The 208,122-nt window shown below is 42.0% G+C and overlaps 10 protein-coding genes across 23 annotated transcripts; 6 read left to right on the top strand and 4 right to left on the bottom strand.

Annotated features, from left to right (window-relative positions):
- The first annotated feature begins 1,114 nt into the window (after window positions 1–1,114).
- Window positions 1,115–14,429, top strand: nexn (nexilin (F actin binding protein)). 3 transcript variants are annotated; one of them, XM_030434152.1, is made up of 15 exons: window positions 1,118–1,349; window positions 4,211–4,649; window positions 4,760–4,957; window positions 6,123–6,207; window positions 6,315–6,463; window positions 8,819–9,019; window positions 9,107–9,280; window positions 9,370–9,558; window positions 10,578–10,769; window positions 11,184–11,228; window positions 11,598–11,792; window positions 11,989–12,210; window positions 12,711–12,899; window positions 13,063–13,426; window positions 13,562–14,429. In XM_030434152.1, the coding sequence occupies exons 2-15, from the start codon at window positions 4,260–4,262 to the stop codon at window positions 13,573–13,575; spliced, it is 2,607 nt and encodes an 868-aa protein (XP_030290012.1). In that variant the 5' UTR covers window positions 1,118–1,349; window positions 4,211–4,259; the 3' UTR covers window positions 13,576–14,429. The 3 variants fall into 3 exon arrangements, with proteins under 3 accessions (XP_030290013.1, XP_030290011.1, XP_030290012.1); XM_030434151.1 differs by lacking the exon at window positions 13,562–14,429 and having other exon boundaries at window positions 1,116–1,349; window positions 13,063–13,446; XM_030434153.1 differs by lacking the exons at window positions 11,184–11,228; window positions 13,562–14,429 and having other exon boundaries at window positions 1,115–1,349; window positions 13,063–13,446.
- A 1,249-nt stretch (window positions 14,430–15,678) lies between these two features.
- Window positions 15,679–23,875, top strand: mindy4 (MINDY lysine 48 deubiquitinase 4). 2 transcript variants are annotated; one of them, XM_030432114.1, is made up of 19 exons: window positions 15,679–16,048; window positions 16,354–16,473; window positions 16,572–16,777; window positions 16,872–17,145; window positions 17,244–17,497; window positions 17,621–17,679; window positions 17,771–17,886; window positions 17,994–18,110; window positions 18,200–18,291; window positions 18,513–18,614; window positions 18,822–18,885; window positions 20,934–20,999; window positions 21,104–21,171; window positions 21,282–21,345; window positions 21,471–21,632; window positions 22,363–22,543; window positions 22,776–22,854; window positions 23,046–23,604; window positions 23,648–23,875. In XM_030432114.1, exons 1-18 carry the CDS (start codon window positions 15,989–15,991, stop codon window positions 23,092–23,094), a joined length of 2,133 nt encoding a protein of 710 aa, XP_030287974.1. In that variant the 5' UTR covers window positions 15,679–15,988; the 3' UTR covers window positions 23,095–23,604; window positions 23,648–23,875. The 2 variants fall into 2 exon arrangements, with proteins under 2 accessions (XP_030287974.1, XP_030287975.1); XM_030432115.1 differs by lacking the exons at window positions 22,776–22,854; window positions 23,046–23,604; window positions 23,648–23,875 and having other exon boundaries at window positions 22,367–22,519.
- Window positions 23,876–28,864: 4,989 nt separating this feature from the next.
- alkal1 (ALK and LTK ligand 1) lies at window positions 28,865–55,148 on the bottom strand. 5 transcript variants are annotated; one of them, XM_030432334.1, is made up of 6 exons: window positions 53,427–53,963; window positions 52,854–53,135; window positions 49,314–49,367; window positions 48,576–48,659; window positions 40,054–40,127; window positions 28,865–29,380 (listed from the first exon to the last, which is right to left on the bottom strand). In XM_030432334.1, the coding sequence occupies exons 2-5, from the start codon at window positions 53,122–53,124 to the stop codon at window positions 40,063–40,065; spliced, it is 474 nt and encodes a 157-aa protein (XP_030288194.1). In that variant the 5' UTR covers window positions 53,125–53,135; window positions 53,427–53,963; the 3' UTR covers window positions 28,865–29,380; window positions 40,054–40,062. The 5 variants fall into 5 exon arrangements, with proteins under 5 accessions (XP_030288194.1, XP_030288196.1, XP_030288192.1 ...); XM_030432336.1 differs by having other exon boundaries at window positions 48,576–48,656; window positions 53,427–53,959; XM_030432332.1 differs by lacking the exon at window positions 40,054–40,127 and having other exon boundaries at window positions 53,427–53,965.
- Window positions 54,841–61,406, top strand: zgc:153738 (dynein regulatory complex protein 11). Its single transcript, XM_030432331.1, has 19 exons — window positions 54,841–55,000; window positions 55,321–55,648; window positions 55,776–55,895; window positions 56,133–56,315; window positions 56,418–56,489; window positions 57,395–57,600; window positions 57,722–57,806; window positions 57,899–58,009; window positions 58,118–58,193; window positions 58,326–58,432; window positions 58,609–58,695; window positions 58,779–58,840; window positions 58,946–59,028; window positions 59,317–59,424; window positions 59,510–59,709; window positions 60,067–60,153; window positions 60,607–60,784; window positions 60,879–61,117; window positions 61,213–61,406. The coding sequence occupies exons 1-19, from the start codon at window positions 54,990–54,992 to the stop codon at window positions 61,327–61,329; spliced, it is 2,460 nt and encodes an 819-aa protein (XP_030288191.1). The 5' UTR covers window positions 54,841–54,989; the 3' UTR covers window positions 61,330–61,406.
- A 2,319-nt stretch (window positions 61,407–63,725) lies between these two features.
- obscna (obscurin, cytoskeletal calmodulin and titin-interacting RhoGEF a) lies at window positions 63,726–102,798 on the top strand. 2 transcript variants are annotated; one of them, XM_030433168.1, is made up of 83 exons: window positions 63,726–63,836; window positions 64,831–64,945; window positions 65,036–65,302; window positions 65,809–65,970; window positions 66,112–66,216; window positions 66,300–66,566; window positions 66,735–67,004; window positions 67,253–67,519; window positions 67,616–67,879; window positions 67,964–68,230; window positions 68,435–68,704; window positions 68,839–69,105; window positions 69,182–69,448; window positions 70,270–70,542; window positions 70,639–70,902; window positions 71,035–71,301; window positions 71,504–71,770; window positions 71,885–72,154; window positions 72,333–72,599; window positions 72,720–72,995; window positions 73,233–73,499; window positions 73,616–73,642; window positions 74,287–74,553; window positions 75,065–75,331; window positions 75,418–75,684; window positions 75,873–76,139; window positions 76,223–76,489; window positions 76,570–76,836; window positions 77,411–77,680; window positions 77,847–78,143; window positions 78,243–78,500; window positions 78,617–78,883; window positions 79,024–79,290; window positions 79,531–79,797; window positions 79,927–80,193; window positions 80,448–80,714; window positions 80,843–81,109; window positions 81,366–81,632; window positions 81,922–82,188; window positions 82,458–82,724; window positions 82,977–83,243; window positions 83,496–83,762; window positions 83,839–86,067; window positions 86,166–86,238; window positions 86,333–86,427; window positions 86,743–86,855; window positions 86,970–87,170; window positions 87,317–87,399; window positions 87,586–87,759; window positions 87,856–88,015; window positions 88,149–88,250; window positions 88,410–88,574; window positions 88,752–88,910; window positions 89,013–89,190; window positions 89,405–89,518; window positions 89,664–89,831; window positions 90,245–90,347; window positions 90,428–90,557; window positions 90,654–90,759; window positions 92,956–93,064; window positions 93,204–93,337; window positions 93,421–93,533; window positions 93,817–93,985; window positions 94,136–94,223; window positions 94,314–94,514; window positions 94,626–94,686; window positions 94,773–94,850; window positions 94,943–95,115; window positions 95,312–95,338; window positions 95,439–95,591; window positions 95,982–96,027; window positions 96,120–96,197; window positions 96,378–98,094; window positions 98,189–98,317; window positions 98,429–98,551; window positions 98,857–99,024; window positions 99,169–99,274; window positions 99,692–99,931; window positions 100,919–101,142; window positions 101,255–101,269; window positions 101,500–101,596; window positions 101,810–101,959; window positions 102,055–102,798. In XM_030433168.1, exons 2-83 carry the CDS (start codon window positions 64,906–64,908, stop codon window positions 102,233–102,235), a joined length of 19,188 nt encoding a protein of 6,395 aa, XP_030289028.1. In that variant the 5' UTR covers window positions 63,726–63,836; window positions 64,831–64,905; the 3' UTR covers window positions 102,236–102,798. The 2 variants fall into 2 exon arrangements, with proteins under 2 accessions (XP_030289028.1, XP_030289029.1); XM_030433169.1 differs by lacking the exon at window positions 73,616–73,642.
- Window positions 102,799–102,806: 8 nt separating this feature from the next.
- Window positions 102,807–109,180, bottom strand: guk1b (guanylate kinase 1b). Of its 2 annotated transcripts, XM_030433170.1 has the most exons (9): window positions 109,040–109,180; window positions 107,825–107,940; window positions 106,727–106,768; window positions 106,392–106,517; window positions 105,155–105,251; window positions 104,379–104,517; window positions 103,832–103,916; window positions 103,666–103,751; window positions 102,807–103,515 (listed from the first exon to the last, which is right to left on the bottom strand). In XM_030433170.1, the coding sequence occupies exons 2-9, from the start codon at window positions 107,934–107,936 to the stop codon at window positions 103,483–103,485; spliced, it is 720 nt and encodes a 239-aa protein (XP_030289030.1). In that variant the 5' UTR covers window positions 107,937–107,940; window positions 109,040–109,180; the 3' UTR covers window positions 102,807–103,482. The 2 variants fall into 2 exon arrangements, with proteins under 2 accessions (XP_030289030.1, XP_030289031.1); XM_030433171.1 differs by lacking the exon at window positions 106,392–106,517 and having other exon boundaries at window positions 109,040–109,176.
- A 1,219-nt stretch (window positions 109,181–110,399) lies between these two features.
- rnf220b (ring finger protein 220b) lies at window positions 110,400–144,800 on the bottom strand. 3 transcript variants are annotated; one of them, XM_030432454.1, is made up of 16 exons: window positions 144,484–144,800; window positions 142,549–143,160; window positions 122,221–122,347; window positions 121,270–121,312; window positions 121,076–121,168; window positions 119,859–119,901; window positions 119,484–119,573; window positions 115,940–115,983; window positions 115,524–115,611; window positions 115,066–115,162; window positions 114,327–114,386; window positions 114,158–114,228; window positions 113,973–114,057; window positions 112,912–113,020; window positions 111,211–111,285; window positions 110,400–111,092 (listed from the first exon to the last, which is right to left on the bottom strand). In XM_030432454.1, exons 2-16 carry the CDS (start codon window positions 143,138–143,140, stop codon window positions 111,021–111,023), a joined length of 1,689 nt encoding a protein of 562 aa, XP_030288314.1. In that variant the 5' UTR covers window positions 143,141–143,160; window positions 144,484–144,800; the 3' UTR covers window positions 110,400–111,020. The 3 variants fall into 3 exon arrangements, with proteins under 3 accessions (XP_030288314.1, XP_030288315.1, XP_030288316.1); XM_030432455.1 differs by having other exon boundaries at window positions 114,158–114,225; XM_030432456.1 differs by lacking the exon at window positions 119,484–119,573.
- An 18,022-nt stretch (window positions 144,801–162,822) lies between these two features.
- dmap1 (DNA methyltransferase 1 associated protein 1) lies at window positions 162,823–168,974 on the bottom strand. The gene is made up of 10 exons (XM_030432431.1): window positions 168,508–168,974; window positions 168,176–168,267; window positions 167,564–167,759; window positions 167,287–167,445; window positions 167,015–167,182; window positions 166,626–166,811; window positions 166,162–166,233; window positions 165,396–165,468; window positions 164,610–164,962; window positions 162,823–164,407 (listed from the first exon to the last, which is right to left on the bottom strand). The coding sequence occupies exons 1-10, from the start codon at window positions 168,601–168,603 to the stop codon at window positions 164,348–164,350; spliced, it is 1,455 nt and encodes a 484-aa protein (XP_030288291.1). The 5' UTR covers window positions 168,604–168,974; the 3' UTR covers window positions 162,823–164,347.
- A 1,423-nt stretch (window positions 168,975–170,397) lies between these two features.
- Window positions 170,398–177,825, top strand: hnrnpm (heterogeneous nuclear ribonucleoprotein M). 3 transcript variants are annotated; one of them, XM_030432426.1, is made up of 16 exons: window positions 170,403–170,686; window positions 171,538–171,725; window positions 173,323–173,375; window positions 174,100–174,107; window positions 174,329–174,422; window positions 174,515–174,760; window positions 174,956–175,109; window positions 175,220–175,269; window positions 175,356–175,413; window positions 175,554–175,667; window positions 175,746–175,823; window positions 176,131–176,199; window positions 176,293–176,394; window positions 176,540–177,123; window positions 177,219–177,270; window positions 177,375–177,825. In XM_030432426.1, the coding sequence occupies exons 1-16, from the start codon at window positions 170,592–170,594 to the stop codon at window positions 177,536–177,538; spliced, it is 2,109 nt and encodes a 702-aa protein (XP_030288286.1). In that variant the 5' UTR covers window positions 170,403–170,591; the 3' UTR covers window positions 177,539–177,825. The 3 variants fall into 3 exon arrangements, with proteins under 3 accessions (XP_030288289.1, XP_030288286.1, XP_030288290.1); XM_030432429.1 differs by lacking the exon at window positions 176,293–176,394 and having other exon boundaries at window positions 170,398–170,686; window positions 177,375–177,696; XM_030432430.1 differs by lacking the exons at window positions 170,403–170,686; window positions 173,323–173,375 and having other exon boundaries at window positions 171,592–171,725; window positions 177,375–177,696.
- Window positions 177,826–178,117: 292 nt separating this feature from the next.
- timm44 (translocase of inner mitochondrial membrane 44 homolog (yeast)) lies at window positions 178,118–185,433 on the top strand. Its single transcript, XM_030432432.1, has 13 exons — window positions 178,118–178,234; window positions 178,697–178,801; window positions 179,025–179,228; window positions 179,350–179,430; window positions 179,551–179,700; window positions 180,034–180,170; window positions 180,546–180,631; window positions 181,574–181,666; window positions 182,190–182,314; window positions 182,587–182,637; window positions 182,812–182,901; window positions 183,699–183,809; window positions 184,566–185,433. Exons 1-13 carry the CDS (start codon window positions 178,205–178,207, stop codon window positions 184,683–184,685), a joined length of 1,383 nt encoding a protein of 460 aa, XP_030288292.1. The 5' UTR covers window positions 178,118–178,204; the 3' UTR covers window positions 184,686–185,433.
- The last annotated feature ends 22,689 nt before the right edge of the window (window positions 185,434–208,122 follow it).

Here is a 208,122-nt window from a genome sequence, read left to right as displayed (position 1 = left end):
CAGTCAAGTTTTGTAGTCCGCACAACATTTTTTTGGAGCTTCAAATCAAAACAGCATTGCAGCATTCCCCTTGACAACTGGAGTAAATGAAAAACACATAAAATGGCTTTGTACAGCTCATCCAGCAGAATCGGAAACTGGAAGTTCCGACATCCCAAATTGATTTGAAAAGACATTATTTACACCCCTTTCAAGCAAAAGTCTTCACTGTAGCTTCTCAGCTCAGAGTGTTAGCATACACACCTCATCTGAAGTGGGTGCTGAGGGTGTAAAATAACACATTTTCAAATTAATTCGGGATCATGGGGATTTTGGAGATTTTGATAAAGCTGGACAAATTTTATGGCGCCCTTTATTGTTTATTTGTTTTTTTTATTTAGTGGCTGTTTTTTCTTTTACATTTTAAAACAAGTCCCCATCTACTTCAGGTGTTGAGGAAAATTTGGTGACGGTGTTTTGCCTAGAATAGAATAGAATAGAATAGAATAGAATAGAATAGAATAGAATAGAGTAGAATAAAACAGAATAGCCTTTATCGTCATTGTATTGTGGAGGTACAACGAAATTTAGGGTGCTCCCACAGAGCCACCTTGCACCACGAAAAGAAGACAAAAACAGCATACAACAAAGACAACAAAACAGGCTTAACGAGCGGTGTTCTCTTACAATAGAGACATAATTTGAATATTAATATATACAACAACAAATAAGAACACAAATCTAGTTTAAAAAGTTTAAATATTTGTTGTCTGTTGAGTTATGAGACTTCACCTGACTCTCCATCAGAAGGAGGGTGAGAAGATTATGACCTAATTTTCATTTTTGGAGGGACTTCTCCCATTGAGTAACAATTGCAGACACCAGACTCAGCATCACGTCTATTATAAAGATATTAAAGTGACATCAGTGAGTTAATTATAGTCTCATTAGTCGATTTTGAAATAAACAAAGTGAATCTGTGCAATAAATCAAAACTAACCATTAAAAACAGTACAATTGGCCCTATTAGTCTCTGTTAGGGACTTTTGAAGAAGACAGACATTGACAGTATTTATGCAGCTGATGTGTGTGTGTGCGCGCATGTGTGTGCGCGCGCGCACGAGGCGACAGCTGAACCTGCGGCAGGCGCGTGCGGAATGCAGTATCCGGTAGAAAGTAACGGTACTTTTATGGAAACTGCGACCAGCAGCCAGTCGAGTCGGTTCACAAAGTGGTCGCACCTCGGATCGTCCCGCTTGGCCTGAGATTCGCTCCTTCTGGTTTCTATCGAAGCAAAAGGATTTTCTGTTTTTGTTTTGTTTTGTTTTGTTTTGAATCAAACACAGGAGGACGACAGCGCGTCCAACGAGGTAAAGTCCTGTTTTATACCGAGGTGATGGAGGAAAAAGGCCTGTTCATCTGTGTGCAGCAAGGTCAAAGCAAGTCAAGTGTTAACTTAAACAGATGAAACGTCTCTATATTTGTGGCGAACATCAGGTGCAGCAGGTAACTTAAAGTGCTAATCAAGACTATTTGGCCTGTGTTTGGTTACAGTCCCAGGCCTGCTGCAGACTTAGAAATAGGGAATCAGTACCCGAACCTAAAGTTTTTGAATTAACTGCAAAGTGTTGATTTACCAGTTGTCATACTGTCATAAACACCTTGATCAGATTAGTAGACTTCTGCATGAAATGTGTGGGGTTTTTTTTTTTTTTTTTTGCATATACTGTAGGAGGAGAATTTATTTTCAGCATCAGACCCAATATACACATAATATCCTACATATCCCAAAGCACCTATTTGGAAAGATTGTGCAGTTTTACCCTCCGATCAGAAAATTGTGTTTATTAAAGCAGGACAGGAGAAAAGCCTCTGTGAGAAAATGGCAGGTGAGGATCTGAAACAGTTGTCAGTTCAACGCCCTGACGTTCACCCCCTTGTTACCAGGACTGAGATCACAGGATGAAAGGAATCCTAATCAACATGCAGCCTATCATAATTAATGTTTATAATATAACTGGCAGTATGAAACCAGAATTGTTTTCAGTGCCAGATGTAATGTTCAATTTAGGAATGAGTATTTTTTTATTATTCTGACTCCAGACACTCAGTCTTGTCCTGTCCTGTGTGTTTGTGAATCGATTATTAGACATTGATGAAATGGAAAATGCAATTGATTAATTAGAACTGCGAGTCAGATGTAGTTTTCATCCTAGGTTGTGTAGTAAAGCTGGCCAGAAGACCTCAATAGGATGGACATTTTAAGATAAGCCAACAATCAACTAGATTGATGAGAGATTTAAAAACCAGTGGGACATGAGATGATCTTTGGCCAGATATTAGCTACACTGTGTTTTATGATTCTACATTCTTCATTCATTCATCACTTCCATTCGCCATTGAAATGGTCATGCTCCTGATAAGCAGCGTCACGTCACACTGATCATTATACCTGAATATAAAAGGTATTTGAGGACAATGATAAACAGCAACAGCTTTAGTGTTGGACGACTTAACAGTCCAAACAGCTCTCATTCATCCAGTTGTCTCTCTCTCAGTCTGGCCATTTTGTCAAGGGTCTGTGGGGCGACATGTGGGTGCCAACTTGAGCTCCATCCAACTGCCTATCAGTCGTCAGAAATAACCATGATCACATGTCCTGCCCCCACAAGTGGACTATAAATAGAGGTCAGCAGCAAGCTTCCATTGCACTCTTTCTCAACACACTGGAGCAGCCATATTTGCCCCTTACTTTATGGTCAAGAAGTGCCTGTCACACATAGAAACCCCAGCAAACCAGACGAGCACAAAGTCATCAGGAAAGGAAGAAGATCAGAAGCCTTTCACATGGCGGAGAACTTGAAGCTTGATACTTAACAATTAAAGGTGCAATATGTAAGAACTGACCACCTGTCGAATTCATGCTCAAAACAAATAGGGGGCAGCATACTGCTGGAGTAACCGCTAACTGCTGCTGACTGTAGCTGCTGTAAGCTAGTTAGCTCAGTTAGCAAACTGGGAATTCAGAGAGACTAGGGAGAGGTTTTCCTGACCCCCTAGCACACTCAAAAAACGGAAATGTCGACTTTTTATTTACAATTTATTTTGTCATCAGGTTCCATAAAATTGTATTTGGTTAGTTAAAAGTAAAAATGTTAAAGCCATCTAACATAAATCACTTGTATTATAGTAATACAGCCAACTAATAAATTACTTATATGATCAAGAAGATATATTTAAGCTTAGCCAACATACATCATTTTAAGTTCAAATTAATTTAAACATTAGGTTTTCATCTTATTCATGTATTTGTAATCAGTTTAACATAATTAGAGTCAGAATTAGGTTCCACACAAATTAATTTGGTATGCCTAACATCAGTGTATTATCTCCTGTATTTATATACATAACAATGATCAATTTGGTGCACTTGGTAAAGACTTGTTCATGACTCATTTGTTTTTACATATTTCAAATAAGAAATAAAAGCTTAATTCTACGGTTACAATTTCTTGAATGCAAGCATTTCCTGGTTCTTTAGCCCATTTTCTGGTAAACTGAATATCTTTAGGGTGTGGACTGTTGGTCGGGACAAAAGAGACTCTTCAGTTTTTGCCTTGGTGTATAAAATGAAAACAGTCAGAAATGTCAATCATAGTTTCCTAAAGCCCAGATGACTAATTGAATAATAGTATAAACTAATTGACAGGGAAGTCAATATTGAAAACTATTGTTAGTTGCACTCCTACATAGGAGTTTTCCTCTGGGACAGGTTGGGGCTAGCTGGTTAGCATGCTAACTTCAGGACATATGTTTGTAACACAATACATATTTACATTCTGTTGATGATTTAAGTGTTTTCAGCTAAAATTCTAACATGTTGCACCTTTAGAATGGAAGAATTAAAAAACAACAATACATTTGAACTTAACATTAAATAAAAAAGATGGATATTTGATACCATTTTTGATACTGCGGGGAAAACTGACACAAAATTAAGGATGTATTAAAAGATAAACAAGGCCTGTGTACTGTGTGTTAAGAAGGGTAGCATCTAAGGTAACATACGTCTTTCAGAGGCATTTGCTATGTGGGTACTAGATGTGCATGTGTCAACTTGCTGTTGGAGAAGAGAGAGAAAAAACCCAGCTTTTCTGCATCTGTTTGTTCTATGGTCACATTTCTGTTGCACAATGCCAACCACACAGACCGCTCTTCCTTTATTTTGCAGGTTACATTTCAACAGAGCCTGTTTGTCAACTTGTCATTGTGGTAAAAACATGACTGAGGTGGCGCAGGTTGCGGCTGTAGTCGCCCAAGACATCGATGATTTCGCAAATGAAGATGAGCACAACATAAGCGATGCAGAACATAAGGAAGATGACATGACACATGAGGAGGAAGATGACGAAGACAAAGAGGTCGAGGAGAAAAGTGAGGAGACGTCACGCGTGGAGGATAAAGAGCCTCGCCATGCGAATGATGAAGGAAGTAATGAGACTGACGAGACGCACGTGAATGGTGTAGAGCACAAAGATGACACAGCCAATGAGAAAGAAGAGGGGTCAGACACTGTCAACGGTGTAGCACAGGACGGAAAGACAATGGAGGATGAGGAGCCTGACGCAAATGAAGACCAGACTATTTCTGATTTGGCACTTAAGAAAAAGGTGAGTGTGCAAGATAATACGTAATGGGATAAGTTAGAAGTTGCCCTTCAGAGAAAACATGCTGCAGAAAACATTTTAATCCTATCTCCCCTCTCACTGTTAAACCCCAGAAACTCCTCCGATCCAGAAAGCCGGTGGCCAGAAGCTACGTGCCAAGGCTGAACAAAGACAAGGGGGATGTGACGAACAAGTTTGAGGCGATGCAGAAGGCCAGGGAGCAGCGCAGCAGGCAGAGGAACCAGGAGGAGCAGCAGAAGAGGAAGGACCAATATGTCAAGGAGAGAGAGTGGAACCGCAGGAAGATGCAGGTCAAAGACTGATAACCCCACTAACCTCCGACTGTGACCTGCATGGCATGATGAGGCATGACGGGGTGACGAGGCTGCAGTTTGAGTGAGAATTCACCGTCTTCTATCCACAACACAGCGTTTTATAGTTAACCGATTAATAATCAGTTCATGCACCATTTAACTTCAGTTTGTGCTTGATTACACAAAAAAGAAAAGATTGCTAATTTACTCTATTAATGTGCAAAAGGAACACTAATGGACTGAAACACACAGCCCTCTGATAGATCTGCCACAATCCTAAATGCATGTCGTGCAGCGAAGCATTGTTCAACTTATTTCTATTAAATTATGAATTGTAAACCAGATCCCAAATGTTACACACACCAAACAACTAGGCAACATGTCAGAAAATGTTTTCTTTAAATGAGTGCTGGAATAATTAAAGTTACAAGAAGGTGATTAATCAAATACTCGATTCAACAGAAAATTAAAGGTGAAAGCCACTGGGCTCCTCAGTTGCAATCTGACTATGATTCTGACACACTGGACCTTTAAGCCTTTTGTGGCTCACTTGAATCAAGGAGGCTGAAAAATGAAATGCATCTTGTGGTGTAGTGTAAGAGAGAAGCGAGCTTTACCAGACCTCATAATGTACCTTTGAGCTGCTAGCCTCCGGCCGAGATGTGGAGCAGGCTTCTGAAGTCTGGTAAAGCTCAATTCAATTCGTATTTTGAATTAAACTGAGCTTTACCAGACCTCAGAATCCCCTTAATAATGAAAGGAAATCAAATTTTTGTATGTCATACTTCATGTGTTTGACGGTGACATGCGGTGCGGTGGAAATAGTAGCTGAGAGGTCAAGACATCTTGTCTTTGAGATCGTCTGTGGTGAAATCAATGCAGTGATACGGTGTTAGGTGAGTGGATTATCAGTGATACACAGTGAGACAGAACAACATCCCCTTGTACAGAAATGCCATAGCTGGCCAGGCTTGGACACCTACGCTCATCTCCTCTCTGTGCCAGAACACCACAGCCCAATCAGAGGTCCACCTGCTGGTCACATGACCCAGCTATTAGCAGGGATTAGACCCTTGTTCTTGCTGGGACCAGCATGGCTCCTGAATGGCAAAGGAGATGATCCCAGCTAAACCGTAACCACTCTCCATCTGATCCTCCACAGATAAAAGAACTCCTCGCTTCCAGTGATGAGGAAGAAGAGGTGAAGCCATCAAAGGTAGAAAAATCCTACGTCCCCAAAATCACAGGTAAGACACAGAAAGGGGTGTAAAGCGTGGAAAAGATGAGTATTCGATGAGGGAGCTGTTAAGATTAGGAGGCTGAAGGCTTGTGTTGTGCTCTGTGAAATCCTCAGGTAGTGTGAAGGGGAAGTTTGCTGAAATGGAAAAACAAAGACAAGAGGAAGAAAGGAAGAGGATGGAAAGAGAGCGGAAGAATAGGGAAGCCCAGGACAACATGGAAAAGGCCAAAATAAAGAAGGAATTGGCCAAGAAAGCAGCCGAGGTAAGTAAACATGTACTTGCACAATGTCTCACCGGAGGAAGTGGGACAGCATGTCTGGTTCGGCACTGCCTCTTGATGATAACGCACTTGTATCTGTAATGATTCAGGTAATCCTCAGCTGCCACTCGGACGAGTTATTCTAAGTGGCAATTGAGATCCAAATAGTTGGCAGACGCTGGATATAGGTCTGAAATCAACGGTAGCATTGAACTCATGGTGAACTCATGGTAAAAAGGGTCGCCTTCATTTCATCCCACAGAGCAAGACGTAATGTAATGTGATTTAAATCCAATGAATATCTTCGATCAGTATAGTACAGACAGGCGGACTTAAATGGAGCCTATTATTATACCTTCAGACAGTGTAGTTCTTGGGAATGGTGACGTAAGTATTCTTGTGCCAGATTACAGGCAATTACCTGCTGCTCCTTTGCCCCACTTCTGCTCAAGTACAATGAGAAGAGTCAAGCGTGTAATGGTGCTAACAATGCTGTATATATTCAACAGCTGTGCAAAAATCTTTAAGAGGGCATGATTGTAAAAGTAATTTATTTATTTTATATAGAGAATATTTTTTCATTCTGAATATTTCTTTACAACTCTGCCTTTGTCGTCGACAGTAATGATCAGGGTAGCAGCTAACTACCAACAATTAAGGTAATTTTTAAGGGGAATTACTGGGTTTTTAGCAACTTAGGTATTCTTTCTACAATAATGTTCTATAATCAAAACTTAGACATTTTTTAAGGCTGACTTGACTGTTTTTAGACAACATATTTTTAAAGTATTTTTTAGAGTATTTCTCCACCAGAATTGTATTCCTTATAGGGAGGCCTTTGGAACAGTGTCATGGATCTGTAATACTCTAGTAATTTCCTTGAGATATGTCCTATAAAAAAACAACAACTTTATGACAGTCCTGGTAAAATGGAGTTAAGGTTATGAGTAATGAGTTATTTCATTTAGCTGGCACTTAATGTTGAGTGTGTGTGCGTTGGGTAATTTGGGCTGTGGCCTCATGGTCCTGGTAATGAAGCATGGAGAATCATGAAACTGCAACATCATTGCCTGCAGACTTTTGACTTAATGGTGACTCGACAAATACATTAACTGGAGTGCTTTTTTCTGTACTTACCCTATACTTTTTATGTACAGTGGGTTACAACCCATTTCATTTTAGCTTTCCCTATTCCTTATTTCCTTTGTTGCCTCATATAAAAAAAGAACAGAATTTTGATACTGATCTTTTAGCAAAAATTAAGAAATGTCTTAGATATCAAACTTAGAATGTTCCTGTTCAGATGTAAGGAAGCACTGACTTAACGACCTAGAAACAACTGGACTCAAGCTCTCAGCGCTGCCAGGTGTAGACAGCATATGACTGGCAACTGTTTCCCGCACCTTCCAGCAGCTAAATTAGCTCCAGACCTCCTTACTGTGACTGAATTAGACTCTGCTATCTTAGACGGACACCCATACTCTGACCTACTGCAAATGGTGACATTAGGGATAATAGTGTTGCCCCCTACCCACCCACATGCTCTTATTCCCAGTCTGTGCATGTGGGCCTGCACAGAGATTGACCTGAATTTGTTTTTACCACTACAGTACCGCTTAGTATGTCACGTCAGCTACAAGAGCTCAGAGTTTCAGAGTGGCTGAAAAAGTCTTTAGCTCCATTACTTACTGTAAGTATAAGTATGACAATGTATGAATAAAAAATCCATTACATGTACTGTAAGTGAAGTAGAGGTATCACAGGTCCTTTCTTCCTGCTGCTGTCAGACTCTACAATCAGCACTGCTCCCAGTAGACCTCACTTGTGCACTGTGCAATAAAAACTCTATACTTAACCAATTTCTCATTTTGGTTTGCACTAACTAGGCAATTTTCCTACCCATATTTATTCTTTATTAATAACATTACACTGTTTATATTTGTTCATATTATTTATATACATGTGTATTTCTATTTCTTACCTTTTTATCATATTGTTTATTTTTCACAATTATCATTATTTATTGTAATATTACTGTCCTTTGGCTGCTGTGATGCACAAATTTCCATGTTTGCGGGACAAATAAAGGAATTCTTATTCTGATTCTGAAGTAATGCATTCAAAATCCCACTCAGGTAAAACGTACACAAGATAAATATAAGCAAAATATACTTCCCAAAGTAAAAGTACTCATTTTGGTGATTCATTTTTTCAGACTTGTATTTTGGTGATATTTTGGATATGTTGTCAACATCCTCTAAATCTATTTTTTTGGTCGTACATTTAAAATTCATTAATCTTTATTCCTTGGCAACAGTTGAAATACCTTGGATAATCTCAATATCAAACACCTTTCAGGAAGGAGATGACACAATCCTGGTGCGGGTGGTTCCAGCCAAATCGTCACGACCTCCAGGCAGAATCAAGATGAACTTTGAAGACATGGAGAAGAATCGGGAGGAGGAGCTGGTGAAGAGAGCAGAGGAAGAGAAAAAGAGACGATACGACGAAAACAAGCGCTCCTTCAGGGATGCCAAGCGACGCTCGGTTGTTCAGCTGGTAGGAAGATGAAGAAAGAAACGCGTGCTACCTTAATTATGCATTGTAGATTAAGTCAACTATACTCTCACTTTGATTTGGATTTAGGATGAAGACGAGAAGCCTTCAGATAAGATGCAGGTGACCCCTGGAAAGCTGAAGCTGACGTTTGAGGAGTTGGAGAAGGAAAGGCAGGAGCAGAGAAAGAAGCAGGCTGAGGAGGAGGCCAAACGCCGCCTGATAGAGGAGAAGAAAGCTTTTGAAGAGGCCAGGCTGGGAATGGTAAAGATAGTTCTCAGAACTTAATACAGGTATGCTATTTTACTATCATTTTATTTCCTTGTGCTAATGATGCTTTTGTGTGTTATTAGGGAGAAGATGAGGAGGATGCTCAGCCTGCTCAGGAAGACAAGGAGGAGCTCAGACCTGGAAAACTGAGGTTGAGCTTTGAAGAGCTGGAGAGGCAAAGGGTAGAAGAAGTGCGAAAGAAAGCCGAGGACGAGGCCAAGAGACGAATGGAGGAGGAGAGAAGAGCGTTTGCTGAAGCCAGGAAGAGCATGGTCAGTATGCATCTCAGGTGGTGATATCATCATAATTGCTATATCTTAGCTCTGAAAGGTCCTCGAAGAAACAGTTACACATTTGGGGAAATCTGCTTTCTGGTAGAGGCTGAGGTGAGAAGATTGATATATTTATGTCTGCGCAGTAAATATGAAGCTGCATTCAGCAGATATTTAGCTTAGCTTAGCATAAAGACGGTCAAAAAGAAATAAAATGAAAGAAATGAAGCAGCACCTCTAAAGTGAAATGTTAAGCATGCTTTAATCTTTTTTATTGAATATCTACCATACTGAATTATACTATGACAGATGTCAGTGACTTTCAGTCCGTTTGTGAGCTTTACAGGTGCTGGTAGGTCAGCTGGTCACCCCCATTTTCAGCTTTTATGCTAAGGCAGTTGTTGGTTGCAACATTAATTGAATGGACAGATACATATATGTCTTTTGGCTAAGTGTGAGGCCACAAACAAAAAAAACTGTTGTTTTATATTAAGGTAACAAAACTCACCTGCTAGCACCTCCAAACCTCCTTAATTGATTTGTTGTATATCATTTTGTTTATTGCACGCAAAAAACTGAAGAGCAAAACAAAAGTTAGACATTTTAGAGTGGGTCATAGCAGGGAGCTGTAACTGTAGTCTGGTTCATAACCCCCTCATAAAATAGCAAATTATTGTTTTTACATTTAGGTTTTTTTTTTACAGATAAAACACACCAAATATATTGTGTTTAATCACAGATTTAGAGGTTTAATTATCCGATTTAGAGGTGTATTTTGTTAGCTAAAATAGTCATTTCCTGTCTTTGTGCTAAACTAAGCTAACCGGCTGCTGGCTGTAGCTTTTACGTTTAATCCTTGAACCAATTTTCTCATTCAACTCTCTGCAAGTGAATGAGCATATCAATTGAAAGGTCGGACTATTCATTTAAGGGAAATGTTGCCCGATAAACAGCCTCAATTTCAAAGGCTACATTCAAACTGTCAAACGATGACTGTACCATGTCTGTTTTTTGCTCAGCTTGTAGATGAGGATGACGAGGTGCTGATGGCCTTGCTCAACCTGGAGGGCAGTAAGCCTGGGAAGATATGTGCCAGTTTTGAGGATCTGGAACGCCAGAGAAGAGAGGAGGAGCAGAAGAAGGCCGAGGAGGAGGCCAGGAAGAGACTGGAGGAGGAGAAGAGGCTCTTTGCTGAGGCCCGCAAGAACATGGTATGTCTACATGTAGCTTCCATGCATGTATCTCGCTGATCATTAGCGTATCAGAAAAGGTAGTTTGAATTTTTCTGGCTCTGACTTCATTTGCTGCGCAGCTTTCCCTTTTAGAAGACTGTGAAAAACGGCACTATAATGAAATGATAAATTGACCAAAAACACATATTAACAGCATGTACATGCATACTTTATTTATAGTTTATCATAATGTAAGAGTTTATGAAAGCATTAGTAAAACAATTGGGAATTAATCTGCATCAAACTAACACCCACTTTAGCTTTTCACTCTTAATACTATATATTATCGATTTCAATTGGATGAACATGAATGATTTCTGTCAGTGTATATCATTGATGGGCTCAAATTGTACAACTGCATTGCTGTACCTTTGTCAAAATTATTTCTTTAAGAGCCCTGGCCTGGACAAGGAAAGGTCTGCATATGGAGATGAAACAGTAAGATACTTTCAATTTCAAATGTATATCTTTCACACAGAAATAAGAAGAGCAAAGCATGCTGTAGATATATAATATTGTATTTTATTAATTTATTCCATGCAAGTGAAAGGGCATCAAAGTCTATAGATGATATGCCTCTTTGGGGGATGCATGTTGTTTTTAGATGCGCAACAATGAGTATGGCTCTGGCTTAGTTTTTGACATTTGTTAATTTTGGGTGAGTACAGTAGTTGCACATTTGGTCTGTCTCGTCTATTATAAACTGAAGCCAATACCGACTGTAATACAACATGGACATCACGCTTGATGCAGTCCCTTTGTTCACCCCTCAACAGAAATGCCTTTGTGTGTACTTTATGTGTACAGGCACTAGATGAAGAAGAAGGAATGGTGAAGAGTGAGTCTCAGGAGGCACTGCACCCAAGAAAACTGGAGATCAACTTTGAAGAGCTTCTGAAAGAGAAGGAGGAGGCTGAGAGGAGACGCAAGGCGGAGGAGCGCAAGAAGAAAATGGAGCAGGAGAAGCAGGAATTTGAACAACTCAGGCAAGAGATGGGCGAGGTCAGTCTGAAACAGATGAACAGTTATGTCGACTATGTCCATCACATACTGTGCAACATTCTCAGCCAACAATGCCTGAGAACACAGCACTTGTTTCCAAACACATCTGTTGAATTCCAAAAGGCTCATACATAGCATTGCATATATTGTTGTGATGAATATATGAATAATAAATGAATGGGGTTCTGTCTCACAGGACGAAGTGAATGAAAGCTCAGATGTTGTCAGCAAGGAGTATGAAGAGCTGACCAAGCTCAAGAGGACTGGCTCCATCCAGGCCAAGGACCTCAAGTCCAAATTTGAGAAGATCAAGCAGCTGACTGAAGAGGAAATTCAGAAAAAGATAGAGATGGAGAGAGCACGGAGGAAGGCCATTGATGATGAAATTAAAGAGAGAGAAGCTGAGAGGTTCCAGGAGGTAAGCTTATACATACATTATACAGGGACCTGAAAAATAAAGAAGTCCACAACCAAAATGTGTAAGTTTGATTAGCTAAAATCTTTCCCATCCTTTTAGGCAAATTCGTTTCCTAACAAATGAAAAGTCCTTTATGCATTGGACTACAACAGCAGTCATCATCGGTCCATCTGCTATTTGCTTTTCTCAGTAACCCCAATTTGATACATCACAATTAACAAAAAAGTAGTTTGCTGCCACACATTTTTAAAAAAGCTGGCAGATATGAAATGCTGTGATTATTGACCAATCAGAAAAATTCAGCGCTCAAAGCCCCAACCCCTATCCCTTTGGAAGGTACTATCCTGCGGGCAGGGACTTTTGGGGGGATAAAATAATGTCCCAGCACCTAGTTTAGACCTTGGTCCATGCAGGTGAAACACACTGATTCCTCCACAAGTTTCTTGTCCCTGTGGGGGAAAACACTTTAGTGTCACATATAATTTCCTTTTTTTCCACAGGAGGATGAGGAAAGAGAATCGACTCCTGCGAGGGCCGAGGAGTCACCATTCAAGCAGAAGGTGGATATGAAAGCCCGATTTGAACAAATGGCCAAAGCCAGAGAGGATGAGGAGAGGAGGCGGATAGAGGAGCAGAAGCTGCAGAGGATGCAGTTTGAGCAACAAGAGATTGATGCCGCCCTCCAGAAGGTAAAATCTCCTGTGTTCATGACCATAATAGCAAATGCAACATCATCCCTAATGCATGACCTACTTATATAATGCATCAACCTATCGAGGTTGATTTGACCCTGGCAACAGTTGAGAATTTTCTGTCGGCAACAGTTGTGAATTTTCTGTCATCTGTTTGCAGAAGAAGGAGGACGATGTGGAGGACGAGGGTAGCATCATTAATGGCTCTGCAGCCTACGAAGATGAGGAGGATCACGCCCGGTCGGGGGCTCCATGGTTTAAGAAGCCCCTCAAAAATCAATCGGTGGTGGACTCGGAGCCTGTGCGGTTCACCGTTAAGATCACCGGGGAGCCCAAGCCGGAGGTGACCTGGTGGTTTGAGGGAGAGATGCTCCAGGACTGTGAGGACTATCAGTATATAGAGAGAGGAGAGACGTACTGCCTCTACCTGCCAGAAACCTTCCCAGAGGATGAGGGAGAATATATGTGCAAGGCCGTGAACAGCAGAGGCACCGCGGCGAGCACCTGCATCCTCACAATAGAAAGTAAGACCACTTTGGTGTGACTGCATGCCTGCACGACACCTCCTCTCTGTGAAGTGGATCGCATGCTCCTCTTCCTCTTCAATTCGAGCTGAGCGGCAGATGTGGATAACTGCTCTTCTGTTTTCTCTCTTGCAGCGTATGACTACTGATGCCCTTCCATGTTTCCATGTCCTGGAAACTTTTCCTGTTGTCTCTCACTCCTTTTGTAAAACTTCGTCCCTCATGGTATGGTCAAACAGCAGAGGGAAGAAAATAGCAGTATGCTTGGCATTCCTAAGGGAGGGATACACAACACAAAAAATATGCAAGATGTTGTTTACGTATTGCTCAAATGTAAAGCTGCACTCCCTGTTAGAGTCTCATTTACTTGTGCCAAAAAATAGACGTGACCCTTGTTTGCTCTTGTTCAAAAATCTTCGCTGTGAGGCCCTTGTGATATCTGTGACACCAGCTGATTTTATGTATCATAGTTCTGTGTTGTACATATCACACTTTCTGGTCCATACATTTCAAACATTATACTCGAGGCATTGATGTAAAAGAAAAAAAAAGATTGGATGTCCTTCTACTACTGCTCAACAACTCAATCAGTATAAATCAACATGCAGTTGGTAAATGGTATTGTGATACTTGGCTGGTAATATGTTCGTCATCCTACAGTGAAAAGGTCCGTTATCAATGATATGAAGTACTGCAGGAACAAGACAATTTAAAATCAAGTGTACATCCTGATCCTTTCACTGAAACTCTTTAGGTTCAGATAAAGAGTTTTTTAAAGTTCAGCATCTAAAAAAAAGTTTGATTGATATGTTGATTTTTCATGTACCAAACCCCCTTTTTCTTTTTGAGTTGAATAAAATACTTGATACAGTTGTCATAATTTAGTTGTGCTGGACAGTAGGTATCCTTTGTATGGTTTGATAATGGAGAGAAAGATAGGCTAGCCTGAATATTTGTCATATATTATAAATGAAAATGTTTTAATAAAATGAACAACAGTAACACCTTTTTTGTGGTGTCTTTAATGGCTGCATGAGGAAGAGCTGACTTTATCTTATAGGTTTAAAGTGGGTATAAAACGTGGGTCTATCATCGCTGTGTTCTTTACAAACCTGAATGTTACCGGTGCAATGGGAATGGAAAAATCTTTAAAAATGTGATGACCTATCATTGCAATATTTTGTTTCACTCCTTGTTTACCCCTGCCGGCTTTAAGCAAAGTAATATTTAGTTGAGACCCCTGCTCATTTAGACTGGACTACCAACTGGACCTGGCGGGCATCTGCCTCAAGGCTTAAGACCCAGAGAAGCCCTACAGCCCCTGGTTCAGTGCATGTCAATTGTTTTATGGCAGTTTTATTAATTTCAAAATTTGCACATCTTAAATTTCAACAATGGTGGTTCCTGCATTATTAGTTGATTTTTGGTCATGTCTCGACAATGGACCAAATGTCAAAATTGAGTTGTTAGGGCTTTATTGTAAGTCATTGCTATTGACCGTTCGCTGCCTAGTCTTTATGATACAGCCTTATATTACCTGAGTTTAACGACGAACTGTGACTTTATCTACTTGGAAAATTATCTCTTAATTTAACAAACCTGATATGTGTGATTCATGACACAATTCAAACAGGATCGAAAAAATATTTGTCTTTCTCCTTTCACCTCCATAAAAACTTTTTATTTATTCTTTTTTAAAATTTGGTTTCATCCCTTCCGGTTTACTATTTCACAAAAGACATGTTTTGATCCCTCTTGAGTTGTGCCACGAATTATGGGTATGATGTTTGTCAATTTGAAAGATGATTTTCCAAGTCAAAAAAGTCACAATTTGTTGTAAAACTAATGAAAGACAAGACTATGGACATACGTATTTATAAAGACTGCACATTAGTCACATTAGTGTTGTTGTCCATTTGAACAGTCAGCAAAACCCATAACTTAACCTTGTAGAGCTTTCTTGTATATTAGCTTGTTTCCAAAGCTAACAAACAACCCCTTATATAACCGCGGGTGTCAATATGACCAGATTTATTGTGATTTTTATCTTTTTTAGCACGTTTTCTGTGCTATGTTGCTGTATGTAATTCACTGAGCGGTTTAACACCAAACTAGATGATGTTTGAACCGAGACGTCATTGACTTGAAACCTATCTTTACATTGAAAAACATATAAGTAGTTCAAGGCACATTTCAAACGAAATGTCTACAAAGACTTTAGGATATGACGTCATTAAACCGGACGGGGCGTGTCCTCGGTTCTGTCCTGTGTGGGGAGCGGAGAAACAAGCGTCTCCATGGAAACGAACACTGGCGAACATTAAATCCGAAAATGGCGCCGTTTTACTGATCTGTTGCACATCTGGATGTTTTTAGGGACCAGTCAGCGGGCTGTCACGGCGGTGTACATCAGTGCATTTTGTGGCGCAGCACAGCACATCCCACAGCCCTGCTATGGTTCGCTAGTCGGTTAGCTAAATGCTACCGACAGAGCAGCTTCGTGTTGATTAAGTTATATATGCTACAAGAAGACCGTCGCACCCGGGACACGTTTCCACTACCATGGCCGTTTCAGTAGAGGAAGTGTCTTCGTCCCTTGTGCGGGAATATTTGAGTCGAAAGGTAAGTGCAACATGTTAACAGGGCTCGCTAGCAAGAGTTAGCCCCAGCTCCAGCGATGGTAAAGAGTCTAGCTAATTTTCCCAGGTGTTGCAACGACATCCGTTATTTGTCAAATTTGTAACATTCAGCTCTGAAATCAGTTTCTGCTGTCACAACTGGCACAGTATCACATGTTAATATTCAGGTAGGGTAACTGTCACATTGAAAAACAAAAACAAAAAAACAAACAAATAAACGTAGTGTCAATGTGGTTCCTAGTGAAAGAGCCTAATAATGTCGCATAATGTAAAACTGCTAATCCGCAGGGACTCAAGAGGACGATTGCCTGTATGGATGAGGAGCATCCACGCACAGAGGCCAGTATCAACAACAGATCACACCTGAGGCAGATACTCAACATGGAGGGTCTCTATAGAAAGAATAAGGTAACGTTATGTCTTGTAGCTGGACGTCGGCTGCTGCGGTGCAAGTGTATAACGAAAGAAAAACAAGTCTGCAGCTGACTTTTTCTTTGCAATTGCAGGTTCAGAACTCGCCCCTTAAAACATTACTAGAGATTATTGTGAAGCATCACATCAAGGATATTAAGAATGACAAGATCACCAGTAGTGAAAGTGATCCCCTGCTGTCTGCTCGAACAGTCAGCTCCATTGCTAAATCTCCTGCAGTAACACCAACACTGATGGATGACACAAAGACAGAGGATGGCACACCAGCTATCAAATTAAGGTATTTCACTAACGCAGTTATTTTAAATACATTATTTTGTGCTGATTTGACTTAAAAAAAAATGTTTTTAACCTATATTGGGTCTCCGTCGCAGGTCGGATATAGAGGAAATCTGCCTTTCTCAGACTGTACACACATCATTGTTGCCTGAAACAGACAAACTGCTCGGTCATAGTCAAACAGGTTTCTGGGCTTACGACTCAGAATACCAACAAGGCCAGCCGCTGGATGCTGCCCTCCACAACAATGACAGCTTCATCAGGAAAGAACAAAAAAAAAAGATTTCCATCACTGAGAGCACCCAAAGGAGCCGAACTAATCGAATTAGACGTGGCATGATGGCTGGACCAATTCCTAGCACACCTCAGGTACTGAACTTAAGATGCATATCTTAAAAACCTGACCATAGTCATGATATCACTTGCATTCATCATACTTTGTTTTGTTGTGGTGTTTTGCCTTTTAGGAATCAAGCAAAAAAAGACAGAATCGAAGGATAGAGGTGGCCCAGCCGCTGCTCAGAAAAGAAGAAGAAAACAGGCAGTCTAAAGAGGAGCTTTTAGAGTCTGGCTTACATCAAAAAAGCTTAGATGACTGCCTAACGGAAATCAGCCCAGCCGACTCCATGGGAGGTTTACAGGAGATGTGGAGTGCTCCACAGAGAATGCAGAGGGAAGGCAGCTCAGAAAAAGTCCAACAAGACATACTGAAGACCCAAAAGTAAATGGCTTTAAGCTGCTGAGTGTTGTTTGCCTGTTGAGACTTCAAAGTTTAATACTTTTGAAATTATTTTCATATTGAGGTTTGTTTAAAAGTTTTATGTAGATTGTGTTTATTCCTCAGAGTAAAGTCTTTGACCAGGCCAAATGTGGCTGATTTGGATGTGTCTGAGATGGTTTTAGGTAAGTACTATGTAATTAGAAATGGATAGGTAGCATCCATTGACTTTTTTTTTTTTATGTCACTGGTGACAGTGTGCTAATCAATTTCCAGATGATGTTGATGATGATGACGATTACGATCTGCAAGAATTCACCAAAGTGTCCTTTCAGCGAAGCATCAAAGAACACAGTTATAATGACCGCCCAATGGACCAACACACGGCCATGGTTGGTTGTTTATGCCAGCTTTTCTTCAGAAATTCTAGGGGCAGTTTTTGTGGTTACCTTTGATTTTCTATTTGTCCTGCTTGCTCTCTGTTTTTGTTTATCTGCAGGAATTGAAAGCAGTTCTTCTTGGTTCTGGCCTAAATTGTTTCAGTGTTGAGTGGAGGAATCAGGGTTTCACGTTCTCCGAAAGCCATGACCTGAGATATGGAATTGTGCAGAAAAAGGTTATTTTTAAGTTTGCCAATTCAGAAAACAGATATTCCTATGATTCATTAATTGATGGTATCCTGACCCCTGTGTATTTATTTTCTAGGGTGGTCCTTGTGGAGTTCTGGCATCCATCCAAGCTTTTATTCTAAAGAAACTGCTGTTTGAACACATCAAAAGCAGTGATACAGGCCTTCAGTAAGTTATCCTTCCATTCACAGCTTTGGCCCATAAAATGACCCTCCGTGGACCCTATTGCAATCACTTGAATTCTTTTTACAGCCATTAATTCACATCAAAGCATGCGTTGTAGCCAGTGTTAAGTATTGACCTCAGCATTGTGGTATTAACTGTATAATTACTCTACACAATCTTTGGCTTGGAGAATGCTTTTGACTCAAATGCTGCTTTGTTCTCAGGAGGTTAAGACCTTCCAACACCACCCGAAGAAAGTGTCTTGTTTTAGCTGCTGCTGAAATCCTGTGGAGAGCTGGTGAGGAAAAGCAAGCCACAATCACCATGTAAGATCATACTTTTATTCACTTAATCCTCCACATGATTACCAGTACACAGAACCTCATTGATACCAGTATTCAACTTGGTCGAATGCATTTGAAGTACATGTCAGACCCACTGATTTCAAAAATGCATGATGAATCTGCTGTTTCAGGTTCAGCATTGGTTTAAACAGTTTGTGTGTTTTTTTAACCCCAATATTTTAAAAACAGAAACTCAGGGAGAAATCATTTCACCCCAACGGGACACTTCAGATCTGAAGGAGTGCTTGAAAAGGTACAGAGATATCAACTGATACACATCTGTTGGAACGTGAGAAGTAATGTTGCACTCTAATCAACTACTATTACATCAAACATTGCTCAACAGTATTTGATGGGTCATCGTTAGTGGGCTCAGTTTGAAAAATATTAGGCTACTATGTCTAAAATGTTGATTTATTGTTCATATGTATTGTTTTTCATTGAAATACTTTAATATTGTAGTGGGATAATAGAAATCGTAGCTGTGCTATTTCTATCAAAAGGAAGGTTTTACTTCAAATCGTAAATGGTTTACAAATCTTATTAGTCTTGGCAACTATGTAGGGCTGAACCAAGTGCTTTGGAGCTTGTACAGTCGCCACGGTAATCGACCGCCAAATCAGTATTCAAAGGGAGGTTAACCATCCACACAAACAACAGCTCATCGCTTGCTCATCAAGTTGAATTTTGAAACGTTGGAGGTGGGGACAATGGCCAAAGTCATCCCTCCTGTCGGGACTCTTTAGACTGATAATAAGAATAACAGCAAAGTATACAGCCCCCTCCAACACACTGAAAACATTTGGGTTTGACATCATTTTGTGATGCTTTTCAGGCTTTCACTGCAGCCGCTTTAAGTTTGTGTCTGTTTCAGGGGGCTTCTCCCTTCATTCTCCTCTTTAGCAGGTAAAATGCATGCTCAGTAGGGTTTAAGTCAACTTTAAAGTTACACGTTTTGGTAGTGGGTTTTGGGTTGTTGTCATGCTGCATGATGATGACTTCTTAGTTGTATTTTGCTGCTGCCATCATGTGTTACATCATCAATGAAGATCAACAAGCCCAACCCAGAAGAAGCCGAAGCCATGATATTACCTCCACCTTGTTTCACAGATGAGCTGGTGTGTTTGGGATCATGAGCAGATCCTTTCTTTCTCCACACACTAGCCTTTCAGTCACTTTGGTAAAGATCATCAGTCCATAAAACTCTGTCCCAGAGTAATTTTTATCAAATACTATTCTTCTTTTTTTCTGGCATAGACACCTTTGTTAGCAGTAGGCAGAGAGGAAACATGGGAGAGAGAGGGGGATGTGACATGCAGCAAAGAACCCCCGGCCGGAATCGAACCGGGGTCGGCTGCATTTATGGCATGTGCTCTAACCACTCGACCACCTGCACGCCCAGGCCTTCCTATTCTTTTATGAGTTGTCTGCATCTTCTGGTTTGGCCTCTGTATTGTTGTTCCTGAAGTCTTCTGTAAAAAGGTGGATTGTGATCCCTTCACTCCTGCCCTCTGGAGGTTGTTGGTGATGACACTGACTGTTGTTTTGGGGTTTTCTTTACAGCTCTCATAATGTTTTGTCATCAACTGCTGATGTTTTTCCTTCGTCTACCAGTTTGACATCTGTTGCTGAGTACACCAGTGGTTTCTTTCTTCTTTAGGACATTCCAAATGGCTGTACTGGCTATGGCCAATGTTTGTGCAATAGCTCTGATTGATTTTCCATTTTCTCATAGCTTTAAAATTGCTTGCTTTTCTCCCATAGACAGCTCTCTGGTCTTCATGTTGATTACACCTCTTTAACTGTAAATGCGGTCTGCAAAGGCAGAGCCCAAAGCTGAAACTGAGAATAGACATTCAGCGATATTTATTGTTGGAATACTCAATGTAACACCTGGACAGCAAAAAATCACCTGACAGTTACATGTTCCAATAGTTTTGCTCACTTGAAAGATGGGTGGGTTCAAACAAAAGGTGCTGTCTTCTAAATGTTTTACCAGATCTAACTGTAAATACCTGGAAATGGATGCTGACATACTGATCTCTTGTCTCATATTCATATTTTGGTGTCAAACCCAAATTTTTTCAGAAAAAATAAAGGAATTGGCCTTGCTGTTCCAATAGTTTTCGATGGAACTGTGTAACAAAATAATGACCATGAGTTTGAAAGCTTGCGTGCCCTCCCATGTTAAAACTTGAATGGGTGAGCGTCACTGAAGCTCGGAGTGAAAATGGTATTCTTATTTATGAAACGGTTATGACATGCACTGGAGTAGAACTTTAACCACCTTTTTCATTTTAGCTTACATGTTTCACTGTGGACAGCATCAAAGACCTGCAGTTGCTTCTGGAGCAGCATATTGAGCAGGTGAGGGACTCGGTATCATAGAATTTATCCTAAGTTTATTTATGCCTGTCAAATGAACAAACTATTTCCACCATTTTGGCTCTGATCTGTCTCTTTATCCACAGTTTGAAACTGGGCCGTTAGGATGCATCCTACTGACCATATCTGCTGTTCTCTCTCGATCCATTGAAAAGTATGTTATGCCTTTACAAGCTCTATAACTGAACATGACGTGCAGTATAAAACCACAATGAGCTGACTGAACGTCACACTTATTGGGCTTTTTCTTTATTCTTTCTGAAGAGTAAGAGAGGATATGGATGTGGCCTCTTCCACGCTCATTGGAGCCCATGGCTACTGCACTCAGGTTTCACTTTTTTTGTGTTTTGTGATTCAGGTGTTTCAGTGTAATCAACACAAGTTGCTGTTACTGTTGCTTACATAAAATATATTCTGCTTACTAAGATTGCTTTTTTGATTTGTTTCCACTAGGAGCTGGTCAACCTGTTGCTCTGTGGAAAAGCAGTTTCTAATGTATTTGACAATGACATGGAGTTGGACTCAGGCAATGGCAACATGACTCTACTCAAGGGAATCAAGGGCCACTGTGACGTTGGCTTTCTGTCTTTATTTGAGCATTATAACATCTGTAAGGTCAGTGCTGAACGACCAGCTGCTAGACAGATGAAAACACAAGGCCTTAGGAGGCATTCTTTATTGTAATTATAAGCTCAGAAGTGCTGCTTGTGGCATAAGAACAGCAAAGAATGCTCTTAAGACCCTTAGGGGATTTACATGATAGTCAACATATACTACAGCAACCTGAACATGATTATTTTCAGTATCTCACATACATGAGAAGGATACCTGAAGACAATGGGCTCTCAGCAGTAGTGTTGTTAAAGTTCAACTGTGTGAAGGCTGGTAAATAATTACATCATGGACATGTGGATGTGTTTTTAGGAGGAACATTAAATGGTGAAGCTGATGTAAGATTTCCAGAAAACAGTGATTATTAGCAGATTTTGCATTCTTATTTAAGTCTTCAATGTTTTTGATTTATTAGAAATGATAAGAAGCAAAACTGTGGGCAGGGAGATGAGTGTAAGAAGTTCTTAAATTTTCACAAAACTCTTTGCAGTAAACACCCTGCAAAATGAACGTCATGTACACCCCAGAAAACTGTCTATTTCTAAGTATTCAGGAGCCGTGAATAAACAATACAATGACAATAAGTTGGTAACTGACCACTCAAGTTTGTGTGCAACCCCTTAACATATTAAAAACGATACATTTGTTGATGGAAATTAATGAGCTGCTTTGGTTTCAGGATCCTGGTATTTGTTGTGTTGACTCTGTTGTGTTTGATTTCCCTCTATATAAGGTAGGAGCTTACCTGATGACTCCCTGTTACCCCATCTGGGTGGTGTGCAGTGAAAGCCACTTCAGTGTGCTGTTTGCCCTGCAGAGGGAGCTGTTGACCAATCAGGACAAAGGTCTGGAGTTTGACCTCTACTACTATGACGGCCTCGCCAATCAGCAGGAGGAGATACGCCTCACTGTGTGTATGTAGCATCACTTGTTCCACATCATCAATGCACATGTCCTTTCTTTAATTTGTTTTCTACTTGTAATGAGCAATATGATAATGTAAATTAGGGTATTAGGGTGATTTCTGATTATAATGTGGTCTAAATTTTCTTGGTCCATCTCATGCTGATGCTTGAGAAGTGTTTCATTATTTTGCTGTGCACTAACTGTACGTGTGCCTGAACTGAAAGCATTGTGTACTTATAGCTGTTGGCGGATCAGCCCTGAGCTGTCAAGATGATGACACTGATCTCATTCCTCCACTGGAGCACTGCATCCGAACAAGGTGAGGATCCTTGTTATTTTAAACACACAGACCCATGTGCACAGTAATGGCCACAGTGTGTTCACGTAAATTGCTGTTAATCGAGGGTTGTTCAAATGTCAAAGACAGCTATTTGTTCTAAAGGATCATGTATAATGTATCCAGGTCAGCTGTAAATGCCTTAAATGGTTAAATTTCTTTATCTTTTTCAGGTGGAAGGATGCGTTTGTTAATTGGAACAACACAGAGCCTATTCTCTGACTGATCACATGGTATTTTGACAAACATTTTGCATAACCATTATAGATACTTCTTTTCCCCAATATTTTATTATGTCTTCTTCATATTTCTCTATAGATTATAGCATCACTATTGTTTTTATGATATGATGGCCTTGATGTTATATATCACAGAGCACAAGTTCAGCTGGTATGGCCTATCATATCAGCCATGAATACTGTTGCCTGCAGAACAATATTTTAAGTGAGAAGAGTACAATTACTGTATGTGTGTGTGTGTGTGTGTGTGTTTGGTTTTTTTTAAGTTTAGCAATAAGCATGTTCAAATGTACTGCATTAAAGTTAAGAGGAAAGTGTGTTCTTTTGTTGCTGTTGAAATGTAAATTGCTGGATGAGACACTATTGACCACAGTGGCCTTTTATTCCTGTACTTCATATATATATATATATATATATATATATATATATATATATATATATATATATATATATATATATATATATATATATATATATATATATATATATACAGGTATAACAGACAACAATCGTTGTTCATTTTTGACATTTTATAGTGTGTCTGCTTATTAGACGTTCAATGAATATCTGGTATTTTCATCAAAAAAAATGTTTAAATATTCAAGTATTTTCCCATCATATTCTAACTGCCTTTTGTATGATAGATTTATAAAATCTGGTTTGGTTTTGACCAAAAAATAATAATGCCTTTTATTACATGTTTAAATGAGATCTGTTTGAAATAATGTACTGTAAAGATTTCAGATTAAATGAAATACAGTCTGTGTGTGTGTGTGTGTGTGTGTGTGTGTGTGTGTGTGTGTGTGTGTGTGTGTGTGTCAATGAGAGTGAATATTAGTCTTGCATCAATGAATTTACACTTTTTTGCAGACCTAATCTGGGACGGAAAATAAAATCATTACAATACCTCAACTGTCTCCACACTGTGATGGTTATGTCGTTCTTCACAAAGACGTTTTTCACTGAAAGTGAAAAAAAAGAACTACAAACCTACTGTGACATCGCTGAAATGTAGTTTTACTGTATACTGGTTTGGAAGTCGTAGGTGTCATTTTAACATTGTGGGGCACATTAAGCTGATGTCCTCCCCAAGGGCATTTTTAGCGTCAAATATTTCAATTTCAGTTTCAGATTTCAGTTGTTTTTGCATAAAAATTATAAAATATAATTAAGGTTCTCAGGCAAGTGGTTCATGAAATTAAAAGTTTTCTGCTGCCCTCGTGTTTCTTAAAGTGCGTCAACAAATGTATGTGCTCTAAATATTGAGGGCCACTTGTCCTCTTCACGCCTGTTTTTCCTTCCTCTCTTTTCTTTTACTTCTCCTCTTTTTATGTTTAATTTCTCTCTCCACTCATCTTCATATCCTCCTCCTGCTCATTTTGTTGGTACTCTATACTTCTTTGCTTTACCCTCCTCCTTAATCTCCCCCTCCTCATTTTCCATCGTTTCTCTTTCTTCCTCACTCTTCTTCACATTCTCATTCTCCTCTTCCTCTTTCATTTTACCCTCTACTTTATTTTATTTATTTTGGATGTGAGCTCCTGCAAAGAAACAGGGAACAGTACATATTCTTTTGCTTTACTTGGAAAAAGCTGATTCTGAAGCAGCTCAACACCTGCAGCTGGTTGGTGTTAGAATGAGGCTCTCCAGAGCATCACATCTCCTCCTCCACTGCTCTTCACTCCACCCATGCTGCCCCTGCAACCTTTCATTTGTGCTGGACTGCGATGTTTTCCTTAATAATTTCTCATGATTACGAAGAGCTTAGTCACGCATAGTTGATAATCCACACGCTGCTCAGTTGAATGGGAAGTTCTCCAGATTTATTTATGTAGCTTCTCTTCTGTTTGTTCACCTCTATTGCAGTGTTATCTGCAGCTTAGGGACTGGGACCTCTATAATAGCTACGATAACAGTAGTACAATTTCACTTACTGTGCAGGAAAAAAAGAAAGTCCGTCCTGTGATTTCAACAAGTCACAAAGATGCACCTTTTGAGACACAAAAAAACGTCCTCTTCGACAAGCCTTTACTTTTGAAGGGAACTTGACTTTCTTATCTCACACGACTAAAACCCAGAGTTTCTGTAACTGATTATCTACAGGCTCGGACATTTATTTCAATTTTCGAATATAGAATATCGACATATAAATTACTATGAACGTCACTGCAGTGCTACAGCTGTATAATTGACACCATTTATTTTCCACTTTGTGCATTAGAGGCATTTATTTTTATCTCACTTGACAAATTAACATTTATGTAATTTCTTGTTGCACATTTTTCCCTTAAAAAAAGGAAACAAAGCTCCCTTGAAGCTAATTGAGAATTAACTTAGCTATGTCACATGTCAGGGTGAAGCAGCAGATGCAGCTGAGAGATGCCCTGCAGTTAATCAGTGTGTATTAGCCATGGCAGGCGTCAGAGCACACAGTGTGGGGCATGCAGAGTAGGTGGCAGGGAGAGGCCTGTGCCAACACCTCCAGCACACGGCATCAAAGACCCTGCATCTGGCGCACACATACGGCTGCAGCATCTCTTTGTCCCATAAAACCGTCTTGTGTTACAATGACCAGTGTCCATACAATATCCTGGAAGTGCAATGTTGTGGTCCAAAAGATGTTCAAAGCAGCCATCAACACATAATGGAACAATAAGCTGCTGGCTTTATTAAATCTGTCAAAGGCAATCGTATCCATAATATGTCTATTTTGGAGCGATGAAAATCGCAGAGAAGAGCTCTCTGTGGTGATGACAATCCGCTCATCGTTCAGCTTTCAAAATCCTAATGGAGGCTGTATTATCTGAATGTATATTATTGGTGACTCACATAGGGATTCATGCATTCTGCAGAACACATTAGAAGAGCCATGAATTAATCATGAGACATGGAGTGAATCAATGAGCCCCCTTCAACAATTTTACAGCCATCAAGGCTACTGCGATCACTATAAATAAGATGGTTTGCTTGAACGAAGGCCGTGGGGTCTAAGAAATTGGATTAAAGTGTTTACCTTTGCCATGAAATTCTTCTGCAGATGGGGGGAGTTCAATATACGTCATAAGGTGCCATGTTTAGGTTTTAGGTCATAATCTTCCCCAAATAGTTGGCGCGTGAAACATTTTAGTATAGTGCCAAAGGCCTAATCAAATCACAAATGTGTGTGTGATTTCAAAGTCCATCAAATGCAGCAAATAGGGCATTCCATTTATTCGGTAAACAAGTATCAACTCAGAGCTTGGAAGAAGTCCAGAGTCTGCTACAAGCCTGGTGCTCCTGTCAGTCCAAATCGGAGCCTCCTTGTACAGAATAAAGAACAATAACTCTATAACTAAGCCTTTTACTTGATTTGTTTCAAGGAGCACAACCATGCATTTGGAGGTGATTATGTCGTAGTTAAGACAAGAAGGTGGGCCCTCTCTCCTGCTGAGCTGCAGTGTGACAGGAAGAAAATGGCCTGGCTTTGGTCTCCATTTACTATTTATCGCACTCTCAGAGGTATGAGAGGGGGGATTTGATGCTCGTGTGTAATTGTGTTAGAGCCCTCCCACATGCTGTCCCCAGTGCATCTTCTGTCTCCTCTCCTAATCTGTGCTGTTTGTCTTCAGATAAGTGATATCCTCCTCAGATTAGGATCCGGTGTCCCTGCCCTGGCCACCCAGAGGGAAAGGGATCCCCTGCCCGTCCCTATGAGGTGCAAGCTGTATTTTTAGCTGCCTAATCCTTTTACAGCTTTGGCTGAAAACGTCACCCGATTGCCATTAATTGTCCCAGGTGATCAAGATAATGATGATCACAATAAGCCAAGAGGAAGCACTTTTTGTTTTTCTTCGGTTTAGCAGGTTTGGAAAATATCCAGGAATTTGTTGGAGCGTACATTTCTAAGCTCCTCTGTTGCTGAGGGAAGCTGGGATTTGTGGAGGAGAGGCAATCGTCCATTTTATGGCCCCAAAGAGCAAGAACATTTCATATCAAGATGGAAACATGTTGCATGGGTTGACATCACGACCACAGAGGCGGGATCCTTCCACCCAAAGACAGCTTGTTCTTTCGATGTTATATCAGTTTCCAGCCTTTTTACAATGACAGCTTCCGTCGATGATTTTTTTTAATGATCTCGGAAAGCCAAACTTTGTTGAATAATGCATGATCCAATGTAAGAAATGTTCCTGCTGAGTCTGTAGAGACATGCTGGCGTGAGAACTGAGCTGTTGTAATCTTTGGCTTAGCGTATGTTTGCTTCAGAAGCTTGCCTATCAGCATCCCTATGTGTGCATGGCTCAATATTTACTTCACTTCCCCAATAAAAACAGCAGACAATCAGTGTAACTATTCCCCAGGCGCAAGTCTCAGTACAAGATGATACAACATGACAGGAAGAAGAATGTCGGATGTGCTTATTTTGTCAGGACTTTACCGTGTCACTGTAAGGGGAGATAATTCAAACTCTTGCTGCTGTAAGTTGCATTAGAGCAGCTCTGTGTAGCTTTACTTGTTATAATTCTCATACATAGTGTTTGCTGTTTCCCAGTTGTGAAGGCTAAAAAGGGCAAACAAGCAGAATCTTCTGAGAGAAAATAAACACTTTTCTTGTCTGGCATGAAGTCAAGATGGATCAGATCTCAGCCAGTTTACTCAAATGTGTAAATTGGTCTGAGGCTCCATGTCTGTAATGCGAGGCACACATCGTTCATAGAATTACTATCATTAGGAATGAGTTTTCAAGAATCAGTTATGCTTCTTAAACTGTACAACTCATGCCAAGGCACTTTTCCCAAAGATGCTTTTATAAAGTAAATCATTCTATAACTACCACTTACATTTAAATATATCCATGCAGTTTAAAATATCCTGCACTTAATACTTCTTACAATAACTGCATGTAAAGTGCATTTTACATTCAATTATTGTAAGAAGTTCTTGAGTTTTCGCTGCTCCCATCCAAAGTTTACTTGGTTCTTTTGAGCATGAATTGCTCAACATCCTGTTGAGTCCAAGATATCTGTCAGTTATGACTGAGTGTGTGATACAAACACAGGAATCTGCCAGAAATGTCGCAACAAACTCCAGTTAAAGCGGAGAGTTTGGTCATGCTAACACCTGCTCAGAGGAGCAGAGATAGAGGAGACTGAATCAGAGAGGCGCAGGAACATGATGAACAGAAACGATCCAGCCAGAAAATAGAAGAAACAATTACTCCCGCTGGAGCAAGTCTGTGAGGAAATCCAGTTTTGTTAGTTATTTCATACAACCTCAAAGGAGTTTGCAAGAAAGTACTCAGACTTTCCATCCACGTTTCTGCAAGCTTTGGAAAAAGCTTTGTAACGTTAAACACATGGTTACCATGGGTTACCTGAAACTAAGGGTGATCTGGATTATTTCATTATTTCACTATTGACATTTTCTCCTAGAGCTGATTCTCTACTAATTTCACTCGATAAACAAAACAACCAAAAAGTAACAATCTTTGAAACCTCTCACATGACCTCATTGGAGGCAATTTAGAGATTACATCCAGCCTCCTCTTGAGCCACAAAAGGTTTTATACGACTTTTTCCACATAAACAGGAGTACGGGTCATCAAGACCTGGAAACACACTCTACACACAGTAAAATTAGAAAGAACAGAGGTAAATGTTGTGAACTCACATTTTTTCAATATAAAGTAGTCCACTCCCTTGAGCGCTATTTGCAGTCACACCCATCCACCTCTTATCCCCTCAATCCACCTCATCTCGAGTAATAACAAAGTATGCTGTGCTTCAATATTCTTTATTGTTCAATACGACAGTGCATTATCACCACTGTTGTCATTCCATATGTTCACATCGTCAGCAGTCACTCAAGTGCCAAATAAAATGTAATGAAAAAAACGACAGAGCATGACAAACCTTTCAGACCGATAGTAGAATTCAATTATAAGTTGAAGAAGAAAAAAAACAAAACACTTCCTCTCCATCACACATAACTTTTATATCCAAAATAATCCGATTTGGAATGACTGTGTAATCATTATATACATACCCTTTCAATAAATAGGTGTATTCAATATTAAATTAATGTTTCCTTACAAATATATGGTACAGACAGGTAAATAAAAAGCAAATCCATTCAAAAACAACCAACAATGTCCATCAGCATTTTCAGTAATGACAACAAGAACAACAAAAATAGAAACACCATAAACACAAAAAATGTTCATATGACTGCTGTGGATTTGAAGGCACTTCCTTGGCAACACATGGATCCCTCTTCCTTTATTTTGGGGCCTGGAATGAAATAATAAGAAAAAAAACCTTGATTAGCGTTAAACACCTTCAGTTTCTTCTTTAAAGCTGCATTATAAAGAAGAAAAATCTCCTGTCCAGTGTTAGCAAAGACAGATCTTGACGTGTCAGCCTTTCCAAAGAAGTGGTGTTGTCAGCTTCTAAAGAGGGTCATTACTGGCCAGTCTTTTCTCTGTGTTATGTCTGAGCTCATTCGGAAATGATCAGGAGGATTTTGACACACGTTTGTCAGATTTCTAAGAACAGTACAGACAGGATCTTATTATCTGATTCACTTGAAAAAAACTGAATAACTGAGGATGTGTCAGCCTCTTCAATTTGATAATCACCGGAGGTCCTGTACCACGAAAAACGATCTGAAATGGCCACGTGTGTGATGAACTCTCACAGCAATCACTTGCCAGCTAGACCTAATGGCTTTTACCCACGCTGGTTCTAGGACTAGATGGCACTGAACGCATCAGACCTGCTGTCATCGAAGATCATCTTGACAAAAGGGTGGCTATGACTATGTCCAAAACCACCCCACTGACGATAGTCTGAGTCCTGCCTTTGTCTTGAGAATGGCTATGTTTAGGATTTGTGTGTTAGCGTAAGAAGCACGTAGAAGTATTTCAGGCAATAACAATGAATTCATAAGAAACGCCACCCTGTGCATTACATAAAAAACATTTTGTTATAAATCCAGCTACAGATAATGTTTATAAAAATCGAATTAACTTGGGCCAATGAAAACAAGCACTGTTGGAAGATGTAATCAGATCCTTTACGTCATTAAAAGTGCTAAGTTACGTACTTTTACTGTGAAAGTAAAAGTAAGTAAGTAAAAGTAACCTGCATTCAAAACCATACTTAAAGGAATAATTCATCCAAAACTGAAGTCCACAAAACATTTCTGGAGCTTCACAAAAACCAGCATTGCACCATTCTCCTTAGCTACTAAAGTACATGGGGACATGTTTTAAAACGTAAAACAAAAAAGAAACAAACAAAAACAACTCTGAGATCTAAAATCATTTGAAAAAATGTTATTTACACCCTTGACACGTGGTGGCGCTGTGCCCCCACTTCAGACCAGGTGCATGCTATTGCTTTTAGCTTTGCAGCTCCAGTTAAGATTTCAGCTGTGTTATAGTGTGGTCCTGTGATGTCTGAATAATCCAAGAAATGTATTTACAACTGGTAAAATTCATAAGAATGACTTGGAAAGTCAGAGAAAATGTTGGTAAACGAATTGCCTAGTCAACATCACATGATGCTGAAACATGGCGGTCGGAAGTAAAAAAAAAAATTGGGTTGATGCTAACATGCATATTTGAGAAATATAATTCATGACGTGAATGCAGCATCTATAATGTCTTTCGGTAAATCAATTTGAGATCTCAGGGCTTCCAAAGATTGGGACTATGCCAGATTAGCTGTACAGAACCTTTAATGTTTGTTTTTTTTACATTTTAAAACAGGTCCCTATGTACTTGTTTGGGGGGAACTTATCCTTTAAGTAAAAGTACATCAACTAAAAATACTTCAAGTATAAAAAGTAGTCATTGTGCAGTTAAATCATCTGTGTCATTGTTTTACTATTATATGTCATGTTTTTGTATTGTATTTCTGCTACATTACACTTTTTCCCAGTTGTTTCACCACAAATCTCTTTCAAAATAAAAGAACACACCCAAACCATTGGTTCCACTAAAACGATACACATGGCATCAATTTTAACACTAGTGAGATACATTTAACACACACTGAAAATTCTTTTGGCTTCATGAGGCCCATGTCACACATTCAACTGTGTTAAACTGAAATTGCTTCCCTTTTGTCCTTTTTTATCATGACAAATGGGCTTTCTTTTTTCTTCTTTTAAATAGACCACATAACTATGGTACATCTCCCTATAAAAGCAAGGAATCTCTGTCTGTCTGTCTGTGTGTGTTTGCCTCAAATATCTCTGCGGATCAGGATCACACTGACCTGAGAGTTTCCACATGGTTGCTGCGTGGTTCAAGGGTGTGCAACGTCGCATTTGCTTGGACTGCAATGATACCGTTAATAAATGATTTCATAAATGCTTTACGAATTCCGCTAGCATTGCTAACTATAGCCACCATAGTCACGTGCGCACCAGAGCCAATCACTGCAGAGCTCAAGCCCACGACACACCTTAAGAAACAAGTGGATTTATACCTGCAGACGCGAGCTGGACCGGGATTTTGCCGGCGGTTCAGTCCCGTTCTGTCCCCATCTAAACTGACTGTTGTGGATTAATGAGACTAAACGAGTCCGGACCGAGTCTGTTCCGGTCTGAGGAGATCCGGATACGCCAGAACAACAAAGTGGAATCGGAATCTGTGGATGTTCATGTGTAGCTAGCTGCTAGCCCACCCCCACGGCCCACCTCCCGAGTCGACGGACTGGACGCACCAGCACGTCCAAAACCGGACGTAGGGTAAATAGTGTCCGCCACGCTTTTTCGCGAACATTGGAGTCACGTTTGCTTTGTGTCTGGTGCAGGAAGAAACGGTTAAAACGGGCTTTTGTCACGAAAGTGTCCGCAAGCAGCACGTTTGTTTGTTGAGGAACAGGGGAAGTTGTGTGAGGGACGCCGGCGGTGATACAGACAGCGACAGATATGGCGAGTTTTGAGAGTTGAGAGATTTGTGACATATAGCGTGTTTGGAGTGTATAGTGTTTGGTGTGGTGTGTTTAGTGTGTAGTGTAGTCGTTTTTTGTGTTGTGAGTCAAAACAAGGAGGAGACTGCTGAATGTGGAACAGGCAGGGATGAGCTGAGCCCTGAGCCTGAGGCATTGCCTGCATTTAAATGTAAATAGTTACACATAACTTTGTAAATTTTAAAAACTTATGCACAAATTTAGCAAACAACTATTTATATTTGCATTATAACTAATGCAATTGGTTCATTAAACATATTTGTGGTTTTCACAGCAAAAAATCTAACTTTTTCCTACTCTGATTTTATGTTATTTTGTGATTTTAGGTCCATAGTGTTAATATAGTATGTAAAAATGAAAAAATAACTGTACAGTCACACATGTGAGGTTGTGCTGAAAATAATGACACCAAGCAAGGCAAGGTAAATAGTTTTTAAGGTGAAATATAATGGTATAATCAAAAGAAGTCAAAAATAGCCAATACTTAAAAATTCTCCATACTACTTCTTTTTTTCACAGTAGATGTCACCTGAGGCCTCTTTTATGCTCTTAAAGGGGATTACCAGTTGAGTTTCAGCTGTAAGTTACTTCTACCACTTGCAGTTTTAACAGGTGAACAACTGGGCTAAATGAGGAGATTTGCATTTAGAGTTTCGCAAAAAATGTATATAGAATTTCTATCTGAGTGAAAACAGAAGAACTGTCGCTAAAATTTGGCTGTCTGGAATTTCGTTTTTGATACATTAGCTTTAAGGTTTCAGAAATGTGTGCCTGGTTCCAGTTAACGAAAAAAACAACAACTTTAATTTGTATGCTGTATTTTACTGCTTCGGGTGTTTCCTAAGATAGAGCTAGTATTAACCCCTTTATATACTGTTGGTTAATCTAATCTACAGAAATACACATATTCTCTAGAGTCATCATATATCTGTAGTATCTCTGTTGTGTGAGAACCATGCTTCTTTTAAAAAAGTTAGTTTCTAATAAGCATTAAACAGCCCTGATTTCAAATTTTTAACAATGCCAGCTTATCCAAGTGGGTTTTTAAAATTAAGTAGCTTAAGAAGTAGGAACGTTTTCTCGTCCCAGAAATGAACCCTTCAGTTTATATCATGATATTGAGATATCCCTGCTAGAGATACATATACATGGCTTTCACTGGACAAGAAGGATATGGCAAATTGTAATCCGAAAAGTAACTAGTAACTGAAGCTGCCAGACAAGTGCGCGGGTGTAAAACATACATTATTTGTACGCAAGTATTGTAAGTATAAAGTTACATAAAATAGAAATACTCAAGAAAGTACAAGTATGTTGAATTTGTACCAAAGTAGAGAGCTAGAGTAAATGCTTCTCCCTGACAGATACTCCTAATGTATGGAAGCGAATCTGTACCATAATTCAAATTAAAATGCATTTACAGAAATGCTTTTTCATTTTAAGAATGTAGCTGCATTTTTTGACTCATAAATAAAATTAGTAATAAATCATCCAAATTGCATTTTCATTTTCTTCTTCAAGACTGCTCATTTTGTTACACAAAGACAAAGAAAAATGCTTTTTCGTTTTGAAGCCCTCCCCCCGCAAAAAAAGGTCCAAAATTCAATTTGAATTCGCAATCCCAAGCGGCGCAAGAGAGTGACGTCAGCGGCCTCTCTTCTTCAGTGTTGCCAACATGGCGACTGTCTCGCTAGACTTAGCGACATTTCAGACCCTCTAAGCGACATTATTTCGAAAAAGCGACTAGCGACAAATTTAGCAACTTATTCAGATCAATTCAGATTGAATGTAATAATGTCCGCAAACGTAATAAACCTTAAACACCTACTAATAATACTGACGTGCGTGCAAAATCCAGCTGCTGACCCTCCGCTCCGCTGTCACACAACGGATCCCCCGTCCGCTCCCTCTCTCTCTTATAATTGTTTGCCCGAAAAATAATTTCCATGAAGAAAACATCGCCTGACATTTAAATTTAAATTCCCATTTACAATACAAATCTCAAGAAATCTGGATGTATTGCTCATTTGTAAACACAACACTTATCAGTCATCACCAAGAACCAGGAAAAGAATACCTAGCACAGTACCATTATACTTGCTGTGTGTGTGTTCATGTGAAATAATAATAATAATAACTTTGAACATCATCACAATTAAGTTATCAATGTGCGATGTGAAGAAAATGCAAACATTACAGACTTCTAACCATTTTCTAAAAGTGTCTGTATTTTAATTGAGAATAGTTTTTTATATAAATTACATACAAGGAAAAGAACATTTGATCTGTTTTACCTATTTCAGCCATAAGCGGTCATATTGACCGCACATCATTTCGCGGGATTTCATTCATTTTATCTCTTGTCTCTTGTTAGCGGTCTCCAGCTGTGCGACTGTAACACAACTTTATATGAAGAAGGACTAACACTAATAGCCTAATTGATTCTTATTTCCACTTACAGAACTGTTTACGACTCGAAACAATGTTATTATATATGACGTTTCTGAACCAAATGTCGCGGCTTCAAATGCATCAAATTCCCACATCCAGTTACGCAGGCAGCTGTCCAGGGTGCTGAACCAGGTGACAGACAAAGGCTGCACTCTGTGTTCTGATGTTTGCTGGGCAGATCTGTCCCCCTTGCTTTCTCATCCACTCTGTTGTGGGAGATCTCCCACAGAGCAAAAGAAATACACATTTTTTCTCTCCCCGCTCGGATCGAGCCTGGCTGAACTCTGGCTTGAGCCCACTTCACCCAGGCGCGAGCCTGCAGCCCCCGCTCCTGCTGACAACAGACCGGGGGAGAAAACAGACATTCCTTTGCTCAGAACCCATATCAGGCTGTGTCTGAATATGTCCGAAGATCGGTATAACGCATTGGAGCAACTTTCATACAATTTCGGATATTTAGCATGATAAAATAATGTCAATTCAACACAGCCATTTGTCCAGCTGAAGCATAATGAGCGTTATGTCATTATTAATATGAAGTAGGCTTGTTTTGCGGTTAATCAGCCACATGATCCGTTTTAACCCACAAAATAAAAAAGGATAAATGTGCAGCCTCCGTTTCCTTTCTGATTGAGTCCGTTCGGAGTGGGGGGTTTCGGAATGGAGGGGTTTCCCCAATAGACTTTTCGGAATAGCGGGGTCTTTGAAAAAAAGAGAAACCCCGCCATTACGATGAATTGAAGTCTATGTTCGGAACAGCGGGGTTTCGGAAAGGCGGGGCTCCAGGCTATAAAGCGGCCGGTGATTTTGTGACCCGCTGCAGGTGCGTGGGTGTGGGAGAGAGAGAGACATTAGCTTATAGCACTTTGTAGAAGAAGCTTTATAACGTTCACTCCATTAACTTGTATTAGTTCACGGGGCTGAGCTGCCACATCCAATATGGGGGCGACGTCGACGTACGGTCCAGCTGATACCTTCAGTTTATTACCGGGAATACTGACTGTAAAGTACCGTGTGTGTTTCATGTGTCTGACTGTGAGTCTGCAGTCTGACCCACCGTCACTGCCAGCAGCTCTTCAGAGCGGCTTCATTACGATCACCGTAAATGTTAGAGAATTTCGCACTGGAAAAAAAATGTGCGGCTGATTTAACCAAGCAAACGCGAACCATGGCTGGCTTGACCGCAGTACAGAACTGGACATGGTGGTGATTTCCCCGCTGTTTCTGAAAACATGTACCACAGTCTGTGCAACCAACACAGCCTTCACACTCTCCTCTTGTCCCTTCTCTTGCTCCAGTGTCGAATAAGCACACCGCCGCCCCCTAACGTAGATGTGTAGCACGGTCGGTCAGACTGGGGGCTGAAGAAGAAGAGAGGCCGCTGACGTCACTCTCCTGCGCCGCTTGGGATTGCGAATTCAAATTGAATTTTGGACCTTTTTTGCGGGGGGAGGGCTTCAAAACGAAAAAGCAGTTTTCTTTGTCTTTGTGTAACAAAATGAGCAGTTTTGAAGAAGAAAATGAAAATGCAATCTGGATGATTTATTACTAATTTTATTTATGAGTCAAAAATGCAGCTCTGACTTTGAAATGAGAAAGCATTTCGGCTAATGCATTTTAATTTTCAAATTTGACATTTCAAATTGAATTTTGGTACCTATTTGCTAGGTCATCTTTTGAAATTATATCTAAAATGTCCTTTTCCTTATCATTTGAATTAAGTTACATAATAAGCAGTCTTGAAGAAGAAAATGAAAATGCAATTTGGATGATTTATTACTAATTTGATTTATGAGTCAAAAAATGCAGCTCTGACTTTGAAATGAAAAAGCATTTCTGCTAATGCATTTTAATTTTCAAATTTGACATTTCAAATTGAATTTTGGTACCTATTTGCTGGGCCATCTTTTGAATATTAAATCTTAAATGTCCTTTTCTTTATCATTTGAATTAAGTTACAAAATGAGCAGTCTTGAAGAAGAAAATGAAAATGCAATTTGGATGATTTATTACTAATTTTATTTATGAGTCAAAAAATGCAGCTACATTCTTAAAATGAAAAAGCATTTCTGTAAATGCATTTTAATTTGAATTATGGTACAAATTCGCTTCCATACTAATGTATTTCAATGGTTGAGACCAGGCCTGGAATTTCCCCATTTTAGGGGCAAGGCCACTTGGCCTTTCGTATTGTCAATTATTTAAGGGCACAAAGGCCAAAAGCCAGGGCAGTAAGGCCATAAAATAAAACAATGATTTTAAGTCCAAGTGAATTTAATTTAAGGACTAAGAATGTATAAATATCTGTGAAATGAATACATAAAACAAGCTCAGGCGAGAAATTTTCTACTTTTAAATATTTATCAATTGACAATCATTTATGCCAGGTTATGTGATTAATCAGTCACTATCGTTTGAAGCCGGAGGCGCGGAGCGAGGGCGTGTCGGTCTGACAGTCTGATAACTACACAGGTCCTTCACTCAACTAAATACAGAGAAATGTCCCACAAAGCAAAGTTGCAGGACCAAACAAAAGTAACGTAGTAACTGTAACTGTCTTTGGCAACTTATATGAGGAAAAAAATACCACAGCTGTATGTGGAGCAGCGTCCATCCTCCCAACTCTTCGTCACATTTCTGCCTGAAAAACAGCGTCTGTCACCGGCAAAAAAACTTTAACTCACCAAGTGTTTTTGGTGAAAATAAATCACCGCGACCTCCCGACCGAGACTTCAGGGAACACCTGGGAAACACCGACATCGTCATCATGACGTGTACCATCACGCATCTTTAGGAGCCGCAGCGCCGGCTTTCTGTGTGAATTACACAGCGCTACAGCGTAGATGCTTCGCTCTGTGTGAATCACCATCGGCGGAGAATTAGCGAACCACTGCTCCGGAGTTAATGCAGAGACGCTGTGTAAAAAGGGCTACTGTCTTAACTCCTCCTCAGACTCAACATCTCTGCCACGTGGATATCGGGGTGCGTTTGATGAAGTCCCCTGGTTAGCCAGTGATAGATTACTGTCAAACTGTCGTTGTAGCCCGCCCGAGCGGTTCATGCCAGGCTCGAATCGAGCCTACCACTGGTGATGTATGCATTGTCTCATTGATGTTGCCAATATGTCATAAAAAGACGCATTTCTTTTCTGCAAAAGATGCCGGTGTTCAAAGCCGTGTTGACAGGGAAGAGGCAGAGGAGAAAACTGCAAAATCAACTAGGGCAATGCAGGCGGGGCATCAAGGCCACTGTGGCCTTAGTGCAGATATTTTTTTCAGGGGCACAAGGCCAAATTGCGAGGGCATGAGGGCCATGGCCCTCATGGCCCTCGTGAAATTCCTGCGCTGGTTGAGACATAATCGCCATAGCAACTCTTTTCTCTCTGTTGTTGTTTTTTTTTCATAAACCTGGTACAGTGGTGCCAGGACAACATTGCACACATTAACATTAGTGTATGTGATACTTTTAATACCTTTAAAATTTAACCATTAAACGCATGTTTAAATCCATGATTATCCAAAGTGATGTGAGAAGGATTTCCACCTTCACAGCTGGCCAAACAGTGAAGAACACATCCTTTCATATGACTGTTTTACCGAGAGCTGGCATCATACTGTTGACTAATAAACAGTTAGTCATACGACCAAAAATAAGCAATAACAGTTTCAATAATTGAGTGATAAATGAAGTAATTGTTTGGAGGGGAGGAGGGTGAAGCTGAACCTTCTCTGATTCCAGCTTCTCCAGTGTGATTATTTACTGCTTTTCTCTGTGTTTAATCATTACAAATAAAATGTCTTGGGTTTTGAGTTGTTGGACGGAATAACTAAAACATGTGAAGACTTTGTCTCAGGCTGTGGGAAACTGTCGTGCAACATGTTCACTATTTTCTGAAATGTTCCAGACAAAACGTTAATCATGAAAAAATAATAAACAGATGAATCTATAATCAATACAATCTCTGGTGGCAGCCGTAAGTAGTAACTGTGGTTACGGACTAAAGTTGTCAGCGTTGAAAACTTTTTCTCTGTTTTTCGCTGTTTTTTTCAATTAATGAGCAGTGGAAGAGGATCGTAAGTATTTAACTGAGCATATGGAGTTCTGTATTGCACTAAACATATAAACAAACAAACAATTACAGAAATAATCTCGAGGGAAGTGGAAGCTGTAGCACTTAAAAGCTAATCCTGAAAGCTTTTTAACAAACTCATTTAAAGTTCTTGCAGCAGAATACCAGAAACTAAGTGTGTGCAGCTACAGCTAATGTTGTTACTATACATTTCTCTTCCTTGTGTGATGAAACATCTTTCTGTGCAGCTTCAGCCAACTAGCACCGACCTTAAATGACTGCTGACTTGAATGATGAAATACACCAAACCCTCTTTCTGACAGGATAGTGTTACAATGTGCCCCTTACTGAGAAATACAATATCCTTAAAGCAAAGAAATGTTGAACAGATGCACTGCAGATATGTTTCTGATTATGTGAGCATCAGTTTTCTCCAGATTCACATCAGACCAGAGAGAGTGAATCTGACTGCAAACAACAAAGAAACTCACTTCCATTGTTAGCGCTGAGCGAAAATGATTTAGATGCCAATACATAAAATCACATATCTTAATTACTTTATGCCTTTTTTCTTTGGCACATAGTTCTCAAACTGGGGGTGGGCTCCTCTGGGGGGGGGGGGGCTCATAGAGCCACTGGGGGAAAATATGGGTGAAACAAAGGTGAATAAATGTGACTTATGCAGGGATAATAAACAAACAGGAGTCTGGTGATGCTATCATTCTGACCTTTATCTCAGCATACAAAAGTTTAACTTGGATCCAATTGTATTAGTTGCTTCCCCCATGAGTAAGGGTGGATATTTGATTTCATTTTTGTGAAGGACAAGAAACAATAAAAGATTCTCAAACGCAATCTCCGATTGGGACACAAAAGATGACCCCAAAAAGCACTGTTCCATTAAATGTATTAAGATGAAACCCTGATGACTACTACTGTTATCAATATTGTGGCTGCGCTGACGCACAAGATTCAACCGTGAAGTAGAGGAGTGAACACAATGCAGCCTGGTTCAAACTGTAAATGTGTTTTATTCTACTGAGTGGTAAGGTAATAACAATGTTAACTTGTGCAAAAGTAGCTACTTATTAGAAGTTTACCACCAGCAACACACTAGAGACTGCTCCACAGGCCCTTTTACAGGGCTTTTGTGTGGAGATGCAGGTTGGTAGGCAGTGAACCAAACCACTTTGAGGCATAATTAGGGGGGCGGGGAGACCAATCTTTAAAAACTTAAGAACATATTGTTTTGTGTCTATAACTAGCACAAGCGTTTTCAGTGTATACTATCACATTATAAAACATTTTATCATAAGATATGGGCTATTGAGGGGGGCCCCTCGGTTTATCTGGACCCCCCTGTGATTTCAGCCTATGCCCACAGGAACCACTGCATTAGAGGATGTTGAGAAGGAAAATCAGAGCAATCATGTATAGACAAGAGAGAAACACTTCTACTCACATGCAGTATCTATGATTGCATGCAGAGTGGACTCATTGCTAATCGTGTTAGCAATCTTGCACATCTTTTGTAATCTGAAAAAGAAGACAGAGGGGAAATATCAAAATCACAGTCCATGCAATCAAAGCCCTTACATGGAGTTTGCTACTCTAAATAGCTGGATTCTTTGACACTGAAACCAAATGATAGAAGAAAATTCTACTCTGCTATAACTCTGAGCTTCTTTCAGAGCAGTTCCCCACCCAAACCGCCTTTGAGACGGTGTCTGTCCCCAGACCACTTAAACCAATTTGAAAAAGAGGAGTTTCACATAAACGCTTGAATGTGGACTTTTAAACATTAGATCTCTGCCATCCAAAACTCTTTTAGTAAATTATTTGATATCAGATCATAATATTGACTTATTCAGTCTCACTGAAACCTGGCTGTGTAATGAAGAGTATGTTAGCTTTAATAAATCCATTCCTCCAAGTCGTATTAATACTGAATTAATACTGAGTAATGAATGAGAAGAAACACCATTTTCATTAGTTAAATATTTATTACCCCAAAAATTTTGACAATAACAAGGATAGCCCCAAATAACAAAAATTGACAATGTCAGTAGCGGGTGTTTCCATTTGCCGCAATGACAGCTTGACAGCGACGTCTCATGCTCCTCACTAGCCTCATGATGTTGTTCTGAGGCAATGCGTTCCACTCCTCCACAAGTGCTACATGCAGTTCTGCCAGGTCACGTGGGGGTGGGGTACGATCATCCAGTCTCTGCTTCAGCTGTTCCCAGACGTGCTCTATGGGGTTCAGGTCAGGGGACATTGCTGGCCATACCATATGAGGCACTCATTTGGTATTTCTTCCTGAAGTCGAGCTGTGACAATTCTGGCACGATGTGGTGGAGCATTATTATTCATGAACAGAAAGTTGGGGGTGTGCTGGCGGAATTGGGGGATGATGATGGGTTCTATGATGTCTCTGAGGCAAGAACGTGCAGTGACTGAGCCATCTGCAATAACCAAATCTGTTTTGCGCTGACTGGTGATGCCTGCCCAGACTGTTGCACCTCCTCCACCAAAGGGAACCCTGGGGACCATGTTGACCTCAGCATATCGCTCACCTCGCCTTCTCCAGCAACGCTGACGACCATCATTTCTGTGCAAGGTGACCCGACACTCATCAGTGAATAGGACGGTAGACCACTGCTGCATTGTCCAGGTCACATGGTCTTGTGCCCACTGCAAACATTCACGGCGGTGTCTTGGTGTCAGTGGAGTCACCTGCAACGGTCGTCTGGCATTCAAGCCAAAACGGTGTAGTCGGTTTCGAATGGTTTGTCTGGAAACCCTAGTACCCCTCACATCTCGTAACTGGGCCTGCAGGTGTGTGGCAGTTGCATAACGATGTCTGAGTGCATAGGTCCTTAGGTACTGGTCATCGTTGCGGTCTGTCACTTGTGGGGCTCCACTCCTGGGTCTGTCACAAACTCTGCCAGTAGTTCTGTGTCTTGATGCAAGTCTGCTGATGCATTTTGAGACACACCAAGTTCACGAGCAACATCTGACTGCCTGCCACTTACCCGAAGGCGCGCTATGGCCAGGTGGCTCGTCCGTTAAGTGACGTCATGTGTTCATGGCTGTTTGAATGATGAACTTGGAATGACTTACTGGTCCTTATTCTGAATAATATATTAATATTCACATGGACATTGATAATGATAGTCTTGAAACTGCATTTACCTCATTATTAGATTCGATTGGCTTTAGTCAGTGTGTACATGAACCCACTCACTGTTTTAATCACAACCTGGGCCTTGTTCTGGCATTGAAACTGAAAATGCATTAGTTTTCCCACATAATCCTCTTTTTTTCACCATTATTTAATAATTTTTGAATCCCTTTTACTGGACTACACACCACAAGACAAAACATTCTGTTCTAGATGTCTGTCTGACAGTGCTGTAACAAAATGTAACTTTTTATTCAAAGTAATGTCCCAACACACAGTTGACTCTTGTGCGAATCCTAATCCTTCCCAGATTGATCATCTTGTTGATATTGTTGCTCTCTGCGAATGACACTTGACTAATGCCCCTCTAAAAAAAGAAAACAATAAAGCATAAGAGATTAGCTTCACGGTACAACCGCCAAACTTGCATATTAAAGCAGACATCGTGAAAATTTGAGAGGAAATGGTGTCCAACCAAACTGGAAAAAGCTTGACTAGTCTGGCTAGAAATCTTTAAAATGTATCAGAAAGCTCTCTGTAATGCCAGAGCAGCTTATTATTCAGCACTGACAGAGGAAAATAATAACAACCCAAGGTTTCTTTTGAGCACTGTAGGCAGACTGGCAGAGAATCATACCTCTATTGCTTATAAGAGGCAGCATTGAGGGGACTGTGGCAACCAGGTGCCACATACTGGACACTGGGGTTGCTGCACATTCCTTTGTTTGCAGGCTTTACTAGTGTGTAGGGATGGGTACCTTTCACATTTGAACTGATACGGTACCGATACCTGGTACCTGCAAATCGGTACCGGTATATATCGGTACCTGTTTTCTGTACTTTTTTGCGTATATGTGCGGTAATTAAAGTTATTTTGTATATTAACAAAATAGTCAAAACTTCTGAATTTTTAATATTTATTTCTCAATAACATCAAGGAACTCCAACATAAAACTTAAGAGAACTTGAGAAAAATGTGTGTGGGGGAAAAGAAATAACTTAGAAATAAATAGTGAATATAAATTACTCTATAACATTTTTCACATTAGAAACTAAAACAAACCACCCATTCAAGAACCATACCACACATTTTTAACAGTTCTTTTTAAGGAACACGAGCATATCTACTTTATCTGGCAAGAGCCGAGCCCGTTCCATGCTGACTGTGTCCCCCAGCTGTGGAGAATACTCTCTCAGACGGAGTGGAAGACGCTTGCATAGGGTAACATCCCTTTAACCACAAATGCGGTCACAGCCTTGTGACACTCCTCGGCTCTGTGGCGAGGCAAAGCAGTCTCCTTAGCCTTTGTGAATGGAGTCACCGTTGCAGCTCTCACTGTAACTGAGGGGCAGGTAGAGAATAGGGCAGATGGACCTGTAGATCAACATAAGAGTGTAACATTGCGTTACGTGGAACGGAGCCGATTATAACAACAAATGCTAATCAAATTGCAATCAAGCTGCTAATCAAGTCACTTTAGCTCATTATTTAGCCTACCTAGAGCCGATGAACTTGATGATGATGCCTTGCTAATTGAGTCGTGATCGTAAGCGTCGTCATCGATTTTTGACGGCGGATCTTCTTCCGCGATGCTGGCTGCAGGTGATGAGCCGCCAGCTGCTATGGTGCCTGCTCCTGCTGTGGGAGTCGTAGTGGCCTGCGTTTTAAAGCTCTCGAAAATGTTGCACTCGTCCGCCTTTAGGAATATTTTGTGTTTGACCAAGTGCTTCCTCAGGTTTGTCGTATTGCCATGGCTGGCCTTGCACTTGCCATCACAAATATTGCAGCGTGCATAGTCTACATCAATCTTTGAGAAATGGAGCCACACCCGCGAGCGCTTTCGGTCCGCCATGCTGCTCACTGTGATCATCAAGCCGCCACTGACGTAATCACGCTCTTCTGCGTCCACTGCCGTCGCCGCAACTTCCGCTCTAACTGACGCCCGTGAAGGTGCGTTCAGGTACCGAAACTTGGTACCGATTGACTTCACGTGAATCGATACTCGGTACTTTGGGGGGAATTTGGTCGGTACCAATAGAAATACCGAATTCGGTACCCATCCCTACTAGTGTGTGGGGGCAGCATTTTTAGGCTTTGGTTTCCGTGCGGGCATCTCTGTTGTTAGGACCTTATGTTGAGGTCCCAACACTGGATTTTACAAGCAGCCAGTGCAGAGTGGCTAACTAACTTCACTTGCCTTTGAAATTAGTTTTATGTGGGAGTTGAAGGACAAATCCTGATCAAAAATACTCCCAGATTCCTTACTGTGGTGCTGGGCGTCAAAGTAATGCCAATACCATGTTCTACCTTAGTTTAGTGGCAGTGAATTGCAGGTCATCCCGGTTTTTATGTCCTTAATACATGCCTGACATTTAGCAAACTGATTAGTGTCATCTGGCTTAATTGATAAGTATAACTGTATCATCTGCATAACAATGAAAACTAATTGAGCGTTTTCTACTGATATTCCCCAATTGAAGCATATATAAAGTGAATAGTATTGGTCTGAACACAGAACCTTCTGGAACTCTGTGAGTAACTTTGGTATGCAATGATGTTTCATTGTTAAATTGTACAAACTGAGATCAGTCTGATAAATAATACTTGAACCCAGTGTAGTTCCTTTGGTAACTTTCCTTTACAGTCTTTGCAATAGGATGTGATGTTCAATAGTGTCAAAAGCTGCATTAAGATCTAACAAAACTAGCACAGAGACAAGACCCTCATCAGATACGATTAAGAGATAATTTGCAACTTCAACCAACGCTGCCTCAGTGCTATTATGTACTCTAAAAACCTGACTGGAAATGTTCATTTAAACTTCTGTTATGTAGAAAGTCACACAGCTGATGGGCAACTCTCAAGAGTCTTAGAGAATAAGGGAAGGTTAGATATGGGTCTATAGCTGGCTGAAACCCCTGGATCAAGGGTTAGGGTTAGTGAGTTCCAGTGCCACAGCCTGATACACAGACATTGAATCCTGCGCAACCCAGCCTCTCTCATCCCTGCCGAAGTAAGGACTTCCACTCAGAAGGCGGCCTGCTTTGCCCCATTTTCTTCAGCCACATTGACTCCGCTGTTCCCTCTGCAATACAGCCACGATCAGCCCACTCGCAGGACACTACAGTGCTAAGATGGCATTCATCCACGCTAAGGAAACGTGCTGGATTAAGGAGGCATACGGACACTTGCTAAAACTATTAGGCTTAGTTTGTGTCTGGGCAGAAACAAAAAATTATCTAACCGACCACTGAGTGATAGAAAGTCGAGTTTTGCCTCTCCCCGGCTGTTTCTCCCTCCTTGCTGCCTCCAAGTGCTTTTTCTCTCTCTTCCTCTACTGACCCACACGTACACACCCGCATTTGTTCGGGTAAACGCACACATTCTCATGAGGTGCTCATAACATCAGACACGTGTTTTGCGGTTGGACCTACACCAAATTCAGAACCTCAGAGTCTAGCTCTGTCTAAAACCACACTGTGATTAAAAACACACTGACTCTGTTCCGCCATTGCTTGTTCAAGCCTTGTGCGGTCACCTCCACTGACCAGCCTGTGGCATGATGTACCCACATCCACCATCTTGAACACTCTGTGAAGTTATCTCTCAAGAGATCACATTGGCCATCTTCTCTCTCTCTCTCTCTCTCTCTCTCTCTCTTCATGTCCGCCATCTTGTCTCTCTCTCCCTCTTTTTCTCTCTGGCAAACACACACACTCACATACACACACACACACACACAAACACACACACACACACACACTGCAAGCTTGTTTGTTTGTTGCTTGAGTTTGTCTTAGTTATTTAGTTTAGCTGCTGTAGTTTGATGAGAAAATTATTTTTCATTTGAATAATTACTGTTAATAATTATTAATTGCTTATAACCACAACTGCCCTGACCAAAGAGGAACTAATAGGACCCTATTAACTCACTCGAACGCTGTACTCTCAGGATGCAGGGTTACTTGTGGTTCACAGAATCTCCGAAAGTAGAATGGGAGGCAAAGTCTTTAACCATCAAGGTCCTCTACTGTGGGAACATCTTCCAGTGTCAGATCAGGAGGCAGGGTGTCTGTCTCTACATGTAAGAGTAGACCTAAAACTCTCTTTTTGATAAAGCTTATAGATAGGGCCTACACTGGCTCTTAGCTATGCTGCCATAGGTTTAGACTGTCGTGGGATTTCCCAGGATGCACTGAGCTCTTCTCTCTCTATCTGTACACATTCATGTCTCATTAATACATTTTACTGACTTGGAGTCTCTGTGCTCTCTTGTCTCGTAGGTCCCCATGGATGGTGATTGGCCCAATCGCTGTGGTCTCACTTGACCTCTACTGTCATTATCATCATAATGATTAATATCATCAGTATTATTATTTTATACAGCTTTACTATCTCCATTAGTAAAGCTGGTATTATTGCTGTGGCTGCTGACCCCACTTTTTTTCCCTAATATAAGTTGCCAAAGACACTACCGGTCACCACATTACTATTGTTTAGTCCTTAAAGGTTGCTTTGTGGTTTGAAGTGTGGTACATTACTCTTTTATGTGATCAGTGAAACATCTGTGTCTGACTGTGAACACCATCAGACCGACACGCCCTACTGAGCCGCGCCTCTGCAGATGCTGACTCACCTCTGCTGCTGCTCTGATGCTAACTCCAGCAGGCGCATCAGAGCAACAGCAAAACTGTACCCCCTCTCCACATTTGAAACTTTCACACAAACGGGGATGAGGAGAATCAATGCATGATTCCTGCGCTGGATGGGCAGTGTAAATGGGGCTCCTTCTTCTCTCTCTCAACCTAACCCGTCGAGGCATATAGCCTCCCACCCTTAAGTTCGGTTCTGCTCCGAGTTTTCTGCCAGTTAAAAGGCAGTTTTTCTCGCCACTGTCGTTTGCTCATGGGAAAACCGTTGGGTTTCTGTAAGTAAATTAATCAACGAGTATGGTTTAGACCTGCTTCATGTGGAAGGTGTCATGAGATGGCTTTTGTTGTGAATTGGCGCTGTACAAATAAAGATTTATTAATTGTTATAAACTGTTAAGCAGCTCTGACATGTTTAACTCTGATGTTTAAAGGGGCTCTGTGGAACTTCTATGTTGTGCTGAAAGTCAGAAGTTTAGAAGCGAACTCAGGCACTGAGAAGAGACACCTTTGAGAATATGTATAACGTTACATCCTCTGGACTGTCACAGAAAATCCGACCGAGTCAGAAATAAATCCACAGTCCAGCAGCATTAGCACCTGAGAGACACGTCACATTACGATGTGCTCACATGTAGCCAATAGAAAAGTGATAACTACATATCAATTTCTACAAAATGTTACAGAGAGCCCCTTTAAAAAATGCAATCATCCTTTACATAATCCTCATCCTTTAATCACAATATGTTCTAGAATGCAATAGTGTCAATCAAAGTGGGGAGAAAATAGTTTTTCATACCCATTGAAAAGACAGAAGAGGCAGTACTGACGTCAGAGTTGTTGCACTACGCTAATTCATAACTGAGCATTTAAGGTTGCAATGTTCCTTTAACTGCTCTGCATGTAGACACACAATCATCCATGGTTTCTAAAAACATCATCAGTGACATTAGCAGGAGATATTAAGTATAAATTGCAGTCAACAATACTCTGCGTCATCACAGTCCAACAAATGAATCTCCAGTCCACCATGTCTCCCTGACCGTCTTTTACATAACTGCCTTCTGCATGCCCCAGAAGGACATTTATAACAGTCTGACTTGGGGCTTACTTGATTCTTATTCTGCTAACTCTGTTTACAATAAAGACAAGTCTAGCTTAATAGAGATCTATCTGTGAGCGAGGGGCATGGTCTGCAGTCGTTCTCTGATGCCTGCTTGACGTCACCTCCTTAATTCCCAGATGTGAACATCTCAGAGAGAAGGATTGATCCTTCAGTTTGTAAATTGTGGTTATAACTCTGAGCGCTTCAGGAGGGGTTCAAGATCCTCCAAGTGTTGCACATTAATATAAGTCTGAGGTATCTTTCTAAGTATCTTTGCTTTTTTATCAAAACAAATATTAGATAGTTTTAATTGTGATTATAAAAATTATTCAAACTAAATAACCTGAGAAACGAACATCCCTCTTTGGTTGAATGGCTTGGAAATCAAAGAAATGCATAACCTGTTACACGATAAAGTGGTCAGCAATAGAAATGGCTTTGCTTTATAACGTCATGTGCCCAAACGGCTGGAAATCACCTCTCTATACATTGTTTGTATGTTATATAGAGTTTCCAGCATGTCACCTTCTTTCAGCATTAGAATCATGTTCACATTAAGGCGACAACCCGTGTCTCTCCTCCCCCTGTAAATGCAGTATCAGAGGAGAGCAATTTTCTGCTATCCCTGGGCACTTTATCCTATCAGGACAAAGAACGCCATGAAGAGGCGTTCTGCTGGTGAACGTGCAAGGAGCAGGATCCTTCTTTTTTCTGCCATTACCACAGCGTGTTCATGGGATGATGTAGAGAGGAGGGAGGGAGGGAGAACAGCAAAACGGACAGGAGGTCTAAAATGGCGCTTATGGCAGCTTTAAATCCCCCCCCCCCCCCCCCGAAAAAGGCCAATTGAAAAAAAAGAAACCTTTCCAACTTTAGCAAATGTTTTGTTCATGTGGGAACCAATCACTCTTAATAAAATTCAAATGTACAACATCGATCGTCAAAGCCTTTAAAGCACAGTACTTGTGAAGGACAACAGACATTGCACCTTAGCACATTAGCATATTACAAAAGGAGACACATGGAAGGAAAAAAGCATACATACATGCTGGTCTTGAGCAATCCCTTGTGTTGTGATAAAGTCTATGAAAGTGTGTTCTGCACTCCGACGAGAACTTGACTGGTCCTGCTTAATGAAAAAGGTCTTGTCAGGCAAAGTGAAAAAGTTCAAAGGCTTTATCATTTTTGCTAGTATAACCATGCATAAGCCCACAAAGAATTCCTGAGTAATCAAAAGGAAAAAACAGACACATGGCAAAGTGCAAGTGAACAGCACACTTTCACAAACATGGCTGAGGAGTGAGGGTTCAGCTGGACTTAGCGGATCGAGCCCGATAATCACCTCTAAGAGCTTCTGCACCGACACCTAAACTGCTAGATTTTCACACCAATAATGATGTCCACTCATAGGTCCTGAGACAAATAATCAGCTTAACCTTGCATTGCCTTCAACTTAATTCTGTCGGCCTCAGACCATGTGCTATTTCTCTGCACCACTGCCCTACAGCTAAGCGAGACAAACATCTTCTGACCCACAGCTACGCCAGTGTTCAAGCTTTATGTGACTTAAGCACACTTAAGTTGACTTACAGGAATAAAAACTCTCAAAGGGGTAAAACAACCAATATCCAGCTAAAAGTTGCATGGGGAAAGTGCAATCTATGCTCTAAAAGATGTTTGCCGGATAAAATAGCTTAGCAATGTCTGGAGAGGAAAGCAGCGAAATGCAATCAGGGATAAAACTTTGCACTCATGAAGTTGTCTTTGATGGCAATTTTCTTACCTGTGAAATGCTGAATGAATTTGCCTTTCATGTTTACATCTCTGGGAACAATTTCTGGAAGAAGAAAATCACTGTTAGCTTGTCAATCAAACAGCCATTATACAACAAGTGAGCACCTGCTAAATATTGCATAGTAATTTGAACGAATGTGACTGTGACTGTCAAAGTCACCCTGCCCTGTAAAGTGATGCAGGAAATGTCTCAATATCACCACTTTAAGGTTAAAAATATAGCTCAGGTAAACATGAGGCAGCATGATTATTATTCACCCTGATGATTTTGGTCAATAATATTATTTAATTGCCCACACTGCATCTTATGTAAAGGTATTTTTCAACCACAGCATCCTTAATGGCTGCTATTGTTTTGTGAAAACTGCTCAGCAGTGGTGCAGCGAATGCATTTTTGTTCTGTTATGAATCTACACCTTCACATAATTCTCTCTGGAGATCTGGTGTGGGGGACGTTTAATAAGGTCTAGACGGGGATAAGGACATCAAGTACCCCCCTCTCTGCTCAATGTCCATGCAGGCGACACGTGCAGGTGGCTGATAACACATTGGCCAAGCTAACAGGCTAAAGAGATTATTGTATTGGAGTTTAATGCTCATCACAATAAGTCCATGCTAGCAGTTAATGGGCTAAGATCACATTAGCCCCCAGACCCAGGAACATGTAATGCTGTACCAGCACACGAAGTCATTTCATAACCATTTAAAGTCCAAATACACAGTAAAAGATAGATTAAAAGGAAATGTACCATCAACCCAAAACCCTGATATGTAGAGCGAAAATTGCTGCCTGGATGTGTCCTGTATGTCCTGGGTATTACTGTAATAAATGCATGTCAACCTGCATAAAATACAGAAGCCTCAGTCAAAAGCTCATTTGTTCTGCCACACATATGAAAACAAAAAGTGCAACAGAGAAAACTAAAAAGTTTCTCTTTTATTGTGTTCGTAGCTGTCATTCTGATGCCACAGTCACGGCTTTTAAGAAACACGGAAAGCTACCAATGGGGCTAAACACGTCAGGGGGCTTACATATGTTTCTCCTTCCTCTTCATTGTGTTCAAAACATCTATCCTTGCGTGACCAAGGATCCTTGGTAGTGTCACACGCACCAGTTGCTAATACGCTGCTTTTAATATCCTCAAAAGATAAATTCCATGCAGTCAGTGGTCTGAGAAAGGTACTTTTCCAATTGCATAAGCTGGGGCCAGGACGGAGCTGTACGACGCCTGTGCAACGTCTCTTAAACATGATCTAATGGATAGTGATGGCAGGGAGAATCTGCAATTGCCGATAAACAAAACACTGTGTTCTCTCTGCACTTTCTTAACTCCTACTGCACATACATACAAAGAGGACCACACCATGCTCGGTTTAGAAATAAAGCAGTTACTGTACATAAAAGGATTTTCTAGATACCTTGTCTTTATTACAGTCTGACTTGGATGAACCTTCTGCCTTGAAACTAAGATAATTGAAGAGAGATGTATCAAAGATTTACTCAAATGGCTTAAATCCAGTATGGACATAATGACTTACTTAAACCAATAAAGCTGAGATGCTGCAAGTACTTGCTCACTTGTGAGAGACCTCAAATACAGCTCGACTAGGGCTGGGCAATACATCAACATTATATCGTTATTGTGATATGAGACTATATATCATCTCAGACTTTGGATATTGTTACATTATGCTACGTCATATGCGATGACTTTTCCTGGTTTTGAAGGCTGCATTACAGTCAAGTGACGTAATTTTCTGAACTTAAAAGCCTGCTCTACTTGTTATATCGCCATGACGACTGTGGCTAACAACAACAGTCACTTCCTGGAAGAAAACTGGTGGTTGACTTGCATCGTGGTGATATGAGAAATCTGCAAACCTGTTTATTTCTGTTGACATTTTCTGCCGTAACTGCAACAATTAGGGATATATAGTTAAACATGTGGGTCACATTTCTGCTTGGTTTATTTCATGAACTATATGGCTTTGCTAGCATCTTTGAAATCGGCATAAGTGTGAGTAAACTCAGTTTGCGGTAAACCCAAGCAGTCATTTTCCTTAAAAGGTAAATTTGGTCTTCAACCTGACGTTAGTGATAAAAGTGTTGCTGTCAGGGATCGACCGATATGGCTTTTTCAGGGGCAATACTGAAACTGATTATAAGAAATCAAGGAGACTGAAAACCAATATTTTGGACCAGTATGCATTTGAATTTTCATAGAAAACAGTAAAAAACAACCAGTGATAAAATAAACCTAAGGAAAGTTTAATCAAGTACTGTTCTTTAGTATAATTATGAGGTACTTTACTTTAGTTTTTCTTTTACTTTATAATTCCTCCTCACTACATTTATTCAATCAATGTAGTGTTTAATAAATGTTTATTTAATAAATGTAGTCACTAGTTACTTCGCAGATTCAGATTATTCAGTGTTTATAGGCTATTGACTGTGTTTGTTACAATCAGATATTTTTGGAGGCGGGAGATTGTGTTAGAGGATGCAGCGTCAGAGCCAAAGTTGCACATTTTCTAATCATTTTTTTTGAAAATATCACCAATACTGGAAAATGTTGTGCATCTGCCCTGACAATCTGTCTACCCCTAGTTGTTATAAGTGAGATATGAAAACACCAGACACACATTTAAGATGACTCACATGTAAACAATTTGAAATAGTCATTTTTACAATATATTCACAATATCAATATTGAGGCATTTGGGTAAAGCATTAGTAATATTCAAAATGCTTCTGAGGAGATTTCATTATGTCAGGATATACTGTATATCTCAACTGGACTTTTCTATAAGGACAAATGAAGCACAGTCTCTATGGAGTTTCCTCCTATGGTGTCATTGCTCCACGCTTCCAGTCAGATGGAATGACTTTGATGCAGCGCTCTAAATTACATTAATGTGACACAAACCAGCCAATCTTGTTTCTCCGCTCTGTTTGATTCGTCTTGCAGAGATGCTCCTGATTGGAGATGCTTCCTGGCACGTCACACAGTGTGTGCAGAGGAGGTTATCATTCATGTTTAAGATTTCACAATGAATCATACTGAATGAATCATTCACAAGTTGGCATGACGATGCTCCTCCTACATGAGGTAACAGTACCTGTCCAAATCGCCATCCATCAGTCAATCACAGTTTGCGTGAGGGAGCAATATTTTATGTCAAAGACATGCGATGAAAAGGTTTAACTCTTAAAAATAAGAAATACATGTTTGATAAATGTGATAAAACCCCCTTTTATCCTACATAGATTAAGCATACCTGCTTTACTTGCATATGCAAACAATTTATGGTGAGTTTGACCCATGAGGACTGAGAGATCTAGATACAGTATCCTGTCTTTTAAGCATACATGAAAATGTCCTTAAATTAACATGCACGCAACAAGTTCCATTGAGCCCGACTAAATAAGGCATACAGAACAGACCAGACCAATGACAGCTGTCTCTCACTGTAAAATGGGGATTATGCTTTCATCATCAGGACCTAAAAATAAATCTTATCAGCTTACCTATGAGTCTACTGTTATCCAGCCTAGGAACATAGAAAGGCTTTTCACGGGAGGAGAACTTCACGTCTTGGGCTGAAGTGAAGAGTCCACTGCTACAGCGTCTAGAGACGGCTTTGTCCCGTTGCTGGCTGTCTCTGATAACTTGTAAGATTAGATCCAACAAGGTTCTTCTTTCCTTCTGTTTGACATCCTTGCTGTCCATACACTGGCCCGAGGTGATGAGCAGAAAGAAGATAGTCAACAGTATGTGCCATTTCCTCTCCACCTGCATGACTTCACTGTCTGAAACCATGAGCAAATAAGTTCTGTTACACAGGGGAGAATGTAACCGTTCACATGTTCTTTCGAATTGAAACAGTCATAAAGACTGCAGTACACATTGCACCACCAGCTGTATCAGCATTGCTTAACATTTAAGATCTCTCACATTCACAAAATTACACACACACATCTTTGTCAGAGGCAACATGCACAGCCTCCAAAAGTGGAATTAATCACCAGAAATATTCTAGTGCGTTTCTTCTTATTAATCCAAGTGAAAAACAAATGTTGTCAATCTAACTTTGCACTTACTGGTTTAGGAGTTAAAGATGCTTATGTCCTGGAGAGCGGACACAGTTGTCTTCAGCAAATTCTTCCAGGCGTTGTCTGTGGTCCCGACAGGAGAGAGAGAGAGAGAACAGCCACTAGACTGTGTTCACCACCGTCTTTCTTGAAATAATGCGTCCCTATTTATACGAGGAGCCACCTTCTTGAAGGTAATACAATCGATTTCGAGTGGGTGGTAAAGCAATGTTGACATCTTGCAATTTCTTCCAGTAGCATTCGCTCAGTTTGGCATGCGCCCCTCCTTTACGCACCAAAACATCTTCTGTTGTAGCGCAACAGGACGATTCAACTCCACATAAAACTAACTCTCGAGAGTCAGAGCACTGTTCTCACATCGAAAAAACTGCTCCAATGACATTTTCATTGAAAAAAAAATAATAATAATAAAGTAAACGACAAAGGCTTTGGCGCGTCAGCGCGCAAAGAAATAGTTTCCCAAGTGAACCAACTTGTTGGATGTTGGATGCGGAGAAGAGAAGAATCTGTGGGCCCGTAAGCCTCTAGCTGACCTGTCAGCGTGCCGATGTGTTTGTTCACCGATGTCCAAGTCTTGTGACCGCCTAAGCGCTGCAGAGAATGCGCCTCCTGGAGCAGCCATCCGGTTGCTTTCCGCCCTTACTGAACCACATCTGTAATTGATATAGAGATGTTAACAATTATGAAATTCAAGGCTACATTAACGGAACAAAAATACATTTGAAATGAGGTGCAAAAAGTTAGTGGACTGCTGGTTCAGCTATCTGAATTACAAGCCCCCCCCCCCCTTTAAAGACAATAACAGTATTTCAAGCGTTATGTAAATGTAGTGTATTGGGCTAATTAATTCATGCATGAAGTCTGCAGAGTGGTTAATAATTGCATTTTTTAACTCATAGTGGATTTTTATGAGGGTAGAGCTTCCTTAATATCTATAATACCTGTGATTTGTCACTGGCAGCCGTACACAGCATTTGTATCCATCCCATTACAATATGCAGTCTTTTTGCGTAAATCCGCATCTTTACTGACAGACTTAAGAGTCTGTGCTGTGAATCCACAGGAAGGACGTCACCTAGTGGAGAGTTCGCGTGGTTGAAAGAAGCTGTAGGCCATGATCAATTACTACCTACCGTGCAAATAATTTAGTTCATTAGTTATTTCCTTTGAAAAGTAAAGAGTAACTTATTATTAGGCTGCCGCGTTGCTGTTGTTCTTTTTTATCGTCTTCGTCGTCTTCTTTTTTTCTTCTTCTTCTTCATTTTCTTCTTCTTCTTCTGAATTGTCTTCTTCTTCTTCTTTTCAAACAAGTTTCCGCCATGATTTCAGCTAATTATATATACATATATTATGTCTATGATTAAACGGTCCCAAATATAGGTAAATTAGTCTACTTCCGGTATTACTGTTACCATGGAGACGGATCAACCACTATGTCAGCTAGGGGAAGATGTGCCCACTGTAGCTAACGTTACTTTACTTTTGCACTCGGTAACTTGTTCGGATATTTGATAATTTACACTTAAAACATTTTATTGTCTCTCGAGGCTGATGTCGCAAAGGTAAACTTTACAAACTTTACCGACGTTATCACTGTAAATGTTTAATGTTACGTTAGCCACGCCAGCGGCTACACAGTTTAAAGTTAGCTTGTCGTTAACTTTACCTTACCTTGCCAGCTTGTTTAACGCTAACAGCATTAGCAATGTTGAGGCAAAGTTGTGCTGTCAGGCTTGGCATAAAATGTAAAAATATAACACGTCTCTTGAGCTTGATATTTCTTCTATGAATATGGTATCACCTGCTTAAATTGTAATGTATTTCTTCTTGACTACCATTTACCAGCTTGGCCCTCAGCTCATCACTATTTACACCTTTGCAGGAAATACAACCAGCTGTGGGCAGATGTCCATTTAGAGCTGAGCCGTTTGCTAAAGGAGGAACTGCCTGCTGAGCCCCCTCGCCCAGAAAAGGACAGGGTAGTGTTCTTCCAGCGTCTGGCCATGCTTTATGTGCGCTACATCCAAATCTTCAGACAGCTGGAGAAGGTGTATGACCAAGTGGTCCACCCTCAGAAGAGACAACTTATTCGTGTGATTCTCAATAGTGTGATAGGGAGGGTGTTAGAGCTGAAGAATGAAATGGTGGAAAAAGAGTTCTCAGAGTACCACTACATGGATGATGTTCTTCACGACTTGAAGCTCAAACCTGTAAGTTTGATTTTTTTGTAGAGCAACATTATTATATTGGCTCATCTTAGAAGACATTGGCATTTATAAGGGATGACTCTTCAGTAATGACAAAAGTCGTCAGCTATTTTCTTTGTTGTCACTCTAGGCAGACCTTGAGATCCCTATCCCTCGCTATTTCATCAGTGAGCGCAGCAAAGAACTCCAACAACGAAAGATGATGCTGACAGATATCCTTAAAATGGTGGGGGATCCTGAAAGCCCAGAGGTGAGTTGAAAAGTAGCCACATCATGGTAAAAGCAAACTTGAAATGAGTTAATTGATCATTTCATTTAATTATTTAATTTTGTTACATACAGAAGTTATCAGGATAAAGGTTTAATGCATTTTTGTTTACCTGGAAGGCAAAAATCAGACATTCATTAATTCATTTATTTTTTAATGAATCATTGACAAGCAAAAAAATATATCCATCATTCTGGCTTCTTTTTACCATCCCCACAGCCTCTAAAGGCCAAGGACATGAGTCAAGAGGAGGCCCTTAAGATAATTCAAGTGGCAGAGAGGGCCCGCCAAGGTCGGCTGAGAGCAAAGTTGAACGAAGAGAGCAGAAAGATGAACAGGATGTACAGGACCAAGGACTCTGGAACAGCTGACCTTGAGTCGGCCTCAGTTTGTATTCAGAAGGTCCTCTTAATGAACATAATCCTACATGCCACTTTCTCTCCCTCTTTCTTTGGCTTGTGTCATTTTACTTTACTGAAAGATTTTGTTTGGTGTGACTTGCAGGTGTGGAGGGGTTACATACAGAGGAAGAGAGCAAAGATTGCTCGGGATGAAGAAATGATTTTTCTGGGAATGGTGAGTACCGTGGGCCATTACTTTTGCTAATCGTCTTAAACTGAATTTAAAAAATGCATCCACGCTTTTTCACAAAATTAGCAGTGCTTCTACTGAAACTGATCTAAAAGCTGAATGATATGTGTTCTTTCAGATCTTATGCCATCCCCTCTCTAGGTTAAGATTAAGTTAAGCCACACATAATTACATTTTTTTTCAATGTTTTTTATTAAAAAGGAGTAATTGTATTATGAAATTAACAACATACTACTTTGTTCTGGTGATTTATTTCACTTAAAGGAGACATGCTCATTTTCAGGTTCATTATTTTTTCATTATTGTTGCTGCTAGAATATATACTTGAAAACGTTTAATGCTCAAAAAACACTGTTTTCCTTATACTGTCCAGTGATGCAACACTGTATTCCCCCTCTGTCTGAAACACTCTGTTTTAGCTCCTCTCTCTTTAAGGCGCCCCCTCCCGAATACCCAGTCTGCTCTGATTGGTCACCTCACACTCGCCTGAGTCAGGATCAGAGTCAGAATCAGAATTATTTTATTAGTCCTGCAAGCGGGGACATTTGTGTGCCAATTTAACAATAAACAATAATAAAAGTAAAACATAAACAATATAATAAAAGTAAGAACAATAGACTTGTATATACAGATGTACAAAATGAGCCAGCATCCCTTACTGTGTTATTGGTCAGCTGTCGTGTTTTTGGTTTCCAGTCAGCTTCACTTCTACACTGAATATGAGCATAAGTTGTGCAAATGTTTGACATGGTGGCGTATTGTGCTGTCAAGGAGTTGCATAATTAACAGCGGGACTACTAACAAGATGTTTCAGTCACTTCAGGATCAGTGTTTTATGTGGGAATGTCGGTTTTTAACATGTGAAGTATGTCTAATCACTCCTGTGTTAGGCCATGGATCCAAAATACAAGTTGCCACTTCCTGCAGAAATCATTGCCCAGGCCATTGAAGCTTCATTGCGCATTAAGCAGGAGGAGTATGAGGATGACTATCAAAAGTCTGTAGTGGCTGTCACAAATAAAATAAGGGATGTGGAGGGTGATGACATCAGCAAGACCATGAAAGACCAAATCCAACAGTGGTTCATTGAATGCCGGTAAAGTGACACAGAGGACCTCGTTGAGATATTATTATAGTGGAACATTTTTACATTTATTGAAATTAATCAATGTTTTAAAACAGTTGTGTTCTTTTCTGTTTGGTTGTTTTCTAAACAGTGATGCTACAGGATCATTCCCAGACTACCCGGATGTAGAGGATGGAGGCTCTGCCCTAATCTTTGCTGAAAAAGACCCTCAGCAGGTAAAATACACCCTGAGACAAAACTCTGACCTATTGCATATTTTTTTTTACAGTAGTTTGCAGGAAGAAAAACAATGTTAGCCTTTTTTCAGTTAATGGAAGAAATAGCTGCAAAGGAAGAAGAAGATTCCAACAACAAACCAAAAGGGAAGGAGGAGAAGAAGGAAAAGGGGAAAAAGGACAAGGGGAAGGATGATGAGGAAGTAAGAGCTCACAGTTAAATTTATTTAATATAACATTCAGTATATTCTGCTGATGTTGATAAAGACTGCACATTCAGTGAGCCATTGTAACGTTATTCTGTCCCACAGGAAGAGGAAGCAGGTTTGAAGATGCTGCCTTCGGCTTTTCTGACAGACTTGGAAGTGGGAAACAAAACCTTTGTAGGTATGTTTAAATTGAATAAAGGTCAAGATATCCTGTGGCTTGTCAACACTTTAAGTTGAAAACCAGATTTAAGATGTAATACTTACTCATTTGCATAGGTAAAGTTTAGATTGAATGTTTTTCATCCCTCAGATTTTTGGAAAACCCGCAATGAGTCCAGAAACTATAACCAAAGGCATGAGGTGGAGCTGATCCAGGAAGAAAAGAGGAAAGACATTGAGGCAGAGATCCGTCTACAGGTTACGTTGCACGGCATATTCTAGAGAATACACGTTAGGAATTTAACAACAAAACTCAAAGGAAATTGGGTGTTGTTGCTGTAATTTAAACAATTCAATGTCTCAGACATTGGTGATTCAAACTGATAAAAGCACCACCTGTAGTAGCACTCACTGTTCTGTGCTGCTTGTATCAGGTAGATGAGCAAATGAGACAAAAGCTGGCTGAATGGAAGCTAGCTGTGGATAAGGACAAGGGTGGTAAAACCAAAGGAAATGCCAAGGTAATGAGTGAATACAAATAACAAGCCACACACTTTACATCGGTTACCTTGAGCTATGTCCTCATATTTGTTTTACTTTATAGAAAAAGAAAGGATCTAAGAGTGGGAAGAAGAAGAAAAAGGAGAAGGATTTGACATCTGATAGGTGAGTTCACACAGAGGATGCAGTTATAAAAAAAATGATTTTCAGCACAGAACTGAGTTGTATGAGCTGGGGAAAACAATTACATCATGTTTTCACATCTGCTAGGACTCTTGAGTCTCTGTGCCAGGAGCTGGTGGAAAATGGCTTGTTGAAACAGGCACATAATGTTAGGCTGCAGGATTACTTAGGTAAGATTCTCTATATTGTTTGTGTTTACTGGTGTGCCATTTTTCACATCTCTTCCTGTGTTTTACAATAATTTTATGCTCTTAATCTTTAATCTTATAATTTGTCACTGCAACTTTCAAGATAACTAGAAAGTATGTAGTGGTGATGTGCTGCCCCCTTCTGGATTGTGACTGCCAAAACATAATGATCTCAATGAACATTTCTTTTTAATCATAAATCTTTGTGGTAGTGTTTTCTCATTATGTATATTATTAACTTTTGGTCTAATTGTGCCCTCCTGTTCTTAGGTGACTATAGCTATCTTGGCACCACACTGAGGCAAAATGACATTGAGCCCATGCCATCACTCTCAGATGTGCGGCAGGTCTTATCTCTGTATGCAATTTTACCATTAGGTATGAAAGTTATTCAAGTCATATTTTAAATAAATATATGATAATATTGTTTGTGGTGTGAATACAATATGTGTGTTGTCTGCAGGCTCTCAACTGGTACATGAGAAGGCTCCTCTGATAAAAGCCATCCTGCTGGCAGGGCCAGCAGGTGTTGGTAAGAAGATGTTGGTCCATGCAATCTGCCAGGAAACAGGTGCCAACCTGTTTGATCTGTCTCCTCTGAATACGGCAGGAAAGTACCCAGGCAAGAGCGGCCTTGCCATGATGCTTCACATGGTGTTTAAGGTAACACACTGGTATTTGATAGACTCTTGTGACTTTGTCAATTAAGCATATAATGAGTTTTTGAATTAACTGCTCTTAGTATTAAACAGTTCACTCATTTCTTTTAAGTCATAAAACGTGAATGTAAACCAAATCCAACCTAAATGCTTAATGGTGTAAATCACACATAACCAAAAAGCAGCGACTATACTCCCACTGTGGGTTTTGTATGCAGGGCAGTATGGTGTCATGTTAAACCTAGCACTATTAATTAAGTTTATATTTCATGGTAAGCTGAGTTGAAAATGAGGAATGTTATGCAAGCGCCTCTTGCAGGTATTTATATTTTGGCTTGGCTTCCTAATCATCTTTGCACAGGTTGCAAGATTGCTACAACCTTCGGTAATATGGATTGAAGACACGGAAAAAATGTTCTACAAGAAAGTTCCCAAGGAGGAAAAGGAGGTATGTTTGAGATAGATAAAAGCTAAAAGTCATTATTTTGTTTAAAGCTTAAACATTGTAGAAAGTGAGATTTTTCCATCAGAAACTGTAGCTTTAAAGGAGCTGTCAATAATTTCAGTAAGATTGTGATGCCATGAGTGTACAGTTACTGCCCTCAGCCATGGCCCTCAGCACAGCCATGGCTGCAATAACACCGTAAAGCTGACGTACAAACGCTGTGGGCTGTGTGTTTGGTCAACCAGTGACAGCTGACCTATCAAAGTAGGCTAGGCTTTTCATGAGAGGGCTCTTTAAGAGACAGGAGCTAAAATGAAGCTGCAGCAATTTACAGAATGTACAAAATTGAGACTTTATATATATTTTAATGTTTTAAGCTAATATGCTCACATGTTGCTCCCTGAAATGTTTGATCTATTTGTGTAGCAATTTAAACGATCTTTGATTTGTATACAGTTGGATCCCAAACGCTTGAAGAAAGACTTGCCCAAGTCTCTCAAGTTGATCAAAGGAGAGGATCGAGTCCTGATCATAGGAACAACTAAAGACCCATCAAGTGCTGATATCAAGTCACTGTGCAAAATGTACAGCAAAATCATCCTCATCCCAAGACCGGACTATGGCTCAAGATACAGTAAGAAATTTTAAATCTTTTTTAAAAATATATATCATGTTAATGATATCTTTGGTTGTGGGTGTGAAAAATTGACCTTTGACACTTCCTGCAGTCTTGTGGAAGCAACTGATCAAAAAGCAGGGAGGTGAAGTAACCAGAGCACTGGACCTCAGCTCTCTTGCAAAGATTTCTGATGGCTACACACCAGGTCATATGGTCCAGGTGATACAGAGTACTGTCACCAAGCGTCGCATCCTACAGCAGGCAAACCGGCCACTGACCGCTGCTGAGTTTGTTGCTCCATTAGCCAAGATTGACCCCGTGTTTCAGGAGGAAGAGGAGGCCCTTAAAGTATAGTGGATATTTCTTGTTTTGATTTCATTGTGCTATGCTTTGGCATGACGATTTTTAATTTATACTATGTTATTCTTCTTGCATTTCATCAGAACTGGTATGCAAAGACGCCCTTGGGAAAGAAGAGGATTAAAGCTGCAACCGGAAAGGAAGAAGAGGAGGTGCCAGCTAAAGGAAAAGATGCAAAAAAGAAGAAAGGGAAAAAATAAGTTTGTCATAATGTTTTAAATATGTCAGTTGTCTTATGATAAATTTTCCCCTGAAAAATAAATCTGTTAAATTATAAGCAGGCATTTTGTTTCTTTTGCGTATCTCTTTCTGTGGGGGCTGTTGGGTATGTATTAAAGGATGCAACAGAAATGGTGAGCAGTGAAATGCCTACACCAATATCTGATGAGTAATAAAATATAATACAGTGTCATGAGGAAATGGACCTAAAAAAGAGGTAGAAAGCAAAGCTCCCATACTTCAAATAGGACTTTATATAGGAAGAGTGCTAACTCCTGTTTTGTTACATTCACATTAAGATTTCCTCTAATCAGATCTATGTGAACATTTTGTCCAAAGATAAATTATAAATCCATTATATATCTGCAGTTATTACAAATTAAATCTCAGGATATTGTTTCAGTTCTTTGTTTGCTTAATGTTTACTTTAGTACAAACATGCTCTTGCATGTGATTATGTTTGGAGATGATCAACTGTATGACTGATCCTTGACCTCAATAAGTTTTACTGAATATGCAGCCAAAGTACATATTCTGTATGATCATAGGCTGGAATACTTTTAATGACCTGGCTCGGGGGTTTGAGATGCCTATAATTAACCGACACAAGGCCACACTGTAATTAGATATGCCAAGACTGTCTCTTTTATTCAGTCAAGGGCATCTAAAGTTGTTCTGCTGTATGGCTATGGATGCCTTGCTATGACACATATTCTACATTTGGTGAAATAAAACGCTAATATTATGGTGTAACACTCAAAACCTGGAGGAAGTGGCTTTTTTAAGACGCTGTGCTGATGATCAGATGTTCTTTGTGGATCAAATATATATGTTGACCGTCTCTATATTCCTCTATTATGACCGCTGTCAGGTGTAAAGAGTTTGGACCAGAGGAAATGTGACACACAGGAGGGGGGAGCGTTTCCAAACAAGGATCCAGAGGCTTAGGTGGAGTGTTCAGCTGTTTTGTCGAGTTCTAAATTCACTCAACACATCCTCACATTGCCTTGGTTTCTTCAACATTACTCTATTCTTAGCCTGTGTGCACCATCGATAGGATGCTGCACATGTGAAGTCCCACATTTCAAGACTGCTGGCCCTCTTCACTGTGGAGGGACATGATTTGCGGCCACTTCTGAATCAACATCCTGTTTGGACATTACCATAAATTGTTTCTAATCCAACAAATTTCTGTTGTGGATATGCAGAAAATCCTCTGGTGTATCTAAATTTACTCTTTAAACTTTTCCACTTAAATGTTCAAGGAAGCTGTTGAAAGCTTTTTGACATCTGTAAAATGAGACTGGTTTGCTTTTGCAGGCCATCATTCCCCTCTCAGTGACGACAAGTTGTTTTTTGTGCCCCAGCAGGACTGCACAGAGATTACCCTGTTGAGTTTCACTGGACTTAGGAGCGCCCGGTGGTGGCACATGGAGCTGTCTGTCAAACTGAGGCGAACACAATGCTGGCTAGTGCAGGCTTTGTTCTGCCTTCCTGTCTAGATGAGGGAACCCCACACATTTTAACCTTATAGAACAGAGACACTTTTGGATTAAGGTGAGCTCGAGGTGGGTGCATTAACGTTTCCTAGCTATGTGAAATTCATATCTGTATTGTTACTTTAACGCTTTCTTTCTTCTTTTGGTCAGATTTCCCTTGAGCCCCAAGTGTTGAACTCGGCCATTATGAGTAGTAGACCACCTACTAAACCACATCAGTAAATGTCCTCGAAAGGGAATGCTGATTGGGTGTTCGGTAAGAGGAAATGTGTAGCATAGTATTTTTAATCTTTTGTGACCTTTCAACTGCAGCACTGGTGGAAACTCCCCTTGGAGATCCATGGACTTTGATCCATCTAACTTGAGGTTTAGCACACTGACAGATATGGGGCGAGCACGTGATTAAACTCCATCAGCCTCATGATTCACAGAATGTTATCAACTGTCTTGGACCGGTCATGTTGGTGGAGGAGATTTCAGATCTCCTGCTAGCAGCCTGGTAGTGAACTTGTGCAGACGTTGTCATGTGCATACCTTTACCTACATCCTCCTGCAGCTTTCACTTACTGGGATGCTTGCAAGCCATTTGCACTAAGCTTGTCCCTCACTCATTCATATACGCTGGAAAACCATCACGCACACTAAGCCTGTTGTATACATTATGATTGTTTTCGATAGTTCTGATGCTGGACATGAGTTGCCTCACATGATTAAAGCCAAAGCTATCTTTGCCCTCATACTGACAGAAGGCTATTTTGGAGGTTAGTATGTGGGGAGAGATATGTCAGCTGTTCAGCACTACGCTCCATCAAAGTAAGAAAAAAAGAGAAAGCACTATAGGCTGTCTGCTTTGGGGACCGGGACGCAGCCTCCAGACCTGGGCATGCTTTCGTTTGGCTAAACGTTTGTTGTTAATCTGAAAGGCTTTGTGAGAACGACTCAGACAGATCTGTTGCCATGCTAGATCTTTTATCAAGTTCTTTTTTCAGGTAAAGGCGTTTTGTTCTTTGTTATTGATGCGGCAAGAAAGCATGCAAGGATCTATTCTTTCAAGAAAACACCTGAGTTGAAAGTGGTTGCACTGCAGTGTGTGATCTGATGTGTTCTTGTGCTGTTTTGTGTTTTGTTGTAGTCATAGAATCTTTGATTGAATTTGGTGTCAATGGAAAATTTGTTTTTAATGGGTGTATGCTGTGTTTCACTGTAAGCATTTCTGACTTTGCTCAACTTATTTAGAGTATGTTTTATTTCCATGATATTTATCACTTCACATGCCGTCTTTGGGAGTATCTCATTGGACTTAGAGGTAGATGATGGTTTGCAAATTAACTGTTGTTGTGTGACGCATTTTAGCTGACGGTTGAGGAGATAGAAGACCCACCTCTCTGCATACTTAGACAACCCCATGGCTTTAATGATAGTGGGAGGAGCCAGCCGTCGAAAAGTATTTCATGATATCAAATATCATATCAACTACTTCACTAATAGACAGTTCTCATTTGGCCTCTTGTTTGTTTTTCAAAGCTTCTCAGTTCGGTGTATTCAGCCTCGTGGAGGTGGCATCACAGCTGAGTCTATATTAGTGGTGCTGAGCTCAGCCGAGTGAAGTGACAGAGATTACTCCACTCTTCATTACTGAGGAGGACTGGCATGCTATCACAGGGATCAACCATATGAGGTGTATCCATTTTGACCATGTTGCCATTTTGAAAGTGATGATTTATATCCTTGTAAGTCTGAGAGGAATTTGATCAGCATGTGAAATGTAGTTTTGTTCAAAACAAACACAGGGTATATATTGCAACAGGTTATTCATAAAACGGCATTGACCTGAAAGCAGCCGATTGGCTCTAAGCGTGAATGAGGTGTGAATGAGTTGGTGGAAGCTGATGGTTTTATCATCCTTTACAACAACGAGTGAAGAGATTATGAGTTATGTTCTGAGCCAGGCTATTACAGGAATATTTTTTCATCATATTGTAGTTGTAGCCGGTGGGTGATAACTGTGGTATAAAGCAAACAAGATTCCCCAATCACACTGAGAGAAGAGCAGGAGGCATGGGAGACAATATTCCTGGAGGAATAGTAGCTGCTGCAAGTAAGTTCTCTTCTCACACAATGTTGGAAATTTCAGGGTAGTTTCTGTAATGAGCTCTTGGATCCCTAATGCTGTGTGTTTGTGATCCAGAGAACCGTCTGCAGGTGGTGAAGGGTTTAGAGGATGTGGAGGTGTCTGAGTGTGATAGCTGCTCCTTTGAGGTGACTCTCAACCTCGCCTATATCGAGGGTGTCTGGACCAGAGATGGGATTCAGCTCAAGTCCAAGCCACACTGTCGCATCAGCACACATGGGAAGAAACACTCCCTCATCCTGAACCGGGTTGCTTTGGGAGATGCAGGCCTGTTCTCTTTCCAGGCCAATGGCATTCAGACCTCAGGCAGACTCAGTGTCAGAGGTAAGCTGATAGAATAGGCTGTGCTTCTTCCATGGCCAAAGTCTTTTATTATGAGTCTGTTTGACTAAACTCAGCACTCAAAAAAGACTTGGGTTCTTTACGTTATCCTCCAAGGTCTTTTTATCCCCTCCCTGTGTGTTCATTAAGTTCATTTAGCAGTAGAATTAGAGAGAATCACAGTTTAAATACTTTCAATCCCAAAAGTTGCAAAAAAATAAATTCTGTGCTCTCCTTCCGGATCAGAACAGAATCTGGCAACTTTGTGTGTTTATTCCTACAGAGGCTCATTGCTCTGCCTTCAGGGTTCTCCTCCAGAGCTCCCCAGCTCACAGCAGCATCAGAGTCTTATCATGTTAATGAATCAACAAACAATTCTCAAACATGAACCAATCTTGTCAAAGAGTCAGTACAAGGCTATTAAAGAACGATCTAATAACCAGATTCAACCGGTTGTGTTTGTTTGATTGAACTGAGTTTACAGTCATGGTTTGATTATCTTCTGGCAGCTAGGGACATTCACATAGTGAAGGAGCTGGAGGATGTTGACACGATGGAGCGCCAAGTCGTGAACTTCCTGTGTGAGGTCAACCACGCGGATGTTGATGGCCGTTGGTACAGAGATGACTGCCGCATTCGACAGGGGGACAACATCAAGATCAGACACCAGGGTAAGAGACCAACCACATATACATGATCCAAAGTGCTTGCTTTAAGAAGCAGCATTGGGGTTTCATAGTGGTTGTACTTAGCAGTTAATAGGTGTAAAATATGTATAAAAAAAAGAACATTTTGATTTTATATCATTGCAGGTAAAACTCACACCCTGTTCTTCAAGTCAGTCAGGCCAGAGCATGCTGGAGAGATCAGATTCACTGCAGAGCGTGTCTCTTCACATGCAACTCTCACAGTTAAAGGTGAGCCCACAGACCTATTACGGATGGAGGAAATGATGTCTTGAACCATTTGGTCACTTAAACCATTTTGGTCCCTTCTACAGAGCTCCCAGTCCAAATAGTGCGTCCTCTGAGGGTCAAGATAGCCATGTATCGCCATCGGGGTCTGCTGGAGTGCCAGGTATCACGACCTAATGCTCAAGTCAGGTGGTACAAGAACAGGAGGGAGCTTCTGCCGAGTAAGAAGTACCAACTAATCAGCCAAGATATCTACCGGCAGCTTACCATCGATGACGTCTGCTCTTCAGATGAGGACAGTTACACCTGTGATGCAGGAGATGACAGAACATCCTGTCAGCTACTGGTGGAGGGTGAGATTTCTGCTGTCACAGTGATTTAACATTTATGCACATAGACTTGTCAAATACTGACCATTGTGTTTCCAGTGAACAAATTATACAATCAAGAGCGTTTTTAATAATATTGTGAGTTAGGAGTTGTGTCAGTAGTTGTAATGTGTGTTATGGCTGTTCATGCAGAGCAGGCTATCAGCATAGTGCGGGGGATGAGCTCAGTGGAGGTGATGGAGCCAGAACCAGCACTGTTCCAAGTGGAGACCAGCCTGAGATCGGGGAGGCCTCCCAGATGGACCCTGAGTGGTGAGGTGCTGGAGCCCAGCGCAGCAGTGAACATCGACAGGGAGGGCACCATCCACAGCCTCTGTCTCACCTCCACAGAAAGTTCCATGTCTGGCCCTGTGGTCTTTGTAGCTGGCAAGAGTCGTTCCACTGCTCAGCTTACTGTCAAGGGTGAGCTGACTAAACCTCGTCAGAAGAAGGAACTGTGGAAACACCAATTTGAAGTTGCCATAAAATTTTGATTTCTCTTAATCTAAAAGAAAGATGAAATGGTAGTAAATTGTTCTTACTGTAAAGTAACAATATAAAAGTCAGTGGGAGCCAATCAGCCTCTCAATCCAGTTTGGACTACATGTATTGTTAAATGAATTTATAAGAGGAGTGTCTCATTCAGCAGCTTTACATCTCTTCACCTTTAGAGCGACCCCTTCAGGTTGCCCGACACTTGGAGGACATTGAGGCGAAAGAGAAGAGCTCTGTGACTCTTAGATGTGAGTTTGCCCCCTCTCCCAGGGTGGTGCGATGGTTTAAAGGTCGCACGGCTCTGAAGACATCAAACAAGTACAGCATGAAGAGGGAAGCGAAGCGGGCAGAGCTGACCATACATGGCTTGACAGGGATGGATGCAGGACAGTACCGCTGCATGGCTGGGGGCTCACAGAGTACCGCACAAGTTTTAGTAGAAGGTAGTTTACAAAAGTGCTGGGAAGCCACTGCCTTCAGAATTTTTTATGTTAGTTCAGTTGATGATATAGCATAATTTGTTTACCCTTTTCTTGTAGTGCGAACACTGAAGTTGGTTAAGCACCTCGAGCCAGTGGAAATCGAGGAGGATGGCATTGCCAGATTCACATGTGAGCTCAACTACGTTGTCGCCAACGTGGAATGGCTCCTCAACAATGTTCGCCTCTATTCCAACGCCATCAGCAGGATCCAGCACATGGGCACTATGCACAGCCTCACAATCAAGAAGATGCGGCCACAGGAGAGCGGGGTCACTTTCAAAGCGGGCCTTCTCTCGGAGACAACCATCTTAAAGGTCAAAGGTCAGCTGGGGGTAAAACTGGTGTGTGATTAGGATTTTGTCGGATACTTAGACATGCATACAATGAATGATATTCTTGCTCCAGAGCGCCCAGCAGTTTTCCTGCGGTCTCTGGAGGATGCAGTAGGAGAAGAGCAAGGGGAAGTCTGCCTACAGTGTGAAATATCCAAGGAGACTGTGACCCCTGTTTGGAAGAAGGATGGAATGATCCTCACAGCTGATGATAAACATGAGTTGCTCCAGTTTGGGAAGTCCATGGCGCTGATAATCCATTCTCTGAGCAAGGAGGATGCTGGACAGTACACCTGTGACTTGGGCACCAGCCAGACCAAGGCTAAAGTTACTGTACATGGTGAGTAGTAGGAAAAAAGTTATTTTGTTGTTTTAAAATCAAGTGTTCTGCTGAAATATATGTCTGCCTTTGACGACTGCGCCACCATGTTATTAATAGAATGATAGAAGGAGCCTCAGATAATATATTTCTTTAAACTGAGACCAATGCACCTGCAGAGATATATTTACTATAATAAACCTACTTTGTTCTATCTGTCTGCAGACTTACACATCACTATTGTTCAGCGTATGAAGACATCATCTGTCCTGGAGGGCGAAAGCTGTACTTTTGAGTGTCACCTCTCTCATGATCTCGATGATGAGCCCTCCTGGACCATCAATGGCCAGGTGGTGGTCCCCAATAGCCGTATCCAGGTTAACAATGATGGTTGCAAGTATAAGATGACCATCAGAAATGCTGTTCTGTCCGACGCTGGAGATGTGGTCTTCACAATTAAAGATCTAAGCTGTAGGACCATGCTCTTTGTTAAAGGTAACAACCTGACTGTCCCAGATAAAATGATGTGTTTGTGTATGTGATACCCACTCCTGTATTTTATTTCGAAATTTACTATTTGGTGGAAAAAACAAAACTGAATGTGAGTGAATTCATTTTCCCTCCTTCAGAGAAGCCGGTGCACATATTCAGGGACCTGTTAAATGTGAAGGCGGTGCCTGGTGAAGACGCAGAGCTGAGCTGTGAGATCACCAAACCAGACGCCTCCATTCGTTGGCTAAAAGATGGACATTTAATCAGGCTGAGTCCTAAGTATGAGATGAGTGTGGAGAAGAACCTGGCAAAATTGGTGATCAAGAATGCCACCATCAGAGACTCTGGAGATTACTGCTGTGAGGCTGAAGGCGTAGCCTCGCGTGCCAAGTTAGAGATCAGAGGTAGGTGAGGGCTTTCGTAATAAATGTAAGATGATGACTATGCTATGTTCTAAGTTTTTTTCATTATTCCTCTCAGAACTCCAGCATACATTTGCGAGGGAGTTAAAGGATACACGAGCAGAAGAAAAGGGGAAAGTGACCCTGGAGTGTGAGACTAGGCGGCCAGCCAAGCGGGTGACCTGGCTGAAGGGCATGGTGGAGCTGAAGTCCAGTAGGAAGTATGTCATCAGGCAGAAGGATGTGGTGCTGTCTCTGACCATCACCTGTCTGGAAAAAGTGGACACAGATATTTACATTTGTGATGTCGGCACCATGCAGAGCCGGGCTCAGCTGACAGTGCAAGGTGAGACAACACTTACTTGGTATTACATCACTGTGGTTCAGGGATGTTTAATTGATTTATTGTCAGGTCCTTGTAAGAGAAGATCTGGGATATCTAATGGCATGACACACTGATTTAATTTAAAACAAATAATGATAAAATGAAGGACTATATGCACAGTAGCTGATATATAACAGAAGTTACTATAACTCTCCATCGTTTAAGAACTTGCTGATACATTTTATTTATTTATTTGTTGGGTTTGTTTTTTAACTGGTGAATATATTTTTTAAAGCCTTTCTATCTATATGGAATCATAGGAGTACCATTATAAATCTGTAAAAGAATAAGTAAATATATGTGGAAATATAAATAGGAATAAATAAAGAATAAATGTGGAAATATAGAGACAAATAACAAAATACAAAATAAAAATTTTCACATTTATATTTCCATTTACTTCTGTTTATACTTTATTTATTTATTAATTATTTTGTATATTTTTAAATGTCAACATATTTTATTCACTTCTTTTTTTTTCCTCTTGATTTTTTAACTTTAAATCACTTGTTCTTTGACAGATTTTTATGGCACATGCTGTAGAAATAATAGTTATAGTATAATAATTATATACTCACATAATAGCAAGATATTATTAAACAGGAGCAGAATGTCAGAACAATAGTGCTTATAAGTGACCACTTATAAGTAGTGCTCAAGTGTTATCATTATGGAGTGTAATGCTCAGGAAAAAACTCAAATGTTGATGAAGGCTTTGAGTACCCTCTGGATATGATGTTTATTTGATTTTTGACCATTCCATCTTTTTATATATCTCTTAGGTCAGAGGGTGTTAATCCTGGATGAACTGGAGGATGTCGAGTGTCTAGAGGGTGACACTGTCACATTCAGGTGTCGAATTTGTCCCAGTGACTACATCGGGGTCAAGTGGTACCTAGACGAGACTCTGCTCTACACCAATCAACTCAATGAGATCCAGATGGTGCCTGGAGGCTACCACACCCTCACATTTAGGCAGCTTGCCCGCAAAGACACTGGCACCATCTCGTTTTCAGCAGGGGACAAAAGGTCATATGCCTCGCTGTTGGTTAGAGGTGAGGCTTTAATCGTTTTTTTTCAGTGTTTTCAGTGTCATTTTTATGTCACATCTCACTTGGTCTTGATGTGGCGTCATTTCTCCCTGTTACTAGAGAGGCGTCCCACCATCATACAAGCACTAGAAGACTGTGAGGCTTTTGAGGGAGGTGGTTTGGTATTGTCTTGTGTGACCTCCAAGCCATGTCACATCCTTTGGTACAAAGATGGTTGCCTGATGTGGAACTCCTCAAGGTATTTTGCCAGTCGTAATGGCTGTGAGGCGCGTCTGACGATTCGGGAGGTTTGCAACAACGATGCCGGAGTGTATGAGTGCAGTGCTGGATCTGTTACAACTAGGGCTGTTGTGACTGTCAAAGGTATGAATGGCAATTTATTGCAGGGTTGCTTTTGTTTACCTTTGCTGTTTATTAAATGGTAGGGGATTTGATTACAGGATTGTGGATTATACAGATAAAATACTTATTGTTTGTCCTCTTAACTTTTTTAAGCCATTCCAGCAGAGTTCACCCAGCCTCTACAGACCTTGGAGGCCAAAGAGGGGGAGACTGTGACCCTGACCTGTGAATACTCTCTACCTGGGGTCCAGTTCCACTGGAGGAAAGGTTTTGAGAGTATCAGGCCTGGAGACAAGTATATCATGAAACAGAGAAAGACAATCAATTCCCTAACAATCAAAGCCCTGAAGCCTGATGACTCAGGAGAATATACCTGTCAGTGCAGAGATCACCGCACTACAGCGAGCCTCAAAGTACATGGTATGTCATTCACTTCTTTCTGTATTCAAGTGCATTTTTAATGAACCTAATTAACACAAACACAGGTCAATTTTCTGGCTTTTTAATCTTAACAAATATGGGAGTAAAAGGTTTCTGTATTTTTGCCCATACATCTGTGCACAGCTTCACCATTTCCAGTTCACTCCTGACTGTGATACAAATGTCACCTCTTGTTTTCTAGCTATCCCCATCACATTTGTACAGCAGTTAAAGAACATGCAAACAGAGGAGGGAAACAATGTCACACTGCGCTGTGAGCTTTCTAAACCAGGGATTCCGGTAATATGGAGGAAGGAAGATGAGCTGTTGAAGAATGGAGTTAAACACCAGATAAGGAAAAGGGACACCACCCTGGAGCTCATGATATGGAAGCCTGTGCCTGAGGACAGTGGGGTCTACAGCTGTGTGTGTGCTGATCAGATGACATCTGCTACTGTCAAAATCACTGGTAGGACAAGATTTATCAATTGGGGAATGGGTTTCAGGTTTAAAATCCAATTTGACAGATAATGTTGATTTTGACAGTTGATGTTGTTGTTCAATAATATATCATCACCCTCAGCTCTCCCAGTCACATTTAAGCAGAAGCTGAGGAATGTGCTGATTGAGGAAGGCAGCATTGCAGCATTCCGTTGCGAGCTGTCGAAACCTGGTCACGTTGTGGAGTGGAGGAAGAGGGGGGAAGAAGTCATCAGGAATGGAGAGAAATATCACATGCGACAGAGAGACACGCTGATTGAACTGAGGATCTTTGATGTGACACTTGAGGACAGCGAAATCTACACATGCATCTGTGGAAACATAGAGACCACTGCAACTCTGACCGTTAATGGTAGGTACTCATTATTGATGGCATTTCATTAAGTCTATCTACTATCTTTTCGCTTTGTTGGAAGTTTAATTAAGAGACAGAATCAGATAAGAGCATAAGTTAATGAAGTAGCAATCCTTGTACAATAACACATTGTTTATAACTATATGATAGCAGAATTTTCATCTTTACCTTTCAGCGCTTCCCATCAACTTCAAGCAAAAGCTGAAGAACATCCAAATGGAGGAAGGACACACTATCACGCTGTATTGTGAGATCTCTAAACCTGGTGTCCCAGTGGAGTGGAGGCTTGGGGGAGATCTGCTGGAGAATGGAGACAAGTACCAGATAAAGCAGAAGGGCTCGGCCCTGGAGTTAATCATCAGGGATGCTGATCCAGAGGACAGCGGAGTCTACACCTGTGTGTGTAGAGAGCAGAGGACAAAGGCCACTGTTAAAGTTGTGGGTACGTTTATTGAGTGCCATGTGTGTAATGAAGCATGCTCTGTTGTTTCTTTGTCATTCTTTGCTTTTTAGAAGTGTATGAAGCTACTTCTAAAAACAGTACCTGTGTTCGATTCAACAGCTGTTCCTGCTACATTTAAAGTGAGTCTAAAGAGCCAGGAAGCTGAAGAAGGGAATAATGTGACTTTACACTGTGAGCTGTCAAAGAAGGGAGTCCTGGTGCAGTGGCAGAGAGATGCTGAAGTGCTGTCTGAGGAGATGTTTCGAGGGAAGTATCAGATGAAGCTTGAAGGAAAGACGGCTCAGATGACCATTCTCAATGTCCAGCCAGAGGATGCAGGGAAGTACAGCTGCATCACAGGAGATGAGAAAACCACAGCTGTAGTGAAAGTAAAACGTAAGTTTGCTTGCAAAGACCTATGAGAACACATTAGCGCTGCAGTACATTACAAATAATAATCACAAAGTTATAAATGTACCAACGCATGAGGCATTTTATGGCTCTAAGAAAAGTGGCAGCATCAAAGTGTTGGTCCCTTTACTGTATATTGCAACACATAGGAGAGAAGACATGGCAGATTGTAAATCAATGCAATTGATGAATACAATAATAATGATAATATATCCACAACAGCACTTCCCGTGACATTCAAACGTGAGATCCAGAGCATGGTGGTGAAGGAAGGAGAAAGTGGAGTTTTCTGCTGTGAGCTCTCCAAACCTGAAGCTCCAGTGGACTGGAGGAAAGGCAGAGTGATCCTGAAGTCTGGACAGAAATACGAGATGAAGCAGGAGGGACGTCTCACTAAGCTGATCATCAACAGCGTAGAGGAGAGCGATGCTGGGAAATACACCTGCAAGACGAAAGACAGCCAATCAACTGCTGAGCTCACTGTCCGAGGTAAGAGACATTTAAGTTACGTACAACTCCCCCTACATGCAGTATGTTTGATTCATTGTCTTGTTCAGCAAAGTTTTTCTTCTTTTTTCAAAAAAATTTCCTAATGTATTCAACAGAGTCACCTGAGCGCAGACGCCAAAGAGGTCAGCTCTGACTTAGTACAATTAAAAAAAAAATAATAGTTTCAGTGGGGATTATTACTGTGTGAGATTCATTATGTCATTTCATTGTAGCTCAATGGAGAAAGTATTGTTCCATATCTTGTCACCCAAAATGCTTATGGCTAAAATACACAGTACTAGTAGTAGTGAGTACTGTATATCACACTAAGCTGGGTGAAAAGATGGGATGTACATTCAGGTCATATGTGATGTTTAGGCAATAGATACATCCCTGACAGTTATCAAACTAAACTCTAGCATTAGCTGTAGCGTTTTTCATTTTTCGAAGAAAAGAAAAGGTTCAATAATTTGTGCCAGAAAAATGACTTTACCATGTCACATGGGGATTAAAACTTAACTCATTACCTTTTAATGGTTCATCATATAGAATAATCCATTCCATCATTCTGCCATTCTTACCTGCCATGTCAACTACATCCATGTTACATTTACTATGTTCCTTGTCATACGAAAGACAAGGAAATGTTTCCAGTGAATTCAGTTGCATGATCATTCTTACCCTGTTTCCTCTCTAGTTCTTCGGTTCATTGGTTCAAATTGTAAAGCATTTTGGATGTATAAATGCAGTTATTTGGCATTTATTCAAGATTTTCTCTGATTGACAGAATTACCACCAAGTTTTAAGCTGCTGCTTGTCAGCCAGGAGGTGACGGAGGGTAACAGTGTAGTTCTGCGCTGTGAGCTCAACAAACCTGCCCCTGCGGTGGAGTGGAGGAAAGGAACAGAGCTGCTGAAAAATGGAGACAAATACCAGATGAGGAAGAAGGAGCTGCAGGTGGACCTGAAGATTGTGGATGTCAGTCTGGATGACACTGGAGATTATACCTGTGCATGTGGAGAACAGATGACAAAAGCTACTGTCATTGTGAATGGTAAGTAAATTGTCCTGTTTTGTTTGAGTGCTTCTGAGTGTACGCAGAGTTTTCATAAACACAAAGTATATTACAAGATAAAATATAAACAGGTTAATAGAGGCACTAAAGGACACTTCACCACATTTTTTTCCACTGGAGAGGCACCTCAGAGGAAAGGCACCCTATCTACATAGGTGACATCATTACAATTTTTAATTTCCAGAAGAACAGTGTTGCTTGCATTGTCGTCCCTTTCTTGATAAGGTCTTGAATTTGTGCAAATTATGTTTCAGAATCTGTTTCCGTTATTCCTTTGGCGGCTAATATTACAGTTCCTTTTGTGTTAATCCCAGAGAAACCACTGGTGCTGATGTAGAAACATTTCTTGATCAGTTGATGTACAGTAAATGTGACAGCTTTCGTGGCCTATGGTTGTGTTAACTTGACAAGAGAGCAGAAAAAACAATGTTTCCTCAACATGAAATGTTTTCATCTCATTTGAATATTTCTCCTCCTGGGTGTTTTGTAGAACGGCCAATCAGATTCCTTCAAGAGCTGAAGAACATTCAGGTACAGGAGGGCAATGGAGTGACACTCTGCTGTGAGCTCTCAAAGCCCGGCTCCCAAGCGCAGTGGAAAAGGGGAGACGATGTGTTGACTAACGGAGAGAAATACCAGATGAAGCAGAGCGGCCCCACCCTTGAGCTCCTCATCAGGAAGAGCCAGCCTGAGGACAGTGGCATATACAGCTGTGTTTGTGATGACATCAAGACTACTGCCACCATCATCATCACTGGTGAGAGCCATTATATATCTGTATGTTATATAGCAGCATCATTATACTTTGGTAACTTCTCGTCCCTCTGGGTTATCCCTCCTCAGCAATCCCAGTGACTTTTAAGCAAAAGTTGAAGAACCAGGAAGCTGTGGAGGAGGGCAGCATGACTCTGCGATGTGAGCTTTCTAAACCAGGAGTCCATGTGGAATGGAGGAAAGACGCTCAACTCCTGAAGGAGGGAGAAAAATATCAAATGAAGCAAGAAGGCAGGGTGGCTGAGATGCTGATAACAAGTCTAACTCTCATAGATGCTGCGGAGTACAGCTGTTCTGTCGGCACTGTTGTGACTTCAGCTGACATCAAAGTTAGAGGTAGGCTTCAACACAGCCATTAAATGGAAACATACTGTTCAGCTGGTGGTTTTGTTACTGACCACAGTGAGGCAGACCAGTTTTTTTTCCTTCAAAGTAAACCTGGCCGCTACAGTAAGAATTCATTTGGAATTGTGCAGAAAACTGAACCATTTCTAATATAATGTTTATAATTTGTTTATTCTCAGCAATTCCTGTAACATTTAAAAAAGAGGTGGCAAACTTGGAGGTGAAAGAAGGAGACACTGGAGTTTTCAGCTGCGAGCTCTCCAAATCTGGAGCTCCCATGGATTGGAGGAAAGGCAGAGTGATCCTCAAACCTGGATACAAATATGAGATGAAACAGGAGGGACGTCTTACTAAACTCATCATCAACAATGTAGAGGAGAGCGATGCTGGGAAATACACCTGCAAAACTGACGACAGCCAATCAACTGCTGAGCTCACTGTCAAAGGTGAGATAGAGATCCCACATTGAAAACATGATTAGGAAATCTCTTTGTAGAGAATAACTAGTCCTTTGTTCTTCTCCTTGCAGCTCCTCCCATCACATTCACGACAAAGTTAAGGAACCAACAGGTGGAAGAGGAGAAGAGTGTGTCATTGAGCTGCGAGCTGTCTAAACCTGGCCTTGCTGTGGAGTGGAGGAAGGGACAAGAGCTGCTGAAGAATAATTTCAAGTACCAAATAAAAAATCGAACCAGCATCATGGAGCTGACTATCAAAAACACACAGCTGGAGGACAGTGGACTTTACAGCTGCATCTACGGAGACGCCAAGACCACAGCCAACGTTACCATTACTCGTAAGCATGTTTTCGTGTTTATGCATTTTTAAACTTTTCAGAAATTAAGGAAAACTGACATCTACTGGTTTTCTCCACAGCTATTCCCCTGTCCTTTAACATGGGTCTGAAGAACCAGGAGGCCCGCGAAGGAGGCAACGTGTCCCTTTGCTGTGAACTGTCCAGGGCCGGGGTGCCTGTGCAGTGGTTTAAGGCTGAGGACCAGCTCTTTCACGGGGGACGATATCAGATGACGCAGAGGGGAAAGATAGCTGAGATGCACATTAAGAACATCCAGCCAGAGGACGTCGGAGAGTATAGCTGTGTCTTAGGAGAGCAGAAGACAACAGCTGAAGTGAACGTGAGAGGTATTTGACTTTCTGCCATTTTGTGTTTTCCTACACGAGAAGCCCGCGTGTTAGTTCAGCTGCTACATCCACACATAACACACACATTACATGCTTTTCTCAGAGCAACATATTTCCAATGTGCCCTTTGTAAAAGGCAGTCTTTTCAAGATCAGCGTACTGCTAACTCTTTTAATCTTGCTCAAGCTGTTGCTGTACTGCTCATTTCCAAACACTGCTGCTGCTTATATACAACATTATTTTAGTGTATTTTATAGACCTCAACATCTACTTGTAGTCTACAATGCAGTAAGACTCAAGGAAGGAGTCATCAATCCTTGTTAACCGTTGTGCTGAGCTTAATGCTTGTATACTTAAGTAAAAGATCTGATCTTCCACCAGGACTGACAATAAACCTGGTTTATGTGATTTTGCTGACTAAATTGCATTCACCCGATGAACCATACTGATTAATTAGAGCTTAAGTTTATTGCTCAGTAATCCATATTTTGTTATGATATTGTGTTAGAATTTTTTATTTTGGTTGGAGATTCAACCTTTGTGACATGCTTTCTACCTTTCCTTCTTTTACAAGCGGCGGCATCCGTGTTCTTTGAAAAGGAACTGGAGAACCAAGCGGTGATGGAGGGGAAGTCTGTGCTGCTGTCTTGTGAAGTTTCCAGTGCTAACGTCCCTGTCACCTGGAAGAAGGACAACACCGTGGTGGAAGAAGGAGGGCGATACATTTTAAAGAAGAAAGGCCCTACTCACACCCTGGAGATCAAGAAACTGTGTCTTGAGGATGCTGGGGAGTTTTGCTGTATCAGCAGAGGCAAGAAGACCACTGCCAAACTGATTGTGAGGGGTAAGGATGGATACATTTATTTACTGATTTTTGGTATTTTATTATATTTGGTTATGTCATTTACAGCGCAAGAAATGGGGCATGAATAACTCCACCATTCTCATCTCAAGTTGTTTTAAAATATATCCCATTCCATCTCCATCTCTAAAACACCAGCTGTATATAGCTTCCTCTCCCTCCACAGAGCGCGTGCGGATTGTTACAGAGCTGAAAGACATGATGGTGACAGCAGGTCAGGATGCAGAGTTTGTGTGTGAGCTGAGCCATGCAGACGTGGGTGAGGGTGTCTGGTGGCTCGGCTCCAGTCCTCTGCAGAAGAACGAGATGAACCAGATGACGTGCCGGGGTCGCCAGCATAGACTGGTGCTCACCATGACAACTCCTGAGGAGACGGGTACCGTGGCGTTTGTGATCGGTGAGGAGAGGACCTCTGCACAACTGCTAGTTGTTCCGAAGGCCAAAGGTGAGCAGAAACTCAAGGGATAAGGTCTATTTTTGGTGAAGAAAAAAAGATTCCCTCTGAAGCAGTCACTCTAAACGGGCATTCGATTTCATTTTCTAGTTCTATTTGAGGAGAAACCTAAAGACGTTCTCATTATGGAAGGAGAGACAGCCACTTTGACCTGCACAATCTCCGATTTTACTTCTCTGGTTGCCTGGAAGCGCAACCACATCCCGCTCCGAGATGGTGATAAATATGAGATACGTAAAGAGGGAAAAGTCAACCTATTACTTATCTATGATGTGGATCCCCTGGATACTGGCATATACACTTGTGATACAGGAGATGTACAGAGCAGTGCCAAACTTACTGTAACAGGTAGATAATGTGAAGTTTGCCATTCTTCCCTTGTTATACGAAGGGAAACGAAATATGATTGGACAAGTTAATCTATCATACACCAGATGTCTCACTTACTGTTCTATCTCTCCCAGAGCTCCCTCCATTCTTTCAAGAAGAATTGCAGAGTGTGGAGGTGGAGGAAGGAGGTTCAGCCTCTCTGTACTGTGAGCTCTCTAAACTTGGAGTGCCAATTCAGTGGAAGAAGAACAACCTGCCACTAAGAGCCAGCAGAAAGCATGAGATGAGGCAGGATGGCTGTTTCCTCCAGCTTCACATCAAGGAGCTCAAACTGGAGGACAGCGGCTGCTACTCATGTCAAGCAGGAAGTGCAGAGACCACTGCAACTGTGACAGTGAACGGTGTGTACATATAGCAGTGAACTATTGCTCTGCTTGCATTACACTCTTACAGAATAAAATGTTCTGCAAGTTTCACTGTATCAACATCACCACACTTCGTGCCTCTGTATAATTTTTTCCCACCCAATCCCTTTTCTCAGAGCTTCCACCATTCTTCAAGACAGAGTTAAGACGTGTGGAGGCTGAGGAGGGATCCACAGCCTCTCTGTCCTGTGAGCTGTCTAAGCCTGGAGTGTCAGTGCAATGGAAGAAGAACCGGCTGCCTATAAGAGCCAGCAGAAAGTATGAAATGACACAAGATGGCTGCCTCCACCAGCTCCACATCAAGGAGCTCAAACCTGATGACAGTGGATGCTATTCGTGTAAAGCGGGAAATGCAGAGGTTGCTGCAACTGTGACGGTGAAAGGTGTGTGTATGAATGTCATGTGTTCTAGACTAAATCATATAAAACTAATCTTAATCATCTTTTGATGATTTCAGTATGGTTTTATATAATATGGGACAATCACTGATCATCTTTCACATAAGCAGGCTAAGAAGCATTAATTTCTTCTACTTATTTGGGCCTTAGTTGCTAATGCCTAGTCTTCTCTTTCTTCTACCAAAAAACATTTTACTTTATTAGTTTTATTCTATCTATCCACAGAGCTCCCTCCATATTTCAAAGAAGAATTGCAGAACATTAAGGCTGAGGAGGGAGCTACAGCCTCTCTGTGCTGTGAGCTGTCTAAACCTGGAGTGTCAGTACAATGGAAGAAGAACAAGCTGCCACTGAGAGCCAGCAGGAAGTACGAAATAATACAGGATGACTGCTTCCTCCAGCTTCACATCAAGGAGCTCAAACCTGATGACAGTGGAAGCTACACATGTCAAGCAGGAAGTGCAGAGACCACTGCAACTATGACAGTGAAAGGTTTCTGTGTTTTGAATTTTGAAAAGTGGATTTCACAGTGTCAGCAAGCTGTAAATCATGACTAAACATTTTCGAAAGTTACTTATTATCATCTGATCTGATCATACCTAAACATTGTATATTCCACAGAGCTACCTCCATTTTTCAAAGAAGAATTACAGAGCGTGAAAGCTGAAGAGGGAGCTACAGCCTCTCTGTGCTGTGAACTGTCTAAACCTGGAGTGTCAGTGCAGTGGAAGAAGAACAAGCTGCCACTGAGAGCCAGCAAGAAGTATGAGATGAAGCAGAATGGCTGCCTCGTGGAGCTCAGTATCAATGAGCTCAAACTCGAGGACAGTGGAAGTTACACATGTCACACAGGAAGTACAGAGACCACTGCAACTGTGACAGTGAAAGGTGTGTGTATTTGGAGAATTCTGACTGTATTATGACAGGTAGTATTCCATCTAGATCTGCTTTATTGTACAATGCTTTGCTGTACCTCTCTGGTCTATCTGGTAGTCATTATGTTGTCCTAGTCTTCTAAACCACCCACTTGAAAATGGGTCTTCCAAAAAACCTGTACAAACTATGTTATGGTGAGGGCATGGCACGGCTCTCATTAAAATGTAAATGTAAATTTCTGTTTTTTTTCTTGTCTATTTTCCCAGAGCTTCCTCCCTTCTTCACGAAAGACTTGGTAAATATGGAGGTTGAAGAAGGATGTGCAGCCTCTCTGTGCTGTGAGCTGTCGAAGCCTGGTGTGTCAGTGCAATGGAAGAAAAACATGCTGCCACTGAGAGCCGGCAGGAAGTATGACATAAAACAAGATGGCTGCCTCCTCCAGCTGTACTTCAAAGAGCTCAAACCTGAGGACAGTGGAAGCTACACATGTCAAGCGGAGAGTGCAGAGACTACTGCAACTGTGACAGTGAAAGGTGTGTGTATTTGGCAGAGAAGGATTGCTCCCTGTTTGCCCTGTGTTCATTTAACTGCACAACAAATTCAGTGTACTTAGATGAGAATGTTGGGCATTTATGTTTTTAATCCATACCAATTTTTGCAGAGCTCACACCATCCTTCAACAAAGATTTACAAAGTGTAGATGCTGAGGAGGGAGGTACAGCCTCGCTGCACTGTGAGCTGTCTAGACCTGGAGTGTCAGTGCAATGGAAGAAGAACAAGCTGCCACTGAGAGCTAACAGGAAGTACGAGATAAAGCAAGATGGCTGCCTTCTCCAGCTCCACATCAAGGATCTCAAACTAGAGGATAGTGGAAGCTACACATGTCAAGCAGGAAGTGTAGAGACCACTGCAACTGTGACAGTGAAAGGTTTGTTTGCCGACGAGAAATGTATTGTTAGCAATGTATGCATTCAAGTAAACACCAACATTTGAAGAAGTAATCATTGTCTAGACTTTCTGGAATGTACTGAGCTGCTATTATTGCAGTCACGTCTACATAGTAAGTTTGCTGACAAGTCTTGATCCTCTAGTATCATCAAAGACAGTTTGGTCTTCCTTTGGTTATTTTTCAACCTTAATCCCCGACAGACTTAAATGTGTCCAATCCTAACCTGTTTTCCCAGAGCTCCCACCATTCTTCAAGGAAGACTTAAGAGGAGTAGAAGCTGTGGAGGGAGGTACAGCCTCCCTGTGCTGTGAGCTGTCGAAGCATGGAGTATCTGTGCATTGGAGAAAGAACAATCTTCCACTGAGAGCTAACAGGAAGTATGAAATAAAACAAGATGGCTGCCTCTTCCAGCTGCACATCAAGGACCTCAAACCAGAGGACAGTGGAAGCTACACATGTCAGGCAGGAGATGCAGAGACCACTGCAACTGTGACAGTAAAAGGTGTGTGTATTTGGTGTATGGCAAATTTGACCATGTCAGCATACTTTCAAGCCACAGACAAGTAATTTTGACATGTTTTTGTTATCATCTTACATTTCTGGGACTGATCATAATTTTCAAAACAGCAATTCCAACCCACCCACCGTGTAAGTATATGAAAGTAGTCTTGATGAAAATATAAAATGTATTTCCAAGTTTGGTCCACATTGGGTAATGTCTAAATCACCATGTTATTTTGACAAACACACACTAATCACATTTTCCCCATCTTTATAACATATTTTCACAGAGCTTCCTCCATTCTTCAAGAAAGACTTACAAAGTCTGAAGGCTGAGGAGGGAGGCACAGTCTCCCTGTGCTGTGAGCTGTCTAAACCTGGAGTGTCAGCGCAGTGGAAGAAGAACAACATGCCACTGAGAGCTAACAGGAAGTATGAGATGAAACAAGATGGCTGCATCCTTCAGCTTCACATCAAGGAGCCCAAACCTGAGGACAGTGGAAGCTACACATGTCAAGCAGGAAGTGCAGAGACCACTGCAATTGTGACAGTAAAAGGTGTGTGCATATGTGGTGTATGCATGAAAAATTACACCGTATAATATCTTACATTTTCAGTTAGAGAAAGGTATACTATAATTTCACAAATATGTAAATGTTATTGTGTGAACTGTCTGGAACGTTTTGAATGTTCTAGTGTAGCAGACTCCACCTATCATGCACATTTAGTTTGGAGTTAATCATACCTCAAAAACCATTTCATATTTGGTGCCTAATTCAGCGCTGTCTTTAGCAATATTTTGATCTGCTCTGCCCCATCTACCCAGAGCCCCCTTCATATTTCAAAGAAGAATTGCAGAACATTAAGGCTGAGGAGGGAGATACAGCCTCTCTGTGCTGTGAGCTGTCTAAATCTGGAGTGTCAGTGCAGTGGAAGAAGAACAAGCTGCCACTGAGATCCAGCAGGAAGTATGAAATGAAGCAGGATGGCTGCTTCCTCCAGCTTCACATCAAGGAGCTCAAACCTGAGGACAGTGGAAGCTACACATGTCAAGCGGGAAGTGCAGAGACCACTGCAACTGTGACAGTAAAAGGTGAGTTCATATGTGGTGTATGCATCGAAAAACTACACAGTATAATCTCTAAAGTTTTCAGTCAGAGAAAGGTATGCTATAAGTTTTCAAGTGTTGTGTGAACTGTCTGGAACCTTTTAAAAGTCCCAGTGTAGCAGACTCCACCTATCATGCACATTTAGCTAAATCAAATCACAAAAATGTATCTTATTTGGTGCCTTAACAGCACTGTTTCTAACAATATTTCTTATCTGCTTTGTCCCACCTACCTAGAGCTCACTCCATTTTTCAACAAAGATTTACAAAGCGTCAATGCTGAGGAGGGAGGTTCAGCCTCTCTGTCCTGTGAGCTGTCTAAACCTGGAGTGTCAGTGCAGTGGAAGAAGAACAAGCTGCCACTGAGATCCAGCAGGAAGTATGAAATGAAGCAGGATGGCTGCCTCCTCCAGCTTCACATCAAGGAGCTCAAACCTGAGGACAGTGGAAGCTACACATGTCAAGCGGGAAGTGCAGAGACCACTGCAACTGTGACAGTAAAAGGTGAGTGCATATGTGGTGTATGCATTGAAAAACTACACAGTATAATCTCTAAAGTTTTCAGTCAGAGAAAGGTATGCTATAAGTTTTCAAGTGTTGTGTGAACTGTCTGGAACATTTTAAAAGTCCCAGTGTAGCAGACTCCACCTATCATGCACATTTAGCTAAATCAAACCACAAAAACGTATCTTATTTGGTGCCTTAACAGCACTGTTTCTAACAATATTTTTTATCTGCTTTGTCCCACCTACCTAGAGCTCACTCCATTTTTCAACAAAGATTTACAAAGCGTCAATGCTGAGGAGGGAGGTTCAGCCTCTCTGTCCTGTGAGCTGTCTAAACCTGGAGTGTCAGTGCAGTGGAAGAAGAACAAGCTGCCACTGAGATCCAGCAGGAAGTATGAAATGAAGCAGGATGGCTGCCTCCTCCAGCTTCAAATCAAGGAGCTCAAAGCTGAGGACAGTGGAAGCTACACTTGTCAGGCAGGAAGTGCAGAGACCACTGCAACTGTGACAGTAAAAGGTTTGTACATTTTACCTAACTGGCAAAGTTCACATAAATTACTTGTCGACAAAATATGTTTACTTCTCTTGTTTAGCACTACAAGCAACTCCACCAAAGGTAGAGCCTCCCACGATTCTGCCTCGGACGAAGGGTGCAGTTTCTAAACAAACATCTATTTCGGATAATGAGACGTCTGTCCTCACAGAGGCCAAACCTGTCCCTCCAGAGCCCAAAAAGAGAGCTCATAGGAAAGCATCTATTTCATCTATTACAAATTCAGAAAAAGATGTGGAGTCATTGTTTGACCTAAAACAGTCTATACAGAGGGAGAATAATGAAGACCAAAAGAACATCCAACCTATAAGTTCTACAGAGAAAGCAGACATTGTACAGAATGTAACTCGACTGGAGAGGCATAAGGAGAAAGAAAGTGAGGTGCCCAAGAAGGTTGTTAAGACAGTGAAACTAGAAAACAAAGATACAGTTGAGAGGGAGGGGAGAGAGCCAGCCAAGTCTTTGGAAACTGAAAAAGAAGGTCTGGTGGAGATAAGACAACCAGAAAGAAAATTAGAGAAATTAGTCAAAGTTGACCATAACGTAAGTTGTTCCGACAAGGTTCTGGAAGACACTGTGTTTGAACAAAAGAAACAGCCACTAATATGTCTTGATAAGGAAAATGAAGTTAAACAGAGGTCAAAACAACCAGGGAAGCATTTAGAGAAAACAAGTAAAGTTGAGAGGGAAGAAAACCTCCCTGGACCAGTCCTGGTGAAGAACAACGAAGATGAAAAACTTGTGAAACCCCAAGAAAGGTTTGTGAAAGAAACAATAAAACAACAAGAAGAGAAGTCTACAGTAAAGGAGGTTGAGGGAGACAAAACAAAAGAGGAACCTTTTAAACCACCAGTAAGAGCTAAAGGAAAGGTAACAGAAGGAAATGAGCCAGTTAAATATGCACCAAAGGAAACTGAGGTGATCACTGTTCAGTCAATAAAGCTTCCTGTGAATGTTTCTGAAAAAGACCTTAAGCAGAGAGACAATGTGAAAGTGTCCACAGAGACAGACAGAGAGAATAAGCCATTGACACAAGTAGTGGACAAACAATCAGCGAAACAACTGGAAAAGACTTTCGAAAATGAGGCTGAAGTCACCCCTCCAAAACCGCCCGTGAGGACAAAGAGCAAAGCAAAGGGAGGAATGGACAAACAATATTCAAGGGACACAGAGACAGATCAGGATGATCAACAGGTGACCAGAGTTGTGATGAAAACAACAGATGATAGGACAGTCAAACAGCCAAAAGGGTCTTTGAAGAATGAGGTTGAAGAGAAACCAAGATTTGAGAGGAAACAGTCAGTTCCAACAGACACTGAGACTGAAAAAATTAAGCAACCTGTGAACGTTGCAGAGAAGGACGTAAACGCTAAACAGCCGATCAGACAATCGGTGAAACCCATGAGAAAAGAACCTGACATGGACCAGGAAATGAAAGTGGTGGTCGAGCCAATGAGAAGAGAGGTAGGACAACAAGCAAAGATGACAGAAGACATTCCTCTCCTCTACATTTCTGAAGATGAAACTTTCTTAGAGGCTTTGACTGAGATACTAGGGACCAACATTGATGTCCAGCCCCCCGGCCAACCCTCCACTCTTCCCCCAATCAGTGTACCGCAGGGGGCACAACCACCAGTGGATGCAACACCAGAGATTGACATCAACATTGAGGATGAGCCACAACTGCAAGAGGCTGCTGTCAAAATCCAGGCTGCCTTCAAAGGTTATAAAACCCGCAAAGACATGCGGCCAGTCTTTAAAGAGGTGTTTAAGAACCAGAGTGCAGATCTTCATGGCACAGTCACTCTAGTGTGTGTCTTAGAGGGAAAACCCAGCACAGTGCACTGGCTGAAAAACGGCCAACAAATAACTAGTGACCATCGATGCCGTATCAAGACGACAGAGAATGGCGTATGCACACTGGTGATCAAAAATCTGACCACCAATGACAGTGGAATCTATACATGTGAGGTGGTGAATAAGTTTGGTGTGACCTCCTACAACGGAAATGTAACAGTGGTACAGCCTCAGAAGCCCGCTCCGGTAGTCGAGAAGCCTGTGCACCCACCCCTCGCAGCCATAACTCCTCTACAGCTTGCCCCGCAAAAGCCTGAGACTCAAACTCAGATACCGACTTCGACTACAGGTGCTTCGAGCTATGTAGAAAGTGTAAGGGTTTCTCTGTGGGAGGCCTACAACCTGACGGAGCAGCAGGATGCCCAGATGATCCTGCAAGAGAGGAGAGGATCCTCACTCATTGCCAGCTCCAGTGAGTAACATGTTAATCTCTAACTATAATCACAAAAATACTGTTTTCCCTGGACTTGTATTCACAGTATTGTGCACGTGACTCCCTGCCTTCAACAGTGTCGAGTCCCTCTGATTATGACACAGCTCCAGATATGTTGGAACCTGTTGAGACCGTCCCAGCTGTACCGAGGTCAGAGAGAAGATTTTTTTAATATCTGAATTTGAATTGCTAATCTACATAATGTGCTCATAAAAACCCAAAATATTGATGAATACTGTTACAGGGAAGTGACGAAAGCAGTTGACCAAGTTCCTCTAAAAGATGACAAAAAACAGATGACTGCTCCACAACCTCCTAAGAAACGTCTTTCAGTCAAAGGTCAGCAGTGTTAAGTACTTTTCTTTTTCCTTTTCTTTTTTTGTGGTTCTTGGACTTTTTGTCTTTTTCTCCTTTTTTTCTTCTTTTCAATATTGATAATAATAAAACTTAGTTTCTATAGCAAGTTCTACAGCAAAGTTACAAAGAAAAGGTAGACAAACAACATTGAGCAAAATGAGCTAAATATAAGAAAGTATAAGGTTATTGGCACAATATGGAATAATTGAAATAATCAGATCATTTTAAGAGTTAAGAGAATAGTGATATTAGGTTTCCTCTCAGGAGTATTTAGCTCTCTTCATCTCTACTTTGTAGGAGCCCACGAAGGCAGACTGAAGACACCATCTCCTAAACACCACCGTGCTCACACACCCTTAACTAGTACCGTCTCTGGATCAGAGTCAGAAGGGGAAGAGGACAGACGAGAGGTGCACTGTATTGACAGACTTGTGTTGTACTCTGTAAAGGATTTATGCAATTATATAATGTATTAACAATGATTGTATACGCCTTAAAATATGTGTTTTTTCTTTTTACCTCAGACGTTTGAAATGTATGTGGCTCGAGCTGACTGCAGTCCAGACAGCGGAAATAAGGACAGTTTTGTTCTGAAGGAGGGACAGTTTGTGGAGGTCCTGGATTCTGTTCATCCTGACAAATGGTTGGTGAGGACCAAACCCACCAAATCCAACCCCGCCCGACAGGGATGGGTGTGTCCGGCATTCCTGGAGAAGAAAAGGAAGGTAGGATGTGTAACTCCAGATGTCAGTAATCATATGATGAAAGTTCACAATGTTGTACTGTCAGAGACATTAATTTGATAATTTGATAATTATTAATGAGAATGAAATAGCTTTTAATAATGAATACATGGTGGCCTTTTGAACAGGAGACCTTCCCGCAGTTGAGAGCACCTCAAGAAGATCTCGATGGAATCGGGTCGACGGGCGAAGAGTACAGAAGAGCTCTGAGGTATGTCATTGAGATTTTACACTGTCAGGTCAAATAAACAGAGACAAACATCACTGGACATTAATATTTTGTGTTTGAATAATGATATACATTTATACTTTTTGGTTGTTTCCTGGAAACTTTATTTGTTCTAATCACAAAAAGCAAATTCTCTTCCAATCTGTGCTACATTCACTTTCACTGTAGCCAACTGATCCAAGGCCTGATTGATGGAGAAGAGGAATTCGTTAAGGAGATGAAGATGTTCTCATCTCAACAGCTAAATCATCTGGACTCCAGCCACCACGTCCCCATTAACATCCTCAACCAGAAAGAGATCATTTTCAGGAATATCAAGGACATTGTGCTTCTGCATGAGAGGTAATTCACACACACACACACACACACACACACACTCAAGTAATGCATTGTATTACATTTGAATATGTAACTTACAAAAGTAATATGTTATCCCAGGTCTCTCCTTCCTGGTCTGAGACAATGTGCCACAGACGACGACGTGGCCATGCATCTGATCAAACAGACTGAGGACTTTGAGAAGTATCTTCACTACATGGTGGGACAAGCACAAGCAGAGGCCTGCGTCACCGACAAGGCTATCCAACAGTATTTCAAAGTACTCACAAATTCTATTTTGATTTAAACATGAGAATATTACATCAAGATTGTGGGAACTAAGTTGCCGAAGAGCAACTTTCTTACGTTGATCTGATGTGCTGTATTTCTTTATGTTGCTCATTAAATTTCAGGAGTTGGCAGAATCTGGTACACCTGAGTCTGCTGCCATGGATGTCCTAACTTTCCTCCAGCGACCGGTGGAGAGGATTCAGACCTACCAGGCTTTACTGAAGGTCAGCATACAGCGCTCAATCACACAGGAATATTACAGAGCAGTTTGAATATTTGCAAAGTAGATATTTGACTCACATTCACACTTACATATTTAAGCTTAGCTCACTGTTCACTGTGTCAGGTGACGCCAGCGATGTGAATAAAACTTTTATTTGCAGGAGTTAATCAAGAACAAAGCCAAAAGTGGACAAAGCTGCTGTCTTTTGGAAGACGCGTTCTCGATGATGTCCTGTCTGCCCTGGAGGTCTGACAACCTGCACCAGGTGTCCCTCATCGAGAACTACCCAGCTCCTCTAACCACCCTGGGCGAGCCTGTGCGACAGGTAACTACAGATGACTGACGTGTCCACTGCGAAATGGCTTAGTTTCTGTCGCAGCTAGTGAAATTGTTCAGAGCAAAAGCTAATAGAAAGATTTTTTGCTTCATTTGAGCTGAATTTAATCATTTTAATTGTCAAGAAGACATACTATATCGTCCTCACTTGGTGTCTTCCCCACAGAGAGTCTTCACAGTGTGGGAGGAAACTCCAGAAGTCAAGACATCCTCTAGAGGGCACCAGAGACAAGTGTTTCTCTTCAAGGAGTGTATTGTGCTGTGTAAACTGAAAAGAGACACCAGCATGAACAGTGACACCTACACCTTCAGGAACAAAATGAAGGTAAGATCTGTTCTAGACAGAGGAAGCACCGCAAACAAATCTGTGATGATAATTCCTCCTTCAAACTGTTGACCTCATCTTTTTCATTCTCAATCCACCCAGCTGAATGATGTGGAAATAAAGGAAACTTTGGGTGGAGATGAAAAGTCTTGGGGGTTGTGGCATGAGCACAGGGGCTCACTGCGGAGGTACACACTGCAGGGCCGCTCCTCCTTGGTTAAACTCTCCTGGTTAAAAGACTTGAAGGAGCTAAAGCAACGTTCCAGCCTGCCCACAAACAGTAAGTGTCCTTCAGGAAAAGAGGTCAATTTTTTTCGGTTCTATTTTCTGTCATTATGTTCTCTTCTTGAAATTGCAACGGCAGCTAAAGGATGACATTGTGTTGCTGTTGTGTCGGGCGGACTAAAGGTTTAGTGAAACCCTTTTTTATGGCTAATGTTTTTTATAAAATGCTTGGTGAGTGATTGTGCATTTGCTTTTGTGTCCACCAACAGGCCCACCAGTGTTTGAGTCACTGTTGTCTGACTTCACAACAAAGATAGGACAGACAATCAAACTGACCTGTAAAGTCACAGGATCGCCAAAACCAGTGGTCAGCTGGCTCAAAGGTCAGATATGTCATCCAAATATGCATATACCATCCATGTTCCCGTAATACCCACTGGAGTCTTCGCACCTTGCAAGCATACTGTACATGTTCTGGTTTGGTTACAACAACAGTTTTACATTTAATATCTGATGTCCACCTCTTAGATGGCCTTCCTCTGGAGGATGACCCCCGTCACATCATCACCGCAGACCGCTCAGGCACCTGCAGCCTCATCCTCGACAGCCTCACTGCTCAGGACTCTGGACAGTATGCCTGCTATGCTAAAAGCTCCATGGGCAGTGCTGCTACTCTGGCCAAGGTTGTGGTGCAGGGTGAGTATGGATCTTATTGTAGTGCTACCACTACTAAAGCATTTACAATTGCTGCTTCACCACTACTCAATGTTAGTTCTACTAATCCTGCGAGTTCTACTTCTTAATGTTTAACACTAGTGGTACCAGTATGATTAGAGCTGTCACACTAACTACTATTGTTGTTATAAGTACTGATGATACTGTGTTATCTGATACTGTTATTGTTACTCATAATACTACTCTCAATATGCCCACTTCAGTTATTTCAATCAGTACTAATGCTGTTGGAACTGCTAAATGCTACTTTTGTGACTGCTAATTTTGTTGGATCTACTATTAATCCCTACTACAGTATTACTGCTAAGGCTAATAATGCAACTTAAAATACTAAACTATTATTGTCACATTAATGTATTTCTCCTTCTCTCCAGCTCCACCCAGATTTTTGTCTCGGCTGGAGAGTGCTTGTCTGATGGAAGGTGAAGATATACAGTTCAGCTGCTCCACACTTACTACGCCTTTACCACGAATCAGGTATGACTTTAGCCATAGTGATTGCTGTGTAATTTTTTCGGTCATTTTGTGTCAGACACATACGTTTGTGGGTTTTGCAGGTGGTTGAAAGATGGCAGAGAGTTGACAGATCAGCAGAAGTACTCCATCCTCAATGATGCTCGGAGTGGGATCTTGTGCCTGACGGTCATCAGTGCAACAGAGGCAGATATTGGACAGTATGAGTGTGAGGTATAAAATACATATTCGTAAAGTCTACAATCCCTCAAGATAGTATCAATGGTTTTCCTGTAGGATACACTACATCAGATGTTTTGTTTTGTTTAGCTTTGGAATGAGTTTGGCTGTGTCAAGTGCAGAGCTGGGCTGTGCCCTGCTTATGTACCGCCGACTGAAGTTGAGAACGACCAACCACAGGACTTACCTCCTAAAGGTAGGACAGTCAGACCCGCTGAAGGTAATTATCCTCCACACAGGGTGGAAACCCACAAGAGGGTTTATTTCATGCAGACGCTCAACACTTTCACTGGTCGAGCTGTGTTTGAGAAGGGATGAAGCACATGCCATTGTCCAGTTTCTCTTCAGTTCACCTCACTTCTGATCCCGTCACCCTTTTAGTATCACATCATATGGCATCTCTTCACAAAAAACTGCAACATTTTGCATCAGTTTCTACTTTCTACGACTACCATTCATCCATTCTATCCAGGTGATGCCATTTTGAGATTTTACTCACATTTTTCCCATTTCACACACACTCACATCCTACATATTTCCAACTACCATACCAGTTGTCACTAGATCCACAGGGATTATGGCATGGAGTGCTGTCTATGCATGAATGTCTAAAATATTCACATTTGCTAATAAACTATATCCTTTGTTACCATGCATGAGCTTAAACCCGATCCACACATTTCTTTCATGCGCCATTTTTCCATTTCTAATATTGCCATTTGAGATAAGTGATCTGCCTTAAAAAGCTGCATGTGTTAACCAATGCATGCTTTATAAATGTGCAGTTTGTGTCTTTGCTGAATGCAAACATCACTGGCTAACCCATCTCCCACATCACTACAGTGACTTTAGACCCATTATACCCATTCCTAAACCATTCCTAACCATCTCTGACATGGATACCTATATATGACCAGTTGTTGCTCTCTCTGGTCTTGAAGACATTTCGCCTCTCACTTCATCTGTTCATCTGACTAGTGTTGAGTTTCAAGCATGTTCACTTCCGAGTGTAATAATTGTCTTGAGAGTTGTTTAGCCATTTTAAGAAAAATTACGCCCAATCTTACAATCAGTCATAACTGACAGAAACTACTATGTACTGCCATAGCCCAGCTGGATCTAGTTGCCACCATTCAACATAGACACCATACTCCACTCCCAGCATCCTCACCCATGAAAAGACATTGATACATTTATTGTATGGAATGTTTTTGTGTTTTTCCATCATGTTTCCACTTTCCACAGATGGTTAAAAGCAGAAATTTAAATACAGAGATAACAACTACTGCTATTACTGTCCTGTGTCATATAGTAATTTTCCAACTGCACTAGAATCTGTTATGTGCCACTGTTATTATCACTTAAGGTTAGCAATATATGTATAATAGAGTCAAATAGATTTGGTAAAAGTCAATAGAATAATTAGATGTAGATAATAGGTATCATATTGGTCATTGCTATAGATGTTAATAAATGAATGTTAATGAGTGCATAATAAAGGGTTTATTAACCTTAATAAGTTATTGTTCTGGTTGCAACAGAGAGCATCGTTAACTGTTAGTAAATGTATAATAAAGTATTTATAATTCTTAACTAAGCAACAAAAAAGAGTTTACCAAAGTTCTAACAATGACATAATAGGCAAGTTAGATAAGCTCAATAAATGTTACTGTGTAACCAATTTTCAGAAAATCATTAGCTTTTATTAATTTTCTTTAAGTTTTTTATAATCTTAACAATCCATTTGTTTATGATGCTATCAATAAAACTTTTAAAAAATACAATTTTAATCAATTTGGTATGGCTAGCTACTAAAGATACGTATTAATATTAATATGAACCATAATTTGTCTCAATTTTATATATTTTCTTTTCTGTATTTTTGACACCAGTTCACCATGTTTGTTTGTTCACCCATTGTCCATATACTACTTGTTTTTCCATCTTCCCTCTACTAGTCCTACAGCAGGAAGTACCTCACATGGACCGTTCCATGTAAGTCATCATTGTCATGATAACAAATAACCACTCAACATTCCCCTCTTTCCTCCTGCCAACGCATGTCCGCCCAGCTAACTCTTCACTCCTACGATCACAAGATGGTCATGTGCTGGGCAGGTGTCCCCTTTACACCCCTGCAGCAGGAATGGGCATGTGCCCATGTCCTGTTGCTCTGTTGGGTTAGTGGGGTTAAACTCACAAGTACCGAGGTAAGGAATGCATTATTACTGCACCAGGTATGTCAGGTAATGTACTTTTTCACTTTTCCTTTTCCAATGATTCATTAAACTTGAGTCAAAATGATAATTTCTCCAAATATATTCCAAAAATGTCATTTATTTTTCGTCTTTGCTCCATAAACTCCTGCTGAGTGGCTCTTTGGTTTTCATAGATACAGACTCAGAGGGCTGGTCCACTGCATTTGTGAAGAAATGGTTACAGACTGATTTCAGCCCCACCTCTATTGCTAATATGCTCTTCCCTCCTGGACACCCCGAAGAGTAAGTTTAGTAACAACGACTGGTGGAAAAAGAGTTAAAATCTAAGTTTTAGTTTTGTGAATATATACAAACACTACTCCTGTACTGATCAGTATTATTTGATACTTACCTTTTACTTTCATCTTATCATTATCTTTAGAACGGAATGTGCTCCTGAACAGGCTGTTCCTGCCTCCACGTCCACGGATCAGATGCTACAGCAGCCTGTGTGTTACCCAGAGGATGAAGAGGAGGAGATCTACATCTCAGAGTTAATGCAGGAAATTACAGATGGTACTCTCTTTTTTCCCCAAACATAAGAGCATGACTTCTATGAAACTTTGTGAGAATACTAACTGAGCCGATCGCCGGTTCAGCTCCTCCCTCTATCCAGGTACCTACGGAGGACCTGTATGTAGAGCCGGGCCAAGCAGCTACATTTACTGCCATCATCACAGGAAGACCTACTCCTAAAATACAGTGGTACAAGGTAGGAGTGTTATGAATGAGTGGTTTCCACTTCAAGGGTTGATCACAGGAAAAAAAATGCATAGATGTTCCTACCACACAAGTTACTTTGTAGTTAACTATTTTTCTTCACCTACATTTAAGCAGGAAACATACTGAAATATAAACCATAAATGTCACAGAAATGCAAATGCTGCCTTCTCTGAGAAAGTACAAAGCATAAAATATATTTAGGGTTAAACACGAGACAGATGTTTGACCAGAGTTATAAAGTCATAACTTTATTCTTCCCTCTGTGTTTGAAGGATGGAGAGGAGCTTGCAGCCGATGAGAATGTGGAGATAGTACAGCATGGTGCCCGCTGCTCAGTGACCATAGTGTGTCCCGAGGGCGAGGACAGTGGCATATACACCTGCCTAGCCTACAATGACTCTGGGCATGCGTCATGTCAGGCTCAGCTGACAGTGGAGGAAGGTGAGACAACAACAGTGCTGCTGTACATCACTATTACAGTTGTATTGATATTAATTGAAGATCTATGTGCAAAATTTCACCAAAGGGTAATCTATCTTAGGTGAAAAGCGTGCCACAAAACTATAATGTTGTTGTTTTCTTCCTCTGTAGGTCCGCTGGAGTGCCAGGAGAAAGAAGTGGAGCTGGGAAAGAGAAGGAAGTTGTTCTCTGTCTATGATGTTCATGAGGAAATTGGAAGGTGAACCTGTGCTTTATACTGATTGAGTCCAATCTGCCTGTGATCCTTGATATGGATTTGATATGATCACTGTAGTCTTTCTGTTTTTAGGGGAACCTTTGGGGTAGTGAAGCGTGTCGTCCACAGAAGGACAGGTGAAGTGTTTGCTGCTAAGTTCCTGCCTCTGCGGAGCAGCACCCGGACCAGGGCATTCCAGGAGAGGGACCTGCTGTCCCGTCTGGCTCACCCCAGAGTGGCCTGTCTGCTGGACTTCTTTTGCACCAGACGCACTCTGGTGCTGATCACAGAAATGTATCCTTCCTATTAAATGTTATGATGTGATTACTCATTTTACTTCACAGTGGGTTAAGTTTGTTGAGACTGATTTGTATCCGGTTAAGGGTTCTTTAACAACATTTTTAGGTGCTGTTCTCACGGACTTTTGGACCATTTATTACTGAAAGGATCAGTCACAGAGAGAGAGGTTCAAGCTTATTCCTTACAACATGATCTTTCCCTCCAAGTATTCTGCATGGATCTGCTTGATTAATATTCTACATTTTATTTCAGGTCCAGTCATACATCCAGCAAATCCTTGAAGGAGTTGGTCACATTCACAGCATGAACATTTTGCATCTGGACATTAAAGTGAGATTTTCGGCCAATCAACATTTCATTATTGACTATATCATTATATTCTATGCAGGTCTTAATTCATGTTTTATTTATGCTCCCTTCAGCCTGATAATATCCTCATGGTGTACCCGCCCAGAGATGAGATCAAAATCTGTGACTTTGGCTTCTGCCAAGAAATAGACTCATCCAGACACCAGTACAGCATGATTGGTACACCAGAGTGTGTTGCTCCTGAGATTGTTCACCTGGAGCCAGTCACTGTGGCCACTGATATCTGGTGAGTTTCACTTCTAATCTGGCTGAGACTATTTGCAAATATCTTTTGTGTATGTTGTTGCGTTTCTGTAGATCCAACTCTCATGTATTTAAAAGAGATTTAAATAAGAGAACATGATTTTCAATTATGTGTATTCAATCAGAATGTATAGACCAATAGACAACATTTAATAAATACATCCTATTCTCTCTTTCAGGTCTGTAGGTGTTATAGCCTACATATGGTATGTATCACTGCATGTTTGATTAGAATCTTAGAATCTTTGATATACAATGTAAAAAGTTGTGCATACAACTCCTGACACATCTGCTTTATCTTGACAGTCTGTTGTGCCGATGCCCTTTTGCGGGTGAGACGGACCGAGCCACACTGCTGAGGGTGGGGGAGGGGACCCTGAACTGGGACGCCCCTGATGTTACATATAGGAGTCCGGAGGCCCAGAACTTTCTTCATGCGCTCCTTCAGCCAGATCCAGAGTAGGGAATCTGTTTTTTTTGTTACATATGCTGCCACATCAATCCAATCACACACAGAAATTGCAAAGATGTTTTATAGGCTTTGTCTCATTTCATGTAACAAATGATCGACAATGCCATGTCAGATTCCACAAAACAAACATAACCCAACAATGCAAAGCAAAATATTAAAACATGAACCGTACGTGTTCCTGTTAAAGCTGCTTTTACCTGATTTTAAACCCTCACTGATTAAAAGTGAAATCATGTAGGACTTGTGGCTTGTGGCTGTGTAAGTACTCATCATTTGATTCAATGTTGATATAAAAATATTGCTGGACACTCACACAACACTATTAGGTTTGGTTACAGGTGCAACATAGCATACATCTGACATTTTACTCTACCCAGGAAGCGTCCGTCTGCCTTTGAGTGTTTGAGCCACGAGTGGATTCAGGTGAGATGAAGTACAACACATGGGTGTTTTGTTTTCAAAAACTCTAATTTAGGCACACATGTAAACACACAAATCTTGGTGACTGTTTTTAGGACGAACATGCAGGAGAAGACACTGAAGAAATCAACACAAAGAGTTTGAAATTCTTCATCTCAAAAAGGAAATGGCAGGTGAGTTATGTACTTTGTTTAAAGCATAGCTTTTGGGGGAAAAAGGAAGTACTCCCTAGTTTCTTGCAATGTTGACATTCTTGAAGCTTAATATGATTAGCTTAGTTTAATCCGTATAACATCGGATGATTTCCTGAAGAAAATCCATACCATCACCAGTATGTTTGTTTATCCTTCCAGCGTTCTTTGACTAGTATCGGGTCAGTTCTCACGTTGAGGCCCATCCCCGAGCTGCTGGACGCTCCTCTCAGAGACACTGCAGTGACAGTGCCTCGAGAGCCCCAGGAACACAGCAGCACCTCCCTGAGCAGCGGATCCTCATCTGAGTATGATGAAGCTGACTCTTGGGATTTTTTCCAGCACTGCAGCCAGACTGAGGAGGAGGCAGAAACAGAGGAGGACTATGATCCTTTAGTGGAGAGAGCGCAGGTCCCCGAGCCTTTTGCCAAACGCTGCCTAGATGCAGATGAGGAAGAGGAAGTGACATTAGGGGAGGAAGAGGATGGAGAGATGGTAGGAAGGAGGAGTGTGCTAGAGAGGAGTATGAGCAGGCAGTCGGTCGCATCGTCAGTTGTATCGACACCTCAGAGGGAGCGTAGGTTAAGCAAGGACAGTAGTCATTCTCTCTACCTCTCTGATGGGGATGAGGGTTCAGGGAGTGACGGAGGTCGAATCCCTCGAGGCAGTGTCATCCGAAGCACTTTCTACAGCACCTCCCATCAGCTTTCACCAATGTCTGCCAGGCACATGACATTACGGGACAAATTCCAGGCCAAAAAGCAGGAAAGAGGCCGCAAACCGCTCAGGAGAAGCTTTTCAGGACGTCTCAATGAGCCTCTTATTGAATATGTGGAGGATGAGACAGAAACCAATCGCGGCCAGAGACGAGCATCCATACAACCCACGATGCAGAAGTCCTGTTCGTTTGACAGTGGCGTTGGCCTCGCTCACGGCAACATGCCTCCTCATAGGAGGAGCAGGTCTCTGGATGAGTACTCTCGTCGATCTCCTAGCTCACCCAAGCGCACAAAGTCAGGTGAAGAAGAAGGCTCTCAAAGTCTGAAGGAAGATTTCACAGATGATGAAGTGGCAGGGAGAAAGTTGTTGCCCATCCCGAGCCCTCAGCGGCCCACAAGAAGACGAGGCTCCGTCGCTCCTGTACAAGGGACTCACATGCTGGGGGGATCATCTGTTCCCTCAAGCTTCATGGCTGGAGACAGAATGAGGCTGCAGGAGCACACAGAGGACAACACCTTTGTGGGCTCTCAGGGGTCTCTAGCTGATTCGTCCATTTTGGAGCATGGTGGCTCTGAGTCTTCAAGCAGACTCGGCTCCTGTGACGAGCTGAGTCAGGGTCACCCAAGAGGAAGATACAGATCAGGAGAGAGTGACGGGTATGATGATCCAGGAGAGCCTCTGATTTCACCATCCCCGTGCTCGTTCCAAGAGGTAAAACCCAGAAGCTTGTTTCCGCAGGCACCGCCACGAAACCGCACCCGCTCCAACCCCAACTTGTCATCAAGCAGAGTTCAGCAGGGCACCCCACTGACAGCAAGCCCCAGTCCCAGTCTCTCTTCTCTCCAGGCTCCAGAGAGGCCTCCCAGGGCCAGGGACAAGAAGGAGGGCCACGGCCTCCAGAGGCATGCGTCCGCTCCTGCCCTTGAAGCCCGGCCACCCACAGGGAAGTCACCAAAGCTGGGACTGCTAAAGATCTTCCGCAGGCAGTCCTGGACTGGCCATTCATACTCCAGCCTGGAGGACACAGAGTTAGGACCCACGCTGGGAGAGATCATGAAGCCAGATACTCCTACCATGTCTCTGAGGAAGAAAATGAGAGCTTCAGCCTCCAGCCTGACCAAACTGTTTTCCAGAAGTAAGGAGGATGTTAGCAAAGGAGGTGAGTTTACACTGTGCGCTTGACAGTAATTTTGTCCAATCCAAATGTTTTGTTTTTTTTTTTTACTTTTGGTGTTGTTTGTCTTTTATAACAGGGCCAATAGTAAAAGGATCAGCTCCCACCACACCTGAAAGGGAACGCAGCACTGGCCTTGAGAGTCCAAAAAAGAGGGCCTCAAAGCTCTTGCCTTCTTTTAAAATACCTGCATTCAAAAAGACAAAAGGTAGCGAATAAGCTGCATTCTGTTGATTTTTTGTTTCTTGTCTGAAGTCCTGCTACCGTCTTTTTGCTGTAAACCTGATTGTGTGTGTTTATTCTACTCTATCATTTTCAGATCTGCTCATACGTCCCAACAAAGCCGAGGTGCTCCAGTTAGATGGAGGTGGAGTCCTGCTGGTTTGGAGACCAGTCCAGTCTGGTGACCCTGTCACCTACTGTGTGCAGTACTGTACAGATGGTGGGTGCACAGAGACAATAAAGCAGCATGGACACTAAATTGGTGGTTTTCTTTTGGTAAAAGGAAACCTAACGAATCAGATTTGTTCTTTATGTTTTAATAATTTCTCTAACTGAAATATAAAATGTCATGTATTTGCACGATGAAAATATATTTTTTAAATTTAAATCTCTCAGCTGCAAATACCAATGTATATATCATAAGGCAAGGGCAGTGCTTAGCGGTAAATATTTTTCAATCAGGCTTGAATCTACTGCAGTCTGTAGATTTTACTGTAAGACTCAAAGTTTTGTGGTCTTCTTCAGGTGGGGGATGGACGGTCCTGTCAGAGGAGGTGACAGATAGCTGCTATGTGGTGAAGGATTTACCCACGGGAGCTTCGTATGTGTTCAGGGTGGGCTGCATCACCAAGAAGGGGGCAGGACCCTTCAGTGATGCTTCAGCACCTATTGTTATGGCAACTCATCCTGAAGGCAAGAACAGTGATGTTTCATGCTGTTGCACATGTGTGATCTTGATGTACAGATGTAAAGTAGTCATATACACATCAACTGTGCAATGTATAGACAACTACAACAGGGTTACAATATTTTCACCTGTGTACTCTGTTTGTGCAGATACTCACATTCCTCTTATCCAGACTGAGGCACTGGGGTCGAAGGTCACTGGATCAGAACGACCGACAACACAGAAGAACTTCAATTTCCTCTCTGAGATCAACAGGTGGGATTTTGAAGTAGAAGCTGAAATTCTCACTGGAAAAATGATCTGCAACTCCTCTTTCTTCCATAATGATCAAATAAAGAATGGAAATGTTTTTATTTTATTATATATTTACTGTGGTTTTACATCTGTTTGTGTAAAAAAAAAACAAAATCTTTTTAATTTTGTAATATAGTTGTGATTTTTCAGGTTTCTCAATCTCATTTTTTTTTTTAAATGAACCTGATATTTTGCGCTGATATTCAGTATTTTTCACCTATTTTCCCTTTTTATGTGAGAAAAATTCAAATATTTTTCCGACAGACTTGAATTCTTATTATTAAAATTGGGGTCTTAATCTTGTTCCTCCCACTTTCTCGTAGACACCAGTTTGCCATACAGCCTTTCTCTGTACCTCTTCATCTTCTGTTTCCCCAGGGGCCGTTTCAGCGTAATAAACCTGTGCAGGGACGCTGAAACCAGCCAAGTATTTGCTGCCAAGATCAGCCCTTACAAGGCAGAGCAGAGACTTCTGGTGCTGAGAGAATACCAGCTGCTGAAGAGGCTTCATCACCCCCACCTGGTGCAGCTGCACGCTGCCTTCATCACCTCCCATTACCTGGTGTTAGTGGAGGAACTTTGTCCGGGCAAGGAGCTGCTCTACAGTCTGGCAGCGAGGTACAGAAAGGCTTAAGAAACACACAACAAGGGCCAGATTGTTTGTTTGTGTGTGTTTGTACACCGACGGACAATATCTAATATATAAGTATCCAACTTTGAAAAATGTGCTGTGATATTTAAAGAGAGCTGTTTATTATAACCCTCGATCCTCTCTGTTTTATGCATGTGTCATCTTTGTTGCCACGCTACCAGTCGCAGTGTGAGTAAGTAGGTGGGTCTGTCCATCAAACTCTTTGTGTAGAGCGTGATAGGTGGCCATCTTACCATGAAATGTGCTCTATCTATTCAAAGATGATGACGATTTCCTAATAACCGTGGTGCCCCAGACCTGCAGTCGAGTGCAAACTTCAGGTCAAAATTTTGACACAAGTATTTCATCAAGGGACACTGTCTATTACAGTGGGAAGCCTTCATATTCCCATAGCTCTCCACTACTTATTCTGTCCTGAGGGGCCTATGGGATAAATGATCCAGGGACTGCTGTAGATGGTCTAAGAAAAACAACAATAAAATGAAAATAAGCAATACAATTGCTGCTCTAATTACGGCTCTAAAACTTTCTTCATGTTCGTGTTTCAGAGAATGATTTCATGTCAGTTCAATGGACTATTTTGATGTAATTTATACTTACCTATTATTAATAATCAAAGCGACTGGTATTTGGAACCAATATAGATTAGCAGTAAAAGTTTAAATCTGAAAAAATTATAGGTAATATAAGCACAATTTACTCAAGTACTGTGAAAATCAGAGAAATGCTGAGTACTGGATCTTATTTTGATAAATTTTACAAGGTAAACCAAACACTGATTACAGATGAGCCAAATGGACACTTAATTAGACACTGTAATTAATCAATGTAATGCCTTTTTATATTATTGTCTATGTCCTGTGTCAGGCTTTTATCAGAAAGATTATTTTGTCCCCCCTGTAGCCATTTGTGTCTGTCCCTCATACACTGTGTCCGTGTCTGTGCCCTCTCAGAGATCTGTACACAGAGGCGCATGTCGCAGACCTACTTGTCCAGATTCTCAGCGCAGTCGACTACCTCCACAGCCGTCGGGTCATCCACCTGGACCTGAAGTCTGACAACATGCTGGTGGATGATGGTAACCACCTGAAGATAGTGGACCTGGGCTCGGCTCAGTCCTTCACCCCTGGTCAGCCTCTGAACATCGAGCACATCCACGGCATGTCAGAGAGCAAAGGTACTGATGTGTTTGTTGCTCAGGTTTAAAGGCAAGCTAAAATATTTTAATGCTTACATTGTTGTAGATTCTCCTAATGTACTAAACCTTTGATTGTCATGGCCTTCAACAGACTGCTGCAGCAAAGGTACATGTTCTTTAAGGAGGGATCGATCAGCCTAACTTCATCCACCTCAGCTGACCCTACCTACCATAGCCTAACAAACCCAAGTCCATTTTCTTTTAATCCTTTTTTCATTTCTTTCTGGTTTGAGTAATTTTCTTAATTCAGAAAATGAAGCATGCGAGTGAATGTGGCACTTCCAATAACAGCACCACACTTTAAGAACAATATCCTGTTTTTGTCTGTTTTGTCAGTTTATATTGTCCTTCCTAAAGCTCCCGAAATCCTGGAGGGTCAAGGTGTCGGGCCTGAAACTGACGTCTGGGCTATCGGAGTTCTGTCGTTCATCATGTAAGTGCACAGGTTATAGTTTTTTGTTTTAAGAATGTTTAAAACCATGCCATCTGGATGAAACTCTAACTTCTTTAAATGAGAAATAAAAAAGATAATATTCATATTATATTTTATATGTTTTATATATAACTGTTATATTATTCCTAATTTAGCAAAGATATGCTGTTTGAATTTTAGTGTATTGTATGATATTTTCCCTTTCTTCACTAGGCTGAGCGCCGACAGCCCGTTCCATGCAGAGCACAGCTGGGAGCAAGACAAAAACATCAAGAAAGGGAAGATCCAGTTTGGACGCTGTTACCCTGGTCTGTCAGAGGGAGCCTTAACCTTCATGAAGAGCAGCCTGAACAACAAATCCTGGTGAGTGACTCTCTTTAAAATGTCTACACAAACATTTGCATGCCTCTTTCAGAAAAATTGTGAACATAAATGTGTATATTCTGACATGAACATAGGGGGAGACCCACTGCAGCCGAGTGTCTCCAGAACCCCTGGCTGCGCGCCCATCGAGCCCCGCACAAAGGGCGGCACTCCAAAGTGTGTTTCTCCACAGACAAGCTCAAAGATTACCTCAAGCAGAAGGAGGAGAAACGAGACCAGGTCCGCACCAAACTTCAGGGTCCCTTCTTCCAGTAAGGCAACTCTGTGGGTCTCTCTCTCACCGACTTTATAATCAGCACGTCTCATTTTCCGCTGAATGTTTCCTGTGTGTCTCTCTTATGGCTAGGCGGAGCCAGGTTGGATCTTTTAAAACCATTTTAGTACGTTATGATTTAAAAAATGTGATGCGTCTTAATTAGTTTCCAAAGGGTTTTGTTGCTTATTTATCCTTTAATTTGTATATGTGAGTGCGCTTGCTTTGGTTTATATGGAAACATATCAGGGATAAGGTTTAGTCTAAGTAAAGAGTGCACGGGTTGTGAACATGAGATTGTTTCTTTAATCCTTGGTATCATACAGATGCACAATGATTGGCCTTCAAGTGATAAATGTTTTCTTTGCTGTTCTACTTCATACAAGAAGCAGATATTTTTCTGAGTGATATATTTTATTTAGAAATGTACACATTCTGCCTGAAATCACATTGTATAAATGGGAAATCCATTAGATTTGTAGGCTTTATGGGACGCTTCTGAATTTCATGATGCTTAAATATTGTGAATTAGTGAAGAAAAGATTAATTAAATGTCACAAAAGTGGTCAGTCGTTGTCGTCACATTCTTTATTCAGTCTCATTTGTATACAAACACACAAACAAATGTAGAACATGCACTGATTTTATCTCAGATGCACCGACTGCCCTCATGTAATAATTAAATAACATGCAGCATGATAGTAATTATTTAAATAACAGAATATCAAAGACATAAATTGAATGTTTTTAATAATACATGTAACTATGAGTGAATTTATTTCTACTGTATTAGAATTCAACAAAACAAATAGATTAAAGGTTGGACATTTTCTGAATAGTATTTTGTGGTGTGTGTGTGTGTGTGTGTGTGTGTGTGTTTGTGTGTGTGTGTGTGAGGTACTGGCTGGTGGTACTGTGGTACTGATGTGTGCTCCACACATCTGGGCTGGCCAGTACCAAACTTTCAACACATAATTTGGCCGCTGTACCTTTAGCTGAGGCAGCTGGCAGAAATGTATGGGCTAGGATTTTCATACCTAGATATCAACCATTGATTTTACTAAATCTAACACAAACCCCCGTTCTCTTAGTCAAGAACACAAATCTTTCAATTCAGATTCCTTCTTCCCCGTCAGAACATCAGCGATGATAAAACCTCTGACCATGTTATGTGAAGGGTAAAAGAAATCAAACTGTTGTGTGTTTGTGTGAGTCACAAGTGTCGGTTCTTCTGTCCACTGTTCCTATCTTAGGACTTGGATTCCTGAACTTTTTGGATTTCCTGTTTAAAGAGAGATGAGGGATGCTGTTATACGTTGTACGTTTTGTTAACGGTGCAGAGTGTCTTGAATGTAAAAGGGTCAGTGCAAAAGCTGTCAGACAACACTCACAAAGTATTTGTTTAACAGAGTAATGATATGGTTTTACTCACTTCATTGAGGATATCCTTCAGCTCCTCGTAGGCTCTCTCTAAGTCGTCATTGATGATAACAACATCAAACACTCCGGGCACTTTACCTAGAAAAGACAATTCAGTGAGCTGCGGAGATCGTCTTCAATCAGGCATCATGTCCAAACAGAACTGCAGAGAAACTTACTTTGCTCCATATCAATGCGCGCTGCTTCCAGACGTTTCTGTAAACTGTCCTCTGTCTCTGTCTGCCTATCCCTCAGACGTTTTTCCTGACAAAGACATTGAAAAAAGACGTTACACAAGAGCTGCTCCGTCAAGTAACAGTGCAGCCGTGTCTGCAGAGTCCACAAATTTGTTTTTGCTTTGTTTTTATCTTACCAAGTACATGTGTATATTTGTCAAAAATATTGTATTACACCTAATATAAAGTGTGTGTTTGGATAAAATGGTATTTTGAACATTTTCAGCAGACGTTGTTACTTGTTAAAAGCAAGAAACAAATATATGTAATATGGTTATCACTGATAGGCTCACTTTGAAGTCCTGCTTAGCCCAACAAGTGCCAAATTTAATTAAACTGAGAAGTCAATTGAAATATAGCAGTATGTTAAGAAATATAAGAGTTAAAACATTTCAGAAGAACTACTGAGAAATACTCAGGGAACACGATTCCACCCTGAGGTTAAGTGTTTGAGGTCATCGTATAATATTGCATTAAGTTGGACAGTTACCAAGATTTCCATGGAGGGAGGCTGGATGGAGATGTAGATGGGGTTCAGATCAGTCTCTTTAATCCGCCTCACCCCCTGGATGTCCACGTCTAAGATGCAGATTAGGTTCTGGGCCCGCACGTCTTCAATGGCAGCTTTACTAGAGAATCCATGCATTGTTACATTACAAAATTATATAAAACAAGAAGACTATACATCTGAACATGGACAGGTCTGACATGGATTAACCAGGTCCTGAGAGTTTGTCGCACACATACGTAATGTGACTAAGGTAAGAGGATCGCTGCATTGATCCTCGCTGTGGCAAGGGTGTGTCATCTTCAGGATAAGAGGGGGAGATTAAACTTAAGAGATGCTGAGCCGCAGCATTGCTCTTTTCGAGGTTACTGGGTTAAAGCTCCATCTGTGACCATACTGTTTACGTATGTATATCCTCCTGATCCTTGTGACTAGCTCTAGGACTAGGTACTCTCTGGTAAAACAGTTTTAATTCCTATTGAATTTAGTTTGACCAATATCAGTGACAGTTACATATACTTTAAGGGGGGCACTATGTAGTTTTGGAAAAGGCATTTCAACACAGAAATGTAACATTTACAATAATGTTGAGGTATTAATTCGAACCCAGAAATATTTATTTGATGAACATTACAGAACTGAATAGAGTGGTTCTGCAAACATACATTGCGAAATTGTGCTCTGTTTAGTTAGGTCATTCAGTCAAAAATATTTTGTCTTCTGATTTGAATTCGCAGTTAAAAGATGCAAACAGTTACCTTGTTCCATACATGTTGCCGGAAAACTCAGCGTTTTCAATGAAGTCTCCGTTGTCAATGCCCTCCTGCATGGCCTCTCTTGTTGTGTAGTGGTAGTCTGCAAAGATTACATTTAGAATGACTCTGCACTGAATAGAAACTTGCACAATGGAGAAAAGTAATTAAAGAGAGGAGATGACATCATTGTAAACATCATAATTTTCATTGGGCAAGATAAAGATAGGCGAAAAAAAGTCAAAATCTTTGAGTCAGAATCACCTAGAAAATGGCATAATGGTGAGAAAAAATGGCTAATTTGTTTTGAGATATCCATTTGTTCCATTTGCAGATTTTGTATTTATCACAAGCAAAGAAACACCTTGTGTTCATGCATCCATTCTCTATAACGAAAAAGCATGCAAAGATAAGAAATCTAAAGATGCCATTAGTATAGCTGTTGCAGAGCACATTACAGGATGTTGTCCATACCAGATCCGTGGGGCTACATCCTCACAACATCAAAACCTCTGGGGATCTATAACAGCAGAGTTTTAGAAACAAACACGTTACTACTTCCTACAGCACTAATGGGCACTGCCATCGGACACAATCATTAGCATGACAACATGAAGGAGGCTGAAATAACAACATCGGATAGAACAGGAAGTGGCTGCGCTGTATACAAATAGAAGAGAAGCCTGAAAACGAGGCAGAATTTAAACAGCAGTACATCGAATATAATCTCATTCTAACCTCATCCTCTTTTGCGTTACTCAAATGAGCATATTTTAGATGAGTAAAAGTCAAATTTTGTCTGTACAAATAAAAAACATGAAGCGTATCTGGGCCTGACTGTCTGCTGTTTTTTTTTTTTCTGGTTTTAACATATTAAAGGGACGTGACGTTAGATGTACATCCGCAAAAAAAAGATTAACTTTGTGTATCTCTCTTCTGTGATGCTAATGGTTGGTTCATCAATGCCACAGCGGGACAGGGGATGGTTTTATTTGCACATAAAACCTCACGGGACTGAAGATGGGAATCACTACCGAGGCATAACAGGGGGCTATTTTCAAAAACTTTTTACTCCAAAGTGTAGACTGTCTGATCCCGATTCCTTTTACTTTTAATTTATTTTATTTTATTTTAGTTTCTTTAAAGAAAATAAATAACCAATGCGATGTGCCAGGATGATGAAAGTAACCCCCATCCCTCTGCCTTTACAAAATACTGTGATCAGAAATCACACTGAGGTCACCTTTATCTGTGGTTTCTGATTCGTTTGGACCTGAAAATGAGGTTGACATATCTAAGTCTTCAGAGGAAAAGACGTCTGCTACGGGCAGTAAAGTAGCCCCCAGAAGCATGGGGAGTGAGTTCAGCCCTATGGAGAAAGCAAAAAAGGCACAGAGAGAGGTTTATCCCTTTTATATCAGTGGAGCGATACAGGATGGACAAAACCATTCGTGCAGTTCACTTGGGAGTAAGAAGTGTTGGTGTTGGTTTAGACTTCAGAGGGTAGGGAAGGTGCTAACAATCAACCAGCCAATTGTAACAATCTAGAGAGTGTCACCAGCCAGAACTCTACTGTACCTTTGCCATTTTCCTCTCCTGGCCGAGGGTTTCTTGTTGTGTCTGCGAAGAGAGGACGTCATCATCGCCATTAAAACCCAGATATAAAGTAATGAGTCACCAGCAATTTTGCTTTTGATAGATTCAAGTAAAAAACATTGAAACCTGTTAACATTCCTGAAAATGATTAAAACTTATCAAATCATAGGTGGATTAAAGGTTATAAGATTCAGAAGCTCTGTAGGAGTTTGAACTAACTGCCCCTATTACCTGTAAAACACAATAAGTCAACATCATGTCATGTTTCATGGTCCTAATTCAAATTTGATAACGACACTAGAAAATAAACACTTAGCACATTTCTTTGCGGGGGAAATATGCAGGTGCCTGGCAAGAACTGCCATTTTGTGATCTCAAAATACCTCCCCTGAGAGTATGTGGGCAAAAATTGACTGTAGCTCTTTATTTCCTGATTTACACCAACTTTGTGTATATAGAATAGCCCGAAAAGAGAGCGAAATGCATAAAACAACATAAACTTAATTTAATTTCAAAGTTGGGGCTTTAAAAACTGATGTAAACTATATATTGCTAGTTTTGTAATCTCATTGGTTACATGATACATCACTCATCCAGAGGCTGGAGTGTTAGTGGCTCAGGAGAGAGGAAGAAGAAGAGAGAGTGGGCCACTTGTCTAAACAATCACTAATTTGCTGTTTCAGGCTCTAGGGCGGGCATGGTAGCTCATATCTGCTCTAATGACCTGTCAATCAAACAGCAGCTATCTCAGGATCTCCGGTGTGAGGGATAATAGCATCTGCTGTTTGTACGCGGTGGTTTGTTAGCTGTTTGTTACAAGGTGGGTCACAAGAATCTAAGCCCTCATATAAAGTATGGCCTGGCTGGCTAGACACTTAAACTGAAGAGTTAGTCTATTTGCTGTTAGTCTGTATTGTTTGGCAGGTCACGCAGCTTAACACCTTAAAAAGATTTACTGATCTATCGCACAGAATCTATTGGCTGGTCCGGAATTAGACCATCAAGCTCAGACACCATGACTGCTGTCCTACTTCCTCCCCAGACAGGATGTTTTGCAACAGAGCAGGCACACAAACGTACGTGACACGCTGAATCCAAAGACGCCCTCGTGTTCCTTCATCAGCCTCTTCAGCAGAGTGCTCTTCCCTGCTCCGGAGGGGCCGCTCAGCACCACAGGCCTCGGTCCTGACATTGTTCTGGGACAGAAGGACAGACAGACGGGGACCGTGTGAGCTCAGGTTTGTGCCAAACAGCAGATAAGAATCAGGTCTTTTGTGCCAGCCAAAAACTAGAATTAGATAAGATCAAAGGACATCTTGGTGTGATTTTAAACTCCTCGTCTTCTACTACTGCGACGCTGGTAAAGCTCACCAGCGATCCTATTAACTTCTGTAATGTGAAGTAAGGCTAATCCTTTGATCTGAGCTTCTCTTAACCACTACACTTTCAGGAGGACACATCCCAACACGCACACAGAGGGTTAAAAGACCTCTGCTCTCATATTATTGCCGTTTTTTAATCTCCTAATAATGAATTGACAATGAGTAAAACTCTCCTTCCTATTTCCTTAATTAAAATATTTAAACACGTCCATGTCCCAATTGCTGACTCGTTAGACAGCCAGGAACCCCGAGGTTAATGTTAAGAATGCCTGCTAATGAAGTCATGGCAGGTCAGTCAGCAGGATTAATTGGATCTGGGCCAGGCAGCAAAAAAAGGGTCCAGGACAGGTGACCCACTTACCTGCCAAAGCCATGAGAGGATGATGTTTCAGGGACACTTCTTATTCAATCCTTTTAGAAACCCCATCATAATAATTACTTAATAATACAGTCCAAAAACATCCAACCTGTCCCTTCAACATCTCGGTATACTGAATTATTTATTGGCTTCACCTGCAGTTTTCGATAAAAGACATCAATGCAATCATGCCTCCTTTTCCTAAACGTGTGTAGCTTTTAACACTCATAAACACATCACAAACTAATGTAATCACTAAAGGAGCCAAACTGCCCTTTTAGGAGTTCACTGTCAGCTAACATGCAAACAAGTTGTGTACAAACATGTTATAAATGTGCAGTTTGACATGTTCAGTACAATTATAATGCCTATAATCCTTTAGTTTAGTTGATGTTTGCACCTGAATTTGCTTTAATCACATTAGTTATCAAATGTCTGCATATTGTATATTGTTCAAGTGCTTTGTTAATACTCCAGAAGTGCACAAATAAATTTAGCATCAATGTAAAAAAGAGATCATTCTGAGGTTTTAACAAATCAAAAGTTCCTCCTTACCTTCTCTCACACCGCCTGAGTCGTAGAGACGTTCAGCAGCGAATGATTCTTCGGCCAGGCTTCTTAATAGACTGTGTACAATACGTGTGTAGTGTGTGTGTATTGTGTGTGTGTGTGTCTGTGTGTCTGTGTCTGTGTGTCAGACTGATTCACTGAAGCAGCTCACTGTCACTCTGAATTACCACCACCTCCCATCAGCTCAGTGACCAATCACATGTGTGCATGCTGGCTTGTTTTTTAGCTATACCATCCACACATCCAGGCAGGTACCCAGATGTACTGCAGCAGAATCTTTGTGTGAATGTATTTTCACATTTCTTTCTGGTGTGAATCTGTTGCTTAAGCACTTGATTTTGGTTTTGAAAAGAACACAGAGTGAAGTTAAGGTGGTAACTATACTGTAATTATTGCTAGTTTTTCCTTGTGTGATTGTAAAACTCAAAACAAATCTTGTTTGTACAAAATGTTGGTCTGGAAGAAGCATTTGTGATCTTTTTTTGTCCAGGATAGTTTGACCGAAAGCATCTGTTGCACATGGGGCCGTACCAACATCAGATTTTCACGATAACAACATTATCACGATATGTAAAAAATTAAAAAATCTTGCTCTTTATTAACTGTGTTTCAAATAAATTACACCTAAAATATAAGTGCAGGGAAGTGAGGGAAGAGTGTACAAAATGAACAATCACTATCGATTACTAGTGAAAAGACAACCTGATAAACTTTTACCGAAACATGCACATGGCCGAACGTCTTTGTGGAATAATTCACACGACATAAATGTTTTATAATTTCAAAATCACAGTTATTGTGAATAGGACGGATATGTGACACACCTAGTTGCACGTATTCATACCTGGAAGCTGCCCACTACAACCAGAGTCTGTGAAGCAGCTCTACTGGAGTAATTGGAGGTCAAAGTGGTGAGAATGAGGGAAACATTTGCTCTGCTCTTTCACTTTTCCCTCTATCAGGTAGATACAGTTTGAAAACCAGAAGACATTCAACTTATATATCACTGACTACTGTTGAACTCTCTCTCCTCCTCTCCTATTAATCATCCTGTTGTTGACTACAATAAAAATGGTGATTTTTGTGGGGTTTTCCTGCATGATTGAACCTTGTAAGGGGTCTTCTGTCCCCCACACGGTAAAAGCTCAGAATAGCAGGGTTTAGTGTCCCTCGACTCCGGCTGAGCTGCGATGGGCTCTGCCCGGCTAATCCTGCAGCGACCCACTTCTCCAAGGGCGAACAATCCGCACAGAGTCCTCGTAACAAGTCGGTCAACACAAGACGCCTGCCGTCCATTCAGATTCAACAGGTGAGTATTCTTGTGATATATGTTGTGACGCAGCCACTTTTTAGACACACGTTTTATTGTAGTAACACTGATAAAATTAGATTTAATGATCCTATACAAAGAAACACGTCAGTGACAAAGACAAAAAGGAGATTACTGTGAGTGTTTCCAACCTACAGGAGCTACACAAATAATAGGTGATCTAAGCAAAGACAAACTCTGTACAGTAAATACAGTCGGGTTGTTCTGCTACACATCAATCCAAACATACACAAAACTATGTACATGTGCTTCGCATGTGATTAATTTTTCCCTCATAAAACACAAAAAAAGGATTACAAAATCGATAAATATTGTCCCAAAGCTATTTCTTTTTTTTCCATTTGTTTGTCAGTGCCTGAGCTGTCAGTTGGTTTTTAGATGTTTCTTGTTGATCTGGTCGGTGTTGCAGCAGGAAGGTGGATATCAATCGGGGCCGTAGGGGAAGGTCAAAGGTCACACTTGCTGTTCTTCAGAGGTTAGGGGATGTTGGGAGTACGAACAGGTAGGACCAGGAGGGTGTGAGGAGGAGGAGGAGGAGGAGGGTGGGAGTCTATGACAGGCCAGCTGCCCACAAGTCCACCCCTGATTGGTTTAAACAAAGGAAGCCTCTCCTCCTTGGTTTTGAGAGCAGCTGCATCACAGGAAGACCCGCCTCAGGTCTCCAGGTGAGGTGATGGTGTTACACTGTGGACACAACTTCTTTGCTCCCTAAAAAGAAAGAAAAATAAGCCTTTTATCAAACATGCTCTGGTTAATTCACTTTACATTCGTGTCATAATAAATAAATGAATTATAGAAATGAATAAACACAAATGTGATGTTTTACCAGCGTTCGAAGCCAACACTCCTCACAGTGAACATGCCAGCACTGGATGGAGGTGAGAGGGGTTGTGTACGTGTCCTGCAGAGAGAGAACACATACAGGTGATGAGGTCTCTTTACTTGCAGTACTAGAAGCTGCCAGTAGATGTCGATGTGAAACTACAAGAAGAGCTCTGAAAGACCCCTGTTCAATGAACTTTTACTGAAGACACATCAACACTAGAACTGTACTAGAACTAAAACTTATCTTTATTATAAATTAATTATCTTTTTTCTATCAATCAGTAAACCATTTGCTTTATGAAATGTAAATAAAGGAAATAAATATTCATCACAAGAGGCCAAAGAGACATCTTTAAATATCTTAATGACATTAATAAGACGTTTGTTATATCTGGTTGTACAAGTACACTGTAAGCTCCACTACAGAGTATAATAAATGAGTATATATGAGGTATAAATATAAGAAAATAGGATGTAATAGCAGTAGATGATTGAAATAAATAAAAGTGAATAGATAAAAAGACTATTAACTTTTTTGATTAACTGACTAATCACTGCAGCAGGACAGCAAAATACCTTTGAAAACATCAGTGTCAGAGCTTTTGTTTCAAGATCTGTTCTGTATATCAGACTTTATTTGTTAGAACCAGTTTTTGTGGTTTGTTGTTAAGAAATTACATTCTCACAAATCACTCATTTATTGAAGTGAGGTAAATTGTTTCTTTTGTCCCATGAATTCATGTAAAATTAATTTTCTGAGCAATTATTTTGGATTCATGCGGTCAATCAGATGTTGATCAGCTCGGACAGAGGGTAGGGGTGGGACTGAGTCTCGGTTTCTACAGCAAATATACAGGAAGTGTGTAGAACGGGGCATCGGTGAAGTCTTTCTTATTTTTGTTTCAAGTGAGAATAAATCCACCAAAGGAAGGCAACAGAATCACAACTGAAGTGTTAAGAAGACACATTTTAAAGGAAGAACTGCAGCTCACCATTATTTTCATGTTGAATCGATTAATTGTTTTGTATATAAAATGTCAATTTGTAAAAAAATAAATAAATAATAATAATAATAATAAAAACAATTTGCCAAAAGTGACATCTTCAAACTGCTTCTTCTGTTCAACCAATACTCTAAAACTCTTCATTTACTTTCATACATGACAAAAAAGCTGCAAATCTTTGCATTTGAGAAGCTGGAACCAGCAAATATTTGACATGTTTCCTTTAAACTGAACTGACTGAAATGATTAATCGATTAACAGAATAGCTGGCAACTAATTTTCTTTCGGCTCAACTAATTGCACTTTTTAAAAGAATACTAGAACTGACAATATAACACAAGTCGCAGTTTCATGTCAGCTGATCACACTGAGGTGGTGGTGAGTCTGCATGGTAATTTAAGTGTGACATAAAACAAAGTGAAGAAAGATTTTCAAACAACATTACTTAAATAAATATAAAAAGCAAAAAATCACCATATCGCCATGTTTATATTCAAGTGAAAGAGCTTGAACAATAGGTCTGACATGTTAACTCCTGTCACTTCAGGAATGTTCCTGCACTGCTCTCTCTCTCTCTCTCTCTCTCTCTCTCTCACTCTGTGTGTGTGTGTGTGTGTGTGTGTGTGTGTGCATACGTGCGTGCGTGCGTGCATGCGTGCGTGCGTGCGTGCGCTCTGTCAGTTTGCCTCCGTACTCACCATGCAGATGAGGCATTTAAATCTGTCTCCTTTAGACAACTGTTTCTCCAAATCCCGTATCCGAGCTTTAAGTGCATCCAGAGTTGTCAGTGTGGAGTCCTCTGAGAGCCTGAACACACACACACACACACACACAGACACACACGCACAGATGGACGGTAACAGGAGGGGAGATGTGAGAGTTAGACAGACACACTGGAGAGTCATTTATAAATCGAAGACAGATTAAATTATTCGCTGGCCAACATGGACACTGAGCATGAAATTTATCAGCAATCACATCGCCTGCATTCGCTGTCTCATTTATCATAGGCAGAGGGGTGGAGGACGGGTTGGAGGGTGGAGGGTGGAGGTGAGGCGTCAGGGTTCTCACAGAGATACAGACACTCACACAATTACAGGATCGACTATATGTGCATACATACTGTACAGAGAGGCAGACAGGCTACAACACATTTAGTGTGATGAAATGTGTGTACACGCGTGTGCGTCGCCTGCTGTGACCTTGATTGATGAGATCATGATATTGATACAGTATTGTGTTTCACACAGGGAAAAGCAGAGGAGGGTATTTAAAAAACACAGAGAGCCGGGCCGCCTTAATACGCTTTACAGCACGGGATGGCTCTAATTGGCTGATTCGCACCTGAGATTCAAACTGTGTAAAAACTCCTGTTTAAGTTTTTTCACCACAGTTTATGATGACTCCCAAGCTGAATAACTAAGAGGACAATTACACTCAGACAACGGACTCAAATTGGATAGGGAAATAGATTTTTTTATTATTATATAATGTGTGTGTTGTTTCACTAAACCTTAGATGTAAACACTATAAGTCACTAAACGTCTTTAACTTAACTTAAAAATTAATCATGATTTGAAGTGTGTCATGTCACTTACACTGAAAGCTTTTGAGATAACTTTCAGTGAAGATTTCTGACTCTGACAAATGTGACTCAAACGTGTATCGTAAGCCGTGAGCAGGGCTGCACAAGTATTTGTCCTGGCCCACAAATGTTGGTCTCTATGTGAAAGGAAAACTGCTTCTTCTACAAACTTACGTTTCTATCTCAGTGTTTTTGCAGGTTTTGGGGAGACCCACTATGTTGCCGTCCACTTTCTCTCCGCTGCTGGTAGACGGACTCCCTGAGTGAACGAACAAGCAAATAAAACAGATTAATGATGGAATAAACATCCTGATCTCACACCCTTCTAGCTCTTTTTTCTTTTTCTTTGCTGAACTCACCAGCGTTTGACCATTTGGAAAACTCTAGATTCACTCTGGAGTCGGGCAATGTGCTGCTGCCACTGCTGCTGCTGGAAAGGACGACAAACCAGACATTTAAAAGACAGGAAAACATTAAAGGATCACCCGTGACTGTATGAGCATTTCAATGTCTCGGTGGGACACATACTTTACTGTTGTCTCCTTGGATCTTTCTCCAGAACAGGGGATCACATCTGTCTCTGTGTATCTGATGGCAAAGGTCAGGGAACATAATACAATTCAAGGCTGACGACACAAATGTCCTCAGTCACATTTTCTCCAAGAAAAGGTCTGATCTTTCTTTTCTGTTACTGTTCACTCGCTAAACTTAAATATGACTTCACTGCTACTTTATAAACATTGCTTTGCATGCTATTAATTACTTAAATCATTTATGAATTCACTTTGGAAGAAGTTGGTCTGCAGCAAACCCAGTTGATGATGATGTACATGTGACGTGAAATATAATACACAACAACCACTAAAGTGAGTTTCACACAAACTGTGAGACAAAAAGGCGGCTCTCGCACACTGGAGCATACAATCTTCGTTTTTGTTTCATGTTTTGCTCCAGTCGACTCAGCACCTGCCCCTTTTTGGCTCCGGTGTGCAAACTCTCCTATGATTGACCTGCCCAGTTGTTCACTAGCCCAAAAAATTGCCCCACTGTTCATGGGAAAGTACGAGCAATGCAAACTTTGAATAACAGTCGGAAACAGCTGCACCGCAGGAACAATAAACATTCCTGTTCTTTCATTGCAAAAAAAATATGTCAAGCTACTTGAATCACTATGCAGGTACATATGTAGCTAAACTACCGGTTTAAAAACATGTAGCTCACTTCTCAGATTAGTCAGTAAAATTCATGTGTTCATCGCAAAGGATACTGCGCTCGTCCGTACTCCAGAGTATCATCTCCATCCACGTCCAGGTCAGCATCGCTGTCTCGACACTCCTTAGAGCTCGTGCTCACCAGGACTGCACCTGAGGAGACATCAGAACGCATGTCAGTGGTGTTTCTTGTGGGACATAACGTTGCTTATAAAAGGACAAATTGGAGATGTTCTGCTCTTTTTCTAAGGTCACAGTGAGGTGGATTTGGGGAATCTTTCTGCTTGTTTCTGTCAGTCAGTGTGTGACAAGTTTTGCAGGTCACAGCTTCCTTCTCGGGTTAAGGAAACCGTTACTTTTAAGCGAACCTTCGAGGCATCCTGCTCCGCTGTAATGTGGACTGAAAAGTTCAGTGGTTTTCCGGCTGTCACTCGCTCACATTATTCATCCTCCACTGAGCGAGCTCACACACGACGGGTGCTTCGATCGCACGCACACACAGATCCGTGCTTACCTTTAAACCCTCCGACCAAAGACGTCATCTGTATCCTTCTCCTCTCATTCCACTCGTCCTCCAACGGCACCAGATCTGACGAACCCTCCTAAAACACACACACACACACACACACACACACACACACACACACAATGTCACTGTCTCTGCGGAAATGTCCGTATGCCTCCCACAGCCTCCAGCTACGTATCTTCCTCTCTGTTTCATAGCTGTGAACCAACACCGGCAGCGTTTTCACATGGATACACAGCAAGCTGACAGTGATCCTGATGCCACGTGAACAAAAGCAGTCAGCAGTGTCGGGGGGGGGCGCTTCAGACCGGCCACATTCCCTCAACCTGAGGTCCGTCCGCCTTACATTCATCTCTGATCACAATACGAAATGTCAAGGAATCAAACATTTTAATCAAACACACCTGTCCGTCTTCTGGTTTCCTCCTCTTCAGCTTCCCGACCCTGACTGGAAACAGACAGAAACAGACGGGTGAGATGCTGATACAGATACTTTAAAATCAGGACACAATCACTTTAGTTTCTCCCTTTATGGCTGTTTATTTTAACCAGGTCGTGATGTCTTGTTCTTGCTCAACCTCCATACAAACTTCCCTTCTTATGACTGCAGATATGAATGAATACAGATTAGTAACAAGCCTGTTCTGAATTTTTTGCAGTATATTCAAAATATTTTCCATGTGTCCAGAAATTCCAGAAGAAAACTTTAATTTTCTTTAAAGTGTCTTTTTTTTCCTCATCCCATACTTAGATTTTATTTCAGTTTTCCTTTGCAGCATTTAGAAATTGATTGCATTTACAGTTACATTTTGACATCAAAAAGTCAACTTTCACTGTGCTATAAATGTACTGTCTCTGTTTCAGGGTTTTATTAATGTGTACATTAATACATAAAATTTGAATCCCAAAAAGATATCAGGGATTAAATTGAGGTACCCTGTAAAACAAGGTAAAACAAGAACTGTTTTAAGGTTTTTTGCAATGCATGATTGACATGACAAAAACGGTGTTGTACAGAAAATATTGTAAAAAAAAAAAACAACCTCAGGACAGTGGAGTAAAACATAAAGTTTATGCAAAACCATCACCCCAAGACTTGTTGTACAGTCACATCGAGACAGACTGCTCAAATCATGGCGAGAATTATTTTCATTATTGATAAAAATGCGACAAACCTTTTCTTTTATTTCCCAAAATATAACTTTTCATGTGACATGCAAGGAAATGACGACATTAACTTCACCTTCTTTCACTGTGTATTCTTTTTCAGAGTTATAGCTCATTTTTTTTATTTTTGGCATTTAAGTTTTTATTATTTTGTAAAGATATTCAATATATGTACTATTAGATATTAAATGTACTTAAGCATAACAAGTAAAAGTCTATTTACAGGTTTCTATATACTAAATACTACAGGTCGACTAATTATCAGATCGGATTTTCAGCATTTATTTTTCTATCATTTACGTATTCTTTTTTTTCTTATCTGTGTACGAATCAAATAAGTACATACATTTAATACATGCATTACTACTTTGGGTCTGTAACTAGTCCCTAAAGTTATTGAATAAATGTAGTGGAGTAAAACAACAATATTTGCCTCAAACATTTAGTGAGATGGAGGGAAGAAAATGTAAATACTCAAGGAAAGTACCTCCAAAGTATAGCACTCAAGTAATGCACTTGATTGCATCACTGTGCACAAGATCATGGAGTAGAACACTGACATTTACACATTTAAGTTCAGACTTGCACTGAAAATACAGAACTTGAGAGCTGAAATGTGTGTATAAATGGCTTTAAGAGCAAACCTGATCAACCAAACCTCATTAACATTAGAAAATAAGAGACCAATCTTAAATATTCACAGTTTTATGATTATTATTTGACTTGCGTGCAAAATATATTGCACCACATTTATATAATTAGCAGTGTTAAATAACATCTGCTTTAAGTGAACATACATGGAAACATGATGGGTGGTGTGGATGAAGGGACACACAATAACAACTTCTTTTGTCATTTGAGTTAATGTGAATCAACACAATCCCACAACAAGTTCACCACATTCACACACAGAACACCCTGAAAGAGCCAGAAAGCTCCAATCTGGACGCTTTATGTAGAATAACTGCAGGGTTTTTTTCATCAGCTGTGGATGCACAACGTCTCTCCCATCTCCACGCTGTCATCCCCCCGGCGCTGATATAAAAGTTAACATGGCAGAACACCAACTGCACTGTGACCTGACTGACTGCAGATTGCATAAGGGGACATTAAGTTTTAGGGCCCTCTAATTCCCGCTGGGTGACAGTGGCCCCCCGGGGGGGAGGAGGGGAGGAGGTGGACACACAGAGATCTGGTGGCTGTGACCCCACCGCCGCCATGGCAGCGAACATAATGAGGGTTAAAGAGACGGTCATAGATGAGGAAGAGCTCATCAAACAGAGAGAGAGGAGAGAGGGAGAGAGAGAGAGAGAGAGAGAGGTTGATTAATCAACAGAGGAGCCTCCTCCTCCTCCTCCTCCTCTTCTTCCTCCCTGACATGTATTTAGAAGCTCATTATGCTGTCCTGTTATAAGGCCCAATAAAGGCTAACAGACCTCGACAGTGCTGGCAGTTTGAAGAGTCAGCTAAGAGCCGGAGAATCTCAGCGGTAATAATAACAGTAGTGAGATGTCAGCAGCAGCTTTAAGGTCCACATGACTGTATCGGTGCAGAGACACTTATAGAGTGGATGGAGACATGTTGAGACGGTGGTTTTATCATTTCTTTTGTATTAATTGGCGCCACTTTCTACTAACGGGTTTATGAGTTGTAAGTAATGACTTTATTAATGGTTTATCAATAATTTATTTTGCCGCATCAGGTTAGTTTTCATAAAAAACATATTGCCTGGCGTTTATCCTACTTTAACAAACTACAAGGAACATTTAACTGGTTGTGAAACAGTCTCAATCTGATACTGATCCCTCTGTTTATTGGATCTCAATCAGGGCGTCGGAACAAGAGCTTTTTTTTCACAGGTTGCCAGATGGCTGTGGAGAAAAAAAAAATCATAAAATACCAGGATAAAATTTGGCTTAAAATGGATTTTATCGAGTGTGTTTGTAAGAGTCAAGTGAGCATTAGCATGAGATCTGACTGGACACACACACACACACACAAAAACAAAACAATTATTTTTTAATTGCGGCACTTTCAGGATGTTGTGAGTTAAATGTTCCAGTGTTGGAGGGTGTTTTTTTCTGAACCTGATTTTTTTCTGGCTGGGTCGCGATTCCATAAAGTTAAGAACCACTGTGCTGTGTGACCTACATACAGTAAGCAAACGAGACCATCAGCTTGGAGAAGCCTGGCTGTTTCTGAAGAAGTATTATAGTTTCTCTTTATGACTTTTACTGAGTCGGATTCCAACTTATCCTTTTATTCTAGATTAGTTTTTAGTTTTGTCACCATCTGGCTGCTGGAATGAACATAAGATGTTCTTTGTAAAAGCTTTACCTGGTTCTTTAGATCAATACTAAAACATAAAGAATCACTTAATCATATACTGCAAATTATCTACTGTTATTTGTACTCTGGTATTTAGTTTATGTGCAGTTATTTTCTTATATTGTTCTTTTTTTAAGTCATTTTATTTTGTTATTTTCAATATAAGGGAGTAATGTCATTACTGTTGTTTTGCACGGTACAATGATACTATCGTTTCTTAAATCTTGAATCTATAGTGACAACCCTTCGTTGATGACTAACTCTTTTGACTGAACGCTTCTGTCATGCAAGAGGAGGATGAAAACCTGCAAACAGGCACGGTGCTTAAAACATTTCCCTATAGTTCTAACTTATAAGCCCTTTATCAGAAAGTCGTATCTGGAAGCAAAACTCTAAAGCTGGTTAATGTGGTTCAATTTGATGATGCAGAAAGTGTTCCTCGGTGAGTCTTACCAGCTTGTGTGCAGTCTAGGTGGGCTCCTGCGCTGTGGGGGCGTAATGGGGCAGATTTGACGTAGCACCTGCACCAGCAGAGGTCATCGACTGTTAACATATCAAGAGGTCAAAGTTGAAAGGTTAATAGCTCCTCTGCTCGTGTGGGCGCTAGGCCGGTGGAGATGTGGTGGGAAAAAAAGGGTGATATCTGGACGGGGAAGGGTGAACAAAAGAACTAGAAAAAAAAAAAAAGAAACTCTGAGTCCTTACTTTAAAAAAAGAAATAAATCAAAGCCATTCAAAACTGCAGAGCTGACAGAGCCTTCTGTACGGAGCTTTCTCTTACACTGAGTCAGCAGCAATGAAACACAACAGTTAGCCCAGTTAACGTACCGTTAAGTCTGGTGTGTCTGTTGGCCCGCACGCGCAGGAACGTCTGCAGGAAACAGAAAGAGAAATCAGGATGTGACATGTTTTTATCATGAAAAGTTTGAAATACATCATCCACATTTCCACTGAAATAAACGAACAGCGAAGAGGTCTTCATTTCAAACACATGACACCACCTTCAGCACAGAGCCATCTTTTCCTCTTCAACCCGTTGCGCTCACAGGGGCTCCACGAACACAATGTGTAGCAGTTTACATGTATTAATCATTCTTTTATTTGCCACTTATGAGCAGATGATTTTCATGTGACGTGAAACAATGTGACCTTCCCCGTCTCCCTGTTGCCTACACGAGCCTGTGGCCAATTTGTTGAAGCTGTTTAATGCTGCTGGACTGTGGCTTTCTTTGTACATGTGAGACTTGGATGGGATTTTCTGTGGCAGGACGTGACTTTACGTACATTCCCAAGTGCCTCTCTGTGTTCCCTAACGGAGAGCAACAGTAGCTAAACGTAAGAAACGATTGGCTTCCAGCACCAAACAGATTTCCACAGAGTCTCTTTAATATCTATTTAGGTTTGTCCAAATCTGTTGCTAATACTACTCAACCTGTTTCTTAATATTGTACGTCTATTTCTGCAATCTATTCTGCCTGTCCTGTTGCCTTGTTTTTGCTCTTCCATTTATCTTACTGTGTGGAGTTTTTCCTTATCCAAATCCAGACTGTACGGAGCGTAACGCGTTGTTCGGGTCATAAAAACCTTTTAAACAAACCTGTGTTTTTTTGGCTTTATAAATAAAATTGACTTGACTAGACTCCTGATGAACCCATTACTATTAAGTGAGTGTTGAGCACAGTATTTGAACAACTCCAGGCCATAAAACTAGTGAGTCACTGGCACCACACCGGGGGGGAAAACACAAAACAATGTTTTTATGATGTTTCTGATGACTAGTTGCCTGGTGCCGTTTTTCTGCACTAATCGGGACTGTAGACACATTTGAAAGTGACGTATACAAAATCCATTTTTAAAATCAATCAGGTAATTTCCTTTAGTGTGAACCTAACAAATGACATTAAAAATGTCTAAATGTATATTGTTGTTTGTACTTCTGTAATGTCTTAATTCGATCCATCTTTACATTTGTAAACACATGCACTGTTGTCTGGGCTCTTTCAGCCTCTGTGAATCCACACATGTATACAATCACGTCACCTCACCTGGTATCGGTCGGAGTGGGCCTCCTCCGACGGTCGAGGGGGCGAGGTGGGAGAACTGCCTTCACGCTTGATGTGAAGATGGAGAGAGAGAGACTGGAGACAATCAGGAGAAAGGAGAGAGAAGAAAGAGAGTCAGAGACGGAATGGAAACCAGTGAGTTCTATTAACATTCATTTAAGACATCAGCTGTTTACCTTCGGCGTCCTGATGAGGCGGTCGTGCTGCGCTGGAGTGGCACTGCAGAGGAAAGAGACAAATAATACGGAAGCTCGTACGTTAAACAAGTTTGGAAAGCCAACACACACACACACACACAAATCAACTACACTATGCTCCTATAAAATATACAAACACAATATTGTCTTTTAAAATGTCATCTCATAAATAACCTCTGCTTTTATCTTGTCTGAATTTGTATCTGAGTCTGTGTATAACCTCATTTTACGATTTCTGTCTTTCACACAGATACTGTACACACTTTCACTCAGACACACACACACACACACACACATACACATTGTCCCCGTGGGCCAAGTTCAATTTGAAACCATTACTGTCCACGGAGCGGTCGTTAAGCAGATTTGGAGTGTAATGTCTTTATTGGAGGAATCATTCTTCTGGTCTAAGCAGCAGGTAATGTGTGCGTCTGGCTGTGTGTATGTGTGTGTGTGTGTGTGTGTGTGTGTGTGCACCTCCGCACCTCTCGTGTAAGTTTTAGAGTGTGTGTGTGTGTGTGTGTGTGTGTGTGGAGTGTGCGTGTGCGTGTGTGCAGGGCTCAAAGCAGCCATTAGCAGGACATTATCCGCCCGCTGTATGATTTGTCGCCTGGAGGCCGGAGGCTCTAATATGAAATATGTAGGGAACAATGAGGCAGCTTGTAAACACCACATGCAGGTGACAGAGAGAGGACGGGAGATACCACCTGGGGAAACCGAGGGGGGGGGCCTCTAGCTACCAAATCTGTCAACATCAATTATGCGAAAAAGCTGAACAGAACAGAGAGTCTGGGCTGCAAAACAGGAAGAAAATGACAAATGGATAAAAGGAGGAAGTGAGAAGAAAAACGGTTGGAAGGAGGATGTGATTCTCGACGAAGAAACCGCTTACTAAATTATAAATCAGACAGTTTGATCTGATGGTGATACCTGATCTGTAGCTGGGCGAGTTTGGACATCTCCTGCTCCATGTGGTCCTGCAGCTCTCCTGGTCGTAGAATAGCCTGGCAGACGGGACACATGGGGGCCTGAGCGTCATACAGACCCTTCACTTTGCCTGGAGAACAGAAGAAAGCATGTTTGAGGAAAAAAACACCACAGGATTTTTCATTTTGGCATGCTCTTTGAGGCTGTGAAAAGATAATTTAACCATTTACTATGGAGAGATAATGTGGTGAGCATGAGCTGTCAGGTAACCACTCTTTACAGGTACTCGTAATGTGTGTCCCTGCATTGATTTCACGTCTGAGGATGGGCCTATGCCCGAAACATCACCAGTATGACTCTATTTTTTTTACAAAAAATGTTTACATTTTGAAGTTTGCCTTTATTTTTCCTGAAAAATGTGCATCTATGTCCAGGCTAGCTCACACTAAAGTCATTAAACTGCATCTGCCTGCTTAAATGTGCAAGGGGATGAATGAAAAACTAAAATATTCAGAAAACCAAATAAACTCAACTGATTTGTGCATAAAAAAAAACTTTTTTCTATACAATTTAAGCAATATACATTTAGTTTTAATTATCTATTTTTCTTAAATATTCACTTTTTAATATATTTTTGTATTTGATTTCACTTTTTCCTGCTTCATTTTTGTTTTATCATCCTAGCAAAAACTTGCTAAGAATATATGCAGGTTGACCCTTCTCGTTTTTAGGTTGTGTGTCTTCATAGAATAAAAAATCCTTCTAAAGTCATACAAGTCTTCAACACTTGGGGCTTTTGCGTTAGTGGAGCAGCAATACAAACTAAGGTGAGAGCGAGAGAAAATACGAAGCTCAACAAAAGTGCTCATGAGAACTTGATCTGGTCATGTTGGGATTTAATGGTCAGCATCTTAAACAGCCTTCACTGTCTCTGTGTTTGTGTGTTCAGTAGAGCCGTCTGTGCTGCTGACAGACAGCAGTGAGAGTAAAACAAGGTTACACACACACACATAAACACACAGACTCACTGCTATGGCCCCCTGCTGTCAGCGTGCTGACATCATAGGCTGTCAATAGGAACATTACCCAGGAGGGCCACTCGGCCCATTGGGCCCCACTGATGGATTACTGCCATAAGCAGCCAGCTGGGAGCCGGAGGAGCTCTACTATATCAAGATTTTACCTAGTAGATGAGGTGATTTACTCCTGAAAGCCATCAATCACACGCAGAGAGCTAGTAGGCAAAATGCACCTAATTTCCCTTCTCTGCACAGTCAAGGCAAAACAGATGACAGCGCTCGAAAACACAGTTTAACACTTTTGAATATAGAGCATTACAAGCAAATTAGTATTTGTGACAGCTGTGTGGAGCAGAGTGGACTCAACTTCCTTGTAGACCCTATTATCCAAACACTGGACTAATACTTGTCCCCAGCTCCGCTCCAAATGACCAGTGACATGACGAGCTCAGATGCCGATGTCTGTCGGCAAGTGGAGTCCCCTGACATCAGTTGAGCTATGAGCCCCCATAATGAGGAACCAAACAGGACAAAATGGCCTCTAAATAAAACATGGGGTGGAAAATAGAAGGTGGAGTCGGGTGTCCTTGGGAGAGTGACAGCTCTCCTGGTTTCGGCCCCCCCTGCTCCCCTCTCTCTCTCTCTCTCTCAAGCCTTTTTTGCATCCCCTCGCGGAAGCCTAAATGACTTTTCCCGACACGCATCGAGCGTTCCCGGGCTTTCTGCGCTCTGCCGCCCGGAACATGCAGGCATCAGTAAACAATGAAATCTCTGGGCTGAAATTGAATTTATAACCACATTACCTGCACAGATAACGTCTCTGAATGGCGCCGCGATAAGAGCAATGGGATTTGATTTTCAGGTGTTTTATTGGTCCACTTTTTGGATAAGCCCCCCTCCTCCGACTGCAGCCTCTCCCCCACCCTTCACCTCTGCTCCACACAAACATCAGATTTAATGGCGTGAGAGCGGCCGTGTTTGGACGTATGGACGTGTGTGTGTGAGTGCTTTTGCAGAGGCCTGACTCGGTTCTTGTGCCGCGCTTTCGTAAGTGACAGTTGTTGGTTCATGACCACCTTTTTTACACGTCTCCATCCCCCCGCTGCCCTGCGCCCCCACCCACATAAACCCTGTCAGTATCAGTCAGCCTCAGCCCCTCTTCAGCCTGGGGGGTCTCAGACACACAACAGGGGGCTGTAAAACCTGCCTGTGGGGCTTGTTAACTGTTCCCTCACTACGGCAACTGGCTCGGATGGATTGGCCCTCTCTCTCTCTCTCTCTCTCTCTCTCTCGGCGGGCTGCACTGGGTTGGACTGGCCCGTCTCCTAATGGATTCACTGTCTCCGTGTCTCTGATTGTTTCCTTTTTTTGGTCTTTGTGTCTCGCCAGTTCAGGACCTCCTTTCCTGGATGTCTCGCCTTTGTCCAGCTGCCATTCGCTCTCTTCACTCACTGATCCCACTTGGGAGGATGTGTCTTTGGCTGCATTTCAGTCTTTTTCCCCATGAAACGTAATGTGTGCAACAGAATGGCACACCTTCGGTTTTATCCTTATTTTGTGGTCACTTTGAAATTGTTGTCATAATCCGTTTACAACGAGGGCTTTTAAGTCCTGCTGGAAAAAGCGAAAATGGATGGCAAAAAAAACTAATCTCTGCTGCAGCATTTTTTTCAGGAAGGAATCACACAGATGAGCACGCCTGAATACAACCTCTATCTTATCTCCCCGTGGATTTGAAGAGAACACACCCCTGGGGGTTAATATCCCATCAAAACGCTGCAATATGTCTGCACCCCACCCCCGCTATCAAGAGCATCATGATATACAGTTTGTTCTGAAACAAAACAAGATATCACCATCCTCCTCGTACTCTCGTGTGATTGACGGTCAAATCCAGTTTCTGTTGTTCTGCATCAAGACATGGTCCTGCGTTCAGTGCTCTCTCTGAAACAGAGAGATCAGAATCCCGCTGACAAATCCTCAAAGCAGTGAGCCCCCCTGAGGGCCTGGGTAATGGCCGATGCCAGCGCCCATATGACGGCTGCCAGTTCTGCTGATGCAGACAGAGCGGAGATGCCTAACGTGACCTTTAGTGAATGCCACATCACATCAGGCCTGGATGTCACCCGCTGACATTATGCTGGGGCATGAAAAGGCTGTTCTGCAGGGGAGACATGGTGACGAATGTCCCCCCGGTGACAAACCTGTGGACGTGGTATAATTCTGATTGACGTGAGGAGGATTGGACGTCTTTGAATGGCAGGGGGGCTGTACGAGCGAGCATCCAGGGGAGGATGTGGAGCTTGTTTCTGCGTCAGCTAGCTCTGTTTTTCTCTGCGTTCATGTGGCGATAAAGTGCTGAGACAACTCACTCCAACTGGCATCATTATCCCAATCATCAAACAATTCTCTAAGCACATCAGAAATCCCTCTATAAAGTCATAACAAGCACAGACTCTATATAACCAGTAGGCATGGAGCGATTGGCGGGGGGAGTGAAGTTAACGCTTGGCGGCTAACACTGCAGTGGTGGGTTGTGTAGGCAGGTCCTTGGCACACTTTCAGAGGAGTTGGAGGGCTATAAAAGCCATTGGCTCCTGCCACACCTGTACCCCACCCTATCCTGCGGCCTGCTTCCTATTTAAAAGCATCACATGCAGGATATTAGTCAGGGTTTTTTGCCGTCTGTGAGGTAGAACTAACCTCTGAAGCGGAGGGGGGAGAGGGGAAAGTATGCAGGCCGCCGTTTGTTTTTTATTGGGGAAATAATGGCCTATTGAGAGGTTGGGTATTTAATGAGCAACATAATAGGCCCTGTAGTAACACATCTGCTATGAGCAGAGTCATTTCCTCAGCTTTCAAAGGCTGCTGCCCGAGCCTTTGAAACGGCAAGTCCAGTTGCCTTTGACTTAGTACTTCTAGATATCTGCTTTTTATTAATTGCAGAATTGCTACACCGGTAATACATAAAAGACAAATGTGCCGCAGGGCTCCGCGTTCAATCCTAACCACATTCAGCGGCTGGTGAAGGCACACTTCCTCTCCTGGCCTGACCTCAAATCTCTCACTGTCCAATCTAATTCCAGCATCCTTCAAAAATATCCCTCCTACTCTGCAATCAATTGTGTTTAATGTATTAAAGACACTCACCACAACCACCGCAACCTTTGGCCCTTGCACAAATCAATGCCTAGTTAGACCACTAATGATCATTCATTGACTAATAAGATCTGTATCAACCTCTTGTAGAACATTGATTGGCCTTTGGCCTCTGTAGTGCTCTGTGCATTACGCGAACATCGGCAGACGGCAGCTGTAAGTCCCGGGGAGTCAGATGATGAAAAAGCTCCTGGTGGGAATGGACAGGAATCCTAAACCCCAAATAGACTCATTCTGAAGCACCTCAGGCTAAAGCCCTTTTCTTTTGCCCTACAGATCAATGGACATAACCTCTCTGACCACAGGTCAATCAGGACACAACCCCCCAATTTCTCTCCCTCTCTCTCTCATTCCTTCTCTCTCTCATCTTCTCCATTAGTCACCACGATTGTTCCATCAGGTGCGGGCGTGGCTCAGCATGTATCATTCTAATCATCTTGTTGATGGAGAGTGGACTGTGGAGCTGTGCGACTGTGTCCCTGTGACCATATTTCCCTTCTCAGGACCTGAGGGCAAAGATCGAACCATGCCTCCGCTTCGCTCCAACCAATCAATCTGGCCCTCATTGAGATGCATGGTTCAATGATCTTTGATAGTGACTTACAGATTGAAGAGAGGGAGTGGAAGTCAGGGGGGAAAGTTAGGACTGTCCTTGGGTAACTGCAGTTATATAAGGCCACTTAAAGGCCACCTCAGGGGGAATATCTGCAGATCTGTTTGAGTTTTGTTCTGAAATATCTTTTCCTAGTTTTAAAGGCTGCAATACAGTAAAGTGATGTAATCTTCTGAATTTACCAGACTGTTCTACGTGTTCTGATATTTGTCTTTACCAACTCTGGTTTATCTATATTTCTAATTCTTTCCTTCCGTGTTGTTGGGATTGGGTCACTGTTTAATAAATTGGTTTTGCGGATGCTTGTTTGGAATTAGGACTTCTACCTCTCTTTCCCCTTCAGTATGATAAGAAACATTTATCATATGTCTTTTTTTTGCCCCTCTCTCCTCTTATTTATTGTCATCCATCTACCGTCAGAATTGCAGATAAAGATTTAAAATAGAACTCCTCGGAAAGAAGCCGGGAACACCAGCACTTATGATCTTCCAATAGTTGAAAACCTAACCGAGCTCTTTCTCTGGGCAGCAAATGCCAAATCTAGAATGTGACATCCGTTTCCTGACTGCTGTCTGTCTGTCAGTCGCGTCGGATCAAGAAGCTTCCGACAGCGGACAGCGATAGAGCTGTACACCAGTGGCCTGTCACTCATTCTGATGCGATCAACCTGCATTCACAAGGCAGACTGAAATATACCGAGATCATACTGTCATACTGTCAGGAGGGGAACCTCCTCTCTCTCATTTGGTCAGAGACCGACCAAATGTGGATTTAATAAAACTTTAATAGATCACTTTGCCTGTAAACTAAATTTCATTAGCCATGGTGGTTGTTTATCAATTAAGACAACAACTCCCATGATCCCTCGCTACTAACTACAGTCTTTTGTTTTGTTTTGATTGAGACATCCCAGGTGACAAAATATACCTACTGCACCTTTAATTGCTCTTTTAAAGTTTTGTATGGGTATAAAATGATCTTCCACACTTGGGTTTGAAAAAAAAACTGACACCATAAACTGGTGATCAAGCTGAGAAACACAAGGGTGTTTTCAATAGCTCCTGAACACTTGACGGCAGTGCTCTGTAGCAATTTTTTTTTGGTTTAGCAGTAACGCAACCGACTGGCACAAAAACCTGTAACTTGTGCAACATTTCAATGAGCACCTTCCTTTTGGAAGTAGGTAAATCATGACAATGTGGAAACCTGCTGTGAATAGCGCTTTGATCGCCGCAATACATTTTCTTTTCTTTTTTGTACAGTATGAGTGCATGGGTTGAAGCAAACATGTACGCGTCATTAATTCAAATCTATACATTATTCCTGCCATGGTAATCTGTGTGTGTGTGTGTGTGTTTGTGTGTGTGTATGAGAGAGAGGCTAATAAACACATCACAATCTCTCATTAGAAGATAATTAGATTGGCTCCGAAAATACAGATCATAATTACCCGGACCACTGATTAATACACATTACTACTCTCTCTCTCTCTCTCTCTCTCTCTCTCTCTCTCTCTCTGTGTCTCTCTCTCTTATTATTCCGTCGTCTCCTCATCAGTTCGCTCTCATTTTCTTTTTCCCTCTCGCTCTTTCTCTCAATTAGTGCTTAATAAGGAGAAAATGAGACGATCGCTCTGTTGCTTGCATCCAGCACTCAACTTTTTTCTAAACAGTCCTGGACAAACAGTGTGTCACAGTGTGCGCAACTCACTGGAGAGTTTGATCACAGCCGCACTCACCAGCAGCTACAGCTACTATAAAGTTCGTACCATTTTATTGATCAGTTGGGACCTTTAACTTACAGCAGTGTCCACCAAAAAAAAAAACTCCACCCGTGCATGCCGCTACACTGCTTCGGAGCTACACTTTGTTTTTGTTTTTTCTTCTCTGCTTCTCCATAGGGTTGATTTTTTTCCCAAAATGCCTTGGCAATAAAAAAACCCCTGAGATCCCGCCTGAAACTGTTGCGACGAGTATGCAGCTGTGGTGTCGCAAATGGACAATTTTAAAACAGCAAGATTCAATAAGAGACTCGGAGTGAACACTCAGCAGCTGATGTTTTTTTCTTTCTTTCCTTTCTTGATTTTCTGCTTTCGTTCTTTCTGCTGCTGTCAGGTGCACGGGGCACATTCTCAAAATTCAGATGAGGTTCCCAGATGGCGGCGAGAGGTTTAAGAGAGAGTTATTACAGCATGTAACGAAAAAGGTATTCTGCTAAACTGATCTGAACATTAATCCTGTCATTATGAGTCCATATGAGTTTGCTGGTAAAGTGAGAGGGGAGGAAAATGAGAGGAATGACGAATTTTACTGCAACACCAGAACCACCTTTCGTAGAGCATTAGCTAAATGACTTATCCCTGAAGGAAACTGATGAGGGAAGAACTTGAGGATTTTAGGAAAATTGGGTCCTGGTGTAATACTTTTCTGTGAGAAGTTAATATCAATTACTCTTTATCAGAGAGCTCCTCGAGGATCAGTTTGGAGTGCCGTCCCGGTTAGGACAGTGGTTTTTTCTTTTCTACAAAGTCATTTAATTTTTACTTTCTTTTCATTTGATTCGTCAGCTTATGTACTAAAAAGAAAGCAATGAGAGGAAGAAGAAAACCAGATGTCAACAGGAGGAGAGATGAGAAACCTGCTGCTTGTGATTTTGACAAGACAGTCACACATTATTGCGTTGAAATTACTTAAACATTTTTATCATAGTAGCTCTTGTCAGTGTTGCGAGGTACATCAGTCGCTGTTTTTGTGTACCTTTTCCTTTATAGCGGGTCATGTGGGGCAGCTGACACGCACTCCCACACTGTCCTGTTCTCCCAATGAAAACACACACACCTGCCTTCCCCTCACACACCTGTCCCACATACACTTTCTGCATCGCGGGTGAGCAGCGGAAACCTGAGCTATTAGGGCGCCGCTCTCTGCAGGGAGAGATCTTTAAAGCTGGCAGTGCGCTTCAAACAAAATCTCAATTGCTTTTCATGCAATATGTCGGGTTTGTGACCAAAGAAAAGACTGACATTTTCCGACACCACCACCACCAGCGTCCCTCCCTGCAGCCTCATCAGCGGGCACCATTACAGATAAGCCATCTGCCCCCCCACACACCTCTCCTCCAGATAACATCTGATACTGTCAGAAACGGCTGCTGGTACAAGAGGACCGCGAGCACCTGGCACTCTGTGATCCACCTGTGTTTTGGTTAGTCACACTTCCTAAAGGATGTTATTGTGTCTGCCTGGATGAGCAAACAATTACAGCAGATGACATTTTTTTTTATCTTCAAATAGTGGAAAGATACAGATGATTGAGGGGCTTATCTTCAGTAACCTGCACACAAAGGGACAAAGATGAATCAGGGGCATTAAAGCACTGAGCTCCGAGGATTACCTTGTTTCAAAGGGTGACGATATCTTGGAAAATATCTAGTAAAGCACTTGTCTAATCGCAGTTATTCTTAATATTAAAGCAGATATCTCAGATACTGTAATATTACAAAGTTAGATACTGATATTGCTTTAATCATACACATCTGATTATATTGTGTATCACCTCTTAAATCTCGTACCGTTCTGGTTTTGTCACAGTTGGGGGTAATGCACCTTAATTGCCGCCCAACACAAAATGGAAAAGAGAGGACGCGATACTAGCTAGCTACTCTCACAGTGTGTGGCTGCTTCTGCCGTGCAAATTCATGTCAGAAGAGATGACGGCAAGAGAGACTCCACCCACAGTGCGAGTAGATATCGCAATACTATCATTATTGTCAATTTTAGTGGCCACAATAATCGTGTAGATATCGTGACTGCCCAATTTAAAACATAGGCACAAGTTGTAAATTTCTGTCAAATGTAAAGGGGCTCTGTGGAGCTTCTGTGTTTTGCTGGAAGTCGTTGGTTTGTGTCAGAGGACTCCTTTTCTAAACTAATGTTAGCTACGGCTGCTCTCTGTTAACAGAGCGGGGAAAGTCACTGAGACCAGGAATGAGAGAACATTCATCAGACCTGAGTCCTTCACAAAGAAATCCACAGTTCAGCAGCAGTAAACAACTTAAACAACTCGTCCACAGGGTTGTACAGACAACTGAGGGACAGGGAAAGCCCCTTTAAGCACGTTAAAGTAGGAAAAGTGCAATAACTCACTGGTAATTTCTTTCTCATGTGATCCGGGGAGACGCATATGTAAAATCAGATACAACTACACCACAACCTGAGAGCCTCAAAACCACACATCTATAGACCGACATGTAAATATTTGATATTGTGAAATACTGTTGACTCCTCATTAAAAATCTGCGAAGATTTGTCAACATGTTTTAAATGTACTGTGTGGTTTAAACGTTACACTGTAAACAAATGTGAGCAGTGAAAAAATATTTATTAGTTGCTGATGTTTTCTTTTGTGAGTAAAGGGCAGAGCATCTCTTCACAATGTGTGTGGTTTCCCAGCACCAGAGAGGCTCGACTCTCACAGCCCTGAAGCCTTGTTGAGAGAAAGACATACTGAGCTTTAATACGAGTGAGTGGACAGACAACCCTCTGCATCGGGCTAGAAATCACTGTTGTTGATAGTTTTATTATGTGTGTCTGTGTCTCTCTGGGTGTGTGTGGGTGTGTGTGTGTGTGTGTGTGGGTGGCTATGTCAAGTAGTAAGTGTGAAGTGAAACTAAGGGAAAATGCACACATTGTGAGAAAGACAAAGGGTAGAAAAACACAATTCTGAGTGTGTGTGTGCGTGTGCGTGTGTGTGTGTGTATGTGTGTGTGCATGTATATATCATTTACACACACAGTGCCGTGTAGCCCTGGTGAGCGCAGCGCAGTGTGAGCCCCCGTCGATACGCCCCTCCGATCTTCCCTGTCAGCAAACACAGGAGAACAAAGAGGCCTGTGGCAGCGCCAGCGGGTATAGATCTTCTCCCCTGTGTTCTCGCTCAGCGGGGTCACACAGGAGCCGTTCACAGTTCAATCTCCTCTACTTGACTGATCAGGAGCTTTGAGACGCTGCTAATGAGACTGGACCATCTTCAGTCTGCAGGAAACTGAACCGGCCCACCCAGAGTAAAACTATGCAGAGTTCAGCAGTCCACTCAGACATGAGAGGCTATTTGAAACTGTAAGTCCAGATAGGACTAATTAAAAGCAGTTATTGGTTAAAGATATCGTTGGTTACTGCTTGTTAAAGGTTACTTAGTAGTGAGGCACTGATTCAGTGTGTGTGGCGTGGAATTCACACTGAGGTCTCAGAGGAAAAGGAGCTTGTTAATACACCAGAGTAATTATCTTTTAAATTGAAACAGCTAAAAACGACCAAAATGATCCATAAAAACATGTTTTATACAGGTTTGACTAAAATGATTGTTTCTTTGAAGGCTAATATCTATATTTTTCCAGAGGTATTTAAAAATGATGATATGTTGGTAGATATCCAGGACCTATATATTTACAGAATTTACATATATTTTTTATACATTATAGGCTGTTAAAGTTTCCTTTAAAACGTACAATTAACTTACAACACACTGATAACAAAAACAGGATGATACAACATATCCATACATGTCTGATTTTAGATTCACTGTTATAATTAATTCAGGTCGACAACACATCCAGCCCAGCATTTACACAGTGAAAGAAAATAACTGAGGGCATTTACTTGAGTATTTCCATTTTATTTCACTTAATACTTCCTTTCCACTACAATTTGGGGGTACTTTTTTACTCCACTACATGTATCTGATAACTTTAGTAACTAGTCATTAAGAGCCAAGGTTGTGCATTTTTGATTTCAAATATTTTTATATGGATCTTTCAGACACATGTGCATGTTGATCACAAAGTAAACAGTAGATCCTTGTTTTTATCAAACCAGTCAGCAGGAAAATGCTGAATATTGGATCTGATATTTGACGACGCTAATAATCTGTCATGTCATAGTTTACAGTAAATACATGTGCAATTTACTTTTACGTCTACTTTTAATACGTAAGTACATTTATTGCCATAAAATTGCACTTTAATCTTCTACAGTTAAAATCATTTCTAAAAGATGCCATACGAGTGCATTTATTACACCTGTTAGAAGCCTTAGGCAGGTTAACCTTTCATCCACAGCTGCAGTGTTACTTTTTCTCATGTGAACCGGGCTATAGCAACAAGCCGCTTGATGTGCCACGATGGCGTCATTTGCATTGAAACAATCCACAGCATGTATCCCACAATCATTCAGTGATTGATTTGTAATTGCACTAATAGGGTCACGACCGAGACAATAGGATGTGTAAAGCAGAGTCTCTGCTCTTACCCAGTCTCACAGAGTCACAGTGGGCCCGCTGAGCGCCGCATGTGTGGTCTGTGGGGACAATTAGCACAATCTCCATACTAATGGCAGCCTGTAATGGACACTGCTGAGCCTGCCAGCCACTGTGTGTGTGTGTCTGTGAGTATGTGTGTGTGTGTGTGTGTGTGTGTGTGTGTGTGTGTGTGTGTGTGTGTGTGTGTGTGTGCGCGCGCTTGTGTTTTTGCATATGCATGTGTGTGTGAGGGAATGTTTGCATACGCGCATATCCTTCCTGTGTGTGGTTGAGCGTCTGCCTGCCCTCTGGTGTGCGTGCGTGTGTGTGTGTGTCTGTTCAGTGCACACTGAGTTCCTGTGTTTATGTATTTATGTGTGTGTGAGTCTGTCTTACGAGTGAGTGCGTGTGTGTGTGTGTGTAAGTATCCAGTAGCCTGTATTTTACTGAGGTAACCCCCCTCCACCCCCTTTGCTCGCGGCTCTAACCCTGATCCACGGCCACTCATTAGCACCATAATAAAGAGTTGAGACGACACGTAAAAGGTTATATACTGCTGGACTGCTGTTTTCCTATCAATTATCAAGCCCGTGATTTATGGCCCGGACCCAATGCTATTCTCTGAGGAGAATTGGGGGAGTGTTTACACCCCTACGCAGCGGGGGTGAGGGGTCAATCCTGGCAAACTTTGACCTTTGAGGCAGAGGTGCACTGGCGCTGATGGGAGTTTGTGAACAGCTAAGCAGCGCTGGAAGTGACTGAATCGATGAGCGGGGTTTTTAAGGATGCATGTGTAAGTAATCTGCACTGTTTCCTGTGCTTTAATTGAACCGGTTGGACGCGAATGGTTGTATAACCCATAAAGATGTTAACTTTCTCTCCGTGGTCCCCACTGTTTTATTTGAGTGTCCAAACTCTGAGGGAGGACGTTTATGTGTCCGTGACATGGACATTTTTGCAAACAATCAAACAAAATGAAACAAGCGTGCAAATTCGGTGTCCTCCTGCTCACTATCAGTGGTGGAAAGTAACTCAGTACAAGTACAATTACTTTTTACACCACTGTATTTCCCTCACAAATGTAGTTATTAGTTACTTTGCAGATTTAGTGTTGCTGGGCAATATGACCTGACAGGTGCATTATGTAGGAATCGGCCACTTGTTGAATGCACACTCTGCAAACACAAAGCTAGCTACTCAGTTTCGGAGCTCAGACCGAGATGTTGGTGGTGATGTACAAAGTGACCAAGGGCAAGCTTGCTAACGTCAATAGATAGCTATACAACACAACAGATAATAGATAGATAATTTAAATGTATCAACCAAACTTCTTACATATTGCACCTGTAAAATAATATCTCAATAATTTTAGGCTATATTGTGACACACAATATATATCGATATTATATATATATATATATATATATATATATATATATATGTATATATATATATATATATATATATATATATATATATATATATATATATGTATATATATATATATATATATATATATATATATATATATATATATATATATATATTGATATTATGATTTCATTTTTTTTACTTTAGAAGTAATAGTGTAAATGCATTTCTTCACTGTGAAAAAGATACTTTGACATACAGTATAAGAACTAAGTATTTCCTCCATCTGTGCCTCCTGTAAACTATTGAGAATGAGTAAATGAGGGAGTGTCTAAAATGTCTGTTCGTTTCTTGCCCTTACACATCTTTTTCTTTTTTATTCATATCCAAGTAAAATTACAAAAAGCTGCGCATTTGATCATCTACAATTGCTGCCAATCCTTCTTTTATGAAGCCGCTGAATGATGTCGGGACGTCATGTATTCGCGAGGTGAAGCCATCACGCCTGGCATGCCTTTTGACTTATTGGCTTTTGTCAGGCTCCTCCACAGCTGGGAGACTTGCAACGAGCGCAAGTGACATGCTGTAATAAGGTTTGTGTGTGACACGAGGCGAACGTACATATCCAGAACACTCACACACACACACACACACACACACACACACTGTATATTATATTATGTTATATATATGTGTAGGTTCCTGGCTGCCATCCAGCGTGCAGGATTGGTATGGTCTCGCTGTCTGTCTCCGCAGCATGTGTTTAACCCCAGCGTTTGGCCTTCCTGCCCTCTCTATCTGCCTGACTGATTTGTTAGGCTCCGGGGACATGACGGAGGATGTGAGTTTGTGCGCGTGCTTGTCTGTCTGCGTGTGTGTGTGTGTGTGCCACTTCTTACGAACATGCGATTCAATCTACAGGAACACCCGAGCACACACACACACACACACACACACACACACACACACACACACACACAAACCAGGTCTTTGATGTGAGATGAGAGGCAGCCGTGATGCGAGTCGATCAGGTGCGGAGAGAGAGAGAGAGAGAGCAAGAGAGAAGTAGAAAGAGGGAAAACGGAGAGAGAGGAAGAAGGATAGATGGCCTCTGTTAAAACGAGGCTGTTGTTTTAACGACCCCTGGGCCCCGCACTCATTATGACCCGCTCTCTCTCTCTCTCTCCCTCTCTTTGCACAGAAGCAGCGCTGTTGGTGTGGGCCGATCACAGCAGGCGACGGAGGCAGATGCGGCAACAACAATGTGTTATGACTCATGTTTCGCAAGGACAATCTGATGACCGCCTAACAGGTGCTGATGGTCACCGCAAGAAGACCCCCACACACACACACGAACACACACACACACACAGATTTCCCCATGCTACTGTAAAGGCCCACTGCCAGACTAATAGAAATCCTGTCTGTCTCCGACAAGCAGTGTGGTCCACTGTGAAACTTCTGACAATACGTCAAAAGAACACACACAGATACAGACACTGCGTTCGCAATAACACATAAATCTAAATAGAGGAGGAAAATGCTTCCACGCTCCCGTCTCTCCGGCCCTCATAAGATGAAGGGAAGGAGGCAAAAAGCCAAGAAGAGTTTCCCCTCCTGCCAGGATGAAAGCATCTTCTACTTGGGAGAACATTAGGAGAACAAACTACCATCACAACAGGAGGGGGAACAGTCAACCGCGGCGTGCTCTCACATCAAACACAGCCACCATTAATATTGTAATGCTTCCTCCCCGAGTGTTGTTTGAAATCGAGAGCGAGACGACCAGTGTGGTCAGTGAGGGAGCTGGTTGCAGATGTCACTTATGTGGGATGACACAGCTTCAAAAACAGACTGAACAAGAGTTGTGCATCTTGACTTTTACATGTTTTTCCCCTTCATTCTTTCATGAGTTTACAAAATGGTTTCTGAAATGATTCATCAATGTTTGGCCCTAGGGTCGGGGGGGGGCGGGGTTAGATCAGGATTGATATTGAAGATGTCCAAAATCTACTTTTGAGGCTCATCAGGCGATCATGGTGTTAAATGTCATTTTACATTTTGTTCCCAAACTTCACAGAACCTCATTGAAGAGCTGATCTGTGCTCTGTGAACAAACCAACAGAGTGAAGTAGCCAGAGGTTGCAAAAGTACACACATTCTTTACTCAAGTAGAAGTACAGAAAGTACAGCCTCTGAAATGTACTCAGAGTACAAAAGTAAAAAGTATCTCTCTGAATTACATTTCTCCCGGTCATTTCTGTGCAAAGCTAATTGAACTATAATAGTAATGTAATTCAAAGACTGTTGAACTTAAAGGTTGAATCAGTAGGATTTGTCTGAGCTGTTCGGAAATGAACAGCAGAAAGACAGTTGATTGTTGAGTCTCATTCCTAGGACATCAAGTACCAACATTTTGGGTTGGTAAGTGTCCCGGGCACAGTGAAAAATTTTGAAAAATAGTGCAATGAGGCAAAGTAAAAATGTGAAAATGTAATAAGTAGAAAGCACAGATATCTGTGTTTTTTGAGTAGTTGTACGTGGTAACTACTCTGCGTGGCTCTTGTTTTGGTGACGTATGAGTGGTGGATGAGAGGCTTGTGCCGAAAAAAGAACTACCTCTAATGCAATACTGTGTTTAATGGTGCAAATGGAGAAATATTTAGTCTGACTATAGTCTACAACAAGTCTGTGAAAAGAAAAATCACTATTTCGATCTTGACGTGACAAATAGACCCTGATTTTTGGGCCGGATCACCCAGCCTTAGTTCATCCTAGAATCTGATTCAAGATGAAAAATCAACTGTTTTCTTTTTTCATAAATGTAATGATTTATTTTATCTGTATGTCTGACCAAAACCCCAATAACAACACATGCGTTTTGTAGACATCAGCACGATTAATAGAAGTTACTCCACAAAGACATATTGAGGGAAGCGTTTTGTAATTGGGAAGACATTGCAGAGACGTCAGCATTTGGTCGATGTCTTCCCAATAAACAAACCCTCTGCAAAGTACCTCTTTTTCACATAACTTTATTTTGTTCATCCGCAAGATGAATGTGTGCTATCTGGGACCTTAGTAAAACTTTGTACTTGTCGCTTTGAATGCTTTCTCATCTCATCTCTTTCCCTCTTTGCTTCCATCTGCCAGCATTCCCAGTTGTGTGTTGTTCACACTTGCACCTAAATGTTTCTAAATTACTTCGGTTTTCTTCCTAAAGTGTGTTTGTGACGGATCACACCGACACAAAATGACAACAAAGATAAACGAAAAAAGGAACGAGCGTATGGCGACTGCGACATGGAGGTCTGTCTGATAATGTGTGCACACCCTGGGAATAATAGCGGGGCAGTGGATACTATATGTGTATGCATGAGCATCGAGTGGTTGTTATTGATCTCCTGTGGTCTGCCAGTGGGATGTAAACACCGTGTCTTTCAACAGGATGCTCCACTCAATACAAGCAGCCGTCAATGACTGCTACACGGAAAACACGGCGCACAGACGCCCCCCTGTTATCAAATCAGCACACACCAAGTATACAGCCTCTTGTGTGTGTGTGTGTGTGTGTGTGTGTGTGTTTGTGTGCGCGTGCGTGTGTGCGTGTGTGTGTGTACCATACAAACCTATATGCATAAATAGAAGTATGAAAAGTTCAGAAATTTGATTGGTTGAATTTTACAACTTAATTCTGCATCATTTGGTTTGTGAATAAGAAATAAGTTTATCTTCAAAATGTAATAAACAAGAAACTAAATTGCTTTTAATTAATTCCTGAAAACTAGGCAGTTTTGAAATATGAGGCGTATTTAACTCTAAGTCACGCCTCGCACACTCACCTTCAAACACACACACATGCACACGCATGCACAAAGCATGTAAGCTGTGTCTGGAACAAGCTCAGACCCATCAAACTTCACCACCCAGATAATCCAACGTGCCAAATCTAAGATGAATCTATGTAATATTGATTCCACGCGGGAGCCGCACTAGTCTGCTAACAACCCATGAATAACCGAGCGTGGAGGACGCTCACAGTCTGAGCCCATCTGGTGAAGGATCGTCAGCGTGTGTTACTCTTACATGTTTCCCCTCTATTAACTTCCTGCGGGATTTTCTTTACACTCAGGTGAAGATCAGTGCCTTCTCATCCCAGCAAGAGGAGTCAGTGATGATCCGTGTCTGATTTAAAGGCCCGATGCACAGGTTTTGTTGTGGTGAAGAGTCTGTGTTAAATAACAGCAGTCAGATTCAACACTTGTTTGAGAAGGTTTTGCTCACAGACTCAGACCGTCAACATATAATTAAATAAATTCATACACACATTCATTTCACATGTACAGCATTTGGGTTTTTTTAAAGGAATATTTTAAAATTGAATGGACACTATGTCAAAGTCAAGGAACTAGAGCTGACAACGCAGGACTCAATACCAACTTATAACACAGGTTGCACTAGTGCACCTATTTTCTTCCATCTAGGAGCACCAACACATCATTTGGGTGCACCAAATATTATCAACTAACACATTATGTAAATGATCGTGTACCAGAAGAGCTTGACAAACTCGATATATATATATATATATATATATATATATATATATATATATATATATATATAACTGTACAAGAACTCAAAAGTGTTTTAACCTGACCTGCTAAATTTCAACAAATCAAAATGTTTAGTCGCACTTGACAGATTTTAGGGTGCATGTGCAGCGAAGACGGTCGCACCCTGGACAGATTTGCTTCGGCCGAATTGTCTTTAAAAAAGTTAAAAGTCACAAACACCTGTCGTGACATGCATGAAGATAGACATATGACAGAATAAATCTTTTTTTCTTTAAATCACGGAATGACAAATATGAAAAGCAGTATTTCGATTTACGTGTGTGTGAATCTTTATTGAGAATATGTCTGATAAAAAGTTGCAGCTGACACTGTAAAGTTTTATGCTGTCTGAAGAGGGTTTTTCAAAAAAATCTGCAACATACAAGCTGCAACATGAGCCAATTTATTTGAGATAATCATATCTTCCTTTCTCGTTCATTTCAGCGTGTTGGCATATTTGCATATTTGTGGCGACCCATGCAAAAGCACGCAGGAGAAGTGCGAAGCTTAAGTGTGACTAAGGGATCCCGCCAGCCTGCGATCTCTGGTGTAAGCCGTGCTCACAGATCACTTTTGCGAAATGCGTGCGAGGTCAGCCCGGAAGAGAAGGAGGCGAGAAAAACAACAAGCTGTTCTAAACAGGTGAACTCGACTCTGAATCACAAGTCGTACAACAGTTTGTCCACTCTGCAGGTGAAACTTGTCACTTTTCTGGCAGCCGCTTTCAAGGGTTTGGCGTGTTGCGAGTATCACAACACAGCAGCTCTCAAACATCTGGCTCCAGTTATCACAGCTCTCACTTAGCTTTGCCACCACAGTAAGATTTAGACACGCACACACACGCACCACTCCGTCAGCGTCTGGCCTTGGTGTGTTTTGCCACTCCACTCCTCTGGTTTCCCAACTTATGTTTCTGGTAAAGGGCCATTTTAGTTCCAGCTCCAGGCCTGGAGCGGAAAGCATCTCCCTGAGGAAAATAAGCATGACTCGCTCCAGTGAAGACATCTGCCCTTTGAAAACGAGCGTGGCTGTTTGAACAGCTGTCAGAGCACACCGTGCGTCTCAGACCTTCCCTGATAAAACAGAGGCGAGCCTGGGAGGGAAAAATCGACAGAGGAAAGATGCTAAAGTGGACAGAAGGAGAGGTCCACTGGCGATGATAAGAGAAGAGGTGGCCTGCCTGCGTGCTGCGTAGAGAATTTAGGAGAGGAGCTACAGCAGCTCTCACCTGCGCTCAGACCTGTGGACAGATCAAATCCAATCCAAAAAGTTTTAATTAATTCAGAGGAAAGTCGACCGAAGCGTCACCTTTTCTTTTGTGCTTAAAAAGTACTTATGAAAGTGTATGAAAATATGGTTCAATTACGCTTTGTGACACGCGTCCCTCCGTATTTGATCCCCAAAACACTTAGAGGAAACCGACACAGACGCGGGGAGAACATGCAAAACCAAACACAGAAGGACATTTCAATCATAAAGAAAACTTACAAAGTATAAAAGTAGGTTTTTATGGTTAGGTTTGTACTTTAGTGAGTATTTGCATTGCCATCGCTGCAGACACACTCTCAGAAGCCGAGAAGATTTCAAGCTTAACACTTAAGACTTTTGGTCCAGAAGTGACTGTCTGTTACCCAGTCAAGAGGAACAAGTGTATGTCAGACTTAGAAAAGTGCCGGGAGCTCAATTGCATTAAAGCTCTTACTTTGCCTGAGCTCCAATCTAATTGGATAAAGCTGGAAAAGCAGCTTCCAATGTGCACGAATCCATTTTTTTTCCGTTCCCGAACTCCTCTTCTCTTTTTTTGGGGAGGAGAGACGCTCCCCATGTTCTGTTCCAGCCCATCTTTTGTCCTTGTCAACATTCCCCAAATGAGATTCCCAAAATCAGGAGGTGAGGGGAGCACGCATGCTCGAGTGCACAGAGCAAACATTGTCAGACAGACACACCTCTCACACCAGCACGCCGCCTGGCATCGCTTTCCTTTCCTGTCCTTATTAAAATTCCATATTGAGATTCCTCGCTGCCACTCCGCCTCCCTGGCCCTGTCACTCAGCCACCAACCGGCGACAAAATCAGCAAGTTTCAACAAAGACACACACGTATGCACAGAGACACACAATCCAAACTTTTCTTAAGACAACTCGTCCCTGCTCCCGCCCTTTATGTGTGGGATGAAAGTTTCCTTTAGGTGATATGTACGAGAGCGTGTATCAGCGTCTCCCCCTCCTGCCTTTGCCCCTCTCCATCTCTGCACCCCCCCCCCCCTTCTCATTGTCATTATTTTCGATGGTGTCCCCCTCTGATCTGCCGAGCCTTTGGGTGCTCTCTCTCCTCTCTCTCTCTCTCTGTCTTCCTCTGGTCCCTTTCATCTGTCAGGCGCTCCCCTTGGCGACCGCCACTGAGGGGGTTTGATTTCCCATCATGCCTAGCATTGCCTCCCTGACTCCAGCTCCTTCTCCCCCCACCCACCCCTCCCGCCCCCACCCCGCCGCACACCCCCACCCTCTCTCCCTCTGAGGCGAGTGTTATGCCCCCGCATCGTCGGGCAATTATCCCCGGGAGTAATGAGGAGCGTCTCTCCCTCCGCGGCGCACTGACTGACACCTCTCCCACTCATTTGTCAACAAATCAGACGGCTGGTGTGGGCGGCCATATTGAGCTGAGGGTTGTCGTTGGGAAGCTCGAGCTGAGGCGCATCGCCGCGTCTCTCTCTCCCTCTCCCTCCCTCCCTCTTTTCCTCCATCCTCCTCCATCCCTTCCTCTCTATCGCTGCCACCTCGTTATCTCTGACAGGGTGTCATTCGTTCCAACTCTCACTCCTCCTGTGTCAACCCTCCACACGCTCCGATGTATTTGTGTTCCTCAGCCACCAAGAAAAAGTGTGACTTCCAATGGGCCCTAATGGTCATATGTGGCTAATGATCACTAAGCTGAACAAGTCACACTATTCAATTTATTTGTGTCAAAGTCAGTCACAGCCAGTCGCTGCAAACACTTTGTCCAACTAGGCGACAAAGACCGGAGCGCAAAAAGGGAAAAATGTTTTCCAGATATGTCTTTACTCACAAAGGCTCCTTTCAATTTGTCGCCATTAGTTGATGCAGCTGTGGAGGATATGTAAAGCTCATCTGCTGTGTCACCTCAAGGTGAGCGAGAGGCGTCTGATGTGCCGTTTAAACCTTGTGTGTATTTCACTGCACGCTTTAGAGATGAGAGATGAGAGCCTGTGTGTGTTTTCCGTGGGTCGAGTGTGTACTCACTGTGCTCTTTGCGCTCCTCAGGGCTCGATGAAGCCTCTCCATCAGACAGCAGGCCCGACATGGAGAACAGCTTCCTCCCAGAGTCCTCCCCAGCTTTGAGGGAGCCCCCCGGGGAGCCGAAGTCAAACTCCTTCCCCTCCAACTCCGGGAAGCAGCTTTTCAGCCTCTTGGCAGGGGTGAAAGCCGACTGGTAAACCCCCGACTCCCTCTCCTCCTGCGGGGAGGAGAAAGGTCGGAAGGCGCCCACCCCGCTGTGGTTGAGCATGCTCAGGGTGGAGCAGTCCAGGTTCGGCGGGGTGAACTGGGGGTGCAGGTGGAGCAGGGAGGCCGGGAAGTCTCGGGAGGGGAAGGTGCCAGACATGGGGCCCTGCCGCTGATACATGGAGGTGAAGGTGTAAGAAGCCGAGGGGAAGGGGAGGTGGAGTTCTTTCTCAACCGAGGTGGGGACGCCGAAGGGCCTGGGAGCCTGGCAGGGGACGGAGGCGTCTCGGCCGGCCTCGGCAGTGGAGGCGAGGACCATTAGGGCGGGGGAGGCCAGTGGAGCTGGCAGGTAGGAGGGGCTGTCCATCTTGAAGGGGCGGTGGAGGTCCATTCACCTCCGTGTTAGTGGTGCTGAGGAGAGGGAGAGGGCGCACACAGTCAGAGGAGACAGAGATTACAGAATGTTTCAAATGATCCTCTGTTGTAGGTTTTCTTTCTTTCCTTTGTGGCACACAGACAGTAATTATTTTTTCTTTGTACTGTTACTGGATTCTAATTACTAATTTGGGCTGTCTTGTGAAGAAAAGGAGTTTAATTAAGGCTGGCGAAAAAAAAAATTGTTTACAGGGACATTTTTTTTTTTTTAATGATTCCAATACCAAATTCTTCATGTCTTCATTTTGTGAAACACACCCAGTTGCAACTCCAGAGGAATTTTTACAATTGCAGTTTTGGACTAATTTCAATAGAGAATGGGTTGGAGGAGGCCTACTGTGCCTGTAAATAATTACGACGGAATAAATTGCCAATAAAACACACACGAAGCCTGCAAAAGATAAGTTTTAATAGTGAGGTACAAGCAATTAGATTTTGGGGGGAAAATCCTTCAAACACGTTCGGAAAAAAAAAAAACCAAGTGCTCTTTTTTTCCCCCTTCGTCTCTGTAATGAATTAATTGTTTCGGTGAATCAATAAATTGTAAATGCTGATCGTTTCCAATAAAATAAAACCCGTGGTGGGTCTTTTTTCCCTTTCTTTTTAAGTAGAACAAACATCCCGGAATAGAAGTTTTTCTCAAGATTTCTGTTTTAAAACGTGATTAGACAATTGATTAGTGGAGTTTAATCAAATGTGGTTCCTTTAAAATCATACGAATAATTGCTGAACAATATTATCTTAGGATCGGGAGGGGAAAAAAAAACCTGCTTCATCTAATCATCTATTTACGTGACATGTAATTAACAGAAAGGGAATTTGCGTTAGTTTCTTGGAAAAGGCCGGATAAGAAAGTAAAGTTTGGGCCCACTGATTCACCTTTAGCTCTTTTTTTAAATTATCTTTTTCTTTTTTCTCTAGTTTTTGAACAAAAACATCTTTCCTTGAAATGAAGAGAATGAAAGTTTGCGCACTTCAATGAGACTTCAAACTCTTTGCCTTCAGCCGACTGAATAATAAGAATCACGCCTGAATTCCAATTAAGAGACAAATTCAGCCACGCGAGAGTCCAGGTGTGACTCTTCTACACCCCAGGAATTTAAAACATCTCAGTCTTTTCACATCGTTTTCAAATCCGAGGGCAGTTTTTTTTTTTTTTTTTTTTTTGACGCCCGCGAAGTTGCTTCAACTCAATACAAAGCATGCAGCCTCGCAGCCGACACAACACACGGCAATCAAAAATAACCAATTAAAGCCAATTAAGACAAATGAGGCTGTAATCCTCGAGCCGCCACTTACCTCGTCCGCGAAGCGAAGGGTTATTTCTCTGTCAGGCGACTCCCCTCACTCTCCCTCTCCTCCAACTTCTAATAATTGTTCAGGGGAACACGGACACTTTCTCCTGGAAGCAGAGAGAGAGAGAGAAGGGGGGAAACGTGCAGCTGCGGGCAGCGGCGGCAGCTCCGGTCCTCCTCCAGATGTTGCGAATTTGTTGAGCAGTGAGTTAACGCTGAGAGGAGTTCAGTGCGGAGAGGTGGAGTCGCGGCACGGCTGAGGAAGGATCAGGGCATCAGTGAGTGGACTGGCTGCGGGTCGCTCTCTGTTGGTCTCTCCTTCCTGCGCTCCCCGTGACAACCCCCCACCCCCCCTCCTCCTCTACCCCTTATTCCCTGCCCTCTTTCTCTGTAGACTCTTCCCCCCCCCCAACACACACATACACACCAATCTCCCCTGCTCTCTACCCCTGAGATGGACACATTCAATTTCTTGCCCTGGCTTGAAAAATAAAAATGAAAAAATATGCAGTTTTCAAGAAGAACTTTGTGCCACCACATCACTCTCAGAGAAAAACAAACAAACAAACAAACAAACAAACAAACACATCTGGATTCTTGATAAAAACCTCCAAATATCTTGGAGATCACATCCACTGAACGTCACACGCCTGAACTCTCAGAAGACTTAAAATCAGGTTTTACACAACCTAACTCAAGTCGTCGCCTTCACTGTGTGTGTGTGTGTGTGTGTGTGTGTGTGTGTGTGCGCGCGCGCGCGCGCGCGTTACGCTGAACGGCAGGTGATGGAGTTATCCTCTCCTCCGTGGCTCGCTGAGCCTGTACAGTCTCCAGCTGCTGTGATTGACACTTGGGAACATTCCCTTTTGATGAGACACGATGCAAACCGATGGTATTATTTGTCACACATTATCTGCTTTCAACGGCGACACGTTACACACGCGGCCTAATATCTACATTATTCATATCTGATTTCCAGCACATTGTCAGGAAGCACAGCTCAGAGCGCCACAAATCAGCCCAAATCACTCTTAATTTGTTTTTATCGGTATTGGTATTGCTTAAAGACTTTTTGAAATAATGTAATTGAAATAATTCCTTATTCCCCCGAGCCAATCCAGAGGCTTTACACCGCTAATCTAATGTGACACGCAATTTCCGTCTCTCAGACGATTGCTTCCCCTCAGGTCCCTGTCTTTAATGAACAGCCATTTGGCTGTGAGCCTGTGGGCGCGCATGTGTGTGTGTGTGTGTGTGTGTGTGTGTGTAATCAAAGAGCAAGAAAGAGTCCTGAGATAGGAAATGAGTGAACTGGGGATATCAGAGCCAAGAAGGCGACATAAGGAGAAGGCTCGGGCGCCTGACAACACAGCAGATAATTGGGATATAAAAATAAATATTGACTCAAGGACTGAGGAGAATCCACGATTCAGCCTGGACACTTCATCCACCCCGCTCGTCCATAATGTGATCCCTGAGATGGAGCTCTCCATGTCTCCTCTCAAACCTAAAGACAGCCGCTCAGTGAGGAGGAGGTGGAGGGCCCAGAGAGCAGATGCAGACCTTTTAATGGACACATAAACCAGAGTCCAGACTGACTCTTACAGTCTTGCCCTCGGACCAATATGGGAGCTTGCAACACATGTCTTCCGTGTGACAAGGCAAGGTCATTACTCTACTTAGAGAGCCCCCTTCTCCCTCACACATTGTTTTGTGGTTAGACAACCACATGCCACCACACACGCTGTCAAACACACTCACAGTAGTCCAGGGTCGGATCCCCAGATCACATCTGCTCCGGGCTTGGGCACCATTCATTACAAATTGATAATAAAAACAGTAAACTGGAAAAAGCCAAACATATCCTTATTTACCAGCTGATTAGTGAACACACTCACCTACAAGTGGCTCAATTAACATTAGGATTATTATTTCTATCTTGTTCCCCCAATTTGCCCGCATGTGCTGTTGGCTCTGGACGGTGTACAGTGGTGGATGGGTGTATGTCCTGCAGGCCCAGTGAAGTGTTAATGATGTCCCCGCTGCCTCAGCCAGGTTATGGCACAGGGGCCGTTAGCCGCCCTGGGTAAACTGCATGGCTTCCAGAATAAATTGCCACCCCGAGCCACGCAGGCTGGTCAGCCAGCCAATTACAGGGCTGCCCGCTCAGCTGAGGATGATGGGATACGATGTTAATTGTATGTCTTCATTTTCTGGCAGGAGGTGAGTCACTTGGCTGTCTTCTTGACTGCCATACACACACACACACACACACACACACACACAGAAACACACAGACACACACGCAGAGAATAACATCTTAATGCTTTGATTCGTCCTGTTTATCAGCCCGATCCTTATCTCACAGTTTGAATCATTTAGAGATTTGAATCATTTTTTTTTTCTCAAGCAATTTTAATTCTACAGCTCAGTTTCTTCGGTGTCGAGGGCAATTCCCAACAAATAAGCGATGAGATGAGGCAAATGAAATCAACGTGATGAGAGTTCTGCGCTCCTTTTATTACGATGCCAGAGGTCATCAGCGGAGTCTTTTAACTCTCACAGTGGGTGAACGGTAAATAGTCACGTCTTCAGTTTTTTCTCCTCTCGTTCCTGGTTCTTGTTTTTGGATGCGTGGAGTAAACTAAGTTACTGCTGTAATCATTTCCACAGACCAATTAGCGATAATTACCTTTTTTGCTGTGAGACACTAACTGCAGAGGATTGCGCTCGAGATGTCCCCGACTGAAAACAAAAGAGGATGAAAATGAAGAAAGCAAGAAAGTCCTTGAAAATGATTTGGACCTGCTGGAGAGCTAAAGAGGGACGTGCCAGATTCGACGTTTCAGCAGTTGTAGGAACACGTTTACAGGACAACAGAGAGGCCCAGCAGGATCCTCACAGCGGTGGTGGAGATGAAGAGTGCTCAGTTCTCCGGAGTCAGTCGGGTAGGAGTTGTGCGGCGGAGTGCTACACTCCTCAGTATATCAACATAGAGACTGTCTGGTAGCAGTGCTATGGAGAGAGAGGTTAGCTACTATATTAACATAGGGGGAGACAGCGCCAGAGCAGAGCAGTCTGCCAAAAGACTGAGCAGTGGAAGTGAGACAGAGAGAGAGGCCATCGACCAGACAGCTACAAGATGGAGTGGAAGGGAACGTGTGAGAGATGAGCTGTCGAACATGTGACAACGTGTGAGTGCGTGTGCGTGTGTGTGCTCGTGTGTGTGTCTGCTCCCCAAAGCAGCCAGTGAGCGTGAATGTGAGGAGGAATACAGAGAGGTGCATTATGGTCTCAATCATTGATCGCTTCCTCCCAAGGGGGCTGGTGACTGCCCCCCACCATCACACACACACACACACACATACACACCAGTGTCCTGCATGTTTACACATTCACAGCACACCCATGTCAGCGGCCGGTACTGTTTGCATGTACTCAAGTTTTCCTTGACACTGCTTAAGTTAAATTTGCTGAACTGGATACAGTTTTATCAACAGTGCCCTGTGGGTTTAAGTGGTTGTAAAATAGGGAGCGAGAATAGGCGTCGCATGCTTTGTGACTTCGGGGACATACTGTCCAATTATAGCCTTAACTTAAAGCGTGTATTCTTCTCACTGTCAACACATCCTGTGAAAGGACCAGAACCATCAGCGTCTGTGTCACTCGAATTCAAGTATATTCGCACTAAAGATGTAAATCTCTCATGGGGTGTCACAAATTTAAAGTTTAAACAAAGCCAAGACATTGCCTACAGGACCCACCGAACGTGGTGTGATGCAAGTTTTGCCCCTGCTCATTTTCTATGGGATGTAAGTGAGCAAAACCAAAGGCACTGTGGGATTCTGGGTGACCGAGGACTGACCAATGACATGTAAATAAAGGAGAGCTTTATTCAAATGAGCACAATATTTGCAACGATGAAATCTGAGAAGCTGAGCTGCATGTCGAAGTATCCTTGAGCAAGATACTGAACCCCAAAATTGCTCCTGATGTGCAGTTGGCACCTCTGCCATCAGTAAGGGCCCTGTGATGAGCTGGCGACTCGTCCAGGGTGTACCCTGCCTTCATCCAGAGAGATAATTGGGGTTGGCTCCAGCAACCCCCACGACCCCTTGAAAAAGGGGGGATATAGCGGTTACATCCCCGCGACCCTCACGGATAAGCGGCAGATAATGAGATGAGATGAGAAATAAATATAGCAACTCATAATCAATTCACAGCAAATTTAGGCTTAAATAAACAACTTCCATTGAGTCCAACCCACCTCAGAGTGCGGACACGGACCGAGCCTTGACCTCCATGTCTGAGAAATGAAGCCCAAAACTGCAGTTCCTCAAATGGCCACTTGAGGCAGCTGTGGGCAGAGTGGCGCTTATGGAGGAATAAACACCCAGAGCCGAGGAGAGCACAGGGTTTGTTTATTTATACCCGTGGAGGTGCCCACATCCGCTGTAGTGTACTGTAGTTCTTTCTTATGTGACTGCCGGGAGACAGGTACTATCCACTATTTTACAGTCAAAAGATACAGATAATGGAGAGCTTGCTCCTTCCTAGTCTTCATCTCCTTTGGATGAATGTCAGTGGAGGAAAATATTGCTTTTACGGTTTTTGCTTGTCACAAAAACAACAAAAGTCAAAAACTACAAAAAAAAGAAATCCTTTGGTCAAGACTTTGGTAGCACAAATTCATCGTTGGCTCATCAGATAAGTTGACAGTCAGAATATAGAATATCTCCAGCTTGGTAGTTTTAAGACAAACATGCATTCAAGGCTGCTCAGGGTCTTTTCAGGACAGAAACAGGAGTCTCACGTGGCCACGAGGTCGTCAACCCACCACCGCCACTTCAGTCTACACACATATACACACATAAACACAACGCTGCCCACCACCAAACATCACACCCTTTCCCCTCCCCTCGCTCTCCGCCTCACCCATCCAGCCAGCCAGCCAGCCGGGGCCCCCGTCCTCTCTCCTCTCTCACCGCCATGAGGCTGACACTAATGTGACACTCTGGAAAATAATTACCAACAAACGCACTGCTGACTGCAAACAGCTCGCTCCCCTCAGTGGACTGTCACTAGTCATTAGTCTGAACCCGGGAAAAGGACAGGACCACCGAGAGGAGGGGTGCGGATGATGAGGAGGGCCATACCATGTGTAGAAGAAGGACATAAAGAGGAGGAAGGGAGTCCTGAAAGGTGAGATGGACTGGATTTGTTTTTCCAGTTGTAAAACATGTAAAACAGTGTTGTGTAATATCAGATTCTTCTGGTCCAGTCTTCATCATTGGCCCCCTCTGGTGGTTTACATTATATTAACTGTGGTACCGCAGCAGTGCCTGGCCCACTTTGTCCAAGAGAGTGCTGCTAACACAGTCAGTCGTATATTGGTTCCTACTTCTTAGTGTGGCCAGTGTCCCTTTGATTTCCATCTGAAGAAGCTCGGGTTAGAGGGATTTAAAGGGGTAGGGGCGCCGAAGAGACGTCCAATGTTTGAGGGTGAGAGAGCAGAAAAATCTCTGGACCAGGTAAGCAAAATGAAGAAAGGGCGCTCAGCCTGAAAACTGTTCAAGGTGGCAGCAATTCCAACACAATTATCCAAATGCCACAGGGTGCATCAATTCTTTGAACACCAACCCCCACTCCTGAACACCGTTATTTGAGTTGCCTTGGGGGGCAGCCGTGCCAGTGAGAGATTAAAAATTTTTAGAGCTCCCACAATGGCCAATATTAAAATGTCTCAATACATCTGCCTGGCTATTTTGATTGGTAACTTAACCCCTGACTCCTAAGCGGAAAAAGGCCTGTTCTCTGAGCTATTGTCAGCGGGCTGGAGTCTAATTCTTGTATGATTCAGGCTAATGAGCTGGTAATAGGTCCTGTGTGTGTGTCTGTGGATGAGGAGGATATTACACTGTAGTGGAGAGAGGAGGAGGGCAGGGGTGGAGGGCTCTCATTGTTTAATAATCGGAGGGTACAAGGTTTAATCTGTGAGCGAAGAAACGGTTTCCTCTCTTAAAACACAGCCAGGGTTTTCATTGAAAGTCAGTTTCCACATAAACAGGCTGAAATAAGTGTTCAAGTGTTCGTTCTCGGGTCAGGGCGGCAGCAGCGAGCGAGAGACAGGGAGTTAGAGACGGAAAGTGAAAGTGCGTCTGTCTGTGTGTCACCCAGCCAATGGCTTTATCCAGCCTTATCCTGAACCATGAAACCATAGTGCATGACACCCTTCTATGCTCTGCACAGATATGGCTATTCACTGTTAGCACAGAGATTTGACAAGCCAGACTGCTCTCACTCAACAGCCTGGGTCAAATGGATGACTGTCACAATCTTTTTATCTTCCCCCCTCTCTCCGTCTCTCTCTCTCACTCCTCTCTATTCCACTCCGTGCACCCTCCTTTTTACCCCCCCACCCCCACTTTGGCACCAATCTCCCAACTTTGCCTGTACAAATTGACAAATTCAACCAGCTACAAAAGAATAAATGGAGGCGAGAGAAGAGGCCTCTGAAGGGGATAATCTTTCCAGAGGGGAAGATCTGGTTGACTGGGAGACAGGCAGGTGAACACATTCAGTGTAAATATTCAGATGTAAATTTTGTCAAAGTTAAAGCCAGGAAATCGTTTCAGGAAGATATTTATTTAAAGATCTGGCGACTCTCTTTGCGATTTGGGGGCGGTTGAGAATTAAATGCATTTATACTATTCATTCCACTATGATCCATGTTTGTATGGCAGCATCCATATGTTCAGAATTTCTTACAGGCACGGGCGGAAAGTCTGCGAGTGCTGAGGGCTGTCCAATCCTACAATTGCAGGTGTTGTGATTGAATCCTGCCTGACACTTATAAACACTGTCAGTCGATTGTGCTTTTCTACTGATAAGCACTGATTCTACTGAAACATCGCCCCTTTAGGTGATACATTATGACGTTATGAGATTGTTTATACTGATGCATGTATAAATAACATCTTACAATTGAAGCTGGTTGCCGTGGAGCTTATTCAAACTACTTCATAAACTATTTGATGTGTAACTGCATTATATTTTATAAGGTCAGTACAGATACAAGAGTACACGTATATATAAATATTGTTCTTGATCGCTGTAAATGTAATGGCCACTGCAAATGTTTTTTCTTTTTTTTATTATATTTAACACATTTACACGTAATGTTTGCACTCAATGTGTTTTTTCTCCACAGCATCATTCAAATCACCCCCACCACCACCACCACCATGTTTCCATTGTCTTTGCTGTGGTGTGTCACCTTTGTCTATGTCTATCTACCTCTATAAGCCCCATGAGACCCTTTCATGCAGCCTGTGGTTTGTGTGTGTCAAAATCCTAATCACCACACATTCCCCAGCCCCTACGCGTGCGCACACACACACACACACACACACACACAGTCTATCGGTGTTCAGTCAGGTAAAGGTCTCTCAGTCGTGCTCTGTGAGTGGCCTCTGCTCAAACAGATCAATAGACACTGGCACGTCCCTCCACCAACCAAGAGAAAACAATTAAAAACCATCGATCCTGTGCCAGTCTCCTCCATGAATATGCATGTGTCCTTGACCTTGCCTTGGAGAGGAAAAGAGAGAGAGAGACAGACAGACTGACAGACAGACAGGTGTAGCAGCCCTCTCTGTCTCCCCCCTCAGTTGTGGTGTTAACTGGTTTGTGACTGTGTTTTCGTGTAGCCCTGCATTGCTCTTTTCTCTTCTCAATCCGCTCGCATCAAATCTCCAACATGCCTCCCGAGCTTACATGAGGCAAATCGTCGCATTAAAGCCTGTGAAACCAGTTGCTCTTTTATAAGCCTGTTTTAGGCGCAGATTGCTCTTTTGCGAGCCGTGTCGGGAACAGGGATCAAGTGGTCCCACAACGACTGTCCCCTGCAGCCCTCCCGCCGCCCGCCTCTTGTCTAATTACAGATGTGTGACATGCACATGGGGACGTCTCCATGTTAGCACATCACTGTGCCTGTCCCGACACATCCTGTGGTCACAACAGCAGGGGCTGCAGGGGACAGCGCTGCCCTGTCCCCCGTCACTGGGGATTAGCATTAGCATGCTAACAGGGCCCCCGGGGGAGCACTGCGCTAAGGGTCAGGCTGACAACTGTCAACAGCCTGCTTTAATTAGCTGAGCTGGTCATCAAGGAGCTATGCTAAGGTTGGCTCTGCATTTGTCCTGTTTATTGAGAACATATTCTGCACGGTAACAAACAACCACATCTGCTTTTTATTTATCGCAACGATTCAAGCCTGACAGGTGTTGCAGTTGTATATAAAAAAAATATCTGTGTTACGCCTGTATCTCCTGTAATCCGTCATTCACCATCAATCCCCCTGGCTCAGCCTCCCTTTTGCTTTAATATTGTACATCAGCAGTCATCTTAGCGAGCGTAGACGTGTCACACTGTCTGGCTGCTAACCTGACAGTATCAAGATGGCATTGTCATAGGGCCCGGGACGAGGTGAGAAGCCAAGTGTGTGAGAGGTGGAGTGTATCGTCAGTCAGACAGTGCATTATCCAGCTGTTCTGTGGCTGTCTACCTTTTTCTGTGGCGGGGTAATGGGAGTGTCACACACTAGCAAGACAGTTGGAGTCTCACTATTCAGCTGAGAGGCCACATCCATATACACTGCCTGCTAACTGACTGCCAACGCTGCCGAGGCTGTCCTGTCCGCCCCACAATGACTGTCAGTGGCAACCTGGGGGCTGGCTGGCGTGACTGTCAGCGACTGGTCACAAAGCATTTACCTGCTGACAGAATTGCAATTAGTCCAGGGAATGTTGTTACTGGGAGAAAGAAAAAAGAGAGACAGAGGGGAGCCGAGAGAGGGGGGGGGGAAGCAGGGACAGGGATAGGAAGGAGAGGCTGGGAGAGGGTGGGCAGATGGAGAGTGAGAGGTGGGAAGATAAAGAGGAGAGATGGTGTGTTAGGGGGTGGTGGGAGACAGCAGCGATGGAGAGTGAGAGGTGAGTAGATAGAGGAAGGTAAAAAGAGGATTGTGAGGAGTGGACAGGTTTGATGTCTGAGGCATCCTTCATTGTGTGTGTGTGTGTGTGTGTGTGTGCAGAGGATTGTAACATCAGGCGAGTATGTATGCCAGTGGCCCGGATCAACACACATTTACTTAGCTACACATTTCTAATGAATCTCCCCCATCGCGCACACACACACACACACACACACACACACACCTCCTGTGACTCCGTGGAATAACTGGCCTTAGTGTCTTGAAGGAAGGACAGCTTGTCTTTTAATACCCTGTTTCCAGCACCATGGACAGCACCGCATTTCACATATATCTGTCGCTTGAATTTCAGCACATCCACATTTCCCCTGTGCAAAGCTTCGCGCGAAAGGGAAACAATGGCGGCCAGTCCTCCGCAGTCTCGCGGCTACGTAACGTACTGCGACCTCTTACAAAGACAGTGCCGCTCTGCTCTCCCTCAAACTCTCGAACTCATCACCATCCACTAATGACCTCTCTCCCTTTCTCTGCGAGCTAGTAACGCTCCGCTCCCGCCTTTCCCTCCACATCTCTCTCCACCCCACACACTCTTTGTGTGTGTGCTCTCTGCCTGATAAGAGAGTGGCAGGGGCTCCTCCCTGGCCCCTAAGGGAGAGACGGAGCGTGACCGAAACTGTAGTTCCAAACCAAACACAAGTGGAAATTGGTCTATGGGCCCGGATCAATAGTGAATTAGCCAGTACGCTGGTTCTATGGAGGGCTGCTCAGCTCTGATCTGATGATCCATAGTAAGAGGCCGCGAGTGGAGACTTGAAATGAGCATCTCGGCATAGAGGACGTCATGGTTGTAACGGTGGTATCCTCTATCCCATGATGACCTGCTCAAGTGCCCCGTCAAGAAACTTTGCACGTAAGGGACAAAGACAAAGACCCCTAATGGCTGTAGGAGTTATACGTTGGAAGCAACGGAGGTAGTGGAGTAATTCTAGCGTCGCAATGTCCAGTTAGAGATGAGTTTGAGGTGGATTAGTCAACAAAACATTGAACTTCAACTCAGAAAACTGCTGATGATGTCCGTATTTTTACCTGACCTTTCCCTAAACCTAACCAAAGAAAACTACAGCACTGTTACATCATAAAACTGATATGGACGCATCTACTCATGGTTAAAGTCTAACTAATAAATGATGATAACATTTCACAACCAAGAGGTCTCATTCAGACCAAGTCAGGTGTTGTGTCGAAAAGACCGGTCCTCAATCAATCAACTCATGCTCATGCCATGCTTCAGTGGTTGTTCAAGCCCTCTACGCTAAATTTATGAAACGACACCATAAATATAGCCCACTACTTACAATGGAAATCTTTCATGTTTCCTTAAAAGCTTGAAATTACTACTTATAACAGATTTGTTCATGTAGGCCAAAAAAAGACACGTGCGCAAACATTAAAAGGTCCAGAAGAATTACTTTTAGGGTTAGGGGTTATGGTTAGTAATGATGTTGCTAGGTGGCTCAAACAAAATTGTGCTGCCAGGAGACTGCACCAGCCGGGGAGGAGAAATACTCTGCAAACCTCTAGAGGATTGACAAAAGCCCCTCAAGAAGAGTTGCTCCTCCCAGGCCAGGAGCTAGAAATCAGGTGATACCCAGGCAGAGTCCAGGGACCAAAAAAATGACACTCTCCCGTTTTTATCATTCCACAGTGTTGCACAAACCTTTGGTCTGAATGAGGCTTACACCTTCAAAAGCGCTTTACAGTGATTTACTGTTTCACCCACACTTTTACACCTTGGAATGGGTCAAACTCCAATAGTGTTGGATTCTGCACTTCCCATGATGCAGCTCTCTAGCATCTTTCCTTAGATGATACTAACCTACTAAATGCCCATAAGCTATCATACTGTTGTTGTTTTTTTTTACAGGCTATGGGGGGCTCCTTGTGAAACCCAGAGTTTCCTTTTAAAGAGGATGAAGAATAATTGTTGTAATAAAGCAGAAAAATCTGAACAAAATTGTTGAGCTGCGGCATTTTGTCTCTGGAGGTCGTTTCCAAGAAGCCCCCAGAGGCTGTGGTCATTGTCTGCGGATGTGTTGTGTCGCCTGGTGCTGACATGCTCTTTGTGGTGCAGTTGTGAGTGCCCCACTGAACTAACCCTACTGTTCATCACTGCCTGCCCTGATCCCAAAGGTGGGTGTGTGTCTCTGTGTGTGTGTTTTTTCTGTGTGTGTACGTGCATTTGTGTCTGTCTAGTGATTAATGAGCGGCGAGGCCTGATGGATTGTCCTGATCACAGAAGGGACACCGTGTTGAGGTGACACACACTCACACTAAGTCGGGATATAGGCACGCACACACGCACATGCAAATATATGCATACACACACGAGCCTGCATTCACAGACGTTCAAGCACATACAGTACATGCATTTACACACAGTTTCGACATGGCTACACACACACACATGCACGTCACGTGTACGGTTAGCCTCTATCAGTCCATTACATCAGGAAGAGTCATCTCAAACACATCCTTCCATGTGCTGCCTCATGTGTGTGCGCTCTCACACACACACACACACACACACACACAAACCACTCAACCTCCTGCACCTGGTCCAGCAGACAGAGTGGAGAAGTTTCTAGGGGTGAATTTGTGACCTGGGTGGGCAGACACCATCATCATCTCATTTCTCTCTTGCAGTTTGTGATGTGTTCATGAGATGAGAGGTATCTCAGCCCCTGCAGGCGAGACACAAGCAGAGAAACAAACACACACACACACACACACACACACACACAAAATCAAGGTGGCCTCTCCCCTCGGGCCTCAGCAGGGAACAGATGTAACAAAAGCACCTCACGCTGCCTCGCTGTCATGGCTGTTTCTTTGCCCGGTGAAGTGGGTTATTGTGATCTGAATCCACTTTGCGCTGCTTACCGTTTGACTGAGTTCTTAAGGTGATTTACATCGATAGAGTGGGGCTTTCTTGGGTCCAATGAATCGTATTTGGAATATCCCATTTTGCAACACAAACACATGCAAAGGCGTGGACGCATATACGCACATACACATTCTTTCCCCCAAGCAGTCTGATAAGGTTGTCTTATCAGAAAAGAAAGGGGAGGGAGGAAGAGAGGGGGGGTTAGCTGTGTGATAATGGCTTTCACCAAATCCCTCCTCTGTCACAGATTAAAATGCCTGCTTGGAGAGCATTAGCAATCTTTCTTTTCATCTGTCTCCTCTTTTTTCCCCCCCTGTCCGGCGAGTGCCATCGGATTTCTGGGCCAATCTATTGTCACAGGCCTGCCACACATACAAGGAGAAGTCAACCTCAATCTGATAGGCCATTGTCTTATTCTCCCCATCGCTGATTCCTGCTCATGGTATTGATCGCAAAGCTGTCCCTCTCACATCTCATCACATCGCTCCGTGTGCGGGGAGTGTGTTTGTGTGTGTGTGTGTGTGTGTGTGTGTGTGTGTGTGTGTGTGTGTGTGTGTGTGTGTGTCATTCAGTCTGATGGAAGATGTGGTCAGTGTCCCATTGGAAGGACCTTCCCGCTGGGAGAAAAAAAAGCCCAAATTAGAAACTCTTTTCTGTAATTACACACTTCTATAACGTCTTCTAATCCGGTCACTCCAGGTATCAAGAGATCACACAAGAAGAAAAAGAAGAAGAAGAAGAAGAAGAAGAAGCCGCACGAAACTAACTGTGACACTGCTCAGCCACCTTCCCCGATAACAACCCCCCCCACCTCCACCTCCAGCACCTCCAGCACCTTCGCCTCCTCCTTCTCCTCGCTCTTGCGCCTCCTCCACCATGCCTCACAGGCCCGTCTGTCACCCCTCTATAATTATGAGGAGTGAGAGTAATGTGTTGCAGTATGAATAGGATTGTCGACCTGATTGTGATGTATAGGCTTTCATTACCATGTCCAGGCCTGTGCCCTTCGCCATGTAGGAAATCCTATTTAGGCCCTAATTTGGGAGCCTCCCCGACCGTCCCGCCTGATAGCAATCACACACAGTAATTGTGTGCCGGGGCAACTGACAAGAGTGGAGGCTCAGACATGGAGAGAGGGGAAAGAAAGACAGAAAAGAAAGAAAGAGGGAACGATAGGAAGATGAGGGGGAGGAGGAGGAGAAGGGAGGGGGTCCTGACAATGATATATCTGCATAGTTTGGTACATTATTCAAGTCATCCTCTGCACGATATATATTTTTTTTGTGGGTATATCTACTCATTTTTAGCCACGATAATAATTTCGGAGGCTCTTACAGTAAGTACTACAGGATCGGATGTGATTCTGTAATAGACAATCGCAGGGCTTCCCCCTTCCCCTCTCTCATTCCACTTCAACAATGCTACATAGCTAATTGGGAGGAGAGATCACGCTAACTCGATAATTATGATTTATGGAGACAATCTCCGGTGGGTATCTCGTATTCTCTCCCCTGCTCTGACGACAACATGTAACCAGCCCTCTAGCAATCAATATTTGTGCATTTTCCGTGTCCTAACTTGTTAACTTTTTTAATATTTCATTACTTCTGCGCACCAACGTTTATGCAGATCTGACTCCACTTATAGGCTCGCAGATAATGAATGTCTAATTGACTCATTTAAATACTGTTTGCCTGCAGGAGGGCCTTTGCATTAAATGTTTGATTGCCCTCATATTAACTGTCATTAATCCCCTCTGCTCTTAATAAGGACTTTATGAGGCTTTCCTTAAACTTCTCATCTACCTCACTATTATTCCCTTTGCATAATTAAGTAGAATATTCAAAAATATGGAAATGAAGGAGCTCTCAGGATTTGACTAATGGTCTTTGTGCCGCCGAATTCTAATTACAGGCAAACCTTTGCATTTTCTGCCCCACGTTAGGTCGCGGTCCATTAGCTCGGGTCAGTGCGGGTCGATAGAGTTAACTCTTCTGTTTAATATCCAACTTGAACCTGCTCTTCACACCACGCGCAGCCTTTGGCCAGACTGATGGAGGCTCTTGTACCTGTTTGCAAGAAGGTATGGCACATTCAGGCACCGCGGCTTCCTTTAAAGGAAGATGTACGGCACAGAGTGAACTTTTGACAGCCATTACAAACTGTCACTGCGCCAGAGTGGGTGAGAGACACAAACTTGTCTGTGTTTATAGCCTAACTGATCCTCTTATTCCTGCTACTCCTCCAGTCTCTCTGCTCTGCCCCTAATCTCTCCGGGGGTCTTACTGGCCCAGGATGACAAATGGGAAGGAGAGGCCAGCCAAGCGTGGGCTCTGTGGAGAGGCTCAGGCCGGGGGTCTCACTAAGCCCCCTCAGCTCCACCCTGGATCATCTCTGACATGGCCTGCACTTACCCCGAGGAAGGAGAGGCCACACAGATCACACACAAACCCAGGTAGGTATACAGGATCATATAGGGTTCCACACATGTGGGCATGCAAACGGAGAAAACACAGGAAGAGATAAACCTCTGATCAGCACACCGCGCCAGATTGATATCTCTAACTTATACACACATGCAGCTACAACTTCTGCAACAACCACGGGCAGGTATGTATGAATGTCAGCTCACCAGATAAAACCGAGCCAGCCCTATTTCAGAATACACAGTCCGGCTCAATGGGAGCATGTACTAAATGACTGCGATGTAATGAGTGGCTGTGTGGCTGTACTCAGAGCTGCGACTCTGACAGCGATGAGAATGTAATGCGCTGAAGCCTCCTTCTCTTCCCCCCTTCTCTCTTTCGCTCCACGCTCCTCTGCGCCCCACTGCCTCTCAGCCACGGGATCAGCTGCAGGCGCTAATGAAACGTCAGTCAGGTAATTGAGGCTCTGGTGGTGGCGGGCCAGCCAGGCAAGCAGTCAGCCTGTGTGGGTGATGACACCGGGACGCTAGCAGCTACAGGATCTCAGCAACCCCCCTATGAAGCATCACAGGAACTGCTCCAGGACCCAGCGGGGTGGAAAGCATTGCATTTATGCTGACATCTCTCCCCATGTCCTCCTGTTTGTGTCAGGGGGGAAATTTGAGCGATGGGGGGGGTGAGGTGTGTGTGTGTGTGTGTGTGTGTGTGTGTGTGTGTGGATAAGTTGAGTCGTCAACTCATCAAGAAATTGTTAACCAGCTTGGTGAATGGAAGCTGTAAGGTGGATGTTCTGCCAGCAGCAGCACTAGTGATAGAGTCAGAGGTTAAAATCCTTTGTTATTGCACCCCAGAGTGATGTTACCATCCCTGCCATCCGCTGACCCGCTCAGCAACCCCAGTGAGTTATGGGTAATGTTTAATTCCCCTGCCGTGACAGCTGTGGATCCGCATGGTAAATTGGATTTTTTTCTCCCCCCCCCCCCCTTTGTTAGAATTGTTCCTTGTGCAGGTGAAGAGAAGAGGGACGTTGGCTGCACTGGTTTGCCGAGGTAACTCTGTCACATGTTGTTCACAGGCCTCTATCTCTCGCTGACAAATCAAGTCACACTGGTTTGTTTCTGAGGGCTGCTGGTGGAACAGAGTGAGCTGATCCGTCCAACCTCATCTTGTTTATAGTCAGCATGCAATCACAGCACTGACCTGAGGAGACCACACTCTCCTCGCCCTGATGTGCAGCACTTCCATGGTACACAATAAAATCCAAGTCCGTATGGATACACACACAAGCTGGGTACATCTATCCACACACACACACACACACACACACACACACACACACTTGCAATTCAACACATTATTCCAATTGCATTACATTTGTAACGTCGCCCATTTTGCATTTGTTTACAGGTCTTGGTCCAGAGGAATAACACTAAACAGACAGATGATTTTCTCAGGAGCTGGTGCTGACCAAAAGAAGAACAAATAATCATTTACATTTGTTGAATTTGTTTTGTTTTGGCCAGAAACATAAGCCCCAAATGAATGTCTGTGTTGCTCCATATCTGCTGGAGGTTAATGTTAATGTTCATGTTAAAAACATTTTAGGTTTTGCAGCCACACGCACACACAAGGCTCTCAAATATCTTCATTAGCATTATTCAAGACATGCATGTGTACATACAGTCACATTTTATAATGTTGCTTCCATCACCTTCCACGCTTGATGCATCGAGGATCAAAACTTTCACCTGAATCCGCCTGATTTGTCTTTTATACACTTAGTGTGTTCGGCTACACAAGAAAATCTCTCCTCCTGAAACGGCTTTTTTCTATTTCACCAGCGTCCTGCACCGCTCCTTCTCTTCAAGGTAGGACACCTTGAAGAGACAACAACACCTGACCGGAGATGTTCCCGAGAGCAGTGCAGTGCCGGGGAATAGGAAGTCTAGATTTAGTCCCACTCTCTCCGCTCTACTCCACTCCACTCTCCTCTGCCTCCCCGGGGCTTTAATGTGGAGAGTGGACAGTGGGGTTAATGCCTAGCTGTAAGCACTGCTTAGCGCCAGTGATTGGGTTTGCGTTGTAGCAAGCCTTCCCCCACCAGCTAAAAATCCAGTGGAAATGACTTCCACTGTCCAGCCCCGTGGGCGTCGGTGATTTTCCGACCTGCGGTTTCAGCTCCCCTCCCCTTTGTTGCAGCTCGGTGTCCCAGGGGGCTCAGGTGAATTTGATGTGGAGCAATGATTAAAAGTTTTCTCCCTCAAGGTGACCTAAATACAGGAGGAGGTGAAAGTCAAAGAGGGACATGGAGATGAGAGAGAGAGGGGGCTCGGAGGTGGCAAGTCTGTTTTGGACATTTGTTATGGCCCATGTGGTACGGGGAGGAAATTATCTAGACCCCGTCCTCACACTCCCTATTGCACCATCCCTGCCTCTTTCCCCTTGTAGTAATCTGTGATTGTATGTGACATGATGGGTATAAAGCACTGTGCCACAGCAAGGAGGCATCGACAATCTAATCATTGTCACATCAGCGATTACCTCGAGGCGTGATGTATTTGAACAGGCTTCTATCACATCTGCCATTACCTGCCTCTTCCTGCCTTATGTCCCTCAGTACACATCTTTTCTCTTAACTGTGTGTTCAATCACCACCACCCAGCATCGCCCGCTGGTGCGGCCGAGCGACCCCTCGACAGTGACGTATGCCGGCGATTAGCCTGGATACAGTTCAATTATGATAAACAGCCAGCGCACCTCTTAGGCCGTGATTAAAGCCTCGGCCCGGCCTTGATAAAGAGATCCCATCTCAATGCCATCACAACCACATTATAAGACACTCTGGCGCGGTGTTCTGCCTCATGCTTTTCACATCAGTGTTGCAGAACGTACACTGTAGCCTGGATTGGAGCTCACGGCAGATGGAGCAAGATGAGGGTCTGCCGGGGGTCTTTATCATTCACACAAGGCCGGCGATGCATCCCTGCCCGCCCATTTTCAATTTGGACTGCTATTTATTAATAACCTCCACTTTCTTGAAGCCCATCTTACAAGATACCTGCCACATAACTTAAGATGGGTTTAGATATTGAGAGATAGCGAGGGGAGCGAGGAGACCCGGTTTTTGATAAATGGATGAGCAGTGATGAAAAGAAGATATCAGAGGAGCATGAAAGGAGAGAGGAGAAGGGAGCAGAGCATTAATCCAACGAGCAGGCCAAACCGAGAGAGAGCGAGCAGGAATGAGAATCAGAGAAAAGAGGGGAGAGAGGGAGGGAGGGAGGAGGAAGCAGAAAGAAAGATAGCCTCTCGGCTGTGTTCTGTCAAGGGAGAAATTACACATTTACGGAGGTTTTTTCAAGCAACGACGGGTTCCATAGATCAAACCGCTGGATTTATGAGCCAATTTTCAACATGAAATATAGACACTGAGAATCCATTTTACCCATGTTTACTTGCCTTCCCTCACTCTTTTTTTTTCTCTCTCTCTCTCTCTCAATCAAATGGCCCACAGTGTGTGGATGGGTTTTACTCCTGTAACCTCAGCAGCGCTTATTAGAGCTGTAAACAAAGAGGTTTTAAATGTGCTGATGATGCAGAATTTGGGGGAGTAGTTTAATTAATGACAGCTAAGAAAGGAGGACTCAGAAGTTGCAGGAACAAGTAACACCAACAAAATCACACACATTTACTTATCTTGAAAGAGCATTTTTTTCTCAAATGCTGAACCAGAAATCTCCACTTCAGTTGCACCAACAGGTACCAAACCTTTCAGCTTTCCTCTTATCTATATTCTGAAGGTTTTTACCGGTAGGTGTATTCATATGTCATTCATTACCTGATTTATACAACAATTTATTCTTAAAAACTGACTGCTATATTAACTAAAGATATCAAATATCTGTACTGTTTAAATTTTTCTAACAACTTTTTTTTTTACGTTTACTCCCGACATTTTGACACAAATATCTGTACAAAAGCTGGCTCGTTACTTTAGTTTTAATGCATTCGAAGGGAATTATCGATTATTTTTATTTTGGCCTCATTGTAGGCCGCCTTTCTAACATGACAAGAGAGATTTCAACCATTTGACATCAAACACAGCAGACGTAGCAAGACGAAACAAGATAGTAAAAGAGGAAGACTCGAGTAAAAGGTGTGACATGGATGGCCGATAAAAATGTCCTTCAGAGGGAAAACTTTTACCTTTGTACTTCGAGTACACTTCAGAGCCTGTGCTTTCAAACTTTTGACTTGATTTAAGAAGTTGAATTAGTACTTCTACTCATACCAGTCTTTTTTTAACAGAAGTACCCTTACTTCTACTTGGGTGAAGAATGCGATAACTTGAAATGTACTTGAAAAATACAAGAAAAAGCAGACTGCAATTTGAACTGAAAAACCTACAGGGTATATAAATACACACAGTACGTCCGGATCAAACTGCTCCCCTCGTCTGAGCAAACGTATTGTAAATTTGCATAGAAATTAATGTCTAAGTAGGCTAAACGACATAATTGACAAGCAATTAGCAATATTATGGAGCGGGGACCTAATGAAGTTTCAGTGGCTGTGCCAAACTAAGAATGATCACTGCTTAATTATCATATTAATGAAGTCATTAGTTGTCACTTAACTTAGATGACAGGTAAGGTAAGAATGTCGTGATCCTACAATTTCCCCAGCAAATGTGTATTCAACACTAATTACCTCCGAGATCAGACCTCATCTGAAAAAGAGAGACACATGCTTGAAATGAGAAAGGGACCGCAAAGGCATAAACATAGATGATACGCAGCAAGGAAAAAAAAAAACAATGAGGTTTATTGAATCATTGACTAAAGCATCTTCAAGGTTACCTGGGGACAAACAACACAAATAAAGAACGGGCAGCAGGTGGAAGCTCCATCTGTCAGGGAGCGAGACGCACTCCGGTTCAAGAGAGAGCTTCAGTGGGCACTAAAGGCTAACACAAAAACACATTTCCAGTAAACACTATGGCATGATTAGACTAGGGGAAAAAAAAAAAAAAAAACCTCAGATGGGTCAAATGAGCATTGCGTCTCCAGGTCCTCCCACTCCCAGCGTCTCTTCTTTCATTCCAATTCATTTCAATTACCCAGTCATTCCCACCTTCTTCCCCATGTCCCGATTAGCTCAGCCTGGCAATTTACAGTTGATCTTGCCTCATCTAAGGCAGAGCAATGGTGGAGGCAGGGAGTCGAGCGGTAATGGAATGAAATGTCACTCAGTTGTTGCCTTTGTCACAAAGATGCTGAGAAGAGATGGGAAGGGGCTGGAGAGGTGTCGCTGGTAGGTGAAAAGTTGTGTGTGTATGTGTGTGTGTGAAGTCACTGGTGCTTCTTTGTAAACGGAGAGAAATATGGTGGCCTGCTTCTGTGTCCCTCTTGTCCAGCCATACACTTGTGTGCGTCTCCACCATGACCACAATAACTAACACGGCTCCTTTTCCTCAACCGTGTACCAACCAGTGCTCTCGTCCTCATCAGGGCTTCTTCACCTTTTTGATCGAAGACGAGCTGGATGCAGACTCTCTCCGTTTGCGCTGCAACGTGACAGACAAAACAATCACATCAGGTTCTGGGAAGGATATTCCACTCTTTCTGCATCCCTAACAGTCATGAAAGTATTTTACCAGTTTACAATCAAAGGCCATTTCCACAACATGCTGGCAGATCTGAAGGGGAAGCTTGCCATGATTTTACTCCTTGTTTGGAAGAGTTTGTGTCTAAGCTGTGAAGACTTACTGAATTGGGGGTAAGTGGTGCTCCTACAACATCAATGATCTGCTCCTTGGCTTCCACCTTGATGTCGTCTGCACTGGGCCAGGACTGAGCTTCACCCCCTGGGGTGGATGCTGTAGTGCTGTTGGTGGCATTGAGTTCCCCGCTCAGTGTTGTGGCGGCTAGTGCGGCCGCTGTGATTCCACCACACACGCCTCCGCTGCCAGCCTTCAGCAGGGCCTCATAACGATGACGCAACATCTGTTGTTCGTACTCACAATTGCTGTGTGCCTGCTTTAGCTCATACAGAAGCACCAGGTCGCTACGAAGCTCATTGAACATCTGAACAATCTCCTCCGTGGGCATGGGGTTAAGATCTGGATCCATAGACAGACACAAGTGCAAAGAAGACTGAAAATTAGATTGAACCGCTTTGATTGACACAGCAAAACTTCTAGAATTGTGAGTTTATTATGGTGGGTAGATGATGATGTGAGAAACCCTTTCATGTAGATATTGTAGGTGGTTACCTTGCTACTCAGTCTAGCCCAAAAGACAGTCATTATTCTTGGTAGGGTAAAAGACTGCTGTTAAACTGCACTGTTCTCTTTTCTATTGGTACACATTTCAAAAGTATCTTGCCTTTAAATGGCTTTTAGACAAAATAAAATAAAAAAAGGTGTATGTTTTCCTTTATTGTACCATATCAGGACCTCAAATGTAGTATCCTTTTATTCTACGTCTGTTGCAGAGAGCTTAAATGTAAAACTTTGAAAGGTTAGCTGATTTCTAATGTTTATTCACACTTACCCACTCCTTGCTCCATCAGAATCTGCTCAATGGCCTTGATCTTCTTTTGGCCAACAGAGCTTGGCAGTTTCATCTGAATCACACATAAACACACAGAGAGACACACACGGGTGTGATTCAAGGTGCCGGAGATATTAGGATAAACAGCTCCACCTTGGGGCTTTTAATTCGTTTGAAATGCACTTCAGCAGGCCAGATCAAAATGTCTTTATCCACTGAACTCTGTCTGACTGATTAGCTAGAGGGGTACTCCACTCCTTTAGCAGTGCTAATGCATTTTCCATAGAGAGCGGCAGCTCCTCATCAGTCTTAAAGATGAATAAGAGTCCCCTTGCTAGGTCTTACAGATATTAGCTAGTCACTAACAGAATTAATCATCTCACTGCTAATGAGAGATAGCTGGGCTCAAGTCAGACACTCTGGTTTCTCACATACATCAACTGCAGGGTCAAGCTTCGCTAAATTGTCTTGATATTAATGGTGGTTTATTCAAAACTTTAAATTTAAATTCATGTTAAGAAAGTTTAAATGTAATGTTTTAACATCAATCCAAATGATAAATAGCACAGTATAGAGAAAGTTCCCTAATACAGAGTTATTGGACTATTTCTGAACTGTGCAGTCTCAGGTTTGTTATTTGTTTTAAATTGGTGTTTTAGCTTCTTCGCTGGTTTTAGAGAGCCAAAGTAAAGTATTAACCTGAATATATGTTTCAGAATACTCCTTTTGTAGTTTAAATACCTCATTAGGATCTAGTTTTACTCACCCTCTGACTGCGCAGTGTGACCCCTGCTGATTTGAAGTCGGGGAACTTGATGCCTGCTGTCTCTGGAACAGCCTAAAGAAGAAGAAATAACTGATAAGAGACAATATATTGCGCCACTGTGAACTCTGGACAGACCTGACATGTAAAATGATTCAAAATGTATTACGGGATAAATACGGCCTTTACAGTGAGTCACCACACAGACAATACAGCCCCCTCAGTTTCTCTGAGACACAGCTGCTCCATCAAAACAATATAAAATGATGAATACAAAATAATGACACTGAGCTGAATCTTCAATATTTCAGTGTACTATTGGTCTGAATGAGCACCATCATGAGGTTAACAGATATGACATCGCAATAATGAAAATAACGTTGCTTCTAATGACGCTTTAACGTGTCGGTTAGTATTTCTCAGGTATGAATGGTTTGCTTGTGCTTGACTTCGCTCCTTTATCATACCGGTTTTTCTGTTTCTCTTTTTTGTGGGAGCTTCTTCTTGGATACCCTCTTTTCGGCTCGTCTTAACTCTGTGGTTGTGTCAGCTGCTTTAATGAGTTTCTGCAGATCCTGGGCCTTCTTCTCTCGTTCTTTCTTCCTGGTCTCAATCTTCCTTAGCTCTTGAATGAGATATTCCTCTTCTGCCACCTGCAGGAAAAACAAGGGAAGTGCAATTATAATATCTAAGAGGCAGACAAACATCTCACAAGCTTTGGCAATATTGTTTGCTTTATTTCCCTAAAAAGCAAACTAAATTAACAAATAAAGTTATAATTGGTTAATGCTCAGCCTGATGTTCATCATCCTGGCTAACAATATAAAAATCCAAATCAATGCACAAAGTTACTTACTTGTTCAGGTGTGCGATTGAAGAGCTTCTCCAGCTGCTCCTTACGGCGCCTTTCATGGCCAGCATCAAAGATGTAGATCTTGGGCTCTGTCCCTGAAGCTGCGCGGACCTTGGTCAGCTTACCACAAATACTATAATACCGTTCTTTCAGGTCTTCCACAGATCGTTTCTGAAAGGCATACATGGAAGAATGTCACAAAAAAATGTGTGCTTTAACTTACAGCATGATGATTTCTTTGCATATGTCTCCAGTGAAGGGGAATGTGAGATTACCCTGTATTGCTGGTGGTCGTAGCGGTCGTGGACAACTACGAAGCGCAGGTCGAAGCGCTTGCACAAGTCAAACAGGTGGTCTGTCTCTGCTTTAGTCCAGCCATCGTCGTGGAGATGCACCTGATATTCCTGCTCTGAGTACACTGGGATCTGCACTGTCTATAACGGCAGACAGGAGAACAGAGTAAATGAGTGCATACATCTGAAAAGGAGCAGATGACTGAAAACGGGAAACTGTAAAAATCGATTCTCTGTTTTTGAGTGCAGTCATCCCTACCTTGTTAAAGCGTGCAAAAGGGTAGTCCTTGCCCTCCTCTGCCACACGTCTCCAGTGGTGGAATATAGCCCCATCCCTGCGAGCTGGATTGGTGAAGGGCATCCACTTCCAGGGACGCACCTTTTTACAGCCGAGCTTGGCTTTGACTGTCCTGTACCCCTGAGTTGTATCACTGGGCAGCAAAGGGGGGGCATCTCTGTGGATGAATAGGAAATCAAGGCTTTGTTAAAGCAAGGGTGCAAAATGTGTGGAAAATCTGCTTTATTGATTCTGTAACTTAACCAGCTTTATTGGGATATTCAGCACATACAGGTAGGCGACATAAGAATACTAAAAAGCAAACACCCCTGCGGTGTGCATGGGCAGAAATAAATAGTTATCAGCCTCATGCAAAACAAACACTGCAAAAGAGACAGGTGACAAGCTGATTTACACATTAGAAAAACAAAAGGTAGCAGTTGTTCTTTTCTATGCCTTTTCTTGAATCCAAGATGAACAATCTTTATGGTTGGATAATGGTCGGAAATGTAGTTATACACACTGGACTTGAATCAAAACCTAAAGGGTAATTCAACACAGATATTTAAGACAAACTCAAAACGTGTTACTTACTTTTTATCTGAATAGAGCAGAGCATAGACCTCTCGGTGCATTCCCTCCGGTCTCTTGAAGGTCAGCGTTTCTGTTGACTTCTTGGATTTTTTCTGGAGACAGGTGATGAGAAACTGGTTACTTATTTTAAAGAATGCCTTTGGTTATACTATCGAGCACAGAATAGCGACATTTTCTCAGTTTTGCTGCAGGAATGGTATTTTTTGATGTCTTTTAATCTCATAGCCTGTGTAACTCTTTACATATTGAGTAAAATTTGGGGAAATGACAAGGTTACTATAGAATACTGGGACAGGCATCATTATGGTTATCCTCCTCTATGTATCTCTCACCTTGTCTGAGTTGATGAGATCTTTCTTGCTGATGGGCCCGTCATTTTCTCCTCCAGTCAACTCCAGAATATCCCTGACATCAGCCCCAGTAGTCATGATTAACAAGTTGTTTATCAACGCTTCTCACAACCTGTCAAACGTGAATGCTTTGCATTCATTCACAGGCGCACGTCTAGTAATGCGGTACTGTACAAAGAATACGCTCTTAGCTAAAAGCTAGCGCTAACGTCATTTCGAAGACAACCGTTACGTTAATTTCACACCAAGCCGCACACAGTCAAGTTGCGATTTCCTATAAGACGTGTTTCCGTAGTGTTGCCGTAAACGTTTCTACCATACGTGAAGCAACAGAGACAGTAATTAAGAATATTCAGAAACTATTGTTGAGGCTAGGTGAGAAGCTAGCCGACAACCACCACTTCCGTCCCCGCTGATTTCGTCGTGGCTACTCGTCTGCTCAGTTATCGACTGCTGCCCCCATGAGGCCTGGCGGTGCACTGCAGAGTCTCGTTTTTACTTCCCGAAAGAGGACAACAGCTCTCTCTCATTTTAAATATGAAAATACTAATTTCTCATTCATATTATTTGCAATCAGTAAATTGTGACATTTACCAGAATGTTTTCTTAAAGAGAACACGAAAGCACAAAAAGTTTTTTATTCAACATGCAGTAGGTTTTAAGGTTTGTGTATGAATATTTGATGTGGTGGAGGAAACACTTGAATCTCTTAATTAGAAACAGTCAAATTAAAAGTCCTTAATTCAAAGAAAACAAGGCGTTACAGTAATTTATTTTTTAGTTGTAACGGGGTAATATAATGCGTTACTGATGATATTTCAGCAATATATTACTATGGTTATGTCATGTAACGCGTTACAATCCACATAAATAACTGACCAAAGTGAAGCTTTATTGTTGTTTTTTAAGAATCCATCCACACCAACATGACCATATTGATATAGGCTCTGTGTGTTTAATATAGCCGAGCCTCTTAATTCTTTGTTCAGTCTCTACGCAACTGAAATGAGCTGTATTACGTAGGTCTAATGAAGAAGCTTAATTCTCAAAGCGCACTTTAATTTACATTCTTGGATCACATATGTCCATGCACTCCTTGTTCTGTTGACCTTAAAGCTAAAGAAAAAGAGATTTTTTTTCATGTCATGTCATGATAGGCAATATTATTGAAGGTATAGGTCTATTGTGTTTCATATGACTAAGCTTCAATATTTATTTCTATCTCATAATGTATTAGACTTTGAGCATTTGTCTGCCTGCTCATCACTGTGTCCAAAGCCATTCCTTTATTTCAAAGGATCTAGGCTATTTCCTTGTTCTACAGAGGTTACTTGGCCATTTGCTGTTTTTGTCTAAAAAGAAGTGTGATACGTAATATATTGCTTTACACAGACAGTACTATTGTAACATAATACATTACTAGAAATTAATCAATCAATGAAAGTAATGAGTAATATTTTAAGACTAACTTGCCTACCACTGTTGACCAACTGGTAAAGGGGGAACTTATTTTTTGATATATGGGTGGTTTGTTTAATAATCAATCAAGTTTTATTTTAATCTACTAAAATACATGATGAAAATGATTTGATTAGAATTTGTATAAGTTATCTGAATTTGCAAAATGACTAAAGTTATTAAATTAATGCAATGAAGTAAAAAGTTTCTTTCAAATCAACGGAAAATGAAAATACCCAAGAAAAAAGAATGTACCTCAAAATTGCATTTTCATTTATTATTTGAGTAAGTCACTTTCCACAACTGTTTTTCTGCATTTCGGGTACTGTTTTATTCTGAAAATCCCCGACCGTGGCGACCTTTACTTTTGAAAGCACCGGATGTACACTGCCGTGTCCGTGGTTTTAAAAATTCCCAGCATTCGTTCATCTCGGTCACAGACTACTCTCCGCCATTTTCGTTAGCTGGTGTCGCAGAAGTGCTCGGTGTAATCAGCAACATTTTTATACCATTAAGCTCTCTTTTGAAGGCGTTTGACTCGTTGATATCAACGAAGATAGTCTGAGACATCACAGTTTAATTTTTAAAATACTAAACTGCGCAAGAAGATGTCCGAGCAGGCTGAAACTACTACCGAGAAAGTAGGCCAGCAGCAGCAGCAGACGCCACCACCACCACAGCAGCAGCAGCAGCAACCGGCAGCGTAAGTCCATTCATCAAGGGTCCTTTGTTTGCGCTCACTAGCTAGCTAAAGCTAGCGTTAGTTATAGAGTTCGCATTAATGTTCCTGATCCACGAAGTAAGCGACCAGTCTTCAATGAAAATATTTTCGTATCCTGAACAAGAAACTATCTGATAACGTGCTGCATGTTGGTAAATATTGATGTTATGTGCGTTGATCCGCCCCGTGTTTTTGGGGCCCGTCTACTGACTGGGAGAATCCATCCAGTTTACGTAATTAAAAGATTGCGATGATTAACGACTTGTTGATGCAGAGAAACTAAGTGATTTTTCCCTTTTTATATGTGATCGCACTTTGACTATAGACATTGCGACTGTGTAACATTTTTTTGTGTTGATAGGCCCGCTATGTCCGAAGAGCGGCCTTGCCATGCGGCTTAAGTTAGCGGCGATCATCTTGAGGGCAGACCATTCATGAGTTCAAACCACTCTAACTACATCTAAGCCTCTCAACTGTTTTAAGTAGTAGTATTATTTAAAATTGTTAAAAAAAACAACAACAACTTATTTATTAGAATATATTTTTTTCCTCCATTAGTTTCACTAGCATTACCGGATTGAGTTACAGCAGTGGCCTCATTGCAGGAGCAATGGTCAGATACAAAGTCAAAATGTCACAGCTTGTGTAACTTGGGGGGGGGGGGGTTATAGCATGTACTTAGCAATTGTGTCTGCAGTTCTTTTAAACCTACTTAAGTGTTTTGCTTTAGCTCTGGACTTGGTTGGACAAACACCTTGGCATGCCTGTATGGGTTATATTTTCTTGTTTTTTTTAAACTCACTATTACACTCTCTTTTTATCTCATTACACAGAGAGGGCGCAGTGAATGGGAAAGGGAAGCATGAGTCCAATTCAAGCAGGAAGGAGAGGCCCCAGAAGAGAGGTGGAGGCGGGCGCTTCGAACCCTACGGGCATGTGAACAAAAGATACCGTGTCTTTGTCAGCAACATCCCCTATGATGTGAAATGGCAGGCCCTCAAAGATCTGATGAAAGAAAAAGGTAAGGTGTTTGGATAAGGGATTGACACACTCACCTTTTGGACCTGACAAAAGTTGCAGTATCCACGGTCATTTTGTTTGACCACTGCAGCTTTGAAAGGCTTTTGAGAATTTGTGAAGGGACTTAAGTTGCACAAAGTTGATTGAGATCTTGTGGGAGTTATTTGGAACCAAGGTTTTGGATGAGTTTCTCATTTGTCTGTCAACTAAGGAGTTGCTGCAGACTTGCACAAGTGCTTTGAACCTGGGTGTTAGACTGAACATCTATTCTCCATTGAGATTAATAAAACCTTTGTGGTTTTTGTGAAGTGGAGGTTGCACATTTGTAAAGCTGGTTCACTAATGTGAAAATCCAATGGCTTGGGACCATGAGCGGTATAATGAGATGATTGCAAGTGCATGAAAAAATTACACTACACAGCTATAATGTAATTTTGCCCAGAAACGGGGTATAAGTTGCTCTCAATTAATGGTAAACCCTGTGGTCTCATGATTGATATAGAAGTCCAAATTTTGTATCAAAATACATTTTTGATGCAGCAACTTTGAATTTCTGGTAAGGATTTGCCTGAAGTTCTCAAATGTACAATGTGGATTACCATGTGTTGTTACTCATGTGAACGTACTTAGAATTATGGAGTACTGGAATACAATAGATGTATTATAAGTAATGCACTTAACTTGGCATTTACTTGTAGTTAAAGCATGTGTTAAAGGTACAATCCTTTTCCAGAAGGAGCGCCTTGTATTCGTTGTATGACAACTGACTGTGGAGTTAAATTGCATTTTCTTTTTTAGGTGTGACCGTGACAAGCAAATGTTTTCTCAGCAGATCTCCATGTTGTGCCAGACACAGCTATGCGTTGGGGATTTTCTTTGGGGTACAGGTCTACAAAATGAAGCAACTTCTTATGCACTGTCCTTGATTCTAGAGGTTTGTTCACTGATGTCCATTCGTTGAACAGACACGTGATCGGGAACAAAGGCGTGGCAGTGGTCGACGCTGAATCAAAATTCTGATATTGTGCATTTCAGGAACAGGTCCACTTCAAGAACATGTTTGCCATTCTTTCCCCGTAGGAGCTTGCCTTCATTAAGATTATGGTTAGATTTCTAGCTGTATGTTTCCTCTTAGGCTCGGCTGATGGTAGAATGCATTGATGAATGGCGACATATGACTTATTTGTATGCACAGGTTTGACAATGAAATGGGCTGAGGGATTGAACAGGTTCTGCCTACTTGAAATTATTTGATCAATTATCTCCAGGAAGGTGGTGTTCACGGCATTTTATCCAAATAGGAAGGCAGATGGCCATTTCAACAGTTGGTGTCCTCAGTCTATTGCTTTTGGTGCTGCGGGTGTAATCAAGGACAACAAGGACAGGCTAAGAAGTTTCCCTTATTTAAAAAGACCCAAGCTTGCTTTTTGTAGACCTGTACCATATTGTGCTGCTGCTGAGGTGCTGGGGGAAGGCAAAGGACTGGCAGTCTGAGCTCACTGTCACCGGCCGCCCTACTTGTGTTCTGCTCTAAACCCCAATTGTTCTCTCGGCTTCTCTCCCCTTGGTGTGTGTCGTCTCTGGAATCTGATTTGTAGTGGGTGAGGTAACGTACGTGGAACACTTAATGGACGCAGAAGGCAAATCGAGGGTAAGTGCAAATACATACAAATAAAAACATGAATAATCCTAGACAAACCTGTGTTTGTCAGCTTTGGTTTCTTTACTTTCATAGTTGGGAATTGTTCAGACACATAAACCTTGTGGAGTGTGTGAGATGGTGACATGCTGGAGGCGTGTTTTCTCTGGTGTCGTCTGTGGCACTGACTTGAGGTCATCCTGAGGGTTGATGCTCTCTTAACGTGACTACAACTTTCTTTGTAGCCAATCATGTGGGATTTCGCAGTAGCTGACAATGTCCCTTCGGTTGCTGGATTTGCTCCTCATGACCTTAAAGGGTCTAGTCTGCAAGAGGTTGTTACAAGGTTGTTAGATGGTTGTTAAATGTAACTCAGTAGAAGTGCTTTACTGGAAAAGTTACCTCCAATATCTTAGAAGTGGGAAATCCTATCACACTGTGGATTTTCTGCCCTTTGGATGTTGGAAAAATACTGTTTAATATTCACCAGACTTTCCTGCATTGTGTTAGTGGCTGATAAAAATGTGACGTCTTGAATGTAACTTTATTTGGAAGCAGAGTTGTGACCAAGGCTGTAGGCTTGTGTGACGTTGAAATATTTGTTGTGCATGAAATTCTCTAATTTTGCTTAAATTTGTGTCAATTCAGACACCAGACCTAACCATTGCTTTTTCTAATTTGATATATTCTTTATTTCTCTTGGTGCGGCCTGTTCTGATGTCATCAATCAACAAAGGGTTGTGCGTAAGTAGTCTCAGTCCCACTTATTCCTTTTGTTGGTGTAAATGCTTGCCGGATAGACAAAATGTTAATGTTGCACTTCTGTTTAAGTTAACAAAGTGAAAACACATGCACCAATGTTGCTTTAAATGACATATCTTGCAGATTTTATTTATCTATTTATTTATTTTATTAAAGTTTGGAGGTTGATTGTTCTCATAGTATGTATACTGTTTTTCTCTCAGTGTTGTTGAGTTTAGGACTGAGGAGCTAATGAAGAAGGCAGTGGAGAAGGTCAACAAGCACAACTTCAATGGGCGACCCCTAAAAGTGAAGGAGGTAGACCACAGCATGAAAAACAAAGGGCAACAAAAGACATATAAATGTTGTTTGTAGATTTCCTATAGTCATATTTTCATTCTTTTTGTTAGGACCCTGATGGTGTGATTGCTCAGAGAGAAATCAACAAGTCTCAAGGCGGAGGCCCTCCAGGGGGCCATGGTGGAATGGGAGGAATGGGTGGAATGGATCGCATGAACATGGATCGCATGGGCCCTGGACCAAATGGCCCAATGGTCAATATTCCTCCAAGCTTGATGAACAACCCAAATATCCCCAACGAGATAATCCATGGTCTCCAGGCTGGCAGGATTGGCAGCACCGTCTTTGTGGCCAATGTGAGGCTTGCACAGTTATCCCATTGTTTTTTTTATACTGAAAATCTAAATGTATTGAGATAAGAAGGAAGCAGCAAATCCATTTGAGAAACTGTACCCAGTAAATATTTTGTATTTTAATAGATAAAAATGACTTCACTGACAAATGGTCGATAAACAAGTAACCATTTCTCAAATTGCTCCTTGTGCTCCCAGCTTGACTACAAAGTGGGCTGGAAGAAGCTGAAGGAGGTTTTCGGCATGGCAGGCATGGTGGTGAGGGCTGACATTCTGGAGGACAAGGATGGGAAAAGCAGAGGCATGGGCACAGTCACATTTGACATGCCCCTTGAAGCAGTCCAAGCTGTCTGTATCCTTTTGTAAAATGTTGGCTGGTTGTAGGTGTATGCATAGAATGTTAATGCAGTAGAATCAATGTTTTCATACATCTCCTGCACACTTTCCTTAATGATTTCACAGCTATGTTCAACGGGCAGCTGTTATTCAACAGAGTCATGCATGTCAAACTGGTATGTTGCCTAAACCTCTGTGTACATTGGATGACATCATGATTGGAGAGCACAATCTGACTGCCTTTATGTGGCCCTTTTTTCAGGATGAGAAGTCCCTGCCCAAAGATTTTGGACCTCCTGAGAGAGCCCCTGCTCTTCCCCGTAAGCATACATTTAAGTTCTTATACTGTTTTTTTGTAACTTAAGAAAGTAATGCTGTAGATATGAGATCTCCATTTCATTTCTACAGAACATTTCCTGTGTGTACTATTCTTAACTTTATGCCCATTTTCTGTGCCAAGGTGGCCTGAGTGGTATTGGTTTGGGCCTGGGACCTGGTGGCCAGCCCATCGATGCTACCCAGCTCAACAGAGGAGGTGGAGGAGGTGGTGGTGGAGGGATGGGCAACATGGGAGGTAACCAGCTATAAGTTTTGTTTTTGTTAGACACTTGAATATAAGCCAATTACTTAACACTACTCTTCTCACTTGTAGATATGGGTGGAATGGGCTTTGGCAACATGGGAGGAGGCCGTATGGGAGGTGGCGGTGGCGGCGGCGGAGCAGGAGGAGGTACGTACAGAAAATGTTCAAGTGGCTGCAACCCTTACTGTATTCACCCAGACTGTTTAAACTATTTTCTATTAAAGCTAATTCAAAACATCCACTATTCATGATACAATCCCAACCAAGTCCCTGAAATATTGTTATTGGTAAATATTTACAGGAAGCTTTTGGCTCCAGTACAAATGGCTTATCAGTGAGAAGCAAAGTGCAATCAATAAAAGTCATGATTTTGAGTGACGATGCTAGGTAACCAACACTGTCCATCTGATTCTTGTCGTGCCTCTTGGAGTTGAGACTCTTCTCTCTGTTCCAGGAATGGACAACTTCGGAGGAATGAACAACATGGATCGCTTCGGTTCTTCAGGAATGGGCAGAATGAATGGTAAGGAAATGTTTTCTGATGGGCTAAGCAAGCGTGGAACTCTTTCACGTTATGCTGGATGTTTTCTAATGGTTTCATCTCTTGCATTGTCAGAGATGGACCGTGGGATTGGTGGTGCTTTTGACAGGGAGTTTGGGCGAAATGAAATGGGAATGTCTCGCAATAGTTTTGGAGAATCCTTTGAAAGAGGAATGGGTTAGTATTTTCAGGATATTGTTTCAAATTCCTCCGATAAATACTCTGTTGAGCCTCACTAGATGTAATGATCACTTCAGATTTACCAGTCTGTCTAAGCTGTCGTTTTTTTTTCTTCCCTTCTTTTGTTCACTCTGTTTCATAGGAAACTCCTTGGGCATGGACCGCATGGGCTCTGGAATGGACCGCCTGGGAGCCGGCATGGATCGGATGGCAGGAATGGACCGGATGGGCATGGAAAGGATGGACCGTGCATCTGACCTGGACAGGCTGGGTTCTGGGTTCGACCGGATGGGCTCTGGGTTGGACCGGCTGGGGCCCAGTATGGACAGGCTTGGACCTGGCCTGGACCGTATGAGCTCCAGCATGGACCGCCTCGGCCCAGCTGGCTTTGACCGCTTGGGCCCGTCTGGTTTGGATCGCATGGGATCTAGCCTGGAATTTGGGTCCCCTATGAATATGGATCGCATGGGCAACACCGGGATCGACAGAATGGCCAGCAGCTTCGACCGCCTCAGCAATACTGGAGGAATTGATCGCTTCTCCTCTGGTGGCCTTGACCGTATGAGCTCTGGCATGGATCGGATGGGTTCTGGAGGCGCTGGAGGTCAGTTTGATCGCTCTGCAGACATGGATCGTGGATTTGTTGGCAATTCCTTTGGAGGAGCTGGAGGGCCTGGAGCTGGTGGAAATAACATCAGGAAGGGATGTCAGATCTTTGTCAGAAATGTAAGTGTTTATCAACAGGGTAGCTGAGTGTAAATCATTTAAAATTATCTTCACATACGATTTGTAATTCATTTGGAAATGATTTTGTCTTTCAGCTGCCATTTGACTTCACATGGAAGATGCTGAAGGATACCTTCAATACATGTGGTAAGAGTGGCCCTAGTTCTGTTATATGTGAATATGAAATTAACTATTATTGTTGGCTGTTGACATTAAGACCACTTCTAACTTTAGTACTTTTGCTTCTTCAGGCATGGTTCAGTATGCCGACATCAAGATGGAGAACGGCAAGTCCAAGGGCTGTGGTGTGGTTCGCTTTGACAACCCTGAAACTGCTGAGCGCGTCTGCCGGACCATGAACGGCTATCGGCTGAATGGAAGAGAAATTGATGTTAGGATTGATAGGAATGCATAAGTGATTTATCTGCTTCACATCTGGCATTTCATTTAGTCTGTAATGTCAAAATGATCTGTATCATCTGAATTGCCCTTCAGCATAACATAAGTCAGTTGGTTTGTTTAGATATTCGTCACGGTGAAAAAATGTTGTTTTAGTTTAGTAATTTGTAACAGTGAATGTGTTTTAGTTATTGATCCAATTTTACTTTTTTAGAGACCAAATTTTTAATTTTTTTTTCTGTCATGCTCACTTGTCATTGCCTTTGTTATATAAGGTGTTTTGATAAATAAACATCAATATTTGAAATTGTGTTGTGTTGAAATTGTGTCATTGCCTATCAATATAGTAAACTCGTTGGGGAACCGTGGAGATCATAAATAAACAGCTTTATTGTGAGTGATATACTGGGTCCAAGTTAGTCACAATAGTAATTGATAACAATATACTTGTTTAAGAAATGAAGGATGTGCATATTTGGGCAGTTTGAGTACATATACGGACATGATGCCAGTTTGTGCCAAATGACAATGAGTATATGAATATATATACAATAGATATATAGATGGTACATGGAGCTGAACCACACGGGGGAAACAACGCTGTGGAGGTAGCGTATCAGATCCGCCTCCTGGATGTGGAAGGTCACACCACCGGAAGAAGGTCATAAGTATTACATTCAAGATGGCGGCCCCCTTGTGCCAGTGTTATCAGGTGAGACTTTTTGTGCTAAATAACAGCTTCGAAACACCACGAAAAAATAAAGGGAAAACTAGACATATTTGCTGAACTGCCTTTATTACTACTGACTGCAAGTGTCACCAATTGAAACTCAGAATGGGCCGCTAATGTAGCAGTTAGCTAGCTATGTTAGCTCTGCTGTCCAGCCGGTATTTTTGTGTAACTCTTGACGAAATCTTTTTTCTAAATCTTTTAACATATGGTGTGACTTTCCTTCACGCCTAGTAATGAACAGAGTTTGTCACCAGTGCTATAATTTTTTCATTAATTGATTAATTTGCTTTTTCTTGGACACATATAGTGTACGTCGACTTTTCAGCTAACTTTCATTGACATCAACGACATGCCAAACTATGAATAGTTTGTCTCATGTGCTGTGTGGTTATCTAGCAGTAGCCTATACTAAAGTCCGAGGGTGTGTTCGTATTTCTCCAGATATGTGTAAGAAGAGGCTTGGTAGCCTTCCCTTCATCTTACCTTCTCCTTCACAACAGACCCAATGTCTACAGGATACGAGGGATCCCCGCATGCTCCTCACAGGTACGAACACTCTGGATATGTGGAGAGGTTTACAAACTCCAGCAAACCTCACACTGGTTTCACATAAAAAATACTGATTTATAGTGACTTTGCATTATCAGTCACCAATATTAAGCACTTGTAGCTTAAAAAAATCAGCCTGATACAGCCGTTTGATTGAGCTTCTCTAGTCATGCTTGGAGTAAATTAATTGTGTGCCTTGGATTTTATTCCCACCAACAAGGTGCCTCAGTCAGCCCTCCTGCAGGTACGGTACTTGTCAGGGGAGAGAGGTGGTGGCAGAAAAGGTTTCCTGGGGGAGTTTCTGGACAACCTGAAGCAGGAGCTTAACAAGAACAAAGAAATGAAAGAAAACATCAAGAAGTTCCGGGAAGAGGCCAAAAAACTGGAAGAGTCGGATGCGTTGAAACAAGCCAGAAGGAAATATGTTAGTAATTGACCACACACACACACACACACACACTCAAACACTCAAAAACTGCATTTCTGTTCATCAATATGAATAAACTAGTGTGAGGTCTAAACACACATGCCTGTGTCCTCTTCAGAAAACTATAGAGTCTGAAACAGTGAAGACATCTGAAGTTCTCAAGAAGAAGCTGGGAACCATCTCTGAAACAGTTAAAGAGGTAAAAGTGATGTATATTTCAATCAGATGCAGACTTTCATATGACTGTCATACCATAGATAGGCCACTCTAGTTGTTCCAGCCATACCTACAAGTTGTGTGTGTGTGTGTGTGTCGGCAGGGTCTAGAGGAGGTCAGTCGTACAGACATTGGGAAGAAAATCAAGGAGGGAATGGAGGAAGCAGCCAAAACAGCTAAGACCTCTGCAGAGAGCGTCTCTAAGAGTGGAGAGAAGTTGGGCAAGACCGGCGCCTTCAAAGCAATATCACAGGTATGGGGTCGCTGTGCTCAGATAATGCATATGTATGTCCTTGTTTACCAAAAGTTAAATTGTGTTTGTTGGTTTTTATTTCTCTCAAATAAAGTAAGGATAATCTCAAGCTCTTTAACAAAGAGCTTTCAGAGAGTCAGTTGAAAATAAGTAGATTTCAATTTGACGCCTTTTTCATGGCACGTTATTCAGTGATGTTTCACTTAATTACCAATTTTATGCACTGCTAAGTCTATTCTGCTGTGAGAGAAAAACATATTCCATTCATAGAACTTGCTCAAAGATAAAGGATAACGTAGGAAAAAAGTTATGTACCTTCTCATCTGTTCATAGGGCATGGAGAGTGTGAAGAAAGAGATTGATGACCTGGGACACACTGGCCCTTATCGACCTCCCGCCAGACTCAGGAAGAGGAGTGAGTTCTCCTCAAAAGGGGCAGGGGATGATGGCAAGGTCTTCGAAGCCAACGAGTACGTGAGTGCCCTCTGCTTTACCCTGATACTGAGAGGGGAACGCCCCTGAGGTTCAGAGATAGCTAGTATCACTTAACTAGCTTCAGACTGTCTAATGATTCATATTAAAAATATTCAAAGTGAAACTGACTCAAAGATGAAAAACTGTGACATTTGAGACATCATGCTGTTTTTTTAGAATAGAGTAACATGTGACAAATGTGAACCTTGTTAGTAGCTCAGTGTTTCATTTATATTTAGTTAATTAATCTTGCTGTGAATACTGCTCCTTGGGTAATAATGGTTAAATGTGATGGTAACCATGAGTACCCAACGATCACACATCCGTTTCCCTCAGCCTGCTGTTCTAAGTTTTACTTTGTGTGTTTTCAGGGAAGCTATGGGTGTGGTGCTTCACAAAGACTCAAAATGGTACCAGCAGTGGAAGGACTTTAAAGACAACAACGTGGTCTTCAACAGTAAGAACCATTTGACCTCTTCTTTTTCTTTAACAGCTGATTGTTGTGGTACTCCCGTCGCTTTCCTACCCATTGAGACCAGACAGAGAGCCTTACTTTGTTCTTGAGATGTTGCAGCCTTTATTTACTGGACAAATCAGTGGGCTGCAGTGAACTATTAGTATCAACTCTGCTCTCTTGTAACCTTGTCTGAGGTGATACACAAAAAGTACCCGTTTACAGGTGTGATCCTCAATGGAAACACAATTATTATGATGTAGAAACACAAATTAATAAGCAATTGCTGAAAGAGCCGGTGAATAGAAGCTGCCACTATTGGAGAGTGTGAGAAAGGGGAATTTATAGATGAACAACACTGTGCTGATGTGGTTGATATCTTGCACATTAGTTAGGAAAAACAATGTTTAGACAGGTGGTAATGACCTGGGTTACAGTTAGGACATTATTCAAAGCCAACAGATCTGCTGCTGTAGATTTCCATAGATATTGTTGCAGAATCAACACTTTTTAATCTACCCTAATTGTTGGGTTGGGCGGTGAACCAGAACATCATTTTTGAATTGTGGGCTGCATTTCTGGCAGCAGAATTTCTTTGGCTGATTTTGAGTCAGCAAAATATTACATTATTATTATTTGAACTGGCAATGTGGCACATGATTTATTGATAACCTGTTCCTACATAATGTTCTACACAGCATTAAACAACCCACCAGCAGAACTTCTACATGACTTTTTAGCGGCATCACATTGTATATGCTCTATTTAATGTCTTTTACTTTAATGGAGCTTTAGAAGGTCAGTTTTTAGTTGCTAAAAAGAAAAACATGAAGCTTGGTTATGGCACTGCCACCCAGCAACTATGCACAACAGCCTTTTGCTGGGCCTCAGTTTCTGTCTTTGTCTAACCAGCAGGCTGTTTATGAACTTGCGTGTGTGTTCCAGGGTTCTTTGAAATGAAGATGAAGTATGATGAGAGTGACAACGCCGTCATCAGAGCAACTCGCGCCGTCACCGACAAGATGACTGACCTCATAGGTGAGTGTCTTCTGGTTTGATAGACTACATTTATCAGATTAAGAGGTATAATAATGATTTTAACAAAGACACAAAGGTTATGTATACTTCAGGGTATCTATGGTTACATATAAATTCTCTATATAAGTTTCATTCAATATATTCAGTTATTCTATAGCTTAAAGATATTTTGGGTCAGGATTTCTTTCAGTTTTTCATAAACGCAGATGTAGTCATAACTATATTAATAAATGAGATGAGAGATTTTGACAGCGTATTTATATTATAGTGACATATATTCAGTGACATGTATTTGAGAAAGATTTAAAGAAAAAGGCTAAAATTGTGTAGTTTGAGTGTTTTTACGTGTATTACCTTAAAGTACACATTAAAAAACACTGGCTCTGTTCAGTCACAACATTACCTGAGTTTCCTTTGGTAGCATAAGTAATTTTCCAGCTGAACCATCAGAATCCTGCTTTTACCGTGTATTTTCCTCCATGCATGTGTGTTTACTGCCCATGTGCTCCATGTATGTGTTTAGGTGGGCTGTTTTCTAAAACGGAGATGTCTGAAGTACTGACAGAGATTTTGAAGGTGGACCCATCCTTTGACAAAGACTCTTTCCTCAAGCAGTGTGAAACGGATATCATCCCCAACATTCTTGAAGTACGTTGGACTGGCACCCTTTTCTGTTATTGACTCATTCAGGACATTTTAGAGAATTTATGTATGGATATATCAACTTAGTGCACATGCTAGATGATATTTCCAACAAAAACTGTTTCCATTAGTTTTTTTGATGAGGATAAGAGATAACTTTATATTTAACTTCATATTTATATTTATTAAAAAACAGGTTGACCTCTGTAATTAGGTCTTGATTTATTTGATTTCTCCAGGGAGTTCTTTAAGCTGGTGTTTTCTCTGTCTCCATGCAGGCGATGATAAGAGGGGAGCTGGAAGTACTGAAGGACTGGTGTTATGAAGCGGTATGACCTCTCTCACACACCAACTCTGACCTTGGAGTGCTAAAACACAAATACCTCTTTGTTTATGGCTATGTAAAGACAGTAGTTGGCTGGTGACATTGGTGCACATATTACCTTTGGGTGTGGAGCTCTTCATTTAATGTTTGCTTATAGTCTTATCTTATTTTTCTTCAGACATACAGTCAGATGGCACACCCAATTCAGCAGGCCAAGGCCATGGGACTTCAATTCCACTCTAAGATCCTGGACATCGACAGTATTGATGTAAGCAACTGCAGAATACACTACACAAGATTAATAATGAAGCCCTAAGTATTGGAGCTCCATGACACTCTGAAGGTTTATCTTAATCCCTGAAGTTCACTGTTTTAGAATCAATACCAGCGTGTTGGTGAGCGTTCAAAGTGCCCCAAATGAACGATTAGCCTAATGTGACAGCTGGTTACGTAAATGATACAAGTTACTGGCTAGACTATTCTAAATCCGCTAACCTTTTCAATGAATGACTTTAATTCAAATCAAACATTTATTTATTTCAATATATATTCTAAGAACTAATAGATGCTACTTTTCTTATAAGAAACACAGACAATTTGGAGCTTTTTTAAAACCATGATAATATTTTCTTTGATGTAAATAGCCTGTTGTTAGAGTTGTCTGGATATGGTCATCTACAGGGTAGAGAGTAACGATTGGGAATGTTTAATGCTGTCACAGACTTTTGGAAAGTCATTTATGTCTGTTTAGGTTTGTGTTAATCTTCAAACAATAGGATTTCCTCACATTCTCTACCGAAGCTGTTTTATTAAGGCTCTGTACAAGGTATCCATATCATATTGGTATTGGTGATACCAGCCTGGGTTTTACTTAGTATCGAATGAGAAAAGGAAGTCACATCATTGCTGTCATGAGAGTATCAGTATCTCTAAAAGTTCAGACTGTGTTTAAATCCTTTCAGCACAACGTCTGTATTTCTAAATATCTCGAGTCATGGTTGTTAAGTTGTTAAATATTTGAATACTGTAAATATTTGGTTTAAGAACATATGTCCTCTCCTCCAGTTGGCCATGGGAAAGATGATGGACCAGGGTCCGGTGCTGATCATCACTTTCCAGGCTCAATTAGTTATGGTGATCCGAAACCCCAAAGGAGAGGTGGTGGAGGGAGACCCTGTAAGTAACACGCACACACTTAGATTTTCTAGAATCAGCATCTTAAAAGACAAAACATGTTAAATATATGACATTTGTTCCATATAATATAATAGAAAGCTTGATCTGGAAATTTGTCATAATCCCAGTGTGTCAGAACTTCTCATAACTGTGACACCAAGTTAATGTTATGAGACAATAAAGCCCCCTTTTACTATTTGTTCATGACTTTTATTTCTTCAGACTCACGACCCAGACCGAAGCTTTATTAGCTGTAAATCAGCCGTGTTGGTCCACTCAGGGCTCGTCAGGGACACCTGTGATTGGTTAAGAGGTCAAGGTATCCACTCAGTACCATGCAGTTGGCATCTGCCCAGTGTTCAGATTAAAAGACTCCTGCAAAAGGATTAATGGTGGATGTACTGTTCTCCCTGTGTTTTATCAGCTGGATCCAAATGCCTGCACAGCAAATGACCTTTCTGCCTTTATGGACTACAATATTAAGTGTCTCCTACACCCAGATACTCACTTTTACTCCTCATCTGGCCTTTAAATTTTTTCGCCACTTTCAAACCTTCTCGGTTTAAGAGACAAATGAGGCATCTGTGTATTGAGGATTCATGTCACGGTTTCAGACAGATGCATAAAACCCAAAATGGCTTAGTGTGCATCAGGCTAACATAGCCACAAAATAGATGTTTATATTTGGTTTTGTCAAAAAATTATTCGATTAAGAAGACAAACTTAACAGTTAAGAATCTCTTATTCTCCCCTCAGGACAAAGTTATCAGGATGATGTACGTGTGGGCTCTGTGTCGAGACCAGGAGGAGCTCAACCCAAATGCTGCCTGGAGACTACTTGACATCTCCGCCTCTAGCACTGAACAGATCCTCTAAGACTCTTTGAGATGTACCAGACACTCTCAGACTGCTAGAGAACATACTGTACCTGAAGAGGCCCTGTAGCAGACTGAGAAGAAAGCTGGCAGGGGAGGAAAACACATGGAGACGAGGGGACAGACAAGTGGGCCATGGGCTCACTGCACAACGGAAACATTGTGGAGTTGTGCTGCTAGATGCCAGGTGCTGCACTCTCATTTTTTTTTGTTATTGTTATTTTTACTTTTATTACACTTGCTTCTGTTTCAATTGCTGCAATCCCTGGTATATGTTTGAATGCCTAACTATTCCTCAGGCTCACACTAGGGGGCAGTACACCACCAACAACTTACATCCACTGTGCTCTGTGCAGTGTCTATATGGCTGTCCATTAATTGAAACTGCCTCTTGGCATTTAAGGGATGAATTAAGTTATTTAACTCGGGTTAATCTTTTTCATTATGAATTTCATAAAAGAAAATGTGGAAATTAAGGGAGCTGATTTGTAACTGAGCCCCTGAACATCAGGTTGGTGTTAAAAGATGTCTTGGCCACCGTCCTCTGTTTCATCAGTCCCTTTTACTCCATCTCCTCCTGTCTGAGGCGTTAATATCTCAGTGGTTGGTGGCCAATCAATGCTCTCTTAGGTCATTGTTTGTATGATAATTGTCTGATGTAATTGTTAAACTTGTAAGAAAGTCTATATTTATTATGAAAAATAAAGATGACCCCTGTTTTTGACACTAGCAGACATTTTTAAAAACAATTTTCTGTCAGCTATTTTTTTACCTTCTACATTGCACATGGTTGAGTTTCTCTCCTGATCTAGGAATACAAAATGATTCCTTTTAGGGCAGTTGCAAATGATGTTTTTTAAATTAAATCATCTAATGGGATTTCAGTGTTTGCTATAATATTTCATTTGGGGGGGGAAAAAAACGCTGCTTCAGAGTGATTTTTTATACAGTTTCATTTTCAGAGCAGAGCTGGAGCACTCATTTGCTTTGAGTGACACTTAGCTGCTAGAATTTAGTTAAAATGATTGAAGGAGTTTGACAGCATTCTTGGTCTAGGAGACACCCAGGAACAAAAAGCTCATCTCTTACCTGCAACAGTTTAGCGTAACATGAAGCTTTGTCTTTTCCTCAGTGCACATTCAGCTCTCAGTGATGACATTAAGACTTTGTGCCATCGTACAATTCTGTTCTGTTCGCAACTCCCTGATGACATAATGACCTTCAGTGTTGTAGATTATAAGTCACAGTACATGTGTGTAATGTGCCGTGTCGTCACCATAAGCCATGTGGCTGACAACTCAAACCTAATCTCCTGGACAAAAAACGTAACTGAGGTTGCGAAGGCTAACTGGCACGCATTTCACCAAATGTCACCAATAAACTATTAGACATCAGATGTCAGATCTGTCCCCACGTGATGGTGATGGAGGTTACCTCTGCTGGCTGTGTGGGCACATAGCAAAGATGATCGCAGCTATTGGTGTTAATTCTGTGTTGGTTACCAGCTTTGTTGCAGGCAAAGGTCAGGGAATGAAGTCATCAATCAAAGCTGCATCATATTGGGCCTTGTTTTCTCTTGTCACCCGTTGCTGCGTTTTCCTTCTCTACATTCTGCCCATTTCCACTCCGTAAGATGTCACTACCTTGATTAAAATGTCTGAATTGCCATCACCCTGATAATTCTGTTTTCCTGCATTTATTTTGGCCTGTTCCATCCTGTTAAAGGGGAATTCTGCTATTTTTAAACCTGGGCCCTATTTTTACATGTTTTGGTGTGTAAATGATTCATAACTACCCAAAGTTTTGGAATCAGTCCAGTAGATGGCCTCAGCTGGCAGCTGCAACACTGCTGCAATGGCTTCATCAAGTTACATCTGCTAAAAGTGCTTGTTGAGGGTTATTCTAAGCGTCTACCAACAGTACAACAATAAACATCTCCTACAGAGACAGACCATTTTCTTAAATAAAATCTGTTTTAAAATCAGCATTCACTTCTGGTTTTACACAGGACAAGAACAAAAATAAAAATCATCTTTGTTTAACAATACAAGTGACGAGTCAACCAATGCCAGCTGATGAGAACAAACATCAAGCACACAATGCCTTACATCCTGTCTGTCGTAGTCCAAAAGTTTTAGGAAGTTTAAATCATAGATACACCTAAACATGTAAATATTGGGCTGCTGTTAAAAAATACCAGAATTCCCTTTTAAAATGCAGTGCTGGAACCCCCAGATGCTTCATTCAGGACACATGCTTTACAAACAGTCTGTCTGAGATGGTTCTGGGTGCAGATGAGAGGGCGTGATCACACTACAGTAGCTGTTCATCGCCCATGGCAGCAGTCCGACAGCTCAGTACAGATGGTGGGATGCAGAGCAGCATGCAGTGTTGCATTAATTCGGACTTGCCTGCTTTCACACAGCAGGATTGATTGCAGCGGCCTTGGGTGTGAAGGCAGTGTGTAGCTTTATATATAAAAAAAGCTACCATGTTGTGTATGCCTGCATGTGTGCAGTACTGCATCCATCTGTGCATGTGGACCAGCAGCTCCACTGTTCCTGGGCTGTCCTGGATGATGGATCCTCTCTGTTGCTGAGCTGTGCTGAGGCTGCAGCTCCCCAATGTAGCGCTCATCGCTCAGGATGCACCCCCACATCTCACACACACAAAACTCCAAACAGGTATTCAGAAGAGCCACCCTGGAGAATTCACTGCTGGGGAATGTGGTCAGCTGGATCCGATCAGACGCCTACGGGCCAAGAGAAGATCTGACTCACACACGTTACCGAGTTTGCGCTGCTTTTAACATCAAGTTGACTTAAGATCGATTCACCTACCTCTAGCAGTGTGATAATCAGCTTGCAGAGCCTTTATATTTCTCCTGGAAGGCAATCCATCACACCCATTATTTAGTCATTTTTCAGTTTTGTTACAGTAACAATATGCTGTTTCCCTGCTGGTTGTACGAAAGCTGTTTGTTGGTGCAATCACTGGATGCTACACATGACATGAATTTCCAGGAAGACACACATGATACTAAACGACAATGTTATTGTCCAGCCAAGGACAGAAAATTGCCCCTTGGTTTCACCAGGTACAATAAAAACAACACAATACAACACAGCATTGATCCCTTTTGGATTAAAGAATGAATTAAAGAATAATAATAGATACGATTAGGATAATCAAACACAATCAATTTGTTTTTAAATGTTTGCCCCTTTAACACCCAAGTAGATGCTGACAAACCTGAGATTTGTCAATTCCTTTACAAGAAAATCGATTGAAATCGTTCAAGCTTAGTACAGTGTTTGGACGTATGGAAAATGTCATTTGAAGAGAAAGTTCCTGCAGGTAGAGTTACATGACAAGGCATCATAAAAAATGAGGTAATTAATCAATCTATGCTGTAAGATTATGTATTGTGCTATTACAGTATAGAGATGAAGATATAGAGGGCATCCTCGCTCATCCTCCCTCAGATCGGTTCTATTAGTAAGAAAAGATGCTCTTTGAGTGTCATCGGAATTGTAGGTCTGGTCAGCTGCCATACCAAAGCGTCTTTAATGAGATGGTAATAAGACTCAAAAGTCACTTTTCTTACAAATTGGAACTTAAATAAGATCAACTACTCAAATTAACAAACTAGTATGGTTCTTCAAACTACCCAGACTACTCTGCCTGGTGAGTGTCGCAAATCTACCTGCCACTTGCAAATTTTACCTGCCTTTGCTGCTGCTGGTGCTAATTTTGTGTCCTGCGTGCACATGGGGGTAGTTAACGGTTGTGTGAAGTGAACTCTGCGGGGATATTGCTTTGACATTCACACAGAAATACACAGAACACAAACGTCACTGTCTGAAGAGCAACGAAGGTAACAGCCATGCAGCTGGCCAACCGGGGGCTACTCTCACATGTATATGTCTTTCCCCAGGACGCACACCACACACAGGAGTGATGTCAGGTCACGTCTCAGGGAAGTGGGGCAGAAGTGTCACATAGATTTTCTCACTTGATGGGTGAGTGCTGACACCCCGTCGTGGCCTGGGACCCAGGTTGGCAGCTGCAGCTGGACTAACAAGTTGAGTGATAACAGCTCAAGAGTAAAAGAACTTCGGCGGACAAAAAAGAAAAATAAATCAGACATCATAAAACATGATCAATGTGGAGGCAACAATTTAGCAAGCCTCTTTTCAGCCTCTTTTTTAAACTCAGAAAGCAACCAACAGTAACAGAAACTGAGAGGCATTTAAGAGTGATGCCATTAGAGTGGCTGACTGTGGTGTTCAGGTCCACACCACTTATGGTTAAGGCTGTTTTATGGCGCTTATATTGACAATTCATCTTTATAACACAAATGGACATTTTCCAACACATGTCAAGTGTCTCTCGCCTGTCAGCCGTCCTTTTTATTTAACATCCGCCCCATTTCCTTTCTTCCCCGTCATCTGTCTGATGCCCCATTAACTATGCTGTCCTTGAGCTCCCCTGGCACCCAGTCCCCGTAAGGACAATTTAACCAGCGTCGTCCTTTTCTCGAGACCTCCTTTCATCTAATTATCTATTTCAATAGACCTGCTGTTGAGGCAAAACTATGCAGGTTGACCGCATCCTTATTCTGGTCATATCAAATAGTGCAAACATGGTAGCAGGTGGCAGTACTCATCTCAGTGCTCTGCTGCTAAAGAAACAACAGTTTTATGCATCAGATCTTCTCGGATGGGCCAAATGCAACATGACATTGTTCTTACTTGATCTTGAATTGAGCGCCGGCTGCTACAGCAACTCTCTGATGTGCCTGCTGCGCAGCAAGTCTTTTTGGAAAGAGCTGAAATGAAGGTCACTAAAGTCTGTGTGTGAGTGTGTGCATGTGTGGGCGCCCCCTCTGACCCAGATTCACCAGTGCAGTGGGGCACTGTGCCAACATGTCAATTCATGGGCACACAGGAAACGGCAAACACATTCACGAAGGCGGTCAGTCAACAGCGCATGTAAAGGTCAGCAGGGTGTCCCGGTGAGAGAGAGATTATCATTATGCAGGACATTTGTGTGTGTGTGTGTGTGTGTGTGTGTGTGTGTGTGTGTGTATGTGTATGTGTTTCCCCAAGCAGGTACAACATGGCAGCGCCCAGGCAACCTGCTAACCCTCACAAGACTTCAGCTCTGTGTATTCTTGTCTGGGCTTGTAACACTTTCACAATCACATTTTCCATCCTTCCTACTGGATGCTGCAACCTTCCAGAGCCCACACCTTTTCTTTTTCAGGAAAATAATTCATGAACGATTAAATGCATGTAAACTGTATAATATTCACACTTATCAGACTTACGTGGGATTGTATCACCCAAAAAAATAGAAATAAAAAGTGGTTCCCAATGCCTAAACCAATGTTGCTGTCCCTTGGTGACAAATTAAATTAAAAATGTTGTATTCTCCTCGATCATAATATGACAAAAAACGTGGAGCAGCTTATGTACCTTTGGCCAAGGACTGTTCAGTAACAGCTTTTTGAGGCTTTTGTTTGGGGATATTGCCTCGCATTAAAATTGTATTTTTCTTTTCAAGGTTATCCTCCTCATCTTTTCATAAAGCTCCCCTTGTTATTGCAGCTCTAACAGTGTTGGAGATCTAATATCGAGGAGCTTCCTCGTCTTCCTATGAAAGTCAGCGGTCAGTACCCTTATCTCATTTTCATATATCACTCCGGTCCCGTAAGATAAGACAGCAAGATCAAACAGAGGAGTGGAGCCAACTTTGGTCATGTGTTATGAAAAAATCTCTTTACCTTTTATAAAATGAGAAGTGTGGTCAGTGAAAAGGGAAGGGGGGTGAGGTAGGAGCACTGACAGACGGACACACAGTTCTTGTTTAGCATTGTAAATGTGTGACGAGGCAGGCGACAAATTTATGGAAGGTCAGTTGTGCCTGTTCAGCAGTAATAGGCGGAGCGATCGCTCTAACTGGCCCCCTGTCTCACCCGACCATGCACGTCCAGCAGGACGTGCCGGACGTGCTGGAACTCCAAGGCCCAAAATTATGGCAGAAACGTGGGACGATGGCTTTTACAGTATGGCTATCAGACGCAACTCTGTGTGTCCGCATGCGCTGGGGCTGATAACTACTCAGGCTGGACCACACTCGTATCACAACGTAGGTCACTGGAGGTCATTAAACAGACTCCTCTCTCTCTCACATCTTCTCTTCAGTTCCCCTGATGTACAAAGCTTCTTCCTTTCTGCCGTCCTGTCTGTCTCTCTCTGGTACTTTCAGTTGGATTTTCACAGATATGATCTCAAATCAAAGCGTTGGAAACTTCAACATCACGAAATTGATCAAATTGATACACACCACGGAAAGATGGAGTTTACGGGCAACGAATGCCAAGAACAAAAGTGCACCGCAACAACCAACACTGCTGGAAACACTCCAGAAGTGTGAGAAATAAGAGCGCATGTCATATGAAATAAATTAGAGGGGGGGAAAGTTTATGATTCTCAACGTGTGAAATAGGAGGATTAGCGTGTGCTCAATTGATGGTGAATGCGTTGGACTTGGCAGCTCTGATGTAAAACACCAATACTGTTATTTTTATTGAACTGAATGTTATCTCTGCATGTAGTACAACTGTGTGTGTAGAGAGAAAGGCACGAGTACATATACCGTAGGCAATACAATACAATGTATATGCACATTTCACAAAGGGCGTTTTCCCGCCCACCAATACCTGATTACTTTCCTTTCTGAATCATTTGTTATGCTTTCTCCATCCTTTTGAATCTCCTGTATTAGCCAGTATCTAACGATTTCAATTCCATTATCACCTCTCTCTCCCTCCCCCTCGCTCTCTTTTTCTAAATCTAATCCCCTGTCCACCCAAGACACCATCAGCAAGCCCACCCTAATTGCAGGGAGCAGATTCTTTATGAGAACGGCGATTCTGCTGAGAGGAGGAAAAACAATGGAAGCAAATGCTGTTTCTATTGATCAGCCAGCGTCTCAGTTCTCCCTCCAGCCGGTTGTGTTTACTGTTCCTGCTCAGAGGTCTGATATGTCACAAGATTTAGTGGCCGGGGCGCCCATATTAGCCTCTGCGGGGAGAACTTCAGTAGCTGGGCCGAGCCAAAGCATAGCTGTAAATACAGGCTGCTCCCCTAACAGACGAGCGCGGCTTCGAGAGTTGTCTGGAGGAGCGTCGAACATGGCCATTAACTCCTGGCCCACACAGTGCAGACTGCACAGAGGACAGTATATCATAGGAATCAAATTTAAGTGTGTGGCGAGAACAGTCAGATCAACAAGTGTAGACGGGGGGGGAAAAATAGCCAGAGTTCACAAAGAGCATACTAAAATGACTCATCCATGACTCATATATGTTTTCCTTTGCACCCTTCTCTTTTTCATGGTCCCACTCGGTGGATGTTGTGACAGATTGCCTCACCTCCAGCGACAGCTAATCTATAGGAGTAAATCAGAACGGGGCTGACGCCAAAGAACAGCTGGGGCGGGCTACAGATAGTGGCCTGCTAGTCTGCCGGCCTCTCCACAGCCTATCAATAACTCTAATAATGATGGAGGACTGGTTAGATTAACTTTCCACACTGTTACCATGTCCTATCAGTCATGGAGGCCTGTGGACCGGGGAAACGAATGGGGAAATAGGGGAAATAACAAACTGCTAATCATTTGGAGGGAGGATCTTCTGGCTGACCATGGAGAAATCAGAGGTCAGTCCAGGACACAGAGCCTCCATCCATAGGAGTGGAGGCAGAAGTTATAGGTGGTGTCCTCCTCTCTCTGCCTCTCAGTGTGTGTGTGTGTGTGTGTGTGTATGTGTGTGTGTGTATGTGTGTCCGCACACTATAGCTGGTTCGCACTTCTCTCTCCATCAGCGTGACAGGTAGATGAGGTTGTGAATAAAGAGTTCCGTCATCTCATCAATAGTTATCAAGGTCAGGGTCAGAGAGACAGACAGGTAAGGTGATTTATTGCTTGAGGCAGAAGGTGGAGCGTGAAAGAGGGAAAGTGGGGAAAGGTGAGGACATAAAACAAGGAGGAGTAAAAAAGCCGGAAGAGGAGGAACATTAGGGATCGAGCTACGCGACTGACCCAAGGACGACCACGCAGAGACACCTTTACACGACACAGCACACTGGGAAATGTTACGGCAGCTAAAATGCTAATATAACGGCTGGAAGTCTGATGTTTACCCACAGAGAGGGCACGTTTGGATGATTTTGAGTCCACCGATCAAGTATGTTCAACGTGTCCATCCTGCACGAGTTATCAGCGAATCTTCCACAGCACAGGTCCTCTCATTAAGGATTAGTGATGTTAGAAAATGTGAGGATTTGCGACTTAGATGACCTGTGATAACTCATGGTTCGGCACTGCTAATTAGCCCACATAGTTCTGTTGCTCTGTTCTTTTTCATATGGCTTTTCTTTAACGCAAAACTCTTTCTGATTAACTTTAATCACTTCACACCATTGATTGAAGATCTAAAATTAGCCTGCACAACCTCGCAACACAAGTCGCATTGTATGCTCCTCAGCTCGCTGTGTTTCTCCTCAATCCCCCTGTCAAATTACACAAGTGTCAGGCTGACACAGTTAATCCACCGCTCTGTTCTCATGAGAATCCTCCAACGTCTAATCGTGCTTCAAAGAATAATTGCAGTCATTTAAAAGCAATGCGTAAATGGTGTTTGATAATATGAGTTCATCTTCCCTAAAGACTCATATTTCCCAGTGTTCCTCCACACCCTACTTTCTGTCAGTGGCAAGGACGCTGTGGGGTCTGCGGATTGCTCCCGAAACATTCCTCCTGCTATGAGATTGGGTCCTTTTGTGTCACATCTATTTGACGCTTATGTCTTTAGGCACCAATATCCTGACCAGGTCTCTCTTGAGAATGTGATCCCATGTCTCAATGAGATTAGCTGTCTAAATAAAGGTTAAATACACTAAATACAAATAACTAATATTGAGATTAAATTGGGCTAAATTAAATATAATGTGTATTTAAAGTCTGACTTTTCACTAAACATTGGTAGCTTGCTGTGTTGAATTTTAAAGCCGTAATATCTTATCATTCTAAGCTAAATTAGCTAAAATTATCAAGAGTGCGTGAAGAAATTACTATGATGTCTTTACTTTGTTACAGAGATAGTTATCCACTGAAGTTAGCATGCTAACCATGTAGCTAAAGCCCGTCCCGGTCCACAGCTTCTGAGCTAGCATTGTAAACACAACACACCCCTGCTTCCACCAGCTCACAATCTGGACTGCTGTCTGCATGGCTAACTGAGCTAACTAGCAAAGAGTACAGTTAGCAGTTGTTCTGGTTATTGTTAGGTTCAGAAGTACTGTAAGGCTAATTCATGTATTCCAGGAGTTCAGTTAATTCATAGGTTTGGTTAATTTGCTAAAAATATATTTACACTGTGTACACAGCTGGCTTTTTGTACAATTATTTGTACACAATTATTTATTTGCACATTTACATGCAGTTACAGAGACCTGTTGAACCTGCCTCTCTACTTTGCTTGCATTTACCTCGGTCTGGGTCCTGCTGACTCCTTCGCTGGTTTGTGTGAGAGACAGGAATTGTTGTGTTGTGTCGTGAAGCTGCTCGTGGCGGACGCCGTAGTTATTATAATACGTGATGAGGGGTAAATAAATACTGATGTGAAGCTCATGATGGTGCTAGAGAAAAAGTCAGAGGATCACCAAAGTCATAAGGATTTATCCTCTGGGCACCATGATTTTCTCTAAATGTCATTGCAATCCAATAGCTCTTAAGATATTTTATGTCGGGCCAAAGTGGTGGACCGACCTACTAAAACTGCCCTCTCCAGAGCCATCTCTAAAAACTTCTAACTATTTCCTGAAAGTTTTATTTGTTGCATCTACCTCTCTGTTTCCTTCTCTTCTCTCGTGAGCCCCTCCCATCTCTCTCTCTCTCTCACACACACCCATGCATTATGTTTTTTTCTCTCTCTGCATCCATGTACCCATCCATCCACCCTTACAAAGGCCAATCAGGTGACTAGAGAGATGTTTACTAAGGAGCAGTTTGTGGCTCCATAAGAGGCGTGACACAGAGTCAGGGTTGTCGGTCCTGGAGTGACGGATTGTACCGGGCCTGCCTGGCGGAATAAATAGAGGCATTAGCAGCTCTACAGCTGGCCCATGCTACTGCTGAGGCTTACTGGCCTATGAAATGTGCAGCATGGCAGTGTCCTGGGCCTCACCACAGTGATGAATGACTTATATTCCTCCGTAAAGCATATTAAAGTCAGAGTGCATGATGGATAGCAGGCATGAGACAGCAGGAAAGGAGGAGAGGGAGGTACGGGGGGGGGGGGGGGGGGGGGGGGGTTAAGGAAGTGGGGAGAGGGCTTTTGATAAAATATGTAAAGGGAGGAAATTAAATCCCAGACAAAAATATCAAAACTTGCCCCCCTCCCTCCTTCTCTACCGTACATTTCTAGTGACTGATGAAGAGAGCAGAGGCAATTTTGAATTTTTAATGAGTCTCCTTTAGGTCCCTGCACAATGTCTGGTCTTTGTAACCTCAGCAGAACGCTTCATGTGCACTTGCTTCACTTCACACAGTTCAGGTGTGCTCCAAAAGGCAATATTCAGATGTTGAAGCTGACCCATAAATGCGTCTCATTCACAGATTTCCTGAGGTAACCTTGCACTTTTCACAACTTTGAGTGTAAAAAATAAATTCAACTAAACTTCAGGTGCCACCAAAATGTTCCTAAATCTTCAATTGACAAACCATTAATATCTTCCTGTCAAAAACAAGAGCAGCTTTTACTGTTTCTTAAACTAATTTAACTCAGCTGAAGATGGACCATGGCCACTAATGTGGACTATGATGCATTCAGGTACAGGTTACAGCAACTTCCACTCTCTCCCTGCTTCCTAAAACTTCTGCATAACTTCAACAATATATTTACTACAAGATGTTGTGACTTAAACTATTCAGAGGCTTAATGAGAGGAGTTGAATGGAAAACCTGACATACAGAACAAACACTAAACTCTGCAGCAGGCACAGGATTTGCAAGGTGACCACGACCACTGAGCAGAACAGAACAGGGGTTTGGAATAATTTAGATTTAAGATTCAAGAGAAACAGAAACCCCTTTGATTGGGTGCCTGCTATTGAGTTAACAAGTAACTAATACTAGTAGTAGTGTTTGAGAGGAATACTTTGTACATTTGCTTAATACCAGTAGTTTTACTTGTTATCGTGTCATATTTCAGTAACGCAACTGTACTCGAGTACACATTTACATTACTCTTTGCATCCACTGGCCACTTTACACTTCTAAATGAGAAACAACATATTAATTACTTCTTCAGGCCTCTAAAAATAATTCAGATACAACAATCTGATACAGAAGACTCCCTCTTTGAATCTTTGGCTAAACTACTTATAGCATATGCAACCAGACACGAGGATTCACAAGTAGAAATAGCTGGTTTAGGGGATCACATCCCCAAGGGAATGGGTTAACCTTCACACCCTGGGACCAACTCTAGTTCTTTACCAGTGCCTTTTTATCAATCAGGCTGAAGAATCAACCTACTTGTGTATGTTTTGCTGGTTGGGGAAACCCGTGTACCCGGAGGAAACCCACACAATCTGCAAAGGATGAGAGCCAATGCAGCAAGGTCAATGACAGGGTATACCGGTGACAGGCCATTGGCATGTCATTAAACAAACACAGACAGACTTATTCACTACTTCATATCTAGCAATTGGTATCCTCACATCACTGCGACTCTGTCGTGACTGAGGGAGGAATCCAGAAATTAAATGAAGCTTAAATCATAAGAACATAAGACACTCTTACTACTGCGCCCCTCTTGGTTCACATATCATCATAATGTATATTATCCATATATGGGTAAAACATTCCCCTTGATCTCGGTCAGGTTTGCACTTTTAAGAATTTTGATTAAACACTCAATTTTAAGTTAGTGGAGAAGGTGGGGATTGATTCTGTGCTTTTGTTCCCCTCTTGCTGTAAATCACTTGAAGACACCATAATGTTACTAAATACCACTGGGTGCCAAGCAGACCTTTTCAACGCTGAGTGTGGGCTCTCCTCATCCTGAATGAATAGTGGAGTTCTCCCCTGACATGAATCACTACAGGAACTCAGTCACGCACAGAGGATGACACTTGAAAAGTTCATTGGGAAGTTCTTTCAAACTCCAAGTACTGCAAAATGGTCTGAAATAAAATGAAATTAAGTGAGACATTATTTGTTAAATAAGATTATTAATTTATTAATGGTGCGAATGAATTAATGAATTTGGCAATTCCATAATTAGCATAGGACAAAAATGTGTTAATAAATGATTTTTTCATTATTCTTGCTCAGCACTTCGCCATTATTTCATTCTTGAAAATGGTCATAATTACATGGAAATTTCCATTTTCATTAGTTAGCTGTCATCACAGGTTCGGTCCTGTAATTGGTTTTTCACTTTGCTGATGTGATGTCAGTGTGATGAGTGGACATGTTTCGTGCAGGCCAGATCCAGAGCAGCTCTGACGGTGCTGCTGAGGCAGACCTTCACATGCAATTTCCTGGATAGTCGAGCTCCCTGCAGCCAGGAGAATATTGCACTGCACTCCAGTGTCGAGGGACGGCGGCTGATTGGCAAAAGGACTCAATGAGTCGATCACTCAGCTGATCAAAACCTGATATCTTCATTGGTACAGGAGTAACTCTGCGTGGCATCCTTACCTTCAATATCTTGACGCGTCTCATGAGAGGAGATTGATCCCTGGCCTTGGCTATTTAATCACAGGTGGAAGGGCGGTATTGACTTATTGGCTTTGAAGTAGAGCGGTACACAGGCCACACTGACTCCCCTGCACTGAGTGAGTCCACACTCAGTGCTGAAAAGAGTCGTAGCGTGTGTGTTTGTGTAAGCATATCTTGTAAAAAGAAATGCAAATGACAAATTTGAAAGTGATGCATCGAAGCAGCATGGCTGGTTGCCTTTCTGGCAAGGCTGATCCCTCATTCACTATTAATATATTTATTATTTGTTTCATTAATTTATAGAAATGATCAGTCACTTTAAATGTAGCCAGAATTAATCCTCTGGCGATGCTAATCGTGTGGAGAAAATTTGAAACGGTGCATCATCAGTCAACTGGCTCATCAGACTCTGTTATCTGAACCAAGTGTCCTCTCGGTTTAATTTAATTCAGTCCCCCCCTCTCTCCCCCACTCTCTCTCTCTCTTCCTCTACCTTCACTTGCTCTCTCTCTTGTTCTTCGAGAAGGAGAATTACACCACCAGTCGCAGCACAAAATGATTTTGGCAGCCTCGTCTGACAAACTCCTCCAATCACTGTCTACTTCTCCGCCATGATCAGACCTTTACAGCTTTACACTTAATTTCCAAAGCTGATATCAAACAGTCATCAATCACCTTGCTTTAAGTTTTGGAGTAATAAATGTCCCCGGGCTCAGGATCACATCAAGCAGTTAAAAAGTCTGTCAACAAGAACTTCTAACTCTACACAGTGGCTGTTTACTACTGTTGCATAATTAAAGCTCTTATGAATAACTAACACCCTGCATTTAGCCCCAACACACTCCCCCTGCGGACACACAGTAAATCCTCAGAATGCTCTTACCAAGGTCAGGGGGCGAGCTAATGTCTCATTAAAAACACGTTTTCCCACCAGGCCATAAGGGCTGAATGCGGAGTGATGGACAGCCTCAAGGTATTGATCATGAAACTACAATTTAGATCCGGGTACAGTGGCGTTTCTCAGCCTTGCACACAATTTTGCCCAGTGGCCCCTCGTGGTATTGCAGCGAAAGATTCCCCCGTGGTTTCTAAAGCATTTTACCAATAAACCACCATGTCCGTTAAACTGCTGTCTGTTAAAGACGCTGGGAACTGCAAACAGGATCAACTATAATTCTTTCAATAATACATTTTTGATTCATTATACCAGGAAAATTTGTGGTAGGGCCAGCGGGAGAAACAGTACTTTGCATATTCAGTGGAAGCTGCAAAACTTTGTTGCCAATGTGCAAAGCGAGTGATTTATTGGATTGCATAGGTACCATCTTAGCATAGAGCATAGAGCATAGACCAGCCTATGTTGTGTGTTGGTGCTGGTATGCTGGTGACCAGCCCAGCATGGGATGTGTCAACAACTTATTTCATATTGCAGAGTATGAGGAGGAGTGAATTTGGCTGTGAAAATCCAATACAGGGCACAGAGTCAGTGAGGTTGTCACAGAACATCAAGTTTAAAGAATACAAGCTTCAAACCTGCAAGATTTTGGGCTCATTTGAGGGCACCCGAAACAAACTGCACTATAAATGCAATACTTTGTTTGTTGCTTCCGTTTCTCTCACAAGTTTAAGTTAACAATCTTTTTTTTGTATGTACACAAAAAAATTTCGTCTTTCAGATGTTGAGCACACATTTGTTAAAATCCAATAAAATAAGCCATCCAGCTGACAGGTGTGGCAACTCAAGATGCTGATTGAACAGGACTCAGGCACAGGTGTTCCCTGCCAGCAGGAAGTTGGGCAGGGAACTTTTTTTTTTTTTTTTTTTTTTTTTATTTAAATTCATCACCAATGACAAACAGACAATAGTGAACATGGGGTACATATATTCGACTCAATTAGAGGATCCAAAGGCTTTGTGGAGAAGATATAGTGGATAAATAAAAATTCACAAAGAGGATCTTAAGGCTCTGTAGGGAGCTACAGTCCGGATGGCCTTTCTATTCGTTAGTCCTGATAGTGCATCAAAGTATATCCTCATTTCATTTTTAAATTGGTGTATATTGGGTTTTCTTTCAGTCCATTTGCATTTATGTACATAAAATCGTCCAAGTGATATAAAAAGGTTTAACAAAAATACATGACTTTGGTCCATAACTTTTTCTCCAAAGTGAAAAATAACATCCCTTTTTTGCAGGCTGATCTTAATTCCACATAGCAATTCAAACATATTTTCAACATCAATCCAGAAGAACTTTACATAGATACAATCAAAAAATAAATGTACAATCGTTTCTGTCTCAGCTTTACAGAATACACAGGAATCAGAGAGATCAGGTCTGTATTTTTTGAGAAAATGGTTCGTTGGGTAAATTAGGTGTATCATTTTATAATGAACATCTTTCACCTTATTGTTGATCAAATATTTTTTATAGTAAGTCCATACCAATTTCCAATTAATTCCATCCAAAAGACCATTCCAATAACTTTTGGCACGAGAATTAATAGAGCATTGCAACATATGTCTAAACAATTTATTATTGCATTTTTTATCTTTAATATTGATGCCATTCAGCAGGATATCAGTCTTCCAAATTGGTTGTTCAGTAAACACAATGCTGCCTTGTAATAGTCTTAAGAAGCATGTTGGTATCGCATCAAACACTATACAATATTCTCGTGCCGGTATTGGAATACCAAAGGTCTTTAAAAATTCTGCGTATGAAAGTAATTGACCATTCTCATTGAGCAATTGTGATATGAACAGAATCTTGTTTTTTACCCAGTTATCAAAAAAGATTGATTTATTTTTATATCTGATGTTTTTATTGTTCCAAATTAAGTGTTTGTGGGGAGAGAAATTATGTTTGTATATAAGAAGCCAATATAAAAGCGCCTGCCTGTGAAAATTAGATAGCCGAATCGGGAGTTTATTTATGTCAAAGTCACATTTGAGAAGAAATTCTATACCACCTATTTTTTCAAAAATAAGATTGGGAAATAAGTACCATAATTTATCTTTATTTTGGATGTAATGTTTAATCCAGTTTACCTTAAAGACTATGTTAGATGAATGAAAGTCCAGCATATTTAATCCTCCTTGACAGTCTGAATTACATAACACACTCCTCTTTAGGTAGTGAGACTTGTTTCTCCATAGAAAGTTGAATAAGGTAGAATCTATTTGTTTTTCAATTGATTTGGGTACATCTAATACTTTCGCTGGATAAACAAGACGTGATAAACCTTCAGTTTTGGACAAAAGTACCCGACCTTTGAGTGATAAATCCCTCATGAGCCACATGTTAAATTTATTTTTAATTTTTGGAATAAGGGCTTGGATGGGCAGGGAACTTCCCATGCTGGTGCATGGGATGGTGGTGACCAGCATACCAGCACCAGCATGGGATGCTGGTAATTGGATGCTGATCACCAGCATCCAATCACCAGCATGGGATGCTGGTGACCAGCTTCCTCAGCAACATCACCAACAAGACTATGCTGGTAGGCCATCATAATTAATGGGACCTTGCTGGTGGACCAGCTTCTTCATGCTGGTCCACCAGCTAAACCAGCACCAAACCAGCACTAACCAGCATACGCCAGCATAGACCAGCATGGAAATCGTTCTGGTCTATGCTGGTTTTTTCAGCAGGGCTGTTAATACATCAAGTTTACACACTGTACGGGCAACAGGCAAACATGAAGAAACATCAGAGAAACACAAAGACTTAACTCAACAGATCAGTCGACAATGGCTGAACAAGATACTGGACACAAACATCAACTAAATGAATAAGGTGATGTGTTCAGGTGGAGAAACACAGGTGAGGTTAATGAGTGGAAAAACACTAGCCACACGGAAGGAGCTGATAGGCTGCAAAAACAATGGGAGAAGGGAATGCTCATGAAGAAGATGCGGTGCAGGTGTGGAGAGAAACTGGGAAAGAACTCAGGTAACAGGGCTGGGCTCATTAAACAGATACAAGACAGGTGTGGAGGGAAAGTAGGGCAGGTGAGGAGCACAAGAGAACAGGAGGGAGGCAGAATGTTGGAGAAAGAGCTAAATATGCCATGATAAACCTAGAAAACACACATAAAACACCTTCAATGAACCTTAAATAACAGGAATGTGACAATATCTCTGGTTCTGGTTCTCTTTTTCAGCGGTGCACAAAATCTTAAACACATAGAACGTATTTCATTTCATCATCACAGTGTGCTGTTTTGCCACAACTGCTTCTACAAATGTACAGTCAAACGGTCGTGTTAACATCTGAGTTGTGTAGTGATCCTTAGTCACAAGGTTGTCTGTTGTGGACTACACACACACTTTACACACACACACTCACACACACAGCATGCTAAGACCTTGGAGCTACCTGGCCAGACCCTTTAGAGTAATTAAACAAAAATAGAATATCAAATGGACCATGAAGTGTGGATCAGTGAGGAGAGGCTGGTTGGGGACTGATAGGTGAAGGTGTTTGTGCGAGTGTGTGTGTCAGCGACAGGCAAGGGTGTGTGATCTTGCACAGTGGTGGCAAGGGGACAATCCAGGGGTGAAGTTGTTGAACTGTATGATGAATGTTGCTCCATAACCGAGAATGAGGGGGAACGATTAAACCCTCTCCACCGATCACCTCCCCTGCAGCATGCAGGAAACCACCAGGGAAACGTAGCCTCTGCTCTCAGCCTCCCCTACAGCAGAGGACACACAAAGACACACATTATACACACACGTTCAATCAGTCCGCTTCCCATGTGCTGATCCATGTTGGTTTTAAACATCAAACATTAACAAACATCAGCAAACCAAATGAGCACAGGAAGTGGCAGTGGAAACTGTCCCTGCTCATCGCGACATGTAATTAAAAATCTAATCCTTCGCTTGTTTGGTGTACTTGTCCATGCATGCTTGGAAAAATGTGCAGAGTCTGCACTGCGTTTCAGCCAGTGAAGCATCTTTGCTGAATTTCATTTACATTTGTGCATTTGGTTGATGTTCTCACTCAACAGCTCCTGCTGGCTGAGCATGGAGTGACTAAATATCCCACACAGTGTTTTTTTTTTCAGAGACCAAACTTGTGTCCTTCTGGTGTCAGGACAGTCTCTCTACACTCAATTTAGCAAGGTTCCTCTGTACTACTCAATCAGACAAAGCCCTACAGTAAAGTGCACACACACATACACCCACGCACGCACGCACACACACATACACACACACACACACACACACACACGTTCTAACACACCACAGGGGAACTGGCATGGCTCTGAAGGTCACCAGCTACAAAACAGCTTTGATTCCCAGAGGTTTACATGACTTTCAGACACCCTGTTCACTTTTGCCACTTTCACTTAGAGAACATCATCGCTTGGTCTTTCTGCATATTACTGTGATAATCCATGTGCTGGTGTTCAACATGGGAGGGATTACCGCCATGAGGGACGAGTGGCCTCAGGGAGGAAGAGACATCTTTCACGCGTTAGCATGAAAACCCTCCTCCAACATATTTTGCACAGTATGCTCACTGTAAAATGGGCTTATATAATACGACCTAATGCCCGATTGAGCATCTACTGTAAATATGAGCATCATTATATCATGTGAGGTTTATTTAGGCGCGTCAGAATACTTGAACGATTGTGAGATATTTCTGGAAAGTAATATGTACCGCTGTCGATCACAAAAAGCCACACATGACTCTGAGGTTTGACAGAAATCACTTTATTTGGTAATGTTGAGCGAGAGTGTGTTAGAGAGGATTTTACGCTCCAAATTGATGAATATGCAAAGTAAATGATGCTGCTGAAATCTCATTACAGACTTCTTCACTATAACTGATAACTGAGAATGTTGACCCAACCTTCAGCTCAGCTAGGTCGCCAGAATGAAATACTGTCATTGTACATTTCTGGAAATTGTAGAATAAAGTAAACCGTTTTCGTAACCCTTAGCGTAAACTTAAATCCAATTTGTATGTTCCATCAACATTTCTACAATATGTGTCATATCAACATCAGATGACTTGTAATGGGAGACCACTGTTCAAGATGGCATGTCAACTTTTGTAACCAAAAAATGATGGTAGTATCATTCCAGCTGTGTTAGTGGCAACAAACCCAAACATTTTTGTTGAGAAATTTGCAGCCATGTTTGTTATCTTGATTCCACATGTTCTTGGTTAAAGTTACCTTTTTTATCTGTTTAATTTTGAAGGTTATATGAACATCTGTCAGGTTTTACTTTCCACTTCCTGTCTTTGTCTATTTGCCCTTTCTCACTGTCTGTGTTTTTCACTTAAGGTATGTGTTCATAGGGGACTATGTTGTTTGGCTTCCCAGTTTGCAAGCTTGACAAAAAAACTTGATACATTCTCAATCAACCAGGCAAACACTCAAACACTGCATGTGTTGAGGTATCAGCAAAAAGAAACATTTTAGGTGAGAAATAGGCAATGTGTTGCAAAATCTGTCTTCATTTTAACTCATTTTACAGAGTTTCATGAGTTTCCGGAGGCATCGTGTCTTACTGTTAACATTAGACAAGTGGACCCAACTGCAAGAAAAACAGGCCGGCACATAACTAGATAAAAGCTTTAACAATGAAAGATCAAACACAAAAGCAAAACAGTACAACCAAAAAAGCGAAGTACAAACCAAAAGGCGAGGTACAAACCAGGAATAACACGAGGAAACAGGAACAATGGGAAGACGGAACAGGGAGACACCAGAACTCAAGGGCAGAATAGAACGGACTCAGGGAAACTGATCAGACAAATTGACTGAGGGGAAGACAAGGACCTAAATAGACAGGGCGTTATTACTACACAACACAGCTGAGGAGCAAAAAAGGGCAGAAAACTGCCAAAGGGAGGAAGTAGAAAGTGTGACAAGACAGAGGAGGATACACCCGGAAATAACAGAACCACAAACTTGAACCATGACACACTGGACACCACTGATTTGCATTTAATAGCCAGAATTCAGCTTAAAACAAATGAGGAGCGGCGAATGTGACGCCTCATCTCTTTTAACAAAGCATGAAAACGACAGATCACGTGGACACAGTTGTTTAGGTACTCTATCTGAAGTTCGTCATTGTTTGTCCCCAGATCAGTCCTGCATCTCCTGCATTCCTACGACTGTTCCCTGGCCCCCGTGTGTTCTTGATTTGTCCTTCATTTCTGTAGGCTATTACTCTCTAGTTTTCTTCAATTCTGTCATCTTTTTTTGTTACCTGCCTTTCTTTTGCTTTTACTGTAATTTGGGATTTTGGGACTTCAAAATTGTTATTTAATCTCCTTTTTGTTCTTCAAACAAATTGCATCTGCGTGTCTTGTGGTTGGGTCCTTTTGTATAACCATAACACCAAACCTAAAATTGCCAGCATTTGTTTCGGTAGTTGGGTTGTTTAAGCTAATGAAACAAAACACCAAACTGGTGCTAAGACACCACGGGCCAGATGGATGACATGTTTTTGATCATTTGAGAAATTACAGTTTGTGCTCCAAAGACAGGAAAAAAAAGGTTTATTTGCTTAATCACAGGAGCAAACAACATGTTGAGGAAATGTAAATGGCGTCCAGTCAGTGTTGTGTTGGCTCAAAAGGTTAATGAGGTGCGTGTTCGCTCAGAGACAACGATGCTCTTTACGGAAGAGGAGGCGTTGTACGCCCGAGGGGCCACCATAATGACACCCCTCAGATCTCATTATCAGGCTTATTGATTGGTCATGGCCACCTGCCCCCTTCGCCCACACAAACAGACTCTCTCTCTCACTCACACACACACACACACACACACACACACACAATCACAGACACAAAAGCTGAAAATAACAATCTTTCACTTGAATACAGAAGCATTATGCATGCACAGACACATTTATACACATATCCCTTACAGGTTAACAAGCCAGGAGATTTTAGTCAACATGCCAGATCTGTGCTGTCCATTCACAGCCTCCTCCACACACACATACACACATGTTTGAACAAACGCACACACCGGGGAAAGTGGCACACTCCACATCCATAATGTACTTGCACACACCCACACAGCCACTCCACAGGGGATGAATACACACACACTTATACACACTTTAAAACGACATGGACATTTTCAGCCCCTAATGTGAAGCTGCCATTTTGTTCCAAGAGAAAATTGCTTCAATTAAAATTAGCGCAGTGATAATAGACGTACGTCCAGCTGGGTTGTCAAAGGTTTGAGCACAACACTGCATCACAAGCTATGATGATGAGAGGAACCAGCAGGGAAATGTTTACATTATCCTGTAACATGTTCGTCCTGCACTTTGTTGGCAGAAATTGGGGAGATTACGCATAACAAATGTTTGTTTGACAGTATAACAAGTCATCAAACCTCAGCTTGTGTTAGTTTGCTTCTATTGTTTCCAGTTGGACATGTTCTAACCTTCAACTCATTATTGATAAGCCACAGGTTGGAAAATCCCATAAAATAGGCGGAGTGGTTTGGTAAGACCAGACAATATTTCCAAATGGAGCTAAAAAAAGAGCTTTTATTTCTTGGCAAATTATAGTTCCAGAAAGCAGGTTGGCAAAATTCCCTCATCAATTACATAACTACTGTGGAGGTGAGTCTCTCAGGACCAAAAGAACTACAGCAATAAATCTAATTTAGGTCTCTCCGCACGTAGGACCCGTCTGCCTCCGCTTTCACACTCCCAGTTCCCCACCTGCTGCGACACTCCAGCCCTCTCCTGCTCTGCTGGGGACACAGGTGAAGTGACTGGCACCGCGAGCACCTGGCAGTCGGATGGCAGCAGGTTGCACAGATTGCACAGATGACTCTGGTTCCCCCAAATGGACGCCACATGGACTGGAAGAGTAGTTTATGAAATTGAGGAAGGACGATGGGAAAGAATGAGATAAGGAGCGGAATGAAGACATGGAAGGGACCAATATGATGGAGATAAAACTCAAAATATTTTTTTACATTTAGATTTTTTGATTGTCAAGTTGTCCCTTTGTTGTTTGTTTGTTTGTTTGTGTTTCAACTACTTCATCCAGAGAGGTTGAGATCTTTTTTTTTTAACTAAAGCATGACATAAAAGAAAATCGGAGTGTCATATGATTGTACATTGATTTAACATTTTTTTTTAGCTCGGTTTGGGAGTAGAACTGCTTACCCGGACTGGGGATATTGTCAGGCAGTGGGCAGAGAACTTTGAGGAGCTCCTGAATTCAACTAACACGTCCTCTGCAATAGAGCTAGAGTCTGCAGAGGAATACTCGTCCATATGAATGGCAGAGGTCACTGGGGAAGTCAAGAAGCTCCCCAGCGCCAAGGCTCCTGTGGATTATGAGATTCACCCTGAGATGCTGAGGACTCTAGACATTGTTGGGCTGTCTTGGTTTACGTGCCTTTTCAGTGCCACATGGAGGTCTGGAAAAGTACCTTTGCAGTGGCAGACTGGGGTGGTGGTTCCCATCTTTAAGAAGAGGGTACTTCTTAAAGATGGGAACCACCACCCCAGTGTGTAGGGTGTGCTTCAATTACCTGGGTATCACAATGCACAGTGTACCCTGGGAAAGTTAATTCCTGGTGCTGGAAAGGAAGCTACAGCCGATTGTTGAACATCAGATTCAGGAGGAACAATGTGGATTCCATCCTGGTTGTGGAACAACAGATCAACTTTTTACTATTGCAGTCTGACTGGGGCACTCATGCGAGTTTGCCCAACCATTCTACATGTGTTTTGTAGACTTGGAGAGGGCCAACGACCGGGTCCCCTGGGGAGTACTGTGGGGGTACTGTGGGAGTATGGTGTATCAGGCCCTTTGCTACGGGCTATCCAGCCCCTGTATGACCAATGTGAGAGCTGCGTCCGTCAGCATTAAGTCAAGCATGTCCTGTGGGTGTTGGACTCTGCCAGGGTTGTCCCTTGTCTATTATTCTGTTTGTGATTTTCATGGACAGGATCTCAAGGCGCAGCCGTGGAGAGGAAAGTGTCTGATTTGGGAACCTCAAATTTGCATTGCTGGTCTTTGCAGATGACATGGCTTTGCTGGCTTCTTCAATCCATGACTTCCAGCACTTAAAACAATCAGAAGGGGCCAACGGACAGATGTATGCACACACTTTGACGCAAACAACCACAGGCAATAAAATCTATTTTAAGGTAAATTATATCACCAGTGCAGGCAATGTCATAACATAATTTCATGTAAAAAAATCTATAAAAGTTTAAGAATTGTTATTCTTTTTCTTCACCACAAGCATCTGCCAACCCCTGGAAATTAACTTGAGGGCCACGACTTTCTGCAGCAGGTTGGTGTCTGCTTATTAACATTCTTAGAAATCAACAAAATCAAACGAACACATTTTATTAGAAACCCAACACAAATGTTGTGCTTAACCTCTTAGAACAGTAGTCGTGTTAATGAAAATAAAATGGGTGGTCTGCCATTAGGTGCAAGTGAGAATCTTTTTTTTCTGGTGAACCGAGCATTTTCATGCATAAAACAGATTGAAAAAATCTGATCATCACTGTGTTTCACACATGGAAATACATGTTCAGAACTTAGAAAATGGATCACTAGAAAAAATTAATCTCACTTGCCCCTCAGGTCTTCCGTAGATAAATGATCAGTAAT

This window comes from Sparus aurata, chromosome 11, assembly GCF_900880675.1.
Source record: "Sparus aurata chromosome 11, fSpaAur1.1, whole genome shotgun sequence".
NCBI classification, from domain to species: domain Eukaryota; kingdom Metazoa; phylum Chordata; class Actinopteri; order Spariformes; family Sparidae; genus Sparus; species Sparus aurata.
This window is presented reverse-complemented; position numbering and strand designations above follow the sequence as displayed.

What these genes read in the sequence shown, in the direction of transcription:
- nexn (XM_030434151.1), top strand. Translation starts at nt 4,260, where the DNA reads ATGACTGAGGTGGCGCAGGTTGCGGCTGTAGTCGCCCAAGACATCGAT. An exon ending in ATTTGGCACTTAAGAAAAAG is followed by an intron (nt 4,650 to 4,759) that starts GTGAGTGTGCAA and finishes GTTAAACCCCAG; the next exon opens with AAACTCCTCCGATCCAGAAA. An exon ending in CTGAAGCCAGGAAGAGCATG is followed by an intron (nt 9,559 to 10,577) that starts GTCAGTATGCAT and finishes TTTTTTGCTCAG; the next exon opens with CTTGTAGATGAGGATGACGA.
- mindy4 (XM_030432114.1), top strand. Translation starts at nt 15,989, where the DNA reads ATGGCCGTTTCAGTAGAGGAAGTGTCTTCGTCCCTTGTGCGGGAATAT. An exon ending in GTCTCTATAGAAAGAATAAG is followed by an intron (nt 16,474 to 16,571) that starts GTAACGTTATGT and finishes TTGCAATTGCAG; the next exon opens with GTTCAGAACTCGCCCCTTAA. An exon ending in ATGGAATTGTGCAGAAAAAG is followed by an intron (nt 18,111 to 18,199) that starts GTTATTTTTAAG and finishes TTTATTTTCTAG; the next exon opens with GGTGGTCCTTGTGGAGTTCT.
- alkal1 (XM_030432332.1), bottom strand. Translation starts at nt 53,124, where the DNA reads ATGCAGGTGGAGAGGAAATGGCACATACTGTTGACTATCTTCTTTCTG. An exon ending in GGATAACAGTAGACTCATAG is followed by an intron (nt 49,368 to 52,853) that starts GTAAGCTGATAA and finishes TTCTTCTTCCAG; the next exon opens with AAATTGTTCCCAGAGATGTA. An exon ending in GGATTGCTCAAGACCAGCAT is followed by an intron (nt 29,381 to 48,575) that starts GTATGTATGCTT and finishes ATTTCATTCCAG; the next exon opens with GCCCCAAAATAAAGGAAGAG.
- zgc:153738 (XM_030432331.1), top strand. An exon ending in AGGCAGAGATCCGTCTACAG is followed by an intron (nt 58,433 to 58,608) that starts GTTACGTTGCAC and finishes TGCTTGTATCAG; the next exon opens with GTAGATGAGCAAATGAGACA. An exon ending in GGACTATGGCTCAAGATACA is followed by an intron (nt 60,785 to 60,878) that starts GTAAGAAATTTT and finishes CACTTCCTGCAG; the next exon opens with TCTTGTGGAAGCAACTGATC.
- obscna (XM_030433168.1), top strand. Translation starts at nt 64,906, where the DNA reads ATGGGAGACAATATTCCTGGAGGAATAGTAGCTGCTGCAA. An exon ending in GGAGGATGTTAGCAAAGGAG is followed by an intron (nt 98,095 to 98,188) that starts GTGAGTTTACAC and finishes CTTTTATAACAG; the next exon opens with GGCCAATAGTAAAAGGATCA. An exon ending in TGCATTCAAAAAGACAAAAG is followed by an intron (nt 98,318 to 98,428) that starts GTAGCGAATAAG and finishes TATCATTTTCAG; the next exon opens with ATCTGCTCATACGTCCCAAC.
- guk1b (XM_030433170.1), bottom strand. Translation starts at nt 107,936, where the DNA reads ATGTCAGGACCGAGGCCTGTGGTGCTGAGCGGCCCCTCCGGAGCAGGG. An exon ending in CTTTGGATTCAGCGTGTCAC is followed by an intron (nt 106,769 to 107,824) that starts GTACGTTTGTGT and finishes CTCTCTTCGCAG; the next exon opens with ACACAACAAGAAACCCTCGG. An exon ending in GGCAACATGTATGGAACAAG is followed by an intron (nt 104,518 to 105,154) that starts GTAACTGTTTGC and finishes TGGATTCTCTAG; the next exon opens with TAAAGCTGCCATTGAAGACG.
- rnf220b (XM_030432454.1), bottom strand. Translation starts at nt 143,140, where the DNA reads ATGGACCTCCACCGCCCCTTCAAGATGGACAGCCCCTCCTACCTGCCA. An exon ending in TCCAAGGAGACAACAGTAAA is followed by an intron (nt 114,229 to 114,326) that starts GTATGTGTCCCA and finishes CGTCCTTTCCAG; the next exon opens with CAGCAGCAGTGGCAGCAGCA. An exon ending in TTAAATGCCTCATCTGCATG is followed by an intron (nt 111,286 to 112,911) that starts GTGAGTACGGAG and finishes CTCTCTCTGCAG; the next exon opens with GACACGTACACAACCCCTCT.
- dmap1 (XM_030432431.1), bottom strand. Translation starts at nt 168,603, where the DNA reads ATGACTACTGGGGCTGATGTCAGGGATATTCTGGAGTTGACTGGAGGA. An exon ending in CTTTTGCACGCTTTAACAAG is followed by an intron (nt 167,446 to 167,563) that starts GTAGGGATGACT and finishes CTGCCGTTATAG; the next exon opens with ACAGTGCAGATCCCAGTGTA. An exon ending in TCAATCGCACACCTGAACAA is followed by an intron (nt 166,812 to 167,014) that starts GTAAGTAACTTT and finishes TTTTTCCTGCAG; the next exon opens with GTGGCAGAAGAGGAATATCT.
- hnrnpm (XM_030432426.1), top strand. Translation starts at nt 170,592, where the DNA reads ATGTCCGAGCAGGCTGAAACTACTACCGAGAAAGTAGGCCAGCAGCAG. An exon ending in ATCCTTTGAAAGAGGAATGG is followed by an intron (nt 176,395 to 176,539) that starts GTTAGTATTTTC and finishes TCTGTTTCATAG; the next exon opens with GAAACTCCTTGGGCATGGAC. An exon ending in GTCAGATCTTTGTCAGAAAT is followed by an intron (nt 177,124 to 177,218) that starts GTAAGTGTTTAT and finishes TTTGTCTTTCAG; the next exon opens with CTGCCATTTGACTTCACATG.
- timm44 (XM_030432432.1), top strand. Translation starts at nt 178,205, where the DNA reads ATGGCGGCCCCCTTGTGCCAGTGTTATCAG. An exon ending in TCCCCGCATGCTCCTCACAG is followed by an intron (nt 178,802 to 179,024) that starts GTACGAACACTC and finishes CCCACCAACAAG; the next exon opens with GTGCCTCAGTCAGCCCTCCT. An exon ending in CAAGATGACTGACCTCATAG is followed by an intron (nt 181,667 to 182,189) that starts GTGAGTGTCTTC and finishes GTATGTGTTTAG; the next exon opens with GTGGGCTGTTTTCTAAAACG.